We start from the raw sequence: 287,280 nt of genomic DNA on the forward strand, positions 1-287,280 counted from the left end.
TGTGTGTGTGTGTGTGTGTGTGTGTGTGTGTGTGTGTTTCCTTTGAAAGAACTATGGTCTTCTTATATGACCCTCTTGAGCACATGCTTACTGTTCCATGTAACAAAAGATGCTTTTGAAGGGTCAAATACTAGGGAATGAATGAACGTTATCTGAAGCATAGTGATACAAAAAATAAAAATAAATCATGCCTTCCTGCTTATGTCTCTTTATGTGTCACACAGATTTCAGAATCAGAAATACTTCATTGATCTGATTCTGATCAGATTTTGATTTCTTCATGAGGCAAAGATGTGATGTATTTTGTTTTCCTCTTTACAGGGTATGAAATGCAAGGGGCCAAACTTGGGGTAAGTAAGAATTTGGAAAAGGTATCAGTATCATACAGTTTGCTTTGAAATTATGAAACATTGGTTGTTGCTTTGTCTAAAGTATTTTTTGTGCATTTACTGCAAAGATATCATTAAATTTACCACCAAGTAGTTTTGAAATGTAGTACATCCACTTTAAAATGTGTAATAGTTTTGTTAATAAAATATTTATATTTACTGTTTTGTCAGATTTTTACTTACCTACTGTCCTTTAAAAGCAATCCATTTTATTTAAGTTTCTGTATAATAGATTATGGTTTTGTAAGAGCAGAAGCCACATTTCTGTTTGTAATTAAACCTGTACATTTTTATTTTTTATCTGTGCCATGCTGCAGCTGGTGAACCAGGGTGCTGGGGCGTACTCTGGTGGAGGTTTGGTGAGAGATGTCAAGAATAAGGCAGTGCTCTGCAAGCCGCTCACTCTGACCAAGGCTACCTACTGCAAGCCACACATGCAGAGCAAACTTTTACAGACAGGTAAACGCAGCATCTTACTTAAAAGCATGCTACAAATTGAAATATACAGTGTATTTTTCTTTTTTTTTTTTTCCTTTTTGAATTAATTAGATACTTCACAGGAGAGAGAGAGACAGGAAACATTGTTAGAGGGAAATTATATGATGCAGTTAAGGTACCTTGTCGGACATGAATCAGAGATGTTGTGCAGGGCCCAGTGAAGAGCGTACAATCGCAGCTCAGCATACCAAGACGCAGCTAAAGTTTATATAGCGAAGCAGTGAAATTGGGACATTTTTACATTTTTGTGTTTTTCGACTGGTTCCAGCTTAACAGCTATGTGGAGGTTAACAAAATTCCTGCCACTTGCCCTTCGAAAGCATTACTTCATGACCCATTAATATACATACTGATTTGTGTATATAATGTTATGATTCTGTGTCCATAGATGTAGACGATGGTGTGAAGAGGGAGTATGTTCCTGTACCCATACCTGTGCCCGTCTTCATCCCCATGCCCATGAATATGTACTCCCAGGTCACTCCCACTCCAGTCTCTCTGCCTGTACCGGTAAGACATGATCCTTAGTTCATGAACACATATGGATTGTCCATGCTAAAAGGCAAAAGCTCATCTTGTAAAGGTGTTGACATAGACAAATTAATAAAATATTAAAATGTCAGGCTGCTTAAAATGCACAAACCCAACAATTGTGTTGTTACTGTTCAGAAAAAAAGCAAAAGTAGACATCTACCAATCAAAGTTGTCTGATTAGCTATATGTCCTGTCCCGTCCAGGTTCCTGTGCCTGTGTTCCTGCCCACCACCCTGCAGGGGGCAGAGCAGATCGTCCAGACAATCAAAGAACTGAAAAACAAGGTGCCCTCTGACCCTCTGGAGGCCGACCTGCTGTCTATGGCTGAGATGATCGCAGAGGACCAGAAACCAGGTACGCTCATGTGACGGTTAGATGTCTGAATTAAAACATTAGAAATCAGAGATGTGATGAATACAGTGCTGATGGAAATTCTTGAGATTATCTTTATACATACATATTTTCTTTAAACGTTGAAAAGTGTCAGACATTTAAAAGAAGAAACACACAAAGACAAAAAACATGGTTTTGTGCATGTAAAAATTAACCACCATATATATTTTTGTAACTGTGAGGGTTCATACTATAATTGAAAATGTAACAATTCCTGTCAGTAACACATTTTTATGTTAATGATGACAATTTATTTCCACAGTCTTTACAGGGCCAAGAATTTTTTCTGTGGTGCTCTAACCATCGACAAACCTACACTTAAAATGCTACAGCAATGTCTCTTTCCAAAAACGATGTTCTGGTTACAACATTCCCAATCTAACACAAGTTAGTCCAGTTAGATTTGAAGAAAGCTGCAGCAGATGGTGACAATGAGGACTTACATGGCTGTGTGTTTCAGATGTGAAGTCGGTGAAGGTGAAGAGGGAGCGTGGAGGGGAGGAGTCCTCCAGCAGCAGCAGTTCTGAGGAAGAGGAGGAGCAGGAGGAGAAGGGGCAGCTGGCGGAGAAGGGGGTACAGAAGGAGGAGGAGCAGGAGGAGGAGCAGCAGCAGGAGGAGGACAAGTACGAGTCCGACCTGGACCTGGAGGCAGACTTCCCTCAAGGTAAACGCCTACTGTACATGTAGCTCTAGACCTGTCGGTGCCATAAGTAACTATAGTTCTATAGTATTTGGTATTGACAGGCTCTGGATTTCAAGGCTTGACAGTAAAAGTCAAACATATACTGACTTTGATAATACTGAAAAAAAATCTGCCTTTTTAATCTGTTTTCACTCTTTTTTTAAATTAGCAATATTGTAAAAAAGTAGAAGCATATTTGCTAAGCACGACAGACGCCATGAGGTGACTGTTAACCAGGCCAGGAATCATCATTGAAGCCACAATGTATAAACCCCAAAATCTAAAGTAGTGTTACAGATGTTGTTTCCTGTCTCAGCCTCAGACCCTGTTCCAGTCCTGGAGGGAATGGACGAGGACATGGGCTTCTCTCTACCTCCAGTCCTGGCAGAGGTGAAGGAGGAGCCGGAGCAGTCGGCCCCTCAACCACAGCCCAGAAGACAAGTATGCTCACACACAAACACATATATACATGTAATAAACTTTGTGCTGGCCAAATTAAGTTTACTGTATAGTAATTGGTGTGTTTGTGCTGCAGGGGAACAAGAGGCAGGCGGTAGAGGAGAGCTCAGATCTAGCCTCGTCCTCTTCTCCCCATGCAACAGCCAGACACTCAGAAGGACGGTCGCTTCCTCTCAAAGCTCGCTATGGCATCCATGCCTGGAAACGCTGGGCTCTGTCTCCTTCTGACCAATCAGATGACACCAAAGAAAAGGACAGCTCCAAACCACGTAAGCTAAACCCGATCATTAACTTATTGCCCTGGCTTGGTAGTGTGAGTATGAGAGTCCGCGTGCGTTGCTTGGCTGATAATGCTGAAAATGAACGGTTGGTTGTCATATTTGAAAACATGTAGGATGTGTTTGCTGACAGCAGTCGGTGTCTGTTCCCATCTCCTTCAGCCCGGTCTAAAAGTAACCTGTTGTTGCTGAGTTCAGAGGAACTGAACGTGGCTCTGTCCCGGTTTGTCAGGGAGGTCTCCAGGCCCAGTGGGGAGCGTTACTCTCCAGACAGCATCTTCTACCTCTGTCTGGGGATCCAGCAGGTTGGTACCAAGCCAGAGAATCAAATCCCAGAAACGCCAGCACCTCTCCAGCAAGCCACAAGACCATGTATATAAAAACCAATTGGAAGGTCAGCGGTTCTATCCCTGCTTCCCCCAGCCCACATGTCGAAGTGTCCTTGGGCAAGACACTGAACCCCAAATTGCTCCTGAGGGCTGTGCCTTCGGTGTGTGAGTGTGTGTGAATGATTAGTTACTTTCTTTGGACTGATGAGCAGTTAGCATCTGTGATTAGTGTATGAATGTGTGTGAATGATATGTACTGTGAAGCACTTCGAGTAGTCGGAAGACTAGAAAGGTACAGTCCATTTACCATTATTGAGATTGCACCACATGTCAGTTCATTCAAGATATCTCGGGTAATCCATTTGAAATATTTATTTTCCAAATAGTTTCTTGAAATGAACACACTGGTGTGAATGCAAATTATTTTCACATGTCAACAACCATCTTCTATCTAGTATAAGATGCATAGCATGTAACAGCAGTGTACCCATTTGATCCAGCTGGGGACCTTTTTGTTGTATGTCATCTTCCTGTATTTCCTCTCACTCTCTGTCAACTACTAATAGACGCAAAAACCCAATAACTATTATCTTTTAAAAAATAAACTGAAAGGTTCTTATTTGAGTTATGCACTTGCTATATCTACACTGGAAGGAAGGACTTTGCTCAACAAAGTGGACAGGCATCTTCTTTGTGTCTTTGAAGCATTAAGAACATGACATGGCATGAAATGGTGATCTGGGTTTACAGCTGAGATTGAAGATGAAACGTAGTTATAACAATAAAAATAAAATTATTATATAAATATAATTATTGTCATCAGTCTAATTACAGTGAAAATTTGTATTTTTTTCATCCTCCTTTAATGCTGGGAAGGAACACTGAGGAACAGGAGCCCCTTTTTAGTGTGTCCAGTTTATACTTTAAAAACAAAAGAATGGACTTCCTGCTGGCCAAGGGATTACAGACGCTGACCATGTGATCGTAATTCTCCAGTTCGAGCCCGCCCTTTTGTTGCATGTCTCTCCTTAGTTTCTCCCCTCATTTCCTGTCACACATGTGCCATAAAAATACTTCAAAAAACAATTACAAAAAAGTAAAACAAAGGCAAGTCATCTCTGATCATTTCCGTAATGTTAACAGTAGTGTTGTCACAATACTGATTTTGTTGACTTCCTCTCCATTGCCACCATAAGTATCATTGTTTCACCGACTAAAATAACACAATTGATAAAATTATGCAAAATAGCAAATACATTTTTGATTATAATAAACTATATAAATTCACATGAAGTAAGTATAAGAAATAAGAATTAGCCTTGTTAACTTTCCTTGTTATATTAAAATCCCATCTGTAGTCATTTTGGAGGTAGGAACTGAATTTAGAGTGGGTGTTTCCAGTGGGACAGATGTTACTAGCGCACTGTCTTCCCTCCTGCTCTCACATGTGAGCAGCAGCAGCAGCACAGCATGGCAGCAGAGTGGTGTGCAGGGTTGTCCAAAGTCCTTTGGAGGACAGAAAAATGTAAGATTGACTTTATTTGTTTGTAAAAACTAAGAAAGTTTTAAAGATTTAATTGTTATATGTAAAGTTTTATCAAGTAATATGGCTTAAAACACTTGAAAATGTCTTGTTCCTTTTCTGGGCCTGCTGTAATTTGTTGCTGAACGTCTCTCCCTTTAAAAAAACAAAATTCCTTTCAATAAGCTCAGTTGTGGGTTTTTGCAGAGGTGACTACTTGTGGTGTTAAGATCTTTCAGCAGCAATAACATTTTTGTTCCGGATGGGTCTGAATGTACAGATTTGTGTGTCCAGTGATTATAAATCTTTGCTGTTCACATCCTGAAAAACAGTGACGATCATTTAAATATGAGGACACTTAAGTTTTCATCTCTTAGCAGCAACCACAGATTGCAGCTGGTATTTGTTTGACCTTTATTTATTTTTTTATGTGACTTTTTATTTGTTTGAAGCATCTCCATGCCAAAGGCCGGAAGGATGACTTGTTTAGTGACCCGTGCTACCAGCAGTTTGGCGAGGAGCTTAACAAGGTCCTGAAGGACTGGCAGCCCAGTGTGCTTCCTGATGGTGAGTGCTGCCAATCACAGTCCATGGGCACAGTCCATGGGCACCATCTGCCCAGCACCAAATGACGGTCACTGTTATATTGAATTTTGTCAGATTTTTTTGACTATAAATTTGTCCTACTGGATAAGCGAGTGACTGTATTTTAAATCACCACACAATCAATAAATAATACCTCAACAATAACAATTCAAACAAAAATAGCAAAAAACTAATTAGAGAAATAAAGTTAAGAGGTCAAACTGGATCTCAGTGCCGTGTGGACAACCCAGAGTTTAAAAAATTACTTTCATAACTGCAAAAGGACGTTAATTACACAAATACGGAGCTTGGAAAGAAATCATCCATCACCTATGATGGCGACACTGAAGTGGCAGCATGCAGGAGTGTGTTTGAGTGTATGCTTGTTAGCGCCGGCTCGTGGCACAGTGCTGTTAAACTGTAATGGTGTTCTCTATTATGAGCAGCGTCCAATGATTATAACTCTTCTGCTGTTCACATCCTGATACGTTGTGATTGCACTTTAATGTCATATGAGGACGCTGCATCAACGCTCAGGGGTAAAACAAATTCTCAAGTTTTTTCCTGTTTACACAACAAATAGTAACAAGGTAGAAAATTCCATTTGGTAGTTATGAAGATGCATTTGTGGGATGTAAATGGTGCATTTTAAGATATATAAATAAAATTTAAAAATTAGTTACATTGATACATTTGTATTAATTTTTATTTTTAATGAGGAGATGATGAATATTACTACATCCTCCACTTAATCTCTCTCTTGGATACTGAATAGTGAGCTTCAAACTAAGGATGGTTTATGGATTTTAAAGTGTTTGCTGCTCTCTTCAGGCTCGCTGTGGGGTCGAGTGGAGGAGCAGAGCCTGTGGAGCAGCCGGCAGCTCGGGGAGCAGAGTCCTGCTGCTCTGCTGCGCTCTCTGGTTTACCTGAACACGAAATACTTCGGTCTGCGCACCGTGGAGCAGCACCTCCGCCTCTCTTTTGCCAACGTCTACGGCCCTGATACCGTCCATCCTGTCACCAAGGAGACCACCGTCTGCATCCGCGTGCCTTCCATCTCTCAGGATAACCACGGTGAGGCCGGCAACATGTAAATATTGGGACATTTTTATCAGTTCGCTGATGCATCTTAGCAATATCAGGTTATCAGCCAGTCAGTGTCATCCAGCTCTGATCTAACTCTGCTTCCTGTCTATGCAAATCTACAGTAACACAAGCTGTGTACGTTAAATTTATGTTCAAAAAATCCGCATTTGTCTATATACATTAATCCAAGCAGTCAGACAGTGCAGTCTTTAAGTATTGAAACAAAATATTGTTCTGGCTCTGTTCTCCAACACACTGAATTTGAAAATAACCAATCGCTATGACGTTAAAGTGTGGATAATTTGAGGGTTTTTACATCCACATTGCATAAAATGTATAGAAATGTTAGCCCTTTGCGAACATAATCACCCAGGGTAAAAAGGGCTGATTCATGTTCACCCAATATTGATTACATTAAAACATTACACCCTCAAACCTGAAAGACTGCACTTCAAAGTCATTGTTTCTTTTCAAATCTAATAAGTTGGAGTACAGAGCCAAAACAATGGAAAAACACATCAATGTCCCAAGACTTTTCTTTGTATCAGCACTTAATTTAGTAAAATGACATCATCTCCCCTGCTAGTACCTCCTTTTATCCGCATAAATAATATTAATGTGAAAGCTAAGTTGAATGTGTGTGTACTTGTTAGTGTTAGCGGTTGGGATCTTGTGCACAATCTCGGACACATAATCTTGAAAATGTTAAATGTTTTATTTTTGTCTTTTGGTCCTTCAGTGCAAACAGAGTCTAGGAAGAGGAAGCGTGAGTTGGAGGATGGCGATCAGGACTATGAACCAGACGACTCAGGAGGCTCCACTATACGCTGTCCGGTTAAGCATGAGTGTCATCTATACGACCTCTACAGATCTAAGTGGTGGGTTCAATGCTTTTACTTGACATTAGTAAAATACACTTTATGCTACCATCCTCGCTGCTTTCCCTTTTTAATAATTAAAATGATGGTCTTTTCCAGAGGAGCAAATAATGCAGCAGTTAGAAAAACAAAGATTCCCCTTCAGATAGTCTGAGATACATACGATAGTTAACATCACTAATCTCACGCTCAAGGCGATTCCAAGAGTGACATCAAAACGAGGGCTGTGACTGATGATTAAATGTTTAACAATAATCAACAGATTAGTCTATATGACACAAAATTGTAAAATAGAGTAATGAAAATACTGACAAAAAACTGTGAAAAATGCCATTCACAAGTTCCCAGAGCCCAAGTTGATTTCTTCAAATAGTTTGTGTTGTGTGATCAACCGTCCAGAACCAAAAGATAATCAATTTACAATGATAGAAAATAGAGAATCCCAATTTGAGAAGATAAAAAATGCTTGATAAATTATTATTTTTATTGAAAAATTAATAAATGAATGTACTTGTTGTTTCACCAGTAATTAAAACTAATTAATTTGAGGTTTTAAATAGCAGTAACATTATCTGGAATCAAACATAATTTTTTCTTGCACTGCATAAAGCTCAAGATCAGTTTTTATCTGTAGAAAGTTTGATTTAGGGAGTGTGTTTGTCTTCAGTTGCTCCATTTTGCATCTCTAATTAATTTTAACCGGTTGGATTTCTATGTTTCTCAGAGTCCTGTGATTATAACTCATTGCTGTTCACATCCTGAACTACAGTGTTGACTATTGAAAGATGAGGACTTGCCATGAAATAATCTGTTGTCAAAAGTTTCTCTTAATTATTGAGGAGAAAATTCAGAACAATAGATTCACACTTCTCTCCCCCCCACCCCCACCTCCCCCTTTTGCTCTCCCATCCCTCCTTTAATCATATATTTTTTTCTTTTGTTTACAATACTTTATTTTCTCCATCCTCTGGTTGTTGTCTCTTACCTCTTTTCCTTTCTTTTCCCTTTCCCTCTCTTCTGACTCCTCCTTTTTGCTCCACTGATCTTACTCCATTTTTCCCCACATTAAATTTCTCCCTTTTTGTACGATCCTTTCTCTTTGTGTTTTATTTTTCCCTCCTCATCTGATACATCTCCTTTTTATCCCTAATTTTTTTTTTTATCCTTCCCCTCACCTTCTTTACCTCGTCTTGATTCTTATCGGCTCACTTTCTCTTTCCCTTTTCTCCCTTTCTCTCCTCACTGTACTTCTTTCCCTCCACTTTTGTTTCTCTTCACTTTTGCTCTTTCCCTACTTCTGTCCTTCTCCCCTCCCTCCCTCCAGCCCGGCGTTGTTGCGGGAGCGTCTGGATGTCTTCTACGTTCAGCCAAATCCGGCCTGCAGTCCTGAGGACCCGTTGTGGTTCAGCTCCACACCACTGGAGCGACAGATCCTGGAGAGCCTCCTCACCAGAGTCCTCCTGGTCAGGGACATTTACACAGACAAACAACTCCTGGAGGAGGAAGAGGGCGGGGGTGAAGCAGTTGGGGGAGAGTAGCGGTCGCTTGGACTTCTGTTAGTAGAGCCTGAACAGTCGGCAGAGGAGGAGGAAGCGGACGGTAGCTTGTAGTGTGTGCACGCTCCTCCCCTGTCTTATCATCTGCTCCTCCTCCTCCTCCTCGCTGACATGCTGTTTCCTCCTGGTGAGGGGTGTCCACAACAGGGAACTTGAGATAGTAGAGGGTGATGAAAGTGGTGTTGAAGAGCAGCCCAAACTTCTGCTGATAGATTCACAAACAGAGGAAGAGGTAATGAAGCTAGTGGACAAACACTTAGATTTTCCCTCCAGAAGAGGAGGACAGGCACACACGTCCTGATGTGTGATGGGACCTAGTTGGGAGAAATAGGAGGATGAGGAGTAAGAGTTAAAGGAGGTGGAGCTGTAATTTCTCCTTATGGTCAAACAAAGTTAAATCAGGTAGAAGGCAAATTATCATGGATATCATCATGATATTTTGGAAAGATAGGATGTGCTGTTGTGCGTTGCCAGCAGTTCTGATCTCAAGACGTGTTTTTATAGTGTTCAGACAAGCAGCTTGAAAATATTTAAACTTTGAACAACACAGAATCATGCTTGAACAAAGGTTATCTGCAGCAACCAGGAGGCTACAAGGTGAACAGACAGGATGTCATGGAGTTATTTTCTCTAACTCTCAGCTTCATGTCCTCCTTGCCATCGCTCTGTGGATGGGAAAATGAGTGGAGTGCTTCGGGTAAAGAGAGTAACTTAATTTTTTACAAAGCAAGGGAGAAGGCAGATTAATGGTCTGGGTGAAACCAGAACCAGGAGGAAAAGGTAGTGGAAGGCTGATGCTGTGTCTAAAAAGTTGGAAGTTAGAAATTCCCTGCTGGTAGGTCGAAATTCCATCTTTTGATACAAAAAATACAAGCACGATCGTTTGTTGTTGTTTTTTTTTTTTTTGTTTTTTTTTTTTTAGGTCAACATTCAGCAGCTAATCGTGCTTCTTTGTATTTCAAATACAATTGTTGCACTGACTATGAAAGGTGGAAAGATTCAGGACCCCACCTATCATTGATGTAACAATGTACTTTTGTCTAGTGCTACTTCACGGTTGGGGTTTCAAAATTTCTACTGTTGGAAGGAGGCACATTTCAATCTTCAATTCACTACACCAAATATTTGTTTAGTGAATCTAAGTTCAGTCTGATTGAACTTTTACATTTGAAATCATGAAAGAGGTACTGTCAATTTGCGACTGGGAGCAAATACATCTTGCTCCGTTCTTCATAGAAATAAATGGTGAGCAAAATCGGTTCTGACTGCACCATAAAGGTATGGTGACATTACACTTCCATTTTGCAAATATTCACTCCGCTTCCCATTCACCTTTTATTGAAGCCCGTATGACAGCCAAATTCAAGCATGCGTTTCCTGTTTCGGTGCGATCTCCAGCCGGCTCTGGTGGTTTCGCAGGTCAGAGTTCACCTTTGTTTCATCACCATATTTAGTACGTTATCACACTATCAGACTACAAACTGCAGCGTCGCTCTCGCACACTGCTCTGATCAATATTTAATACCTGCATCAGAAACGTGCCATTACACCCTTTTTTGTGGCCGAGTGCGGGGCAATTTCGTAGGATGGGAATGTTATGTGACCGTACCTTTTTTTTTTTTGCAGGGAATATTGTGAAGTCACCAAACGTGTACCTCAGTGTACCAATAAGAATGGAAAAAGCTGTAAGTCATCCGCCTTAACAGGTTAACATAAGAGTCAGGGAGATGTCAGTCAAGCACAGACCAGTAAAGGGATCTAATCAGGTAAAATAAGTGAAGTCACCTGTGTGGGTCTGTAGCGCCTTTTAAGATAAGATGATTTTAAAAGTGATTCTGTTTAGTGCTGACAGTGTCAAACGCCAATAAGTGCACAATGGAAACCTCCAGTAAGAAAATTTTTGCCACCTGTGGTCTTTTTGTCACATTTTTCACTGCACAAGGATGGAATTTCTGACTTTCCGACATGTCTGGAACGTGCCACACGACCAGCAGCCTCTTCCGCTCAGTCAGGGCGACCTACCATATCCCACATCTCCATTAACTGGGCTGCTTTCATTCCTTCCCATCATCCCGTCACTACTCTTCCTCTGTCAGTACTGCTCTCAGGCGAAACTGTTGTACCACAGAGGACTTCAGCTCAGAAGGGCAGGAGTCAGGACTGATCCCAGGACGGTGAAAGAGGACTTGATCTAAACCTCGTGTTATCTCAGTCAGTCAAACCTGACTGGCTGTGGTGCGGCGTAAAGGCAACTTACCCACATGCTGCGTTTCTTTTATAGGACATTAGGGGAACCCTCATCCATGCAATGTAGCATTATGTGTGTACTAAGCCCAGATTGGGTTGCTTTGAAGTGTAAATATCTCTGAAACAGGACGGTTATTTGAGATGGAGTCAACACAGAGGGACACTGTAGTTTGGGGAAAATAAAAACACCCACTGAAACCTTCCGCTTGAAATCCCGCCTCCCGAGAAGCCTTTTTAAAAAGACTGATTATTTATTTGTTTTTTATTAGTTTGACTGTATCCTCTTTACGTTGGGATGGGATTTTTGTGTGTGCCATTTCCTTCTCAACCGTCATTCAACCTGCTGCAGTCCCTCGCCTCTCTCTTGTCCATTAAAGGGTATCGTGCAGGAACCTGCTAAACATGAAGGACACTGATTATTCAGAGCTCAACAGACTATTTTTGAAAGTTTCCATTCTGCCTTTTCCCCATGTTTGTATTTTCCTGGCGTTTGTTATTCTTGGTCTCCTTTTAATCTTAATATTGATTTAGTTTGAAAACTGAGCACTTAATAAGTGCCCTATTATTCTTCCAAGCTGTTTTAGTGCTAGCACTGCAAAGCAAACGCTTGTATTGTAATAAAGAATTGGTTGGACATTTGAATTTTTTATTTTTCATGAACTAAACTCATGTTTTCTTTCCAAGTTACACTATCCATTGTTAATTTCTTTATTTTTCTATTTATGTGGTTCAAGAAGTACTTTTTTTTTTTAAAACTTTCTATGTTTTGAGTTTTATTTGAATTTGCTTTCTGATTGTTTGAATAAATTGGAGAAAGTGTCATCAAGTTAAAATCAAGTGACGATTATTTGAGGGTTGATCACTTATAAACTTTAAAGAGTGAGAATACTCTGTGATGTAATGCTGGCTAAATTTTACACCAAACAAATGTACGTTTTCACAACCAGTGCTCAAAATATAAGGAACACCCTCCAGATGAGTTTGACCCACCATGAACACAATGTCTCAAATTTCTCACTCACAAAATCAAACATGTCATCTTTGCACGATTCACATCACTGCTCCTCCTGACTGAAGTGGTCTGGGAATCCACTGTTACAGTTTTATTTACCTAAAAAGCCGGTGTTCCTGTTATTTTGTACACTTGACTGTGCATTTAAATGGTCTAGAACTGCAGTGTAACATTTCAGGAACAAAGGTAGTGGATTTAGAGGGATAACATTGGTCCAAACCTTTAAACTTGATTGTGGAAGTTAACAAAACTTACCCTTGATCATAGGACCCTGGTAAAACCTGGCTGATTTTCCTGCTGGACTCGGAGGCAGTGACCGAACCTGCCACAGGTTTGGACCTACAGTAGAAGCTGTTGCTGGCTTTAATGCCTAACGTGAATGTGCCTATCTGTATATACTGAAAGTGAGTGATTGTGACTTGAGTCTGATGCTATGTGTGTGGGCTGATCTGCTGATCTGGTCGTGTTAAATAAATGATTTCATTTTCTAACCAGACTCCTTAAAGATGCGGTTTTATTTGCCCGTAGTAAAAACAGTAACATGGACATTAAAGGGCCAGTTCACCTAATTATAATAAAGTATGTATTGTCCCTAACCCTGAAGTTTGACTTTCATGGGCTGAAATTTTGAGATTGTCTTGTAAACTTATGCTGCTAACCCAATTTAATGGAGGTGAATAGAATCTTTATGCGCTTCTCAAAGCATTAATAAATTAGCGAGTTGATTTTAAATAGAGTAGTTTAAGTGAAAACTGAGAAATGACCGGTGGGGACCTTTTTTTAACCTGGCTGCAGGGATTTGCTCCCGTTTAGCCTCAAGAGTATTAGTGAGGTCCAAAACTGATGTTGGGCAAAAAACGCCTGGCTTGCAGTCGGCATTCCAGTTCATCCCAAAGATGTTGGATGGGTTTGAGGTCAGGAATCTGCAGGCCAGTCAAGTTCTTCCACACCAAATTGGGAAAACCATTTATTTATGGACCTGGCTTTAAGCACGGGGGCATTGTCATGTTCAAACAGGAAAGGTTCTTCACCAAACTGTTGCCACAAAGTTGGAATCACACTATTGTCTAAAATATCATTGTATGCTGTAGCGTTGAGATTTTCCCTTAATTGGAGCTAAAGGGTCTAATCCAAACCAAGAATAACAGCTCCAGACCCACAAAAGTATGTGTGCAGGGGTGTCCAAATACTGTACTTGTAATTTCATCCCTCATGACACGAGATAAAGCAGTATGTCGTCGTTTTCCTAATATTCCACACACTTCCAGTTCATTCAGTTAAGATAATTATTCGCATAAAAGAGACTGAAAATGACACACAACACAAATTCAGTTGGCAAATTTAAAGGGACAGTTATGATCATGTGTCAATGACCTTGTTATCCTTTCTAATGTAAAAGATTATAGAAATATGTAAACCCCAAGAAAACCATAGTGTTTTTTCACCAATGTCCAAATTAAAATTGTTACAGCGTGTTAACGTTGGTCTTCTGACCTTCCTCGTTATCATGTCCCATTTTATACAAGGTGTCAGGCAGATATGACACCGAGGCGGGGAGTGTTATCTGGGAGATGACGGACAGCAGGGCAGAAGGAGGCGTGGTCTGTCGACACCCTGGGGTCAGAGCAACAACCAGGGAGATGAGGCTCAGGGTCACGAGACAGGAAGTCTTGTTGGAAAGGTTAAAGAGGCCAGGATGTGTTGCTTCACTATGCAGGGACTAGCTAGGAGCATGGGTGTATGTAGTTTATAAAGTTGCCTGTAAATGCTGTAGAGCAGAGTGGAAAGATATGCCCCCTTTCTTCTCCCTACATACACTGGAAAACTTTCACACTAGAGGACAACAACTGATTTGTCTTTTGAGGGTCGAAATGTCGCAGTGACCCTGTGAAATGACCTGTGAGAGAAATTTACAAGACAAATAATAATAATTTAGTCACATGTGTTGTTAAGTTGGTCAACTGTAATTCTGCTTCATGTAGGAAGTTTAGTTCTTTTGGGACATAATGAGCTGAATGCTGAGAATAATGTATTTCACGCATGACTGATTTGACTGATGACTGAGCTCATTCTGAAACGATAAGGTTGCTGTTATTCTATTTTTTTCTTACTGTCTGCAAATCTCATGAGCAGATCAGACCAAACAAAGCATTAGTCCTTCTCTCAATACTTTCCAGCCCTCTACCCTGTCTGTGGCACTCAGCTCAAAGCCCATTGGTTTCTACTGAAGACATAAATCCTATATCACATATACAGGTATATCGAAGTTTGTTCATTTAAAAAAGGCTTGGCAGTATTTTCCTAAGACAGCTGGTGACTGTAGGTTTAAGCAAGTATTTGTCCAACAGGAGTAAACAGTACATTTGTTGGGGACTAGTTTCAGCAGTGGATTAATACAGATTTGGTGCTTTAGTGAGTATTTGGGGCAGCAGGACGGTGTATGTGGGATTGAGACAAAATAAACTACAGTGTGTGTGTTCATGGTAATGAAGGAACATGTTACGCAGTGCAACAGTGGCTCATTGATGTGTTTTTAATAGGTTTTGTACAACAATGGAGCTCTATGGCACAAAGGAATACTTGTTACATAGGTAATACTTTGTATTTGTTAAAAATAAGCTTTGTGCCTGAGTGAAAAAGAGCACTGTCCTGTCTCTCCCAATGGGGGGCGCTACGCCCTCGCTGTGAACCCCTCCCCAGGGACTGGCTGAGTATTCGTGAGCTCATGGTCTATCAGCACCACCATCATCACCACCAGACGTGTTGTTAAACTATAACACCCATCATTAGCCGCAGGATGAGCTGCAGCTTTGTTGAGCTTCCGTGACAGGACCCACGTCTGACAAGAGGTTCATCTGCAGCCGGCTGACGTGAGGCGGCCTCCCCTTTCCTCCCATAAGCCCATGCACACCCCACCTCCTCCTCCCCACCCCTGGCCTCGCCCTCGCACCCTCCACACAGAAGAAGCAATGCATGAAAACTCAAATCTTTTGGAGGCTTTAAGAAAAAAAAGGACAAAACATTCCCCCATTTTACCTCACATTTTTTGGGGGGGGGAGGTGGGCGGGTGGAGGCACAAAACACTGTGACAAAACCCAATTTTTTGAAGAGGCAAGCTTTTTTCTTTCTCTGCTATCGGTCAGAGTTGGCCAGACTCCAGTAACTTGTCCCATTGATCTAAAGCTAAAATGGCCCTGTGCGCCGACACAGCCAGGCCTGCAAGGGAGCGGGGTGGGTGTAAAAACATTTTTTCACCCTCATGGGGTTTTTTTTGTTTGGGCTCAATCCCCAGCTCTTTCAGGGGGCATAAAGAAAGCGCTGTGCTCAGCAGGGTCATGTGGGCGAGGCCCGGGGGGTAGACTATAGGCTGCGATTAGGGCCTCTAATGTGCAATGAATCCTCTTCGAATCACATGATATGAACTAATGTCGCCATTTAATGATAAAACAACAGCGACTGGGAGGGAAGAGCCAGTGTGTGTGTGTGTAGATGCAGTGTACAGCTGCACAGAGGACAAGAGGGCAGGAATGGATGACAACTGCATTTCTCAGGTTGTGTGCCTCAACACATGGCGCAGGACCGGCTGAAGGACGGGAAAGAGTTTAGCTGGGACAGCTGGGATGTGGGTTAAAGTGCAAATATTTTCTCCAATTTTCCTTCCCTTCATCCTTTTGGATACTTTTGTTTCTACTAATTTCTTACATGCTGCTGCAAAATGCACCAAAGATGTCCACTGACCCTTTGTTTCTTGAATGTTGCAGAAGTTATAGCTTCTTCCAAACTGAGGATGACAATATCTGGATTTCATTTGATGGACAACTGTCGACCCCGAACAGTGTAACCTTGGCTCTGCCTGGTGGTGAGGGAGAGTGGGGGGCTTGGATTAGGTTAATGGCCTGACCCTATTAGGTGAGCCATAGTGAAGCAGGGAGTGCAACAACCCCTCAGCGCAGAGTCACCAAACTCATCTTTTTCCAAAACGCCCACTGGCTGATGGACACACACACATGCACAACGTTCCCCTTTGAAGCCAGCATCACTTTCCCCTCTTCGACAGCAGCTACACTACTCTTCTTCAGATTGTGCCTCAAAAGTAATACTTGATCCACAAGTTGATATTAAACAGTTAAGCAGCTCTTACGGGTATCCAGTGATGGTAACTTTATTGATTTAAAACTGAAAGATGACAAAAAATGCAATGCATGGTGGTCAAGCTGAAAGACAAACTGTAGTAAGTCCTCCTTAAAAGAACTAAAGGGTGTTCCAGCGTTTTTTAGACATTTATCAGGTGAGATTCAGAGATTTTGTCAAACAGCAGTTGCACCATATACAGTATATCAACATCGCCACCAATCAGAGGATTCCAGAAACACCTTACAGCTTCCTTCCACATTAATGATAATAAACTCTTCCAGCTGGAAACAAGCATAGTACATGTCTTCACTAAGAACTTAGGATGGACAAACAAGGTATATATGATAAAAGAGACAAATTTAAATATATTATGTTGCTACGAATGTTGTGCAAGAACTCTGTTGAAGCTATAATCATGAAAAATGTACATTTTTGAAACCACCATAAACACAGAATATGATGACTCTCAGATTATTAGACAAATGCTTTTAAAATACACAAGCTTTACATCAACAGAGCACAGATTATTCCAAGGAGAGCTCTTAAATCAACAAAACATCATGGGGTTAAGATATGACTTGAAACCTCACATTTGGGGGTTCCCCTTGTCAAACAATATATTACCACATCCCTTAATAAAAAATAAAAAAAAATGCCAAATTGAGATAGTTTTACTGCATGACCCCTGTCCACATGAAAGGAAGAAGAGACGAAGAAAGATCAAACACATGGAAACTGAAGCCGACTGTTTCCAGGTCTGCGGTGAGTGAGCTCTGCTCCTGACAGGTCACACAAGGTCGAAATGCTGCTGTCACCCTGCCACTTTTTACATTTGTGTAAATATTTATTTGCGCTTTAGTTGACCTCTGGAGAGACATGGGGAAGATGGATAGAAATAATGTTTTATACCTTTATTTAGTTTCAGTTTGAGGCATTTAGTTGATTTTTAGGACGAATCATGATGAATGTATCCTGTTTTCATTCAGCACTCAGGTGAAGCCTGCCAGGTGCATTGTGGGCACTGTGTTCATACCCTCGCCTGACCTGTAGGTGTCCCCGCAGAGCTGACCTCTCCTCACATTATTCTCTCATAATGCTCTTTCTCCCTGTGCAGACCCTCCCTCTTTCTATGGACTGACAGTCAAAACAAGCCGTCCCACATGACCGCACACTGTACAAATGCTGCAACATTACATCATTTATAGCATTAACAACCACATAGTGTATGTAAGAATTTTAAAGGGAACTATTTGACTAGATGAGTTTTATTTTACTTATTTTGAATTTTTTGTCAAGTCATGTTCAAACAAAAACCTTTCAAATGTTTTTCTTATCCCATGACACTAAATAATCATAACATATGTGAGACATTTAATTATTTATTTGCTGTTGTGGGACAAAACACTGAAGTTGATGCATTTTTTTCTAAAAGCCAAGTGATGCAGGATCCAAGAGAGCTGAGGCTGAGGGCTGTATAGTAGCTCTGTTTGTGGACACCGAGCTCGTGTCCTCTGTATTGAATCTGGGAATATGAGGGGTGTTAAATGACCTGAGAAGGAGTTTGCATTCCTCAATGACACACAAATTACACATAATGGGTTTTTAAAAGCTGATTCATTTTTTTCATTTTTAAAATTTGGTAACACTATTTGGATAGTCTGCCTACAGAGATTTTTTTGGTGGCTGAAACTATTCTAAGGAGGTTGAGGGGAAATTTAGACTCATGACCTGAGTGTTTATGAAATCCTTATGAAACCCCAACTTCTCTCTAAAAATATAAATCAAAGCACCGGCGGATGCCCCCCCCAACACACTTTCCTCCAGTGACTGAATATTTGCACTATGACTGTTTTGCCTCATTGGCTGCTGGCTTGGCTACTGCCACACTTCTGTACACACACTTATCTGTACCATATAGGCTCTTCCCATATATATTTATACAACTGTCCGTACTGTATATATCTCACCTATAGTGTATTCAGATTTATACTACTGTCTATACTTGTACTTATACCTGCGCTTTATATTTTGGTAACTACTGCACATGTTCATACTGTTCATACAGTATTTATCTTAGCTTATTCCTATCTACCCCTTACTGTTTATTCGATATATTATCACTATGCATATGTACATTACTCTGCACTTTACTGCTTTTGCACTTCTGGTTAGATGCTAAACTACATTTCGTTGTCTCAGTACCTGTACTCTGTGCAATGACAATAAAGATGACTAATCTAATCATTCTTTTCTCAGAAAGTTTGGTTTTCAACAACTCACCTCATCAATTGTGTTTCTAATGGGGTGATTTTGAAAATGAATGTTCCAATTTACAGTTATTGTTGTTTATTCTGTCTATTTTTAATCATTTTGTAAAGAACTTTGAGGTTGCATGATCTGATCTTTAAAAAATGCAGTCACAAGTTTAACAGTCTGGTACCAAACTAGAAAAGTTTCTGTCAAACAAACCAACATCTTTCCATGAGCCAGCGGTCAGGCCTCCCAGAAACAAATTCATCACACTCCTGAAATACATAAAGAGGGCCTGAGGTATTTGTGCTGTGGGCTGAGTGTGAATTTGTTAGCTGATTAAAGGCTAAATTTAGCCTCCTGGCTGCTCTGAGCTGTAGACTGGTGACTCAGTGGCAGACGTTCTCTTTCTGTTGATTTTCCACCACAGGGCCAAGTGGGGCTTTAGAGGGGCCACTGGATTCAAAATGGATCAAAACCACCACTGAAACCACTATCATAAATTTGGGACTTTGTGTCTTTACCCCCTTAATAGGTCAACATGTTATATTGTTAAAGTCTTATTAATTTTTTCAATTAATAAGCTATTTGTGATGAATTTATGGAGATTCACACAAGGTAAATGTAGACAAATGTCTGCAAAACAAGACTTGATATTGGACTAATTGGAATAAGTATTTTGATCAGTTTAATTAACATTTATTGGCTGGTGTTTAGTAACTGTAAAAAAACTACTACTACTACTGGCTCTGACAAGTCTGCACCATTTTGTGACCTCTGAACTTTTTGACCTCACCATCATTCAGCTTTCTAACCAGACCAGTCAACAACATCGAGTTCAAATGACCAGGACCAGCCATCAGGTGCAGGGATAAAAAGAAAACTTTTACTTTCAATAATTTCAGTAAACAAAATCTGCCAATATTTGTTGTTTTCTCTACTGTTTGTAAAATGTAATTATGTTAGTAGACAAGCTTAAACACTGAAAATCCAATCAATGGATCCATTGGCAAAAGCAATCTGTCCACCTGAATTCAACCAAGTGTTTTTTTACTTTACGAAACATTTTGATAACAGGCAGAAACAAAAACAGAAATGCTGCTGTGATGGGTGAAAAATGTCCCTGAAAAGCATTGAGCTCTGTTTGGCCCTGCAGTGGAAACAAGGGCTACTGCCTGAGTGACGGGTTGAGGCCTCCAGTCTGTCGTGCCAACAGATCAACTATCTCCCATCACTCTTCAGCCACTGGACCCAAGAGCCCAGCACTCATGTACTGTACTCTGTTGTTAGACTGAATGCCAAATATCCTGTGCAGAGTAATCCTTCCAAATCCTTGTGCTGTTTCTTTTAACATATTTTATCTCATTATCAAACCTACCGGGCATTTAGTTCTGTTCATCTGGGTTTCTTCACAAAACAATCAGTCAAGGATAATGAACTTGACTACTGAACTGTTTAAAGGATAAAAATATAATCATCTGCATAGATCTTAATTTAATTATGTTTACCCAAAGAGTCACTGAAGCTCAATAAAATATATTTGGTAAAGGATACCAAATATACTGTATCCTGGAATGATCCTTTGATCGACAGTAGCCAAGTTTCCAAATGTAGCACTGAATTTTCAGAAAAGCGTCAAAAAATAAAATGAAAATATATATGTGTTTCCATCCACTACTGTTATGCGAATATTAGGAGTTGGTTCATCGAGATAAATAGCTGGTGGCGCTAATTCTCCAGTGGGGCGCCATTGTACCATTGTGGAAGAAGAGGACGCAACAAGATGGCGTAGTTAAAAGAGCGTCAGTCAAACCTCAAGGTGGGGAAAAAAACGTAGAAAACATAATGTAAACAGTGGAGAAGAAGCTTCTGTGGACGATTAAGTCACATGTACATCATGATTTCTTCACTAAGTCTGTTTCCATTCTACTTTGTCGCATTTTGCTTTTATCGATACACCACCTTTTCCACCTCAGCCAAGCATAAAAACTTTTTAATGATATTTTGAGGTTTCCACTCTGAGGTTTTTTTATGCGCAAATTAAAAATGCGCATTAAAACAGGTGGAAATGCACCTGGTGAAGGACAATAAGTAGGCAATTGTTTGCTAATGTTAGCCATAGAAACCTTGAAAGCCAGTGTGGAGTAGCTGTTTATCTGTAAACTTGTTTTCATGTTTTTTTGTCCCCTGGTGGCCAAAAATGTATTAATACAGGTTTAACGGAATACACCAAGATTTGGAAGATTTGGCCGTTGTTCAATTTAAGCTAATATAGACTCAAAATTAGTGGTAGTTTATTCGCGCCTGTGTTGTACATTAACACGTTAGCATACACTGTGTTGTCTGATAGCAGCCTGTAAGCTAACACTTTAGCATAAGGTGTTCCATGAATAACTGCCCACTGCCAGATAGTAAAAGATGCCAATTCAAAGTTATGTTCAAAAAAAGTTGTTATGATTGAGGTTGAATCATCATTTTTACAGTTTACACAGTTTACACAGTCTCATCATCTTTGGCCATCCTGTGGAGGAGGTAAGTGATCTTTTAGCTAAAACAAATACTAGGTTAGTTACGTCATAGCAACTTATTGAAACATTTGTAATATAGTAGTATATATAAGTAGTCCGTTTTGAAGGTGTTGGAAGGCGTGTTTTTTCACCTTTTCTCACAGTTTTTATGCTAATGTAGGTTTAACACATCTAAGGTGTTGTATTGCTGTACTTGATGAACAGACATGAGATTTATATTGATCTTCTCACCTCACTCAGCGTATTTCCTAAAATGTATATTCCTTTACGATAGCCCAAATACCTTTGAAGTATACTCTAACATTTAGTTAGTCCACTTCTTTCTCTTTGTACGTATATAACTGTCTGTTTTAGCTGCTGCTTTGTTAATGCCCACTGTGCCCAAAGATCAAAACGATCAACAGCAGCTGTACATTTCACCCACCTCTATCATGTATTGCACAGTGTTGTAAATTATCACTCAGCTCTTGTGATGGTGCAGATTTGTGATCGATGTTTGACTCTCAGGTGCAAGACTGACACGCCCGTCTTATTTTAATTATTTCTGGATGTGGATATGAAGTGGGTCTAGCTGCGTGTGTGCGTTTCTGGCTCAGCGTCACATTCTGACATTCGCTGTTGGAATGCAGAGTGAGGGAGTGAGTGGCTGGGAGGTCAGAGGTCAAAGAGTCTACAAAGAGAGTAATGCCAAAGACACTCAGAAGCTCTCCTGATGCTGGGCAGCACATAACCTAAAGAAAAAACAGGAAGCCAGCAGTTCAGATTAACAAAAACTACATGCTGCAACAACAAAACAACTGACAGATTATGTAACTAGCAATAATATCGGAAAACTAAACAATACTGAGGTTAGAACTACAAGTTATCAGATAAATATTCCTCACATCTTCACACACACAGGAAATGAAAAACACATTTCATTACTCGTTATCTTGCGTAGGCTAAGAATTAAATAATAAAATTCTAATTTGTAGGTGAATTTAAAATCCACTGATTCATGTTCAAACAATTAAAAATGCATGACATGCATCAATAATATAAAAAAGCAAATAAACAAAGATAACTAAGCAAATTAAACAAACATAAGAAGTATAAAAATGACTATTATAATCACCAATAACAGTTGGCCGAGTACAACAATATTCTAATATTTGTAAAAGATTCACGTCTTCTTGTACATCTACTTTTTTGAGTATTTTGCGAAGTCAGAAATTGAGGGTCAGTATATATTTCCGACTTACGTATTGTACTTTGACGCAGTTAGAAATTGCAGCTTTTAGAGAACAAGTTACATTTTTGATGGTATCTCTTTATATGCATCACAGTGTTGAATTAATCAACTCCAGAAATCTATATAAAATATTAGATAAAAAATAAAAACAGATATATTAAAATGGACGGCACTCGAGGAGTTTACAATCTTCATGACAACTCATCTAACACCATTCACTGATGAAGACCATGAGATGGGGTGAAAGCCCTGGAAGAAAAGCTAGTAAACTACTATTTCCAAGATCAAGAATGAACTTTCACACGCATGTTTCGCAGCTCCTCATGTGATGTGTCTCTGACATTATGAGATAGCTGGATTATTGTACTTTTGACCCTGAACTTTTGAAAACGCCAGCCTCACAAGCCTCACACCTTTTGTTGTCTATCTACTCAGTTGATAGTTTAATATTTCAGTATTTAGCTGTGCTTTTGAGGTGTGGTGGCCAAGTGGTAAGGCATTACTCTTGTAAATCAAACATCAGGCGTTCAACCTCCATTCATGCCTCTTATTTACATTGCTGATCCTTGATACATCTCACAAAGTTTGATGAATCAGTACATTCAGAAGTTCTCATGGTTAAAAAAAAGCTGAACTTAATTCTTTCCTGTGTTGAGTGTTTCAAGTCGTCTAGAGGCAGGGGTTTTCAATCCTGAACCCTGCAGGTTTTCTGTCTTACTTGCAAGTAATCAGCTGCATCTCAGGTATATCTGCATATCTGCATCTCTGAATATGTGATCTTGTGAGTTTCTATTTCCTATATAACCATGTTCTTCCCTCCTCAGAACTTGAATTTGGAGGACCGGTAAAGATCCTGGAAGTTTACCTGCCAATTGAAGAAGCATATAATGAAGCCATGAATGAATGAGAAGCCCCAAAATTCACTGCATTAACAACACATTACGTCAGAGCAACTCTGAAGTTAAACACACAGTCCATCTTTGACTGTTCATGAGAAGACAATTCTCCAAGACAATTTGGGAAAAAAAGCTTCTGCAAGAATGCAAGTAACAATTTAGAGATAATGGATTGACCGCCTGATTGGTTAGAAGAAAAATCAGCTGGCTCTGAGTCCCAACAAGCACGTATTACATTTTTTTCAATGAAAAAGAGGTAAGGCATTGGTCTTGTGAACCAAAGATCATGGGTTCAAACCCTATCCATACCTTAAATCTGTTGCTAATACTCAAAGTCACATGTGTAATTTCAAATTTGCTGGAATGAAACTGTAGACATTCTTGGCTCATGTTTGAGTTGAACACCACCAATTTTCAGAATCAGAATCAGAATCAGAAATACTTTATTGATCCCCGTAGGGAAACTCTTTGTTACAGTAGCTCGTCTTTACGTCAGTGCACACAGGAGAAAGTACTAGAAAAAATAAACACTATAAACAGGTCAGAAATAAATTAAGTATCCTGTCGGTATAAGTATAAGATAAACTAAGTGTCATGTACCAAGTGGGTTTACTGGTTGGTGATGAAAGTACAGTCTAAAATACAATGTAACTCCTTATGTAATAAATAATATTAATAAGCGGAGGTGCATGTACTGTCGAAGAGTAATTGAGGTATATAGTTTCAGTAGCAATAAATAAAAAAACTAACAGGGGAAAACTAATATTGCACGGAGGTATTACACAGAATATTGCACAATTTATTAATTATGGCGGAGATGTAATGCTCAATGTCCAGTTTAGTGACCTAGGGTCAAACAGACTAACCCTTAGAGGGAGGAGTTAAATAGTTTGATGGCCACAGGCAGGAATGACTTCCTGTGGCGCTCTGTGGTGCTTTTTGGTGGGATGAGTCTTCCGCTGAAGGTGCTCCTTTGCTTGGCCAGCACATCATGGAGCGGGTGGGAGACACTGTCCAAGATGGCATGTAGTTTGGCCAGCATCCTCCTCTCTGACACCACTGCCAGAGAGTCCAGCTCCACCCCCACAATGTCACTGGCCTTACGGATCAGTTTATTGAGTCTGTTGGCGTCCGCTACCTTTAGCCTGCTGCCCCAGCATGCAACAGCATACAGGATAGCACTGGCCACCACAGACTCATGGAACATCTTCAGCATCGTCCGGCAGATGTTGAAGGACCTCAGCCTCCTCAGAAAATAGAGGCGGCTCTGGCCCTTCCTATAAACAGCCTGAGTGTTCTTGGTCCAGTCCAGTTTGTTGTCTAACTTAGGTCTTTATGGGTAGGTCCAAGTAAAGTCACAAAGTCTTCATCTGCAAAATGTAACTTAATAAGATGCATGTCTTTAAGTACCATTGAAATGATAAGTCCTCATTTTTGTGACTCCAGTCCAAGACTCAAGTCTTAAGTCTACCACTCTGCGTCGATGTATGTGGGATTGATGAATTTCATTCATTGTGTAAAGTAAAAGTGAAAGCAAGAACAACAAATATGGTACAAAAAATTTATTTAGTAACAGTTTTGTAAACATTTGAGGTAAATGAACATTTACATCAACTTGTTCTTACAAAAGAATCATTCATACACAAGGCACTTCTCTTGTTTAAGACAGCATTGAAAACAGGCTGCTGTTCTGAGCATTGTGAGATGGTTCCTACTCCCTGACGAGCCAGAGAAATCATGCTCTGCATGAAACGTAAGAGGAGAGAGGTTGGAGGATTCACGAGGATGACGGGCTTTGAACACAACTTCCTGTTGGCTTTGTATGCAGGGTTAGGGAAGGGCCAGCTACCCAGCTAACATTCTCTCAACAGTGGAGTCTGATATGACGTCTAACCAGAGTCCCGACCAGTCTGTGAGAACATACTGAGTGAACACACAGAAAAATACCCCAACTGTTTTTTCTCTCTCTCGATGTTGTCTTTTTAAATGTTCAAACACTTCATTATCTGAGCTTGAGATAAATAACAGTTTCATTTTTAATACTGCCTTTTCTGTGAAGAGCCACTGCGTTTTAGTTTTAAGACATTTTTTCCTTTGAGGATCATATAGATTAGCAGTTTGGCATCAGGCTCTCTCTCTCTCTCTCTCTCTCTCTCTCGCTTTCTCTCTCTCTCTCTCTCTCTCTCTCTATTACTACCAATATTAGCATTGTAGAACAGCAATTTTCTTTCCTAAATGTGCAAATCTTTATCAACTACCAAAATGTAAACTTTAGGGATCAAAAACAAATGCAGATAACAAAGTTTTTTTTTTTGTAATTTTGAACAAGAAACTTGTTTTGGGAAAGGCTGCTTTGTTCATTGTGTAGGTGTATATTCTCTTTGTGTTTCTGTTGGCACTAAATGTCATTTAAGCAAGTGTAAGATACAGTATGAAACATTCTACTTATGGGTACAGATTCTCTTACACCATACAGTACCATCATTTTGTAATCCCCCCCGAAAAATAAATAAAACAGCTGGCACCACTTTACACTGCTCTAACGCCAGTGTATTAACCTGCACATTAACTGCTGGAAAAGTACTGTTCTTATAAAAAACTGTGCACAAACATATTAGTACTTAATCGTGTTGGTATGCCCTGTGAGTGCAATACGTCCAATGCAGATTATTGCGTTTTCACACAGTGTTACTGTATACTCTGCCCCAAAGGTGAACTCACAGGATAATACAGTGGATTAAGGTTGTTGTAAACTTCAACAAAAAAAAAAGCTTCTTGAAAGTGAGTGCCTGGGTTGTGAATGAACCAAACAGCACAGTAACACAACAGACAGAGGACTGCAGCTGCTGATGAATTCAGTTAAAAGTGTGGGTTCCTAAAGTTCTCTAAGAATCAAGATGAACACAACAAAATAGAAGCCGTCAAGGTCGACTGCACCATCGTGTTTTTGATACTTGCAACGCCAGTCATTTTGTCCTTTTTAATCGTAGCTGTTTCGCAATCATAGACTGACTACCACAAGTATGCAATTTATGAGTAAAATTCAATTCAGTTTTAAAAAAAATAGCACTTTTCAGAATAAAACCAATGAAGAAGCACATGAAGAAGTGTGACGGTGAAAATAATTTGCAAAGTAGCTCTCAGTCTTTAGGTGTGATGATTAAAATGGGGGTTGTTGAGGGCGAAAATATCTGCCAACAGTCTAACTAACTAAAATTAGCAGTTTCAAGTCTAACCAAAGAGGTTTGGGAGGTTGTTTGAACAAGGAGAATATTGTTATTCTTTTTTTTCAGATGGTGGCTGCAATGTATTTGCATAATATTTTCAAGACTCTTTGAAAGCAATATCTTGTCGTTTCTGCAGTTAGTGGAGAGCATTTTTCTTTTCAGACATGTTGACTGAAGGCGACGCTGACAGAGGCAGGCAAAAGGGACTCTGCTCCTATTTTCCTCTTTTGTAAACTAACAGCATGGTGGGAACGTTTTGATCTCTATGTTATTGACAATGTAGTGTTCGTAGAGACCCAGGTGCATTCTGGGCATCAAGGGGATGACTTCTACCCGCAGTTTTGACCCATATCCCGTCCACACTGCTCCTATGTCTCTTTATTCTGAGGACTCTGGGCATATCACATCAGACCATTTTCATCCATTCCATGTCAATTACAATATGTATTGTCTCTGTAGGAAGCGATGCAATGGATCATGAGTAAAAGCAAGCTATCCAACTTTGCCATGCGAATTTGTCAGTGAATCGGTGAGTTGTAGGGCTCCACATCCTGGCATGCACAGCTACAAGGAGCACAATACTTGTAATGTTGGTTGATAAAATTATTTCCTGAATGAATTATGTTTAACACAACAGGTGTTTGTTTAGTAAAATTCAGGAAGTGTTGCAGCAAAAGACCTTCCAGGTCAAAGGACAAACGCTGGAACAAGCTGTTGACATGTAGTGTAACATGCAATGCATGTTTGCGCTGCCGATTTGACTGTGAAACCAGATAAATATGATGAACAAGATATTTGAGTGAACTGTCTGGCTACACATCAAATAACTTATCTGTACAACAATGCCAGCCGCCTGCGCTTCCTCCAGGTAAAATAAAAAAAATTCAGTCATTGTTTTGACAAATGATCATTTTCTTTTGGAATAATTAGTCCTTTAGGCTCAACAAAAAGAAGAAAAAAAAAGAGATACACCATGACATCTTCCCCCCAAGCCAAACACGTTGGTGAGATGTGTCCATTTTGATGCAAAATTATGACATCACAATGTCCTTCGCATTATCCACCGCTGTGAATCGAGCCTTCTGACTTTATGGAACTGCATGATCACTTTTTGTGTGCATAAATTAAGACCATCCCAAAAAAAAAAACCTCGCCTCAACTACTCTGCAACTCACCGATTGCACTAAATCAACGACGGCTGCTGATCAAATGCCTAAACATTTTCTGCTATTCTGCTTTCCTGTCTCTTGTCGCCTTGCCTTCTTTTGTTTTTTTGTTTTTTTTGTGTGTTTTTTTTCTGTTTTTTTTTTTGCTTTATGCATGTGTGATTTTTTTGTCTGAGAATCACTGTGTTTGGGGGTGGGGTTGGTGGATGCGGGGTGTTGGTCAGGGAGGGTTTAGGGACATGAAAGGGCCAAAGAGATTTAGACAGCCAGGTCGCTTGGCCTGGCCCTAATGCTGCTGCTCTTGCTGGCCCGACTGAGCCGCCGAGGGTCTGTGCTGACCGTTACTGGAGGCTTGTGCATCTCCACTGTGGTGGTGGTGACGTGGCCTTCCTCCTGCTCGCTCTTCCCCCCACTCCAGCTGCCTGTGTTGGAGGCAGTACCAGGGCTGCTGCTGCTGGAGGCGGCAGTGGCAGTTGTGTTGGTGATGTTGGTGTTACTGGTGGTGTTGCTGGTTGGAAGGAGCAGTGCAGCATTGACGGGCTGCTGCTTCTGCCCATTGTTGGTGCTGGTGGAGGAAGAGGAGGATGGGGAGGGGGAAGTGGCCTTCATCTCCCGAGTCTGCTGCTCGGTGGCCAGGTTGGCCCAGTTCTGCTGCGTGGCCAGCCTGTGATTGTTGTTGTTGCTGATGTAGTAGTGGGAAGAGGGGGAGGGCTTGCGGAGGGACTCCTCCTGCTGGAGGTCGTCCATCTTGAACTCCGCTGCTGAGGGCACGGCTGCAGGCCCCATGGGCGGCAGGAACGCCCCGCTGCCTGCCGTCACATCTGTGTAGTTGGGAGGGTAACTGAGGCTGGATGGGGCAGTTCTGGAGGCCGAGGCCAAACACTCAGGCTCTGCAATGTCAACGCGGCGCAGTGACTCGTGGTCAGGGGCAAACTCATTTGTCATGCCCTGTTTAACTTTCTTCCATCCAAGGTGATAGATCTCTAACAAATTCAGCAAAAGAGACACGCAAGCCACCACAAGCATAAATATAATAAAAATTGTCTTTTCAGTGGGCCTCGATATGAAGCAGTCAACGGTGTTGGGGCAGGGCCAACGTGCACACTTGTACAGGGGCCTCAGCTGGAAGCCATAGAGGAAATACTGGCCCAAAATGAATCCCACTTCAAACAGGGTCTTGAAAATAATGTTGAACACATAGGTACGCAGCAATGCGCCTCTGATACGGATTTTGCCATGCTCGTCCCTGATTGGCGGCTTCTCCTTCTTGCCGCCTCCTCCTCCTCCAGCATCTCCACCGTTTCTATAAAGGAGTTCTTTCTCCTCTTGGAACCTGTTTGCTTTGCGCATCTCCTCCTCCTTCTCTTTCCGCTTCTCCTCCATGCGGACGATGTGTAGCACGTGGCCCAGGTAGATAAGAGTCGGCGTGGACACAAAGATGATCTGCAGCACCCAGAAGCGGATGTGCGAGATGGGGAAGGCCTCATCGTAGCAAACATTCTCGCAACCAGGCTGTTGGGTGTTACAGGTGAAGTCAGACTGCTCATCGCCCCAGACCTCTTCAGCCGCGGCCCCCAGCACCAGGATCCTGAAGATGAAGAGGACAGTCAGCCAGACTTTGCCGATGACCGTTGAGTGCTCCTGAGCGTTCTCCAACAGCCGCCCCAGAAAGCTCCAGTCGCCCATGCTTCAAGATTTCTAGCCTATGGAGAAAGTACAGGCTGGAGTAGACAAAGAAGGGAGGAATGACAAAACAAAAAGAAGAGAAACAGACAGTGTGAAAGAAAGTTAAAGAAATTAATCTGTTGAAAGTACTCAAAGTTGGTCTGAACATTTGTCATTGCAGAGAGTATCATGTAAGGCCTTACCCTGAGATTAAACACTCTACACATACGAACACACAAGAAGACACAAGGACATGGATGAGAGTGGAGGTGTCGACTAAACTCCGACATATTTCTTTTTTTCATAAAACGCTTAGCAGAGGTCAAGGTCCTTATAGAAAACTGACAAGTAGGCGTCGGATATCGATAACAAATCGAAACACAGCATTCGCTTCAAACACAGACGCTTTTTAGCAGCGCGTATACTGTATAGGCCACCTGTCTGACTGAACCCTGGTTCACTCTCTCTCTCTCTCTCTCTCTCTCTCTCTCTCTATGTCAGGCCTGTCTCTCTCTCACCTGCTCGCTCCACTGCCCAGCAGGCATGTGCTGAGATCAACATTATAATGTTCGAAAACAGCATTTAGCAGAGATGGGGCTCTGGTGTGGCACATGCACACCCACACACACACACACACACACACACACACACACACACACACACACAGAAACAAATACTGACACACACACACATACACGCCACCCTCCCTTCCTCTCTCTCTCTGTCAACTGTAATACTAAAGCCACAAGGGATCACATAGAATTTTTTTTACTGTAATTACTAGATAGATAATAATATAATAAGAGAGATTTAAGAGTTAAGTTTTTTAAGTTTCAAAACTCTGAAAGTGGAGATTTAAATTTGAAAAGACTTCATTGATTTGAAAATGTTATTTTCATTATCAAATAATCTTTCAATTTTTTTCTTTGATTAATCAAATTATTTTGTCTTTAAAATGTCAGACAAATAACCATTACCATTCCCAGGGCCCAAGTTGATGTCTTCAAATAGCTTGTTTTGTTCAAACAATGGTCCAAATCCCAAATATATTCAAACACTATTATATAGAAATTAGAAAATGAGCATATCCTCACATTTGAAAAGCTGAAACCAGAGGTTGTATGGCAGTTCTGCTCGATAAATAACTTGATTAATCGGTTATACAAAGTGTTGTCAATAAATGTTATGTTGATGGACATATCTTCATTGCACTTCATCTGTTATTTGATGTCAGATTTAATACTAAGTTTAGATCAGCCATTTAACAGGCTATTCAAACTACATTTGATAAAGTTGAAGTAAAACAAGTTTATATTTATAGATACTAATATCTTGCCTCTTCTGCCCTCTTATGGGATATAGAAAGGTGATAAATGTGTTTTGAGCAAGGTAGAGCCTGTTATTATTCTTTACATCTTTTATACAACAAACACCATTCATACAACAAATTCAACAGACACACAGAGCAGAGGAGAAACTTACTAAAATATTCTTGTATTAAAGGTAATAAATCCATCGACTAGGGTTCACAATATGTATGACACCTGGAAGAGAAAAGCATTAGTCAAACAATAACTCATTTCCTTTCTTTGAGACTTTGAATCAACGGGTTAGCAGGTCAAAACTAGTATAGTGTTAAACAAAAGAACATATAAAAAGTTTAGTGCATGTTTTGATCGAAAATTAACATTTATCCAGATTATAGCAATAACACCTCTAGTTGTTTTTGAAGAAAATTGATAACAGCTGAAAATAGTCTAAAATATAAAACAGTATAATTTTCTAAACACAGTTTCCATTTGAAATACCTGATATAAATGTTGGGACATAAGTAGTGGGGATACTGCAGCAATTTCACATTTACCATTTGACCTTATGATGACTTAAACTCTGAATAAAGTTAGCTCAGCTTCACAGGTATTTGTGGTATTTATGTCGGATGGTGATGAATGTAACATACAGAGCCAGGTTCAAATACAAAGCCATACCTGCCAGGCTGACAATACAGAGTGTGCCAGAGTCCCCAGACGCCCTTTAAGCGCCACAAGCTTTGTCTGGCTTTTGTCTCACTCTTGTGTAGTAAAATTGAAGTAAAACTCTTAATTACCTGATAACATGCCGTTCTTCATTTACTTTACTCCCATTTAAGTACAGGGAATATATTCACAGCAGTGTTTATCCGTCATACCTTTAGACCGGAGATGTCATACTTAAATATGAAAAGCAAATCCATCTGCCATCATTGGTGCCATCATTTGAGTGCGTTGAAAAGCGTGAAGACCTCCCGCGGCTGCAGCGACCCTCCCTCTGTCTCCCTGATCCAAAACCCGCAACCTGTCGCCTCTCTGACAGCTCAACAAACTCTTTTTTAAATGCTGCCCCACAGACTCATTCATGCACAAACTTCTCCAAGCGTGTGGTCAGTCTGGCTGTCTGTCTGTCCCGGGCCCGTTAACTTGCGCAAGGAAAAGTTTTCCTTTGTTGTTGTTAGTTTTTGGAGGCGGCTTGGAGTCGGAGATGGGGCTCGGTTAAACGGAGCTGCCTCCCGTTTCCAGCCATGTCTGGACTGTCACATTGTGTGACCATGCATGAGTGAATCCACAGAGTCATCAGCCTGTCCGGAGTGACACCACGCCCCTGCCAACCTCCCCAAAACCTATCCAAAATGTGCGTAAAAGTAGCCGAAAATGTGCAGAAAAACTTTTCCTTTGGCACAGTTTGTCCAAAACCTCCCAAAGTTCACCGGGAAAAGCAATTGAAAACATTCCCAAAAGTTTGTCCCAAACCCTTCAAACTCCAGCAACAGTCAATATACAATTAACAAAAAAAACTAACAGTAATAGCTACAATATTTTAAGAGAAAAGGCACCATTAAATGGTCACTATGAACACAGGGATGAGTCTATAGACATTAAAACATTTACACCTGATATCTGGTGATTAAAAGGAACAAATTGTGTGTGGGGGGGGCAACAACAATTTTTAAGCATAATACAGAGCTCTCTGGGCAGACTAAAATTTTAGGGCATCACACAGAAAATAAGAACCCCCCCATGTCCCACCCAATGGGTAGCTGCAGGAAGGCATTGTATTATATGAGGCAATGTAAAACACACTAACAGACATACTGGACACAAAACAATGAACCACACAGTTTTGTTTTTACTGATTTATGAAAAAAGTCTCAAACAGCAAAAAGACTTCCAGGATCACAGTGCAAGTGTAATAAAAACAGCTTAGATACAAAACACAATCACAAACATTTATTTCTTAATTTCTTGCTTAGAAAGCCGTCTGTTCATTAGTACGTTGTTTGCTGTTAAAAGCAGACAACTAAATCTAGATTGTGGAAGAAATATGAATAGAAAAATTGTTTAAAAAAAACATCATCCTGGGACTGGAATGATCAGGCTCGTCCCTTAAAAACAATGTCCATTACACAGCGTTGCTATCACAAATGTAGCATCAAAATGGCATTTGGCTGTTACGGAAAGCAAGAGGTCAAAGGTCAATGCAAAGCAGACATAGGCTTACAAAACAATTTTTTTTAAAATCACAAATATTTTTACTAAATCTGCATACCGAGGCCTCCAGGGTGCTTTGTCTGTGATAATGCATGACTTTGCATTTTTTGGATCTTTAGTCAAAACTTTTCTAGCACACTGAAAAATGTCAACATTACAGTTCATGCTGTAACTCCACAGACCTGCATCAGCTGCATCAGTTATGCAATGTCAATATACGAAGCATCCAGATTTTCTTTTTATAATTTTGTAATTGACACGTCTAATTGATTGTCTCACAAATCCCTTTCCAATCTTTTCTAATCAAATCACTATTCTCTGTTCACATAAGGTGAGTTTTATTTTTTTTCAACAACACAGATGTGACTAATCCAACTCAGCTATTCCTGGATGGAGGGAGGACAAAGACATTTTCACTTTGAGATCCGCCGTAGTTCCTCACATGAAGAGGGCGAACAGTGATTAGTGTGGTGGCTAAAATAAGGCACATGCTGAAAGCTGATACAGCCAGCTGGGGTCAGTACCCACCACACTGCAACAACACAAGTCCAAATAACGCAGGAGCACAAACAGGACAACTTCTGAAGTGTGTTTCAAAAAGCAGGATTAAGAACGTTAGCTAGACTGTAACTTTGAAGGAGACTCATTTGAATCTGTCGATCTATGAAAACAACATTTTAATATTGGGTTTAGGGATTGGTCAATAATAATGATAAAGAACCTTCAGGAGCAATCCCATAACAATTTTTGAAGTTGTCTGTCTAACTTGATAATCCTGCCGTTTGAAATAAACTCTTGGAGGGTAACAGTGTCATCAGGGGAAAAAAACAAATGTTACAAAATGCAAAAATAGTGAGTCAAATATTCATTGATTTGTATCTTTAAATCACTACAAGCCTGACAGATTTGGTATCTTCACAAACTTCTTAGAATTCAGAATACAACCTGTTGTTTTAGCACCACTCAATGTTTCTGAATTAATATTTCTGTGACATGTGGCATTTGTTTTTGCCACGTTTTTTCTCTGCAGTTTCAGTTCAAAGCACGTAATTCAGAACTATGCAATATGATCTGTTGGGCAGGTTTAGCACTTGCTGACTGAAGATTAAAAACATCTTGTACAGTCCAAACGTATATATTTAACATATTTTTTATCACCTGGCACGCACAAGTGAAAATGTGCAACACATTCTCAGTGTGTTGTTTAACTCATGTAAAGAAACACTTTAGTTTCACACACTTTCAGTTCAAGTAAAAGACATTCTGATATGATTGAACAGCAAAGAGCATCAAATCTATTAAACCACTGTGGTGTGGTAGGTAAGATTTCACCATGTTATATAAATTCTTTATCAGTGTAATCGTATCCTGTGCAACACACTTCTCGGTAATTATAAACACACAAAAATTAGAAACTCTAGCGTTCTTCATAGAAAGTCATTTAACTATACATTTTCAAACTTAACTTTGTGCTACAGTCACTTGATTCAATACAGCAGGATCATGAACACTCATCTGCTTTTATCAATTACTGTAAAACATGTAGTCAAAATCAAATGTCAGCTCTTGTAAAGTAGACACTAAAACGCACAAATGCACTTGGATCTTTCTCCTGCATTACTTTTCATGACTTAATTTGTTCTCCTTCCTCTACTTTAACACTAAATAAATCAGTCAGTCTTTGGGGAAGGTGTTTGTGCTCTTAAGGGTTTCCACTGTGAACCTCTAGGTGCCAGTGTAGACTCATTCTTCTCTGGTTCAGCACCTGACAAGTCACTCTTGCAATGTACAGCACATTCAAACAACTTCAAACTATGAACAATAAATTAGAACCTCCATCTATAAAGCATCCACTGAATGACAAGTAAGGTGACACTTGTGATGATGTGGACGCACAGATGCAAAGATGCTATTATACTAAATTCTCTGCTACCTGGCGGCTTTTTGTTCTGAGAACACAAACAGGCTCTCAAAGTAACACTCACTGGTGGTATTTCGACTAGATTCAAAATCATACGGTTGTATTATCGATCATTTTCGATTTTTTTTGCATCAGGGAAGAACATCTGACTACCTTTAGTGGCAAATTTGAGGCCATATGTAGGAATACAGAGCAAATATGCATATAATACAGTGATTTCCCTACAAATGAATGTAGAAAGTAGGCCACCCCAGCTACAGTACATACTCTGCTGTCTAGCTAAACTAATTTCTGTTGTGGTAATTTTAAGTTCCCACTCTCGAAATCTGCTTCAGCAGCTGTTAAACCTTCCCATGAGACAATTCTGGTGGATGCTCACAGCCTAATTACCAAACACAAACTATGCAGTTGGAATTCCAGTTTATGCTTTTGTTCTTCTCTAGTACCACTCCACCACTGATGGCTGTCCTTCAACACATGGTCTTGTTGCTGGTCGAATCTGTGGAGCACAACAGCATCTCGTTCTTCTTGTTCTGCAGAAGGGCATTATCCCGCGTCACGCTGTCTGTGTTGGTGTAAGGGTGTTTCCTCTTGTTTGACCTGGACGAGCACCTCAGGAGCGCCTTGACGATGAGGTAGCACAGCTCGGCCACGTTCAGCACCATGCAGATGGCTGATGAGGACACCATGAAGATGGTGAAGACGGTCTTCTCTGTTGGCCTTGAGATGAAGCAGTCCACCTTGTTGGGGCAAGGCCACTGCTCACACTTCACTAGCCGGGGCATCTGGAAGCCATCGTAGACAAAGTACAGTGCGTACATGAACCCGCCCTCAAAAATGAGTCGGAAGAACAAGCTGCAGGTGTAGGTCCACCACAGTGGGCCTGTGATTGGCAGACGCCTCCTCTTCAGTGTCTCCAGGTCAGTATCCGAGGTCTTCTCAGTGCCGTTGGAGGCCAGCATGGTCCTCTTATCCCCACGTTTCCTGTAGGCGACGTGCATGGCCACCAGCAGGGCTGGTGTGGATACAAAGATTAGCTGCAGGCACCACAAGCGGATGTGCGACACGGGAAAGAAGTGGTCATAGCAGACATTTTTGCAGCCAGGCTGCTGTGTGTTGCATGTGAAGTCTGACTGCTCATCCCCCCAGACGCTCTCAGCAGCCAGAACCAGTATGGTGATACGGAAGATGAAAAGGACAGAAAGCCAAATCTTTCCTAGACTGGTGGAGTGTTTGTTGACACCGCCCAGCTGGGCATAGAGCGCCCCCCAACTCATGGTGAGGAAGAGGACTCTGGAAGCTCAGACAACCTGTGGAAGGCAGGAATTCAGCAGAAGGTTAACAGCCTAGAAAACCCAAATTCAGTGTGTTGATGAAGGACGTTTGAGCGTCTACATTTCTCACAGAAGGTACAGAGTTGTACCTCTTGTTGGCCGACAATTCTTAGATTGGCTTTTGGTAGTTTTATGTTTTTGAACAATGTGTAGTAGAAAGTCCCAGGTCTATGATAGATGCGGCACTACAGAGTCAAAAAGGGCAACAAACTTTACAAAGCTGTCACCGGTGTCTTATGTTAGGCCAGTGGTTCTCAAAGAGTGGGGGGCATAGAGCCACTGCAGGGGGGCTGAATATTTAGTTTATTTCAATCACCTGAATTGTTATTAATTGATAAAAATGGAATCCACTTTTGCTGGGGTAGTATCGCTGTTGTATCCCTAAAAAGAGATTTCAACATATGTTACTCTGTATTAACAATGCTAATATTATTTACTTATTATTTAAGTATTAAATCATTATTAGTATGATAACTTTGAAAATGTATTCAATTGTGATCTACTTTCAAAGGCTTATTCATTTTCTCCACTATGCTGTATGAACTTCATGGAAGTGATTTTTAATGTACAGAAGTGGAAATGCTGAAGCAGTAAGGAACTAAGGTGATGCCTTAAGGTTTCCATTAAACCCATCTTTTACCTTATCTTGAAACACTTTATAATCTTTCCTTTCATCTTTATTCTTGCTATTCTTAAAGAGAAATCATTCACTTCGCATATCAGTAATTGCTTTAAAGATGCGAACATTTAAGGCAATTTGGGCTTTTCCGATGTGATTCAATTAATGGGATTTTACCTCAAATAAATGTACAACATCCACGATCTTTCTTTTTGTTTGCGTAAATAAAATAGTCGAGTTTTAATGACATGACATATGCCAGTTATTTGCGATTCAGACTTAAATCATGCTAACTAGTGGGATTACACACTTATTTAAAAGGCCGACTATAATTACTGCTAATATCAATATTATAAGTAGTGGTAGCCTGTTGTTATCATCCGTATAGAAATTAGGGCAAAGTGCACTGACTTCATAAATCCAAACCCGCTACACCTGTATTATAACACCAAGAACTCACCTGTCTCAGAAGAGTTATCCAAAAAAAAAAAAAAAATCAATACATTTCCATCAAGGGAAAAACAAGTAATCCTTTATTCATTTGTGATCTAAAGAAAACAGTTCCCCACGCTCCAACAGAGAGAGTCTAGCTCGATGGGACGAAGTCTGACCTGTCCCGTCTTTTATCCGTGTGTGAGACTCACCTGAGCCTTCAGAGGGTTTTCCTCATCCCTCCTGTAGACAGGGAGGGCGGGGCCAGGCTTAAGGTGGGGCCAGCCAGGCGCCCGTGGAAGACACTGACTCCAAACAGCTGTCACTGGCCTGCTTTCTCTCTCTTTTTTGTGTGTGTGCATGATGACTGGAGTTTCATAATCAGCAGACAGAAGTTTTAGTTGTATGAACATTCATAAGAAAACGGATTGAGTTTAACCTCAGTGGTGGAGCCACAGTGTTTTTCATTTAGATAAACTCAAAATCTAAATAGGTGGCAGCTATAAATGAAGACGAGTTGTGTAATTTAATCATGGTCCTGGTCAGCAGGATCGCCAATTTAACTACTTAACATACTTTGAAGGTCAGGTAGAATAACTAGATAGATATGTTAAACCAGCTTGTATGACTGGTTTGCATTTATTAATATTAGCTCCCTCCTCTTAGCTCTTGTATTTTTAAATGAAATTCAGTCTCATGCGACTTCAACCAAGCTGATCATTTCTGCCTTTGGGGAAAAACCTATAAACCCCCAAATCTGTCTGAAATCAAGTTATTTCTCTTGTCTGCATTACACAACAGTATACTGTATGACACTTTCGACCTTTTTCAGATATATTTATAATATTTATCATAATGCAGACGAACTAATCAGTGCTAATTTCATGTTTTAATATTATGAATAACACATAATGCTTTAAAAACATGTAGAAATATATAAATAGTGGCCACAAAACTGCTCTAGTAATGGTGCAACTTGTCACATTTCATGAGGCCTGATATCACTGTGAAATGAAATCTGCAACATGAGCAGAGCAGAAATGTCACAACAAGCCTGAGTAGCACTTGTGACGTGTTTCCATTCATTGTTTCCAGGGATTCAAGACCTTATCAGAACCATTTAATGCTACGCACATCATCCATTTGTTTTGCTGGAGGGAACAGAGACCACTCCGGTACTCATCCATACATATTTAATATTTGATTTCATACAACATGTTGGATTAAGACAATATAAAAAACATATAAATGTACGATTCAGTTGTTTTTATTAATCAAAACATCATTTCACATTTTTCACAGAATTCATTTACACAGCAGACCGTTAACGTGGTGTGTAGCACCGAGTGAGATGATTGCTTTTAATTCAGTCCCTTAATTGAGTTAGTGTTGAGATTAAGTTGCAGACAAAAAGATAATATATTCTGTAGATTTAGAAAAAAAAAACTGGTTTGAAATTGAATCCCTGCTTCTTAATGGGTAGCAAGCAGCAAGCCACAGTTCTTTCGTAATGTTGGTAATTATGTCCCAGAACTATCCATAAAAAGGCACAAATGTTGATTATCACTGAACAAATGACCAAATTATTCGTCACGCCCAAGATATCACTTATTTAAATCGTTATCAAATGAGATAGTTGTCCACTTAAATCCTACCAACTTTCACAGAATGTTTTTAAAATTTTGCATGTTAGAAAAACCTATTGCAGAGGTCATGGTCATACTGATAATAATGAAATAAAATGTTTAAAGATTCCTTTTGTTCAGTCATAATCAGAAGTTTTCTTGACTTCGGGCCCTGCATGCTGATCTTAGTGCTCCTTCTTCAGCTTGGCCAGACCCACGAGGAGCTGGTCCCTCCTCTCCATCCTGGCCGACAGATGCTGCTGCTCGCTGGGAATCAGCTCACACATCTCCTGTGAACAGCAGCGAAGGAAACATATGTGAGAAAAAGCAGAGCAAAGAATAGAAGGTTTTCAGGTGATGTGACCACCCTCTGACGGCCATATTGGCGTTCCTCAGGAATTGGAAAACAATGGATGAGAACATAGCTGATTGCATTTCTAAAAATGCGCAATAGTAGTTACACAATTGAAGAGATACAGTTAATTTCTCTTTGTTTTTAACTGGAAATTGATCCTTTCAACATGTTTTGTGTTTGGGTAATATTAGTTTGTTAGCCAGTTAACCAGGGAACCACCACTGCTGCTGTAAACACATCTGATTAATACACTGGATAACATGTGTTTAGTATGAGCTAGCTCTAACACAGGTGGCGCAGAGACCGAAGGTTTGATTCCCGCGGTATCTCTGGATTGGTCATGTGTTCTAGCAAACACAGTTGGCCGCGCTTGTGGGGAGTAAAGCTGGTGAGGGGTTTCCATCCTTGTCGTTGCACTAGGGACTCCTCCTGGTTGGTTGGGATGTCTTCACAGTAGTGGTGGAAATGGATGGATAGTGTGAATCTTGGTATGTTTCACCCTCTTGGTGAAGCTCATTGTTGGCAGATAAAAAGAAGAGGCTGGCAACACCAATGTGTTACGAAGGTAGCACGTCTGTCTGCAGCCCTCTACAAGCCAAGAGTAGAGTAAGCTGCGACAAGGACTGCAGTGCATAGAGTAATGGAGATTTAAAACTGGGAGAAAATTAGGGACAAATCCACAAAATTGAAACATGAATATGGCATTATGCCATTTATTTTAATTTGCAGTAGCTGCAGGCCAGTGATCAAAAAAGACCCCGAAAAATGTTATTTTAGTTAATGTTATCTGACCTGACTCTTCTTGAGGTTAGCAGTTGAGTTCTTACAGCTTTGGAGTTGAGGCCAAAGATTACATGTGGATGAACAGAGTTATGGTTATTATGCTACAGTAGTGGATTGAGAAGTTTACTGGATGATTTCATACTTTCTTCCCTGTGACTCCTTGTGAATCCAAGCTGACTAAAGCTGCTGTCCCCTTTGAAGGAGCAAGCAACAAACTTTTAAGTGCCACCTTTCAGACCTAAAAAGGGGGTGAGTGTTTGATACTCAAAACATTTGTCTTCAGTTGATTATTCCTTTAAAACCTAAGAAGTTAATGTGGTGGGATGTTTTGTTCTTGCATGCATCGCTGCCTTCGTACCTTTAACCACAGTAGAAGATTTTGCTCCTGAGTGTGAATCTGTATAACTTGAGTATGAATCAGGACACTGCATAAATACAACTGCAACTTGCAAAGGCAATATTCTAAACTCATGTACTGGCTTATTATCGAAGCAAAAAGCACCAGAAAACAAGATCCACTGCTACTGCTCTCTAACTAGTTGACCTTAAACTATTTATTGCACTGGCTCAGGGTTTCCTCATACAGTGACCTTCTGTGATAGCATGTGACTAAGTACTGCCTACTTAGGAGAGAGCTATTTAGCGCCGGGGTGAGAACTCTTGACTGTTAGTCATGCAGAACTAAAGACGCCATCAACAAACAAACATTCTCTTCATTTGACTGAATCAGTGGGATGAAATCAAAAATCAGGCAACGATATCTGTTTTGATTAAATTCCTTTGATCTGGATAAATAAACTGTTATATTCTACATTTATACAGTGTATCGCAAGTTACCGTAAGTCAACATGTATGGCTCAGTGTCTCGGTTAAAGCATGGTCTCTTTTGCTGCCATCATACTTACATTAATGATGCTCTTGGCTCCCTCGCCGGAGAAGTCTGGTGCAGGCCCAAAGGAGGTCAGGATCCTCCTTATGCCCTCTCCATACCGTTTCACATAGTCTTCCAAACCTGTGGGACGACAGCTGATCAGAGGGGGAAGGCCAGGAATGAGAACATGGGCAAATAGCACAAATCTTATAGCAGTCAGTTCACACATGCATCATGACATATGCCTCATTGCCCCAAATCCTCTCAGAGCAAGTTGCCTCTCCGCTCCAGGAAAACATTGCCATGGTGCTCAGGACAAAATATCACAATTTAAAAAGCTGTCCTCACCTGTTAGGGAGAGATAAACTACAAGCTGCGTTCATGTAAATTCTACGGTTTTGGGTGTCGTAAAAAGACGTCAGTCACTCTGAAATGAGAACTCTCCTTGCTGAGAGTGCATGCTGAATGCCCAAAAACTCTCAGGTCCTCCTTTGAAGCTTTTTTTTTTGTCTTAGTTTAAGTTTTAGTGTGATTTCTTGTAGTTATTCTCTCATTGCTCTCATTGATTAATCTTTAATGATTTATTTGTCATGTAGGCAACAGACATTTGGCTGATGAATGATTTATGTGCTGCCCAAATAAACTGTTAAAGATTAATAAATGAGGGTTCAGGTTTTCCTCCACTCAATGGGCTACACAGAAAAAAAAAAACCTACAACTTCTGCTGTTGGAGCCTTGTTGTATTCACTCAGCTGCAAATGGATTACAATTAATGTTAAACCATTTTTCATATCACATTTTGACATTATGACACTGATTAAGTCCCGAAGTCCTGCATCATACGATTCTCTGATCTCTCTGTAGAGGTGCCTCATTTAATAATTTATGTTTCTGAAAATTAAGACAGTTTCTATAAACCCAAATGTCTGTCCCACTGCTGGTCTACAGCGTTGCTCTTCTTTAAAAGATCAAGAACATGAATAACAGCTGATAACAGCCCTTGTTATGAGCTGGCTGCAGTTGATAGTTGATTACTTGCTAAAATGCAATGTGTAGCACTTTTATATAAACATCCTTCAGCACGCAACCAAATGTTTGTGGATCAAATAAGTGGTTGTGTCCCTTAATTATACTTCTACTACTTATTAGTAGAAAAATGACAACACATAGCTAATGATCTATGAGACAACACACAGGTCCCCATAACAAACAATGACTGGACAAACATATCATAAAGAGGGCCAGAGGTATGGTTTATTGACATGAGGACTAGATCTTTGAAGCAATACAAATCCAGTGTGGAGCAATCTGAAAAAAAGAAACATGTGCCCAAACCACTTCACACCAGCTCTTTAATGAAGGCAGGTCAGAAAGTGTCCATTTAAAATTGTTCTGTCACACTGAAGTGAAGTTTCACACCAAAGATTTAAAAGTGTGACATTATTCAATCAAACTGAGAAAATATTGTAAAAGCTTTCAGTCTTTTCTTTTACCGCAGTTATTCAGACAAAGTTTTAGACCAAATACAGTATGTGACAATGATAACATTTATAAAGTTTCTAAATCCTTTTATTATCTCATGTTTTATCCTGAAGCTAACCTTTGAATGTTTACATGAAGCTTAGTGGGACACACTATAGCACAACAGTGTGGTTGAATGTACCTTCAACCAAACAGACATTGTGTCAGAGGAAGATACATGTGTTATTTCAAGCTTGAAATGAATGTAGCATTACCAGTCAGGACCCAAATAAGCACCTCACTTACTTTGCTGTGTCTCTGGTTTTGTTGGTAAATGGTTTAGCTTTTAAAGGTCGAGTACACCCATGTTTTGAGTCACAAAGACTCTGTAGCCTGTAGCCTTGAAAGGTATCTATGAAAAGTTTATAGCTTGCATCTTTGTTAAGAACAGCAGCTGTAATCAGCCTGGAGTGGTTACAATGGTTTTCAAAGGTCACCCAGTTTAACTGCAAAAAAGTGTCAGAAAATGTCCATGGAAACTACTCCTCTGTTCATAGGCCACTTCTCTGCTGTCCACGCATTTGCTCAGTATGTTCTGAACACTGGTCGCTAGCCCTGTTAGCTCTTATGTAACTATTTTGCATCTGTTGGTTGTAAATGACAAACATAAACAGTTAACTGAGCTAATGACAAGTGTTTGGAATATACTGAGAATAAAGTTGGAGAGTGGAGAAGTGGATCACACTGCAGTGAGTGTTTTGAGAAGTTTCTATGGACATTTTGATGCCTTTCCGTTGTGAAACTGTATCACCATTTGAATCCATTGTAGCTGTTGTGAATCCAAGCTGATTACATGAAGGAGACATGAAGCAGTGACTACAGGCAGTAGGTTTTCAATGGATCATTCCTTTAAAAGGATAACGCACTCCTGTACATGGTTCACAAAAGCCAAGTCATTCTGGCAGAGTAGAAAGAGAGACAGAGAGCCTGAGTGCTCTAGTATCTGATTGGAATGATTTAAGGACGGGAAGTAACAACAGGAGTAGGTCTTAGCAATCTTTTCAGAACATGATCATGCTACTGTTTCCTGAGCAGAAAAAAAAGTCAGTAGAAAGCTTCAGCATTGTAACTACAGGTAAGAGTTGGCACCTGGTTTGAAGGCCGCAATGTGGGCTCTGTGAGTTTTAGATTACTGGTGTGAGGGAGTGCATTCATCGCTACCCATCAAAAGACTGCTTTGTTCTGCCAAAGCGTCCTTTTTCTGTGTGTGTACACAGTCAGGGTTACTCTCTAGGTTTCACACTCCCCTTTGATATTCTCCATCTCTCTGAGGTTTCACTCTCGCTTTCTCTCTGACACACACAGGAACGCCACAGTACGATACAGTAGGGTACGGTACATGTATGCTATGCTGTGTTTGTATTACATGCATATGAGTAAGACTGTATGAAATTGTCCTTCCTTACCAAGAAAGAAATTTCAGCAATAATTACTTTTACTGAACAAAGTTTTCATCACCACTGACCTGAACAATGGTGTTTAACTTTTAGCATGACTACATAAAATCGATGTAAGTATCTTGAAATACCAGAGTGTGGAGATTTTTATTGTAACTAAATGTGAAATTAGAAAGCCAGACTACTCAGTTTGTTTTACCCTAATTAAATTACCCTTTTGTAATTTAATCTGTAATTTAACCCCTTTAACCATGTGGCCCAAGACTGTTGTTGCCTGTCATATCTTTCTTTCTCTTTTCTTTCTCTTCACGTTTGTCACTCAAAGTAAAAACTGCTCAAAACAAAAGCTTTAAGAGGTATGTTGGGTGGTGACCTTTTGTTTATGTGAGCAAAAAGTCCAAAGAAGGAACATTACCTTTAGGTGCATTGAGGTGCATCGTTTCCATGGGACCTATGAAGGCGTAACGCATTCCTAGCCCCTCTGACATCACCAGGTCGATGTCCTTGACAGAGATAATGCCATCCTTATGGAGTAAGAGAAAAGAGTTACAAGCAGACATAAGCTCATTTCACTGACTTGATTTATATTCATCTCTATTTGTATTCCTTATAAAAGGGTACAAATCAGTCAGTCAGTAAATGTCCCTACAGCAGCTTTAAAGACAAATACTTTCTTTATCTGTCAGTACAGTTTAAAGAGCAACCCTGAGAGTGTTTTCCACTGAGTTCCCTGTGTTCCTGGGTGGAGTATTCATTGGTGCTGGTGCTACCAACAAACAAACATAACTCCTGTTTTGATTAAAACTGGAGCTCGAAATTTCGTCTCAGGATCTAAGAACATATTTTCTCTTGCATTTCAACAAAGTCATGGCTTTTTACCCCCCAAGGGTTTTGGACCAACCGAATTCCCTTTGATCCCATCAAACTACTTCCACCATATAAAGTTTCCCTAATCAGCCAATTCTGTGACCTCAGGATTATGTAGGCAGTACAGGGATGAGAGGAGCTGAGGATGGAGGGATGGATGGAAGGAGAGACAGAGGGAGGGGTTCAGGTATCTTTGGGTTAGAGATACCTGTTGGCCGACCACAGAGGAAATCAAAGCTCAGATACAGAGACAGAGAGTAGGGTGAGCAAGAAGAGAGGGACAGGGCCGTCTTTGTTTGGGTCCTACGTCCAACAACGGGCCTGTTATCTGAGCAGAGCGGGACGGTGGGTGGGGTCTTTTCTCCACTGTAATCACTGAGGGCAACCAGCCGCTTTCTCAGCCGCTCTGCTTTCCAACGCTGGCCCTGACTCAAGGACCATTTTCTGTGTGTGTTTGTGTTTGGAGGGGTGAGGGAGGGTCCCTGTTATGTAAGAAGGATCACAAGGCCGCTCTCAGACCACAGGTCTTGACGCTCAATGCCAAACTTCTGGTTTGATTTGATGTTTTGATCTTTTTTGGATTACTGTTCATACTAGTTTTGGTTGTAATTGAAAGTGACACTTACCAGCTGTGTTAGTGCCATAACTAACAAACATTCAGCCTTCTTATAGAGTATATATACAGTGATGTGAAAAAGTGTTTGCCCCCTTCCTGATTTCTTTTTTTTTTTTTTTGCATGTCACTTAAATGTTTCAGATCAAACAAATTTAAATATTAGTCAAAGATAACACAAGTAAACACAAAATGCAGTTTTTAAATGAAGGTTGTTATTATTAAGGGGAAACAAAATCCAAACCTACATGGCCCTGTGTGAAAAAGTGCTTGCCCTACCTGTTAAAACATAACTTAACTGTGGTTTATCACACCTGAGTTAAATTTCTCTAGCCACACCCAGGCCTGATTACTGCCACACCTGTTCTCAATCAAGAAATCAAGAAAAGAAAGATTGTCAAAATCTAGACATCATGCAGAGATCGAAAGAAATTCAGGAACAAATGAGAAAGAAAGTAATTGAGATCTATCAGTCTGGAAAGGTTATAAAGCCATTTCTAAAGCTTTGGGACTCCAGCGAACAACAGTGAGAGCCATTATCCACAAATGGCGAAAACATGGAACAGTGGTGAACCTTCTCAAGAGTGGCTGGCCGACCAAAATTACTCCAAGAGCGCAGCGACGGCTCATCCAAGAGGTCTCAAAAGACCCCACAACAACATCCAAAGAACTGCAGGCTTCACTAGCCTCAGTTAAGGTCAGTGTTCATGACTCCACCATAAGAAAGAGACTGGGCAAAACTGGCCTGCATGGCAGAGATCCAAGACGAAAACCACTGCTGAGCAAAAAGAACATTAAGGTTTGTCTCATTTTTGCCAGAAAACATCTTGATGATCCCCAAGACTTTTGGGAAAATACTCTGTGGACTGATGAGACAAAAGTTGAACTTTTTGGAAGGTGTGTGTCCCATTACATCTGGCGTAAAAGTAACACTGCATTTCAAAAAAAGAACATCATACCAACAGTAAAATATGGTGGTGGTAGTGTGATGGTCTGGAGCTGTTTTGCTGCTTCAGGACCTGGAAGACTTGCTGTGATAAATGGAACCATGAATTCTGCTGTCTACCAAAAACTCCTGAAGGAGAATGTCCGGCCATCTGTTCGTGACCTCAAGCTGACGCGAACTTGGTTTCTGCAGGAGGATAATGATCCAAAACACACCTGCAAGTCCACCTCTGAATGGCTGAAGAACAAAAAGAAGACTTTGTAGTAGACTAGTCAAAGTCCTGACCTGAATCCTATTGAGATGCTGTCGCATGACCTTAAAAAGGCAGTTCATGCTCGAAAACCCTCCAGTGTGGCTGAATTACAACAATTCTGCAAAGATGAGTGGGCCAAAATCCCTCCACAGCGCTGTAAAAGACTCATTACAAGTTATAGCAAACGCTTGATTGCAGTTGTTGCTGCTAAGGGTGGCCCAACCAGTTATTAGGTTTAGGGGGCAATCACTTTTTCACACAGGGCCATGTAGGTTTGGATTTTGTTTCCCCTTAATAATAACAACCTTCATTTAAAAACTGTGATTTGTGTTTACTTGTGTTATCTTTGACTAATATTTAAATTTGTTTGATGGTCTGAAACATTTAAGTGTGACAAACATGCAAAAAATAAGAAATCAGGAAGGGGGCAAACACTTTTTCACACCACTATGTTTTTAGACATTCTGTAAAACCTGCGGCGAAAAGTGTGGGTGATATAAGGAAGATTTTCCAGTCAGTCAGCTGGTGTTTCTGAGCTGTAATTTCAAATCAAAGCAAGTCATAACAACTTATTTTTGCTTCCTTGTGAAATTGGTGGTTCTGGAAGATTGGTGATGGAGTGACTAGTTGCTGGTCATGAGGTGGCTACCATTGGTTGTGGCTTCTTACATTTGTGGCAAAATGGACATGAAGAGGAAAGCCCTATTAGAGTTGCATCTCATTAGGCGGAGCATGATCATATAAAATTTGGTATAACACTGTAATACAATAGGTCTTAGCAGGAAAAGCACAGGTAAATGGCTGCATTTACAAAGCGCTTTACAAGGTTATTACCACAGGTGTTACTAATAACATTAACAATGGCTCTGTTCTATTCAAGTGTCCCAGTAAGTCATGACTGTGTTTTAGTGAGCCAGAATGCACAATACCAGGACCCTGAAGCCAAAGCATCTTAATGGAAATTAGCCATCATTAATTTTATTTACACATGTGCTTTTCCTACTGTGATATGTCAAAATGTATTATGTGAAAAAGGCCAATAGCTTCCTCCATTCTGGACTGGTTGTCTCTGTTCCCTCAAAAGGTCAGCAGTGCAGAGACAATTGGTGCATATCAATTCATAATCATTGGATTCAATGCAAAGGAAGGATTTGCTTGGCCTCTATGAGCGAATCCACTAATCGCTGTAATTCCATTAAAATGAATTGATTTTAGGCTCAAATTTTGCTGTCATGAAGGCTGGTGTGACTGAGCTCAGGAGAAGTTACCAGAAAAGGTCACACGTGATTCTGTACCTATCTTCTTTCCTGCTTGTTCCCATTTTCATTAAGGTATTGTATGTGAAGAGTTTTGACTGAATTGAAGCGTCTCCTCAAATACCACTCATGTTCAGTAACTTGTTCTTTCCATTGTTGTGTCTCATTGCCAATAACTGAAATTATAACAGTGCCTGAAGCGCATGACACAAAATGAGTCACCCACGAAGCATTTTTCAGATCAGAAATTATTAGGAGTGTGTGTCAAATTCGGCTGCATCGTATGACTAGATGGAACAATAGTAATAGCACTACAAAGTTTTCAAAAAAGTAGCAATTAGACAAAGTTCTACACTGGCTACAAAAAATACAGAAGGGTGTGCACCATTTTTAGGTAACTGAAGGGCTCTGATGTAGCAGGATCAACAGATTAAAATAATACTCATACAGCAGCTGAAAGGCAAACCCATTTTATATCATGTTAGGGCTTATTAGCTTAGGGGGCTATATATTATAATACAATTTTAATGGTATTGGCTAACAATTTATGTTGCATATTATGTTGAACTTGTCTTGTTTAATATAACACAACCTAGGAAAAGCTTTAAATGTCTGTTACCCTTTCTCAGCCCTTCTGATATAGCAAAATGGCAAAACTGGAGATAATTTATTCAACAGTGGAAGGAGTTCCTTTGTCAGTTGCATTCTACCCTTTAAAGCAGCCAAGGAAAAACTAAAACAAATTGACAACCATGGTGACTTTCTAATACATCTGTTTTAATCAAAAAGTAAAAATCATAATAATTGAAAAGAATGTGTTTGCTTAATAATTCAGTTCCTCAATTTCTTTAGAATGATAATATGCATCAGAGCCATTTAATTCCCTCACAGTCTACTTTCTTTTTAATTGTGCACTGCTGGGCTGCAATGTCCAACAATTATGAAAAATACTTTCCCATAATTTACATAATTTCCCAGAGCTCAAAGTGACATCAGTAAATAGCTTGTTTTGTGTGACCAACAGTCCAAGACTCAAAGATGTTGAATATATAATGTACTGTAATACTGTGTGTGTGTGTAAATTATATTTTCGATTTTTGCCTTTATGTGACAGTCACAGTGTAGAGAGACAGGAAACAGAGAGAGAGAGAGAGAGAGAGAGAGAGGTACATATGTCATGCAACAAAGGTTTCCTGGTTGGTAGTCGAACTGTGGACGTTGCAGTTATGTGGTATGCGCCTCAACCATTAGGCCACCGGGGCGCCCCACTGTTTGGCATTTTTGCTTGAAAAATAACCTCAACAATGAAGTGATTGTAAAAATTGTTGCCAAATTTTCTGACAATGATTAATAGATTAACTGACACATTGTTGCAACATTAATGCATTGTTAATTGTTTAATACTGCATTTCAACATGTGGTTTTCTTATAATGTTATCCACTTTGAACAGTTTGGATGCATCTCCTTCTGGGGAAAAAGCATTTATTTATCGTGGTTCATTTCACGTCGATGAATTGTAGATGACAGAGTAAACACACACACACACTAAGCCAAAACTGAAAGATGTAGAAGATAAATGGTGTCAAGGAATGGCAGTTTGGTGATGAGAGTGACAGTAGATAACTCCTTTTACTCATGTATACTACAGCCTGGTACCTTTGACACCACGTCAAAGAAAGTTTAAAGCCAAACCAGAATGAACCAGTTTCTCAAACTGTGACTTCACAATGTAATACAGCCAACAGTGACTTACTAAGTTTCTTACTAAAAAGTAGGAAACTTTCTGCCTGCCTGAAGTCTATTCTGCAGTTGAGGAAAATGCCTAGACTAATGGTATTATAAAAGGTTGAAAATTGCAACAAAAATCTAATCTGGTTCTGTTTCTGACTGGAAACTGTTGTGCAGCAGTTGCAGTGCTGCTCCCCTCCATCTACAGTGTAGTAAATCCCTTCATTTTAGACACATGGCCGGGCAGTGGGGCGAAGCTCAGGTCAGCTGGTTCATCTAGTTCACCCGGTGTTGGCTCAAGCAGCAATAAAGATTCACACCTGATCTCAGTCTCCAGTGGGGACAAAAATAGAAACCCCTGCTTGTTATGAAGAATCTGTCTTCTTCTGAGACACATTGAGTAACACCGTGGACATCCAACAGGAGTTAACTAGAGCTAGGCTCACATACTGAGCTATGACAACGGAGACAGACTAATTTTCAAGATTTACCTGTTGATCAACTTTGACAAGAATTGTCAAAAAGACAGAATGATCATTGCTGTCAGACAGGTTTTACCTTGCTTTTAAAATTGTGCCAACAATGCTCAAAATTAAATAACTGTGAGCACTAGACAATTATCAGTCATGGGAATTTTTCTTAACTTGACTAAGCATGTACCAGAAATATAGAAACCAAAACACAGCCACTGCAAGCAGGTTGCCTGTTTTGTCATTGTGCAAGACTTCTCTGCAGGTTTCCATGATTGTGAGGATCACGCCCTTAAATCAGAGACACAGACAAGTTGTATGTTAGGAGACACACTTAGCTGTTTATAGACCCAGTTGCTATTAGTTCAGAGCTCTGTGATTGTATTGTTGCCTCTATTCTTTGTTGTCATTTAGCTTCTTATTTTCATTTCTACTTTACTGTGAACAGTTTGAGGTGATCAGGATGCTCTATGATGCACTCAGCTGGAGCTCCTTCCAGGGCAAAGTCTGATACTTTAACAGCAATGTGGCATTTTTGTCAGCTAGGACCTAAGGCTGCCCTCAGGATTTATTCTCCTCAACAGGAGCCTCACAAGTGAGTGAGTGATCCACGCACGATATGGAATGTCATGTAGATATGAGTCTGAGCTTCCACAGGTCTGTGCGAAGACACAAATATCACATTGTAGATGCATGGATGCTATATTACAGCCAGCACAGAGTCAGGAGGGAGAGGGACACAGAAATCTCTGCTTCATTTCCTTGCTGAACGCTTTAATTCTCAGAAGCCGAAAGCCAGTGAAATGTTCCATCCAGTGACTGTTGCTGTGTTCGGCATTGACTGAACTAACAAGGGCTTTCACCTGACTGCAGGCCCACTTGGCTCATCAGTGAACCAAGAAGCTTCTCTTGAAACAAAGAATCCAAAGTCATTCGAGGAGAGACAGACCAAATTCCAAAAATCTTAAAAAGTCCAAACTGTGACAAATCCAAACCCTTTTCACCGCAGACAGCAGGAAAAGCACAAGTGTAACTAATAACATTAAAGATGGCTCCACCCCATTAAGTGTCCCAGTAAGCCATGTCCATAGATATATACGTGTAGATACCCCATTAGTCGCTGCTGTTCATTGCAGCGATGTGTCAACGTGGCTGCCATATTGGAACAGTGAAGCTGTGGCTCCTAATCCTGTGACCTAGCCTGTTCTGACAGTTTGTGTACATTCCTCTAGTCGACAACACTCAAATCATCAGCCTCTTTGGTTTAAAATATGTCAGATGATCTCAGAAAAGAAGTCACTTTTCATATCATCGTTGTACTGCTTCCATAATTTGATTTTACTATAGAAAAATTAAAATGTTATGCCATTAAAAATAGCTGAAAAAAGAAGAGACTGATTATTTTGTAAATCAGAGATAACGTCTTTATTGCATGTTGTTAAACTACGGAAGCACTGACATGTAACATGTTCTTAATAGATTGATGAGGAGCTGAACTTTGACTTAAATATGTAATTTTAGCAGCATAAGCATTTTCTTTTTGCACATTATTTTCAAATTCAGTTATTACTTATGATAACTGACTCCCCATTTAAATGTTTAACTATCACAGAGTATCCTCATCAGAATCAGAAATACTTTATTGATCCCCGAGGGGAAACTCCGCATCACTCTGCTTTAAAGTTGCAAACATTACAAGAAAATCAACTGGTTTTAGTGGAGAGTTTTATTGCCCCATAATGATTTAAGTGCTGTTTAACAGATTTTACATCTTGACAAGGTTGAAATTGAAGGTGAAATCTATCAGTAACTCATGTATTTTAAAAAAAAAAAAAAATCAGTCTTCAAAAACATGTTGATTTAACCCTACCTTAAATACAGCTAGCATCAAGGCAGAGTAAGTGTTGACTGGTATTCAAAAATCCAGCAGAAGGAAATTAAACTGTTTGTACACACCTCATCAGTAACGACAGTCTTGCACTGACTATTGTGTTCTTTGTTTAAATAATAGGAAAATGCAGGATAGTCTGATGAGTAACAAATAAAAAGCACAATCAAAAGAAACAAGTTCAGCCATGTCCATGTCCATCGTCATGTAAATCATGCAAATCAATGAAAACATTTCTATGCAGGCGAAAATGCATGAATTTTGACCCTACTATCAGTGTAGAGGAAATGTCCCTTCATGCATTCATCCTTCATTAATACTGTAGAGAATTCTTTCTAAAGTGTAAAAAATCATTTTTAGTATGAAGTCACATGAGTAACTTAAAATAGATTTCTGGTGTTTATAGGCCAACAAGTTATTAGACAATCCTTGTAGTGTAACAATATATGTTGTTGCTTGTGTGCTACCCTTCCATGTCGGGTCATGATTCATTTATTTTACAGTCTTTGTTTTGTTCTTTTGAAGTGTTATGACGTTTTGTTGCTCCCTGTAGTTGTCTTACCTTGTGTGTACCTTTTGTGTGTGTGTGTGTGAGAGAGAGGGGTCACAGTCATTGTCCATCTGATACTGTTACACACTGTAACTTAGGAGTACAGTAATGTCAGGGACAAGGACACAATGCACTGATTAAGTTGTGAAAGGGCCACTCTTTGTTACACTTCACCGACAGATTAAAAAAAAAGGGATGGAATAAAGAGGTAGAGAGAGATCCGTGATCCAAGTCCCTCTTTAGGGTTATTATGGCTTGTGTGTGTGATGGCCCTGGAACGAGAGAGGATTTGTTCTATCATACAGTAGTAATTCATCCCCACAGAGGGCAGAGCCAGTTCATTACAGCTTTAAATTATCTTGTAATCTAGTCAACAGTCAGCACAAAGGGATTTTGTTTGGCAGAAATAGCCAACACACCGTCTGAAGAGATTCATTCCAAAGTCAGGTATCCACCACTAACACCTACTCTGACAAACTGATTGCAGGCATTGACAATATTGGTAATAATTATTTGAGTATGAGTTCTGATCCGAACAAGTTCTATTTCTGATGACAGATTTATCTTTAAGGGAAACTCAATTTTACACATCAAGATCAGTTTAATAGTCAAGCGAAGTGCTACTCGGCCTGTGAAAACAATTGTATAAAGTCTTCTGCGACTCTGGAGGTACTATGTCAAATCTGAGAAAATAACCCTGAGTCTGCGTTACAAAATGGGGGCATGCGTTTGAAAGAACATCCACTAGGCAGGGAGGGTTTAATGGAAAATGCTATTGGTTTGAATTATGGGAAATGTAGGAACCTGACTTTTTGGAGCTTGACCATTATTAATGACAAAAAGTCAGGATATCTTGGCTGCATCAATTTGAAAATGCCAAATGCTAAATCACTGCAGTAGCCTTTTGATGCATTAACTGATACATTTCAGATTGTATTTCACCAAAAATTTAAAAATATCTCAGAGCTAAATACTACATATGTGCTGCATCTCAGCATTTTCAGTTTTTACCTGACAGTAAGTCCACATCTTTTTTCACTACTCACAGATGTCAGCCTGTCTCACTATGCTGCTAATTTCTACATTTCTTCTATTTCTTACACGTTTTTATTGTTTCTTTATAAAGTTATATGTTTAGGACTAAATAAGCGACAATCAAGGTAAAAAACAAACATCTTTAGGTATTATTTCTTTTGAGTTTCACACTCAAAAACTCAGCTAATCTGCTTTGTCAGGGCTGTGCAGGTGTGGTTTGATCAGATTTTATTGTCAATGACCAAACAACCCACCAAGTGTCATCAGATTCTGAATCAAATCTTGCTGAATCGTGATTGGTGCACAACAGTATGTGACATCACCTTTTTCAAGCTGAGCCCCGCCCACTTCAAACCAGTGAGCTCACAGAAAAAAAAGAAATACAGAAATCTGTTATTTGTGAAATAACCAAAACTGCAGAAAGTTGTGTTTTCATGTAGGATCCCATCACTCATAATATGAAACTAATTGAGGAAACAAATTTTTATGGCCTATGAACTGATTCTATAATTTAGCAAAATTTCCTCTTGATGGCAATATATTTTTAAATATTCTACACTGGTATCAATAGTTTGATTTTGTCCCTTTAACCTTGATTTAAAAGCCTTTTCAAAAAGAGACCTAGCCAAAACAGCAGGAGCACCAAGAGTTACTGATGGACAGGATATAATAATGATACAAGGCAACAAACATTACAACACGTAAAATACAAGCAAGAGCCTTGAAACAAAGACGAGAAAGAAAATATAATCGGATATTTAGTACAAAAGCTTATGAATCTTCTACAGAAATATCTGCTGTCACATTATTCAATAAAGTTATTTGAGGTAATGGTGATGTCAGTGGAATCTGAAGCCTGAATCACAATGAAATGGCAGACTTCATGCGAGTTCAGTTGAGCTAACAATTGTCATCACACTCATCGTCCTTATTATCATTCTAACCATTTCTAATATGGGTGATCATGTAATGGTGCCTGTCATCAGAGGCTAAAGCTCATTTACTCTCATTGTGTTCCTTTTTGGAAGGAGACCATGGAGATTATAGCAGAGATGAGCTGACAAGGAGCTTCCTCTTTTCTGCCTCTATTACAAAACCATCAGCAGCACCACTCAGCCACACAAAGCCTCCCTGAGACTGAGGAGCTCTTGTCCAGAAATAAAAACAAACAAGCACACATACACTGTGGTGCGTCTAACCTTATGAGGACCTAATCTTAACAACGTTGTAATGACACACCAAAATGTTTTGTTTTTGTTGGAAATTCATATTTAGTATTATATAGTGAAGGCATATAGCAATTCTTAAACATTTAAAGTCAAATGTTCTGATTCAGAATTCATCATTAAACTTGCTTGGTTCACTCAAAACTAAGGAGCTGGTGTTAAGCTTTGTTAAATGACAGTTGTCCTATGAAATGATATTTAGTCAAATAAAAACTTCTTACTCTCAATAATCTCAACCCTAAAACAGCATATTTCTTTACTCTTGTGCAGTAGGTGGAAAAAGGCAAAATTGCTCTTTGATATAATAATTAAAACCTTGACCATGATGTGGTGTTAATGTCATATCAAATATGGGTAAATACAATGTCCAAAAAGGAAAAACAAACAAAAAAAAACCCCCAAAAAACAAAAAAACAGTGGTCCTGTTTGTAGATGCAAACAGGACATGGGATAATATTTTTAGGTGTGTTTCAAATTGTACACTACTGTCAGAAGAAAAGCAGTGCAATAATTGGCCCAACTTAAAAACTTGACTGGTTCACTGACCTGGACCAGCCTCCAGGACTCTGCGATAATGGCCGCCTGCACTCGGTTGAGGGCAAAGCCATCGATCTCTTTCTTCAGACGGACGGGCGCCTGGCCAACCTGAATCAAGAGAAAATCACGTCAAGAATGGCAATAGCTCTTAAAAGACAATACTTGAAGTTGAAGTTATTGCCAGCCTTAGTACACCCAGGGATTTCAACTGATTTGCTTCCTTCCAGTATGTCCTGTGGTTTCCATTTATTTGAGCATGTTGTGAAATTCAGCTTGCAGAGACTTGCAAGGATTTGAGCCTTGCTTGGAATACTGACAAAGATTTGAGAGACCTGTGACTGGATTCACAAACCATGACATCAGATAATCAAACCTAAATTACAACTAACAGACAAACTGACATTGTGAAAAGGTTTGCAAGCTAGGATTCTTACCAACACTATAGATACCATATTACTTCAGCCCTGATCTTTTCATTCGCTCTTCAGTATTCTTTAGGATTCTTTACAGGCCTTCCTGGTTTGGCTTTCTCATAAACCTGATGCCACCGTCTATGATATTGCATCTCACCCGCAGGTAATTGACAGCCCAGGACTGTGTAATCTGGGATCTTTACCTTGGTCATTAGGGCATGGGCGGTGTCCATAACGGTCATTGCTGTCTCTGGGTGAGGTACCAGCTCCACCAGTTTGACATAGTAGGGTGGGTTTACCTGTGGAGCACAGGACAGTCACACATCCTACAGTGGGTATTTCACTGATACAGAGGATCTGTGCCCAAGTGATGTTTCCTCAGGTTTACATGTTTGTAAAAAGCTTGAAAGCCGGCATGTCATTAAGGTTATTGCATTAAAATTTCCATCATGACTTTTTTCAAATACCAGGCCACACTGCACTATGATACACACTGTTACTACCTGTAAACAATACACTAAACTACATTATAACTCAGTACACCATTTTACACTAATCTCTACATTAATCTGTAGTATGCTACATTTGATTACACTATTCTATGGTATGCTGCATTATCCCAGAAAATACTACACAGAATTACACTGTTATCTTAAAGAGTACAAAGCACAATACTACAATAATAGTGCTCATGTTTTTGGGCATTTGGATGACATACATTTTCTTCACCTACAGTTTAGTAATATTAAATCAGACTTCTGTATCCGGTTTGCCAAATGTTTTGTTCTAAACTTAAATATTCTAAACTAAAAATGTATCACTCATCTGATACACTAAGCAAAGTAAAAAAAACCCCCACCAATGTTATCGTGCAAATATTAATGCCTCCAGGTCTGCATAGATAAAAGTTTCATGCTCACATTATTTCTCTTTCCCTCTATATACATGCAAAAATGATAAAATTCCATCACTGCCGTTGTGATAAGGCTGTGATGTTAGTGGCTAGTGATAATGGGCTGAAACAATTTTCATTTCCCAAAAGCAAAATTCAAAAAGGCACAATATTACTATTTCATAAGTAACAAGACACTGATTGCTTGTTTGTAGACATGCAACAAAATAGCTGACTATGGTGAGGCGAGATGGCGATGGACATGCTTCAGTCCAAGGCTGACAATGAAAAATGGACTGTAGAAGCAACACTTTCCCAGTCAAACTGACTGGTCTATTTTAGCTGTGATTAGGAAGTTTGACAACTCTACCAACCATTTACATGGCAATGGCAATTACCATATTTTGGAAGTTAGGTTGTACTTAATCTAGCTGGTGGATTTAGAGAAATTATTTTGTTACAAACCATTTAATGTAACAATACTGATAGACTATTCAGGTGTTGGAAAGACAACGGATCCAGTCTGTATATAAGCAAAAGTGGGTAGTTAAATGAGGCAGATTTGTGTTAATGTTATTGTTACAGTAAACCTGATGACTATGACGAGTGACGAAATAATTCCCAGTCAAATACAGTAAAGGTCTTACAATGTTTTCCAAATATGTTTGACTGGTATTTTTGAAATGTAAACAGGTGTTTATGGTTTTTAACCAAGGGCTTTCAGCTTCCAATATGGCTGCCAGAAGATGGGCTACATCCCCCAAAAGCTCACTTTTGCAGACACTGCAGGATAAATGAGGGATAATTGAAAGAAGGGAAACTTCTAAATGGCTTCCACTTGATATAGCAGTAATGTATAATAAGGGCGGGGTACCTGTAAATACACAATTGGGGAATTAACTAAGTTGGCTTCCTGGGTTTGTAAGTTATTAGATTGAAATAACCCTTTACACTACCCGCTGGTACCAGGACTGTAGCGGCACTAACCGGATGTGAGACGAGGCAGCGAGTCCTGTTCTGTACTTTAGAGAAGACGTTGCTTGGCACCAGACAGGAGGTGGAGCTGCTCAGGATGACGTCTTTTCCCACAAGACGCTCTATGTCTTGGAAGACGCTCTGCTTGACCTCAAGCTGCTCAAATACACACTCCTGGAAAACACACAGGAAAAGTGTACACACATACACAAAATGGATCGTGAAGTCATTGAGAGAAATGTACCATTGCCATCATTTAATTTTCTGCAACATAATAAGTATTATTTCTGACCAAGGTCTTTGTAACACACAGTGCAGTATGATCCTGCTCTCACTTTTCAAACTTTCCTTTGAACATAAAACAAGTCTTAAATATTATGCAGAATAATATAATCTTCAAATCTGAACACTAAACCACTTGCAGTGTACATTGTAGAAACTTCAAAATCAGTAGCACCAGCAAAGCATCACAGTGAAGAGGAGAACTTAGACAACAAACAACTTAGCATTTTGTTTGTTGATAAGCTTCAAACTACTGTATTGCCCTTGGCTTCTGAGATTGTACTCTGATAAATAAAACCAAAACTATCGGTAGAGACAAGTGCCACTAAACACCTATAATTTGGATGAATCTATCCTTTTACTTTGTACACTTTGTCATCAATCTTTCTTTGATCATAGTAAAGATGAAAAATGTAATCATCACAACAACAAATACTTACAAACTATTACTACTATATAGCTTCTGAAAATATACAAATATGTTGAAGGCCAAATTGTTCCCACATTTTTAAAACTGGACAGTTTGGGTCTCATATACTCTCTATAGATGGTTTGATACTGATCATTGACACTGGTAAGTGTACTGTATACAGTATCTTAGAAAACTAAAGGCTACATGCTCTGGCAGTTAGCACCACTTTTCAAAACACTTGAGGTGAGTGAGAAAATAAGTTTTTTCCTGTAATTTGGGTGAATCTTTGACTTTGTACACAAAAATGCTGGAGGCCATATTGTTCTCACATTTTTTAAAACTGGATACAACCAGTTTGGGTTTGTTGTATTTGCCCTGGCAGTGTTGGAAAGGAGTGGCTGTCAAAAGCTGTTGTGGAGTGATAATATGCTCTTAAAATGGCTTTCATCAAATGTGTACAGTTGAACTGCAACAACAGTAACAATGTGATGCTCCAGTGTTCCACTCATTAATAGTGTGAGTACGTAAAAGTTTCTGTTCCAACAAACAACTGCAAGATGTTCTAATCAGACTTTTTTAGATAAAACGCACATCCTATTCTTTCATAAAATCTATAATCTGTTTTAATGTATATTCTCGGGTCTATTTTTATAGTCTACTTTTATTATATAATTCATTTTAGCAATTTCATTTGATTTTTACTAGATCATAAACAATAGATTTATCTGATTTAAGCACTTGTGTTGGATATGGAAAAACAGCTGTCTGGAAACATATTGACAGAAGTGAGAAATGTGAGGAGTGGTACTGTATGTACAGTCTACTATTTAATATTATGTCCTGTGCTGTTCCACTGCACCAAGTATGAGACCGTACAGCTAGCAGGCTGGTATGGATTAACACCAGTCACTGTACGAGTTACTGATATGTTCTGTAATGAATCCGACTGAGACAAACTTCAGTATACTTCCTCTACTCCTCTAGAACAGCCGTGATCAATAACAGGGTGACATTTGCATCAAATGGTGTCATGGTATCAGGAAATGTGGGGATGGCTATCTGAACAGGAAAAGTCTGTATTTCCCTGTTTCTAATAAGTCCTCTATTGTTCCATGTTAGTGAACTCAGAACAGAGTAATGATTTTGGCCCTACCTGTCCCGTTGTACTCTGATCACCACTATGTGCTGAAGAGCACTATTGTCTGCTTTAACAGAGTCAGAGTGCCATACAAGGCACTTTCTTGGACATTTTCTTGGCTTAAAAAGTTAAGTGGCTGTGTTATACAGTACATGAGTTAGGATTAGCAAGTATTCATTGTTAAGTGGGCATTTGTTTTCATTTCCTCACAATGACAAAGACAAGATCAGTGACTTGGTGTTAAAACGTCATGTAATGATTTCAAAAACAGGGCAACTCTTGTCATGACAACCTCTTCCTGAACCTTTTGTCAAAGGAAAGCTCTACTTTTGTTAGTTTATATAACAGACATATCATAAAATGGCTTCTGAAACGTGACAATATTTCCAGAAAGCTCTTTTTAGGTTAGTTAGAAAACATTTAGGTTTTGATTGATTGTGATGGGCCAAAAGGTAAATCTCTGATGAGCAAAGAAGTATTAGAAAGAAAGGTCAATCCAATCAAAGGTCAATCATAATGACCATGGTAAACAGTCATGTTATATCACAAATAACATGTAATTACTCTGAAACATTGTACCTTACTTTACGACATATAAAATCCACAATCGGTCTAAACTTTGCAAAATGCTGAAGCTCAGCTGTGAGACATATGTTACAGTTTATTCAAAATTTGATCAGTGGTGTCTGAGGTATCACACAATATGTGACACATCAATGATGAACCAACGATTTTACCCCCCCCCACCCCACCCCACTGAGGACAATCAGTCATACGGGACAATCAGTAATTTTGAAAATGCCAGAACATAATGTACTGAGATTACTGTAATCACTCCAAAATTTGATTTATGCTGTGTGACCTGGATGGACCAATAAATAAACCAACAATTTAATGTTCCCATTGGGTCACACACTATATACATTTGAAAATACTGCAGTGGTGAGAGGCACCGTGTCCCATGTCTGACTGCATCCGGAATACACGTGTCAAAGGTGTGATGGATGAACAAGTGAATGATAACAACAAACAAATCAGCAGAGACCAATCTATCTTGATTTTAGCATGGTCATGTCTAGTGTGTCACCTGGACAAAGAAGGCTCCCTCCAGAGCCTGAGCCAGGTCATCGTAACTGCTGAGTAGGGCGAGCTGCTGCGTGGCGGTCGGCTCTCCTCTCAGCATTTGGGCTTCCTCCAGCTCTTCCAGCTGCTTCCTGTGCCGCCAACACGGAGTTGAAAGAGGCGGTTAACACTCCCCCACACACTTTCTCCAGTCTCTGAAACTAATTGTCCCGTATGACATGTAACATTACTCTTTTAATGTCTAAGGAATCATTACATATCATCATATCATTATAAAATGTAAGATTATACTTTTCTGCTGCACTAAGTTATGTAAACAGATTGAGTAATCGAGACAGAAACCTTCAGGGTAGACTTTCAAGAAATGTTTGTTTGCCAAAATACATACTAAAATGATCTGTCTGCTACCTAAGGTAGCACAGTAGTAGCTATTAGATATTTTATCAGATGAGTCAGAACTAAACAGGGTGCAGGATTAGGAACAGTCTTCACAGCTTGTTCAGCAAGAAATCACACACAAAGGGAGACTGAAAGACCAGTACAATGACACCCTCTACTGTCTATACGGGCAACTGAATCTCCAAGAGTCTATACAGCTACAGTGTAAGCACCAGAGGCAGTAGCAGCAGATAAGCTGTTTACAGGATTAATTAAAGTAAAATGAATGAGATCCTGGTACAGTGTTTGGTTTCGTTTTACAGTTTCAAGGGCTGCAGATCTTTAAATGTGGTTGTTTTTTCTGACAGTATTTTCCACAGTAGTTTTCACCAAAAGCCCTTTGTCATTCCACAGTAATGTTTAACTAGCAATGACTAGGCTACGAAAGAGTTTCTAGGCCTGAACGTGTTTTTGTCCATGTGTTCCTATACTAAAAGGAAGTCACTGATACTGATCATACAATGTCCATGTGTCTTCTCTGTAAGTGCTGGAAGGAAGAACAGGTTATATTTTGGACAGGACCCTCGTGAGTCATGAGCACATGGAGGCCAGTCAATATGTCTTGTTAATGTTCCCTTCACGTTTTGCAGCCCCACTCAGCTGTTGACTAGAAAGCCATAACAATGTAAATTCCCTGGTGTTAGTGATGTGAGAGCATGGCAACATCTGGTGGCACATAACCGTTTATAATGCACAACGTAAAAGTGGCTAAAGAGTAATTAAAGTCACCCCAAAACTCAGTAAACCTTATTTCTCATCTTAGCCTATGTGTAATCTACCATTCAGTTGTTTTGGTGTAATTTGCTGAGGCTTGGAGATATTGGCTGTAGCTCAACCTGATAACTGGAACTCAATGGACATTTGGTTTGTGGTGCTCAAAAACACCAAAAACAGACTCAAAAAAACAAAAACAAAAATAATGACATAGTTACTTACAATAATCCACATTGTTGACGTGCTCTGAGCACCACAAAGCAAATACCATTCAGCTCTCCTGGATTTGTATAGGTTATAGTCAATATATTTTCCAATATTTCCTTAGCAAAAGGCATTAAAACTATTGCTTTCTGGGTAACAGGGCAAATACGTTTCATTATGTCTGGGTGTTAACTATCCCTTTAATGTCCATGCTTTTCCCATCCTTGAGTTAACTCAAGTAAGATTAGACATTTACAAGCTACTGTGACACGACCCTACTGTAAATTTCTCTGTAATTCAGGGTACCTTTTATTTTCATAAACATGGATTTAAGACTTTTTAAGACATACTTAATGCCAATTATAATGAAAAACAATACAAATTTAAACATTAAAGAAAATAATGAAAACACTATTCTACCTATCAGATGTTGGTCCCAGAACAGCAGACCAAGAAATCCCAAGTTAACATAAAAGTTAGAACATAAATTTCAGACATCATTAGGTCTTTTCCAGACAAGTCATGTAAACTTATTTGTACAGCCCAATATGACGTGCATTGTCTCAATAGGCTTTTCAGGCCCACAGCATCAACAGTTCCCTGACCCAGCTGAAGGTCTCTTAGAGAAAAACACCTTGTGATTAGACAGGATGTAATCTAAATGCAGAGAAAAATATGGGAGCATATCTATAACTATGAAAAGAATCGAATATTACACTAATTAAGACTACAGTACATGATGGTTTATGCTGGACAGTATTGTGTAGTAGGGCTGACCTGATCTCTGTGATGGCCTTGGCAGCCTGTCCTGGTTGGTTGTCATAGATCTTCACATTGTAGCCTCCACTGACAAACACCATAGCCCAGGAGCGGCCTATCAGCCCACTGAAACGCACACACACACACACACACACACACACACACACAAACAATAGACATTTAGGATGTTCACTCTTCACTTTAATCTCTTCTCTGTAATGAAACCGAATCCCATTAAACAATCTATACATTTTGAACATTTAACGTCACAATTGGCCTGGTCTTTTTTTTTTCTTTTGGTCTACATCTTTGTAGTGCTCTGCTTACTGCTGTGGTGTTTCTGCACCATCACCTCCTCCATGGACATTCTTAAATAAATCATGGATTATGTTATGCTGCAGTATCCCTTTTGCTTTGTCTGTCTCCTTTTGTAATTCCCCGCAGTTCACTATTTCTTCCCTACACAGGAAGGTCAGTTACACAGCAAAGGCCCTGCAGGTTTTGCTGTTGCTCTATGTACACACGTGTGTCAGTTTGCATAATCCTGCAGTGGAAGGCCAGTTATTGTGGGTTTTGATCTTCTGGCCTGCATATAATAATATGCAGGCCAGAAGAAGGAGAATTTTGCATGTTAATGCACATACGGTAAGTACCTCTCTAAACGCATGAAAAGAGGAGTTATTATTTGGCCGCGATGTTTAGTATTTACTTTCCAAGTTAAATAGAGGCCAGTTCAGGGGACTGCCAAGTTTAGCTGAGTGTGCAGAAATAATGAGCAGGGCACAGAAAACAGGTTAAAATGTAAATCTAAAATGTAAGTAGGCTCTAATGGTGGAGCCTCAATACAACTGCAAGGTTACTTCATAAAGTGAGTTGAGCCTTGTCTATAATAGCCAGGATTATAACTGAAAAGCTGCAAAATCATAAAGCACATAAGGTCAGGAAATCACCTTAGTTAGCTACATGCCAAGACGTTGCAAACATGCATTCACAATCCTGTATGAGTCACAGCATGATACTATACAATGCAATCACTAAACTAAAATTATATGCAAAATAACTACTGTTACACATAAAATTGCAAATGCAGTTTTATAAGTAACTTTCAAGTTAGCGTCTTTTCTTGCTCACCTGCCGATCACAGTAATGATCTTCGTGTCAGAAGAGCTCATTTTAAGATGTTATGAGTTCAGTTCAGACAAAAATGTTGCATTTCCATCAAAACTGTTGCACCGCCCCTCTATAGTCACGCTGCTAAATATCGGTACGGTAACCTAGAAGGACCAAAGAACCTAAAAGAGTGCAATACACTGCATATCCAAAACACAAAACACATATCCGCCATTAATTAGCTGCTTTTGTTTACTAAGTTATATTTGCATTGTTTAAGATGAAATTGAAATGAAACTGTGCTGGAAACTAAAAAGATAGCGCGGATAGTTTACACTTGTATCCTAGCAACGAATGAAATCAGCTTCGGCCAATTATGTTAATGCTAATTAATGATTGACGCGTAAGTAACCAATCAGAGGCTTGTGAATCGAAACTGTCCCACCCACGTCGCGTTGAATTGTGGGATTGAATCCTGAATCGACAACAAACTATCTTCACCGTTACCTCACATAACGTTACCTGTCTGTTTTCTATATTCGTGAGCATTTCTTTACACCACTTCCCTGGAGAAGGAGAAATGGAAAACGTGCATCTGGCTGCGGAGGAGGATGATATTTATTCGGGTTACAACGACTATAATCCAACATTTGACTTCGAGGTGAGTTATATGTTACAACTTATTAGCTAGCTCTGAAGTTGACAGCTAGTTAGCTCAAAGCCGTTTGCATTCAAGTGTACAGCTATGGTGTACAGCTAACAAGGATGCTACATACGATAGGAGCTGGAGAGGTGGCGAACGACAGCACCAATTATTTAAAATGATCAATTTGCTTGTGTGGGGACAACAACTACTTTTGCACTGGATGGATATGTAAAGAATAAAGACTAATCATTGACCAATTTCAAGGAGTTGGAGAATGATGTGGGCTTCCAGCAAGCAGTGAGGACAAGTCATGGAAGAAGACCTCCGGTGAGTACCGACTGTAGTGTGTGTGTGTGTGTGTGTGTGAGAGAGAGAGAGAGAGAGAGAGAGAGAGAGAGAGAGAGAGAGAAACCGAGGGATAAATTATGTCTTCTGTTTATATTTATTTCACACTTGCTTTGGCAATGTAAACGTATCTTTCCCAATAAAGCCCCGTTGAATTGAATTGAATGTCCTAATTGCACTCTGTTAATACTCATTATGATATTTAATGTCTTTAATTATCCAGATGACTGCCAAATTTCCTGGCACTGCCATTGGAGCTCGGCCTTTAGCTTCTTCCTTTGGAGTAAGTACAATGAAATGGAATAATTTTGAATAAGACCTTATTTGAAAACTTACAGCACTTGCAGCTCAAGTAATCTTGTAAAAAAAAAAAAAAAAAAAAAAAGGAGAGTCCTGCACGTTGCTTTTCTTTTCAAGACTTTTATTGAATCAGCACATCAAACTAACATTCTGGTCCCCACAATTGCATGAAAACAAATGACAGGATAAATAAAACAACATATACTCACAATAACCAAGATAACTATGAAGAGCACTTTGAAACACTCTTAGTAATGAACATGTTTTTGTCTCATATTTGCATGATAAATGGTATTGTCAGGTAAACATGCCTAAGTTATTCTCACCTATCTTATACTTGTTGTTTCATGAAGTCTCGCATACCTATGGCCTCTTCAATGGGCAGACCCATGACTGGAGCTCTGCAGGTGAGCGGGATTGACCACTCAAGTGTACATTTAAGGTCCTACATAGTGTTTATCATGCATTAGTTGACAGTACTTAATCTGACTTAGTCAGTACGTAATGTGTAGTGATTTTAATTTGACCAATATAGGTTTTATAAACATTTGTATGTTCACAACTGGCCAATATCATGTATTTAATTAAAGCTCATTAACACCCTCATATACTGCTCAACATTAATAATAGCTCTGTTTTTGTGAAGAAAAATGTGAAAATCACTATACATTGTGTTTTTTCGCCGTTTACAAATGTGACAGGATGGAGCAGCCCGACCAATGACTGCTGTCAGAGCAGCAGGTTACACCTCCTCCCTGACTCGTGGTGAGTTTAAGGGAATCGCAAACAGAAATAGTCTTTTACAGCTATTTTAGTGATTCACTCTCGCTACATTTGTGATTCTGGAATAGACATAGTTATAGAGAGACAATGTCAGCATGGCACAAGCAGCAGGAAGCAGGAGCGTTATTTATCTTTTTTATTGGTTGTAATCTCCAAAAACCCAAAGAAATTTTGCTCTTTTTATTAGTATGAACCTCTATGTATATCTATAAGGACAATTTGTAATTATGTAAACAATATAGCATTCCTGTTACACTGATAATTAGTGTGATTTATATTTTCAGGCTCAAATTTTGACCCTCTGGGCCAGTCCAGAGGCCCCGCACCTCCACTTGAAGGAAAGAATGAGGACACGTGAGTTGTCACTCTTTAATCTGATTTGTCTGTTTCAGTGTTTCTTTTAAGATTATCCCTGCATCATCCAAGATTAGTGTTTTCCCCTCAGCAGTGTGTGATGAAAAGACCTGTATAGAGGTATTAATAGGTGCTGTATCCCATCTATTAAAATTAGGATCTAAAGATGCATATTCAATCATAATAAGGTATAGTTGTTATATCCAAAGAAAATGTATAAGCACTAAATATGACAACACGACACTTGGTGTTAAACAGTGGAGCTAAAAATAATATAATTATGTTTAGTTAGAAAATATTTTTGACTACTAGTAACTGATAAATCCAACATACTTATGCCAGAGCGTCTGCCCTGATATACTGTACATGTCACAAACTGTATTATGTATTGGGACACATTTTAATTCTCTCCACTATATAAATTTAAATCTGAGAGGGAGGAAAGGCTTCCCTCACTCTTCTAAAATGTAGTTATTACTAAATTGTCTCTAAACAACCACGTCTTGTGACGCAGGTGGAGAAAGGCTCGTGCTTTCAAGCATCCCACATTGTATTGCTGTGTTTGTGGTCTTGCAGGCCTGAGGAGAAAATCAAGATCCTGGAGAAGAAAGTGAATGACCTCATAGAAGAGAGCTGCATGGCACAGAGCATTGGAGCTTTACAACTGGTCAGACACTGTCATTCTTTAACGTCTTGTTTAGTAAGAATAGCTGTTTGGATTTAGAGAGAATGGGCCTCCAAGTGAGGCAGTAAACAGTGATTATATTTCATTGTGTCAGCTCTGTACTCCAGCACACTGGACTCAGTATCCAGTTAAAGTGTATCGTCAGAGGCTCCTTATATTTTCAGTACTTCTTCATATGGGATAACTTACTGAATTAGACAACAGAATGAGTTTTTAATTCATTGTGAAATGCAACAACAGTGCAATCCACTATAATGGATGTCTTCAAATGCTTTCTCAAAAAGTGTTGGCAGATGAATATTTATCAGCCAAGGATTTTACTGGCTTGTGGTATTGTTAATTTTGGACATTGGTGTTGGTGTCACTACTGCTGACCTGTGCATGTGTCTTTGTGTGGGCGTGTGCATGTCTCCCTACTGTATGTACTCTGTATGTGTGCATGTCTTGTGTTTCTACAGGCTCTCGAAAAAGCCAAAGAGGCAGGGAGGAAGGAGAGAGCACTGGTGAGACAGAGGGAACAGTCTGGCAATGCAGAACACATCAATTTAGACCTCACCTACTCTGTAAGTAAGGCTGCTGTATATTAGTGGTTGTTCCAGTGTCTGTAAATGAAATAATTAGTATAAGTATTTACTTCCTACACTCTGAATTGACATCCCTAAGAAGCTTAAGATCCCACCTTTTGGAAAACTCACTCTTTGAGCCTGGTTTTTAGGTGTTAAGGAAAAAAATGTATTTGAGGAGACATTTGGTGATGAAGTGTTGTAATGCTCATTCTTACTTATTTGTCGAATCGACTTACCCTCAACCAGCCTTCTTCTTCAACTAGTGATTTCCTACATTTTCCAGAGTGTGGTAGCTTATCACGAATAAGAGAGAGAGCAACAACCAACACTTTTTCTAGCACTTCTCATGTAAAATGCCACTTGTCCTGTACAGTAGCTGCATTGCATTCTGGTCTGTTTGTTGGCTCGAGAGAGAAACCATTACTGTTTGATTCTGTGGGTGTGAGTTATTTTTATTTTTTTAACTGTTGTTGGTTTGTGCAGAAGAAATGTTTTCTGCTGTCAGACTCCATTGTAGTGTTATCTAGCTGTGATGGCAAATTGATAGTTTTACCAATTACCAACTGGAATAAGAAACGTATTTCACCACTGAAATGCACTCAGGAATAGAAAGTATGTTACTAACAGCTGCTGGACAGAGGAGGGGATGTTTAACCCAAAGTCAGTCAGTGATCAAAGAACTGCAGTCATTTATAAAGAAGTTGTCCTCCTCTTCTCCTCCCAAACTGTTCTGTATTAGGGTGTATTCTTCTTTTTATTGTTCCTGAGTCATGATGTCAAATGTAGCTTTTATGTTCTTTGTTCACTCTACATAAGATGTTTATTATGTTTTTTTAGAGGGCAGTGGGGATTCTACTTCTTTTCATATTATGTGATTTGTAGTTATTTTCATGTTAGACGGAGACACAGTAAAGGAAGTATCTGACAGGATTTGATTCTCAGCCAGCAGGGCACATGTTCGGCTTTCGAGGCAGTGAGTGGACTTCACCACTCAGCTATGTGGACACAGCTCACGGAAGACAAATTAAATTTTAAAGTTAGAGTCTGTGAATCTGTTCCTGACTACATTGCCTGTTTTCCATTATTTGATTTAAAAATATTGTTGTCATTACCAGGTTTTGCTCAACCTTGCCAACCAGTATGCTAACAATGAAATGTACCCAGAGGCCCTAAACAGCTACCAGGTCATTGTGAAGAACAAGATGTTCAGTAATGCAGGTGAGCAGACCACTCAGCTTCATATTCATTACAGATGTGTTTAAACTATGGCTGCCCATGTGAATGCGCCAGTTATGCAGGCAGGACAGAAAATCCTGTGTTTAATATGGCTATAAAATCACAGAGGATATTCCTTACTGTGATTCTGGTCTGACAGTGCAGCACTGAAGTACAAATTATCATGGTAACAACATCCTCAAAACTAAAATAGTTTTAATAAAAACTATACTACTGCATTTTGGTGACTGAAATATTGTCTTTTAAAATGTAGCACACGGATAGGACTAAGCAAAACACAGGAAAACAAAGATTGGAACTAGCACCTACTATAGCTTTTAGCATTTTATGAGAAGCATAAACATGACTGGAACAGAGTCTTGGGCCCTCCAGCTTTCTGGATACAAGCTGTTTTTCTTAAGATCAATCAATAGTTAGCATTTTTTGTGTCAGTATCTTCTTGTGTCTCCACCAATGGTTGAAATATCCCCAGATCACTGACACAAAGACAAACTCATGTTTCATGCATTGAACTTGGCCAATAATTTGAATTATATCATATTGTTTGATGTATCAGTTGAACTTTTGCTGTGGTTTTGCCTCAAACTACGTCTGTGCTGCTCCTCCAGGCCGTCTGAAAGTCAACATGGCCAATATCTACGTCAAACAGAAGAACTACCCCAAAGCCATCAAGTTCTACCGAATGGCACTGGATCAGATCTCCAACGCTCACAAGGAAATGAGGATCAAGATCATGCAGAATATCGGCGTGGTCTTTGTCCGCATGGGCCAATACTCAGACGCCATAACATCTTTCGAGCACATCATGAGTGAGAGCCCCAACATCAAGACAGGCTTCAACCTCATCCTGTGCTACTATGCCATCGGCGATAGGGAGAGGATGAAGAAGGCCTTTCAGAAGCTCATCTCTGTTCCTCTGGGCATCGATGATGAAGACAAGTACATCCCATCTAATGTGAGTTACAGTAATATGTATATTTATAAACACGTAAAAGTATAGTATTTAGTAAACAGGTTATCCGCCTTTTCTGTGTGTGTGAATGTCTATATTCTTTGCCTATCTTCATCTTTCTTGCAAAGCGTCATTGCTTTGGTATTTCTGTACTGCAGCGCCAAAAGATCGCTTGTCAATAAAACAGTATGGATTGTACTGTGATGTCTTTCTCTGTGGGACGTCTGTCCATGAAGTTTCTTTAGTTGGAGCTCTGTTCTTAATCTGTCCAGCTGTAATGGCTATCACTGCTCATGCTAACTATTCAGTTTTTCACTTTTTAGGCTAAACAAACATACATTTACTTTGCCTTTCCTACCTTTCCTAGAATAAGAAATGAAGCAGTTTCCTTAAACTGTATGTAGATGGAAACTCTACAGTTTTCTAACAATTGGCACTTGGCAACTGATTATTTTTTTAATTCTTGAGTTTTTATTTTTATATTAACACCCAATAACACGTGACAGCAGTACAAAAACAGCAACATTTATAAGAACAAATAGTTGCTCATCAGATATGTCAGATATGTTCTCATTTTCTGTTATTCCATGTTTGAACAATAGGTTACTTGTTTGGCATTTTGGTCCCCTTTTCCCAATTACAGTTTAAAACACATTTTCTTTTCTCCCAAAAGGCAGGTTCATTTTCCTATTAAGTAGATTTCCCAACATTTTTGAAAGATCCCCTTTACATCAACTTCTCACTATAGCTTTTTGTCTAACTGCAAGTGGTACTCTGTCCGTCCCATGTAATTCAATATTCCCAAGATCTGTCACAGAACAATTCTTAGCTGAAAATGCTGTTGATTATTAGCTGAAGAAGATTATACTCTCCTGAAGCCTGCAAGGAAATTCCCTTTTGTCTCCTCCAACCTTTCATTGACCAAGAATAAGTTCATCAGATTTTGGAAATTACTCCTCACTCTTTTGTAGGTCACAACAGACCATATACAGAATACTAATATTTACAGTGCTGCAAATTGTTGAATGTGGTTCTTGTAACATCTTAATGTAAACCTTGTCCTGTCATCTCTCTCAGGATGACACCAGCTCAAATATGGTCATCGAGGCCATCAAGAATGACAAACTTCACCAGATGGAGAGAGATCTGTAAGAAAAATCTCACATCACACACTTGTCTTCAGCACAATATGATCATTGTCTTGTCCTTACAAGCCACTGACATATTGTCTTCTGTACCAAAGCACTGACATTTTCTCCTCTTTACCAAAACACCAGCACACTGCATTTTAAATACAAGGCACACTGTTATTTTAATATTTGATTTTTGAACCATTTATTTCCTGAATTCCTGTCTTGTTCTCCCTGTGTACTGTACATAGAAAAATCCTGGCTGAGAAGTTCATCATGACCGCAGCCAAGCTCATCGCTCCTGCCATTGAGACTTCTTTTGCTACTGGATTTGACTGGTTTGTTACTGTTGTGTTTATATATGTGTTTATATTTTCATCTTAACACCAGAGGGCATACAATGTACAGTATAAAAGGACGCCTGTTCCATGACTGTCCTTTGAGGGTCTCAACAACATGATTTTCAAGTGATAACTGATATGTAGGTGTAATTAGACATATCTGACAATAATAATAGGTATTATCTCCATAAATTAGTGTTTCAGATTCCAAATCAAAATTCTCTGTTTTGGGACTGAACATCAAAACATGTCATTGGATGTCTTGAAGGGTTTTCCCTTGGTGCAATTCTACTTAATCAGATTCAAAATTTTACCTCACCCAGTGAGGTCACTCTAAAGGAAAATATGAAAACAATAATGACTGTTGGTCACTAGTCTTAAGATTTCTTTTGTACAATTTCGTGCCACTAAAAGAGGTAGCAGATTGCAGTTTTTCAGATGAGGCCTCAAATCTCAGAGCAAAGTTTGACAACAACAGATTTGCCTCCCTCTCAGAATGCTGCTGAGACTGAGCCAGAAACAAGAATAATTTGTTTTCATATTGTTGATGGGGCAGGTTTCAGGTGTCTCTTGCTGCTGTAGTAAATGCGTATAAGGGTGGCTATAACCCCCTCATCCTTTCCTCCTTCTCCACATTTGCTCTCCACACCCATGTACAGTTATTGTATTTTTTTAAACTAGCAGAATAAGTTTCACTACCACTTAAGAGGATGTTATGCCTATGCCATTTTTTTTGTCCGAACTGAGTAAAACTACCAAAAGCTGGTTGGTCAGCTGTCAATGTATCAAATGGATCAGTTAAACTTATCAGCCACAAATGAACATGTTTCTTGACACTGAGACATATTGTTGTTCTTCTTGTTCTTCTTGTTCTTGTTCTTCTTGTTCTCCTTCTTCTTGTTCTTCTTCTTCTTCTTCTTGTTGTTCTTCTTCTTCTTCTTCAGCAACAGTTGACTGCACCTGGCTTATTGGTCAAATAAAATCAAACAAATAAATTATACATGCTAATTGCAGCAAGCATCAAATGATGATGACATGATACATAAAGTTATACTGTGCATGTATGGTTGTTGTTGTTTTTAGGTGTGTGGACATGGTGAAGAGTTCTCAGTATGTTGAGCTTGCCAACGATCTAGAGATAAACAAAGCCATCACCTACCTCAGACAGAAGGACTTCAACCAGGTGACTGTTTATCTCTTCAGTATAAAGGGATAAAGGGAAATACCACTCAATTTAGGCATCTCACTCCATTAGTCTGTGGTTGTTGCCGCAGTAGCAGCAAAGGAAGTTGAACTATAAACTCCACATCCCACTGTTCTATCTATCCATCTAAACAATGCCTCGTAACTTGCCAGAGTGGCTGTCATAGTAGACTAACTCAACATCTAGAGCCACATCAAAGCTAGTATTTGCCACCTTGTAATATATATTTGTATTAGAATATTTGAGAACATGCAGAATTTTCCCAGTTTAAAGCCATAAGTTCAAACCAAACGTTTCATGTGAATGCTTGAAACTAAAATCTCAGTTATATATAATATAATTAAAAAAGTATAAGCCAGTTACATTAGCGACTAACTTTGCAGAAATACAACATATTTGTTATTTATCGTCATTGTTGTATAATTGTGTTATAAATTCTGAACATGAAAAGGTATTTTCATTAAAGCTCAAAAATACTTTGTGTCAGAGTAGCAGTTACATTTATAAATTGTTAAAGTGAGTGGTATTTCCCTTTTGAACATATGTAACATATGGATGATCTGGTCTTTGTTGACCTTTTTTATATTAGGTTTTTTTGCCATCTTTTTTTACAACGTGTTTCCATACAGTTATTGGCCAGCTTTGATGATATTTTTCAGTTTCAGCCAGGTGGAGCATCATACTAAAATATACCCCTTCTCATTGCCCTCCATTCTCTCTTGCTTTTGCTTTTTTCCCTTCCCATCTGCATGCCTAAGGTTGAGGTATGTGTGCCTTCTGTTACCATGTTCACATTTAGATTGTGTTAAGGTTTTTTTTTTTTTTCCCTGACATGTTACTACATAAGAATGCCATTTCCAAATCACGCCGCTGCCAAGAGAAGTTGGAGAAGCAGTTATTGGTTTATAACTCACAGACCAGTGGGTTCAGAAAATAAATTTATAATGGGTCCTTCTTTAACAATATACCACTGAGCTCTCAAGGAACTGCAACTTTGCCAGTGGAGCTGCTCTGTGGCTAACAGTAGAACAGTGATGACACTTTTTCCAATTAAATAGGACTGCAGTAGCCTCCAGTTTTTGCACTGACAGACTTAACACATATGGAACCCCAAATGTCCAATATTAACCAAATAAAAAGACATTATGAAATAAATAATCATATGAATATATTGTGTAAAATGTATAAATGAACCAACACTTGAAATAATTGAAGAAATCATTAAAACTCTGCTCATTAATATGAAATGTTATTTCATAATTAATTTTCATAATATCTCTATCATTTTTATTTCATTATAGACACTATTTCAAAATGCTCTTTTCAAGTGTTTTTATTTCATTATGGCATTTTTCATACTGACACATTTTATTTCATTTTGGCATTTTTCATGACAGTGGTGTTGTCACGCCCTCTCACCTTTCAGCCAATCACGTACCACCTGCCTCTCTTTAGCTAGCAATGTCAACAAGTGCCTCTGAATTTAGTTAGCCCCTGTTAGCGAGAACAACAACAATGTCATTGTTTTTTTTTAATCAACCAGCTAGAGGCTGCTGCTGTAAATAAACACAGTACACAGACACAGTAACAAAACTTTTGTTTAGCTTAGCTTAACAAGGCTATTAATGCTACCTAGCAGGGGGTATGTAATTAGCTGAAAGGGCGGTGACTACACCACTGTCATGAAAAGTGGCATGAAATACAAGTGTTATTGGGGAAAATGCCATTATAAAAAAATACTTTTGAAAAAGAGCATTTTGAAATAAAAATGTCTGTTATGAAATAAAAATGAAGTCCAATAAAACTCTGTTATTATGAAAATAATGAGGATGAAATAACATTTTATAATAATGAGTTGAATTTCAATAATTTCGTAAATTCACATTTCATGTATATATTTTCCATAATTTATTTATGTGACTATTTCTTATTTATTCAATATTTAACACTTTGGAGCTCTATATACTGTACATCTGATGCATGCGTGTGGTGCTTTTATACTCTTGATAGACAGTGGTGGTGGTGTAACCTGCAGCATCAGTGCAGCTGTAGCCTAGCTGGTGGTTTGTCAAAATGCTAACTTTTTACACACTAATACTGTTGGAAATTCTCCCCAGTATATAATGTGCTTACAGTGGCATAACAACCAATTAAATGCATTTCAAAAAGCTATGTGTCTGAGATAAAAGCTCTTTACTCTGTATATCAAAATTCAGATGGTTGCATCCTGCGATTATCTTTAAACTCCTTAAAGTGTAATGTTTGGATCTACTTTATGGTTTGTGGTGGTTCCTTCACTGGTCTGCTTTATATACTATAGTTTTCTAACTACACATTTGACATATTCTGATATTTGTTGATATTAAGAATATTTATTGAAGGTATGATGGCTCAGCATAAATTATACTAAACACCAGAAGCTTCAGATCACATTTTAAAATTCAAGGTGTGTTTTAAAACACCATTCAAATAAGAATGTTGTTTTTTATGTTTGTAGGTGTGTTACATACTGGGGAAATCAGCTTGCACTTTAAGTTATACAGTATTACTGTGCGCATGTTAGTAAAACTAGCATGTGCACCCTACCCTGACAGTTTTTATTATGTGTTATCAGGCGGTGGAAACTCTGAAGACATTTGAGAAGAAGGACAGCAGAGTGAAGAGTGCTGCAGCCACCAACCTCTCTTTTCTCTATTTCCTGGTAAGATCCTCTCATTGACTAATCAAAAGCCTCTCAGATAACACACATATAAAGAAAAGAGAAGGGGTTGGATTTCCTTTAGAAGCTTAATGCTTGAATTAGATAAAATATTTTAGTATATTTGAAGATAAACTGTCCAGTTCTAAGGATTGCTGAATCACAGCCCCCATTCTCTGTAGTAACCTGCTACCAGTAGATGCTTCCCCTCTGATCTTTCACCTGTTACAGGAGAAGGACTATGACCAGGCTGACCGATATGCTGACCTCGCCATGAACGCTGATCGCTACAATCCAGCAGCACTTATCAACAAAGGCAACACGGTGTTTGTCAAGCAAGACTATGAAAAGGCTGCAGAGTTCTACAAAGAAGCACTGAGGAATGATTCCTCCTGCACTGAGGCCCTCTACAACCTGGGTAACATCCATTTCCATGATACAGTACAGTGGTGGATAATGCAGACATTGATTTATAGTATAGTAACCTTAACACAAAGTGCACATGGATCATTCATTCATGACTATCAGGGATGCCCAAGGAGATTTTTAACAAGATAATGCTACCTCTCATAATGCAAGATTAAGATTAAAGGTGGTCCAAGTTCAGCAGTGTTAAACTGTTTTTTTCCCCTGGTCACAGAGTACAGGCTTGGCTCAAAACAAATAACAATTAAAAACATTTTTCAGTGTTAAATTAAAGCTATGTTTTCCTACAGTATGATTCAACCATCAGAGGTGGGCTCATGACCAGTTTGGAAAAGCAGTTCACATTATAAATGTCCTGTATATCAAGTACACTGTAAGGACTTCATGTGTCACATTTTTCAGGGGTATATCAGTGGGTATCAAAGAAACTTGCTATGGGTCAAAGTTTGGCTATAGACGTATGTAAGTTGATTGACAGTTTTTGGCCCTATCCACTTGTACAGGTCTAACCTATAAGAGACTGAATCGTCTGGAGGAGGCTCTGGACTGCTTCCTGAAGCTCCATGCCATTCTGAGGAACAGTGCCCAAGTCATGTACCAGCTGGCCAACCTGTATCCCACTAATAAGAAGTTTGATTTGTTACATGTGTTGTCTGTGTGTCACGTGGGTTAACTGCTTCAAACTGTTGTACCTCAGTAGATGTTGCTGGGAATGTGTTCATTTAGGGATTCAATCCTTCATCTCTGTCCATTCCCATGTGAGGCTATGTTGGTCCTTGACTCACTGGCTTCATCTATGAGCTTCTGGAAGATCCCCAGCAGGCAATCGAGTGGCTGATGCAGGTCATCAGTGTAACTCCCACCGACCCCCGGGCACTGGCCAAACTGGGAGAGCTGCATGACGGCGAGGGCGACAAGTCACAGGCTTTCCAGCACTACTACGAGGTACGAGAAGCATAATTTTAATGTTTTTCTGTTTGCGGACAAACTGATTAATTTAACATTTCAGCATTGGTTACCTCTGCTCTGCTCTGATGTTGTTGGGTTGTGTTGATGTCCAGTCCTACAGGTACTTCCCCTCCAACATCGATGTGATTGAGTGGCTCGGGGCTTACTACATCGAGACACAGTTCTGTGAGAAGGCTATTCAGTACTTTGAAAGAGCCACACTCATACAGTAAGTAACCACTACTTACAGTACTATATAGCTACTAATAGCATGATAAGTAACAAGCCAAATAGCTCTGTGTAAAATTGATGATACTTTCAGCAAATGGTAGTTCATATTCAACATAATGCCAACAAAAAGAGAGTTGTTCTATCATTTTGAGAAATATCTGTGAAATTATGTTATTTCTACACTTTTACTAGATTAAGTGATTCGTGTGTTATTTCATGTTGTTTCGATTGTTGTCTTAGTCTTTCATCAGCCATGACGATTGTTCTCATCTGGAAGTATTTTTTTTTCTTGAACAAAGAGGACAGCTGATTTTTTATTTATTTATTTTTTGTTAGGTTTTTTTTGCTTTCCAGCTCAATTCAGAATTTACTTTTACCAATCTCTTCTTTACAAAAAATAAGTTCAGTGCAGGGTTGTATGTTCATACTGACGGGATGTCTTTCTGCTGTGTTTCACAGACCAACCCAGGTGAAGTGGCAGCTAATGGTAGCAAGCTGCTACAGAAGAAGTGGTGAGAATGTTCTTCTGTTCTTTACCTTTCATGGCATAGTAAAATAGCATGTTACTGCCTATTCTCTGCCAATTTGATACTGGAAACCAGATCATAGAAAGTAGATTCACTCCACATTGGATTTTCCAAACTTTATCATGTCCATGATCCACAAGAGGCAGTGCTTAGTCATTTATTTGAAAAAGGTTTGTTCTGATCTAGAAAAAGCCTGTCTTTGCTGAATGAACTAGCAATGAGTTCAGTTAAAGTTGTGAACATAGATCCTTTTCTTTTTTCTTTACAGGAAACTACCAGAAAGCTCTGGAAACGTATAAAGACATTCACCGCAAGTTTCCAGAAAATGTGGAATGTAATTCATCTTGTTTGTTACTCAGTTTTCACCAGAACTCTTGACCAACAGCAGATGATTCACTGATCAGAGTGTAAAGAAAATTAAAAACTGTGTTTGTCCAGGCCTGCGTTTCTTGGTGAGGCTGTGCACAGACATGGGATTGAAGGAAGTCCAAGAATATGCCACCAAGTTGAAAAAGGTGGAGAAGATGAAGGAGATCAGAGAACAGGTATATCTCTTTGGGCTGTCACACCTTTACAATTTATCCTGATAGTGGTTCACTCTGTAGGAAGTTTATAAAAGCTTTTACAGTTGTCATCACTCTGTGTACGATAGCTCTTTCTTGGGAAAAATATGGCACACTTAAAACTATGTACTATGTAGTATTTACATTTTCAGTTGTGGGTAGTTATCAGGAATTTCGATTACTAACATCACTGAATAGACATGGAAAACTACAGGAAGTGCAGAAACAAAACTCAAACTTCATCACCAGAAAATCTGATGAAGATGTCACAGGACTGCACACAGTGTTTTGATTGATAGTATCTCTATAAACAGATTCTGCATATGAATGCAGATGTTTCCGTTTGTAGTCCGAGTAGTATTGACCTATCACGTTTGAGCAGGCTGTGGTTGCATGCAGGTAAACAGTCCATGTGGAGAGCAAAAGAAGTGGAACGCATTGGCTGAAATGCAATCTCGAACCCATCGGCTATTGCCTGAAGAAGATTTCGCTTTTTATCAATCTCTGAACTCTAGAGATTAGCTTTTTAGACATTTATCTGCATTCAAATTGGCTACACCGGAAGCCCCGAAACATTGGCCCCAGAAGCTAAATTGTCAGGAGACGATAGCCGATGGGTTCCGAGATTGGATTGAAAGTAGATCTATTGGTAAAAACCACAGTAGTGAGAACTAATCACAATCAAGATGGAGATAAAATAAAAAATATTCTGGATTACCACTAAAGGGTCCAAATGCATCAAAATATATAAAATATATAATTCAGTGTGTTTAATGTGTACCCCCTCTTGAAACCCCTCTAATATGCTGACTTCAGATTTATTTTAACTAACCTTATACAAGCAGCCTAGTTTAATAATATAACATTCAAATGAGGTAAAACATCTGAATAATATGCAGCCACACAAATGACCTGCTTGTTTTGCAGTCATATATTGCAGACCTTTCGTGAGCTTTCATTAATCATCTTTTCCTCACTGATGTCTTGGCGTCCTGTCGTCTGTTGCTGCACAAGAACATGCTGATTGAAAACATGCACATGTCCTTTTGCCATAAAGTGGGTCAGTGGTCACTGCAGCTCCGGATATGCTTGAAAAACATCTTCTATTGATTTTCCATGAATCAAACCATGTTCAGAGTAGAGCAGACACAGCTGTTTGACACCTTGCTGACACTAATACTGGATCATTTAAAAACAGTTGTTGTGTTTGGAGAGTGGTTCACAGGTCTGATGCTACATGCAGTTTGTTTGGGTTGTTCAGTATCACCTGAGACATCTGAATGGATTAGATAAGTGGTTTGATTTTAGCCAGCCAAGATGATTATTGTTGTATTCTCTGATGGTGGATATGAATCCTCTGTTTTCCTTATCAGTCTAAACCCAGAATAACTGGAAACATATGCATGTCCCTAGATTGGCAAGCACTGTTTGCTTGTATCTGATTGGTTTAGACACTTGTGATGTTAATCTGTACATCCTGAGTATTATCCTGCAATACCTGCTTGAATATACTCCAGACTAACATCCTCTTTCTGCTGTATTCCTATTTTCTTTTCTTGTCATTTGTGTCTTAAAAGAGTGCTCCACAGATTTAGCATTGCTCGTCTGTAACACTGTCGGACAATGAACAGTAAAAAAACATAAAACTGATAAAAATCGATGCAGTAGAACCAGAGACATCATCTTTTTTTTAAATTCTGCACATTCTTCCTCCTTATCAAAATCGGGCACCTACATGCAACTCAACCGGCGTGAGTTCGGTCGGAGACTGGGGTGTGTTATACTAGTAGCCGCTAATGTAGCCTTGAGCTGCTAGCCTCGATCAGATATGAGGAGCAGGCTACAGAGGTCTGGTAACCTCACTTCTTTCTAACTTCACACTGCCCAGATTTATTTCATTTTCAAGCTTGTTGTCTTCAGCCCCAAATCACTTGAGGACATTCATCAGACTTCACACAGCTCCCTCTGGAGCTACAAAAGGCTTTATACAACTTTTTTCCCACATATGCAGTAGTACTCCAAAAGACCTATAAACAAACTTTGTAAAACCGGGGAATTCCCCTTCAAGTGGTGATTCCAAGATCACAGGAATATTCTGTTACATCTTGTCTTATTTGTGATTTATGATTTTCACTCCATTCAGCTCTGAGTAAAAGCTGGATAAGAAAATCACCCAAAAGCCCCAAATATCACATAATTTAAATTAATTCTGCTTGCATCCTTATCTTGAAGGATGCAATAACTAGTATCTGTGGTGGCTCCCAAACTTAAGGTCCACACCCAAAGTAGATGACAGACCTGTGATCCCCAAAACTGGCAGTGGTCTGGGGTCAGTCAAGTTTTGAAGAAGGTAAGATTCAGAGTAACGGAGCAGTGTGTCTTGGTCTTGTGGAGCCAGGAACAGATGAGGAGGGTGACTTTGTCAAATCACAACCAGCTGCTCTTAAATCAACCCAGAGACACTGTTGGAGCAGATAAACAATCCTACACACTGACAGAGAGACAGACAGAGCCAGAGGGTTGACTCATTAATCCCAAAATTCTCCAAACTGAATGACAGCGAAAAACAACTGATCGTGCTAATATAACTGCATAGTGTGTGAAATGATGAACGAGAGAATTAATACATGAGGAAGACTAAATCACTGCTCTTTCTGATGTGTTCATGTTAAATGTGTTATTTTATCGTTGGAAATTCCCATATCCTAGTTATTATTTGTATCCATCTTTGTTGCTAAGTGCTCATTGCTCTGGTGTTTCTGCAATGGACTCCCCTTCTAGTTTATTCCACATAAACTGGAAATGTAAGATTTGTTTACATGTGACATTTATACAAATTTTTTCATATATTAATGTCAAATTCCACTTACACAATATACAATTTTATTTCAATGTTTCTGCTTAGCTGTTTGTTAGATGGTATTGGTTTCAAAAACTGCAAATGTCTCTGCTCGTTCATTTCCACATTTTTATTTTATTTTAAGCTTCTTTTTTTTCACCACAGAAATTCTTTAGAATTCTGTTTAGAATTATTTATGTCTATTTATTTATTTATTTATTTATTTATTCATTTATTTATGTCTTCCTCCCTCTTTCTCTCTTCCTGCAGAGGGTTAAGTCAGGGCGTGAGGGCAGTGCCAGAGGTCGGAGAGAAGGGAGAGAAGGGAGAGAGAGCAGCGCCGGGAGTGCTGGTGAGTCAGTAATCACCATAACACACAAGGTTCCTGCTGTGCGTAGGTCTTGAAGTGTCTGGAAGGTCCAATGTATACGTAACTCCAAATTTTTATGGTTTTTAGACCAGTGACATCTAACAGTACAAACCCAAATGTTAAAATTTAACATCTGTGGTCTTGATTTGAAGTTAGAAGTGCGTAGAAACCCTGAACACAACATTTGCCATTTTGTAACACCTGCCGTAAATGCAAAGTCCCTAACACCACATGTTGTTAGTATGGGTAGGTCTGTTTTTCAAACCTTTTGGAACAGTTTTAAATGTGTCTGAAGCACAAAGTTTTGAAAACTGTCAAGTACTAAAAGCTAAAATTGAGTGCTTGCTCAGATGTCAGTTTCTGTTTTAAATCATAATCTTGCAAATTTTAGAGTATTTCATGTAACAAAGTTATTGTACGGCTGCTTGTGTTAAAACAATTAACATTTGAGAAGTTCGGCTTTTTCTGTTAAACAACTAGTTTTGAAGAAAAACATGTTTATATTCCTCAAATTAAGGTTTTGAAAAAAGTATTGTTTTGGTATTGGTACTCGGTAGGTATAGGTATCATAATATTGAAACATGCCCAGCCATACGGGTATGGTAAGCCAATTTATTTATACGGGTGGTTTTAATTAGAATCAAAGCCTATAATCAATACTGATTAACTCCTCCTCATTTTCAGTCTTTTTTGTTCATGTATATCATCACTTTCCTTTCTCTTCTATCCTTTGTTCACACATGCTGCTGGGCAGCAGGCATCTCCCCACCTGTCCTCACCTCTCCTAAGAAGGCCAGCATTATGGGTATACCTCTATACACCACACTGAGTCCTGACCAGAGTAGAAGGTTGTAGTCGTGTTCTGTTACAAGTCTGATTATTTTAAGTCCATATAAGGAACTGTTGTGGTTGTATAGCTACAAGTCTAACTCCATTTAATCCCAAATGGGTCTCTAACAGGTCGAACCCCGTTCCAGGTCAGATTAACGGTCCTCCTTGGTTGACTTAATTCCTGCATCCTGTCCGTAACATTTTGGGAGGCAAAATGGTTCATGTGGAATGACAATGTAGCCTCACATCTTTTGTAGGATAAGACTGTTAAGGAGCCACAGCAGACACCGGAGAAGACAAACTTCCACAGTTTTAGCACTCCTTCACTACAGATCCACAACAAATACAGACACATACTCTAGACTGGCTCCGACACTGGAAAGCTGGCTCATCAACAGATTTCAAACGCAATCCAGACAAACTAGAGAGTTGCCAAAAACTGTAACGAGGCCCAGCTTTGCTCTCTTGTGCAGCTGAACGTCTGTCCTGTAGTGTAGTCATATAGTTTAGTCACATATATGACTACACTACAGGCACCTGTTAATGTGCCTGCTGCTGCACTCTGCCAAGACTTCCATTATTCCCCTGCGTCCTGATAAATTAGATTAGAAAACCTCAAACTTGTGTGCTTTTACTTGTTTTGTACTGCCAAAGCTGTAACTGGATCTGTTTTAAAAAAAAAAAAAAAAAAAAAAAAAAAAGAAGCTTTTCAACATCGTCTAACATGTTTGATCCTTTGTATCTTTGAATATTGGTTATGACACTTTTAAGTTGTTTAACTAAACCCCAAACCCTTTTCTTACTTTCTTACGGCACATCAGAGAAGGATGTTAAAGCAGGTGAGAGAACAAAAGTTATAAAATGCCAACAAATTAGTTCTAATCAGCTCTCATTACACATGCTTGTGTAATTGCTTCTCTCTGTGCTGTTTATGTTTTGTTCTCTATCTGTGTGCAACGATTTTCAGTCCAACTCTGTAATCTTTCTTTCCTTTTTGTCTTTCTGCCGTCTTTTTCTCTGGCTCTTCTGGCTTCATCTGTATTCTCACTCTGCTTTCTCTTTGCTGCCCAGTATCTCAATCTGAGTCTAAACAACTCAGTCCACTGTTGGACTCAGGGAGAGGTATGTAAGATTATCACTGTCATAACTTCATCATAAGTGTATCAGTGTAAGTATCATAAGTGAAGCCGGCAGGCTGTAATATTTTAATATATAGTTTTGCCACCCAGAGCGGATTTCAAACATCTGTAAGTCTACAGCCTAACAAACTGCTAAAGAATGAAACTGAGAATGAATATTTTCTATTTACTGCACAGCAACATGACCTGTCTTTGAAAATAAGGTGACTCGGACTCTGTTAGAAATAAATCTTTATTTTTCTTCCTCCTCTGCAATGAGCTGAGGAACCAAAACAACAAATTCTGGTGCTTTAATTTTCCTCTTTTGTGTCATTGCAGCAACACTAGATTATTATTTTTTTTTTTACGTCATTAGTTTCCATTTTGAAGACCAGACAACATGTATTAGTGATCAGCTAAACTATTAGAAATCAATCACACAAACTCGCTGCACATACAGGTCATTTTGTACTATGGAGCAGTAACATCTTACTACTTTTACATTTAATTTAATATGCCTAGTGTCATTAGAAATGTTTAAAATGTTGATATTTGGTGAAATTTTTTTTTTTTTAAATGAATCTGACTTAACTGTCCATTAGCCGGAGCAGTATCATACAGTCCAGTGATTTCTGTTTTGGGTGGGCGTTCTCTTTAAGGAGCCACATTCCAATATGAAAAACACATGCACAACATAACACCTTCTTCACTGGCCTAATACCAGGGTCTTAAAAGTAAAAGTACTGCATGTGCACAATCGTACTGTGTGAGAAATTAATAAAAATTCTTTTACTACTTAAAACGATCTGAGTGAAGCATACTGCAAACAGCAGAAGTGAGTGGTTAGAGAACAGTTTTCTGAAGGTAAACCAACAAGATATGAAACCTAAAGTATAGTGTTTTGGTCAAAACATCTGAAACTGGTCCAGATATCTTCTGACAGGCAGTTGTGATGTTGGACTGTGGTCGGTATTTGCACTGAGGAGGAGGGAGTATTCAGATATTTGAGAAAACCTCTAGTGCACCTGAGAGTTTTCCCTCTTTTCTGTAAAGTCTGCATAGTTTCAGCACTGTAAATTTTTTGTGTGTGTGTGTGTGTTTGTCTTGAGGCTGAGAGTTTCTTTTTTTTTCTCACGCATCCAAACCTCCGTCATTCTTTGATGTGAAACCACTGTCACAGAGCAAGAGAGAGGTCCAGGGTCCAACATGTGCCTACATTTTTCTTATATTTGTTTTTGAACTTGTTTTTTTTTTTTTTTTTTTTTTATATCACTTAACTTTTGTGTTCCTATTCTCTCTGTGCACATAAATCAACCAATTTAGGCTAGTGTTGCAATATTAATATAATGAAGCAGCTGTTAGTCGGTATTGTCTTTTATATTTGACTCTTTTATGATCTTATAGTGTTCAAAGTATTTTTCCAAATTTGAGCAGGAAAATGAGTTGCAAAAGCCAGAAAGGTGACTCATCCATATTGATCAACGTCTCTGTCAAATCCTTGCAGAAATATTATGGCCATTTGTGCTGTGGAAGCATATGAAATGTACTCATTGCAACTTTAATTGTGGAAACTGTTACACACGATTCATTTTAAATCTGGCTTCCAACCTGTCGTGTCATCCCTCTTTTCCGTGTCTCCCAGTTGTGTATTATAAAAGAGAAACGCCACTGAGACCATCCAAGAAAAGAAAAGAGAAAAACTAGGGAGAAAAAAAGTAGATTTTCCAGCAGAGCTTTCAGTTTGCCATGCAGTTTGTGAGGCCTCGTGTGAGATGTTTGGGATTGTGAGGGAAGGTAGAATATCGGGCCGCCTCCTCCTTCCTGTTTTTTGGCTTTCTGCCTTTTGCTCTCAACAGTTTCCAAGGCTACCTGGCAGCCAGATGTATGCTGCTGCTGTCTGTAATCATGTCTGTCCTTCAGCTCACTAGAGCGATCTGTCAGGCTGTCATCTGAGCCTGGAAAAACACACACACACACACACACACACACACACACACACACACACACACACACACACACACTCCAACATATTCATCACATCTTGTGAGGAGTACCAGCTCTGTCTACAATGATTAAGACCAGAGCTGGTGCTGTTATTCAGCATCTTGCTAAAGGGCACTCAAGTAGGATTCATTACTGTTGCAGGGATTTAACCTGTTACATTTTGGTTGACGGATAGAATCTTGTAACTGCTCGGCCAGTGATGTGCTCAGTTAAGTAGCTAAGCTAAGTTGAAAAAATAGTATTTATGATTTGGTTAAGAAAAAAACCCCTATCCACATATTTGTGTTTAGGAGGGAAATGGACGTTCAAATAGGTTGGTGTGACGCTGATCTGTAGCATATTTCTTGTCACAATTACCAATAAACTACCGACTACAACAAACAAAGTGTGCGAGTGTGTAAAACAAGTTAACAAGCGAGCAGAGAAGATACTGTAGATGGCTTAGAGTAAATGATAAATTCAGCAAACAAATAGGAAAATATAAACCAAGCCTAAACATTGGCAGTTCCAGGATCACAATGTCTTGTTTGGAAAAAATATTGTACCGATATTAACTTTTGTATATTTAAATGTGTTAAAAAAAATATACAGTTTAAAATCAACACATGAACCCATTTGGAACATGTGTGATGCTGTGGGGGTAACGTCAGACAAAAAAAACAGTTGCTAACTACTGTGCTACACACACATACACAGACATTTCATAACTTCCTGTCTCTGAGATAAAAATCTCACATCTCCACCATGTTGACTTTTGAGAATGTGAGAAAAACAAGCTCACTTTCAGTTTGACCTGTTTGAGTTTATCTAGTTGGGTTTGAAATTGTCAAGGATTCCAAGAGTCATGAAAGTTTCTTGCACCATATCTGACATTGTCCTATAACAACAGTGATATGAACACAGAAATGTATGGCAAGTAGTATTGGTCAGCTGTTTGATTAATTGTGATTTCATTTGGGGGAGGAATAGTCTGAAAACTAAGCCATGTAAATTATTCAGCAGCCTACATTGTGTTAAAAACTAGTTAACATTAAGAAATGACGGTTTTAAATACTGAGTTTTGAAATTCAAAATGTGAAAGAGCCTTGCACATGTATATCCAAACAAATGCAAGCTACACTCACATGCACACACAGGGTGTGTGTGCATGTGAGGTTAGATGTGTCTCACTACACAAAACACAAATTGGGCCAGCTTTGAGGAACATTTAAACACCTTTTTAACTGTCAGAACAAATAATTCTGGTTACAACTGATGCTTTAAAAAGGTCATAATTCAGCACATTTGCTCATTCTGAGTATCTCCATGTGTGTTTTGTGCAGACAGCGGCCACAGCAGCAACAGCACTAAAGGAGAGCGGCTGAGCGCCAAGATGAGGTCACTTCCTGCTTCCAATGAACCCTATGAGGCCAGCAGCCCAAAAGAAATAGGTGAGGAAACTTTTCTCTCTGTCTCTTTCTTCCCCTCTATAATCAGTTACATGATATAAGCTATCTCACTTTTTCTCTTTTATCTTTGAACCCTTTGTGTTCTTGAGATTCACTGACACCTCAGCCACCAATCTCATATATTTACATACCAGATAGTCACATAATCAAAATGGTTTTCATGCAGAGTCGGCATCTCTTGCTGCTATTTCAAGTCACTAAAATGCAAAGTTGGCCAACAACAGTGTTTCCCACATCAAGGAGACCAAGAGACTTTTGACCATTTAAAAAGTCAAACAGTGACAGTGACAACTAGAGACAACTGTACAATACAAAGCATCATCAGCATATTTATCTATTTATTTAATCTTGAAAAAAAAATGAAATGGCAAATCCATTTTCCTTCGGCATAGTACTTAAAGATAACCTACTATCTGGATGACTGAAATTCTTCATAGACAGATCAGGGCCTCATTTCCCAAATGCCTCTTAAGGTTAAGGTGATCGTAAAATCCATTTTACGAGCCATAACCGCAACTGAAGACACTCTTAGAAATGATCGTAGATTAACGAGTACCTCCACTCGTAGGAGGCTAACAGCATCTTAAGAAGCTCCAGAGTCAACAGGACGATCCACAAACCATGTTTTATTTGTCTTTATTGTTTTTTTCATTTTCAAATCTATACTTTTATCACGAACAATGTTCTTTGTTAAGTGACGTTTGATGTGAAATGCGTAAAACACGCAAATAGATTCAGCAATTGATTTGTGCATTTGATCTACCAGTTTCTGTCGTTACCGTCCTCCTCTCCCTCTTCTCGTCTAACATATTAATCTCTCTCCTGGCTGATATGCCGCTTTCCTGATGGTATTTTTTCAGGGTCCAAATCTTAACTTTTCTTTTTATTTATAGTACATATTGTTTGCCACAGGCTTATATACATCAGGTGATGACGTGCATATTCATGAAACTCAACTACCACTACTTCATTTTAGTTTTAATGTAAGTTTAAGAGTAACGTCTGCCTCGAGCAGCAGGTAAATCAATCAAAATGTATTAAACTGACTTCCACCCAGTAACATGAATTATAAACTGTTCACTGCACATTCGTTTTCATACTGATTTAATTCCAAGTCTGAAACTTTTCTTTGTGTCCTTTACAACACTTTGTGATGTATGTGTGTGTGATATGAACTAGGGCTTACAGACAGTTAAATGTGCAAAGTTACTTTAAAGTGAATTCAGCATAATCTTCAGCACCACAGACAGCCGACGTTCACAAGCTCTTAATGGCACACGTGTGCACTCGCTCTTTGGGAAGCGCGTTCATAGAAATGCTCTTTAACTTCTAAGATATCGGAAGTAAAACCTGTGCTCCTCTCGTGTGTAGATGCGTCCTATGTGGACCCACTGGGGCCTCAGATGGAGCGACCAAAGACGGGAGCCAAGAGACGCGTGGAGGATGATGACTTTGCAGATGAAGAGCTGGGAGACGACCTGCTGCCGGAGTAGCTGCTTCCACCCTCTGCCTTCACTGCAGAAGGTGGAAGCAAGAGCACAAAGCTTCAACACAAAACCAAAACATTTTAAACTCAGTTCTTCAGCGAAAAACAGAAATGTTACGGGATAAAGACTTTATTTTTCATGGGAATCAATGACGTTCCAGTGGCTCTGTTACTCCACTTCTGAGTATAGGAGTGAGATGTCTTTAGCTCTCTCAGATTGGTAATCTTTGCTTTACATCTGAGTAACTATTATACATATCTGTTTAACAGAGGAAGACCTATATACATTGAAATGCGCGCAAAAAAGAATATATGTGAAGCTGGTTACAGTGCAGTCTGGAACTATTTGGACAGTTTGTTTTGTTTTGGCTCTTTACTCCAGCACAATGAATTTGAAATGAATGAAACAATCACAATGAGGTTAAAGTGCTGACGTTTAACTTTAATTTGAACTTGTTTACATTCATATTGGATGACGTAGGTAGAACTTATAGACCTTTTTGGACATACTGTTCCTCCCAAGGATAAATGGGCTACGAGTTCTGTACTGTTCACCCAATATGGATGTGAACGCCCTAAAACACCTTTTTAAAGTCTTAAAGTCTGCATTTTAACCTCACAGTCACCTTTTTCATTTTCAATCCAGTGTTGGGGCACAAAGCCAAAACAATGAAAAACATATCGCTGTCCTAATATTTTTGAATGCACTGTATGTTTGAGCCTGGGAACCTTCTGGAAAATCCATCAACACAGTATAACAAACTTATGTAATCCGTCCATTTCAGGTCCTGTTCCGTTTTACATTTTATACTTTTTTCCAAAAATGTTTATTTGTATTGTAATGTAATACATATATTTGTTGTTCATTATATTTTATTAATAATATTTGTATGTATTCAAGAAAAAGCAGTCTCATTTGGAGCACATTAACCTTCAGATAAAACACAAACCATGAGGACTGTGAGTTTTTCTGTATAGAAAGCGCACTGACAGTCTGAGTTATTAATGTGAAGTTTCCCTGGAAGGCGGCAGACCAAACCGAAGATTTAGTGGAGGGTAAACTCTATTAAATTAAGCTTTTTATATGTATAATATAATTTAAAGCTTTTGCCTCACATAAATCCCAATGACATAAATTACAGTACACATCATACTAAGTGACACAGAAGAATGAATGCAGCAAGAAAAGACAAAAATGTGACATAAGAGGTTGAACATAAGTAGACTCTGGTGTGAAGCCAGGATCCAGCAGCAGAGCACACACAGCCAAATGTCTGGACTTCCCACTCCCATCTGTTATTATCAGGGCTAGAGGTTTAAGAAGGGACTTTATCTGTCGGTACTTCAGTTTGATTTGGACTCGTTCTGAATGGACTCTGTTCCTGCGCGTACAAACGCTTCCTACGGATTTTACGCACACACCACTGGAGAAAAGCAACAGGAAAACGCCCTTGGTGGCATTTTTCTGTTCTTAAACAGGAAGCGGCAGGTGTAAAACTCCCAAATCGGTAATCATTTCTAATTCTATTAGGCAATTATTACTCCTGGCGACACTGTGGACGTGTTGTGCCAAAATGTTTCCGCGGTTTCTCTGGCAGCGCGCCTGTTCCTCTGTTTCCAAGCCAGGACTGTGGACTGTTAGCCTGCCGCTGACTCTGCAACACTTCCAACATTTCACTGGATTATAACAGAGGAAAGTATCCTGTTAACGGTAAAAGCTGTCTCATTAAAGAAGGTCGCTTGTTCTGATAATCTACTTGTCATCTTTTAAGAAAGCAAGGGCAGAGAAGGCGATAACAGAGCGCGCAGAGAAACCTTTTTCAGTGTATACGCATGTTGGCACAACACCGTACCGAGAAGCGCAACGTGATGCCGCATCGGATCCGCGTCCTGCTGCTGCTGCACCTGGCTGTGCTGCTGCTGCTGGGCTGGCCGGCCGAGGCGGGCCAGGTACGAAAGAAGGCCACCAGGACGCGGTCTTGTCTGGACCTGCCGGAGGAGATCCTGGAGCAGATGTTCGGGCGGCTCTCGGTGGGAGTTATGAGCGCTTTCCATCACGCCCTGGAGCTGGAGCCGCAGGACAAACTCAACCTGACCTGCCCGACCACCGCCCGGTCACCGACCGACAGAAAGACCCGCCTCCCGGTCAACCTGCTCAGCATCTCCCCCTGGGCTTACAGGTGAGTTCAGGTTCAGGTGATCAATTCTTATCTCTGGCCTATAAATTACTTTGGATTAAAAACTACTCACATTCAAACAGAAAATGCCAACATCACAGTGTTTTATTAAAACGGAAAAAAGTAAAATATTGATACATTTATTTGTATTCTGTTTGAATTTATATTCAAAACTTTCAACAAAACCGTCATTAAATTATATTTTGTCATAACTTGTTCAGCTGTGGATACACAAATAATATGGTGTTATTACTAACAGCAGTGTTTAGTGTGTATTTAAAGGAATATTTCCTTCAAAATATGAAGTAAGCTAGAAATAAACAATTTTAACATACAGCAAAAAAAAAAATCTCAACTCGACAAGAACTGTTCATTTAAAAACAGATGCAACAGAAACATCACAGATCATCTACAAAAAGTGCACACTACAGATATTATAAATGCAATACTGTTAAACTCACTTTTTATCACAATTATATTAAAATCTCACTGTGATGTGACAAGGGGATTTCTGTGCAAATGCATTTTTGGCCAGGCACTCACTATTTGTTTTACATTTGGGTAAAATAGCACCCCTTTATTGAAAACATGTTATATTAAACATATCAGAGTGTTGTGGTGGGAAATCAGGAGTATAAATGATATCCTTCAAGTTAGTAATCAACTGAAGCAAAAAGCTTTAGTGGGTTTTTTTTTTCTATATGACCTACAGTATCTCTCCTGGCTTCAAGTGCTCCTCGTTAATCATGCTTCTGATTTGAAATAGACTGATTTTGTGCAGCAGCAGAAAAAAAAGGGACAAAATTCATGCCAATCACCTACTTAATGTCTTTATTTAAGAAAAACAACACCGTGTGAAACTGAAAGTTACAAAAAGTAAACATCTAACAATACAATAATATTTTCCTCCAGAAAGTTTGCAGAAATACTTTGTGTTCATGTGTGTTGACCTGTAATTATGGCATACTTCAGATCATTGAAGGCAGCAATCAGTTTAAAGAAAATAAACTCTGATTCTGTTGAATGAATTTTTTATTTTCAGGATCTCGTACGACCTGACCAGGTATCCCCGCTACATCCCCGAGGCTTACTGCCTGTGTAAGGGCTGCCTGATCGGACCGCACGGTGAGGAGAGCGACCAGTACCGCAGCACTCCGGTCTACGCTCCCTCTGTCATCCTGAGGAGGATGGGCTCCTGCGTCAGCGGCCGCCACTCATACACCGAGATCTACGTCTCCATCGCTGTGGGATGCACCTGTGTGCCGTCGCTGGAGAAGGAGCGGGACGGCCAGAACAGCAACCAGAGCCTGGAGAGAGCAGAGCCCAAAGCCGGACAGCTCGTCTCTGCGGGCAAGAAAGTATGAAGGAAGCAGGGCTGTTGTACTCCAGATAAGTGTTTCTACACCAGATCCACATTTGTTTTCTTTTTCTTCCCCTGGCACTACAAAGAAATTAAGGGACTCTACCTGCAGAGTAGAAGGAGCTATAACAGTCCCTAAACTAGTACACATTGAATATTTGGATGGTAAAGGGTTGGATTTACATCTGTTCATCCTTGAGAAGCTTCAGATCTGGAAACAAATGAGGACTCTTTATTGGCTCTTTTAGTCTAAATAAGACTTCATTTAGTCTTCTTTCATTCTTGGCTTGGTTTTGACTGTCTCTGGACACAAACTTGGAATTGACCTGGACTTGACAAAGATGTCTTGACTACAGTTGTACAAGGATGTAAAAAATCAAAGTACAGCAAACTGAATCTGCACCTGTTGTATTGGCTGGACGGGAGAGAAAGGGCCTAAAAATCCAGAGAAGACTGGTTGAACCAACCCTTCAAATGTCAGTGTACTTCAAAGGACAGAAAACATATTTCACTTCCTTCTTGTATCCAGCCATGCAGATAGTTTAGGTTTTATTTGCTCAGGTTTTGAGAAACCCATCTGAGATTTCTGCACCACAAACCAAATTACATTTTCCTCCATTGTTCTGGGGTGGAGGCAGAAATCTCAGAGACAGTTTACTATCTGCATGGATAGATACCACTAGAAAGAAATAACATGTTTATTTGTAATTTGGGTGGACCAGCCCTTTAAAAAAGCAAACAAATATTGACCAATGGAATAAAATCCCTCATTATTATCAAAAACCTGATCAATGCTGCCACCTACTGATGTAAAAAAACAACTGCAAATTGTGCTTTTTTGCTCTAGTCACAAGGAGAAACCTGAGACTACATTTTATTCTGTTATTCTGACACATTTTAATAACAACTTGTCATCAAAACAACAATTAGTCCAGATGATCGCATTTGTATTTGTCAAAATTCTGTAAAAAAAAAAAAAAAAAACCCCCCAAAACAAACAAAAAATAATCGACTGAGCAGTTGTTAGTGACATTTCTGGACATTGGGTGCATCAGTTTGTCGAGAGTAAGCTCACCTCTCCCAGTAACTGTACAACAACAATTTCCCAGTCTCATTTTGCATTTTCAGGATACAGGAACTGGTTCAAAATCCCGGACACATCAATTGGTTTAACAGCCGGTGCGATCATCAGATCATTAAAAGGCAGTAAGAAAATAAACATGCCTACTACAAAAAACATTATCTTTCCTTTTTTTAATTTATTCTTCCTGCTTCTTTCTTTTTGTTAAATACTGAACAGTTGGTGCTTTTCTGCTTCCTCTGATAATCAAATGAAAATGTAAAAAGCTGTTTAATATCTGGCTGAACTGTTCATCACTCTGGGTATCCGATAGAAGAGTTGCACATCTGCACTAAAGACTCCCATTAAAGTTTCACTTTTGTTTCCCGTCTTTGCTCTTTCACTGTGATGCTAATTTGTATATTGGGTGGGAGGAGAGACAGATCACGCCTGAACCAAATCATACATGATTTTTGAAAAACCCACAAACAATTGCATCTTGTACTGGTCTGTCGCGTCTTGAACTGCTCCTCCAGTGTGCATTCAGCAAGAACATGGCTTCAGATTAAAATAAATAAATCTTTAAACGAGCATTCGGCCTAACTGAAACCCCCTTTGTTTTGCTGCTAGTCACTTAAGGGGCGCTCCTCAATTTAGTATTGTTCTTCCATAAAGTTGGGGGACTCAAAAGAGACACATCTTAAAAAGAACGATCAAAGCGGATGAGGCCAAAATATTCCAACTTGTAGTCCCTTGTATAGCTCCCAAAAACACTGGATCCTACATTTCCCATAATGCAACTTGATAGTGTCTTTCTGTTAGAGCCTTCTGTCCGATAAAAGCTCACATCTGTCAAACTCCACAAGTTCGTAAAAGTCTCCAAACCAAAGCCCTGATAACTACCCTGATGACATCACCATGACATCATCAGGGGTTGACAAAGCACCTCAAGAGCAACAGAAGACATACTGTTTTCACAGGCTGAGTAGTGAAGCATGTCCATCACAATAACGTCACAGTGATGTCTTCAAAGTGCTTGTTTTGTCCAGAACCCAAAGATATTCAATTTAAAATGATGTTAAACTGAGAAAAGCAGCAAAACGTCTCACTGGAGAAGCTGAAATCACTAAATATTTGGCATTGTTTGCTTAATTATCGACTACCAAAATTAATGTCAGTTAATTTTCCATGTATTAAACAATTGTTTTTGTGGAAAGTTACCAAATATTTGTTCATCAACAAGCTTTCTTTGAGTCAGGAGATGTAATCGTTAAGTGTTAACAGAAATGAACACTGAAAATTTCCACTTTCGCTGCGGGTCTTAATGCATTCCTTCGATCCTCAAGACCACAGTTGTAAAGCACTGTGCTGGAAAATGTCCTTCCTCTATCAGGCGCTGTGCTCTGAAGAGTCAAAGTGTCGATCAGACGGAGGTTCGGCTCCTCAGCAGGACAGCAGGCGAGACTGATAGTTGACAAAACAGCGGAACTCATTGGACAAGTTTCTGTTGTGTTTTGGCAGGAAGCTGCACATTTTTAAATCCAGAAGGTCTTTGGCGAGTTTCTCCATGATGGCTCCTGTAGAACAGACCGGACACAAAAATCCGATGTAAAAAGCTGCTCAAAAAACAGGAAATAAGGTGTTGTTGCTCACTTTTCCCACTAAACTTTAGGTGTAACATGAGTGATAAGTCTAAAACCAGTTTGTGTGGAAAAACACAAAAGACAGTGTTTAAACAGCAATGCGCCCACTGCACCCGAATTCAGCTCATTTAAACTAAAACGGAATAATGAGAAACATTATATAACCACATACAAAATCTATACAAAGAGGCTTCAATATTTGTGAGCTAAACAAGACAGTAAGTAGTTAGTTGGGTTTTCAAAGATTTACTGAGCTTTGAATTCAAAGCTTAGAGCATCAGTATTTTATACCATGGGCATAGAAAACGCTTGTTTCTGATTGGCTGAAACAGGACATACAAAACTCAGTTATCGTGTTGGTACGGATATTAAAATCTTCAAACAATACCCAGCTTGCACAACAGGGGAGGACAACTTCAGATCACCCCCCTGAATATTGCAAAAAAAAAAAATATTTTTATACTATACTTATACTATTTTATAAAAGTAATTAGAAGAGATCCTCTCACTTCACTTTACTGCTAGGCAATCTCACCATGCAGTGGCCATTAAAAATGGTACTAGTACCAAACTTATTAATAGCATGAGGTACAAAATCATTTGATATGTTTCCTTTTTCTATTCAGCTTAATCTTTTTGTCTCTGAGCCAACATGAGTTTGCACAATAATTTCTGACAGTGTATCTTAAACCCAGTTTATGCTGCTCGTGTATTATAATAACATTTGTGTCACAGAGCTAAACATTTGTTTTTCTGCAAGAGAAATCCCTGCCAATCTTTGAAAACATGGTTAATGTTGTATTGAGCAAGGAGATGTGTTTTATCCAGCTACCATCTTTGTTTGGATTAGGAAATAAACGTGCAACTTTGGAGACAAGTTAAAAACTTTTTAATCTCTCAGTAGATGGAAAAAAAACATTCATCCAGATGTTTAGAAGTCTCAAAACTGCAGCAACTGTTGCTCAAAGAGTGTTTGGGTTTTTCAAAGAACATCAGATTTATCTAAGAAAAACGTGCTTATCTCTGTGACCTGATAATGTAATAATAATACATGAGAGATACAAACTGGGCTGAGTCAGCGCCCCTCCTCCTCTCACCTGTGCACAGCAGCACTTTGCCTTTGCTCAGGTACTTCACTGTTTCGGCCACTTTGCTCAGACACTCCTCGGACAGGTACGGCGGGTCGGCGAGGACGATGTCGAAGCTCTGCGGAGCCACCCTGGCTGCCAGAGACAGCGGCTCGTTGTAGTCGTAGAAGACGAAGTCGTCGCCATAGGTGGCGAAGCGGCGGTCGTACTCCAACACGACGGCAGACACCCGATCCGAGCCGTCCACCACACCCTGCTTCAACTTCTGGTACACACTGGGCGCGCTCACACACGCTATCCTGCGAGAAAAAGGAAACAAAACATTAAGACACTTAAACTCCTTTTCTGGTTGTGGTTTGTTGCTTTGTGGACTTTAAACGTTTGTGTGTGTAACTGGTCAAACAGAGAGTGAGGACTTCTTTCTGTAGCTGCCATTTTGCACCAATGTTGAATCCATCCATCATAGAAGAGTGAAACCGGTTTCTACACCCACAAGGTCAGAAAGTAGACCAGAATGTACTGCAGCTACAGGACAGGTTGGTTTGAGTAACAAATGCAAACACAATAACATTACTCTGAATCTTTCAGTTCAGTATTATTCTCTTAAACAGGGGTGCCCAATCTTTATTTTGGCTTATGAGCCCTTAAAATGAAGCACACAAGGAAGAAAGCAAAAAGTATAGGAACATCTGAAAAAATAAACAACATTTTGTGGAAAAGAAATGTTTTGGGGTTTTATTTTATTTATTTTTTGTCAAACTTGTTAAGTGTCTCATGACCTCTTAGGTTTATCTTGGGTTGAGAACCGTGTGTGTGTGTGTGTGGTTTTACCTGCCTCCCTCTCCAGCTTCACGTATGACCTCCTCGGCTAACTGAGTTGCTGTCTCGTCACTGTACCAGAACTGGCTCATCCGCTGGTGGAAGAAAAATAAACACACACACTGAACTTTTATCAACAACATGAAATCTTTTACTTGAAGCTGTACGCTTCAACTTCTACTAACACCACATTCATTTACTTTACTGACGTTAAGCTGAAATAAAAGTGAGAACGTAAAAGTAACATTTATACTTAAACCTGACCGATCGTGGATTATTGATCTGATGCAAATACCGACATTTTAAAGTTGAAAACAAATTTACATTAAGTGATGTAGCTGATATTTTTTTAAACATTTACTTTAGGGCTACATTCATTATCAGTTAATCTGTTGATTTTATTTCAATTAATCGATTAATCTGTCTATAAAATGTCAGAAAATTGTGAAAAATTCCCGGCAGAAGTTGCCGGTGTCCAAAGTGACGTCTTCAAATATCTTGTTTTGTCCAACCAACAGTCGAAAACCCAAAGATATAAAATTTTAAATAATATAAAAAGAGAGAAAAGCAGCAAATCGAAACATTTTAGAAGCTTGGCATTTTTGCATGATAAATGATTTAAACTATTAGTTAACTATCAAAATAGTTTGTGATTAATTTTCTGTTTCAGAATTTACGAACCAGTGATCCCAAACAAACGTGGTTATTAAAGTGACCTATCAAAGGTATGTAGTGAGGGCAGAGTTATTTACACCTGAACAATAATCCTGTATATTATTAAGGCTCCACACATCTAACAATTACGTACATTACTCAATCAATGATGTTTTTGATTAATTGTTTAGTTAAAATAATGCCAGCTTCTCTTATCGGCTGTGATAAGTGGCCATGATGTAAGAGCTATAAAACACACTCCTTGTGTTGGTTTGCTCTTCGCCACCATCTCGTGTCAGGACACATCAGAGTGTATTATTGAGCACATAAAAAAACAAAGCAGCAGATTGAGATGCTGGAATCAATTGATTTATCAACTAGTCATGTCAGCACAAACAATTACTCGATTAATCAAACGACTAATTTGATCGTCTGTCATTTATAAAGCAAAAATGCCAAACTTTCCTTGGTTTACTGACATTTTTGTTTTCTATTATAAGAAATGAAACATTCTCTGGTTCCAGTTTCTCCCATATGAGGATTTGCTGCTTTTCTTGTCTTTTTAGATGATGGGAAACTGAATGTCTTGAATCAAACAAGCTCTGTGAAATTATAACCCTCCACGCATCCCCCCCACCACCCCCTTCTTTTTTTACTATGTTCCAACATTTTATTGGCAAAATGGTTGATCAAAAAAATGATTGGCAGATTGATTGATAATGAAATTGCTGCAGCTCTACAATGGAGTCTGGTGGACAAGCTACTGTATGTAATGACGACTCTCTGTTTAAATGACCTGAAATGCTTCTACTGCATTATGAACTCTATATAGTTATTTTGGATATTGATTGAGATATACACCAATACAATATATCTGTGATAAGCCAATCAAATCTGCTGATACACTGGTCATGCTCGGTTGACACAGTAATCAGAAAACACCCCTCGATCGAAGCCTCAGCAGTTTTCTAAAAATGTCTCGTCGTCAGTGTCTGCTAAGCTCCTGTAAACTCACCCAGTCCTCCTCCAGCACTCCCACAGCATACTGGTCTGATGGTGTCGTGCTGTGAGCCGGACCGGTGCTGGTCTCATTGTAAAACTCCTGCAGGGCGGCCAGAGTGTGAGCCGACAGCGTGGGGACGTCATCGTCACTGTCACTCATTGCTGATGGAGCAGAGGAAGACGAGAAGGAGGAAGGGAACAGATGTCCTTTAAGGATGAAGGAGCGATGTCCTTTTTTTTTTTAAAAAAGGAGCTGAAAACCTGAAAGTAAAAGAAAAATCATGTTATTGATGACATTTTTAACTGGTGCATTTAAGCCAGTGGGTAACTTAATAAATGACAGATAATTACGTGATCAATTGAGGTGCGCAGCACACTGATGTGTCTTAGAGCTGGGCAGTGACTCAAATTTATTGACTTGCATTCGAATCCTAAAGTGAAGACAACATGATCATACCGTGTTGGTTTTACAAAACATCTGTTGTCCAAACTAATGATTCTAAGCAAATACTAACAAAATAAGTTACTGAAGATTTAGTTTTAGACATTTGAATAAAAAGCATAGCATTGGATCACAGTTCCCTGAATTGAACATCAATATGACTTTTTTGTTTTTTTACATGTGATATTGCATACGTTTGCCACATGAAAATATATTTAACATCACTTTGTAACTGCACACACAAATTCTGCTTGCTCCGGCCATCCCATCATAATTTCCCGCCAAACCCAAAATTGACCCGCATTTGGTGCTTGGCGGGTGTTAACTTTGTACCCTGCATGTATTGATCTCTTGATTTTGTAGTTTTGTTTATCCATGACTGGTTTTGTGTTGTTGTAGCTTTTTTTGAGACATTGTTTTGGTTTGGTTTCTCTTCCACAAGAGGTTCTAAAAAAGGACTTCAGAGAAAATGAGTGTTACATTAAACAAACAAAGAAATGCAGTCTCGTGAAACATCTACTACAGAACAGATTTCTGTGCTTACTAATAAAACACTCGTCACTCCTTATGTAAAACAGCCTAACTTTATACGTGTATATTTATTTATATACAGTGGTGGAAGAAGTACTCAGATCTTGTACTCAAGTAAAAGTAGCAACACCACAGTGTAGAAATACTCTGTTACAAGTAAAAGTCCTGCATTCAAAATGTCACTTAAGTAAAAGTACAAAAGCATCAAAATATACTTAAAGTACCAACAGTAAAAATACTCATTATGCAGAATGGCCTATTTCAGAATACTATACATTGTATTATTGTATTATAAATATTGATGCATTCATGTGTACATCGCTTTAATGTTGCAGTTTGGTAAAGGTGGGCTACTGTTAATTACTTTATATTCTGCTCGGTCGCTAGTGAATTTCTCCCCTGGGATCAATAAAGTTAATCTATAACATTACATCATTATTTATTTGTTGATTATGTTTTGTGTGATTAATCTGAAGCTGCAAAGCAACTAGTAACTTCTATATGTTAAATAAATGTAGTGGAGTAGAAACAGAAAGTAGCAGAAAACGAAAAGACTCAAGCGCAAGTACCTCAAAATTGTACTTGAGTAAAGGTACTTCGTTACTCTCCACCACTGTTTATATATGACAGTCTGACACAGACTCTGTATGTTTGTTGAAAACTTTCTTGGCTGAAAACTACAAGCAGTTCTGACTAGCAGTCTTCATTTATTCTGCTTAGCGTCTTTAACGACGTGTTTATTTATTATTCGTTTTATTTATTAGCGTAGGAATCACCACGTGTGGGGAAATGTCTGATGAATGAATGACAGCAATGAAAAATGATGTAAGACTGTTGAACTGCCAATCGAACAAAGTTAACTTCACTGATGAAGCGTATAACATGGCCAAGAGTTTTGATATATAGCACAAAAGTGAGCATACCTGGTCAGAAACTGGCCCCGATGAGCACTTTACCGCTGCTGTGCTGTGAACATGAGTGGCGGTAGTCGCGGAATGATGACGTAGTTTCAGAAACTACGGCTCTCGCGGAGGGACAATACAATCGGCCGCGCGACACGCTGTCAGATTACATAACAAGGTGGTGTGATCTCTGTCTACCACACTGTCTTTACTTAATTTTTAATTATGACAAGCGGACAAACACATAAGATGTTTATTTTTCATCTGTAAGAAAAACTCTTCAGCTGTGTTTGTGAATTTAGATTAAACCTGAATTTGGCCTTAAATTGAATAATTATTGTAGAGGGTCTGGCAGGCTCATTTAGATACATACAGTAGCATTCAATTTTCGAGAAATCAAACACTGGACGCAAATTTAAAAAAACAAACAAAACAGTGATCTGCAAATCCTGAAAGGTGCGACAATATCCAAAAAATTTAAGGCTTTAGATTTAGTTAAATCTTATTTCTTAATTTCAGTCTCAGAGGCGTGGACAAATAAACACTCGGTTGCCAGTTTATTAGGTACACCTAGTTAAAATTAATGCAGTCTATTACAACAGTCCTGCAATAAATCCTACATTCATTAAGTTTAAAATGTTCAGTTATTAGTTATTTAGCCTGCCGTCATTTATATAAACACCTTAGAAACACCTGTCAGTATAACACAACACAACAGCTTCCACAAACTACAGCCTCCAAAATGACCATAAAGTTGAATCAACACCTCTCTTAAACAGTTTCAACAAACACGGAACATTATAACTTTCATGAAGGGAGGATTTCTTTCAGGACCGTTGTAATAGACTGCATTAGTTTTGGCTAGGTGTACCTAATAAACTGGCAACTGAGTGTATATTTTACCTGTGTTAAAAATGTACAATTTAAACAGCTACATCACTATATTCAGCCCCAGTGATTGATATGACATATATTATATATTGACATATAATTGTAAATCTTTTCAAGAGCATCTACTCACTGTGTGGCAACTTTTCTCTTAAGATCTTTGCCTTTTGCTTACAGGTACGCACCGAATATCAGGTTGGGATGTGCACACACCAACTTATGAAGCATTAAAATTGTACGTAGAAATAATCAAACGCTCTCAGTTTAAGTTGATGAATCCTGCAGACACCCTGGGTAACTTCTGTCTAAGCCAGTGTCCAGTCTACGATTGACTCTGCCTCACTAAAATGTATTTTTGTCTCGTGTTGGGTTTTTATAAGAGGAAGAGAAAACATTAAAATTGTGACACCAACGTTAAAATATTGTTTAAAATATGGAATTTTATGAATCATTCGATACACAGAGGAAATGCTCGGAATATTTACAGCTCTCAGAATCGATTTAGTTTAAAGTTCGGAGAGCAAGTCCAGATCCTTTGAGGTGGATTCGAGTCCCTTGTACTTGTGTCCTCAAGCAAGCTGATATTTTACCCCCAAAATCCTGCTTCTGTCTTGAAGAATGGCTGCCAACGTAGCTCGCCGACTAAATATCAAATACTTTGCAACAGACTTGACACGTGTAAAGGAAAATGCAGAGGCCAGAACATTTTATACAATAAGTTTATGTACACTTTTACACTTCATTAACAAAACAGCCATTCTACAATAACCAGGATAGTGCTCTGAACGAGGACTCTGTCTCCAACATAATGCTTCAACAAGTGGCTCTGTTCCTTTTTATTTGGTTTGTTATTGCTGTCCTTCAACTCAAACAGTCTCTGCTTCAATCCAGTGTGTGTTGAAGAGTGATACGCTGGATGTGCTGCTGTAGAAAAATACTACTGAAATTAATCTGCTAAACTTTAGAGGCCGGATCCTTCTCGGGTCCTTCTCGCGGGGCCCTCATCTGTCTGGAGGGAGGGGGGCCGCAACATAATACTACAATCCAAATAGAGAAGACATATCAAACCGCAAAAAAAGGTCAACGCAGAGAAAGTTGCTCCCTCTTTAGCTGAATTCATTAAATGTTACAACTCATACAACTCTTCCTGTCGTCTACCGGCATATAAAAACATTTCAGTTGTGTTTTGTTTTCTTGAACATACATTTCTCATGGTTTCTGATTTGAAAACATTACGTGTATATATATATATATATACATATACACACACACACACACACACACACACACACACACACACACATATATACACACACACCCTTTAGTGAAATACAATCTGATTTTGGCTCTCTTTCTTCAACGCCCTCCTGTGCTGTGTGGTTCAGCAAACCCCAAACACAACCTTTGTTGTCATGGCAACATTTCTCGTGTGTGTGTGTGTGTGTGTGTGTGTGTGTGTGTGTGTGTGTGTGTGTGTGTGCGCATCTGTTGTATTCTTGGTGAATGGCAGGCACAGTCGTTATTTGTTGTCAGTCGATGTATGACATGATTCCCACACACACACACACACACACACACAGAACAATCAGCAAAACAAAGGCACTCTGGGAAGGATTGGGGTGGCATGTGTGCGTGTGTGTGTATAAGAATGGAAACCGTTAAAATGAAGTAAGTGTGTGTGTGTGCATGGGGTTGCCATGGCATTCTTGAAATAAAATGGCCCCTCTAATACCATCAACTACAAAACCTCACACTGGAAAAAACTCCAATTTTCAATAACAGCAACTTGTTTAAGCCTCAATGTGACTGTGTGTGTGTGTATGTGTGTGTGTGCGCTCTGGCAGCCTCCAGGTACATGAGGTGGTCGGGGAACAACACCGTCAACAACATCAGCTGCTGCTGCTGCTCCACCTCTCATCAGGGCAGCAGGGCAGGATCCTCCGACTGAGTCCGTCTGCTCTGCAGTTCAGTCTCCATGGTTACCACATCATCATCATCATCATCAAGTCTGTCAATCACGCTGGAGGGGAGGAAAACCAAAACAAACAAAAAAAAAGAAATCCGAGGAGGTGAAAACAGGGTAAACATTCAGGCATGAGATGGATTCCCCAGCAGGCAGAGAGACAGAGAGGTCCTCAGAGGCTTCCAGCTGTCGCCTCTACCCATAGTTCTTAGGGATGAAGCAGGGGGGGTCTTTGATTGGTTGCCTTTCAAAACGATGATTTGAGGCGGAGTCGGTTTCCAGTGGTTATTTCACGCAGAGCAGTCCGCCCACGTTGGCCACGAACTCCTCCAGGCTCTTGAGGAAGGCGACCTTCTGCTTGCGGTCCATGGTGGGCGGCGTGCTGCTGGCCGTCAGCTTGTTGAAGGCGTCGGCCAGCCGCTGGTAGATGACGGCGTCTCTCTGTGAGGAGAGCAGAGTCTCCACCAGCTCCGAGTACTCCGCCTGACAGAGAGGAGAAACACACCATCAACTCAGGGTCAAAGAAAGCTCAGAGATTCATAGTAGAGCCAATACTATCAGCTGATAAGTAACAGGTGTCTCCATACGTTTATTTTCAAGTGTAAAATGTCCCGCTCTGTACATAACGTGGTCACAACTGATCAATAATAAAACGTAAGGGATCCATAACAACATTCTCCCCTCATTTCATGTCATCTCTCGACTGTTGACTTCATAATAAAATACTTAAAGAACAAAACGTATGTTTCTATCATGTCTTGATGTAAAAACGAGTATCAGCTGATATATTGTTATCAGATATAAATATTGACATTGGCCAAAGAAACGGCTGGGTCAAAATAATAATAATAATAATAATAAAGATAAAATAATCTTCATTGATCCCGAGCAGGGAAACTGAAGTGTCACAGCAGCAGAACTACAAGAACAGATGCATAGATCAAGTATCAAGTAAAGTGTGCAAGTATCTATAAAAAATCTGAATACTTTATACATTACCAACATCTACTATATAAAAGTGAAGAACTCATAAATAAAAAAAGGTACTAAAAACAGTTTACAACAACAAAAATAGTGAGCATGAAGATTATTGAGTTAAAAATAAAGTGAGGAGGCAAAAAAGTTGCAATAAAAATTAAATAGAAAAAATATTGTACTTGCTGGTTTGAAATTGGGTGGTGAAGTGTTTGCAGCTTATGACTGATTCTGTTTCTTTTTCTGTCTAATAACTGCAATACTGTATTTTTTACTTTATTATTTACCTTATTATTGTCATTTTTATTGTTGTATTAATTTATCATTTTTACTTTTATCAACTTTTTTTGTTGTGTTCACATTAGTTATGCATTGTGTGTTCTGTGGTACTGCGGTCTGAGTTATGTGCTGTGATGCAGACCGGACACTAGAGGGTGGTGTTGAGAGCCGCTCAGACCTCACTTATAAAAATAGTGTTTACTTATACCTACATACTTAAAGCTTGAGTGCAGGGCTTTTACATATAAATGGACGTCCGTTACATTCAAGCCCTCGTTGCCAAACAAGTTCACACAATGCTGATTAAGCCTATCACCGCCAGGTAAGTCTCTCTGTATTTCACAGAATACAGAGTTTTTAAATCTGGTGTCTGTGGCGACATTCCGGCGCTGGCGCAGCGGTAATGATGAGTTTTATGCCAACCAGCAATGATTTGTTGGTTTTGATTTGATTTGCCAGAGTGGAGTAAGCGGGGAGTAACCCAGAGCCATGCATAGAGCTCCGCGATCCGCCATTGCTGTAAAAAATAAAAGGTCCATTGGAGAGGATGTTTATTATTGAGCACTGTTTATTGTTTATTTTGTTTATTATGATTGTATAGTTTGTGTTAATATGCTTTGGCAATGTAGTATTGTATGCAGTCAGGCCAATAAAGCCACTTGAATTGAAACTGAACGGCGTTGACGCAGCTCTACAGCAACTAGGACTAAAACTTAAGAAGCGTCAAAGAAAAGTGTCTGATGCTCCAGATAAAAATGAAACTCAGCGTTCAGAGGAAGGGTTACTGTCAAAAAAGAAAGTGATCGGCGGTGAGGACAAACACGGATTGGTGTAGCTTTAGCTTTTCTTTGTTGGAGCGCAGAGTGAAGAGAAGGGACTGAGGGCAGATACAGATGTCACGTTACTGCTCTTGGACAGGTTGGTAAAATATTTGGAGTAGGCATTACTGCTATTACATTTACTCTACCTAAATAATGGATTATTGTCTTGGAACTGTGGAAATGTCTGTATTTCTGTGACTATTTCTGAACACGAGCCTGGGGCGAGCTCACTGTAGGCATACATCATAAGCATGTACCAACAGTGTTTGTGTAATTACTCCCACTGCCACAAGGGGGAGACAAAAGTTCCGCACTCCTGCTTTAAATATATTTGCATGACAATTTTCCACAGTATGCCCGTTTGATTCATAAAAATACTCTGGAGAAACAAGTTGTGTTTGATCTCAAACAAGCTTAAATCCTTTCAAAGTTGTATAAGCTATTTGCCTTCTAAACAGGATGTTTAGTCATATTTAAACCTGGACCACTAATAGAAGGACGACTTCTCTTGTGAAGACATTCAACATATATCTTTTTGGTTGTCTTCACAGTTGCTGATTGCAACAATATATCAAGCAGGAAACTTTGTCTGTTGTCTATTCTGCGTTTTACCAACAACTACCTGATACTGGGTTTCAGCCCAAGGTACAATAATTGTGGATTTTACCAGAGGACAACTTTATAAATGAGGCCTGCTTACAGGAGAAATCACATCACAACTGCACAAAAGCTCAGACCATCAAAAAGAAAACGTTCAATCATCTTAAAAGCCTTCAGGTGATTTTGCAAAGCAACAAACCGACCAATTGTTCAGTGAACACTATCCAGCTTTCTATGAGCTGATATCTCAACTTTCAAACCTTGTTAGTGATGTTATTTGTATTATATTTTTTATTGTGAGCCGGCACTGACCCACAGGTTGAACCACTGGAGCATCCTGGTACTGACAGGTGACAGGTGTTATTTACTCACCTGGTGCAGGCACACGAGTGTGTAGAGGGCTTCTCCTGCTGCCACCGTCATCTCTGTGTTGTGTTTTTGCAGGACCAGCATGTCAAACACCAACTGGAACCACAGACGATGGTGTGAAAAGGAACATTTATTATAAAGCAAAAGTGTACATCCAAATTAGTTTTGCAAGAGCGTGGATTCAACAGTTCAACAGCACGTAGCATCAACAAATAACTCCTGATGTTTCGACATTTTGGCAAATACGCTTATGTTCTTTCTTGCCGAGAGTTAGATGAGATACCACTCTAATGTCTGTAAGGTTAATATGAATCTACAGCCAGCAGCTTGTTAGCTTAGCTTAGCACAAAGACTGGAAACAGAAAGAAACAGCTAGCCTAGCTCTACCAGGACCTTAACGCAATATACATTTGTTTTTTTAACTGTACAAAAACTTAAGTGTAAAACTGCTATGTTGTAGTTGGGAACTATGTGCCAAACTACTTGGACTTCTTGGAAAGAGAATAAGCATACGTATGTTGTTTTCTCAGGGTAAAATGTGCTTACAAATCTGTCGTTTTAAATATTTAAACTCACCTGCTCAATTGTGACTCTCTCTTTAATCTGTGTTGTGTTTTGTATGTCTTGTTTCGGCAAATTTGATCATTACATTTACAGGTTTTATTGTGGTGAAAATGCAGCCCAGCCAGGTGTGTGTGCTATACCTTGAGGAAGTGACGGGTGGCGACGAAGAGAGGCGTGTCCTTCTCCTGGTTTTTAGCGCACTGCTCAGCCAGAGGAGACAAAGCCTCCAAACACAGCTGGCTGATCTCTGAACTCATCCTGAACACAGACGTTAAGGAGCAGAAACAACATAACAATTAGCTCTTTTTCTGTCGAGGGGCTCATCCACAGCTGCGCTGGGCAAATTGGCAGCTCCAGAAGGAAGCAAGAGGCAATACGTGACTAATCTGAACGCTGATGACCCGAAATCGAGTAAATTATTATCAGTAGGTAAAACTCTTCTCTACGGCAGACACATTTAAGATTCAGGCTATTAAACAATATCTGTATGAAAAATGTATCTTTTCCACATCTTGTGGTAAAAGCAGGACTCACTGTCACCAAACTTCACTGAAAAGTCCAAGCACCTGCAACTTTACAGTGTGAAATAACTTTTTTGAAGCAAACGTCTCTACTAAATAGACGCTTCTAGTTCTAAACCAACCCAAAAATAATGTGAGAGGTGTAACGCAAACTGTGATTGAACATGGCGATTTTCATTTTGACTCTTTACTTGAAACAAAGCTCCTAGGACTGGGGATGGTTTGAAATTTTGCCGATACAATACCTGAGTTTCGGTACAAATACCTTACTATGGGAAATATAACTATTACTACTACCCTTTTTTCCCCATTTAACAAAAGAAGACAAAGTTCCCAAATATTAAATGTTCTCTAAACAAGCAGCAGTAGAAGAAGAAAAATGGTAAAATTAACCTGAAACGGTCTGATCAGAGATAAGAAAAAGAAGAACATGAATCTCAATCACTTTCGGTACTTGACAGTTTGTGCTATGGGCACATTTCTGTCAGTACCAAAAAAAAAAAAAGCATTGAGGCTCAATTAAAAGCCACTAAACAAGAGCATCAATTGGCTCTAATAGATCAATCATAAACCAATACAGCAGACACACACATCCACAAACACAGTGGGAGGATACGAGGTCATTCCCAGCTCCAGGGAGAACATGAGGCTTTTGAAGAGGTCTTCAGGCAGCTGTGGGATCTTTTCTGGAAAGATCTCACAGATGAAGGTGATGAGCTTGTAGTACTGGTTACACAGAGAGGGGAACTGGAAAACAACAAGATCAGCATGAGCTCATAGAACACGTCATCGTAACAGATCCAGCCCGATGGGGGACACTGAAAGGAAATGTGTAGCCTGGATCGTAGATGAAACACTAAAAAACATCCATGTAGTTTTACCTTGAGCAGGTCCTGAGACATGAGTGGAAGAACAATGTTGACACCATAGAGAACCACATCTGCGGCTGATACTGTCCGATTGGACGCCGGTGTTCCCTGGTCTTGGTTTCGAAACACCTCGTCTAGAACACAGAAAAACTGAATCTCAAGCAACTGAGGCAATATGAACAAGGCTAAGGACTCTAATTGGCTGTGGATTTCTCCTCTTTACATTGATATTTAAAGACACATCCAGCCAACTGACCGGTGTCGCTGAAGTCGATGAACTCTTTGGAGAGCAGGTTTGTGAGCAGCTCCATGATGAGCAGCAGGTCCTGGTACTGGTCCTCCTCAGCTGTGGCATCGTTTCGCTTCCTGCTCTGGTTGTTTTTGGAGTAGACCTGCAGCAGCGTCAGACATACCTCATACAGCTTCATGGACTTGGTCTGGATGAGGAGAGAGGAGACAGTAGTGACAGTTAACATCTTATTCTATAGCTACATGGACCTGAAGCTACAAAGAGTTCCCACAAAATTCACGTGTTTTGGGACCAAAATGGCTAGACCTCCTGGGTTTTATTATTATTTTTTTTTAGGGTAGACAGTCTGTTCCCTACCATAGTTGGACTGAAATGCATCACATATTTTCTTGATTAGTACATGAAAGATCTGGTATATTCTAGTAGTTGACTTATTTGTAAAATTCCTTAATCCATTTTCCAGGCGTCCTCGGAGAACTGATAAAAGCTTCTAGTCTGATACACAGCTTCCTAATGATATTCTAAAAAGCCATGACTAGTTTGCCCCCTACATTAGTCTAAGTGCGTCTCACACCCCATCTTTCCTTTTCTGTTTCCTTCAAGCATACGTCTTTTCTTTCCCATCAACGAGGAACCACCTGAGGAAAACTGTGCCTTTATCTTCAGCTAAACCTGAGGCCAGACTATTACTATTATCTTACACAAGAAACAGACAAAACGTAACAAAAAAAAAGATCAGAGGTGCACGTTAAAGCATGTAAAATTTGTCAATGCAAAGCCACCCAAATTGCTTGTATCAATATACAAATGTTTCATTAATTATAATCTTATTCAGCCAAAGTCAAAGATGAATTTCAGTTCAGTGTCTTTACTGAGAAGAAAACTGACTGATGAATATCTGTTGATAAATATTAAACTGTTACTGATTTGATTCAGCCATCTTTTTTTTGTAAATCTCTCAACTAGTATCTGCACATTCAAATCTGTGCAAAAATCTTATTTAATAAGCAAGCTTTTGGTCAGAGTGTGGATGTTTTTTTCATTGAGTTTTGTAGTCTATATCTCCAGCACCTCAGCTAAGTCTGATACCGAGCGTGCAGTGTTTTTTTCTCTATTTTTTTATCTCACAACTAGTGACAGAACATCCCACAGGAAGCAGATCATCACATGTGTGAAAAACCTTCATCAGCTACGAGTTAAACACTGGCAGCTTTTGTACAGACTGTACAGTTATGTGCAGTTACAGTACCAGCTGCTCAGGCAAGCAGCAAATCATTACCTGCAAAATACTTTTAACTTAAAACATTATTATCTGCAGGTAAAACAGTGGAAGCACATTTAAGATGTGTCACTTACCTCTCCCAGGTAACAGATCTGCTTGTGAGCCACTTCCACAAAAACCTCAATGATGAGGTTGATCGTCTCAGGCGTGTTGCTGTAGACCTGAGTAACAAAAGCAAAAGTCAGATGAATGTCATCTAGATAGTTACAGAATCTTTCATCACAAACATTTACACACTGACTAACGTTTCAAGGCTTCTTCTTAATTTTACTGTGCAAACATATTGGAAGATTCCTTTGAACTGAGTTTTGTTGGCTTGTCTTTTGAGTTAAGTGCTATATATCAGTTCAGGTCTGTCAATTCAATGGCCCCATTTGACATGTGTGGATCTAACCTTATTGCCGTACTCTAAGCTTACACAGGAACAACAACTGACTTCGATTCACCTACCCAACCTGCTCTTACCTCCATGAGACCGATGCAACTGGACAGGAAGTCCATAAGAAAAGAGAAGAGCGAGGCCACGTTGTCGATCTGCGTCGCCTCTGCGATGCCGCACAGCGCCTCTAACGTAGCGACAATCTCCTTTTTGACAGCTTCCTCCTGGCTGATCTGAGCAAAGTTCTCTTGGTTGATGAGGTTGAGGAAACGCTGCTGGAGAGGGTGAAGCACCTGGACGGACAGACGGGAGGAGAGAAACAGGGAGTCTTAGGTTCATTTACGAATCAAAATGGACTCTTGCCTCGACAAATGTCTGTAAGGTGCTCAGATAGGACAAACTGTATGTTATCCTAACCTACGGTCTTCATGTCGCCAAACATTTTGAAGTAGCCTGTAGAAATGTCAGTGGCTATGTTCACTTTATTTTAAAGTTAATTAACACATTTAATGCGACTATTTTAGGTTTTTAATTGCTGTGGGTTTTTTTTTCTTTTGGCAAGTCATTTTAAGAGGCGGTTTTTAATATTCAGTCTACAGTCTTCGGGCTAGACCTGCAGCAAAACAGACTGGAACTTCTGACTGGTGTTAGCCTCAAACTGAGTTATCTGAACATCAGTTATGACATGTGTGTCAAACTAAATCTGAGTTGCTTGAGTAAACAGGATAAAAGTGATTTCTCGGTGCATGTGAGGAAAGAGGAGGCATGTAGAGATGTAACAAAGGAGTTGTTTGATCAGTTGTTGGGTCCATCTCCCCTCTTCCTCCTCCAACAGGGCCATCCAAGTTCAGGAAAAAGCAGCTGCAGGAGCCAACAGCTGCCGTCTCGCTCGTACACCCCCCATAATTACTCTGGAGTCATTGTGGCTTTGCACCCCCATTTACTACTGTCAGCCTATTAAGACAAAGGCCTCCAGGATCAAGAAAAGGATCATGTTATACACACGGGAGAAAGACTCCATGGGGGAATATTATCGACTACATCCATCACTCCTCCTCCTCGGATCTGACTGCAGTCTGCAGAGCTCTATAACTCTGAAGAGGACAAACTAGTTTTGCAGGATGTTCCACTTTAAAAGGATAACTTCATTTAACTACAGCTCTTATTTTAGTTTTGGTCATCTTTTTTATCAGTTACAATAACATTGCACTCACTAAAGTAATGGCTGAGATCTAGGAACGCAGCGCCATTGCTACAATAAGGTCCAACGGGGCAAGACAAGGAGAAGTCAGATGATGTAAACAGACTAGATTATCTAAACCACTTCATTTAGAAGCACAACTGAAAGTGAGTGTACCTGAAATGTTGGTAATAATCCTTCATTGCACAGCAAAACTGTGTTGTTTACAACAAACAGTTTGGGTGACAATTTTACTGCTTTTCTCTTCCAAATAAGTTTGACTAACCTGGAGATTTGTTTACAACCTGTCTGGACGACTCACTGTTCATGTTTCTGGCCCCTTTAGTGATGTTGCAGCTTTCCCAGATCTTTAGCTCACTGAGTACAATATTTTTAGTACAAAGAGAACAGACCATTTAAAAGTACAAAAATACGTCCCAAATTGTAATAAATCAGAATAGTATTTTAAAACACAGCTACAGAAAACAGTCTGGACATTTTAGTTGTTCTTGTAATTCTTCTGCTCTGTTTATAGAGTTTAATACATCATTTACAGGCCTTATGTTTGCCAGAATTTTACAGCTGCTGAGTAGGTGTGATGGGTCTCCATGCCATAAACAGCTGCTAACACAGAGAATGGAATTAGTCTGGTTTCACAAAATAATTTACAGCCCCATGATGCTTCCCGCCTTGTACCTCTTACTAAGCCCAGTGTTATTGCTAAGTGTCACTGTCGTTTCAATCGATTTTTTAGACTTTATTTTTGGGGCATATTTGTCTGCATTAGATATTTTAGACTGGAAGAGAGACACATAGTTTTTAAGTACTTACTGTCTTTATTATTTACTTTAATCATTTTATGTGTGTATTTATTACGGGCTTGTTATAAGGGTATTTTCTTTATTGATAAATGAATTAGTGATTAGAGCCGAAGCTGACATCTTAAAATTTCTTTTTTTGTCTGACCCCAAAAAACACCAAACATATTAGACTTACAATGACATACACTCAGAAAAGCATCAAATTCTCACATTTGAAAAGCTAGAACCACAGAGAAGTAATTTTCTCTTGGTAAATGACTTATAAAGATGATAAAAACTGTCAATTAATTTTCTGCCAATCATACATGTATTTGATTAATCAACTAATCATTTGAGCTCTTATTTTTTTTTACGGTACACCGTCATACACACATTACCTCGGCCCAGTATTGCTGTTTGGTGTCAGAGTCCATGTGTGCGAAGCCCCCCAGGACCAGCGCTTTCATCAGAGACCTCTGCACGGAGCTGGACAGCAGGTGGAGGGGAGGGCTGCGGCTGGCAAACTGCTTCGCCAGGTTCCACCAGCTCTCACACTGCACCACGATATTCGCCCTGAGCAGACAGGGAGGCAGAGTATCTGTTAGTCTGTGGTGTGGTAGGATCGGATGTGACCCCCAGCAATCTGCAAAAACATCTATACTTATAGATGATATTACCCAAAAGGCATCAGAACACTTGTTCCAAACCTTTTTGACCATGACCACTTTTAACAAAGAAATCTTCGTTACAATCCGCATATTGCTGTTGTCCTCTGACAACTTTCTCAATCTAATTTGGTTGATTTCCATGTTTCCTTCTTGAGTGAAAGACGTTTCTCAAAACATTCTGACCACTCTCCTAATTTAACAGAGTGCATTTTCATTTACCAGAAAACAAACTTGTTTTTCCTAGCTCATGAAAAGTTGACATTTTAGTGACAAAAAGTTTTCATCCAACAGTTACAAGAGGTCAATGATTTCCCTTTTTAAATTGTTCTATATAATATCAAAGCAAGCCAAGAGGCTTAAAACAATTCAGTATATTTGAAAAAACAAACAAAAATGCCATTGGTTGCATTATAGGAAAAGTATTACGCAATACAAGTCAGGATATATCGGTCTCAGGATTATTCTTTTGGTCAGAAAAAATGCCCATCACAATTTCGCAAAGCGACATCTTCTAATGTCTTTTTTATCCAACCAACAATCCAAAACCCAAAGATATTCAGTTTACAATCATAAGTCTAAGGAAACCAGAAAATATTCATATTTGAGTTGCTAGCACCAGAGAATTTTGGCAAGTATCAAAACAGATGCCAATAAATTTTCTGCGAAATCGACTAATTGTTGCAGCCCTACATCACTGACCTCTCCCTCTTCTCCACCAGCGTCACCAGCAGCTCCACGGTGTCGTTTGCCAGCTCAGCCTCTGAGCTCCACACAGACAGGTTGTTGATCACCTTCTCCAGAAGATATCCCACAATCCACTGGGCTCCCTCAGTGTCTGCACCAAACGCTGTGCTCAGGGGGATGCTGATCTGAGGAGAGACAGGAAAACATCTGGTTTATTGCTATTATGGAGAAAAGATATTACAAGGACATACTGCAGTGTGCGATATATCTTCACACGTGCCATCACTGCTGACAGTGATGGCACGTGTGAAGATTTTTATATGTTTTATGTTATGTAGAGGTATGTCAGCTATGGGGGAACACGAGAGAGTCTTATACCTGCTCGTAGAGCTTCTCGTCCATCAGCAGGTACGTCTTGGCCCATCGTCTGAGGAACCACATGATGTCCTTTCCCATCTGTGGGCTCAGCAGCCCTGTCAGACTCGCTCTGGTTGCCCTGGACTCAACCTCTGACGTCCGCAACACCGCTGACAGCAACCTGTGACAGAAGAATATCAAAGAGAGTAGTTGGATTTAAAGTTGAAATATGGCAAGGAGGAACATGGCAAAAGAAGACGACATGACAGATGAAGAGGATAGAAGGCAAAACAAGTAGGAAAATGAAAGGTTAGGGGACAAGATAAAACGATGCAAAGGCATGAGAACAGGGGGGTAGTAGTTGAGAAGAGAAGGTCAAAAAATTAAGACTGAAATAGATTAGATGATACAAACAAGGTCATGACAAGACAAGAAGCTCAGCAGAGAGACAACAGTATAAAAGCAGCTGGGAGCAGCTTTTTATTCATGAGTGAACAATAATTTTACATCATTTTGGCCTTGACATCACAATGTAGGCAACAGTAAAGCTACATTTATAGTTTCTGCATCTGTGTGGCCGCAATGGTGAGCGTAATATAAGTTTCATCTTCATCGTCCGGTGGCAGCCCGAAAAAAGTACAATGCCGACAGACGTGTGATCATGTAATTTTCTGTAATCCTCCCATACAGATACATTATATTAATTTAGCTGGCGCTTTTATCCAAAGTGACTCACAATAAGAGCATTCAAACATGTGGATACAACCCAAGAACAGCAAGAATCATGCAAAAAACATCAACTTCATCAAATATGCTGAACTGCTTCAAGTGTTAGTGCTACAGACACCCACCCACGTCTGTTTTTGGACTACTTTCATGCCTTTATGTGGCAAATAAAGCCCACCATGGAGTATTATACAAGCCATATCACTGCTTGATTGAAAAAGAAAACTAGCAAAGATCCCATTTTCATGAATAATCTTAGAAGATTTTTTTTTGTTGCATATATGTATTTATTTATGTATTCTAAAATGTCTTGTAGGCCTTGATAAATTAATGGAAAACACACGTCTCTTAGTTTTTTGTTTTTTTATTATTAACTCGTGCCGGCTGCCATTGTTTTGTCATCATTGTATTGTGTATATGTTTTTTGTACTGTACGTCATGTAATCATGGTCTTGGGTGAATAAAATCTCAAATCTGAATCTGAACTCTGGATAAATTGCAGCTGCCGCAGGTGCAAATGAAGAGGGGCTGGTTCAAAACAATGACGCCATGTCAGTAATTATGGCTTTAGTCAAGATAATATAGAACAATGAATATTTAATCAGAGGTGCACTGCGAGGATGAGACCTTTGTGGTGTAATTAATAAAATAAAGTTTCGGTTGTTGTTACGGAGGGAAATGTGACAGTTAATTCTGATATTGATTTCAGGTCAAATCATCCACCCCTACAACTAAATGATCAAACCTTAGTAGATAGTCATCTTGATGCCCTTTGTGTGTGTGGAAGAGTGGGCCTCACAAAGTCAAGTGTGCACACACACACACACACACACACACACAAACTATAAAGGACAGAGAGACAGAGGGCTTAAAGCAGCTTATGTCGAGGACAGTGCACAGTTCACATTGTTTGCAGAAAACAAAACCACGTTGACATTTACGGGGCCGGGGTTGGCCGCTCGCTAGTAGGAAACCTGATGCCATCGCCCACTCGTCTCTGCAATCCTCTGCCATTGCTGTCATCCCACACACACACACACACACGCACACACACACACCTCGACATAATGAACAATCTAGAAAACACAGGGGCTCAATGACCTTCAACAGACAATGTCAATGGCTGCTGTGACTATCTATTGTCGTCACTGTGATTATCTGTACACACACACACACAGACACACACGCCTGCGTGCACACACATACACTCAAACAGACAAGCATCCAGTGTAACAACAGCCCTGAACCGCACAAGGTTTTTAACAGCACAGTCACATACTGTCGGGCTGCACAATTAATTGTTGTTAAAAAATTACTCCTATCTGATAACAGCAGCTAGATACGCTTTGCATCCCAGAGTCCATTTTATTATATGTTGGTGTATTTTTTAGAGCCATCACTTTGTACTGATGTTCAACAACCACAGAGAGAGAAACCCATGGTGCACGAGAACAATTTCTAAACCCGCAGAAACAGACCACAATGCAATGCAGGAACAAGAGAAGTTGTGTTTTAAAGGAAGGTGCCACAATCAGAAACACACATTTCTGCTCTTACAGAAAGTGCTGGCTGAAAACTATTTTTAAACGTTGGAAATGTCATGGGCAAATAATCATTCAATGACTTTTATTAATCAGCAACACCTTTGACTGCACTGCGGATACATTTTTATAATTTTGAGCTGTAGTTTTTCAACAGCAACAGCAAATGCCATGTCCATTTCAGTGCTGATAACTGAAACCTTGTTTGGCAATTGAAATGTAGCCTCTGATTCCAACTAGTGATTATTTTCATTACTGATTAATCTTATTTTTCTTTGATTAACTGATTAATCATTTAATCTATAAAATGTCAGTCACATTTTTCCAGAGCCCAAGCTGACATGTTTTGTCTGGCCAACAATCCAAAACCGAAATATATTTAATTTACAATGATATAACAAGTAATCAGCATTGATAAACAAGGTTGATGATTTATGGATTATAAAAATTGTCAAATACTTTTCTGTCAGATGCTTAACTGACTAACTGAATGTAAGAATGTGTGAATGTGTGTGACTGTAGCTGTGTTCAGAGGCTGACATACACATAAATCCACATGAAACAGGTCAACATGGCCTCATTTTAATCAACAGAAAATTAATCTACCACAATTTTGATAACTGATTATAATTGTTTAAGTAATTCATCAAGCAAAATGCAATTTGAGGGGGTCACCTTAGGCTCTGGAAAATTGTGATGGACATTTTTCACTACTTTCTGACATTTTATAAACTAAACAACTGATTGAATCAAACAAAATAACCAACAGATTAATCGATAATGAAAATAATCACTTTTTGCAGTTGTACTTTGAAATGTTTGACTTTACGAGCTCATGAAGAATGCCAAATTCCACTTTAATTTTTGGTCCGTGAGGTTAGGGTAGAGGAAGCTCAGGCTCTGAAGGACACACCTCCATGTGTCTCATCCTTACACAGTTTGTGTGAAAGTGAGCCCATGTTTTGGGTCACCCCAGTGACAGTTTTATAAACCACAGAGGGTCATTGTTACTGTGTTTTACTGGCTGCACATTCAGATGGTGTTTGAGTGTGAATGTGAAGGAACTAACCCAGCTTCAGCTTTATAGGACAATAACTGTGACAACACTTAAAAGTCCAACTAGCCTCAGACAGCGAGGAAGTCTATTCTGGGCCAGTTTTATTGGGGTCTGGCTGGTAAAGTGAGATGAACTGTACAACATCCAAGGACTGCTTGACACAAAGAAGTGCCATCTCTTCCAATACAACAATTTGACAGCAGTTTGTCTGGTATTTGAGTCAGCTTTATTATGTCAGAAACACATTTCAAACCTACTCTGCATACTGTTTTTCACAGATGCTTTGCTTAACATTCCTTCTGTTACACAAATTCAAACCGGAGACCTTCACAGTCTTTTTTTTATGTTGATGAAGCAGCTATTGTATGTCAGAGCAAGTGAGGCTCAAATTCCTCTTCCATCTTATCTACACATATTTTCTTATTTAGTCTGAAGATTCAATTGGTCGACTTTCCAGTTGTAAATGCCGGATGCCAGTAAGACTCATGTCGGACAACTTTTCAGTAGTTTCAGTCCCTACGAAGCCTTCAAACCCAACAAAGGATAAAAACATTACTTACAAGCTCATGAACCCTTAGTTACCAGACAGAGCAAAAGAAACCAACACAGCGCAGCAGCTTTTTTGTACAATGCAAAATACAAAACTTCAAAGTTCTCATAGGTCTTTTAATGGCAAAAGTAAAAGAATAAAAGCCTTAACCTCAATTCCTTGAAATTTGAGACTAAAAGAAGGCTTTTGAAATTTAGGGTTTCTATAGAACACTATTATACTATATTCGCAAATCAATATGCTTCCAATTGCCAAAACGTGAACTAGTTCATATTTATTTTATATTTTATCTACTCTCTCATGTACCTGTTTAGAGTCTTCAGTGCAAAAGTGTTTGTTAGCTTGGCCAACATCACAAGTCAGACGACAAAACAAAAGCATTTCTCAGCACATCTTATACATAAAGCACTGGATTCCTAAGCGGATATTCTTATTTTCTCAGCAGCATCTAAAAGAATGTCCAAGCCACGTGAGCGCTACACAAAATAATCAATTGAAAACGTTATATCAACAGAAACAGTACCTGATGACTGAGTCTGTGCGGTTGCAGCCTGGTATGGACGAGGCCTTCTCCCCCGGTGACCCTAGGATCTGCAGCGTCGTGTTGATGTCCACTTCTGTCGAGTGTTTGATGGAAAACTCCATCACCTCTGAGGGAATCAACGGGGTTTCGCCCTGAGGGTCGTCTGCTAGTAAATACCCTGGAGAGTGCACAGACAGATGCAGATGGTATGTTACAGCCCGTTCACTCTGTTGATTTTTTTTGTTAAAAGTTTTGGGAAAAACCTAAAATATACAATAAAAAAAAATTAAAAAAAGAAGAGTAGATCATCATCATAGTGGGTATCGAGTAGAGCTGAAACAATTAGTTGATTAATAGATTAGTCAATCAACAGAAAATGAATCGATCAATTGTTTTTTTTAAAGCAAAAATGCCCCAAATTGTCTGTTTCCACCTTCTCAATTTTGAATATTATTATAACATAACATTATATATAATATATAACATCATATAACATTTCTTAGTCGTCTATGATGGTAAATTGAATATCTTTGGACTGTTTTTGAGAGGACATTTTTCACAATTTTTTTTAGACATTTTACAGACCAAACAATGAATTGACTAATCAAGTAAATAATTATCAGAATAACTGATAGTGAAAATAATCGTTAGTTGCAGCTCTAGTATCCAGCTTTGCATCAGAATAAAGTACGAAAACATTATTGGTCTTGTCAACATGAACAGGTGCGATATTTCTCAGTGGTGGGGTGTAAAGTCTGTTTTCAAAACGCACAAATGTGCCAGTTTCCATATCTCCTGAACATTAAAAGAATAACAATAATAAAATACAGATTTCATCTTTAAAGACGGCTCCTTTTGGCAGTGGCCCACTCAGCCTAAATAGTTAATGGTGAGGAATCAGCAAAGCTGCTTTAATGCCTACGCCTTTAATGATTCTGAAAATGCTGATTCAAACAATATTGCATTAACACAAACCCACAGAACTGGGTGGAGTTCTGTTCTTCTGTCATATTCACAAATAAAGTCAGTTAAGTGGAATATACTGTACTGGAAAAGTCATTTGTGAACACTATAAAAAAAAAGCCATTTTCTAGTCCATTAGAACATCATACGGCTTTTCATTAACTTTTTCAGTGCCTTCAGTACTTTAAGTGCATTTGTTTTTAAACCATGTGAAACCTTCATGGAAACTGAACCCCCCCACAATGACTTTACAATGCTCTGCAGGAAAACCAAGTCACTCAACCTGAGGTAATACAACATTTATTAAAAGATCTAAAACTTAAACACAGTATAACGTCACACTCTGTCCCCCCCAAATAAATAAATAAATAAACAAGTATATATACATAGTGTATATATGTTTGGACCCTGTTATACTCGACTGCAAGCCTAGTTTAAATTTAGGTTTATAAATAGTGATTTTTTTTTGCGAGAACTGTTTAATTATATTGCTTTTTTCCCCAGTAACTAATAAAGTTATCACTTACTGTAAATATTATTTTACCTGATTGTGTGTATTCTAAAATCAGTCATTTTAATTTACATATTTAAAAAAAATTCTGTACTCAGCTTCTTATACACACAATGAGACACAGGGGTAAATACATGTCACATCTAATCCATGTAGTGAGTGAGATTAAATTAACTGCTAATGAACAATAAAATCCTGAGTATAGAGGCAGGTGTGCAATCAGAAACATTCAAATGCAAAGGGAACATAAGCAAGCAAACAATTACGTCTTCCTCAAAGATGAATGTGCTGAGTCCCAACTCTTCTTGTGTCAATCCAGGAAATTGATTAGGAGATCAGAAAACTGTCCTTTTTTTTTAAAAATTAAAAGACACAAACAAAGTTTTATGTACTGCTGCTGACCTGACACCAGTATGAGCCAGTGGATGTCCTCATAAAGGTCGTCCAGGACTTTGCGGTCCACTGATCCGGGGTCAGATGAGGCCATGAGGTGCTGCTGGGTCCTTTGGAGTTGACCGTGCAGCCGTGTCACCCGGTCCTCCAGCAGGCTGCAGGACGAGGTCACAAGACCAATGTCAACACAAACACAGTTTCTGCCACCTTTTGAACTCCAACAGCCAAGATCACACTAAATCTCTGGTGAATTTTTAATAATGCAAACTGTATATAGATTTTTACAAAAGGTCAAACATACTGAGAGAAAATCAAGCTTTGGAACATAAATTTTTATTGCGCTTTGAGTGAGATGAAATGTCTTAGTCACAAAAACTTTTAAACAATTGTTCTTTCATATTATAGATACAAAAAATGTGAAAATAACTTTATACAAGAATTTAACAAAGTCTGCCTTGAGATATGAAGTACTTGGTGAGTTTAATGCGTTTACCTTGTGAGCAGGGGGATACAGTGGTCAGCGGCCACACGTCCCAGCATGCCGATACTGGACAGCTGGTCAGAGAACATCTCTCTGTCGTCTTCCTGCAGCTCGTTGATCTCTTCCTCTTCATGAGACGATATGCCATTCACTGACTGAGGGGTGGGAAGGTGAGCGGGGTTCAGGGTTTTATGAATTGCAAAGAGAAAGTGTGAAAGAAAAAGGAAGTTAAACACGTCAGGCGGAGGAGGACAGAGAGTGGTCAGCTGAAAACACACTTCAATGTTCTGCATTTACACTAAAACGCCAAAATAAAGAATGCAGAAATATCCTCTATTAGCCATGAGGAGATCCAGTATTATAAGATATGCTGAAATGAATGGAGCCGAGTTCTTCACTTCTATCCTTTAACACCTTTTACAAATCTTTAGGGTCCACTTTCAACTTTTTGAAAATGACTTGCCTTCCTTCAGCAAAATGCACTGTGTGTTTCATTAATAAGAGGTGAAACACAGTAGTAATCTCACCAGGTTCCGGGTGCCGTCAGGCGCAGCCAAATGACACTGGATGTATGAGTTGAAGACCTGGACTGCCGGCTGGACGAAGCAGCCGCGAGGAAAATGCTCCTCGTCCTGGACGAGCGTCAGCCACGACTCCAGCAGCTTGTCGTAGGCCTCCATGTAAACCATGTCGTCTTTATCCAGCTGAGCGAGGACAGTAAGAGCAAATGTATGTTGGCAAAACAATGACAACGATTTTTTATAATGAGACTATTCACATCTCTTGGTTCTGTTGTCTTTAATGACTGAGTGACAAGTGGTGTGATGTCTGTCGTAATGAATTCAGGAAGCTCATCAACACCAATAGCGAGGCCAGTGGTTCCCAATCTTGGGGTTAAGATAAATCTGAGGGGTCACGAGATGATTAACAGAATAGGAAAGCAGAAAAAACATATTCCTGCTACACAAAGTTGTACTTTTTTTTTTAAAGAGAGAAAAAAATATTTTCCTGTAAGCTATGATTTTTTCTTGTGAATTGTTGGATAATTTTACTTTTTCAAGACTGTAAAAAATATTCAAATAAGAAAGAACCAAAAGATCCTGAACACTTAAATCACTTGCAGTCAATTTACTGCAGAAGACTGTCTGAATTGCAAGAACTTTGTAGTAAATAAAACAAGAAAATTATTATTTGGATGAACTGGTGACCAACACTCTCAAGTCAACTTTGCTTCTATTTCAGGAGTCACAAGGAAAAAGGTTGGGAACATTTTATTTGTGATCAGAAGAAAACGGTTAGTTGCTACAATGTTAAAAATGAAGCCACAAATATGACCGATGTTATATTTTCTCCACATATCACAGTATAGTAGTATCTCAGCTCAGCTTGTGATCTGGTTTCAAAAACATCAAAATCAAACACCTCTGGGTTCGTTCTCCAAGATGAACCCTAATTTAACTCACGACGGGACTGAATTCAATGAAGATGATATGATTTTTTTAGAGGCAGATGAAGGCGTTATTACTCACCACCTCCTCTAGGGCGGCACTGCGTCCAAACGAGCAGGTGAGCAGCGTGAGGCAGTTGATGAAGGAGGTGAAGAGGTCGCTGGGCAGTGCCGTTAAAGTACTTCTGGGGAACATGGTGATCAGATTGGAGATGATATTGGAGATGCCCACCGCCTCAGAGTCCTCGATCTCAATCCTGGGAATGGAGATAATAAAATGTGATCTAAAGATAAGATCTGACTGATTCCTGATCCTGATATAAATAAAGATAGCTCCAAATACTTTATGTAGCAGACTTTTTTTTAAAAATCATTACAATGACTGATGCTGTTGGGACAATCAGGGTGAGAAAATACCACCAGCCAAATGAAAACTTAGTACAACGTGTTCTGTAGTTTCTTAACAAAACAGTGATGATGCCTTGTGAATTTTAGAATCCATCTGCCACTGGCATTACATGCAGCGGTAAAAATCAATTTCCTTTTCTTGACAGAAAAGGTTAAGAAAGTCCAAAGTGCTTCTTTTCCATTTTCGATTCAAACCCGTGCTTTGGCCTGAGGAAGGACAGTTTCCACTCTCCAGGGTGAGGTTGAGGCTAAACTGGGGTCACTTTCTAGTTTCCCCGCTGGTGGCTGAGGTTTGGAAACAGGCATGAAAATTGATCCAAAACTCGTGGGCAACTTGACCCTGAGCAGTTTTCCACAGCTGCATCTGAGGTTATTTTTATGGTATTTCTGCTTCATAGTACAGTACACAGAGTACAAGATGACAAGAAGACTGTAATTACACTTCTTGTTTTAAAGAGACTTTTATCATCAGACGATGCCATGAAGCATGAAGTGACAGGTCTGGACATACTAAAATCATATTTTGCTCACATATTGTTGAATTTTAAAACCAGATATAAAAGTGGCTTGTAAACTGAATTCTACACCATGTGGACAAATCTAACCACAGTGCCTGTACAATCATTGTGAAGAGATACTGAAGGAGCACAAGAAGAAGTAATGCAACCATGTTTTTAACACAATTCAAGGCTCAAAATTAACAAAGAGCATTTAATCAGGTGTCAAATGTTGTTTAACAAGACCAACAAACTACAGCCTAATCGCCTTGTTGTTGAAATGTGCTATACAAATAAACTTGCCTTGCCTAGCAGCGGTGCTCTGAGGTAGGCTAAATGCTAATGTCAGCACGCTAACATGCTCACAATGTTTAGCAGGTATTGTTTACAATGTTCATTATTCTAATTTAGCATGTTAGCATGCTAACATTTGCAAATTATCACCAAACAGAAGGTACTGCTGAGGCTGATGGGGATGTCTTTAGTTTTGCAGGTGTTTCTGATTCTGATAAATCAATTTTGACCTGCTGGTGGCGCTTAAGAGGCTTCATCCTCTGTCTGTACAAAATTTTATGGGAATCCATCCAACATGCCAATAAGAATCAAGAACATTCAGACTTCTGGCTGCCCAGTTAACCATCTTAAAATCCCAACTTCCATTAATTTCTCTATGAAATCCTGTTCTGAACAATTCCTCTGTATTTGAAACAAAGTGCTCTGAATTTCTCTGAAATGATGCATCAACAAATGATAGGACTGTGTTACATTACATGACAAAACTGTGAGCAGGCAGAAGGAGCAGAAACAAAAACAAATGTCAAAATTCACTGTGTGAGAGAGATGTAAGAGGAACAAAGTTGGGGGGGCCTCCAAATGAACAATAAAATCGAGAACAAAACAAGTCAGAATCAAGGAAACTGGGCTGGAAAGGCTTGTGTGAAACTTTCTAATTCAAAACATACTTTACAAGCAATGTGTCTCTATAGTTGCAGCACTGCGGGGCAACACCACAAATGTATACAACCACCTAACACATCAGCACAAAATGCATTATCCTATAATTGAGCTATCAAGGCCACAAAAACTACCAGAAAATTGCTCTCTCTGACCACACAAATATCTACAAATGTAACCCCATCGTGCTGTTATAGGCAAAAGAACATTACAGAGGCAATATTATTAATGATCCTTAAAAGTTGTCATATAAAATCCTGACGTCGATTTGTGTGAGTGAGAATTCTCATTTTATCTTTAACTCTACTCATGAGTGCATGCCCCTCCACTCAGCTAGACGCTGAACCAAACACGCTTAAGAGCTTATATGATGCATATACTGCAAACCTGTTCAACAGTCACAGTATCTGCCTCGAGGCATTTTCCAGGGTTTTCTACATTTCTGCTTAGTGAATTAAATAAAAGTGTAAATATGACATGCTACTGACGCTCAAGAGGAAATCCTACTTTAACCGCTCTACAAAAACACCACCCCTAAAGATTTCTGTATATGTGTCTTTTTTGTGTTGCCTTTGCAGCACCAAAATAGCCAAAGTCTTAATCCTGAATTTGTGAACTAACGCACCTCTGCACAGTCAGTCCCAGTTAGAGAGCAACATTGTGTGAGAGAGGCCTAGCTAACCCCTATCAGATGGAGTTAAATTGCGAGCAGAACTGTTCAATCATTGTAGATCGGCCATCCCTCTCCGCATGGTTTTCCGATGAGGCAATTGGAAAAAAGCTCCAAGAATAGGTGATTACAGACAGAGCAGGAGAGGAGGGAAGAGAGAGTGAGTGAGTGAGAGAGTGAGAGAGCGAGCCTGTGAGAGAAAAGAGAGAGAGAGAGACCCCTACTCACTGAGTCATGTGGTCCAACAACAAGCTCGTCTGCACATTCAAGTGTTCGTCTCTTAGTTATTTATACATGTGAGTGTGGCCGCTTGATTCAGACCTGTTTCTATTAAAAACCTCTACTAACCTATTATTTCTATATCACTTTTATTAAACAATTACAGGAAGCAGTTATGGCCGCAACATGATTAAAAAAAACTACAATGAATAGTAAAATATTAAAAGTAGGGCTGGGTATTGAAGCTCACTTTTTTTTGGTACAAATGTGTCTGTAGTACCAAATATCGGAAACAGTCAAGTACCAACAGTTGGCATCGAATGTCTGGTCAGATTTGTACGCTTGTTTACTTATTCTTTGAACAGACAGCTACAGATTTAATTTGGCAATTTTGGACTATTTAATTTAGTGTGGCTGCTTATGTTTTGACAACATTTAACATTTAAGAAATTGTGCTTCTTCTTTTAACTGAAAAATCTGTTTTATTGAAAAACATGTTTTGGTATCTATACCCAAACTCCAGTAAAATTTCAGACCCAAGCCCTAATTTAAATTAATTCAATATATTATATAAATAATTTATATTAGGAATTTATCCTATATAATATACAATAAATTCAATATACTGCATGCACCGAAAGCCAGTTTACAGAGACGTTTTAAGGAGGACAGAGAGATTGCAGAGTAGTTTAAAAAGTTGGGTCATTCAGGCCATGATGACAAAATAGGTCAAATCAATTTCAGGCTTTATGGCTGAACAATAAAACCCTAAATTATATTCTAAGAGCAACTGTAAGCCAGTGGAGGGATAATAAAAATGGGGCTAATGTGTTCTCTTCTCTTAGCTATTGTTAAAAGCCTTGCAGCTGCATTTTGAACTAACTGTAGACACTTTTGTCCTTTTTTTAATGAGTGCAGAACATAATTAAAACAGTCGAGGCAGGTTGAAATAAAAGCCTGAATAACTTTCTGAAGGTCAGTGGGAGTCTGAATTTTTTTTTCCTTAACTGATAAAAGATGAAAAATAATCCCTTCACTTGTTTTTCTGAGTCTTTGTTTAATTTCTGACAGAGGGTTTATTTTTAGTTTGCACAAACCCAATTTCTCATTAACTTCCCCTGTCAAGCTGAGGGGGTTATATCCTCATTGAGCAGGACAAAATGAGACTTCCAACATTTTAATTTCCTCAAAGCGATTTGTTGAAGCAATCAGGCTGCCAGTATCTTCAGGATTGACAGGGAGTTATAGTTGAGTATCAAAAATAAGGTGTGAAAAATAATTTTGTCGAACAGTTTTAACGGCTAAATTGTATTTCAACATTAGCTCCTTTATTTTATTTAGTGCTCTTCCACTAGGGAAAATGTGCTTATTTTCAGTTTAAAAGAGGAAGTCCAATCATCAGAACTCTCCAATAAAAGATCAGGTGTGAATAGAAGTGAGGAACAAGTCTTCATTAAAAACATTCAATCAATGTTGACATTCATAAAGTCACACAGATTCTTCTTTAGTAGAGACTACAGCTGAAATAATTATTTTATAGACCAAGCAATTAATTGTGAAAATAATCGTCAGATTAATCGCTAAAGTAATCGCTAGTTGCAGCCCTAGAAGAGACTCCTTTTTACAACAGAGGAGTGAAAAAACACAGGAACAATTGGGGGAAAGTTCTTGGCTCTGCTGCACTTAGGCATTACTAAAATGAAAGGGGAGAGTGTTTCCCATTTAATTTTTTTATAGCTGGTCTAGGACTCAAACTGGCGACTCTTTCAGTCTAAAATACGGCTTCTCTCTTAACCTTTAGGTAAATGCCGCCTCACCCTGCTGCTAAAAACAGAGCAGTAATCTCTTTTAATGCATCTTCCTGAAGCCCAAAACACACTGATTCCCTGCACCACACACAGGAACAATCAATATGCTCCAAACAGCCACAGGCTCACACAACTCGTAATGTTTCACAAGGTCACACGTTTTATTTCTTCACATGACACCTCTGCTAACAAGCAGGCGATACAAAAATCATGGACTGAGGAGGCCCTGTGGCCACACACCTGCCCACACGAATTCAAACGTAATGCCAGGAAAACCATGTCAGTCATGAATCACCTCGAGTTATAAGTTATAATCTGGTTAACATATAATATTGGTTTCTTGTGGTTTTATTTAACGTAAAAGGTAAACATATAGTCTGTAGGTCACTTTGGTAACGATTCCCTGAAGCAAGACAGTTGAGTGTTAGATTATTTCAGCTGGACAAGTGCTGCATTACCTCTGATTGGAAGCTCTAATTACAGACTCTTGATTCACAAGTCCAAAATGACACCTCTGCAGGATGTGACAGAAAACGGCTTTATAGTGGTAGAAAGGTTGAGAAAAGTATTGAGGAAAATTGCCTTTGAGCTGAGTTTTGGGGGATGAAAACATTTATTTCCTTTGCTCAGAACACCCAGGTTCAGTACTGCTTAGTAAGGGGGTTTTCAGCAAAATAAATTGAGCTGAACACTGGAGTACACAGACAATTTATTCTAGTGGAAACCTATTGCCATTTTGATGCATCTGCTACTTTATGAGTAATGAAGGCGCAGTAATGCTGAAACAAGGGCAATAGCTAACTTTTTTTGGTCAACAGGCCAAAATTCACCACCCACTTTCACAATATCACCAGTCAAATCTATATTTAGATCACAGCTTCAAATCTTCGACCACAAAGGTTAACGAAAGATCTGATTTTATGCCTTCATTTGATACGGACAGCTGAAGAGAGACAGGAAATGGGGGTGGGGGGGTTGACATGCAAACGGCTGCGGGTCGGACTCGAACCTGGGCTTTAGACTTGAATCAGCTCTGGTTTCAACCCATATTCATGTTATATCCGTTTCAGTTTTGGAGTTTCCCACTTTTTTAAAAGAATATCTAGGAAAAAATAATGTTGTGTGGCTTATTTTGTCATTGAGAAAAATAAAAGTGACAAAATAATTGAAATGTAATAGCATTCGTCACAATTACATGTTTAGATGACTACAATTTCTTAAATTTTGTATGTAATTTTCATAAATTTTCTAGGCAATTACTGCAGTTGTGATATCAATATATATATATATATCGTAATACAGTGAATTTTCTGGAAAATCAATTGAAAAATTGTCAATGGATAAAAAGAACCAGATGAGAAACAGATGTCTGTTTTTGGCTACTACAGAAAACCTTCATCACATTGATGCAAAAATCATTTGATTTAATTGATTTGCAACATTGCTCACACTGGTCTAATATAACCAGTATAAAAAGTATAGACAACATATCATCTCACTGAATATATATATAGTCATACCTCCCAACCCTTCCTAATACATAATATTTTTGAAATTACATTTTGTTGTTGATGCCTGATGCTTGTAATTGATATACAGAAATCAAGGATCCAGTTACCAGATGGCTTCGACTCCACTAGAAAGGCCAGGTTATTTAAATAGGAATGTAGTTTTAAAATTATAGTGAGAGTTATGCCACAATTTTCAATAGTACTGAGGTTCATAAAAGCAGCACTTCCAGCTAGAACTGTGAAACAGGCCACATCAGTTTCATCATAAGGGTCAGGCAGCTCTATATTAGATTAAAGGACAAATACTGAACGATTGTAGGATTGATACACTTAAACACACCCACACTCAGTATTTACCAGTGTTTGAGTGGTTGCTAGTTGTGATTTTTTCCACTCTGGTTGTCTCTGTGAGAAGAATAAAGGCATAATTTGATCTACTTTCACATAAATTTGGTTTTAGAGGAAATTGAGAAACATAAGTTCCTGGTTAACTTTAATTATTACTGAACTGGAAGACAAGCTTTTCCCTCTCCAGCCAGTTTCCCATAGAGTGTACAGATGCTATAATCAGAGGCCATTAAAAACACAGACTCAACAAGCAATCCTTCCTGTAAATACAGCAGAAATGGCACAGTATGAGTCACACTCCTGCTGACATTGGCCTCCATCACTTGTTGAGTCTCTGAATTTAAGAAACATGAAATCCTTGAGATACTGGAGGGAGATAAACAGCTACTGAGACTGTAGTCAAGGTAATATAACAGCAACTGTGCTTACTGATCCTGCTTTATGAATGCTACAATATATTCACTTGAAATGGACAGCTGAGCTTTTAGAAAAGCATTAAATTTAGATTAAATGTGCACAAAAGGCAGATACGCAGCCTTTATTACACAATCTACATCTGAGCTGTATCTAAGATTAAAGATAATTTTTGACTAATCTGCTTCTATTCATCTACAACTTATTCTGTGTTATTGGTGTTGTTTTAATAAGGGAAATCAATAAAGGAAAATGCTTTTACATGCATTAACTTCAGTAGTACACCACACTTCAGCAAGCAACTTGATGTGATTTTTATGCCCAAAATGTCTTTATTTTTCAATATATCCCTGCACAATAACATTCATTTCACAAAGGGAAAGCAAATTTATTATAGTGCAGTGGGTGTGTAATAACCTGCATCCCCGGGGGAGCTGCTTTCAATAGGCAGGTTTGAATTAATTCCATCTGTTGTTTCTAAAGCCTCACCTGTCAGTGTAGTGGAAAGTATGTGAAGGTTTTGCAGATTACTTGCCAAATTTTTTCAAAGAAAGCACGAGAAAGATAAATGTGATTGATGAAAACAGTTGAATGACTGCTAGTATCAACTGGAACAAAACTGCTGCTTCAAAAACAATTCAATATTCTCTATTGAGGTTGATTTACATTTAAATCAAGCAGGTCCCTGCTGTGAGCTTTTGGTTCCTTAATTTGGTTTCTTTTGGAATTGTGGATTTTGTCTTTTGTCTCTTCACAGCCAATATGGACAGGAGGAATGATTACAGCGAACAATAACTCAAGTCAAGTCAAGTATTCTGTCTTGTTAAGACAGACTTGGAAAAAGTAAAACAAACTTAAACCTATCCTAAAAGTAGACATTCAGTACTATACAGCACAAAACCTCACATTTCACTGATAAACACCCTTAAGAGAAACACTGTACTGGTTCATTCCTTAAAATTTAACGTAGAAAGGGTAGTCACCACAGTGTGTTTACCTGACAACAAAAGACTATTTAATCAGCAAGCTGGAGTATGTTAATTGAATAGGATGCCAAATAATAGCTTGTACTTTGCCACAAAAGGACTAATAACTACAGAAAGACCAAAAGCAACATTTAACCTACTGTATGTCATGATGTTACAATAACCAGAATCCCACATGTTATCTAGTCTCTTTACAATATGTCAGTAAATCGCTGAGCTCAACTTAAAGGACAATGCTGACACTCCTCCAGAGAGAGAACAAACTCTAGAAGAAAATACAACTATACACTAAAAGGGAAATGTCAACACCTGCGTGTCTCCTTTTGTAAATAACAAGACTAAGAGTCTACAGTCAGGCTAGCAGCTTTGTGAGGTTGCACTCAGGCAACTCAGCTAAATGTTAACATCAGCATGCTAACACGCACACAATGACAATGCTAACATGCTGATGCTAAGCAGGTATGTTTACTATGTTCACCATCTAAGTTTAGCATGTTAGCATGCTAAAATTTGCTAATCAGCACTAAACACAAATGGACAACTTTTGACCTGATGATGGCGCTTGATGAAAAGTCAGCGGATTACCAAAGTTATTACAAGCCAAATCCCGAGGGGAACATGAACATCTGTACCAAATCTCATGGCAATCAATTCAATAGTTGTTGAGACATTTCACTTAAAGCCACAAGTGTCAACCTCATGGTGGCGCTAGAGTAAAAGTAAGGGGATCACCAAAGTCATTAGGATTCATCCTCTGGGTATCATGAATGTCTGTACCAAATTTAATGGCAATCCATCCATTGCTGTTGAGATATTTCAGTCTCGACCAAAGTGGTTGACAGACAACCGACGGACGGACGGACAGACCAGCATTACCGTTCACAGCCCTGCGACTAGCATGGATAAAAAGGCTTCAACAAGTATATACAACATGACTTTATGACTTTCATTACTTTACTACTACAAAGCACTGACAAATTGTATGTTCAGCTTTCCAGCACAGTGACACACTGACCCATTGATCATGCTGAGTAGGCCCTCCACTAGGTGGGCCAGGTAGGAGACCTGGGCGCTCTCATCAGGGAAGACAGGCCCGTGCATGGAGGCCAGCTGGGCCAGGCACTGCAGGGAGTCCTGGGCCATGTCCGAGTCCTCCCGAATCTTCCTGTGTACCTGCAAGAGGAGAGAAGAAATTTCTGCCTCAGTTTCAATGTATGAAAGATGAATCAAGGGTAGAACTGCTACGTTCCACAATCCTCGATGAACCAGCAAGTATACTTTGCATATAAGTTGGAAATAAGTGCACTGGGAAAAGGACAGACAGACTAAAAATATGTGGAAAAACTTCTGCACACTGTCACTTTTAACAATTTGCTGCAAAAGCACAGATCATTTCAGTCTTGTCTTCTTGCCCACCTGCAACATGAGAAGAGAAAACAAGGACAGTTTCCATTTTTTCCCCCCTTTGAGTATTCCCTTTTTTGTAATAAAGAGAGAAAGCTAGATCGAGCAAGAAGTGAGGTCTGAGTCAGTGTCTCAAATCCTCCCTGATTCTCATGACCACCTGCATGACTGCAAGGCATTGTTGAATAAAGATAACAGCAGTAAAAGTCCTAAAATGCTAATACGAAAAAACACCTAGCAGGGAATGTGTGTTTATAGATAAAAGAAAACAGAGGAATAAGCACAAAAAACATTTTTAAATGGTTGCCTCATGTGGTGCTTTACTCTGAGAAAACATGTATGATGGCTCCACAGGAGGTCGGGGGTCAGAGGTCACCTACAGAGCAGCGACCTATTCAGCAACAACATTTGAGCACAATTGACAATGAGGTCGTTTAAACCTGTCTCCTTGGCTCATCTGTGCCTGTTTGTAATGTATGTATACATTAAACTGTGCTAATTGATTTTCAAAAATCAAAGTCTTTGTTGAATTAGTTGTGGTACTTTATGGATTATATACTGAATATAAGTTAGATATATAAGTTATATTTTGTGTTTTAAATTTTTAAGGATGTGTGAATTATCAGTTCTGAATTTGTATTCAGTGGTAATGCTTAAAAACTGAAATGTTAAATATTTAAATTTTATTTGGCATACCTTAGTGATCTACAGTAGTTACCACCAGTAATAATTTCCTTATCATAAGTGACCACCATGTGCTCTTTGCTTTAGTTTTATCCAATGGCTGCAACAATTGCAACAAAACAGATGACAGGATTTCTGCAGTGCTCACCAAATTGAATGTAAGACTTTTTAAGACCTTTTTAATACCACATAGAATGCAATTTAATCCAGTTTTAACGGCCATACCGGTCTAAGAATGACGGAAAATCAGTCACATTTTTGTCAGTACTTCCTAACTGTATATAACAGTAATTCCTGGTAATATAATGAATCAATTCTGTCACAAATTTGGACCCAGATAAGCGGCATAAAATGGATGGATGGATTAACCAATTAAAGAGTAATTAACTAATTTAAGTTTTTGCAAATGCTGATACTATCCCATCACAAATCAATGAGCTTCCTAGCTACTGTGGCTAGCAGTAGTGATTTGTGTTGTGCTACAGGTCTGATGGTGTTGACTGAAACTCCACAAAAAAGGATTGAACAGCCTCAACAATCACTATTGCACCAGTCTCACTTATTGTTTATAGGTGTATAACGTTTACTGAAAGCCTGCAACTACATACAAAAATAAATAAATAGAACTAATGTCACCGTATATGGCAGGTAGAAAAAATATTCAAGACCTATGTAAATGAAATTCAATACTTTTTAATACCTTCTAAAGCCTTTATTTGAGGGAACTGAATTCAATGCTTTTAAACGCTTCAATCCCTGCAGACATGAGCAGGGATTTGTCTCCTGCCTGTTTATGTCTCTGAAAGGAGAAACAGGGACCCAGGTCACATCTCCTAAATACAATGTGTGAAAGAAAACTGAATCTACAAGTGTTGATGTTGCCCTGATGCTCTAATGATACTATTCTGCTTTTTGTCAATGAAAATTAAAATAAACTGCAAAGAATACCACTTTGAAATAGAAAAGTCGTAGGCAAAGAACGAAAAGTGTGAACCTGTCTCATCCTCCTGTCACCACTTTAAAAAAACAGATCATCTGATATCAGGCAGGATTAATACTCACTGGTGTAACCCACTACCCAGCAAGCTGAGGCAAAGCGAAATGGCGAATTGATTTTCAACACGTCTGTCTTCAGACACTGTGACCCCGGTCTCAAACAAACAATCACTGAGCTCGTCTGAGCCCACAGACAGCCTCAATCAAACCCAGAGTGGAAGGATCCGGCTCCTGATGGAAAAGATCTGCCCGATTCAGTCTCATCTCAGTTCTGAGCTTCTGTTCAGTTGTGGGATTTGGGGGTTTGTCTGTGCTGAGCTGTCACACTCCGACAAGAGAAGAGGCATTGTTGGTTTCAATTGTGCACACGGACAGACACACAAATACAGCAAGGTAGCAGCAGTGAAAGCACTGCGAGTCATCACAGCCTCTCAGCAACATGTTTCCACTGACGGTACTATGTGGACGCCTGGAGCTCAACTGTCTTCCTCCTGGGAGCTGTGGCTCTCTTCTCAGCCAGTCCGAGCTCTTTTCCTCTTTCTTCTTCTTCCCCCGTCTCTTGAACGGTCATCCTCTTAAATCCAGAGTGAGTGCTTCTTCACCGGCTCCACACACTATGCCAGCGCATGGCCCCATTGCAGAAGCAATCAAACTTTCAACCTCCCTCTCCTTGTTGCTTCTTCTTCCTACTCCTCCTCCTCTCAAATCCTCTCCCCTTCTTACTTCCTCCCCTCCAAATTCTTTCCCGCTGCCTCTCCCCACTCCTTCCCTCTCTCTGCTCTCCAGCTGGGGTGCCTGGTTAGTCGTAAGCCACGCTGCTGGGAAAAGATCTCAGATGCTAACGTAGCGTAGCCACCATAGTCTTTGCTGCTGCTCCTGCCCTCTTCCAGAGCGTGAAGTCATCCTCTGGAAGAGCTCAGTGAGAGGAGGGGGAGGAGGAGGAGGAGGAGGAGGAGGAGGAGGAAGAGGAGGAGGGTGACGGGTGAGTGAGCAAGAGAGAGAGAGAGAGAAAAAGAGAGAGAGAGAGAGAGGTGGGGTGGGAGAGGTAGTGCAAGGCCAAAGGATTGAACAGCGCAAGCTCTGAAAAAGCAGCTGCACCAGTGAATGATCCACGCGATGCCAGTAATGTCAGTCGCCTTGAGTCTGACTATAGTTAGAGATATACAACGGGTGTGTGTGTGTGTGTGTGTGTGTGTGTGTGTGTGTGTGTGTGTGTCACTATGCGGGGAGTGGGATGGATGGAAGGAGAGAGAACAAGATACAATGGAACATTTTGGGTATGCAGATCAGATGATAGTAGATTTTGCACACTGATTAATCAATGGATTTGGTAATAGCAAAGCATTAGTTGCTAATTCGGTGCTTATTAAAGTTTGCTTTGGCAGCTGACTTCATACAGAGTACCAGTAGGCTGAGAGTGGAGAAATAAAAAGGGCTTGGTGTGGTTTGAAATCTTTTTGATACTAGTGTAAGCGGCAACCTCTGGGGCTGAAAAGTGAAGACAATGCGGAAATGCCTTAAACCTGCATTCTTTCTAATGGCCAGCAGGGGGCGACTCCACTGGTTGCAAAAAGAAGTCCGATTGTATAGAAGTCTATGAAAAAATTACCTATTACCTCAGTAAACACTTTCCTAATGAGTTTATGGTCTCAATCGCTAGGTTCAAGACTTCTGCAATACAGCATGATGATGATGCTTTAGGGCGTGGCTACCTTGTGATTGACAAGTTGCTACAACAGCAACCTGTCAATCAGGATAGAGGCGTAGCAATGCGTATCCACGGCACTGTGTACATTTAAAAAGCAATTAACTTGTTTTTGGGTGCTGTCCGTGTTTTCGTCTAAGAACTTTGACCCTTTCACGGTGTGTTTTCAGTTCATGAAAGTTAACTAACATTTTGGTCGCCTAAAAATGTCTTGTTCAGCATTCTGTTGTACTAAAAGACACTCTAAGGAATCGGCTGTTAATTTTTTCCGGTAAGTAACTACATTTTGTTTTAAGCCTGTTTTTCACGAGCCAGCTAACAGATAAAGTAAATTATGGATGCACCGTGCTAACCTAGCTGGCGTTAGCTATATATAATTAGCTTATAATTTAGCATTTGCTATGCTCCCCAGCTCAACCCCCTCGTCCAAATATGGTTACTAGATGCAAAAACCAAGATGGCAACGGCCAAAAGGCCAATCTCGAGGCTTCAAAACGGTAGTCCGCAATCCAATGGGTGACGTCTCAGTGACCACGTCCACTTCTTTTAAACAACCTATGTACTAGTGGTTACTACGATAACTGAGTTTCGGTACCGATACCAAAACAATGCATTCTTTGATACCTAATTTTGAGGATTATAAACACGTTTCTCAACATAAACCTTTTTTTCCATTAAATGAAAACAGCATTCTCAAACATTAAATGCTGTCTAAACACAAGTAGCCGGACATAGAATGTAGCCTAAATAAAATAGTCTAAAATTGGCAAAATTATGATATAAACAGAAACTGTAAAAGACCAAAAATTCTTGCCGTCCTTGCTTGAAAAATGACTGAAACAAGATATCACTTATCAAAATCGTTGCAGCTCTAATTCAGTGCCAACTTCAGGTACTTGGCAGTTTTTTATAGTCTGTGCTGCAGACTAGCCAAGTTCTGAGGCTAACAAATCTCTTCTTAAATCTTTTCTCTCCATTTTTTGTTACCAAAAACGAACGTTGGCAGAAGATTATATCAACGTTAGCTAATTAACACATATTCCATAAGTAATTTTCTAAAACGTTACTCTCTCCAAGTTGATGTCTGCACTGCTAAAGGTCACTTGTTAGAGGAAGAAACGCTACTCTATGATCACAAGTGGACTGTGTGTTTTTGCAGTTCAACAAAACCAGAGTGGTGTTTCCTCTGTCGTGTAGCTCATGAAAAATGTGCTGAGCTAAAGAAAGAAGGGTACACCTGTTATTTCAATGTGTCACATATTATACATATTTAATCAACTTTTCATAACTTATGCAGCTAATCTCAGGTTGTGAACATTAATTAAACTACAACTCAAAACTGCAGTGTTTCTGCTGTCTGAGCAAAAAAAAAAGAAGCTGATAAAAGCTCAAGTGATTCTTTGAGTTTAGTTATGTATAACTTTAATTTAACCTAAATGCATTTGATAATAGATTTGAAAAGCAGACCCGATACTGGATTCAGATTCAATAAAATTATATTGAACCCCAACCTTACTGCAGACACATTTTGGTCTGTACCAAAAAAGTATTGGGGTTCAATACCCAGCCCTATTAAGGTGAACGAATATAACTGGGGAGAAAATAAAAGGCAATAGGTAATGAGGAAGAGAGCCAAGCGAAGAGAAAGAAAATGAGCTAATGAGGTGAAGGAAAGAGGATGAAGAAGGAGATGAGAGAGAGCTAGACGATAGAGGAGGAGAGAGAAGAGGGGAGTGGGAGAAAGAGGAATGATATTTATAGAAGGAGACAAAGCCTGGTGTCTGTTTCCTCAGGAGGCCCAGAGGCTCATCTTTCTGTTTTTTCAAATCAGCACTGTGCTTCCAACTTATTGTCTTTCGCTCGCTCTTTTCCACCATCACTCCCTCTCCTCCTCTCAGATTGGGTTACTGTCTGCCTGCAGGCCAAGTCTGAAGAGAATCAGCCTCTGCTGCAGCCTCATCAGTCCCTGCACTCCACACTGATTGTGTTTACTGGTAAAACACAAAATGCTTTACTGTGTGTGCTCTTGTACTTCTATCTTTGTGAGGACTAGGGGTAGGCTTCTATCACAATGTATCATTTTACAACACTATAGCGATATATATCATAATATAGTAAATTTTCTGGAAATTCAATTGAGAAACTATTTATCGATAAAAATATCCACAATGAAGTTCTTGGCTAATCTAGTGAATGAAATATTGAAAAATGTACGTATTTTATCACAATGATGCAGCAATGCTTCAATATATATAAGTGGTGGTACTCCTTCATTTGCAACATTACCCACAGTGTGCTAATACAAGGTCTTGTTTGACAAATTTCTATCGTCTGACAGTATATAATGTCATGTCCCTGAATTCTAGTGAGGACTTAAGACTTGGTTTTGGGTTAAGGTTAGAATGACGTTTGGGTTACAGTTAGTGTTAATCTGGATTTATACTTGATGCAAAGGATTAACAAGAATCTTGCCGTAGATATTTTGTAAGTTTCAGGTTTATTGTCATTGTCATATGGATTATGGTTATTTTCCCTACACAGCATGGACAGATCGAGATAGACATGGACATATATCAGTGAAAACAGAGCAAAGTGGATTTGAGCAGGCCATTAAGACTCAAGGTGGAATTCCATCAGGGCCTGCAGCGTTCTGAACTTTGAGAGATCGAAAATCATTATCCACCTCCCTCTCTGTCAAAGATGCAGTTTGTGTCTTGCATTGGTGAGTCAGACAGTCTCAAAGCATGCATAAAAACAGTTCAGCTCATCAGCTAATAAAATACTGTTGTTACTGAGAACACTGGGTGTGGGTTTAAAATCAAAGTTATTTCTTGTAGGCCTTTCCACATATTATGTATAATAATAATAATAATAATAATAGTAATAATAATAAGGCTGTACTGTGCTTTAATTGTATTCCCCACAATAACTGTGTTTATATTCTTTCATTCACTTTGTGACACAAGTGATGGTGGGAAGGCCTTGTGTCATTACTGAATGTAAAACCAATGCCGTGCAGTCGCCATATTAACATTCTTTCATTCACTGTTATTGAGAGCAGAGATTGCAGCGAGCAGAAAGTTTGCAGTGATGTCTTGCTAGATGTGTGTTACTGACAAGAAGCAGTTAACTGAGCCTTTCTTCTGCTTGTTTCATCTTGTCTTCACTTTCAACATCTCCTCCAGCATCAGAAAACACAAGCAGCTCATGCTGACGAATCAGTTGTTTTCGTCTCCATGTGGTATCACTAAAGCTGCCACAGACCCTTGTAGTTACACTTTTGAAGAGGCCACATGCATAAATTCTGTTCTGTAGCTACAGTGTATCTCATTTACACACAACTACTCGCACACACTGTGTGTGTGTGCATAAAAAATACGTGGGTTTGTGTGTGTGTGTGTGTGTGTATGGACGTTTATACTGGGTGAGCAGGTGGATGTGTATTACTGTTGTGTGTGTGAATAAACGCATGTACAGTGTGGTGGGGTGTGTGCATGTGTGTTTGCAGTGTTACTGTAGTGTGTATGTCCATTTGATGCGATGAAATAAACCAGATGCATCCATAAGTCTTGGATGTGTGTGTGTGTGTGTGTGTTTGTCTGTGTTTGTAAGTGGGTACACTCAATCACAATTTGATGCCGCTCTCTAATCACTGAGAGCCAAACAGAAACTAAAAACTCAGAGATACACAAACAGACAAAAACACACTGTTGAGGCCAAAATTACATATGCCTCAGCTTGTGTGTGTTTTTTTGTGCACTCTCTTTTTCTTCTTCTTTTTTGTTTGTTTGTTTGGAGTGGGGGTGTGCACTATGTTCACAAAGTGTTAAATCGACAACAGTGGAGTGTGTTTATTCTGAAGGGGGCCAACAATCACCGAGGTCCTTTTCCTTTTCCTACCATGGCCCATTTATCCCCAAACCTCCTCCTGCAAACTGCATCCATGTCTCACTCTCTCTCTAAATTGTATTTCTGTGTTCCATATTTTTTCTTTATCTCCCTATAATATATATATATATATATATATATATATATATATATATATATATATATATATATATATATATATATATATATATATATATATATATATATATATAGTCCCTTTTATTCCTGCATGTCTTCATTCACTTTCTCTTACCATAACACTCTTTTCTTTTTCTCTCAACTCTTCTTTCTTTCATCTCTTCCAATTTTTTTGTCCTCTCCCTCGTCTGTAAATCCATCTTCCATCACTCCATCCCTGAATCTCAGCGCTGTAACTGTCACCAGCTGAAGTGGAAAAGGTATGAATGCTTTTCAACAAAAACGCTGGGGGCTAGAATGCAGATTAAGCATCATTTCAGCAGCAAAATGGCTACTACACACTGCACAAATATTGAGCTGATTTCCAAAATATGTGTTTGTCCTGTCAGTTGGAAGGGAGATCCAGACCACAAGCCTGGTTAGGGCAATCAATAATGATCTGGCTCCAGTGTTATCTCATTGGTTTGTAAATTTGCAATTATTGTCAATGAACTTGCAGACTGACCCATGCTATCCTTGTGACGTCAATCATGTCTGATATTTAAAACATAAAATGTCTCGATGGTTGCAGGACCAATAGCCATTGGTTCTAAAAAGCTATTGTAAAATGAACCACTTCCTCTCATGCCGGGAGCTGCACTTTTTTGTTATCCCGCTAACTACAGGAAAATTCCAGTTTATTAAAACATGGGTCTTATATTCATAGTTTTGGCCATCACTTCTATTAGCTATGATATTGCACTCATAATTGCTAATTGCTGATGTTTGACGGTCTGACAAATCCTAAACAAGCTAACAGTTTTATCAGATTATCTAAAAACTTTAATTGGAGATCAAACTGGTGAGCGCACCTGAAATATCACTAATAATCCCCTCATCGCACTAATCATCTCTCATTGCACATGAACACTGTGCACACACAACAACGGCAAGTCAAAGTTTTGGGTTTTTTTTAAAGATTATTTTTTGGCCTTTTTGCCTTTATTTGATAGGAACAGCTGAAGAGAGACAGGAAATGTCGGCGTGAGGGGGCATGACATGCAGCAAAGGGCCGCGGGCTGGATTCGAACCCTGGATGCTGCAGTAAGGATTCAGCCTCTTACATGGAGCGCACGGCAGGTAATGTTTAACCAGGAAGTCAGTCTGTTAAGTCTGATGGATGTTTAAAACAGACAGTTTGAGTAACAATTTCATAATTCGCCTTCTTTTGTTTCAAAATAAGTTTGGCTAACCCAGAGGTTTTCTTAAAACCTGACTGCTTCTGTTTCTTTTCTTGTCTGACTTGTTTTTTGTGATGTTTCTGTGTTCCCAGACCTCAGCATTTAACTTTTTATTGATGGGCAAAACTACGAAAATAAAAGCCAATTTCAATAAACCTGATTTATCCTTTACTAGGAGAAAAAAAACAACAACAACCAACCAACCAAACCTTCTGGCTGCAGAAACTGACAGCAGCCTTTTGTTCACAGCACTGATCAGCGAGAAGCACTGGAGCCAGTTAATGGGAGACTGACAGACACCTACCCACAGAGGGACGGGGACTCCCCAGAGCCCCTCAACAGGGTGACGAGTGTGTGTGTGAGATGGGTGGGTTACTGCGGTTGTTAACAGGGGCCCCTAATCCTGGGGCCGGGCTCTAATCCTGCCACTGGTCTGTTGTGGACTGTGACCCTGATGGCGCGTGTCTCTGAGTACCCCCCTCACACATACACTTACCCCGGCCAACCTGTTACCCCTCACAGCTGAGGAGACACAGCAGCTGAGACAGCAGAGGACCCCATTAAATTGAATAAATACACACACACACACACACACACACACACACAACACGCACACACAACAAGGAAACACACAGGCCCAACACACAAACATACACTACACAAACTGAAATTGACACAATCAAGCAGAGACAGATATGCGCTAACACACACAAAAATGCACACAACACAATCAGGAGGATGCTGTAACACACACACACACACACACACAGACACACACACAGACACACACACACACACAGACAGCTGACAGTGCCACAGCAGCCTTACAATAACAAACAGTTGAGCTACTAGAAATACCAAAGCGAGAGATGAGACTGGAGGCCTGAAAACTGAAACCAACACAAAACACATCCTGCAGATTCCAGCAGCAAAGACAACAGACTAAAAAATGACAAACATTTTTATTCATGTTAAACTGCTTGGACTGGCCAATCAAATCCTTGATTAGTGCCCCTGTGCTTTGTAAAGCAAACCTCTGATTACATTCACTGTTTAGAGCCAATTACAGTTATTTGTGATTGCTTTGTGAATTCACTCATAACAATCTGCTGGAAGAAAAAGGACTCTCAATGAAAGGTGATTACCAGGCACAGCGATGGAAAAAACTTCAATAAGCATCTGCAGATTGTACAACAAAACAACTATTATTTCACCCGTTCTAAACAGTCTAAAGTAATGTTATCAAAATATTTGGTGCTAAATATGTGTTTGTGTATTTTTACTTCAGCTTTGCTTTGTTTATTTTCACTTTAAACCACCTGCATAAAAGTAATAACTGTAACCAAGGAAGAAACTTTCAACAGTGGTGAATAACCCAGATGTTAAAAAGAAACAGAGACACTTTAGGAGGATTTAGAAGATATTTTTGTCTCCTAATGCTGAACAAAAAATGCTAAACAAAGGTGAAGAGATGCTTTTCCACATAGAAATCCACCACTAGGAATTATTTTTGGGGTTTTGCCTACAGTACATACAGTATTTAACCAATAGAATTAAATAACAATAGACTGTGACAAAATAAAAATTACATGTTAATGAAATTATGTTCATTTCATTTAACTGCACAAGAACATAAAGTGCAAGTTAAATGTCATGTTCAAATATCATTTTTGTTCCACATCTTAATTTGCAGAAGATTTTAATAAACATTTATTAATAACTTATTTTTCTTTATCACAATGCAATTCTACTGAAAATACTGAATCCCTGTTCAGTCCTGCTTTTAAAACCATTTAGGTTTCCATATTCAAAGGAGAGGCTCTCTTCAAAACTGGCCTCTTTTGTCTCTACAGATACACTGAAGTGTATTACAAAGCATTAGAAGTAAAAAATACTTCAAGATAAAGTGACTGAAACAGGTTTTCCAAAGTCCTTTTTCAAAAGCAACAATAAAAACAAAAACCAGAGCTTCCCTTGAGCATCTGTTAAAGAATACACTAGCACTAAATTGAATGATTCAATGAAAAACTTGAACCCCATTATTAAAATGGTCTAATGTCGGATAACAAACACAAATCCAGACAGTAAGTTTCTGCTTTCTGTAACTGAAGAAAAACATTAGCCCCACAGGCAATGACGAGATGTGATTTGAAGTTAAACAGCACTTCATTTTACAACATTAAAACATGGCACTGCTTTTGATAGCAACACAGAGCATTCAAATATCATGTTATGTAAACCGCTTTTATGAAGTACTAATCTTCACCACCAAAGTACAAGTATAGTTAAGTTGATTAACAAGCTTAATAGCCATTGAGAGGACCTATTTTACATCACAGCATGAGAGATCCAAAAAGTATGCTATGTTAGGCCTTTCAAAATAAAAAAAGGTAAAAATGGTGCTAGAGAAGCATTATTTGGCAATGAAAATATGTACTACTGTATAGCAGCAGTGGAGCTCACCAAGACAACTTCAAACAAATAGTGCCAGAAAATACAAACGGATCTGTAAGTTCTGATACTTGGTGCACTTGAACACACCTTTAAAGACTACAGCCAGCAGTGACATGCTGACATGTTCTTCACCTGCTTTCGAGGAAAAAACTGTATGTACTCTCATTATATGCTCTGAACATAAATTGAGAATATGCTTTGTGTTTTGCTTGTGGAACAACAAAAGGTAAGTAAAGTAAAAACTGCACAAATCACTGATTCACTGAGCTGAACAGCAGGTCACACAGCTCTCAACATGTTGAATCATCCAAGCAGCCAACGATGCCCAATGCTTTTCTACGTTTAGTGTGTGTCAGGGCCCAAAGGGCTAAGTGAGTGGACCAGTATTTGGCAATGTGGAGTAACTCACAGTTGACAGAGTCTGTGTAGTGTAGAAGTAACAGGGTGTTAACTGCAGAGTAGCATTTAACAGAAGTCATGTAGGTCGTGCGTAAGTAGTGGCAGGTAAGAAGTGGAGCAGTATATGGCAGCAGGCAGCTGAAAGGCTGAATAGTGGAGCAGTATCTGGCGATGGGCAGCCAGAAGGTTTGGATGGATGCTGAATGGAAGAGGAGCTGACTGGTTTGTTCCACACTTCTCTTCCACACCGTTTGCTTAGCCAGCGTGGGCCGCCTCTTTAAACACACAAGTCACTGCACAAAAATACACATTTACTTCACCGGGCGGTCCTCTGGACAGTAACACAATAACACGACCCCACTGCAAAGCACCCATAAATCTACTTAATGGTGCGTCCAAAAAACCCACAAAACTAGTAAAAACTTAACATGTGCCAAAAAGACGAGGTCCAGAGAGATTTCTTTGCCCAACTTGAAAAGGCAAACTGTCTCTCTTTGTTTATCATAAATAAACCACCATCTAGAGGTCAGGAAAAAAATGAATAAGAAGAAAGGGTAAAGCAGGACACAAGGAAACTCTAATGGAAATGTATGAGACAGAAAGACCTTAACTTTGAATAACCTGAACAGCGACCTCCCTGACAGAGAGATATAGACGGATGGAAAACAGAAGGACATACATACAGACAGATGCAGATTAATTGACAAAGTACATCAGCGAGCAAGGCATCTGCAGGTTTTGTCAAGTAAATTTAATGGTTTTCCTTTTTCGTAATGCGGTTTAAAATGAAATGGAGGGCAGATTTCATCAGTGAAACAAAGGCAAAAATGTAAAACCGCTGTGACCCGTACAATGTCAATGTCACTTGAAAAAAATGTGCAGCAAGAAAGCACAACTTCAAAACTGAATACTTATATAAAACAGGTTTTAAGATTTTTAAAGATGTAAATTAAGTAATCAGAGACATATTAAAAACTTTTCAGAACCTGCAGATACTCTGAGAAGGATAAACACATCAATGATGGACAGGATACTCACTGTGAAGAAGAGGTCCATGACGCGGGTGTCCAGCAGCGCTTCCCTCCAGGACTCCGTAGGCTTGAGTGTGACGTTCTGCGTGGCCTCAAACATGGCGATGTAGTGGCGCCCCAGTGACCCGCCGCCAGTTAAGGCCAACAACAGCATGAAGACGAGGAGGAGGAGGAGAAGGAAGAGGAGGAGAAGGAGGAGGAGGAGCGCCACACTCAAAAACACCAGCTCCTGTCACTAAGCTCCCTCTCAATGGGTATTTTGGTCTCTGTGTGTGAGTCTTTGGTTTCCTGTGGCTGGCAGTAGAAACTTGTTAGTCACTTGTTAGCTAACACTCCCTCTCATTAACCCTGTCAATCTTTATTCCACAAAAGTTTTTATTTTTATTTTCTCACCCTCCCCTCTTTGGTTGCTTTGTTTTCTTGTCCTACCCTTCCTTCTCTTTCTCCCTCGTCAGCTCTTTATCTGCCACAGTTTTCACTCACAAAGAAACTCTTGCCTTCTTTCTCACCCACTTTGCCTCACCTCCTTCCTCTGTTTCCCCAACTCTCTGCCTTGTTCCGATCTTTACCCTCTGACTCGCCTGACACCCTCTCTTTCCTTCTTGTCCTCTTGTTCACCTCTCTTCCTACCAGCACTCCCTCGTTGTGCACTCAGATTTCTCTCCTCTGCTTCCTCAAGATCTTAAACACAAAAGACACACTCTCACTGCAGCCAATCAAGACTCTGCGTTGCGCTGCCTCTTTGTCCACTCCTCTACAAGACGTCCTCGAGACTCCTTACTGCCCTGAAACACCCCCTCTTCCTCCTCAGCCAATCACTTTGTCTCTACTCCTGACTGCTTTCCAAGACCAAAGCAAGACTGTCTTTTTGCCCACATAACAAATACACTTAACACTTATGTTATCACGCTTTCCTCTTTTGAAGAAAGAAGAGCACTCTCTTCTCCCTCTTGACCACTTTCAAAATGTCTTTTTCTTTATCCTAACAAGATGCTGCCTCTCTTTGCCCGCACAACACATTTTCGTCTGATTTAAAACTTTGTCTACAACCACAACACAATCATACTGTTCTAAAAACTAAAACACGTTTTCATCTTAAATCGCTTTCCAAACGTCCCATTTCTCCTTTCTCTCAAACAAGTCACTTTCTCCATGCCCCCACAACACACACACTGTCTCCTTATTTAAGACTCTCTACACCCACAACAAGCTTTTTCACAAACCCACAACACACCCTTTCTCCCCACGCAGCCACAACACTTCATGTCCTTCTTCAAGTGTCCTAAACACACCCACAATATGCTTTTTCCTTAGCTCATCAAGAACAATCTGTTACTACTCCTTCCGCTGTCTCAAATGAGGCTTTTATCACTCCTCACCCTTACAACACACACACACACACACACACACACACACACACACACACACACACACTCTTTCCTCAATCAAAGCATAGAAAAAACCCACACTCTCTTCACAAACCAATCAAGATTCAACACTTCTGTTAACCACCCTAAAACCCCTTTTTCTTCTTGTCCTTACAACATATACAATCTCCCGATGAAGGCTTCATGCCGAAACAAGTCAGCAGATTTGTCAGCCTATCGATTGCAAATGAGGTGATTCTTTTGCCGTTTTTGTCCTCTGGAATGTCGCCCTTTTTCCTGACTTTGTTTTTGGGAGATACAAACATTCAATCTCTCTTCACTCTTAACTCACTAAAGAACAACCAATCAAAACTCTTGTTCTCTCCCTTCCCGGCCTCGCAAATACTCCCTCAATCGCTAGCCTCAACAAAACAAACTCTAAGGACATTGAAAAAACCTGAGACACAATCTTCCAGCTATGAGTGAAATATTCAAACTAAGGCTGCAACAAACAATTATTTTCACTATCGATTAATCTTCTGTTTATTTTCCTAATTAATCGTATTTTTTTCTATAGAATGTGAATAAATTGTGCAAAATGCCCATCACAATTTCCTAAAGCCTAAGATGACATCTTCAAATGTCTTGTTTTGTCTGACCAACAGACCAAAACCCAAAAACATGTATATTCAGTTTACAAAGTAAAGCAGCAAATCCTCACAAATAATAACTGGAATAGAAAAAAATGATTAAAATGAATTGTTTTAGCTCTAATTCAAACCCAAACCCATTGAATGGAAATATTTTAGATATCGTGTATCATTTTATTAATAGTATGTTTCTCTATATTTCAACCTGATTTATTTGGTATATTTGGAAACTTTTGAATCTCCGATGAAAATAAAAGTTCTGTGGGTTTCAACAATGTTGCAACAATGACTGAACACTGGTGGATCAGTGGAGTTCTAAGGGTTTATCATACTGGATGGATTATTTTATTGTCTTCTATTCAGGATAATGGATGGAAGATGCTACTTTTACAACTACTAACTAGTACTACTACTACTACCACCACAAAAACAACAACGGCATTTGTTTCTTTGTGCAGGTTTTGTGTCGATATCTTACTCTGCAAATGTTTTTTTCTTCTTTTGCTTTTTGATTGAAAAATAAATAAAAATCAAACATTAATAATGTGTCTTCCATCACTCAAAACACATAAAAACCACACAAAAACGTGTCACTGCCCTGCGGCTTGGTGACAGCAGAAGGAGAAACTTCCAGAGGAATGTTTGATCAAAGCCAAACAGCGGCAGAGGCCGGCGAGGTCACGCATTCCTCCGACACCAGCCCACAGTCACTCCCCATGCACACACCCCACCACAACACACCACACACTTTTCGGCACAAAGGTTGGCACCTGTCTAAGGGTCTGTGGGGTTGTGTGTGTGTGTGTGTGTGTGTGTGTGTGTGTGTGTGTGTGTGTGTGCCTGTCCAAAGCTTGGCTTTCAGGCCTCGTTAAAAATAGTCACGGTGAGGCAGAAGACCTCTAACTGAACCTTTCTGAAGAGAGAAGGAATGAGATCGGAATAAGTAAGGAGGGTGCTGCAATATGACTAAGTTCATGTTTATTTGTTTTATCCCAGAATTTAACTATTTAGTCCTGATTGGAAAATGTCCTGATTTTATTTTTTATTTTTAAACTTTGTTTATTCTTTCACTTGCTTTTAAGTACTCTTGGCCTGCAACTTTCATGTCTGTCTTGAAGCAATTTTCACAAAAGTAACCAGGTTAAATGAAAACTTAACCTGGTGGGCTTTTACCTTGCAAATCCCTTAATATGAGGACAGAGAGACACACATGCGAAGAAATGAGTGAGTGCATATTCGGTCCTGCAACAAGTGGGACTGACCGAGTCCTGCAGCCTGCAGACGGAGGCCGTCTCTGCAGGAAGGGGCCGCCTCGGTGACAGAGGTTGTACAAACCCTCCTAAAGATCATATGACTGAGACAAAACTCACAAGAGACCTCAGGAACGATAACTACACAGCTACTATTATACACAGCCGGACAGAGACGTAATATGGGTCTGACAGGTTGTGACACCAAAAAGATAGAAATGCTCTAAATTTAAAATTAAGAGCAGAATATAATAAGAATTTCAATATTCAAAATACTTTAAACTGATAATTTAGATGAATGGTTGGTTTTATTTGTCCAGAAGTACAGCAAGGGCACTAAAAACACATAGTCTTTAAGACTTCAAATCGTAATTTGATAACACAAATGAAATAAGAGTACAGAATACAAAACTTTTAAGGACTTGTAAGCAGCCTGTTGAGATGGAACAAACAAGCAATTGTGATAAAGCCAGGTATAATATATTTTCTACAATACTGCCATTTCTGAGATGAGACGAGCAGTAAACTGAATATTTTTCGCTTTTGGACTATCATAGAAGACTAAGACAACCAGAAAATGACTAAAACTAAATTCAAAAGTATGCAAAAGTATTTACTGTTGCATTAAAGACACACTGAAGACATGTTCTGAGGTATTTCTGTGTAATGAGGTAATTATTCAGACTGCCACCTGTTATTACTTTTATGTAACTCTTGTGTGTTCCCTGTGTTTAAAATAAATAAGCACTACATGCAACATCCTGACATTCATTCAGTTCTCACTGTAACTATCAAAACATTTATGTATTGTCCTGAAAACAACTCGCATGAAGTGAAAGTTTACACGTTGTCTCCTGATTGTTAAGTGTTCACTTAGTTTAAGTTTAAGCTCTTGAATTTTGACAACTTCGACCATGCTATCTATTCTGCTTAAAAAAGAAAAGAAAAAAGAAGGACTGCATATGTGTGTGTGTGTGTGTGTGTGTGTGTGCGTGTGCGCGCGCGTGTGTAGTGTACATGCCTCCAGGATGAGTAATGTGCGCGGAGTGACTAGGACATGTGGCTGTGGTTTGGTGGGTTTTTAAAAGACATCACCTGCTACTATCTCAACCCTTCCAGCAGGCTCAAGAATAACTAATGTGACACGTCAATTTTCCACTGGAAAGATAAGACGGACTGACAGATAAACAGACTCACAGGCACACACAAACACATTCAACTGACCTAATACACAGCCAATGTAAACCACGGACCACAAAGAGTTTAAATCAAACACAAGTGAAAAGATTCACACACCCTCAGTTCTCACATGCAGTTGTCAAATTTGCAGCCAGACAGACACATAAACACACATTGTAAAATCTTAATTAACACCAGCCACCAGTCAAATACCAATAAAACTGCCAAAGTAACTGGTGGATCAGACAAACCTACCAGCAGCAGAGAAACAACCAGCATTTCAAGTTTAATTTCCTGCCCTGATTCTGTTTATTGTGACCAAAGCAAGCTGACTTTTTATCGGCTCCACATCTTCAGTGACAGACACCTGGCCGTCCGCTATTTATGGTTTTGCATGTGAACCTTAGCCCAGGTTGTGTGCATCAATGCACAGCTCTCCACTTCAAAGCATGAGGGAACATAGTTGCAATAAAAAGCCATCATTCTTTCCTTCATGGGCTGTAATTCAGCGTGCGTTGCTAAGCATAAACTAACCACATGACTATAAAACAGAAAATGTGGGCTGAGCCCTTTCTGAATGTACAAGAGGCTGAATTATGTGGACCAGAATACAACAACAGAATATGTCAACACCAACATTTTATTCTTGTCATCTTTGTGGGCTTGTTCATTTTGTTACCACATGCTAACAAAAATGGACTAGCTATTAATTAAACTCTAGTGAGATTTTCAGACAACTTGGTCAGCTTCTTCACAGATTTGATTCGTGTCACTTTGTCACAAACCTTATATAACAAGACTCAGAGTCCACAACCACGCTACTCAGGCACAGCAGCACTTTGAGCTAACTGCTAACGTCAGCATGCTAACACGCACACTTTGACAATGATAAGATGCCGATGTTTAGCAGTTATAATGCTTACCATGTTCACCATCTTAGTTTAGCCTCTTGGCATGCTAACATTTGCTAATTAGCACTAAAGTGCAGCTGAGGCTGATGGGAATGTCATTGGTTTTACAGCTATTTGGTCACAAACCAAAGTATTGGACAAATTCAAAATTTGACTTGATGATGGCGCTTTATCACCAAAGTTATCACAGTTCATCCTGAGGGAGACATGAATGTCTGTACCAAATTTTGCCAATTTGTGCCAATCCATCAAGTAAATAGTTGACATATTTCACTGGATGAGTGACAATTTTGACCTGGTGATGGTGGCAGATGAAAAGTCAAGGGATCACCCAAGTAATTAGTAATTTCCTCAGCTGTGCACCATGGATATCTGTGCCAGATTTCATGGCAATCCATACAATAGTCAAAAGTCACACAACACATTTTTAAAACTACACGAACATTAATGGAACGTGTGGGTGATCTGCAATAAATGGGCTAAATTGTAAACACCCCTGGTATAGTTTATTGAGCCCTTCTACAACAAATCAAATCAGATTTCACATACCCAACTCCTCTTTCATCAACAATTTGCAGACGTACAAAGCACTTTACAGGTCAATTTAATAGTATTTTCATGACCACCTTAAGTAGACAATCTCAGCAATCTTAACATTTTGGAGGCCTGAGCGACCTTCGTGCCTGAGGGTTGTGGATTAACAAGCTTCTCCTGTATCCTCTATTCATTATGGTTGATCCTGACTGAGGATGGACCCGCTGCACAGGAAGACTAGCTGAGCTTCTGCCAGCGGCCGTGCGAAGAGCGCAGCGCTATGTTAAGGCGCGTGGTAGGGTTTAAGTGATATATCCTGCCTTAAGTCTCCCCTGCAGCCTCGCCATGTGAAATAACAGTCCAGGAATACCTCCTCACTGGCCCAACCCCTCCCTTTCATTTCCCATTTCCTTCTACTGTTTGCCCCCCCCCATCTATTTAGACAGCAGTTGTCATTAATTCTCCCACTACTGAATTAAACCAATAATATATCAATTATGCTACTGTGCTCGATGCCAACTTATTTCTTTGAGATCAGAAAGTGATAAGTTGTGGATGAAGGCGGCGATTTAGACCTCAGGTTATTGGATGTGAGTTGGATTTTTACCTATAACAGCCTGCCTCCTTTTTATTTCAATAACAAGTGGCATGTATATTAAGAGTTGTAGGAAGGAGAAATGAATAATATGGCAAATAATAGTAAAATAAATATTTACTACATTCATTTAAAATAATAATCTGCAATTTTCACGCTTTGTTTTTGGCTTTTTTTTGGTTGCTAAATGCTCCTTGATGGCTATTGCTGCTCACGCCAACTCTTTGGTCTTCTTCACTGTATTTAAGTTAAATTAGAAGCGTAAAATGCACCATCTCCTGTGAGACAGTAAAGAGGTCAGACACAGCAATATTTAGAGCCATAAATGGGAAAGCCTTTATGAGCTGGATACTATTTGAATCACTGCAGCAACACAGTAGAAAATTAACATGTACGTCATAGATGGTTACTTTAAATCTCAGCAATCAGTGTGCAAAACACACGCACATCTTTCATGTCCAGGTGCTGAGTCCAAAAGAATTGTAGATACTTTCTGAAGAGCCGGTTTGGGCTCGAAACGTTGCACTCTTTCAAAATGTAATAAAGAAAAATATATATTTTATTAAAAGGGAGCATTATACAGTGTTGCAAGTCGTTATAGAACAGAAACTATCTACTTTAAATCGCACACAACTCATGCACGAACTGAGTATTACCCATCTGTATATACCCCCCCCACTTGTCTTGGTAGTTGAAGATTCTCCATACAGGTCAGGGCCAAGGCAAACATCCAGCATCAGCTTACACACTCCAAATCCTAACCTTAACCTCAGAGCTAAAATACCTATAAATTGACCTCTGAACAGCTAATGAGAATTCTGAGCCAGGCCGAGGCAAGTGTTAGGCTGACAGTCGGCTCTTCAGCACAAGAATAACTTCTAATAAGGCTGCTGGGGGTGATTGTTACTCAGAGAAGTTAATGCCGCTTTTATTACGCCTCACTAAAAATAAGGGAAAAATTGCTAAGCTGGAGGTCTCTCTCTTCTTCTCTTATGACAAAGTATATGACTACAAGTCAAGTTAGGGACAGAAATTAAGACAGCGTCTCAATGGAAGAGACATGCTTTAATTTGAAACAACTTGAGTTTTAGTGAGCCGATACACCATGAAATCTACACATTCCTCTCTAGTGAAGAAAAGGACAGATGGGATAAAACGAAATGCGAAATTGCTGCAGAACAAAGTGCCACTGGCTATTATAGCAACACAATTGACAGAGATGAATTTAGAGATACCCTCACATACCAAATATATCTAAACAACATAAAGAGGATCCAGATATGTAGACTGATCCATCAGAATGGAGGCAGCAGGGATGGAGGGTGATCTATCTGTCAGCTCGGACAGCCATTTACAGCACCTGACTGCTGCCGCGGCCCTCGAGGCCTGACCACGACCCTGGGCAGAGTCAAGACTAGTGTGGAGTGACACAGTGTCGTACCGACGCCGGGGAGCGTGCTTCCACCAGATGACACCAGAGCCGTGGGGCCGGGGTTCAGACGGCGGAGAAGACAGATGACATGCATGCCGCTCGGTTCGTCTGAGGGAGGGAGGCTTTTTAAAAAGGGTCTTTGAGCTGGTTGAGGAGTGTGTGAGTGGTTGTATTCACGTGTGCGGCGGCTGTCAGCCACACAATTAAGGAGAGGCTCCCTCATGCCCATGCTGGCATACGTTAGCATCGCATCACACAGGCGTCTTGTGACACTTGCAGACAGGCGGCCACACTCATTCAGGCCTCCCAACAGTCTTCATCAAGCTGTTCTCCTTTTCAACAACAGCCCAGACACTTGATTTAAGAATTCATATGCTATTTCTATGGCCCAAGGTAGTCCATTCAGCATTTGTGACAACTCAACATCAAGAAATCAGAGAACTACAGCTGTATTTGCATGCAACTAGTACCTTGGGGAAACCTAATTTCATTTATTTATTATACAGCTATCTTTGCTTCACAGTCATTTAAATGTACTTAATGATTTTGTAAGGCAGTTCATACTAAACTCTTCTAAATAAATTGAAAGAGATGTGCAGTTAGGTGTGGGTGATGTTGACAAAATCTTGTTGAGGTATACTAAATTGGTGGTATTGTGTATTTTCTGGGAATTTAACTGAAAAGCCATGTATTAATTACCCTAGGGGAAAGTCTGGTTTTGGCTAACTCATTTAAATAAATACCCAACAAATGTGGGTATTTCATCATATTAATGCAAAAATCCTCACATCCAAAACTGCCATAAAGCAGCCCTGCTCATTGAGTTTCAACATTGCCAACAATGGCCAAATAAACCCTGACATATAAAGTTGAAAGTCACCTTGGTATAGTGTAAATGGTACAGCAAAATCTCTCACGATCACGGTTTATATAATCATGCACTTAATCGTATGCAATGCAAGCAAACTTATCAGTACTGAAAAATAAGACCTCTAGTAACTGAGTTAAAGATATTTATTATTCAGTTATTTTATATTATTTTCAAGGCGAAAATTTCCTGCTTTAACCTCAACCCGAAAGGTCTCTTACATGTACAGTCTCTGCTCTGGTGGCTTCATATACGTATACCCAACACTAAAACAAAATGAAACTGTTTTATAAAAATTGACTGCAACAGCTAATACATACACACAGACACACACAGAGGATTTAAAAGTGCATCTTTGAGAACACACACATATCAAAGTGAGCGTGCCAGGCATACTAAGGGGAGCCTCAACAAGCCAAGGCGGGGGTGGTGGGCTGCTGGAATGATACGGAGATGGACACACAGACACCTCTTTGAAAGTGATACATGGCCCTGACTGGCAGCAAAGCGCCACTCCAGATCCCCTCAGACAGGCAGAGAGGATGCCAGGCTGGTTGGGATTTAGGCCGTAATGAGCCTGGCCGCACGCACACACACACACACACACACAACACACTAAGTGCCTAAGTTTGCTCAACAATGCGACCAACTGCAAAGATAACATGGATGTGTGCACAAGAGACGAACTACAAAGCAAAACTGATGGACAGATATGCATTCCTGGGTATCACATATTTGTAGAGCCCCCCCCCACCAGCCATTATGCAGGAACAATGCATACTTATGTACACAAAAAAAAACCTCATGTATATTCGTGCAAATAGGTATATATGACCCTTTTCTTTTAATCTAAAACCAGTCCATTAATGTAACTAATACAAGTGGTGCGATGATCAAATTACACAAATCTGCATTTCAGTCATATCAACTAAATTACTTGTAAGCAACACTGCACTTTGACTTACTTCACTCCAACAAAGTCAAACAGTGAAGTAGGTCTGCAAAAGCGAATACCACAGACACTGAACTATTGTATGTTTACCTTGTATTAACCTCCAAATACTGTAAGTTAGATAATATGTTTGGGTAAAATAGTTAAACTAACCTGATCATCTGACTGCTTTTGTTGCGTACACAACTGACTTCTGTTTTGAAATTAATTGATGGCTAAAACTACAAACATAAAACCACTGGGATCGTCCAAGTTTTAAGATTTTATTCTGTGCCCCAACTAGGTGAAATTACTCTGTAAAAAAACCCCCACTGTTTTTCAGAATAACAAATATTCCAACAGCCATGACAAAAGCTGCACTTAATGTGTAGTTATGTTGGTAACTGGGACTGACCTGTTTTCCGTCACCATACTTATCCAATCATATGTCAAGATCTATAAATTGTTAAATTTATTATCCTGACCTTTCCAGGTATAAGAATCCTTGTTAGCCTCTGACAAAGAAAGGATATGATTGGGTGGCAGGAAGTTCCAGCTGAGGACCTGGTTGGCCAGAGCCAGGTAGCGCTGGAAGACAGACGACATCTGGGCGTTTAGGTTTTCTCTGCGGCTAAACTCCTGCAGCACCTCCATGGTCAACATAAAGATCTGACGCAGGCCCTCCTCCTAGAAGCGAGGGAGGGATGGAAGAAGAGAAAGACGGATGAATTCAGGAATAAAATGTGATACATAAAGGAAAAACCTATTGTCTGTGAAGAGGTCAAAGAAAAAGAATGAAGAACAATGATCCCTCCTTTTACAACTTTACTGCTCGTGAAAACAGAGAATAGGAGGTGAGGTGGGGAACAAACCTGGAACAGACGCTTGCAGCTGCCGTGAAACTCCATGCTGAGGCCGATGCTGCTGGTCTTACTGGAGCTGGAGAACTCACTGAGCAGTGCGGTCAGAATGGAGCAGGCCAGTGTTTGCTGCAGCAGAGAGGTTTGTGTGATCACACAGGTCAAATGTTATCCAAAGAGTTATGCTGGAGGTTAAACTTGAGCACGGATCATCAGTGAAGACCCAAAAAGGAGGGACCTGAATGTGCTTCATGTGGAAAAACTGGCACTCTGTCCCAATTCAATACTACATGCTAATTCCAAGCAAGTTTTGAATACGAGTATGTCTCACTGGAAAAACTATAATATTAAGTTTACTGAAAAAAGTCAGTATGCAGCTTGATTTTTTTTAATGTGTGCTGTTGCTGCACAATATTGCTCCACAATGCAATGCATAAAGGAAATGGAGCAGCTGATCACAGCTGCAAAACATTATACAAGTTGTGGTGAGACAGCTTAGTGAAGATCTGAGAAAACAAAACTAAGTATGAAATCTTTGGAACAACATTTTATTTTCTCTTTTGTGGAGATTATTTAGTAGTGAGTCACAGTGAAATTGACTTCTGTCAGTGCACATATTGCATAATTCCCTGTACAAAATAGTAAAGTATATTGATTTTCTTTCTACACTAACTGCAAAAGTATGCTAGAGCACAATGTGTACTGTGTACTGTTGGTATGTAGTATAAAATTGGGACACAGCATACATTTCTGTTCTGTTCTGGTGCACAGACACCCACTATTTGGAAAAATGACAACTCTTACAACCTACTCATGGATAAATGATCACTGGTAAGAAGGTACACGCATGGGTTATTACAGGACAAATCATCATAAAATCTATTCACATAAAGCTAGATAGTTGATTCAAGAATATAGTTAGTCCTGAAAGGACCGAAGATAAAACCCTCAGAGTTTATTGAAATCATCATAGAACAGTAGTTACATTAGATTTTTAGAGTGCCTTTAGGACTGTAACTGATTATTTCAGTATAGATTAATCCCATGCCATAAATAAGATGGATTTTTTTTCCCCAATTAGACTAATCGAGTACTCCACTTATTGTTTAAGCATTAGTTACTTCATCATCAGACAGGGGACACCAGATCAAAATTAGCCTTCTTGGCTAACTACAGCCCATTCCCTATTTTTTTCTGCCGATTAAAAGGGCATCGTCCTTTCAAAACCAGCTAACTCACTCGTATTAAGTGCTGAATTTTAATAAGGACGTTTTATCAAAACAGAATGCATAGTATTTTGGAAGGAAACGTTTCATATAGTCTAATTGTAAACAGATTTTGCCCTCTGTGGTCCAGATTCTGAAGACTGAGGGATAATGCAGTTTAGGAGCCCAAAGAAAACTACATTAAGTGATTTACTGTTCACTTTTTTCCTGTCTGCTTTTGTGCATCCTTATCAGTTAAATCACCTACTTTAGTCTGTGATTAAAATGAAACCAGCCCTTTCAGCCCTCCACAGTACATAGTTCCCCCTTGTCTGGTTCAGGGTTTGGTTAGGGAAACAAATTAAATAGTGCCACCTACTGGATTAAGAGGAGATGTCCAGTTTGCTTTATAATACAGAGCAGCATTGAGACAAAGTCATGCCAATATATTTTTACAAACAGGAGACAAATATTTTGCCTTCATGTAGCTATATTTCATCAGTGTGCCGAGTCATATACAGAGCATCTTACATATTCAGTCTTAATGTTTGCAACGTGGCTTCATCTTTTTTCCATAAAAGATGCACTCTAGCACCAAACACCAAAAGTCTGTTATAATGAAAATGCACTTTGACAAAATGTATACACAAAATTGATTTGAGTGCATGAGCAAAGAAAACAGGCCCTCAATATCATACTTTCGTCTAACCACAGGAACACGCCTGGAGCTTCTTTCCCAGTACGGCATTTGTGCCATTTTTTATTTTCAGACTGAGCTCTCTGTAATCTGAGCCAGATCCCATGCAGGGAGTCTGTAACCAGGGCACAAATGTCCATCAAGTCACAAATATAATAAATATGATCAAAACTTTAACACAGTTTTGTTAACAAGTGTTCAATACACTCAACAAGTTCTACCATTCATCTGCAGCTATATTTTGGTAACTGTTTTGAGTCTGTTTATGTCTTCTGTGACTATAAGAACAGGACAGGAGGCACAAAAAAGGTGATGCCAATTCAACTGTCAAACCTCATTAGCCCACCCCATTATTTGTATCACCCATCACCTATTTGAATCTAAACTTGTGGCATTTGACACAGTGGCAAATATGCGATAGCGATAGTTCACAAAATAGTTGCATATGAACCATGTGCTCCTGTGCTTTGTTTGTGTGAGTCTATGAGTTATATGGGTTTTCCTGAGACCTTGCTTACGTTTCTATAAAGTAGAAAAGTACAAAAAGGGAAAATTGTATTTATTTCTTAAAATGTTTCATTTTTAAGCCTATGTCACATTTTAGAAAGCTGCCTAAAAGTCACCAACACATAATTATTAACTAATTTAATGTCAAAATGACGTGAACAATGTGTCTACGTGTGATCCTGACAGTCTTTGTGTAGTCAAAACAGAAGAAACTGTAAATTCTCTAAACTATATGGATTAAGTTGCCTTTTCCTCACAATTTAACAATACAAGCGCTGGTCTTTGAAATTTTGACGATCTAATGTGTCTTGCATATGGGTGAAAAATAAAAAAAAAAGCTATGGTTAAAAACTTATTTTTGTTGCATTATTTACATTTCTAAGTCAGTGCACTATGGAATATATATATATATATATATATGAACAATGTTTGTTCATTGTAACAAACATTCATCGATTAAAATACATTATGTACTGATACATCTGTATGTCTGTCTCACCACTGTGGGATTCCCGCTGCTGATGAGCTGTCCAACCTCGTGAAAGATGCTTTTACAGTTGATACTTTTGTCTAGAGAGCCCCTCTTCACGATGACCGCCACAGCCAACAGGATCTGCTCACGGACATACTTCTGGAGACTGGAGGAAACAGGGAGAAACTTACAGTAAATGCAACAGATATGAGGTTAACTGAACACTGACCATCAGCAGGGATTGGGAACTGTAAGTAAAACAAAGTAAAATAGAAATGTTGTGTCTGAGGGTTCAGTCACAGCTGCAGCTTATTTTCTTTGGCCTGTATCACATGGAAACGTTAACTTGATTGCATTTTTGTGTTCGTTTTTAAAATAAAATCACACTGTCTAATCAAACAAAAGTAAACAGGAATCCTTCTAGCTTGTTTGTTGAACAGAGTTTTGGTAACCTGTCACTGCACCAGGTCAGAGACTTTGGTGGATTCCAGTTTCTGTAACTTGCACCACGCATATCAAATTAGTCTGTGCTCTTCTTCTCTGCTGTTTATATCAGTGGACACCTGAAAAAACAGCTGATTATGAGCATCAGCCAAGACTTTCTATGTATGAGGACCTGCAGGCTATCAGATGCCAGTGTCTAACAAATTTTGCACATAAAAGCTTGAATTATTGGATCAAATTGTGTAAAAAAAAATCCAATTACGTTGGATTGGAACATTTCAGGAATCTTGATAGTTAGAAAAACTCAATTTCAAATGGCATCAATATTACTTGCACAAACTATCAACCAAACAAATGAACTGTTGTTTATTCAGTACATGCATGGTGCGATACACCCAGAGTTATATTTTTTTATTATCTAGCTCATCAAAAAGACTATAATATATCTGTGGGATTTGGAAGGCTAGTTGATGAATATTAACGGATCTTGATTTACTTAGCTGCACAATTTTCTGTGCTTTAGATTTATGTAACAGGAGATGAAGTCTATCGATGTTGCAAATCTTACCACTCACCAATGGAGGTCCATAAAGGTCATACATATTTAATATTCCTGTAAGACACACTCAGGTTTAATTACTCCTCTTTCCTTCTTTCTTACTTGGGTCTCTGTAAAACGTAGGTGAGGAGGAATGCCCGGAGCGACTCGATGCTGGTCTTTTCCAGCAGGATCCACTCCCGCACCACCGCCTCCATGATGGCTGTGGCTGCCTGAAACAGCACATAGTCCACCTTACTGGTCTCTGGAGAGGGAAAGAGGGAGGTGCGAGAAGAGAAATATAAGGAGGGAGCAAGATAAAGGAGAAAAAAAAAAAAGAGTAGTTTAAAAGTCATGGGTTTAAATGGATAGCTGGGAAAACTCATGTTCTGCTTTGTGAGTGGGTACACTTACTTGCACACACGTTTTCACATTATATGTAACTAACTTGCATTTACGTGTATTTGAAAACCCAGATTAATGTTTTAGTACAATAGAGGCATTTACATGCTTTGCAATAGAAAATAAAGTTCTATAAATAAAGTTCTATCTTATAAACCATTTAAGGTTTTACATTATTAATGATCAGAATAAGATAATACAATTTTATTCATGCTTTACATTATAATGCAAACAGCAACAAGTTACATACACTCAGTTGTCAGTTTATTGGGTACACCTCACTAAAACTAACGCTGTTTAATATGACAGCCCTACAATAATTCCTCCTTCTTGAAGGTTATGATGTTCAGTTTTTGTTGAAATTGCTTTAGAGAGGTGTTGATTCAACTGTATAATCATTTTGGAGGCAGTAGGCAGTTTATGGTGCAGAGAAAGTATACAGAGAGGTGTTACTAATATTTAGTCTACCCTCGTCGATATAAACATGGTGGACAAAATAAATGAGCACTATATTCTGCCTGTACGGGGGTTCATGACATTAAAAATGTTTGGGTTATACCCAAACACCGCAGTAGAAGGTTTGTGATCAGAACATCAGCGGCTGAAGCCCAGATTGGATGGAAACACTTAAATTAAATGGAAGTAAAGTGAAATTGAAACACCTTCCTTCCCTTGAACAACTGTAGATGTGCCGTTAAGCACTACACATTACGCTTATGCAGGTCTCAATTCTATAAAAAAAGAGAAGTCTTCCATGGATAAATTCATGTTTACAAAAAAGATGTAGGTTAAAACTAAGCTATGCAGGCTAAATGATTAAGTCAGTAGTTACCTAAGATGTGCTTGCAGATGGCAAAAGGGGATTTGGATTTCCTGAAGGAAAGGAATATGTGTTCAGCATGCTGCCTCTGTTCTGTGCTGACCATGGAGGGCGGTGCCTGTAAAAAATAAAAACCCACACAAAACAATTAGCATTAATAGACGTTAGTTTATTTCTACTATGTTCCAGAAAACTGAGTTCCTACATTTCTCCGAACATCTAATTCAAGTTTACATTTGTGATTTTAAAAGATTTTGTTGGTGGAATATGCTATTTTAGTCAATGAGAAATGGTAATAGTGGGATGGGTTAAACTTGTTTGCACAGTGCTAATAGACTCCCAAGAAACGTGTAGGGTTAGGGAATGAAAGGTATGTGCTTTGAAATGTGCATATAATAATGAAAACACTGTACATACGCGACATAAGTTTATAGATTTTACAGTCAACAGCGATATCAACAGAACTCAAACTACAAAAAGTCTAAGATCCTCAGGACTTCCATTAGCTTTATGTTCTCCAAATTTGTGAGTTTCACAAGACACAGGTTTAGCTATGTAACATTATGTCTTTGTTTACATTGTAGTATACATGAATGCATATATAGGTGTTTGGTGAAATTGATTTCCTGAGGAAATGTTCCTGCTGAGCACAATGAGCACAACATGCCATAAAATATAAAATGTAAAAGACTTTCTATTAGCAGTCATATTTTAAGACAAAAACCCTGACATTTCAGGTATAAGACACGACACTGCTCAATAACATAAGCTAATTTTGTACTAAAATGTACTCATTTTGTCAAGTAAAAAATCCAGATGAGATAGACGTGAGAAAGCACAACACATACACAAACACACACACAGACTTTTATTGAGGAGTGTCGCCATGATACAGCTCAGCAGGAAAGTCACATTCCAGGCCTAATTGCAGTAAAAGCAGCTCTGCAGCTGAAGGCAGCAGAGGAAAGAAAGACCCTTTTATCTGAGAGAGAGCACACACACACACGCACACACACAATTATGAGATGGCAGACACACAACAGGCCATGACTTATATCAGAATAATATATATATAAAAGAAATAAAAAGACAAAAATCTAAATCCTTGATGACAAGAAATTTTAAAGCTGCACTAATGAATATAATTTTATATTAACAATGGAAAAAGTTACTATGTGTAATGTGAAAAGCTTCAAACCAACAGAGAATCATCACTGGACTCTGAAGCTTCTGACTGAAGCAGTTTAATGTCTTTCAACTAAGTGTTTTGATTTTAAAGCCCTTTACTGTTTTGGTTCAATCTCATCGCTCTCATCTGCGTCATTTTCAAACAAAAGAGGCAGCGGTTTTCAACAAAAATGGTCTGTTAAACCCGCTACACACCACTTGTTTTACCACAAAAAGCAGACAGAGTTTGAGACTAGCTGGCGAACATAGTGGACTACTTAGCAGCTAAAGAGACAGATATTTCCTTCAGGAGTTGGTGGAGACCAAAGCTAAAAGGAGAGTAACTACCGGACTCACATTCATCAAGCGGCCAGAAACACAACTCCAAATGAATGATAATGTTGCTTTGTGTCTGCTAGGTGTGCAAATCAACTGTTTGCTAACACGATCGCTATAAACTTATATTTTATATGGTGATAGTATGTCAATGTTGTGTTTACAACTTGCTGCACTGCCCAAGTGGCCCAAAAAAATTAAATTAATGCATCACTTCTAAAGGCTATGATGCAACTGTATTGATCCAATGTGTACAAATCAATCCCTTTGGACTTTATTGTGATTGTTTGTTTGAATATATTGATCATAACTGCTGTTTATTACAGCAAGGAATAACTACAAGCCATACTGGTGTTTTAAATGTCACCAAATATATAACAGTTTTATTACAAATCAAAACTGAATTGAATGAATTTCACATAACTGTCATGTAAATATTGACATTTTTGCATATCCAATAGTATGGACAGCATTACAGAATTGTGCTTGTACCCTACAGACTTTGGACACACTCATTTACCAAACAGGTGAATTTCACTCACAACAGAGAGCCAACCAATGACATTTTACACAAAATGTTCCGAGTCAGTCTGGGAAACCTCTATGGTAAATATCATGCACTAGTGGAATATGCTTTTTGCTTGACAGGGAAGATACTACAGAGTCCTACTCTGCTCTAAAATCCTGTCATACTAGTAAAAACAAAAAGCAAGATACTGATGGATACAGGAAAATCCGAGTCAGCTCCCCACCCTACTACTACGAATATATATTTCATTATAATATAAACTTGATTGCAGGACAAGCTAGTATAAAGGCTGCTCTAATGAGCATGATCAGTTAGCAGAGGAAAAAAAACAACAGAGGAAATATGTCGAAATGTCTGTGTAGGTATAGGAAATCATGAAATCAAGTCGATTTGTTGTGAAAATGTAAGAGACAATGCCGGGTGAAATTTGACCTATTAATTCTAGTCGAGTACCAATTCACAATATCACAATTTAATTCGATATGTTACAATGATTTCTCGGCTGAATACAACTATCAAATGAGCAAAATTAAAAGGTTCTGTACCTGACAAAGTGTGTCTGGCATTTTAATTTTCAACATATTAACAGGCAACTTTTTAAAAGTAGTGTAACTGAGACTTCAGAATTAAAGAGTTTATGCAAAATCTGTGCTTAATGATATAACAAGATGAACCAGAGTCTTTGGCCCATTTGTTCTGTTCTTTGTGTATTATTTTGTGTGATTCCTACAGCTGTCAGTACTTTTGATTTTTGTTAATGTATCTTAAGGGTTGTATTGTAAGTGTTTGTTTGGTCTGTTGACCGTGACATCAGCATGATGTAATCAGTTTAGTGCCAAATATAACGTATACCTCACCCTCTGTCATGTTGACCATTTGACTGATGAGGTCCCTGTAGTGTCGAAATGTTGCCTTTTTCAGTCTAATAAAGTTTTGGGAGCTATAATCCTGATTCACTCTACTTTAAATATCTCAGACTGACTATTCACCATGTACACGCAGTACCCTTGCTAAAATTGATGTAGCCTAATAAAACAGTCCTGCAATAATAATTATAATAATACTACATTCATGAAGGTTATAATGTTCAGTTTTTGTCAAAACTGTTGTAGAGAGATGATGTAATTTATGGTGCCGTTATATCAATGAGGGTAGACTAAATATTACAAACACCCCTTAATATAATGCAATAAAATTCAGCAGCACCGCACTGCACTGTTCAACTAATTCTGAATAAACTGAAAGCCTTGTACTGAAAGGTACAAAAATTACTGTTACGTCCCTGCTTAATCGAGACACTAAAATCTGCACATTATGGTTCACAATCCCTAACATAATGCCAGACAATCAATGATAAACATCAACACTGCCCAGCTCTGAATCACATCCATTCAGAAGAAATCTGCTGAATAAAATGTACTAAACGGGGAGTTCGTATCATATTTAACAGCGCAACAATGTCCACAACTGTATATCAAAATTTCTGTGTAGGTACGGGAAATCACATATAGGTTAGCTGCTGTTAACTTAAGAAGACTATTCTAACGTAGTAATTACTTAGAAGTATTAATTTTAGGCACGTAACCAATTCACAATCTGATTGGATATGTTAATGTATATCTTGTGGCCGCAATGTCCGCGGTTCGATTCCAGCCGGGACCCTGTGATGCAAGTCATCCCCCCTCTCTCTCCGCTCATTTAATGTCCGTCTCTTTACTATTAACTGTACAATAAAACAAAGAGTACGAGTACAACACCTGAGATGAGATTCAGAATAAAACAACGGAGTTCAGCCTTGAGCCATTTCAAGTGGCTTCTCAGCAGCATAGTAGATGACAGATATCAAAAAGCAGTGCAATGTAATAAAGTCGACCTGAAACAGATATAATGTCAGACTGACAACCATGGTACTTTGATTAAATAGTTAAATTCACAGTTTATATTAAATCAAGGGCCCTGTACTGAAAACAAAATAAAATATGATGAAGCTTGTTGTTACACCCTTGGTTAATCTGGACACTATAATGCACACATTGTGATTCACAATAACTAAAAACAGTGCCAGGCATTGCTAGCCATCCATTCAAAAAGACACCTGCTGACTGAAATGTATAGCACTTGTATCACCAGCCATGTGTGTGTTCACATGAAGCAACTAATCTGTCAGTGTCATATTTAAAACAGGGCAACAATGTCCAGTTTAAAAACCATAACAAGGGAATGCAAACTGGCAGAAAGCAAGAACAGATTCTAGCTAGCTTAATTTTTCCAATACACAGACTCCTGACATGCACATGGTTAGCCACTTGCTCTTAGCTCAGTCTTATATTCAGTCTAATTTATTCTAATGGAAACTGGAGAGTGTTGAGAGAGGCAAACGCTTGATGTAAATGAGTGTTTTAGGAGGTACAGGATAAGCTAAAGCTACAGACTGAGTGAATCAACAGCGTGTTTATGCGAACAGCACCGGGATGCTCCAACTGTCTCCAGAGTGCAATAAAACTCGACGTAACGTTAACGGCTGGAAGGGACGGCGACACGAACCGTTGAAGTTTCTGGGCAACTGAGCCACATTGGAAAGTGTCCAAACGTTGGGGACTGTTTTAGGGTGGTGGTGGGTTATAAGAGGAAGGAGGGAAATGAAGACGGGGTGGGGGATTTTGGGATGATGAGCGGATTTTTGCAGGATGGAGCCAGGCAAAGGCAAAGGCGCCACGCATCGCTCACATATCGTTTCTGATAACAACTCAACACATTCAACAACCAAAACCGGGAAGAAACAAACAACCGCGGGAGTCCCCAACCGCCAAACTCCACCCGAGACAAAGTTAAGATATATGTGCCGCCCCTCTCATGGCTACAAAACAACGTTGAATATCTCACCATTAAAACTTTGGCAGCGCTTTCCAGCTGTGTGATCACTTCTGGTGCACCGACCGCCGCCATCATCGTCGTCCCTCTCCAATGACGCGCCATGCGCTCTGCATTGTGGGATTACTGCGCTGGTACCCGGCAGGGTTGAACCCATGGATCCATCCATGCGTTCAACACAGTAAAAGCGTGGAGGCAGCGGGTTATGTGATCCAGAGAAGAAGAAATATTCACTCTACTGTCAAACTCAAGACGTGATTTATTTATTTTTTTTAAAGTCCTGCTCGCTTTAGCAAAATATGACTATAGGAGTTGTAATTGTTTATTAATTAATTGATTAATTAATTAATTAATTCTTCTCTGTGTGTCTGTAATGAATAGACACTATAATGATAAATATTATAAAATGTAGCTATGTCAGACACGTACAAAAAGTAAAATAAAGTACAGAGTAGTAGTGGAAAGTAAGTATCCATTTACTTACTAAGTATAATTTTGAGGTTCTTGTACTTGATATTTCCGTGTGATACTACTTTTTGCCAGTGGTGGGATGTAACTAAGTACATTTACTCAAGTAGCCTACTGTACATTGAGGTACTTGTACTTTACTTGAGTCTTTTCTTTTCATGCCACTTTCTACTTTACTACAATTCAGATTGTAAAGTTTACTTCACTACATTTATCTGACAGCTTTACTAGTTACTTTACAAGATTTTTGCACACAAAACATACAAAGAGCTTATAAAATATGTTTTGTTATAAATTAAACCACCCAACAGTTTATAGGCTAAAATGATTAGTTGATTACTCAATTAGTTGATTGACAGAAAAATAAATTGATAATCATTTGAGTCATTTTTCATGTAAAAACATTCCATGGTCCCAGCTTCACAAATGTGAGGATTTGCTGCTTTTCCTTTTAATTTATTTTTAATAATTTTGAATTTTGTACTATTGGTTGGACACAATAATCATTGCGAAGGTGTCAGTTGTGACGACATTTCTCACTATTTTCAAAATAGGTAAAATAGAAAATAATCATTAGTTGCAGCTTCATATAAAATAGTTAAAAATTGCTCCTTAACCAACTACAACAGTAAAATCCTGCTTTTGCATGAATGCATGAGTAATAATAATCTATATAATAATAATAATAGTATATCAGTCACAGAGGACATTTTTCTGCATTATTATTTAACAGCTATACCCTGCAGAGTAAGAGTTCAGAAAAATATGATCCATAGGTATAAACTACCCAATTGTATACATACATAGATTTAAAAAAAAATCAACAAATAAATGATGATGATGTATTATTATAGGTTAGGATAAAACTTTATTGAACCCTGGGGGGAAATTCACAAGCATGTATGTAAAATAATTAAAATTAGCCCCATCTTTACTGTAACAGCTGTAACAATAAAGTGATGTACACATTTCATCAATAGTTATAATCCAGTGATACAATATAATATATATTATTCTGAAATCAGCCATTCTGCATGAGTACTTTTACTTTTGGTACTTTAATATAATTTCTGTCCATTTATTAAAGTCAGATAAACTATCTTTTTCAAATAATAGGGCATGTAAACTGAATTCAGATGGATTTATTCTGCAGAAATGTAATCCTTCCTTGTATATTACATTTAATTTACATGGTAAACAACAGATTTCTGCTCATGAGCCCAATTTTATTAGATAAAAAAAAAAATCTAATTCAATATGTGATCTAACTCCCAAGCTATGACAGGCCTAAACCTAACAGTTAGAAATGATAAAGTTAACATATCACCTTCCGTTCGCCCATTAATGCACTGAAATAAAGCACACTTCCAAGTTGGTTAATTTAATTTATACATACATTTTACACACAAGGACTGTGAAAGCATTTTTACAAATTCTCAGTTCATACATAAATGTAAAAAAGAGATAGCTGTCCACATTACATCATCTATAATACTGTGTAGACATGGATTTTTGAACATTAGCACAAGGGAAATTGAAAAAAAAAGGGGGGAAAAAGATACAAAAAATATGTATATCTGTATAAATATAAATTCAAGAGTAACAGAATTGTATCATACGTTAAGGAGCATCAAAGGCAACAAGAGGCTCCTTAGAGTAAAAATACAAAATGAAAAGGATACACAAGTAAGTCTCGTGAAGAAATCAGATCAAGTCAGTCAAAGATTGTCAGTCATCACTCTCTAACCGTAGAAACAGAAAACAAAAACACATCCAGGAAACACCTCACACACTTTGTGGAACTCACACACTCTGCAGAGAGCTGCGGCTCTCGTTATAAAGCTATTTTTCACAACGCAGTCCGTCCTGGTCGATGCAGATTGGCAACGCAGTCAATGAGAGGTTTAGAGAAGTGGAAGGACGTCTGGTCAGACATGTGGACCAGCTCAAAGAAAAACTGGATGGGGAAGAGTGAAAGAGCAACACCTGTCTGCCTTAATCTCAATGATGGTGGTCCATCCAGTGGTGCTGCGCTGTAGAAGTCTGGTTTATCTGGGCAGCTCACAGGCAACACTGGCTATGTTTACATGCAGGATACTGGCTTTAGTCCAGTTTAAGCCGCCATTAAACACATTCATGACAAACAGCAAAAAAAAAAAAAAAAAAAAGTTCTTTCACATAGTGATTACATTAGGTTTTTTGTGTATCCATGCGACATATCTGTCTGTCTGTTACATGAAATTCAAAATCTGAACAATCCACCTCAATTAAATAAAACCAGCAGTTTTATACATTTTAACATGACCTGAGTTGCAACATTATACAGCGGTGAGAACCCTGTTTCCCTTTCCTAAAACAATATGTTGCAACCAGAAATACATTGAGTTACAGAAAAGTGGCATCTAAATGGTATTTCCATGTGACCTTAAGGGAAAAAGTCAACTTCAGATTACAAATCTTATCAGTCTTTGAGCGCAGGAGTTGTAATTTCTTGTTTTGCCCACTTTCCCTCAACTTATGCCTTATCTAATTCTATTTACTGTAAGTTACTGACTAGAATAAGAAGAAGATGCATGTAAACAAAGCCAGTGTGAATGTGAAATGTCAACTTCCCCAGATCAACAACAATAACAGGTAAAAGAGGTCTGTGAAAAGGAGACAGTAATAAGAAGGCAATCGTTTAAGATTGTGCTGCTCACTTTAGAAAAAACAAGGCACATTTACAGAAAAAAACAAAACAATCAAATCTTCTGTAACAAATCTGATCCACACATTTTCCATCATTCTGCCAGTTATGCATCAGAGAAGTTCTGACTTCTTTAGCATTCCCAGTCGTTAAGTCAAATTCAGAATACTGTTGGAACCGTTCAGTTTGACACAAAGAGAGCACTGTTCACTGATTGTCAATAAGCAAGAAGGTACTGGGTGATAGTGTCGTCTGCTGGGCAGCAGAGCTCTAATACAGAACATAGTACAGGTCTGTAGTAAAAGTACAGAGTTACACAACACTCAAACTTGTGGTCATTTCGGATAAATAAAGAAAATGTACCAAACACTAACTCTTTGTTGAAGTTTAGCCATTTGCAGTTTTGTAAAATAGAGAAAGCTATTCATTCTTTTTTTTTTTCAAATTACATTTCCTGAAGCCAACCTGCCTCGCTCCACCTCTTCTTCTAACTTGTATCTACTCTCTTGCATCTCTTTCTGAAGCAGAATCCTTTACACCCTCCTCTCCTGCATCCAGGGCCAGCCTGTCTGCAGAAGGCGAAGAGTCTACCACCGATGTTCTGCAAACGCTGATCATCACTGTCGTCTCCTTCGTCATCGAGCGGCGACTCACACTCCAACATTCAATAAGAAAGGCACAAAGCTCATTACTTTCAAAACCCAAGCATACTCGGCAATTAAGCCAACACTTCTTTAAGCCACAACAAATGAAAACAGGTACACGTTATAACAATTATAATAATAATGTAAATAATATTAACCACAATAATAAGCAGCATGTTGTAACTGAAAAAAGAAAATATATATAAACCAATATATTTGTACATTTCAGTACTAAACGTTCAAAAGGATATTAAGTGTTTAGAAAACTATATATAATGTATTTTTTTGTATTGCACATAGTCATACTATCACGTTTGCTGTTGTAAGAACATGTTGCTTTTTGTTTTCATGACTGCCTCCAGAAGACAGAGGAGGCTGGTTAAGTTACAATGCAACTGTGGGACTGATCTTTGCAAAATAGCTGTAAAATTGTGTATCTTGGTGAATGTGTGTGTATGTGTGTGTTAGAGCTTTCAATCTCAGTCTGAAACCAACTCAGCCCCAACCGACCCGACGGGTTCAGGCCTGTCCAGGTCTGGCTCTGATGTCTCTTAATTTTCATGAATCAGGTTGGGTTTCATTCCATTCATCAGTTCTTTCCCTAAAACAAAGATTGGGAAACTATGTTTTGTGCTAACAAGTGAGCAATCTTCCCCCCGGTAAACAAGAATCTGAACGCAAGAAAATTTTCCATCTGATCCAATTCTTCTCCTCCTGTAATTTATGAGTAGAAATTCACTGCATGTGAGGCTTACAGCGACATTTCTGGTTTTAATCATGCTTGGGCTCAATAAATGCCACAGTGGTTTAGTCTTGGATCGGGCGAAAACAGAATCAGGCTTGATTTCTAGAGCCCCATACAAACTCTACACATGCTCTTTGTGCCTGTGTAGGTTAAGCATTTTTTGGAGGTGAGCTTTGAAATGGTCAGTTAGGATAGAGAATCGGTAACAGGAAACATTTTTTAAACACAAGGATATTTGTAACAGCAACATCTGAGGGATGAAGGATCAGACTCCATCTTTAGGACAAAACATTATACCAAACTACAGCTGGCACAAAATGAGGCAGTTGCAGATATATATGATTGATGAAGCAACCAAAAATATTTTGTTTGGTTAAATTGAGTCAAATTTTTGAAATTTGATCTGTTACAATTGTAGAAATTTAAACTGTAGACAAAGTAATATATCGAATTTGAAAACTGAATGCTGCAAAATACGACGCATTTTCTCTCTCACACCACAAGATGGCTGCTAAACAGTTTCTCTGTGGGTGAATGCTCATCAGAGGAATCTGGAAGACTTTGTTCGTCCATCTAGTCTGAGCCAACTTCTTGAAACGTCAATATGGACAATGAAATCTACCTGCAGAGAACTTTTTCACCCTTTATGACTGAGCAAAACCTGTACTGGATAAGTGTGCGTGAGTGTGTGCATGTGCATGCATGTGTCTTTGTAGCTTATTTTGCAGCAGCTGTGAAATAGGCGTGTTGCTTATTCAGTCCCCTCCCTGCGATCAACGAGTATACTGGTTCCACTCTTCACATCGCCCTGTCCAATATTCGAGTGTAAAGCAGCTCAGGTAGAACAGGAAGTGTCCCACGCTCACCGTGGAGGTGTTTCGTCGTCCGTAAGACACAAGGGTGGAAGGAATGGGACAAGAAACCGCTGGAAGAACCAGAAGCAGTCCTCGAATTAGAAATCTTGTCTGTGATTCAGACATCCTTACATTCCCAAGAATATTAACTACCTCCTTTCAACCTGTACAGTTTCTGAGTCTCGCTCTTGTAACCGCATATGCTTCACCCTTGATGCAGTCAGTCACATACAGAATGTTGTTTTTTGGTCCCGGATCAGGGGAGTTTTGTATTTGAAGTCATTGTGGACGCACTATAGATTCCACAAGGTGGCGATGTTCATCAATCCTGCTCCTGCAACTTAACAATCACACCTGATATGCATAAACACACACAGACACACCTGTGTAGCATGCACACCTCTACACACAGACACATACGCAGAAGAAGAGCAGTGGCAGGTGGGAGGGTCATGAGCTGAATGATGAGCATTAATTGGCAGTAATAGACACACGTCGCTCAGGAAGCCTGTCAGTCTGCAGCTCTAGACGTACACCGGTTCACATCCCTCCCCCTGCTCTCCCTCCTCCTCTTCATCGTCCTCTTCCTCCTCCTCCTCTTCTTGTTCCTCCTCCTCTTCTGGGCCCATGCAGGTGGCTCCGGTGATGCTTGGTGGCCCATCGCTGGCCTCAAGCGGTTTAGGGTAGCGGAAGGGGCAACCGTTGTCGTCGAAGAATCTGCGGAAGGTGAACTCGTAGAAAGCGTGCTCTGGGTGCTTCCCATGCGGGGAGCAGAGCATGTCCAAGGCGCGTGTGCTGTCCCCGCTGTCACTCCACGCCCCAGGGCCGCCCTCCTCCTCCACGGGGTCAAAGTTGGATGTGTCCATCGGGTGGGCGATCTTGGGCCGGTAGGGGGCTGGTTGCTGCCGCAGATTGCTGGAGAAGTCCATCTGGGCGAAGAAGGGGTGAGCCTTGATCTCGCCGGCGCCATTAGCACCAACACGATCCTCTGCGGAGCAGCAGAGACGGCCGATGATGTCGACGGCCTCAGGGCTCAGTTTGACCTGGGCAGGCACCTGCAGTGTGCTCTCCCAGTTAATGACCTGTGGAGGGGAGCGACACAATACATGAGGTTACCACAGCTACAGTAATGTCAGAAGCAGATGTTATACTGATATAATTAATCTGTTGGATTCACATTGGACGTTGACCTTGGAAACAGTAGTTGACTAATACTGTACAGTCTCACCACTGGGTTCACTCAGCAGCTGTTCTGGAGCTTTTGATTGTATCACAACATGTTCTTCAGATGGAGTTTGCCACCAGTTTGCCCAGTTGTCATAACAATAAAAATGTTTGAATTTCCATTTTATTCTCAGGACTTTTATTTTCTTTTATTTTTAGGCAACATTGTATGCTGAGGAAGATCGTGTGATTAGACTGAAAGCTCCAGAACAGCTACTGAATGGACCTTTTGGGTTTTTTTGTAGTCAGCTGCTGTTTCCAAGATCAAGAATGAACGTCCAATCTCAATTTTTGAGCTAACATGGTCAAGAAGTCCTTAAAGTAACTTGAACATTTACGTTTCCATGACAACTGGGCAAACTCCATCTGCTAAGGAAGACTGTGTGATATGATCGACAGCTCCAGCTTGTCAACTACATCTTTGACTCTTTGTATTTGACTTGTCAGGGTCACATTATTCCAAAAACAGCTTGTGACTCCAAAAGTGTACGGCTGGATACCACAAGGAGTATTGGGACTGTTCTTTTTTAATGATTTGGCTGAACTGACCCTTTAACAAAAAGGTCCCACAGACTCAAGAGGAGCTCATTTATTGGACATGGTTGTGGTAGCCTGTCATCCCGCCGTGTTTGAGATAATGCAACAAAAAATGTGATTCCACTTCCTGTAACTGTAGCTGAGGATGATGTCTACAGTGTGTCATTCACCTTCTCTGTTGTTCATAGAAGTCTGAATATAAGTCCAGCAATCTTTGTTCTTCCTGGGCACTGTGACGGCCCTATCGGCGGCTGACACCATACAGTGTTTTGATGAACCATGTTTATTGTTATTCTGGTTTACATTATGACACTACGTTAACAATTAGTGGTCATAGTTTTATCAGATTGGAGTTGTTAATATATTGTACCTAGTTTTCTCTTTGTTTCTCCACATGCTGCTGCTGAGTCGACTGCCCAGTTGGAGTTTGAGGTAGCTTTTTATGCTGAAAACAGGAAGTGGAAGGAGCCAACTCCCGGTGCTGGTGCAGGGGAACTCCAAAATACTTTCTTAATGAATGGGAGCATGTGGACATTCCTTTTGGGGTTTGGTGGTATTAGTTTTCAGTATTTACATTTATTGGTTGTTGCGTTTATTTTGGGTCTTTAATTGTATGGAGTTAGGTTTCTCTTCTTTGTGTTTGTGTAGGCTAGCCTATGTGTACATATACCCCTCTTTTTGTCTCATTTGGGAGGTTGGGTTTGTTCAGTTCAGACTTCTGCTGCAGTATTGTTTTATTGGCCTTAATTTAGTTAAAGGACCCAGATTTAGTACTATGTTATTGATACTTCTTTTTTTTGCTGATGTGTTTTAAACATTTGCAACTTTGTCTTTTCTATTGATTGAATGTTTGATTTGGCTAAATAAAAAGCCTTAACTTTCCAAAATTATCCTTGCGTATCCTTAATTAGTTTATACTTTTTAAGCATTTTGAATACTTCAAATTAAGATATACAGTATGAATTTACAGCATTTTCATGTAGGAACTCATTTCTTTCTACCGATGCTTTCTACATGAACGCTTTGAGCACCACAAGCCGAGTGCCATATAGTCCCATTATATTCAAAAAATGCAGACATCTCTACGGGTGATTTCTCCAAAACTCGGCAACTCACACCAAAACAATCTAGATGGATAAATAGCACTACAGGTAAGAGAAGATATGTATTTTTGATTTTGGGGTGAACTGTCCCTTTAAGCTCACCAAAACAATTCCGACCAGTGGTGAGATGTCGCTGTTGTGTAGATTTGGTTCATCAAAGACGCTAGCAAAGCAACACAGTACATAAAATAAGCACAGCACAAATGTCAGTCGGACCACCGTGTTTAACTATATTTCTATACGTTACAGTTGAAAATGGCAACAGAAATAAACAAATGTTCCGATTTTGCATATCTCTGCAATTCAAATCAACTGCCAGTCGTCGACCCGGAAGTGACTGTTGTTGTTAGCACGATGTCACGATGATTCGTTCTGTAGTTGGAGTCGAAGCTTAGCGCTTCAAGCTAGACAACAATAATGTGTAAGAAACCCTCAGTGCCTGTAGCCCAGCCCAGGTAAATAATCACCAGCCACCACTTCTATCTGTCTAATGCGCATAAACCCACGCACTTTGGAGCAATTTCCTGTAATTGGCCTGGCCTGCTGCGACTGAGCTGATCCCGGGACACCAGGCTGACATTCATTCATCCATTGGTCAATGATTGAATTTCTAAATCAAAGTGGGGATATTTTTCTTCTTCACTGACCTTAATCTGAGTCTCTGTAGGTGTGGGGGCCAGAAAGGGCGGTTGTCCCACCAGCATCTCAAACAGGATCACTCCCACGCTCCACCAGTCACACAGCTGGGTGTACCCTGCACGCAAGACACAAATATCAGATTAATCTGTAAGTGCTCTCACTTTAGAGACAAACATACTGCAAAGTCCAGTATTTTACATATTTGTACAGACACATATGTTCTATTGTGTTGGCTCTATACTTCAGCACATTAATCTGAAATGAAACAATGACTCTGAGGTTAAAATGCTGACCCTCAAGACTGGCTCAGGGTGTTAGTTCCACAATTTTTCAACCACAAGTAGGTCAAAAACAGGGATACAGTTTCTACTGTGTTCACCCACAATACCCTCAAATTAAAGCTCAATGTCAGCACTTCAACATCATAGCTATTTTTTATTTTTACATTTACTGCGCTTAGTACAGAGCTAACACAAGAAACAAATGTGTCACTGTCCAAATATTTATGAACTCTACTGCACATGCAAAACATGCTGCATGTCTAGGGTAATACTTATATTGTGAGCCAAGAAGTAAAAGCTTACTCTAATGTTATATAGGATAACAGTAAACTTACTAAACTAAATGCCTAAAATAAAAACATAGATTTGGCACAAGGATACTTTTGTCACAAAGGATTTGAAATTAAAGGAAAAGGAATTTTAACCTTATTTTGTTTAAATAAATTTGGGCAGATTAAACAAATAACTATGTACACGCATGGTCTGAAATTATTAGATGGCAAATGCAAAAACAAATTTGTATTTGGTTGATAAATCAGTTAATGTCACCTGTCACAACAGGTGCTAACCTTTTGACATGATAACCTTTGAATTCTTCAGCCTCTGGCCCATCTTCATACTGAATCCCTGCTGGCCATAATATGTACTCTCTTTCCAGCCATGAGCTAATCAAAACAGTGGCTGTGTGAAACAGGGTCCTGCCTCTGCTGCTTCTCTACACAAAACAGCAGCATCTAAACTCTTATGTCTGGATTGTTAAATAGCCAAACAAAAAAGGTTTTCAGTTGTCAGACACTTTATTTCAGATATTATCTGCAGCAAATATTCATCGTATTCTCACCCACCTTTGCGCAGCAGCACCTCTGGTGCGATGTAGTTAGGTGTTCCGACCAGGGAGTGAGCCAGGCAGCGCTGGTGCTGCCGGTTGGCGCGCTGCTCCAGTGTCATCAGCCGGTCGCCGCAGCGGCAGTTAGACACGTCGTCCCAGAAGTCACTGGGCTCCATGCTGTCCTGTCTGACGTGGCTCCCTGCAGACAGAAGAAGGGGAGCAATGCTGTTAAACTCCACACAGAAAATACATAATGACACACCGCCTGGATTAGCTGGATGGGAAAGGTAACACTCTGAACTACTGCCAACTGAGCAAAGCACTTAATGGCCAGCAAAGAAAACAGGCTGGACTTGGTAGCTGCCAAGTATGAATGTGTCTGAAAATACACCTACAAGCTCATTTAATTTTGCTTGTACATGATTTTTAAGATAAGACTATCAAAGCCAGAGGATACGGGTAAATGAATGAGATATATATGAAATATGATTTTCCATTAGAAATCAGTAAGATGTAGTTCTGAGAAAAATCTGTGAATATCGCTTTCATTTGTGCACTGGATAATACAGTATATTGTTACATATGGGTTGCATGTTTACAAAATCCATTGAATCCTCATAGAATCTCTTTAAAACTGTGTTAAATCATGTGTGTATGTGTATGTTAAGCTATTTTGGCCATATAGCACCAGTAGAGCACTAAACCATGATCACAAACTGCCTCACCTTTCTGGTAGTACTTGGAGTTGTGCGTCCAGCGGAAGCCCGTGCACAGGCCAAAGTCCGTCAGCTTGATGTGTCCATCCAGGTCAATGAGGATGTTGTCAGGCTTGATGTCGCGGTGGATGAAGCCCATCTTGTGAACGCTCTCGATGGCCAGTGTCAGCTCCGCCACGTAGAAGCGTGCCAGAGGTTCGGGGAAGACGCCCATTCGGATGAGCAGGCTCATCATGTCTCCTCCGGGGATGTAGTCCATGACAAAGTAGAGGCTGTCGCGGTCCTGGAAGGAGTAGTAGAGACGTACCACCCACTCGTTGTCTGCCTCCGCCAGGATGTCACGCTCTGCTTTCACATGGGCCACCTGCAAGGACAGTACTTACTCATTTGAGCTAGTTTACATAACAACATGTCATCATCAGTTTAAATAACTGCAATAATATCCACAAAAGGCACAAACTGGCTGTGCCTTGTTTGTGATGGATCAATATTGTATGAACAAACATGGTAAAAAGAGGTGAATGCCTCCACGTAACTGGTATAATTACACAGGCCCGAATTCAAGACTTCTTCAAAACAGTAATACTGCGTACTGTATGAACAGAAATGTATTAAATCACCTGGTTGCGGTTGAGGACATCTTTCTTGCGCAGTGTTTTCATGGCATAAAGTGCACCGGTGTCCACCTTACGCGTAAGACAGACTTCACCAAAGGCACCTATGCCCAACGTCTTAATTTTGACAAACATGGACTTGTCCATTTTGGCACGGCGTAGCCTGTTGTAGTTGGACTCTTTCTGGTTCAGCATCTTCCTCATCTGTTCCTGCTCTGCTTCCGATAGGCCAGCCTGAGCAAGACGGACAGGGGTTGAAGAAAGACGGTGAGGGGAATAAACAATGACAACACAAACCTTTCAAAAGCAGTCTCAGAAACAACTTAAAAAACAAGTTCATTTTTCATTTATAATTATTAATGACCAAGGAATGTGGCATGGGCTGAACCCAGCGCCCTGACCTTTGTTGTCAAATGTAACTAATTCTGTTGCCCAACTGTCTGGGTCTAGCTGTGGTATTTTTTTCTCCTCTGAAAAGGCCTTTCAATCACTTTAAAGTATGTCAAAAGGGCAGAGGCCAGAGTCACGACTCAGTACAAGCTTGTGCAAACACAAGTGTGAACTCACTGACTTCTCATTTCAAGGTCTTGTTTTTACCCTGTAAAGCACCTTGTAAACCTTGTTTTGGAAAGGTGCTATATACATGAAGTTACTTATCATTATTATTATTATTATTGTTGTTTAAAAAAAAAGTCCTAAGGGAAAATTATATGGATGACAACCTCTTGGACATCACTGCGCTGTACAACTCATTACCATTCTCAGATCCAAGAACTATACCAGTGGTTTTTCGGGTTTTATCCCATTCATTTCAAATTGCTTATACATTACTCCTGACCATATTCCAAGGCATGTTGATGACTTTCTTTATTGATTTTCAACCTAAAGACAGCCAATGGTTTCATTATCTTTCAATGCACCATGAAAATCAACTTCCAGAGACTCAAAGCTTGCTGGAGACAGAATAATCTTCACATTGAACAATATTTATTTGTCTAAATTTTACTCAGTTGATGCAGTCCAGGATGTCTGAAAACTGATGGATGTCTGCTCTACTGAAATGCACCACATAATACTTTAAATTTGGCTGTTTTTATAAAAATGAAAAATGTTGTTGCTTGCAAAATAGTAGATACTTACATAATCTAAGTTTGACACACAAAAATACATGTGCCAGCCATGTTTTCCACTACAATGGATCTCAAGCATGTGAGATCCACATGAAGTCTCTTGAAGCTGATTTTTAGATTTTATTGAAATATACTAAAACGGCTGCCTGGAATTGATCACACAGAGCATACAGGGGTTATGTGCATTGCTGAAGGGAGCTCAAGACACAAATTTTAAGACTTGCATGTTCATTTTCAATAATTTTAAGTTCATGGTCTGCTTAACCAAGAGGCTATCTCAGTGATTTCTGTTTGTTATTAAGATGATTCCACAACTAACGTGAGTTTGTAAAGTAGAGCAGGGAGTTCAGTAAAGGGCGGTCTTACCTTGGACATCTCTTGTTCCAGCTGAAGCCTACGGTTCAGTTTCTGCTGGTGGGTCTTCATCACATTCTCTATATGCTGTTCCATGTAGAACTTGAAAGCGAAAGGTGAGTAGGTCTTGATGCGTGACTCTCTCTTCTCCTCATCACGTCCATTCTTCCTCACCGGAACAGGTGACGTCTGAATCTGCTTCTTGTCTTTCACTGTTTTTTCTCCCTTGCCCATCTTTGTCTTCTCTTTCACCTGCTGGCTCTCCTCTGCCTTTCCGCTCCCTCCACTGCCACCATGTGTGCTTCTGGCAGCAGGGTTGCAAAGGTCCTGAGCTCCACACATGGCTCCGGGTCCTTCCATGGCCCCTGGCTCGCCAGTTGCCCCAGACATGAGCAGGTTTTTGGGGTAAGGTGGTGGTGGGCAGCGTGGCTCCTGAGCAGGCTCAAGAGAGTAGGTCTCCTCTGGCATGTAGGCCAGGGGTTCTGCTACGTCCTGGGCCTGAGCAGTCATCCAGCCGGGGTGACATGGTCCCACAGCCGTCTTGGGCTCTGGCCTCATCACACGGATACTCTTGACTGGCTGTTGGATGGGTGGGGATGTTACAGCCGTGATGGTGTTCGGAGGGCCCAAGGAGGGGTCCTGTTTGCCAGATGTGGGGGGTGCAGCCATAGCAGGCCGGATACCATTGGGCCCCGCAGAGCGACTGTTGAAGGAGTTGGTTCTGCTGGGGACGCGCACCTCCCCCCTGAATGGGCCCTGGGGCTGGGGTTGCCTGGCTGGAGGGGCCCCTTCAGGACCTGGAGGTCCCGCCCAGTGGTGCTCATACAGGTCCAGGTTGAGGCTGGCCCTGGATGGTGTCATCAAGCCCTGGGGCATATCGGAGAAGTCAGGGCCCATGGCTGCCACCCCACCTGGGGATCGGGACATCATGTGGACCTGGTGGGAGGTGGGGCTGGCCTGGCGTGGGTGGGAATGCGGGGGCAGGTACAGGTTAGCTGGGTACCCTCCCCCTCCTCCTCCCGGACCGTTCTGGCCCATGGCCCCTTTCCCCTGCATGTTGACATAGTTATCTGGGGGCGCCATGGGGGGCGGTGCCATCTTGTTCTGGAAGGAGGCAGTCCTCTTGACTCCATAGGCTGCAGGCTCCATCATGTGCGGCCTGGCATGGCCGTAGTCATAGTGGGGGCCTGGGACAGGGCCCCCTGGTGGCTGAGACTGGAGCTGCAGAGGCTGGCCAGGGACATTGTAGCTCATCATGGGCCCGTGCTGCTCCATACTGCCAGGGTAGCCCTTCTGCTGGGCCCCTGGAGGGTACATGGTGTTGGCTGGGTTGCTTACTGGTGGATAGCTGCCCATACTGGGAGGGCGACCCATTGGGTTTCCCATTGCAGGGCCCTGTGCTGCACCAGACGGGGGCATCATGTAGTTCATTACAGGGGGAGCGCTCATGTAGGGTCTGGGCATCTCACCCTCAGGGCCATATCCACCTGCCCCCTCATACATGGGAGCTCCCATCTGGTGGTACGGAGGCATGGGACCCGCCTCACCTGAAACCTCTAATGCAGGTCGGTGGTCCATTGAGTTTGGCATGCCAGCTTTTCCTGAAAGGACAAGGAATAAGATCACTCAATATATTAAATAATAATAGCAAATTGATACAACTTGTTGCAAAAAGTAATTAGATCAATAAGCATATACTGTAAATATATCTACTGAAGAGAAATGAAGAGTATATAAAAATCCACTGGCCAAAGTCAACTTATTGTGGTTGCATTTGTACCTGGTGAAGTCTGCTTGATGACACGGACAATGAGCTCATTGTGAGGGTCAAGGTACCCCATTTTGCTGATGTACTCTAAGGCCGCTTCGATGTTCCTACTTCCGGTCTGCTTCAGTGCCCGCACCGCCATCTCCTGGGAAGCACACACACAAACAAAAAGAGATGTTGAGAAACTTATAGATACCATACTTTGACACCCCATTTTTTTCATTTAACAAAAGAAGCCAAGGTTTTGAAATGCTTAATGTTGTCTAAACACAAGTAGCTGCACAAGAACATTGCCTAAATAAAGAGTCTAAAAATCTGAAATTAATTACACAAAAAAATACACAAAGGCATGTGCATGCCTGCAACACACACAATTTCAAAATGTGGATAATCTGCCTTGAAGGTGTCCATACACCCAACATAAAAAACACACACATTTAAAAAACAATAACATTGGCCCTGAGGTTCTCAAGCACCTGCATCCTCTCCATGTGGGGTCACATACCAGTGACTTCCTGTGTCTGTCACAACAACACACAAAAAACATACCACCAAAACGAGCTCAAATGACTATTGGAAATTGGAATAAGAATTTCTAGAAATGGGAATAATTTAAAATGTAGAAGGATGGAAAGTTTACTATAAGTTTTTATTGCTTTTTGTTTATGAGGTGAAATACACTGACAATTCCACAGTGAAAACAAACAATTTGAAACTGAAAAGGTTATGGTAGAGAAAAACGATGAGCGAACAGATCCTTATTTGGCAGTCAAAGAAAACTCTGAGCCGAGACAATTATCATACCACAACATAATAATTTGCAATTATTTAGGCTAATGTAAATGATTCAGTAGTTGTAGTCTAGCAGCAGGGTGTGGTCCTGTGTGTACCTCAGTGGCACTAACAGACAAGCTTCAATGGAAATGACCAGAAACAGCTCCTTTTAACAGACTGCACTGGTGTTTCTGAAAGTTTTAGCTCATGTAACACTAACTGCATAAACTTTATATCACTACCCACTATTTTCCAAAGCATACTGTAGTATTTTACATTTTTGAATGCATTCTTTCTTCATTTCTTGGGTTTTGTTCATTTCAGTATGGTTTAAGAACCCACAGACTCAAAACTTCCTTGAGACTGATCGCAGTGAATATCATGTCACATTTTCAGTCACAGTTATGTTGTCAAATTGTGTTAATGAAATTCAAAGCACTGACTGATCTATGCTGTGTTGCCAGAAAACCAAACACAGAAGACATGCAATAACACGTGGATATTGTGAAAACGATCATGGGAATTTGGAAGCATACTGCATTAAAAGATTCCAGTTTGGCAGCCAACTCTCAAATCTTGGATACAAGAGTTTCCTGCCATCAATAATGCACCACCCAAATTATTAATGTCTAGCTGATTTAGTTTGCATAAGATACTAAAAACACTAAAATACCATAATAAAAACGAAATTGTGTGCGTATTTTCAACTGAATTAAAGTTAACTGTGTTGTCAAGCAGCTTCCATAACTTCTCTTGAAGATCTATGCATCAAGTTAATTGCATTCTCCTTATTCTTCATGTAAAATGGCATTTAATTTAATTATTTGCCTTTTGGCTTGTCTTCCTCCTCAATCATACCTAAAGTGGGTCATAGGGAGCTCATCCCAGGCTCAAACAGGTGGGTCACTGAAAAAAACCCCAAAGGTATGTAGGTCACCTATGTGAAAAATGTTGGTTAACCACATTGGCATTTTCTATTCATCAGCTGCCGTGCAATTTATGATTAAGACAGAGCAGCAAAAATGTGAAGGAGGAAACATGCAGAGCATTCCTTTTGCGTTTACGGCCTTTTATTAAACAATGCCAATCATTCCTTTGGTTCTTGTGTTAATGTAAAGCAGGAGATCTTAAATGCTTTTCAGCTCAAATCCATTCAACCCCCCAGACAAAGACGCCTTAACATGTACTTAGGTTGTGGAAAGACACATAAACCAATTGTGGCTCTGATTTATAGTTTGAAATGTTGTGATTTATATCGATATAATAAAAAAGGGAAATAAAAGCCAAACTGACAGTTTTAATGGCCTTAAGTCATAGTCTGTTAGCTGCACCATTGCTACAGAATATTACATGACTCAAATAGCTCATTGTAGTGAAACTGCACAGGCAGTACCCTACTGTGTTATATTGTCCTTTTGTGTGATGCATAAGGATTTGCTGACAATATCTTAGGCTGTATATTATATACCACTTACTGCACATGATTTCTGTTCAACCGAAGTCTGTCCATTATACAACAAAATGTTGTTTCATCAGTTTCCATTTAACTACTTGCTGCCCGTGGGGTAATATCTATTTATTAGTAAAATCCCCCTTAATAATAGCCTTTCTACTTAAATTCACCTCATTAGTGTTCTTCATGAAAACACTCTTGTTTATGTTGTGTGGTAGTACATTGAGTTGATCTGAACAGCAAATCAAAATTCCTTCAGATAGTGTGGTGGGGGAACAAGGCGAGGAACGACTGCCTTTATCTTTATGAACTTCCTGTCTTTTTCACAATAGTAAACATGTAAACAAACAGGATAGCAGAGAGTGAGATGAACACAACACAAACTCTGTCTTTCCTTCTCCGACTGAGCGACCCACACCTAGATGAGGAAATCCCCTCAAATGGCATATGACCTCACTGCAAAGACATTTCAACCCAGACCTCTGCCCGGCCGCTCTGACAGAGCCGCCATTCACCCCCGACACTCAGGTGCCCCTGCTGGCCACACGCAGTAACAGCAGCCACAAATGAAAGTCTTCTGCCTTTTATAGATGACATTAGGTGGATTTCATTATTTGGACAGTCACTCAGAGGGCCTGACATTGTTAAATCCTTGCGATAAACTATAACTAACTGAGGGTGCTTTGGATGTAAAACCTACATACGTGCATATTTATTACTACATAGTCATTAAAATGTTATTTTATTTTCTAAGCATTTAGCTGATTCCTTGAGTAACTTCACATTAGGGCAATAGTATGATAATTGTCAATAACTGAATCCGCAGTATCTTAAGCATATAGTTGTAGTTTTACACCATAAATATAAAAAAATGGCATTCTACTGCTATTATAACATTACAGCATTATCATTTATGGACTACCGCAATGGCGTTTCCCCTTCTCTTTCCAAAAAGACCATTAAACATGTGCAGCACATTCAGATTGCTGCTGCCAGATTCTTACAAGAACCAGGAGAACTGAGCACATTATTCCTACTCTTAAATCTTTACAACGGCTTAAAGGCCATTTTAGAAGATTTTAAAGTGCTGCTGCTAGTTTATAAATCATTCAGCTGGCAAACGTGCCTCAAGTCACAGCCAAAATGGTAAAAATGCATTTATGCTGCACACAGATGAAGGCAACATGATGTTCTTCAATGTGCAGCAACTTTAGCTGCTTTCAAACCAAATTTAAAAACTCTCCTGTTTTCTTCTTCTTTTAATGAATTTTCTCTGGTGCACTTTTTTTTTTACTTTAGTACATTTGGGGCAACTTATTATTGAACTGTCACTGCACTGAAACTATTTACACTCATTGCCAGTTTATTGGGTATACCTAGCAAAAGCTAATATGATCTAATACAACAGTCCTGCAAAAAACAAAATCCTACATGAAGGTTATAATGTTCAATTTTAGAAAGGTGTTGATTCAACTATATGATCCTTTTTGAAGGCTGTAATTTGCTTGGTGCTGTGTTACACTGACAGGTGTTTCTATTATACTGTCCATTTGGGTAGGCCAAATAACAAAAACGGCTCCCTGTATAATGCTGTATATAAAGGCAAAATAAAAAGGACTCGCATCAGGATCGGGGCCAAAAAACGTGATCAGGACATTCCTATTAAATTGATCTATTTTAACTGATTTTATTTTTCTCTTCAGTTATGTTTTAAATGTTGTTCTAATGTATTTTGCCTTATGTAAAGCCCTTTGAATGGTGTCTGTGTTTGAAATGTGCTATACAAATTAACCTGCTAGACCTTATATGTAATATTAGCATCTTTTTTAGCATAATAAAATAATAATAATAATAATAATTAGCATTAGCATAATTTTGTAACCAGCTTCAAAACAGTTACTACCATGAGGGCCTCGAAGGTTTTTTATTGTAATATCATGCAAAGATGTATTATGTCATCTGACAACAGAAGCAACAACATGTCTTTGCCATTAGAGTGCAAGGAAATGCAAGAACAGCAAGTTGTAGCCCTGTGTAGCCATTTTGTGCCCCTTTTACCAGACAGACTGGCCAGCTTTATTTGTTGGGAGGACACTAAATCAAACTTAAATGGTTTAAAAGTGGGACCATGCCGCAAACGTAGGCACAGTCAGCTCTCAAAGCCAGGAAATACCAAGGCCACACACTCTCTATGCTTTCTGTAACGTGTGTGAGTGTGTGGTGTCTATCACAGGGCGTCTATATAAATACACTACTGCATGCAGCATGCACACGCCTGCTTTCGACCCCTCCCATTGCATCCGCATGTTCATACACACATACATAACTACATCCCTGAACCCAAGACTGACCATCCACACACACACACACACACACACACCACTGTTTATACTTGGTTTCCTGTGTGTACGTGTATGTGTGTGTCTGTTGCATTCCTGCGAAGCCAGTAGAGAGTGGTGGCTGCCAGTAATGTCACAATATGTCCTTCTCTCGCCTGTTTCTACCTTGTTTGCTTTCCTTCTGCTTCTCATGCGGGCCATTTCAAATTCTAATTTGCTTTAATGGCATGATGAAAATTAAGTTTTAGAATTAGCAAGTTGTACATGGTTTACAATGTGCAAGTATAGTAATACAGAATACATTTTTGGGCATTTCTGCCTTTATTAGATAGTACAGTATAGAGCTGAAAGGAAATGAGGTGAAAGGACTTGCAACAAATGTCCCCACCCAGACTCTAAACAGGCACATTGTGATTACATGGTCAATGTCAAAAGGCTGTGGTATGCTCAAAACAAACTAGTATGAACAAGGTGGATGGCAGAAGTGTTTTAGCTGTTCTGAATGGCCGCACTCGAAGGTGGGGTGAAAAGAGAGGGACAAGCCACGATAACTGTTCTAATGGGGATAACGGCGCACACTTTCAGACTCCTTGAACGCATTCATAGAGTTTCACTCAGTTGTACACACTAAAAGAAATAATTTTGTAAAGAATGAAAACAAAAAGAGCTTGAGGGAGAAGGTCAAACCCTGCTTACTTTCTCACTTTCATACACCTGACCAATCACAGCAAGAAGAGGGTGTGGATGTCGGATTTCGAAATCCGACAATGTCAGGCACAGCCCTCCCAATTCTGACTGCTCCAATTTGGTTGGAGTATACTGACGCCTTTAAACCCTATGGCCACCAAGACCCATTCAAGTAAGACAATAAATGTTTGCATATTACTACATAGTGTACAATAATGACAGAAAAATAAATAATTGAAAAAAAAAAACTATATTAAGATGAGATACAGTTTAATGATTAAATGTAACAGTACTGGTGATATTTAAGATTTATATAAAATATATAAAATTTATATGACCGCCCCCAAGTTCAAGATGAGTCATCAAAAATATTTTAATGTTTTACAGGAAGAGAAAAGAGGCATTTTGATACAATTTTGAAAAAATACAAAAAATAATAATTTTGTGAAAACATATTTAGCATCTAACAAGAGAAACGAACAGCTGACACAGGGACAGGGATTAGGATTCACTGTCTTTGAATATTAGCTGCCTTCTTCAAGGCATAACCGAAATGTCAGTGCATTTTACCTGATTATTATTAATTATTATCGCGTGATAATGGTGAGACCCATAGAAGACAAGTTTTCCTTCTCTGCTGTCATGATCTCTTTTTCCCACTCAATACATTTTATCTTTTGTTTTACAGAATAGTAAACCAGTATTTGTAATAAGTATAAAATATTTGGTTTAAAACATAACCTCAAATATCTCAGCTGACATTAAACAGTTATGAGAGAGTTATATTAAAACTGACATATTTATTGAACTATCAAAACACAGGAATACTCTGCTTTTTATTGTTCGTCGCTTCCTCTCTTGGCTCGTGTGTGTGTGTGTATGTGTGTGTGTGTGTGTGTGTGTGTGTGTGTATGTGTGTGCCTGGTGACCCCGGCTGTCATGGCGACAGATGTTCCTTGCTCACATTCCTCGGCCCAGGAAGCAGGAATTCAAGCTATTTGCATTCAGGATAGTCTTTCTCCCATTTCTCTCTCTCCCCATCAAAAATATCCAGGCCACATTTGTACCCTTGTCATAATGGTTGTGAGCCACAAGCCGCCGAGTTATCCCAAACGCATAATCACCAGCCTACAAACTTTATACACACACACACACACACACACACACACACACACACACACAAACTGCTCTGACAGACTGACATAACAACACAGGCTGAGTTACACACACACACACACACTCTTTTTCTTTGCACGAGGGTGACAGTCAACAACATTATCCAGAGTGTTTTTTGATATTAGTTGTCTCTTTTACCCAATTCTGAAACACATTCCAGCTTGGGACCCTGCAAATCAAAGCCATATGGAGGACGTTCAGGAGCAGAGTGCAGATGGATGGACATGCATCATTTCCACACAGAGAGCCATAAAACATGCGTCTTCCTCCCTCCTCTTCCTCATTCATGGCAGTAACGTGCAAAAAGCTCCTGCAGACAAAATAAGTGCACGACAATGCTTAAGCAAGGTTACACCTTACTTATACGTTATTACAGTGTGAGTCGAGGAAAGCCACGTCCCCTACCCCAACATACAAACCATGAACACTAACGAATACACTGCTTCCAAGTCACGTCCTGTGGCCTCATCGTTACATAAACACCGCAGTGTTTGCTTACTCACACGTCGAAGGCTTTAATATGCTTAGCATGCACCGGATTCCTGCCTGGCCGCAGTTTGTCCTGTACATACAGTAGAAGGCCTGTGAGGATGGCCGAGCAGTTTAGGGAAGGAAAGTGCTGAACGCACCCTCCTTCCCTTGATTTCCTTTCTTTCCCTGTCATCTCGATGCGTGGCATGCCACCCCCACCCCCCCACACCCCCTCCCTCGCTCCCCCTCCAAAACATTTCCTCCTTTAAAAAAAAAAAAAGAAGAAGCGATTATGTAACGAGCCACATTGCTCTGTAATTTGCAGCTGGAGAAGACGGGAGAGACGAAGAGTAGGACGAGGCTAGCTGATAAGAGTTGGGCTGAACAAATGGAGATGCGTCCAGAAGAGGTGAAGGAGAAATTAGGTAAGGGGTGTTCAAGGACATAGTAGCTGATCTACGGCAGCCACGATGGCTCTGGAATATGCTTGAAAAAGAAAAAATTGAGACCAACAATTGGCCTAAACAAGTGGCCTAAAAATGGTGGCTGTTTCTCTGTCAGAGGCAAAGTCCATCACAGTAAAGACGTCCAGGGCAACGGTACTAATGGGTTATTGATGACACACAAACATTAGTACAGTTAAGTGTGATGAGAGAAAGGTCGAGAGGTGTGTAAAGACACTTTCTAGTCCGTATTCAACATGTTGAATTAGCATCAGAGGCAGTTGAGAGAGAGCTCTCTGATTGGCTGTTCAGACACCTGAATCAGTGATTTCACCCATTCAAGGCAGGTTCTTCTTACTATTTCACCTCCGCCTTTTCCTTTCTTTCATCAGAGCAAAGTAAAGGAAAAGACTTTACCGAAAAACATTTTATCAGACAGTAAGAAGAAGTAGTGGTGTGCTTGAGGACTGATCCTTATGATCTTTTATCAGACATATTCTCAAACCAGACTTGAGTGCAATAGGGAACACAGTGGTGTGAAAATGATTGCCTATTTAGTTTCGCTTGTCTTTCAATGATGTTTCTTGGATTATGAAGTCAGATTAAGTGTTGCAAAGCAGTTGATCTGTCAGCCTTGGTCAGTGCTTGTTGTTTGAGGTCAGTTTGGAGTGTCAGGGAAAATAAATCAAACCATGTCAAGAAGCAACAGCCTCACAAACAAGCACATAAAATTCAAGAGTTTTTAAAACCCTTTTAAAGCAGTCTGAAATTGAATTTAAGACCCTTCAGACCACCAAAAATGTAAATTATTATTATTATTATTATTATTATTATTATTATTATTATTTTATTTTATATGTATGTATGTATGTATGTATGTATGTATGTATGTATGTATGTATGTATATATATATATATGTATGTATGTATGTATGTATGTATGTATGTATGTATGTATGTATGTGTGTGTTGTATTAGTACATTATTTAAAGATTCAGTAAGTGAAATAATATGAACAGTTTTGTTTGCAAAAGAGCAAGAAAAAAAAAACATTCACTTCAATTCTCTAATCCATATTGATTACATTGTACTTTTGTTAATATTGAACAGCCTTGTAAACAAACTCTGTTCTGTGCTCTCACATCGTGGCATTTATTTTGGTCTAATAGGCTTTGAATTTGAAATTATTTGAGTGAAAACTCTGCCTGAAGCTAAAATGAGTATTGGATTCTTGATTACTCACATTCTTATTGGTACGCTATTATTGAATTCACTTCAATTACGATCGATCAATCATTCACTGTAATTAATGTCAATCAATCAAAACAAACACAAAGACTGCAGTAGAGAGTCTGACAGACCAGAGTCAGAGGGGGAGGAGAGGCGACGTGTTGGGTGGTGACTCGACTGCAGCAGAAGGAACTGTTCCACCCTGCTGCCATTGAATGTTCACTTCCTGTTTGTATTGACTGGGCCGGCACTGCTCTGGGGCATTTACAATGGTGGCAGCAATGGATGTCAACTAGAAGCCGGCAGTGAAGCCGAGGAAATGGCTGCCAATGGAGCCTATACGTTTTTCAGTTTCTTCTATCATCTTTGACAGATGTTTGAAATGTACTGGAGGAGCATTGGTGTCCAAAATGAACTTTCATGCTCTCCTGCCAGTATTTTTTCTTGTTAAATTATTGTATATACTATATTTCTGCATTTCCAGAGCAAATAACAGATACTGTGTGAAGAGCAAAAACAGCAGGTTCAGATTTGAAGTGGCCAATATGACAATAATATTGAGTTGTGAGACACTATACATTCAGGCAATGCCAACAATAATTTTGTGAAAATGGAACATCTCATAGATTATGCCTTTTGAAAGCTTGTTTCCTAATAAAACATGTAATCCAGTAAAGTTTAATGTCTTCAGGGTCAGTAAAAGATAAGTCCATTTGAAAGACAGGAGAAATTATTACCATTTTAAGATTAAAAATACTATCAAATATCGACATCCAGATGCCAACTTACAACTTGCTAACATTACATTTTGATGTTGGGTATGTTTTTTCATGTTTAAACTCTTACTTGAGAAAATTCCACCACTTTTCAAAACAAATAACATAAGCTCCAAAATGCTCAGTAAAGTCAAGCCAGAAATAGGGTTTCTTCTCTGAGCTCCTAAAAGCACTTTGGATACTTTCAACTTGTTTTTTGGTATGTTGATCCTCATGTTGTCTATTTGGTGTTCTTAAAACAACCATGTGTCAACTAACACACTACTAACCATCCAGAGAACAGATCAGCAGGCAGCCAATCAGGGGCCTGTTACAGATGACATTTAAATCTTACTGTCTCTAACAGTCAGTTAAGAGTCAGTTTGGTGAGTGTTAATTACTGACAACTTTTACCTGAATCTTAGCCCTAGTGGAACTAATCACAACTTCATTTTCACAACTACTCCTGAATAACTCGATTCCTACAACAAATTACTTAACAGTGGTGGAAGACGTATTCAGATGCTTTACCTAAGGAAAAGTACCACAACAACAATCTAAAGTATCAAAGGTAAAAGTACTCATTGTGCATAGGAATGGCCCCTGAGACTGATATATTGTCTTTGCTTTTTAATCTTTGCTTTTTTTTAAAATACTGGATAATTTGACCTCAAACAGTTATTTAAAGGAAACCATTTGAGAAGTTTAGAGGGGAGATGCCCCTTTGGTGGAACCGCTTACAACTCATAGATATCTGAAATGTGACAAGGGGGCCCAGACTGCTGGTTTAATCTTTAACAATGCATTGTATTTTAAAAGCATATCATATGTTTCCTATGTAAACTTTTAATCTGAAAAGTAACTAGTAACTATTGCTGTCAAATAAAGTAGAATAAAAATTAAAATATTTGCCTCAGAAATGTATTGGAGTAGAAGTATAAAATAACATCTAATGGAAATACAGTACTTAGTTACTTTCCACCACTGCTACTAAAAACTCTATAAAGTACCATGTTGCCTTAATCAACGTCACACCCAAGTCTCTATATCAGATTTCGAAACATACTTAAGTATAAAAATTTGCATGACTAAATTCCAGCCATCCTGTTAGGGAACCAACCAAGGAAGCTGAAACCTGACTGCCAGCCTGCTGAAGTGTTACTGTGCAAATCACTGAATCAGTCCTGCAGTCTGCTTTTCTCTAAGTGACTACCGGCCACCTTAAAGAAACATGCAGCCGAAAAGTATGACGAAATGATCACAGTACAGTTAAAAACAAATCACACTTGCCCAGTGAAACAGATAAAGTTGCAGGGGAAAAGAATGAACTGCTGTGCCCACTGACCCTCTAACGGAGCACACAGTCGGTCCAGGCATGTAAGACGGGGAAGCAAGACGCAGAGCAAAGGCCCTGCTATCAGCAAACACCCAACAAACGGCGGGTCTTTGGCTGTGATAAGTTGAAATCGATTTGGCTTGGCCCCACTGCCTCTCCCTGCAGGAGCAGCCTCATAACTCCACTGTAGCGGGGAGGATTTCTTCGTAGTGCTGTGCATGGGCTTGAGCATTCTTCACATGCCGAGCTCCATCACAGGTCCCGTCCTCTAACCACTGGTGTACCAAATCTAAACTGGACCAGATGGCATTTTGTGATGACATGCTGGGATTCATTTATTTGGCTTGGTTGCCCCTCAAACCTGCCTCATTCAGTTCAGTTAGAGACATTTCCAAGTATGCCTTTCAACAGTTCCCAAAGAGAAGATATTGAATAACATTTTGAGGGTTGTTTTGGCTGCTGGTCAGACTATGCATGCAGTAATTAGTGCACGTTTAGTGTGACAGATTTCCTCATTCATTTCCAGCGAATCCTGTACCAGGATAAATCTCTATGTGGTGTCACGGCATTTAATAAGCTTTCAAACTGGACTTAGTGGTTCATATTTCATCTTCCAATAGTAGATAGTAGCAACAAACCCACACCAACGCAATCCTCCTTTCATTGTTATTGATATTGTTGAATTGAAAGTGCCCTTATTTTCAGCCCCAATGTCACGACAAGATGCAACATGATGAATTTCTGTCTCCTTAATTAGCACTTCGTAACAGGTGCGATGAATTGTTGTAGTCCACTTAACACTTTCAGTGTTTAAAAGTATAAAATCAGATTTTTGGGACATGCACCAAAACCATTTCACATATTAAACTTCCTTCAAATCCTTGCAGATGTAACTTTTAAAACTCGACTTAAGCTGTAAATATGGGAGATGTGTAAAAGTGTGGAGATGCACTATAATGTTGTGGTTTTATGTTGACGTCAACTCTCCCTCAACTCAAGGGAAGTGAAGTGACCCCTGATTAACAGTATCCACATGATGCCTTTAGTGATTCCTGAGGCTGAAGGTTTTCCCATGGAAACACTCTCCTTCCTCACTCTTCTCCTGAGTCGTTTGATGGCGCTCTTGCATGACTCAAGCAGCACGGAGGGAGTAAACGGCAAATGCTCATGCCCGCGTTACGTAACCACAGCGCAGTACACTTGGCAGGGACGACTTGTATTGTATTGCCTAAGAGTGTATGGCACTCTTGACTGCTTTCATTAAAAATTCCTGACTGAAGGAGGCAGAGCGACTTCGAACATCTGAGTGAAGTGGCTTTTACAGCAACAGAGCAACACTTGCTAAGACACACACAAAACCAACATATTCATACACTGTACTAATACACACTACAATACGTCCTCTGTTTCTCTGCTTCTTGTGAATGTCTCACACATTCACACACAGCAGGGGTGTAAAAATGCATCATGGAACAACAGTTTGCAATACAAAAATGTGACAATAGCATAAAGGCAATGAAAGATCAATCACAATAGTAACTCAATCTAATCAGTTATGATTCCTAAATGTTACTTATTTGTATGGAGGACTCAAATAAAAATCATCCATTAACACTGCTTCCTGTAAATCAGAAAGTTTGCAGTTGTAAAAACATGTACTCCTAAAATCTAAAATTAGATTTAGATTTTGAAGTTTTGTTTGTGGGCAACTGACGTGTTTGTTCAACCAAGTTGACATTTGTTCTTTATCTTTTATATTTTACTTTAGTTTAACGAAGATAAAGATTTGTTTGTTAAATAAAAGCAGCTTAATGTTTTAAGGAATTTTCTTTAGGAAATTCTATTGCATGCATTTTCACTTCCTCGTAAATTTTCTGGAGACTCAACTGAGAAGTTTACAAATAGAATATCCAGTTAATCTAATATTACCACAAAGCAGTCTCACTCACTGATTTACAACATTGCCTGCAAGGCACTAATACACCTACTGGTTTAAAGGGATTGTTAGCTTGGTATAAACAGTCTAAGAAAAGTGCATCAAACGAAGCACATTATCATGCACCGGACTGGACCATTCACTCCTACAAGAAACTGTCAAGACACAAACCCATATACGCACACACGTGCACGCTCTCTCACACACACACACACACTCTCTTCCTCTCTCTCTGGCTCACCTGATCACAGCCGGCGTTGACCAGCTCCTGCAGCATCTGCCGGTTGACCTCCCCAGCGCCTGCAGGGTGTCCTGACCCAGAAGATGGGCCCGACTCATTGGCAAAGGGCATGAGGGACTTGCGGATTTCCCGCAGGGCACTCTGGTAGTTGTTGAACTTCTGCGGGGGTCGGAGCTGCTGCTGTCGGCTGGCTGTGTCTTTCCCACTCTTGCAGTCGGCCCCTCTGCCGCCCTCTGTCCGGGAGCTGCCCCCGTGCAGGGCCTGGCTCATCAGCTTGGCCGGCTGCTTCAGACCCTCCTTGATCTCCTGAAGCCTCTGGCGTGTGTTGCCCACATACGGGGCAGCTGGAAAAGTCTTGGGCCTCATGGCCTCAGTGCCCAGGGCAGGCCCCTACTCTAAAAGGGAAACACGCACACTGGCACTCACTCCCCTACACCCTCCAAAAGATCCCTTTCAAGCTGGCTGACCTAAATAGATAAAGAGTCTCCGGTAGCACAGATTGGAGGCACAGATTTGGGAGTCCTCCTCTGTGTCCCTTATTTTTTTGTATCTCTCTTTGTGTTTTTTATTCCTGCAGATGCTGGTGGGCTGGATGCCAGTGAGGTGTGGTACTACAGGCATTCCATGGTGTGTCTTTCAAGGCTCAGGTTCGAGCTTATTCCAGGAAATACAGCCGGTCACGAGGGCACCACGGAGCCAAACCATGATGCTGCCAATCTTCGCCTGTGGAGGAAGGGATGGAGTTAGAGCACGGAGACTGTGGTCATGCATAGTGTTCATGTTTTTCTTATTTTCTAAAATTAAAGCAAGCACTGGGCAGCTTACATCTTAAGCACAGGAAAGTTGTGCTTTTAATTAAAAAGACCAAATATAGAAGTAGAAGTGAAGCAGAAATGTTAACGGTTCATCAGAAAGGACACTGCAAAAGGGTCTCAGACATTTTGCTGTAATAGAAGGTAAAAGCTTTGGAATTTTAAATATGTTGTTAATCAATACCCTGCTACAATGCAGGGTATTGATGAACTGAAATAATAAATGTACAAAAAAAATACAATTTCCCCTATCGGGTTTTATACAGTTGTGTGGCACATGAGAGGTGGCTGACGTGATCAGCTGATATCTGGTATTTATGGTAGTCTTTTCCAGTCTGATATCAGCTTGACTTTAATCTATATGTCACAAACTTCAAAACAAAATGACTTGATTTTAACTAATGGTTACAAAGTATGGCAAACATCACATGGGACCGGTTTGAGACTGGTATTACCTGGAAGTCAGATTCAGTATTAGTAGTGCATAAGCAGGACTGATGCATACCTTATGCATAATTCAGGAATGCTAGGGGTCATAAAACCTCACCTGCCCCCCTCTGCACCCCATCAATGCATAGCTGTGGTTGCAAAAGTCAGCCCGTCACTGCATATTTCTGCTACATGGTCATCGGTAAACACCCTTGTGAGAGCACAGAGATCCAACGTGGGGTCAAAAACCAGCAGCCCTCCCTGTGTTAGCCTCTCTGCCTGTGATGCTCCCCTGTGATCAGACATTTAACACCATTTGACAGTCTTATCTGAAGGAACATACTCCACATTCTGCCACAACAGTGTTACTCCTTCAGGGCAGATGGGATGACGTGTGGAATAAATGCACATGTTCCTGTCAGGAGCCTCACGTGAGGCTTCGCAGTCCAACGTAAAACACTTACGTCTTGGGTAACACAATGAGATAGATGTGAGGTGTTTGGAAGGCTTTTGCAGCATTAAATAGAGATGACGAGAAGACAGGGAGCAACAGTATTATAGATAATAAGCACAAAAATTGAAACAAACACTGACAGACTGTGGCACAAGTTGTATTTGGTTATAATTGTGAATCCAAAGCTCATGCCGATACCAGTGTTTCTTTTCCATGTTGAAAGCCGACAGTCAGCAACTCAAAAGTTTACAATTTTCAAACTTTAAAACAACCAAGATTCAGTGTTTCCCACAGGAATTTAATCTTGCCTGGATGGAAACTACTCTGAAAAAGAATGTCGACCATCCTGAGACAATAAAACTCCTCAACGACACAATTCTCTTGGGGTAACTGGCAAGATAAAAACACGACTAAGAATCTCCAGCCATGCTAGCCGCTCTGTGGGGCTGTACTTAGGCACAGCAGTGCTTTGAACTAAATGTTAACATCAGCATGCTAACATGCTCACAGTGGTAATATGCTGATGTTATATGGTATAATATCTACCATGTTCACCATCTTCTTTTAGCGTGCTATCATGCAAATATTTGCTAATTAGCACTAAACACAAAGTACAGCTGAGGCTGATGGGAATTAAGAATTCGTTTGGCTGGTATTTGGTCAAAAATCAAAGTATTAGAAATTTTGATCTGACTTTTGATCACGCTTGATGAAAAGTTAAGGGATCACCAAAGTTATTACAAATCATCCTGAGAGGGACATGAATGTCTGTGCCACATTTCATGGTAATCCAACCAATAGTTGTCGAGACATTTTACCAAATACCAAAAACGTATATACGTACCATAGACTGTATATAAAGATGGACGAAACGTCGCCACTTCCTCCCATTGTACAAAAATGAAGCCAAAATATTCCAGATATGGGAGCTGCCATTTTGCGCTGGTGACGTCATTTGGAGCCAGTGTCTGCGCAGTAGTGATCAAGACTGGAGCCGCGGTACAGAGGTCCCGCCCATAGACCGGGCTGACTCAATCGCAAGCAGGCCTCAGCTGTCAATCATGATGTGAAACCCCTTTTCTATAGCATCAAATAACTAATTAAAACCAAACTTATCAGAAAAATGAACACTTGAATATACATCAGCGTGATAAGAACTACCTAAAATGACAGAAACCATCTTTGGGAAAAATGTATTTGACGTGTACTTTGAGTTTTTAGTTTGGATCATGTCCCATCTTTTAACATGGAGGGGGCGGGGTTTATGACCTTTACTGCAGCCAGCCACCAGGGGGCGATCGAGATGTTTTGGCTTCACTTTTGAGGAGCTGTCATGTCGTCCATCTTTATATACGGTCTATGGTATGTATGTGTTATGTCATGTTTGCTAAGTTAATGAGCTTGAATGCAAGTGACAAAATCAAAATTGGAGGAACGTCCCAAATGATTGAGGGGGAGGAAAGATTTAATTTTTGCATTCACTTTTCACCATTTATTGGTTGGTTTTTGTTCCACTTAAATGTTTTTCTTTCTTTCTTTACATTTGAGATCCACTTAAATAAGTCTCACTTTACTAGCCAGGCAATATTTCTTGACAGAAGAACCTGAAACTGACAGGGAGGTTGGTTTCCTGTCCAACTGAGCAGCTCACAAGCTTCAAATATCTTCCTCAGCCAGAGAAGATTTCCGTTTGGCTGGCAGGTGATGTCTGTTCTCCAGATACCAATCTGGTTTGTTACCTACGTGGAAAAACTGCCAGCCACAATCATTCTGGCAGGTTTTGACATAGCTGTGGTTTTAAAATCATGTCTGCGATTCCAACCATTTTGTTAAGCAATTAACCTTTAATTGATCTGGTTGTGTTTCAAAAAGTATGACTGGCAGGTAGATGAGAAAAAGAAATCCACCCGATTATTTGAGCCACAATTATCCAGACACATTATTGACGAGTTGAAGGCGTTTCCGCCACCAAATCTGTTATATATCAGGACACCTTTCGTGCTTATATCATGCCCACATACCACAGGCATAAATACATTTTAAAAATGTGTTTGTAGTATGTTTAACCCATGGCTATGTCTGTTTCAGTAGTGAGAGTTAGTTTAATACATTACTGGTGGGGCGCTGGATTCATTTCAGAAGTGAGTGGGGGCCAACAAGTGTGTGTGTGTGTTTAGCGGTAGATAAGACCAGAGAATAACCCTTGCGATCAAAGCCATATTACTTAGATGCGGCCTTGACATTGGTGACATGAGAAGGCAAACCTATGATGTCATCTGTTCTACAGAGACAAATGTCAGGTGTGGCTAAACGCATCAAAGACATTAATCCAAAAGCAGTCTCAATGCATTGCACCAATCACAGTTAAACCTAATACTTCAAGAAGCTGCTTTAAAGTGCAACAATGTACGTGGTGCCTTCATTTTAGTGCACGACATACATGAAATAATCAATAACTCACCAAAACAACTTGGCACCTTTAACACCATCAGCGCCTCCATCAGTGGCCTCAAACCGCTCCGCCCCACTCGCTGGACAGCCAGAAGTGTGGGGGTTACTATGAACTATGGGGGCGCTCACAGGGAAGCTGTAAAGTAATTACGAAAATCCTTAAATTCAAATTAATCGATAAAATTAATTTATCGCCGAGCTCTACTTCCCAGTAGATGCAGAGCAGTACTGGGATCATGTCATGATCAAGTAGCCAAACATAAGAAGCCCTTGAACTACACCCCCACTCGCCCTCTCCCTGGCAGTCTATATCCCTTTGGGCCATTTTTAAGAAGGACACAGCCCTCACTGTTTGTACAGATAAAACTTTGTGTAGACAAAAACATGTTTTTTTTTTTAAACTGAAGGGCGGCACCAAGGGTGCCAAGCTGCCTGAATGTTGCCCCATCTCTGGGATCTCTTGCCTCCATTCCTGTGATGCTTTAGGCGCCATGTCCGACCAATGAGCATTCCATTCCACAAGTAACTACAAGTAACCTCATACCATTGAATCATGGGACAGTCTGTGCTGACCAAAATAAACCAAAAAAACAAGAATTATGGATGATCTCTGTCTGGAAATAGGCTTTGAAGAAAAAAAAATGTGCAAAGACATTGCTCTGCTGGAAACCACAACTCATACACATCCACAAGCACACTTCCCTACTTAACCTTAACCTTCAAAAATATATACAATGCCTTCTCTCTACTCTGACCTGACTCTAAACCTAACCTCTGACTCTAAATTGGACCACCCTCAACCTGAAAATGGGCAGAAACATTCAGTTTTGCACTTCATGCTACAAAAAAGGTGCACTGATGTGTCGACTCATCTTAAAATCTTGATTTGTGTAAAATAAGTCAGTTTAAAAAGTCTGCAAGATGGTAAAGATAATTCCACTCGTAGTGGCGTATTTTCCTGAAGTTGACGTTTTTTTTTAAACGAGAAAGAAAAAAAACAAAAATGTCACTTCAAAAACTATGAAATATTCTTGCCTTCAACTGATTTTTCATACGTTTTTGGGGAAAACAACCACTCAACTGAATGTCAAAGTCAATGTGAAATCACTTTAACCTGCAGTTCCTCTAATGGCCACTAGAAGTTGACTCCGAGAAAACCCCAAAGTGAAAACACTTTGGCTTTAAATAGCTTAAAATAATCTAAATCACTTCTTCATAGTGTGTATCTTGATGGTGAATTCTTATTTAGAGAATTTTAAAGCTTAAAACAGGGATTCATGTTTTGGGTTGTTCACCCGACCTCAGCTCCACTAAGACTTCCTCCCCGCTGCCAAAATATACTGTAGTTTTTTTTGTTTGTTTTTCTCCAAAAAGACCAAATTTGCCCAATCTGACAATACTGGGGTGGGGAAGAAATATGTTCTGGTTTGGTCGGCACCAATAATCAGCACAAAATATTTGGTAACGCGAGTACTTCACCGGTTAAGTCTGATCCTTCTCGACTGCTGCCAGACTTTATGAGTGCTGCCCAGATAATATCTTATATATAAGAATCTTGACATAATGTCTCTGCTGTATTTGGGAAATTATGGAGGAGAGGGAAAGAACAGAACTTCCTATATGAAAACTGTGAAGCTACAGGTTTAATGGACAGCTGAGATGAGGGAAAAGCTAGTGGCACAGACTGCCTCAGGTAACATATCTTCTAAGACATATCATATGTGTACAGACAAAAGAACAGTTGAAGGAAACTCACTGCAGTTGAGAGAGAGTGCATGTGTCTGTATGAGAGAGAGAGAGATCAGCCTGTGAGTGAAAAACAAAGTTAAAGTGGTGTGTAACACCCCCTGCAAAGATGATTTAAATATATTTCTGTGTGTGATGCACTATTGTTTATTTAATTCAGTGTGTTTGCAATTCTCCAGTGTATAAACTTACATTTCTCCTTACGTGTGAGTGGATTCTGTAATCGGAGCCCAGGTTAACAGAAAAGATGACAAATTTAACTTCAGCATTCAAAACATCCCTTGTGAAATCTACAGGTGACGTCACGGACACTGTACCAGTGTTGTTCTACAGTCCACGGCGTTCACAGACCTCCAGAAACAGACACACATGCGCATCAAATTCAACCCAGGCTTTGGCACAGCACAAGCACCAGAGCCAGAGTTTGCATCTAGCGGACACAGTGGCTGTCTCGTCCCAAATTTCACCAAGCTTCTTCGCTATTTTGCCACCCGGTTTGTTGTTTTATTTTCAGAGAAAGACCTGGTTACCTGCTGGCGTACAACACAATGAACAACACAGCTTAAACGGTTCCAGCCAACATCTGCCAGCATCTGTCTGTAGTCCGGTGGTGATTTCCCACTGCACTCATCCCTGTGGTCCTTCCCTGACAGATGCCTCTGCACTGCCTGACAGAATTAAATCCAGCTGTGGCCTGATGACACACTGTTGCATCAACATAGCTAAAGTATAATAGGCCTAATTGTTTCAAAAATGTGACCTCTCGCCTTAGGAAAACACACTGGCAGGAACATAAAGTGTCTAAATAAAACGTGGGTGTTGTGATTTGGTTTGCATAACTCAGGCCTGCTGCTCAGCATTCAGAGGAGGCAGCTGGCACTATGTACCTGCAGCCAGGTGAGTACTTAACAAATCAAACACCTGGACTGATAAGACCAAGAAACTGTTGGCATTTAAATGTAGCAAAAGTGTGTCAAACAGAAAGAGAGACTGTGTGTTTGAGCATAGTAGTAGCAGCACACCTGAATGAAACACATGGTTGCATCAGTGCCAAACTCTGCAGGCCTTTAGGCTTGGAATCAAGTGGAAATAGCTTATTCAAAACAAATGACCTGCATGCATCCTGGCCATTTTTTCCACTTTAATTTTTTATCCAAACAGACTCATACTATTTCTCCCATTGTGTTATCTGTTTAAAATCCAATATCCAATCACTTCAGGGTTAATTCGGAGACATTTATGTCTCTTTACAGCCTGTTTTTAACTACATGTCACAACTGTATAGTTATTATAGAGTTGTGAATGCAGTGTTGCTCTAAAACACTTAAATGAGCCCGGGCTGTTCTGATACACAACATCAGGATAGCTCCTGGATCTCCTTGACTATAACTGGACATGGAGTTTGGGACCCTTAGAGGTCCCTATATCGGGGTCTGCAGCAAAAACTTTCAGCATAGCTGCAATTACTTGAAATTAGCACCAGGGGATAATGTATAAAACAGACTGTTCTGTTTAGAAGTTTACTCCACATCTGTGCCAAAGCTTTAAAACCGTTTCAAAATGGTGTCTGTGTAGTAAGTCTCGGAAACCCCTGGTTTAAGGTCCTGTGGCCTTCCCAACTGTATCCCAGGCTGGGGCTGGGGGGCTGAGAGGAGCAACACCAGAACATTCCTATGCAGAAAAAGATTGGGGTAGTCCTGTTAACCCTAAAATAGGTTCACAGTGAGAGGGGAAAGAAACCACTCCGTTTTCTATATCTCTCACTTTAAACGCAACCCGTGACGGAACTTTTCCCTCAGCAACAAGTCGTGGAAATAAGTTACACCACCACTCCCCTCCCCAAAAAAAAAAAAAAAAAAAAAAAAAAAAAAAAAAAAGTAAGTCTCAACTTACCATGTGATAGAAGGAGCAAGAATAACTCAAGACTGGAGAGTAAATCCCGTGAAACGAAAAACTTTTAAAAGTCCCTTTCTCGGTGGATGAGCGCGTTCAGACAGCCGAAGAGCTCAGTGAAGACGGAGGAACTGGGTAAATATGATGAAATGAGCCTCCATTTTCTCCCCAGACTCCAGGCAGGATCAGAAATGCAGCACAAAGTTGGACACTCACTGCATTGTTAACATTCCACAGGTCACGTGAGGGACCGACGGACGTCAGCACTGAGCCGAAGATCGTCTATGAGGACATGACTCACTCCGTCGCTTTGTTTTTATTTCAGCTAGCCTCCTACAAATCAATAGCTACCCCCACCACGTTCACTTGCTGTGATCTCAGCACTAGGGATCAGTAAAAAAAAAAAAAAAAAGTTTTTTGTTTTTTTTTGTTTTTTTCCTAGAGAAAACTGCAACAGTAAATGTGAGCTACTTGCTAATATTAGCATTAACCTTTTACTGTGTTCTTCTTTTAGAGTCCACAACCACTGGTGGAAGAAGTAGGCCTATTTTTGGATCTTTTACTCAAGTAAAAAGTAGCAATAACACAGTGTGAAAAAAAAATACTCTGTTGCAAGTGAAAGTCCTGCATTTAAACTCTTACTTAAGTACAAAAGTATTAGCATCAAAATATACTTTTAAAAAAGTACCAAAAATAAAAGTACTCATTGTGCCGAATGGCCCATTTCAGATTAATATATATTATTGGATTATAATTAGTGATGCATTAATGTGGACATCACTTTAAGGTTACATCTGTTGAAGGTGAGGCTCATTTTAATAACTGTATATACTACTTGGTAGCTTAACCTATAATAATACACCATAAATGTATTAGTTGATTATATTTTGTATTAATAATCTAAATCTGCAAACTAACTAGTAACTAAAGCGATCAAATAAACGTAGTGGAGTAAGAAGGACAAAGTAGCATAAAATGGAAATATTCAAATAAAGTACAAGTACCTCAAAATTAAGTACAGTACTTGAGTAAATGTACTTAGTCACATTCCAACACTGTCCACAACAATATCATACAAAATACCAGTTTTTTAAACAATGATCTAAATATGTATCTAATGTCAAAGCTTAAATTCAATTGTCTAAATTGTGAATTGTGAACTTTTACTGCATTATTGACATGATTCAAAGGGCTGAACTTCTACACACAGTGACTTTAAAAAAGCAACAGAGTGAGAGGTCTTGGTTTTTTCTCCTCTCTGACCGCACATATTCTAGGCGGGGCTTCCTCCAATGTGTCTCTCTCTGATAAATCAAAAAAATATCAGTACATTACTCAGTCGCTCCTCTCTGGCCTTGGAAGGAATCTTTACCAATGAGCCAGGGGCCATTAATCAGTGTTGATGCAAATAAGGGCCTATTATTAACTGTCACAATGTAACCACTACATTTAAATAACTGTATTCGCACAAAGATCGCAACTCCTCTGTGTTGAGGAAGAATCAAAAAGGCTGTTGCATTTCCCCAAACTTTAATTTTTCAGTCACAGAGGCAACAATGAAGAAAAACTGAACGAGAAATTGAAAACTTTTAGAGATTACACATCATGGAAGCACATGCACCCATAACAATAAAATGCAAAACAGCAATAGAAATGTAATGTGAGATAAACACAGATAGCTTGGAAAAAAATATTGGGTTTACAAAAAAAAAAAAACACGGACATGAACGTTTTGTCTGTGAACATGTTTCATTTACCTCAACCTTGAAACTCTTTGTTTATTTTAGAGTAGGAGTTCATGCAAAGTGAACCATCAACATCACTCGCTCTTATATAAAACCCAAATGCAAAGTTGTGTTGCTAGAACATAATAGAGACTCAACCAGCATTCATTTCGCAATTTGCTATTAACTATTCTTAAAACTAGTATTTGGCAGATCTCACCTGATCACAATCCTCTAGTACACAGGAAGTGATGCATTTTATGCGTTCAGAAGCAGCAACTGCAATAAATAAAATAAGATCTTAGTTGTAAAAAGTTGTCATAGTACCCATCACTTTGACTTGCCTTACGTTGGAAAGGAAGCATGTCTGTTCATCAAAAAAGCACATGCACTACTGAAGATAGAAACTGCTTAAAGAATATTTTTCCATCAACATTAGTAGTGCTGATTAATTTCATGTTTCTGGTTTGTTCGGAGTAAACAGAAGACCGACTGGGTAGTTAAAGGTCCAGGATGTAACATTTAGGAGGAGCTATTAGCAAGTACGTTTTCCTTAGTGTATAATCACCTGAAAATTCGACTTGTTGCGTTTTCATTACCTTAGAATAAGCTGTTTTTATCTACAGAGGGAGCGGGTCCCCTTCCACGGAGGCCGCCATGTTGCACCGCCATGTTTCTACAGCAGCCCAGAACGGACAAACCAATCACTGGGTCTAGATAGGGCCTTTCGCGTTTTGCGCGAGTTTCGCAGCCACCATAGTTTCTCCTACATGTTTGGAAGGGGAGGGTGAGGCGAGCGGTATTCAAATGGTTGCAAACAGCAATTTTCACCGCTAGATGTCACTAAATCCTCCACACTGGACCTTTAACCTCACCAACAAAGAAATGAAGAAAAAAAAAATTAAAAAAAAGCCATCGCAGGCAGAGAGAAAATCTGTTTGATGTGAGCATACGTTACGAGCACAAGACAAACATAACTGGTCAGGAAAGACATACATGGAAGGGAACATTCAGCGGCCTGAGAACAGAAGGCACATTCCACTTCGGGCTACCATGGCACGCCTATCTGAACCTCACACTGCTTATGAAGCAACACCTTCTGAAGCCAGTTTAGTCTCTCTTGTTGTAACCAGCTTCCCATCGTGTGAAGAACCTTTCCCCAATTGATTTTGGGCCCTGAGCCAAAGCACAAGAACCGCTGTTGTAACGCTTAACCCCTCAAAACTTCTCTCTTAAGAGATAAATTGTAATCCATGTATAATTACTTATCATTTGGAATTTATACACATTAAATGGTAGACGGATGAATAATCTAAAACATTTCTTACTGTAGTCTACACACACAAAACTTGGTGAATAATGATAAGGGATGCTCTGTTAACATTTGACTGTTTATGCATGTCTAGTTGAGTAAGGTGTCTAAAGCATATTGTACGATGTAAAAATAAATATTTGTAGGAAAAAAAAAAAAAAAAACGCAGGCTGATTTGTAACAGCAGTACCAGCTTTACAAACTAAGGCACCAGCGATGCAGGACAACAAAAGTCGCATTTCAATAAGCAGGGTTTTGTTTTACGCAGGTAACTCTGAAATCATGAGATTTTTTCTAAAGATACACTGTACAGATCTTTCAGTTTGTGACTACATGTAAGCACATATCTTAGCTTAATTTGACAAACTATTAAAAACATAAAAAAAATGCACTTCAATGGCTGGTTAACAGTTGTTGAAAACAGCCTCCAGCCAACAGAAACGTCACGTCTCTGTGGTTTGTACTCACGGTCCAACAACAGTTTAACAATCAATCAGAACAGAACACATTGAACAAAGCCGATGAGAATCAAACAGTCACAAATTAAATGTACATTCTCCAAGTGTTGAAGCTGACATGCTCATCTGAACAAAGTGTTAATTAAACCTCCTCAACAACACTTCAGTGTCTGTGAGAAAAACAAAAAACAAACTCTGGTTGCCTTTGGGAAGTCATTCCTTTTAGAACACATCTCTTTCAATCACTTGTAATGATACTTTAATTCACTATGGCTGTAAAGAATTGCACAATGGCGCTTAATTTCAGTATTCAAATGCCTGCCTATGACGTTTTTATGACGTCAGTGGCCACAGAATAATGAGTTTGTCCTGCTCCCTGCTATGTGATGTTAGACCAACATGTACGTATGGAAAATGACCCTGGAAACAACAGTAATCGTTCCTTCTTCACCAGCACAAAGAACATCTTTTATAAATCTCAAGCTTTGTATTAAATACGACAGCTTAACCATTTTAGCGAACTGGAATACTTAAAAAATAAATAAATAAAAATAAAAAGTTACCTGCACAAATATCTTTAAACACTAGTTTGGCGTGGTAAATATTGACATCATTGTTAGTTATACAGCCGAGGTTTGAACCTGGACAAGCATCCACCTGACATTCCATGAGCGCTGTATTGTATCTGACCTGTGGTGAAAACTAGTTATCTTTTTGGTCCATTTCTGTTATTTTGCCACCCAGCAGTTTAAGTTTCTGTAGGGAGGGCTGTTTATTTTGTGTAAATATTAACAATACCAGTAAACCGCTGTTGAAGAGGACATCTGCCATTCAACTGGGAAGCTCTTATCGAAAAAAAAAACAAAACAACAACCTGGAAATGAGTTGTGTTTCTACAAAGCCAGGAAGCACAGCAGATAAATTAACTCCAGACTCTGGCCATATGGTAGTAAATTGGTGCGTGGGTGGTATGTTTGTCTGTGCTAACAGGTAGCTAATGATCCCGGAGTGACTGTATTCTATTGTTATAAAATCTAGCTGGCAGCCAAAAAATGTGCAAAAATGCCTAAAAAGGTTAGTTTCCACCCAATAATCCCTCAAAACCCCCATTAACCATGACATGTTTCTATCTCTGCATGCTGAACAGGCAGGAGAAACTCTTATCCAAGAGCTGCATTACTATGCATGCTGTTCTTGTTGCTTTAACCTGTGTTATATCTCTTTGTATTGTGTGTACTGTTCATGATATATAAGCAGGGAAGCGACAAAACAGCTGGTTTAACCAACAAACCCTCTTTCTGCAAGAGAGGGAGGAAGTAATCAGTGAAGTCAGCGGCTGTAGTATTTGTTCGGGATTTAAAAAAAAAAAAAACTTAACTCTTGCATGGCACAGGATTGGATTAGTAGGAACATTGACTGCACCACCCAATCTGCAGTTTATATACCTCAATATTTACAAATGGCTAATGCAAACTAATTTTTAAAAAAAGGTACATTTCACTCACAGGTTGTCATTCAAAGCCTAAATAAAACATCCTTTGCATGCCTGCCATTCTTTGTTAGTTGAGTTGCATAACTTAATGACATCACATCTTTGCAATGTGGTTTCTGGATTTGGGAGAGGTGCTCTTATTTCCAAGTACAAACCAACCTAGATAACATGGAGTCACATACACTGAAAGTGTAAATTAAAGTAGGTAAGTATAAAATCAATTTTCTGTAGTAATCATGTAGTGATGACACAGGGATCTAGTGGGAGAACATGGAATAAGGTCCAAAGCAGTAAAGGGAACTTAAGTGCCTGACCAGCATTAAGGAGCACTAGGCATTTCTGTACGAATCACTCTAGTGGAGTAGCAGAGATGCACAGGTTGTTTAAGGCACAGGCAACTTGCACAATCTTATCAAAGGTCGAGAGGTTCGACGTACGCTCAGAGGCCGTGGTGAAGGGGCTCTCGACAGGGCCTGTGAGCATGGCGTACCTCTGTTTTACCATGGAGATCACCCTCTCCACATGCCTCTGCACACTCAGTGCCTCAGAGGAAGTATCAGTCTCTCCTTGGTAGCTGGCAGCTATTTTAAACAGGGCTCCGCGGGCGGCCACAGAATCGGCGATGTCGAGATCGCGACTCGCCAATACGACATCCCCTGGAAGAAGCTTGCACAGAAATCCGCAGCCCTCGGCCAGGCTTTTGTCACTGACGTTTCCCAGCACGCCCCTAGAGACGAAGGTGACAACGCCTTGCGGAGCCACACCAATCAGATACTTTAACACATTATAACTAGTCCCCACCCCCTGAGAGCTTGCCACTGTCCTCTGCTGTTGTTGCTGCTGCTGCTGGTTGCCCCGGGAAACCGGCTCCTCAAAAGGCACCATGAAACAGTCTATGATGACAGCGCAGTCAGGGTGGGAGGTGCGCAGAGCTGCCGGCAGGTTTTTCCGCAGCTCGGCTCTTGAGGGCCAGAAGACGGCTGTCGGCACCAGAGTGGAGGACATGATGTTGACCATCTGGTGCACTGTTCTGGTTACCGTGCCGACTTTCACACCAAAGCGGTAGGCCAGGTCTTGGTTGCGGAGGTCCAGACGGAGACGCATCAGTGTCAGCAGCAGCTGCTGGAACTTTGAGAGCTTCATGTTTTTCATCCCGTCCATGTGAGGTGCCAGCAGCCACATGACCGTCTCTAGGACAAAATAGTTGGGTAAGCCAGTGTAAAACTTTACTTTCTCTGCATCGTTCCTCAGGGAGTTCTCAGTGAGGGACATTTTCTCCACAGACTCCCTGAGGGCCTGGTTCTCCTTCTTCAGGGCTTTCAGGATGTCGTCAAAGTTAACTGGTGCATCTGGCGGTCTGAGCAAACTTTCCTTTCTTGCTGTCACTCACAGATTCATCGTCATCGTCTTCATCAGTGCTTAGGGAAGAGGACCCACTTTCCTCCACAATGGCCTCCTGCTCCCTCTCCTCAGGATGCTCTTCCTGGCCCCGCTCCCCCACCACAGGCCTGCCCTGGCCCTGCAGGAACAACAAGGCATTGGCCGCCTCCACACGCGCTTCCTGCTTGTCCAGGATCTCCAAGGCACCTGGCTCCTTCATCTCTGGGGATAAGGGAGCTGTTGTGAACACAGAAGGAACATAATCTGGCGAACGCGGATTCTTCACCTGTTTACCTGCATGTGGAAAAAGAAAATGTAGTAAATGGGGAAAACTGTCTCTTTATGGCACTTCCCCCAGTAACAGTCTACATTAGTCAGTAGAGTTCGAGGACAAATTGTAGTGGGCAAGCAGCCATGTTTTTCCCCGCCTGAGCTGGTACATTGTCCCAACTAAAAAGAGCAAAATGAGCAGTTTGATAACAGCTGAAAGAGCAATAGAGTTTTAGAGTTTAGGATCTGTGTAATGAGGTTACTCGTGGGTGTGCAAATGTAGGGCCTATTCTGATTTTTAAATTATAGCTCCAGTTATGAACAGTTACTATACATAAGTATGATTTTGCACAAACAAAATGTGAACAGTACATTGATGAAACAGGCGGTAGTTTAATATCATAACAGGACCTAAACGTTACAGTAACCTCATCTAACTTATCTTATTCTTAATTACTTTGTTGTTAAGAAATACGGTCCATCTTACAGATAGGAAAAGTCTTCATGTCATAAATTAGAGCGCCATAACCTTTTGTAGAATATTGTTCAGACTGTACCAACTTGGGGAAAATAATAACATAACAATTAACACCCCTATACAGTGAATCTTCAGCTGATGCATCCCTGAAGTTTCCTTTTTAACAATAGCATGGAAAACCACAATACTAACAACTTGCAGACACCAGACCAAGTAAATTATGAAACAAAAGATGTTAAAATAACAGTACAGTATTCCCACTCTTAATTATGTTACCTTTTAACTATTAACTGAGCAGACTTTACAGTCTCTTGTCCAAATGAATTGAAAACATAACTGGCAGATGTCACAAGATGTGAGTTAATGAAATCCATGTAGCCTACCTTTTGCAACAAATCGAGTTTAGGTTTGATTATCAGTTAATCTCAATATTTAAAGCTTCACAACTGCAAATAGTTTTGGTTTTCTATTAAATATATTAAAACTGATTTATTTGAGGTTTGTAGCTGATGGTCAAATTAAGTCATTTTAAGACTTCAATTTGGTTTCGATAACTTAAGAAATAACTATTGGCTAATCAAAAAATAATAAATTAATCGATAATGAACATAACTTGACATCTTAAAAAACAAACAAACAAACACTCACATTAACGTCTTAATCAAGTGTATTACTCGTTGCAAATACGCCAAATATGACCCTGTACCCACTAAATTTAATCAAACCAGAAATCTTTAGAAATAATAATAATCCACTGACAGCAAAACTAAAGAAAATGCATTTTGAATATCTCCGTTGGATAGATTCCCATGTGGAATTCCAGCAACATAAATCTGACCCGGAACAAAACAAACAGTGGGATACTTTTTGTTTCAGCGTTGTACTGCATGCATACCCGAGATGAAGTGAGTACTACACAGCCTACTGCCGTCGTTCGGAACCCAGCCCTCGCGGTTCACAGCAGCTATCCAGCGCTGCTTCCTCTCGGGGTCCCGGGGGAAACGGTAGAAAGATAAGGTGGTGCCTGGTGTCCTTCTGTTCCTACAGCCTGCCACCACACATGTGTGAACCATAGTAAGGCCACGGAGAAGCGTGGAGGTGTGTGTTGCTATTTGTTGGGTGTTTTGACTCCCAAAATGGTGGCCGACCAGAGTTGGGGGGGAAAAAAATGTAGTACCGTCACAAACGGTCGTTCGCATTCACCGATCTAATTGGACCATCTTAGGGCGACGTCACTGAAATGCGACCATTACTCGCGCGGTGCCGCAACAACGTTAACGGCCTGAGATGATAGTAAATCAATCAAAATATCGTGGAAAACACCAAAATATGTTAACGATAAGTGGTTTCGGGAGTGGAATAAGAGGAACTAAAGAAAAAAAACAACAACAAATAAGTCGCAGCCGGAGAAAACGATAGCGTAGAGGTTAATAGGCTAGCTTAACTTAACTAGATGTTTAGCTAGCTAGATGCAACTACACGCTAACGTTACCGTGGTTACGTCGACATTTAACCAAATTTGTATACAAATCAATGGTTGTCGAAAATGTCACCGTGCTGCAGTGTAGCTGATCTCGGGCATAACACATATCTGGCTTTCATTCTCAGCAGACAACCATGCCTCTGCTGGCCATTTAAAGCGTGAAGAAAGAGTGTGGTTCTATTGATCCCGACTCACGAGTGAACACCTAATGGTCTTCCAATGCTGTGCAAGGAGGAATGTCACTGGTTTATTTTTTGCAGCCATATATTCACATTAATAAAGACCAAACTTTACATAAAATATATGGCCAAAAGTATGTGGACACACAGGTGTCCTGTGTACTTTTGCTCTGGGGCTGTTGCTCATGTTCTGAACTCGGCCCCATATTAGTGTGCCAATGAAGGGAAATCTTGATGCTGCATCAGACAGTGATTTGAGATTGAAAGTTGTTGACCTTGGAAACAGAAGTTGATAAAACAAATCACACCACAAGATCCAATCATTTTCTGGAGCTTTCCAATGCATCATGATTATTAGATGCAGTTTGCCCAGTTGTCATGGGATTGTAGATGTTCACATTTCCATTTTTCTAAGCACTTTTTAGGACTTCTCATGCATACTGGCATAAAAGTCGATATTGAAACAGTTGACAAAACAATCCAGGGCAGATTTCATTGATGTCATTCGAATCACTGAACAAAATTGGAGATGTGTACAGTGATTTGGAGGTCTGGATAGACTAAATCCAGGTTTGAGCTGTGGTAAAGGGGTAAAATATCTGTTGCTTTAAAATTTTGTGAGCATGTTTTTATATTTATGTGGCAGAATCTGTAATGCCAGGGGATCCACTGGTCATTGGAAGTCAATTGTTACGCAGGGACCATAGAGGGAGACTTGGCATATTGTAAATCAAAGCTTTCCTTTTTTAGCCTTTATTATTAACACTGTAGACTGTTGTTCAGATCATACACTTATACTTCTGTCATATTTTATCCATCATTAGTTCAACTTTATTTTAAAGTTAAGTATCTTGAAGTTTTTAATGTTACACTATTATACTACTATAATAGTCTTTAGACAGCTAATTTATATATTATGTGCAGTAATGTGTTATGATTTGATTGTATACAGGTCAGTTTGAAATAAAAAGAATAAAGCCACAGAAGTGCAAATTACTGACTAGCCACGCACTAGAACCATTTACAATCTGGGATACAAAAGTTATCAACCTTTCTCTGGTAAAGTTAATTACTCAGTGTATATTGATAGAAGCACAAGAGACCACCAGCATCTCTGTAACTTAAAGATGGAGATACTAGCAGGTTTTTGTGAGTCCAGATGACACTACATTTGGACAAAGTGTAATGTATCCAAGCAGTCTTTAGTTGTGTGTGCTCAGTTTGTACACAGAGGTGTTCCTGGCTCCTCCCACATGCTGCAGCCTCTTGAGCTCGATTAGACAGAGGACGTACACAGGGGTCTTGGTTCCAACATTGGTAATCCTTCTCAGCTCCTCCATCTGAATCTCTGTCTTTTCTCCTGCAGAGGGCACCACAGAACAATAACAGATTAGATGCATCAGACAACTGCTAAGTCCAAAAAAACAAAACAAAAATGCTCTTATAGGTCCTATGTTTTTTGTTTTTTTTGGTAGTACTTCTTGTTCATATATTAGTTTGCTGGTATACCACTAAAATAAATAAAAAAAAGTCAGATATATCTGTAAAACATGGCTTTCTGATTTATTTCATGTACTTAATCATCTTGTTTTGGTATCAGTGTTGTCTTGACTGGGTTTTTGAGTGGCGGAAGGGTAATTTTGTGAGTACAAACATATTAAAGCCAAATAAATGTTGGAAAAAGAAACACTCAAATTAAACTGCTCTGCCACCAACAGTTCGTTTCAGGTGAACTTTCTGTTGCTAGTGGCAACAGTTCCATAGCAGTTTAACTGACAGTTCTGTAACCAAGGAAACGCTGTGAGGTATCTTTTTTTACTCTACAAATGCCCTTGTCGGACCATTATCTCTAGGTACTCCATTGGTTATAGCCATTTTGTGGCGATTTGTAATTTGAGATAATAAATTAATTTCACTGCAAATCAGGTAGCCATTATAATAGCTAGCTGTCTGAGGCTAATGCCTGCTAATAGAACATTCTAGATAACCTAGGTCAGGGGTTTTCAAAGCAGGAGGCGGCATACAGTTTCAAGGGAGGCTCAGAGACTGAGGATGAAAACAATGTTCATGAAGGATTTCTAACAGATTTTTTATAATTAGATATCAAAAAGGGAATCATGCTCTAGCATTGCCTAAATATCCCTAAACGGGTTAAGGAGATAGTTCTGGGGAATTCTTACTTACCTAGATCCAGCCACTGTTTTGTATTTACATGCGGTTTTAAATTATGTCAAACAGCAATATTAGGCTATTTTAACTAAATTGCTGGATGTCTATGGGATCAAGTAGCTGCTACATGATCCCATAGACATGCAGGAAATGAACTAAGCTAAAAGGCGGGCACGTTTTTCTCAGCTTTGTCCAAGGGGAGGCCCCTGACCTAGGTTAAGCTAGGTACCGGTTAAATTAAATTACTGTTAAGCAAATTGTTACGCATTTTACTTCTGTGGACTCAATATGCATGTTTACTAGATTAATTACTCTGTTGTAATACATTACATTTATTTAGCTGACTCATCCAAAGCGACCTACAATAAGTGCATTCATTGCAAAAGAGACAATAATTGGTTTAACAGGTTTGTGAATCCAGTTCTTGTTACTGTACAAATACATTGTAACACCTTTGGTGCAACTCTTGTTCACAGTGTCTGATCTTTTCCTGATTTGTAATCACCATCATTAAAATGTGTTCAGTTTTATTTAATATTGTTGCCAGTTTTCCCTCCAGCGGTAGCGACCGCTTGCAGTCTGAAAGCACCTTTAGGTCGCTCATTGTTAGTCACTCAGTTAACACACAGTACATGATATTAATTACCATGTGGAAAAAAAAATAAAACAATTTACATGACAGTTAAATATACCACATGCATTTTCCTGGAGTTGCACTGTGGCTGTTAGATGTAAACCAACTCCCAAGGTGAAATAACCTTGCTACTTGAGCCTGTACAAGCAGCCTATTACATCACACTAAGCATATCCAGCTTTTGTGGTCACACACAAGGTTAAAGGTTGTAGCCAGGTGTAGGTGGCCCTCTGTAGACCAAGGTCAGTTGTTATAGAAGAGTTTATTGATCCAGGTGATGTGGTTAATGCCCCAGCAAGTGTGATATCAGAGATACCATGTAATACAGCCTTGTGGTGTAAATTAACTCCTAAGATAAAATAGTCATGCGTCGCTATCTGATCCTTCTGAAGTAATGGACTGCATGACATACTGCGTATTCTACTTTCGTGGTTATTTGTTGGGAGGGATTATGGCTCGACTCGGGCTGTGGAGGAGCACAGACCACTGACTGGCATGGTCAGCTTTTTGTATTAAATACTATATGCAGTACAAATGGACTATACTACATGATCGTCTATAGCTCAACAGGAAAACGTCACCAACATGGACACGTTATTGGTTCCCTTCATTTAACACTTGCGTACGGTGGCCGACAAGGGTAAACGCACTGCAACTTAAGAAAACACATGCAAATAGACAAAATATAAACAAATGAAGAAAACATCTTCATCAATTTGACAGCAAATGCGCAGCATTTAGAAAACACTGCAAATACACAAAACGAAAATGGAAGTGTTTCCAGAGGACACTAAAAAGGTTTGTGACTCACAAAATCGGGTCCATGTCATCCTTAATTGTTTTTCTGTAATTTTGTTTTGTAGGCTACCGTTTCTCCACTTTGCATCTTTGATCTGCTGTGTGCACTTAGCACGCAGATTCAAAGAAAAAGTTTGCAAGGCATTTGTGTAACAGAAAATTAAGGTAAATTTGAAGGAGTTTTAATTTATTATTATTTTTTTTAAATGGAAAACTACTGATAATCAGAGATAATAACCAGGTTCATCAGTGATGACAGACGGACTGTAGCCTGTTATGAACGTTGCAGTGACCTAGTGCACATATATAGGGTTTCCTAGGTTAATATCGGTTATTGTTGCGCCAGAACTTTTCTAATACCAACATCAGGTTCTCACTCTAACATCCAACTTGTCTTTCTCATGTATCCAATAGCACATTAATGTATGATTAGTCTGGAAGTGGTTCCAAAAACAAAAATAATGTATTTTAAAAAAATAAATCCTTTAACTTTCAACCACTTAAACAAGATATTTAGACAATATCTATACAATTTATTAACTTTGATCATAAGTACTGTAGCACTGACCTGGACACTCTGCCATGAATGTGTTGATGTTGTGGACTGCCTGGTTGAGGCTGTACAGACTCATCTGCCTCAGGTAGCTGGGTAAACTCTGGAACTCGCTCTCTGACACCACAGACAGACTCACAGCTCTGGGAAGAGGACATGCTACAATTAAAATCTTGATAATAAAAAACATAAAAAACTTCAGGCATGAATGATATCAGGACAGCATAATTAAAGCAACAAGATGGAAGGAAATAAACGTTAATCTTGATTAGAAACAGGACAGACAAAACTAACCTGAAAATTCCCAAATCTATTGAAAATATAGATAGAAATGATACATCCCTGAATATCTTTAATTACTTTTCTTTTACTCAGCAACAGTCTGATCTGGTCTGCAACTTTAGTAGGGAGATTCTAGATATCTAAAAGCATTTCTTCAAAGTGGATCAATCCCTGGTTGGAGGTAAGTGGTTTTCTGAGTTACGTTACCTGTTTTTATCTTTTTCTGGCCTGACATGTGGGTGTGCAACCACCGTGGCAGTCTTCTTCACCTGAGCCTGGGACCAAAGCTACAAAATATAAAGAGACATCATAAGTGAAAAAAAAAGCACAAAAGAAGAATACGGCAGGAAGGTTGAATCTTACATATTAAACATTTGGTTTTGGTGTTCTGGATAATATGCCAAACAAATCATGAGATAAATCTAAAGGTTGCTTGGAAGGCAGGGAAATAAATCTCAATCTGAATACTTAAGGTACAGAAAATATAGCAATACAAAATGTCTTTGTATTTGTAGTAATACAAATATAATCTTTTTGGTTGTAAAATGTGCTATTAATAAACAAGACTTACTTTACAGATGTCCTGTGTAACAGAGCTGAGGTCTGGCATCTCTGGGGTGCTGGGCTCTTGGTAGTCCATCCACATGCGAGGTGTCCCCAAGCTGAACTCCTGGGTGGGTCCGTCCAGCTCCAGACTGTTGACAGTGGGCTCCTTGGTCACCTTTTCATGCTCACTAGTCTTCTTTGGCATTTTTGCACTTCTCTGGAGGTAAATATGAGACAGTTAAAAAGGCAAGCAAGCATTAAACAAAGAAGCTCAAGTTTATCTTTTAATATGAAGTCCTTATTTCACTGCGCAGTATCAGTAAAATAGTATCAGTGAATAGTTATCAGTAAAATACAGCATATTGATAAAATGATACTTAGCAACACTTTATTAAAAAAACTGATTGCAGATTTTATCAATTTGCTATTTTTGTTGTAATTTGCTATTCTGAGTTGCTGTTCCGTGTTGCACTTTGTTACCTTGTTTTATCTTAGTCGTTTACAAGCTTTTTGTGAAACCGAAAACACTCTGAAAATTTAAAAAAATGATTCAGTTTCTTTGAAAAGGTTATTTTCCTATTTTATGGCTATATTTTTCCTCGATATAGTGTAATATGATGGTCCGTAGAGGACTGTCTTACCATCAATATCATGGCCATTGTATCGTGACTGTAATGTTATCGGAGATACCTTTTCACTGACTGGATTAAAAACTTTCTCAAAATACACAGTGAAAACAAATAAATAATCCACAATACCTCCATAAAAATCAAATATTGTTCACCCTGCTGCTGTCTGGCAAGCGATACAGAAGTATCCGCTGTCGTACCACCAGACTACAGAGCAGCTTCTTTCCTCAGGCTGTGAGACTCAACTCCACCTCATCCTCCGCATTCCACCATAAATAAATGACATGGAACTTATTGTTATGCTGGTTTTGCATATTACCATAATATAATATATGTATACAAGTAACTGTATTTAGTTTATATTTTTATTCTATTCTTATTTTAAATAATTGTATATGTTCTGTGTGTGTAGCATGACGGGAGCTATAATTTTCATTTAATTGTGCAGCCCTGTGTTGTAGAATGACAAAAACAAATGTACCTTGTACCTTGAAATATTGGATCTGTAAGCTACATTTAACCACACAGAGCAAGTGATTTGTCAGGCTGTAAGGTAAGAAATTACCACAACCCTCAAACCAAATAGTCGTGAATTATTGGCTGTGACTGGAAAGACTTCAGCAAATCACCATTCTTCAATCACATGTCCCCTTCGGTTTTACTAAAAAATTCATTTCAAGTAAATTAAGTAAATTTTGGGATGAGCAGTCAGTGTGACTTGTGGCTAAAGGAACTTTCCTTTGGTCTTACACTTTGTAAAGAATTTCCCAGAACAGACTCCAGGTTTGGCATCTCTGGCATCTGTTTGTCCTCCACATCCATCTCTGGCACATCGCATTCCCAGGTGCGTTTGGAGCCGGTTGCTCCGTTACAAGGAGGGGTTGGAAGTTCAAAGGTGTGGCTATCATCATCAGCTTGCATGTTGATAGGCTCAGGCTGCCGTGCACTCTGCGAACACATGCAAAAAAAGGCACAAACTCGGAGCTGAAAGGTTTTGTGTTCTGCGAGTCTTGATGAGGAAATAAAGAAATACATTTTTAATCACATTGCTACTGGCTAAAACCGATTTTAAGATGGATAAAAGAGAAATTTCAAAAATATACATTTTATGTCGCACATACACACACACACACACACTCATTTATACCTTTTTGGTGCTGACCAGTCGGTTCACGTATGGGGTTTGAAAGGCTGGGACCTCAGGGGTGGAAGGCAGGTTTCCAGGGCAACCGGGGGATTCTGGGTCACCATTGCCCTGCGCAGGTAAGGCGCAGTGACTGTTTGTCTTTTTGATCTTGAACCCCGGGGTGCAAAACACAGGTGGCTCTGGGGACTCCACGTTGTTTGCTGAAGGCAGTAAGAACAATGTGATATAAAGGGGATAGCAAAACATGTTTCATTTCAGTGTTTTCTCTTTTTTTTTGCAAGGAAGATGGTGGCATAAGTTTTATGTCGTCTATTTCTTTAAGTATAGTTTTCCACGTTTAAAAGCATCTTAAAGTGGCGGTGTCATCCTCAGTAATATTACAGTGATGTTTTTAGTATCTTTATCAAATATTCACTCATATCAAAACCAGAGTTTCTTTAAAAAAAAAAAAAAAAAAAACCTCTTACCTAGTATTGTGACCATTTAAACCTTAGGAATACAATTCCATTTTACATTTTCACTACAAGTAATTTTTGCAAGACAATGATTTAAGAGAGCACTTGTAGAAAAAAAGGTTACTTCCTAGCATAATTACAAGCAACCTCATGGTAGAAACGTAGAGCACTGACAAAAAGGTAGGGAAAAGATTGATGTGACTAGGGCTGGGTAATGAACATTAATACTTTTCTGGTACAGACCAAAATGTGTCTTTAATTTTTTTAATAAATAATAATAATTTAAAATACTACTACTACTACTACTACTAAAAATAATAATTATTAGAAAGAAAGAAAGAAAGAGAAGATGCAGCAGAAGAACAGATTTTTTTTTTTTTTTTTTTTAAATGCTGTGATTCCTGACTGGTTCACTGCTTCAGCTCCTCCACAGGAAAAACAGAGGTAAAGGTCAGTTAAAGATGGTAGTTAAGGCTTAAATTTAAGACATCAATGCAGGAGGAGGAGGAGGAGGAGGAGGAGGAGGAAGCTCTAACAGTTTCATACCTTTTGTCTGCAAATTCTCCATTAGAGAGTTTACTGGTGGTACAGGCATTTCTTGTGGTGGTCTGTTAAAGAAGAGGACACTCATAAAGCAGTAATAAGCAGTGACTATAGACTCTTGAAAGATCTCTAGTAGTACTGCTGGCTGCAAATCCTGCGTGTTGCCAGTAGAGGTCAATAAAGGTTATGATTACGTAACGCACATTATGCTCTACCTTTGGGGCTTTTCAACGTTCTTCCGGAACAGATCCATAGTGAAGTCGTTGTTCAGACACATGGTGTGCTCTGAGATGCCAAAGTCATGCATCTGAGGTGTCTGTAGCTCATCGTCATCCATCCGCAGGGCACATTTGGGAGTTAAGGGCATGGGTGGCGGCGCAGGCGTGTTGAGAGAGGGGTGAGGGAGGCTCATCTCAGGCATAGGGGGAACTTCAGAGCACCACTCCGCCCCAGCCAGCGTTTTCTTCAGCTGCATCTCAGACAGACCGAAGTCAGAGAGCTGCGGGGTGCGCAGCACGTCAGTGAAGGGCGGTGGTCCCACTTTTGGAGACGATGAGGAGTGATTACCTCCATCCTCCTCCTGGCTTCCCTCTTCTTCTTCTGCTGAGTTAGTTTCATTCTCATCTGCTGCTTCATCTTCAGCCTCTGTGTAAGAGAAAATAAAAACACATTTTGAGCGCATCTTGTTTCCTTAGTGAATAGTTAAGAAAAGTAGACATGATAACACGTTGCACTGCAGTACATCATCAGTAAATATCAATGTGTTCATAAACATTTCTTTACAGACATAATTACTTTCACAAACAGGTAAACTATGTTTGACTCCCGCGATACAGCTACGGTCATTACTTACTGGTTGGTCTCTGGGCGTCTCGGGGAGCTTGGTAACCATATTTTTCCCAGTGTCTCTTCAGTGTCTGGATGTCCTTAGAGATCTCCTGTTCCTTCGCTCTGGAGGCCTCAATGAAGCTGCTTACCATATTCTCCTGTGCTTTCTGCTGAGCCAACTGTTCCTGGATCTGCCCCTGTATGGGGACAGACCGGAGTCGATCAGTACACTCCTTTCAAAAGTTGCCCACAGATTTGTGATAATATTCTTCACAAAACTGACATGTGCTATAAAGATAGTGTGTTAGAAACAGGCTGAATAATACATAAAAACCGTTTACACATACAAATTCTTGTGGAGTAAATTCTTTACAATTTATAAATCATTATTTAATCTGCTGCCACTTAGCACTGCAGCTAACACTATATTTTCCTAACAACAACAACAACAATAATAATAATAAATATGTCGATTAAACTTTTTGGTAGCGTTATAAGTAAAAAGTTATAAGCTATATTGCAGGGTTATTGTGTTGGAGTGCGTTCTATACCGCCGTCACTCTCATGCCAGACTCCATTTAAAATCTGTCAGCTTTCTATCTCAAGAGTAAACGCACTTATCTTGACTCAAGACCTCTTGGTAGTCGTTAGGGGGTTATTAATTCTGCAGGTAGCTAGAGAACCAGTTTAATTTGATAAAATGCCAGCTTTAACTGAGTGTTTGATTCCACCAACATCATGTCAACGGAGCGTACTCCATCTAATAAGTGGCTGCTGGGAATGTGATACATACAGGTATCGCGCTTCATTAAAATATCAGATTAATAAACAGAGTTTGGTGTACAGCTTTCATCGCCGTACCTTCAGGCTCCCGATTTCACAGTTCAGCTCGTGATATGCTCGCATCGCTTTCGCAGTGGTTTCTGAAATCAGAATGAACTCGTATTGACATATGCAAACTAGCTAAATGATTTATGCACGCTTTACAGGGGCTGAACAACAGTCTTGCGTGTCGGTGTGTCACTCACCGCTGTCGCCGTCGTTGTTGCGGTTCTCAAAGGTGTGCTGGAGCTTGGCAGTTTCTGATTCTAGAGTCACCGCCAGCCTTCTCAGCTTGGTAAAGAACCGCGTCGTCGGGTCCATTTTCAGATAAGAGTCTGAATTATGTAAAAATGCATTCAAACACTGTCAGACAAACTCCAACAATTACACCGCCGAACGAGCCGTTTGTTTACCTTTTTCCTGTGACAGAAATAAACGTTTCTATTTTGGCGCCTCTTCCGGCTTTAACAGGAAGTGTCTTCTTCTTCTTGGATTTTAAGCGCTCGGCCTAAATTGTTTCATTCGCGCCCCCTATGTTGACAGTTGGGATTTTTTCTTTTCACAAAACAGGAATATTGGAAATAAATAAAGTAACGTTTCATACAACGTGCCTAGTGACTTTTATATGGTTATATAATCTTAATGATCTTTTGTGGATCATACATTGTGCATCTTGGCATCCATTACTGGGGGTGTTTCTGCAGAATTCAAACTTCTAAAAAAAGATGCCCCATTATTGGCAAATATGAATTTAATTGCAATATTTTGAGTCAGGTTTAAATAGAAAATGTATTTTGTTTTGTAAGGGGTGAAGGGTGTATGTATGGTTTGCATTGGCGTATTTGGGTGTACATTCAAATTGACTCCTGCTCAGTCAATTGTGTTGACTGAGTAAGTCAGTCAACACATTCAATATGCCTCAGTAATAGTTTCTGTCATGTTTTTCTCCATTTTAAATGCAGGTGTTAGTATTCCTTGGCTCCACATGTCAGGGAAATAACCCGGATACTGTTAAGAGGTTAAATAATAAGGCCTTGCTGCCAGAAGATAGAGCTGTTTTTCAGCAAACAACAGAGGTCAGGTAAATTGACCTCAGTTTAGGTTTAGATTTGCTATGCTAAAAACTGCCCACACACTGACAACATTTCATTCGGTGCCTTTCAACAGATTACAAAACCGAGTAGGTGCAGTGACACTAATCAAAAACTCAAAATCAAAAGAATTTAAATGGATTTTCTACAGGAATTGTCTTTAACTTGTTTTCTTACAGCTTACTGTTGTCCATCTAGTGATTAATACTGTTGCCTTTAGATTTTGTTGTATGATTTGTATGTTGTATGTTGTCTGGTAGCTCATATGGAGGACAATTTTAACCAGAATTAAAATTAAAAGGGAAAATTAAAAGAGAAAATGGTAAATATTATTTTAATATTATTATTATTTTTATAATATATATCCTATATTCAGGATAATCAGGCCATAATTAAAAGTAAAAGGAAATAAAATACTGAAATGACAAATTGATATTGTGAAAGAACAATTTGACTCAGACGGCCCCAATGGTCCCGAGACTATGGGACAACAAAAACAGTATATCTTGTGTGTGAGACCAAAGCCTAACTCCACTGATTTACACATCACAGTGGTTTACAGGTCTTTGTGAGTGCTACTGCACATATTAAAAAGTTGTATAAAGCCTTTTGTGGCTCCAGAGGGAGCTGTGTGAAGACTGACAAATTGCCTCAAGTGATGTCACTTGAGTCAGTGTTGGTTGGGTTTGAAGACTACAAGTTTGAAAATGAAAAAAAAATCTGGGGGTGTGGCGTTAGAAACAAGTGAGTTTACCAGACCTCTGTGGCCCGCTGCTCATCTCTGCTTCATTACTTAACAATAACAAAATATTAATTCAAAATTGACCTGTACAGCTCATAAATATTATTTCAAAATGTAACAATGTACAGTAAGACTGATCATAAGGGCCTGCGTTTCTTTTATCTTAAATCCCTACAGATTACATGGATTACACTCCTGTCAAGTATCACTTTTCCATGCTCCATCCTCCTCTCAAGTTCAGAGAGAGCTGTGGGTGGAGAACTCTTATCAGATTAACTGGTTGTTCAGGAAAGTGTATAAATATTGGACAACTGTGAAGGTCAGTACAAACCTGCACACTGAACAACCGAGGTGAGTCAGGTGAGAACTCAACAGGTTTCAACAGTTTGGTCTGGTAAATGGGTTATCAGAACAGTGAAGAGATTTACACAAATTTAAGTAATTTCTAAATAATGGCAAACGTTTCTTACACCAGTTATCAGGAATGTGGAGTTAACGGTTCACTTTCTCCATAGCTAATTTGTCAGAACGCAGCTCTGGAGCCATGGCGATGTTTGGAAAGGTTTTGGAGCCAGTGGGCTACATGCAAACTGTGAGGTTAGTTTGTACAAGTGCATCTGAATATCTCATGGACTGCTAAAAATAAAACAATATGTCTTCCAAATAAATTTCCACTCCATATGTAGAACCCTGTGTGTGTGTGGTGCTCAGGGTCCTGGTCCAGGGCATATGCTCCTATCTGGGTGGCAGCGCCACAGCAGAAGAGACTGAGGTGTCCAAGAAGAACCTGGACCACATCGATCAGGAGCTGGGAGCATCAGGTCATGGCCTGCTGGATGACCAGGAGGTCCACCAGCTGGAGGACGACCTGGCAGTGGTCTACTACCAGCTGGGCACAGCGGTGAGGAAACTGTCCCTGGATCTCATACAGTTATACTTAGTAGAGTCAACTATGTGTCTGGGTATTTTGGAGGGTAGTCTAATGTCAGCTTAGTAAGTTGGAGTGCTTTATTGTGTAGGTTTGGAGAGGGTGGAGCAGCTTTCACAACTTTCCCACAGTGCTGCCAAAGTTATCAAATCATATGCAGGTATATAATGCCATGTGTACTTTGGGCGTTTGTATCAGTGCTGAAACAATTAATCAATTAGTCGATCAACGGAAAATTATTCAATGACGATTTTGATGATTCGATTTGTCATTTTAAGTAATTTTTTAAAGACAAATTCCAAACATTTGTAATGACGTGGGTTTTATGAATTAGATACTATGTATAGATTGTGGGATCAAAACTTTCATTGCTAGTTTGATCTACAGTTGTCTGAGATGAAACTGTCCTTGAACAGCCTTGAGATCCACTTTCTTACTCCCCCATCAAGTTGGAAAAGAAACAAAGGGTGAAGGATTTGGTAGCAGTGACAGAATTAAAGCTGAGCAGTGTTCTGGGACCTTCTGCAGGCTAATAGAGGAAAGAAAACGAGTATATACAGCTCATTTAAATGCAGCGCTAGATTTGGTAGTTTTATTAACATGGTCAAGGGCTCTTAAGGCGGAGCTGACCTTGAAGAGTAACAAACGCTCTGCCAGTTTTCCTGATGTGTGACTGTGACATGAACTCATCATGCTAAGCGTATTATGTAAATGTAGATATGTGACCAGATGTATGATTGAAGCATCTGTTTAGTTCTATTAGAGTTAGTATTAGCAGGCTCATGCTTTTTATTTTCTGTTAAATTATTTCCGTTAATAGGAATCCTTTCACTGAGTGTTTATTTCTACAGATTCCTTAAATGTAGTACGGAGTACAGAAGCCATTTCACCTCAAGTTTTCAGGTCATTTTCAGTGTAGGTTATTTCTGGAGTGAGAATATGGAAGAAAATGTGACTCTTGAACAGCGAAACATGGCTAAATGTAAGTGCAAACAAGCTGATATTCAGAAAAAAATCAAAAAACAGCAGGGTGGATTAAATTCTTGTAGATTCTGGTTCGTCTTTTCGTAACACTTTGGCAGGTAAAGGTCATTTTCAGGTCTTCTCATTGTGAAAATACATTTGTATTAGACATTGGGTCCATTTTAAAAACACTGAAGATGTCCCATGGAGCCTTATCTTAATAGGAAATGAGGTTTGTTGTTTGATATAGTATGAAATTACATAACTCTAAATAGGTAGCCTGAAACCTGCAGATTTTAGGGATTTTAGGAAAGTGCATCAAATGAACCCAAATCTTAAACCTTAACAATGATTGTATGTTGTATTTTTAACATTTTATTTTCAAAAACTAACACCTAATATGAATAGTGTATCAATGGTGAGGTGTTAGTGTGAGTTAAACTTGAAATAACAGAGAAAAGTTATAATTCAGCTGCTGTGAATGGGGGTGTTGTCTCAAAAAGAGACGCAAAATCACCAGACAAAAGACGACTACAAAGAGACAAAATTACCACAAAGAGACAAAACAAAACCTGTGTTGCTGTTTTTAGTACACTGAATAAACAATGTAAGTTTTAATAGTTTATTATTGAGAAGAACCAGGGCTTTAAATTTGAGTCTTAACACATTTTTACTTATTTTACAAATGTGCCTCCATTTTTTAAATCTGTGACAACTGTATCTTAAGAGGAAATTCCCTCACCACTGCTTGTTTCAGGTGAGGGCCCAGTCAGACTTTACCAAGAAGGAGACGGAGGTGTTCCTGCAGTACGTGCAGGACTACCGGCTGGAGAGGCAGCTGACAGCTCTCTACAACCGTCTGATGGGGGTGTCAGCGCTGACCGACCAGCCCACGCTGCTGGAGGTGCTCATACTGAGCCGCAAGCCCAAACGCTGGGAGCTGAGGGAGTTCTGCGTCAAGGTTGGTGAAGGTGTACGGCACAATGTGGAGGGGTGGGGGTGGGGAGCCTTTGTGTTCAACTCATCTCCCTAGAAGGCTCATTAAAGTTTAATTCTCTCTTATTTTACAAGTCATTATACAGAAGCACGCACCAGTGCTTAACACAGCTTTACAGCAGGACGAAGTCTGAGGTGACACAGCAATCTAACATCCTTTTGTGCACAAATGTATACACACACACAAACACACAATCAGAGGAAGAAAAATAAAAGAAAGAAAAACATTCGCACAAACAACTTTTTAAACTGGAACTGAAGTGCAACTGATCTGTCATCAATATGTATTCTTCATTACATCAGATCCAAGAATTAAGAAGCTATTTCGGATGGCATTTTATCAAAATATGCAAATACACTCAATCTCCCTGTGGACAAATTTATAAGAAAAAAAAAGCACAGCTGTATAGGATTAAATATTCAGTTTTCAGATCAAAAAGATACATTTGACAGAAAAACATAGAGGTCCTGTGGGGAATGAAGCACGCTGCATCTATCTTCTTGGTATGAAAATGAGCTGAATATTTAATTCAGCAGAGCTGTGACCTTCTGTTGTCTTTCTTTCTTGTGAGCTGAGTTGGCAAATTCCCTTTTGCCTACACTGTTGGTACGGGAACAACCGTTTTTTTATCCACTAAAAGGAGCAACAACAGAGTACTGCAATGGCTGAGCTGCTCAGGCTTTAAACTTAAAATAGAAACTTCAAAGCCTGAATACTGTCTTCTGTGTGAAACAACATTACATAACTGTGATATCACAAGTTTGAGACCCACAAAAGCCACACATATCCCTTTTTGCATAGGGTCAAATAGAGGTTTCGCTCCTATTTCTTATGGCGGGGGGGAATTACAAAGGACTTGATGGTCACTGTTTAAAATGAAAAGTCATGCGTCCATTAGTCCATCTGTCCTAGTGCCCTTCAGCAAGACACACATAATGACTGTGAGAAGAAATTGACCTTAATAGACACTGCGGCAGTCACAGGCTTGTTCGTTATGTAAAAGTAATTATATAATTAACATATTTGCGGGCATGACCTTGGTTGGACCATCATTTACCCCTTATTACACTCTATATGCAAGATCGTTTTAGGGGCAGTGTAAAGAATTTGCAAAGTGGTTGTCCATTCAACACAGCTGCTGTTGTGTAAGGATAGACTTCATGTTTTCATCCTAGAAACTGAAATCAGTCCAGATACCACTTGTCAAGGGGCTTTAGGGTGTGAGAGAGCCAGCCTCAGTGGATTAGCCTTAATGCTGAAGCAATTTCTGCTTGAAATTGGTGCTGAACGAGTGATTTGTTTGTGCCATGCTCCTTTCAAGGATTTGTTTGCACTACGACCTGATTTGCATAAATGCACTGAGTAGTATAAAAGCCGAGTGCTTTCACTGAGGCGCAAAGAATTGCTAAATTTGCCCTCAGTGTGCTGTCATAGTCAATCATAGTGAAATTATCCAATGAACAATTTGATACAACAACCTGACTGAGAAATCTACAGTGCACAGTCGTAGGTTTTACTTAGAGAAGGGCAGCATGTCGAACTAACTAGTGATCAAAGTCACCGCTGTAAATCATGTGTCCAGGCTGGAGAACCTGACTTTGTTAAGCAAAGGCACCACAGCTTCTTTAACCTTGAAGAACTTATCATGTATAAACATGTTGTAGGTGATAAGTTTATGTGCCATGCTGTTTTTTTCCCTCCTGATGGCACAAGAACGCAGACTCTTTTTTTTTTGTAAATCAGACAAAATCCACGTACGATACGATACAAATGACAAAACTGAAATAACTGTGCACCCGTTCAATTTAAATCTTCTGTAACGTCACGTTAAAGATCTGCAGAAAGTGACAGGCTCTGTGTGCTAACCTTGGATAACCTTGCATAGCTCTCTCTTTTTTTTTTTTTTTTTTACAAAGAGTTTGTGACATCTGGGTGGTTTATTTTGAGGAAAGAGTCTCACAGGGCCAAGTGTTCACTTCAGTTTAAGGGAATGAGCCAGTCATAGCCAGCCTCTGTTCTGCAGTAACGATGAGATTTGGAAGCACTTTTAAGTTCAGTGTAGTCGAAAAAAATCCCAGATGGGTTGTTGTTCTGCTAAAGACAATACAGTGTCATAAACAACTCATTAAAGCTGCGCTAGGCATAATATTTATATAAACTACCCCTGTTTTATCAGCTGAAATTAGTGTCTTAATTAGTGTCCCACTAATTAGTGTATGCAAAAGATTTGTCAAAATGATGTTCTGGTGTTAGGTACAGCCACTTCCGGGAAGTGACTATCAAAACCTGAAATCTGAACTTTTTCTAAACAGCAGCGAGCATACGTTCTGTTCAGAGAATGCTGAACTCACCATTGGTAGATGTTTTCCTGCTGTCATCTCCTTGATGTGTTTAACATAAACTATTAGACCAGCTGGGTCGGTAAAAGTGAACATACTGTGTGTAGTTTGCTTACGTCATATGATAGCTCTTTTAGACATAAGAACTTTTTCAGGAACTCAAATGTTTTACAAACTCCAGAAGTTGGCTTGCATTTCAAATGCAGCAACCTGGTTTCAGTTTTGGTTCCTGGGTCGTAGTTCCTGCCTTCCCAAAAATGTCCAAGATAGTACTTTCCGATGGCTTAGGAACTATCAGAGTGGAGACAGCAGTAGAATATCACTGACTGAACAAAACCATACCACGATACTGCTACAACTTGTAAACAGCATTCATTTGGCCTGCAACCATCCACTGGTTGTTTCTAATGTTAATAGTGTCCACAGTGAGAGAGAGAGAGAGAGAGAGAACAAGAGAAATTAATCTTAACTTTATTAGCTAATTGTTTCAGCTTGGTTAGCTACGTACAAAAGCAGAACAATAACGCAACAAAAACACTCAACAGATCGTTGTTACTTCGTACACAGGAATCAGCATCAAGTCTTGCAACACAATTTATGAAGATGACAGATAAAGAGACACAATGACTTGTGTTGCATGAAAAAATTTCACCTTAAACAAAGATTTTCTGTGGTTCTTCAGATGCTGTCGAAATGAAAAAGGCAATGTGCTAATGGGACTTTTAGTTCCTGAGGCTCCTAAATTCTGGGACTACTTGGTCAAAAAGGCCCATTAAGGGATTTCTGAGTATTTAGAACACTTATTTAAAAAAATCACTTCTTTAGAGCAAACAGTTTGAAAAGTTGCGATGCCCAGCTTTAATTTTACCCAACACTATTTGAATAGCATTCATGTGGTAAAACCACCCATCTGGTGCTCCCTGCAGGGCTAAGCATATGTTCTAAACTATTTTTGACCACTGTTTGAAAGCTCATGCTTTCTCCTTTTCCTCCTCTTACTCTCAACAGGTAAACTTTGTCCTGGGCACCGGTCTGCTGTGCCTCTTCACGCAGGCTTCTCTGACAGGCAGAGACCAGGCTCTACTGATGAAGAGCTGGTCTGACCGCATGGGTGCCCTCTACAGGAAAATGAAGAACACAGGAGGCCGCTGTTTAGGCTACTTTCTGGAGCAGGCACAGGAGGATGTACGGCAGCAGCTCCACGAGGCCGTGCAGAACCGCGCACCCCCTGAAGAGGCAGCGGCAAGCATCCTGAAGACCCTGGAGAAGAACTACGATTGGCTGCGCTGGGCGGTGATGCTCCACCCTGCCGTGGGACCCATGGAGGACGAGAAGGACGAGGGGACGTTGGAACAAAAGGAAGAAAAGGAAGCAAAGGAAGGTGTGCTGGAAGAACAGCAGCCCAACAATTTCCTTTCTGTGTCGTCTGCAGCACCAATCCCCCATGTGGTGGCGTGCTACCGTGACACACCCACTTCGCTGGACAAGAGCCGCATCCACCAGCTCATTGTGGACCTTGAGTGGAAGATCCCCAACCCACCACCTGAGGTGTACGCTTCCATCGAGGAAGACCCGGGCAGGGCGCGGCGTTACCTGGCCTCACGCATGCTTAAGAAGCTTCAGGAGGGGCTAGGATCTGGTGTGGCCGTCCACGTGGTGCCGGGCAGGATGGAGATGAAGTGCAACTTCCCTCCAGCCTCCTACTACCTCTACGAGTACAAACACCGACTGGCCTCGGGCACCGTGTGTGTGTTTGGATGAAAGCGAGAGGAGGAGGAGGAAACAACCTGCTGTTCTCACATAGATGTTTCATAATCATATTACAGTATCGGCTTTATTTTTGTTGTTTTCACAGTGGCATTAACATGTCATTACTTCGAAATAAATGTCATTTTAGAAAAAAAGAAAAATGACATACATGAGTTGTTTTTTTTTAACCTTCCTTTAAGTCAAATTCCAGTTTATTATAACTTGGGTCTTATCTAAGCCATCCTTAGAGAAACGAGTGGCGTGGCTCCAGGGATGGCAATGTCAGCCCCCCCACACGCACACACTTTGGTCCAGACTGAAATATCTCAACAAATATTGGATGGATTGCTTGAAATTTTGTACAGACATTAATGGTGCCCAGAGGATGAATTGTAATGACTTTGGTGAGCCCCTGAATTTTGTATCTAGCGCCATCATGAGGTCAAAATTTCTCTTTGTCCAATACTTTGGTTTATGACTAAATACCTGCAAAACTCCACATTCCCATCGGCCTCAGCTGTAATTAGTGTTTAGTGCTAATTAGCAAATGATAGTATGTTAACATGCTAAACTGAGATGGTTAACATGGTAAACATTATACCTGCTAAAATATCAACATGTCAGTATTGTCGTGAGCATGTTAACATGCTGATATTAGCATTTAGCTAAAAGCACCACTGTGTCTAAGTACAGCCTCACAGAGCTGCTAGCGTGGCTCTCAAAGTATTTGCTGAGATCCGAGAACAGGGTGACTTAGCTACAACAAAGTCTGAACAGGGAGTGAACTGTGATGGATGTTTGAACAGTTGGGTAGTAATTTGCCTTTGTTTAAATAAGTTTAGCTAACATGGGAGTTTGTTGTTTGACTGCTTGTGTTTCTTGCCCAGTCTTACTTCCGTTTTAGCAATGTTGCTGTGATCCCAGATCTCAGCAGTGAACTTGGTGAGTACAATGTTTTTATAGATAGGAATGATGGCCAAAACACCGAAAATAAAACCCAAGTTGTATGAAACCAGAATTTCCCTTGAAGGCGTGCTGAATATTTCGTGTTTTGTCACTAAGATATGCATAGACTTTGCAAACATCAATGCTAAATCGCAACATGAACAAGGAAGCATAGATCAACGTTTGTCTTTACTGTTGAGGTCTTTGTTTATTGCTGATAACTGATGGATCAGAAGACAGAATAATTCCCATCAGAATGAAAATGGTAAATAAAACTGTCTAAAACTGTCCATTTCATCAGTGAATAAGCGTCCAACTCGTGTCCACATGAGGAATCAGCCACAGTCTTGTCCATCATATAATCACAATGTCCTGGAAATACCCATATCTCATGTCCTTTGCATACAGTAAAAAAGTCCAAGTACTGTTTTTGGTCTTACACAAGTCCACCATCAGAGTTGAGCTGAATAATTTTTTCTAAGTCCTTCTTGACATCTGGGAAGCCCTCCAGCGTCTCATGAAAGTCGTCCCAGGACAGAGAGAAGCACTGGCAGTCGGTTAGTGCCTTCACTGTGGCCAGATGTTTGCCTTTGGTCAGCACGCATGTCTCTGTTGTACACACAGAGGGAACCACAAGAGCGTGGTTAATGAGAGCGAGTAAACCCTAATGACAGGGATGAGATCTGACAATTAATCCTAAATTAAATAACCAGACTTAGCTGAGTTGTTTCGGGAAGCCTGCTTAGCTCTAAACGCTGCAGAGGTTTGCTGCCAAAAAAGATTAGGACCTGTTCCCACTTAAAGCCTGAGAATTAAATAAATCCCCCAAATTGGAAAAGATAGATTCATTCACTTTGGTTTGACAGTGATAAAAAAAGAGCTTCTTGCTCACCTATGCAAACAAACAGTAGCTTGCAGATGTGTCCAGTATGCGTGTGTATGTGTGATGTGAAAAAGCAATGAATGCTGGGCGATGAAAAATCAATTGGAAACTTTCAAATCACACTATACCTTCCAAAAATCTAAATCCAAACTCACAAGAATGGATCAGTTACTTCCATTTCACAGTAGATATTACCAGTAAATCAAAATATACTTGATGGGAACTAATTAACATATTAAATGTTCACATGGCAGTTGTTTAATCTCCCCCTATTTTTCCCCCTGTCTTAACCTGTTCCAGCCGCTCTGCATAAATTAGTTAATACTCAAATCACCTACCTCTAGTGGTATATATCCATTCAGATAGATTTGGTTTTATTTGTCAAAGCTTTGAAATATCAGAGATTTTTTCCCCAGTGCAATGGAGGGGAATGGAATTTTGTTTGCGGTGCTCACAGGACCAAAAAATGACAACAGTAACATAATTTCCTGGAAACATTATCCCTGTTGCTGTAGATAATCCACAGAACACACTGTCAGCTGTTTTCATAGGGACTGTTTCTCTGGTCGAAAGTAGTTCCAATGAAAACTGTTCACAGTGAGGTCTGTGGATTATCCAGAGTATAAGTGTTCTTATGAGTCAGAAAACCGACAGATTTTTAAATAGAGTTTGGCATGATTTCCTTAGGAGAGACAGCAGCATGCAATGCTCTCCAATCCACTAGCACTGCAATGTACCACCTTTATCGACACCTCTCTGACACAGTTTCAACAACAATGATTTTGCAACTTGGAATACTAATTATATTATTATATTTATATATTATATTATGTGGATTATAGGGATACTATTTTTGGAAAAAAATGTTGCTGCTCCATTTTTTAAAAATAGTTGTTCAATGCTTTACGCACCACAACTGAAATTCCATTTACCTCCATTGTATTGGAAGGAGACAGAAAAAGGAGGTGGATATTTCAAGATCAGGACAAAAATCAAAACCTATCTGCATGGTCAGATACTACTAGAAGTGAGAAAATATGTTTGTTTTTTTTGTAATTTCAGTGAACTGACCCTTTCCATAGCTCAATACAGAGGTTTATACACTCAAGTATGAGTGTTAATTTAACAACCCTAAACACACATAATGGTGAAAAGAACAAAACTCCACAGGGATGACAACTGAGCAGACTCCATCTGCTGAGGAAGACCACGAGATGGGATTGAAATCAGAAAAGGTTAGAAAGTGGACCTTTTTTTGGTCAAATTCATACTTAAACCTCCAGTGATCTGATCCCTAACTATTTACCTGCAACATACAGTATATTTCACAGTACAAAATATTGCTAATGTATAATGCACCTAAATGTGTGGAAGTTCAACACAATGGAAGCTCAAAATGTTAAAGGGACAGTTCACCCCAAAATCAAAAATACATATTTTTCCTCCTACCTGTAGTGCTATTTATCCATCTAGATTGTGTTAGTGTGAGTTGCCGAGTTTATGAGATATCGGCCGCAGAGATGTCTGCATTTTCTGAATATAATGGGACTATATGGAACTCGGATTATGTGGCTCAAAGCGCCAAAGAAATACATTTGACAAACTCAACAGCAATGTCTCTTTCCAGAAATCATGACCCGGTTACTCAAGATAATCCACAGATCTTGTTGTGTGTAGTAGGAACAGTTGTGTCAGTAGAAAGAAAATAGTTTTTCTAATGTATTTGATTTGGCGCTTGGAGAAACACAAGCTGAGTGCCATATGTTCCCATTGCATAAAAAAAATAAATAAATGCAGACAACTCTATGGCCGATATCTCCAAAACTCGGCAACTCACACCAAAACAATCTATGGATGGATGGATGGATAATTAGCACAACAGGTAAGTGGAAAAATATGTATATATATGTCTTTAAGACAAATGAGCTTGTAGCACTTTATTGTTTCCGTTCATTTATTACATTATGTAATACTTAATCAGCATTGTTGTGTACTTATTGTACTTTTGCTTTAGGTAAAACAGATGTTACTAAGAGTTTTTTTTAAGCAAAGTGACTTTTCCTGAATGACCTGATTGGATTTCCTCTTGGTTCGGTAGTATTCTTCTAGAGGCATAAACAATCTGCTTTCCAGCTAATTGGGCTGAAAACTTTGTGGGAAAAGTTGTAAAACACATTCTGATACATTTGTGAAATTCCCTGATGTTCTTTCACTTCCTTCTCCTCTCCCACTTCAAATTTCCTGATTATCGCTGTCTGGAAATCACTTTTCAAATCACTGAATGATATTCCAGATATTCAATAATCAGAGTAAATCCAACTCACCTCCAAAAAAGTCTCCATCACACAGTTCCCTCTCGTAGGAATCAGTCTCCATGAGGACCTGGCCGTGGTCAATAAAGAACATGCGGTCACCTGGGACGTTCTGTCGGATGATGGCGTCTCCCTCAAGGAAAACCTCGTACTCCAGTTTGAGGAGGACGGCGTTGATAAAGTTTTCATCTCTGTTCTGAAACACAGGCACGTTTCTTAGCAGCCGGCTGCACATCACCATCAGGATTTGCTGAAAAATAATTTAAAAAATGACGTTACAAATATAAGACCAGAAGGAAGAAGATTATTATAAAACATGTTACCTCAAAAGAAAAAAAATCAATAAGATGAACAAAGACCCAAAGGAACAACAACTTAACAACATTAAGTTCCAAGCAGAACCTCTCAGTACTACAGATGAACCACAGCTGTACCTCTTTGAGCGCTGAGGACACTGTGTCCATGACGTCCTTCTCATGAAACCACTTCCCTCCATAGCGAGCCTGGTAGTAGTTGTTGATACGAAGCTGCAGCTCTGGTGGCAGCTTCATGAAGGTCATGTAGTGCTCCAAACGGCTCATCTGTGGAAAGTCACAATGTTTTCAGGATCCACCTCCCATCACATGATACATGACACACAGCCTTACAGTGCTGTGTGTCTACTCAAGCTGCATCTAATCCTCTATCATAGTTGCATAGTTTCACTTTCCATAACTATGTAACTGCAAATGCTAGGTGTGAAGGGAATATTTGTATGTTGGCATTTAAAATTACTTAATGTTTACATCTTTGCATGTGTTTTTACTACAAAACTACTCTACACCTTCTGTAGGTCTTTCATTTGTTCATTTTTTGATGATTACTGTGTTTTTTTGGGTTACGCTGTTTTATTTTGAATGGCTGTTTTCCAAATGTACAGAACAAACTAACTAAACGATTGACTTATCACCAAGCCCTAAAGGCAGCAGTCATTAATATTCGAGATGTAGAATTTGTGCTGTGGTAGAAAACAGGCCACGTTATTAAAAAAATAATAATAATAATTCCCGAACTGGCATTAAAATCTGCTATTGCATCTGCTATTTGTTCCCAGTGGCTGCAGGCAAACTAGAGGGATGAAAGGGTCTTGCCACTACTTCATAACTTTACTTTACTTTTTCTTTTCTTTTTTTTTTCTCGACATGTCACTCCATTTCTTATCAAAGATTCAATGGGACATGGTTATCTTAATAAATATGCAGTGAAAAAAATAAATAAGTGATGAAATATATTAATAATACATTAAACAAATAAATACCACAAGAAAGAAAGATCAACTCAGTTATTTCTGTTCAGTGGTGGAAAGCATCTAAGTACATTTACTCAAGTATTGTACTTAAGTACAATTTTGAGGTACTTTTACTTTACTTGAGTATTTCCATTTTATGCTACTTTGCAGTTCAGAGGGAAATATTGTACTTCTTACTCCACTACATTTATCTGACAGCTCGAGTTACCAGTTACTTTACAGATTGGTTTATGATACTGTGCTAAAGATTAGACTATCCAACAGTATATAAAGTAGTTCAAATATGCTCCACCACCACCAGCTGTAACATTAAAATGCTGCTTATATATTAATGCATCAGTAATAGTATTCCCCTAATATGATATATATAATAAAACAACTCTTTGAAAGGGAGCATTCTGCCCAACAAGTACTTTTACTTTAATACTTTAAGTACATTTTGCTGTTAATACTTTTTGTACTTTTACTTAAGTGAAATCTTGAATAAAAGTACAAAACTTTTGTAACAATTAAGTAAACAATATGTAAACAATATGAGTACTTCTTCCACCGCTGTTTCACTGAGTACAGTAACTTACTAACTAACTAACTACTACTGAGCTGTATTTTCTGATGAAGGATAGTGTCACCCATGAGGACCTTGCTCTTGTACTCCTTGGCCGCTGGGTCGACGTTGGCAATCATGGTTGTAGCGTTGGCCACGAGGACAGTGTACATCAGACAGCCGGACACCATACTGACCATGACGATCCACATTTCAACATAATCTGGAGAACAAGACACCGACACACCAGCTTGTTTCATGTGAAATGGTGGGTATTTATATCTGAGGGAGAATGTGATACGCCTGTGCTTTTTTTAGGGCTGGATAAAAGAAAATCTATAATTCTCACTTGTTGGTGCATCCATGGAGCCATAAGAGAGAGCAATCATCTGGGAGAGAGCTCGGAAAACTCCCCAAGAGTACTTCACGATCACTGTGGCATTCTGGAAAACATTTTTTCATCATAAGTGATCTGGAGCTTCACAACAACAATAACAATACATTTTCCCAGGAATTTAAACTACAGCATGTGGTATAGATGTTTAAGGCACCACTAACTGTATTTTTAAAATATGCCCTACAACAATTTCACACTGCTAACAGGCAAACTACTGGTGATACATTTTACATTACTGAATACGTTATAGGTTTTCCCCCTAAAAATTGCTTAGAGTCTGTGGTGGAAGCTGAAACTAAGAGAATGTTAGGTATCTTTGCTTGAAAAATTACTTCGAAAATCGTTTACTAAAATAGTTGACTAGATTAATTTTCTACACGTCATTCACAACACCTCATCAACAACCATCATCATTCACACTCAGTTTGTTTAGATTTAGAGTTGTCTAAAGGTTTGTGAAATAAGTTTCACCATCAGGTTTTCTTTCCGGACCCAGCAGTCAGTGGGAAACTCCTCCAGCATGGGGACAAAGTACTGGATGCAGCCGTTCCAGTGACACAGCAGGAAAATCATCATGAACAAAGATAAGATGCGGAAGAACAGGCGGACCACCTCCAAGTTCGCATTTGACACCTGTCAGAAAAGAGATGACAAGAAAGCATGTGACTTGGCATTTGGTAAGCAAATCACACACACTGCAGGACGTCCTGGTAGCTTGGTTGGCTGAGATGTGCGCCATATTACAGCAGCATACTGGGTCCGGTCTCGGATCAGCCATGTCCTCTCCCAAGCCTATACTGTATATAAACAGTATATAGTCACTCACTCACCAGCACACTGCTGCGTCAGCAACATCAAAACTCCCACTAGGAATAGAGAACGACCTCAAAACAATGCAACAATGTTAACAGCTCTGGTGATCAAAGTTGAGTACAATATGGATAGAGTTATATTGGCGGCTGTGACTTAGTGGTGGAGCGGGTCGTCCACTAATCAGAAAATCGGCTGTTCGATCCCCGGCTCCCCCCAGCCTGCATGTCGAAGTGTCCTTGGGCAAGATACTGATACTACCCAAATGGCTCCCGAAGGCTGTGGCATTGGTGTGTGAGTGTGTGTCTGAATGAGCATTAGTTATTCTTTCTGACAAGCAGTTGGCACCTCACATGACAGCTTCTGCCATCGGTGCATGAATGTGTGTGTGAATGGGTGAATGTTGACATGTAGTGTAAAGCGCTTTGAGTAGTCGGAAGACTAGAAAGGCGCTATATAAATGCAGTAATAAAACAGAGATATTGCACCCAACTACCACAACATACAAGAAAATACAGAAAAGCACACCTCCAAAACTCTGGTTGAGACATTAATACAAAACCTTCAACACCAGTTTTAATAAATGGTGAAGCACTTGACTTTGGGAAGAACTTCACTTATTTAGACAGCCTTATCAGCAAGAACAGCGGGACATAAAAGGACATCAATGCAAGATTGGGGAAAGCCCACAACATCTGGAAGTCCAAGCAATGCAGCCTAAAAACAAAGGGTCATCTATATGACAGCAACGTCAAGTATGTACAGTTCCAGGTTGTAATAAACTACAATGAATGCCTGTGAAGGTTATGTGGCATCTTCTAGCCTAACAAGACCACAACCTTGGAATTATACAGAAAAACCAAAAGCAAGAACATCATTACTAAAATATGGCCGAGGCGACTGTGATGGCTGAACTACTCTATTCGAATGGAGGCAAATCGCATCCCAAAGGTTGTGCTGAGATGGACTCCTCAAAGCAAAAGAAAACCTGGAAGACAAAAACCGACCTGGCACAGAACTGTGACGGACGAGCTAGCCAAGATTAACTTAACTTGGGGGGAGGCTCAACGTGTTGCCAGGGATAAGGAACGATGCAGGGAGCTCACTGTTGCCCTTATGTCCCACAAGGGATGATTCGTTAAGTAAACATATTTGTCTGTGTGAAATTAATAAATCAGTGAGGATATAAAACATTTATTTAAATTTTCCAAAGCGAGAGGGTCCAGTAACCACCACTACACCAAAACATACACCAGAAACCATTTATTTCAGCCACTAGTAGCCGATTAAAGGCTTGGAGTTACACATAAATTCCAGACAACATACACTATGCATTATCAAGATTTGTTCCAAGATATATTGTGTTTCATTATGAGATTACTATGGACATCATCAAAGTAAGTTTGAGATGTCCTTTCCAGACCTCTGATGTTTGAGCCCAATGTTTGGGTACGTGCAATTAGAAAAAGGCAAACTCTATTAAAAATTATAAATACATTGTTGAACATGGAGCAATGTGTCAGCTCTTGTTTCACAAATGACATTGTAAGCGTTCAAAGTCGGATTTTCCATTGGAGCCAGGTCTGGTAAGCTATCTGCAGGTAGGAGAAAGGTTGATTGAATTTCAAACATGAGCTTTGAAGACTGTCTGGCTGTCTGAACTTACTTTCTCCACTTCGTTGAAGAACCTGACCAATCTGGACACTCGAGCCAGTCTGATCAAGCTGAGGATCCGCACAAACATTAGTATCCTCATCATCTTGTTGGTCTTGGAGGGGTTGTCATCGTTATGGTATTGTAAGTCCTGGGATAATAAAATACAGATGCTCAATTATCAATGGTATGCTTCTTGTTTAATTGATTTTATTTCATTAATTCATATTTTATTATCATTGAATTTACCTTTCAAATCATCTTATGTGTTTATTTTATTGCCTTTTCCTTAGTATTTATTGTCTGTAAAACACCTTCTTAATGGTCTGAGGGCCTCCATAAGTTTCTAATTTTAAACCATGACCAAATAATGTAAAACTAAGTGCATACTGACAGAACTGACAAATACTGCAGCATGCTGTTGGCTGTTTGCTGCTTCAACAGTCTATTTATTATTACCGCAAACAGCAGTATGTAGCCAATTGGGAAAGCAGCTATAACGTCCGGTATGAACCATGTCCTCAGGTAACTGACTCGGATCCGCTTGATATCCAGAATAGCTTCCTGTGAAAGAGAACAAAGCAGCAGATTGAGCAGATGGATGAAGATGCTGTGCAGCACGTGCCACGATCACATGTATAATTTAACACTTGAACTGAACCAATATTTTGGGAGTTTGTCTAAAATTAAGAGAGACAGTGGTGTCAAATGAGATTAGCAGTGTGCTCAAAGAAAATGAACATTAATATGACGGTGTCGTTGAATTGTTGCTAAAGCACATACATGAATATTTCAAACAGGCAGAAACCGACTGAGAATAAATATGGCAAAACCAGATGCTCGTGCGGTCCAGAGTAAACACCACAGACAGGAAAAACACCACAGATGGGCCATTTGTGATTGGCAAGATAGAAGTCACAAAGCATGAGCAGATGAAAATAAACAGGATATAGTCTCTGCATAATACTTAATTGGAAATGTTATACTTCTCATTTATCCAATACATCATAATCCTTGTTATAAAATCAAACAGCAGGTGCCAATTTCGCCCATGTCCAGGAGCTGAGGGGGGGGGGAGGTTTGTTAATCTAGCCTTTCGTGTATTGAGTAGATTACAGATGGGGCAGAGATGGATTGTATGTGCTTGCGCAGGGATTATAGTCTTCCAGATTGTGTCTGAAAATAGAGTACAGCCACTCTCACCTCGCCGTCCTCTGCTATGATGCCCATTCGGAAATTCAGAGCCACGTCTATCAGGAACAACGTGTCTGAAAACACGTTAAATCCTTCCCATGCCAGCCCGCTGTTTCCGTCCAGAAACGCTATCTCCATGGGAATCCCAATCAGGTTCAGAAATGTGATGGCCATCATGCACATGATGTAGTAACTCCTACAGAAAAAGATCACAAAAACATATGTGAGCATGACGTTTGAGTGGGCCTTAGATCTTGTTTCCCATGTAGGTTTTTAGTGGAAAGTCTCAGTTCATTTGCCAAAAGGACTCATTAGACAGTCATGCTGCAGCCGGTAAGGCAAGCTGATTTATGCACACTAAATACTCTGATACTGTAACTGCACATCTCCTCAGCCAGGGTTCGATTGCCAGGCTCAAATAACTCTGCTCTCTGATCCCAATTGTTTCATTCCCTCTCTGTTTTCACTCTATCTGATCACCTTACTAACTAATAATAACTGCACGGATAATGCAAAACCAGCCATCTGTGTAAACATGTTCCTAAAAGATCCACCTGTTTTTTTCCTTCTAATCCTCCAGGATCATCTTGAAAATAACTTCACAAAACTAGAATTTCTTGAGTGATACTGATTATCAACCTTCAGTTGTTCTTTTAGGTTACTTGTTTTGCTTTAATGTTTACTTGCTCTCTACATTTTATACTAATTATGCTGTATCTCTTTCTCCGTTTTTGTTTTCACATTTGTAATGTGATTTCTAACATGCTTTCAGAAGTGCAACACAAATCATTCAATCAAAATCAATTATTGAATTGTTGACTAATGCTTAATACTAATTAGTAATGCATTATGGAAATAATATGGAATGGAGCTGCAACTAATGATTATTTTCATTATTGATTAATCTGCAGATTATTTTCTCAATTAATCAATTAATCTATGAAATGTCAGAAAATATTGAAAATTGTCCCACACAATTTTGCAAAACCTATAAATATTTAGTTTACTGCAGAAAAAGACAAAGAAAAACAGCAAATCTGTAACTTGATTAACTGGAACTAGAAGTGTTTTGGATTTTTTGATCAGTTATCAAAATAGTTGCAGATGATTTTTTCAATTAATCCACTAATCATTTCAGCTCTAATATGGAGAAAAATAAACGAGATACGATAGTACTTCATTAATCCCTGAAGCAAAATGAAGCAAGTAATCACCTACAAAAACTTACAGAAACTACACAAGTTTTAAAGGAACGGTCACACTAAAAGTGGAGGTGGTGCCTCTGTACAGGACTGGCCTGAATCTATCAAATATATTAAATACCTCATGAGGCTGAACGGGTGGATGACAAAGACTCCACTCTGCAGCTGTCGCATGCACTCCTTTTCCACGGCCATTTCGCTGCCGTACACGTAAAGGGACTGTCTGTTCAGCTGCGGGAGAAGCAGGGCTCTCCATCCACAGGTGGCTGTGGTGCATCCCACGGCGGGACCTTTTAGTTTCTCCATGGCCCGACTTCGGTCCCCTCATCAGCCGAACGCACAGGCCATCCTCCCTCTGCTGCTGATGCTGCTGCTGCTGCTGCCTCCTCCTCTTCTCAGGACAAGTGGAGTCTGACTCTACCAGTCCTGACCTCCCCTCTTGGTCACAAGGTAATTTTCCATGAAGGCTCCCAACCTCAGGGCTTATTGAAGCTGTGTGGAACGATGTGAGTGGATACCCGCCTTTCTGCTCCCTCCCTCCCTCTCCGTCTGCCTCTCTCTATTTCTGCCCCCACCCCACCCCACCCCAGCCCTTCACTTCTTTTCTTTTTCTCCCAGCTCATCAACTATTCAGTATCTGTGTCTCATCTCCACATGAATCAAGCCATGTCAAGAGGGTAAGGTCCAGCTCACATTAATACTGAAGACAATGGCATGTGTGTGTGTGTGTGTGTGTGTGGAGGAGATCACAATTATGTTTTTTGTCATGTGAACTAGACATCTGGCAGCGTGTGCAGGAACAAGTTCAGTCCTGGCCATCTTTACCAGGGATGTAATTAAACACTGTACTGTGTTACCTGATACTGTACATATGCTTGCAGCTCTGAGCCAACTCCTGTTTTGTTTGTTTGCACATTTCACATCAGTAACAAAACAAAACAGAAGCTGAAATATTTCATTTCAAGGATTACAAAGTAGAAGATAGGGATTTTATTCAACTGGATCGTTTTACATTGTTTTGGAAGGTTGGTAGGATTGCAGCAAAGTTTGAAAAATTAAAAAAATAAATGATATTACAGGATGTAGCAGCACAGTGGGATTAACTGAGGAATCATATCAGTGGGTAAGGTGAATTACTGGCAGCTTAGTGCATGAGATGCGTCTAATAATGTGAGGGACATTTAATGAGATAACTGTTTTTTTTCTTTCATCTTTGGACCATTTTTCCCGTGAGAGGTACAGGAAACACTAGAAGTGGTTTCATGGAAGAAAGAAGACAGCTTTTCCTACTTATATATAGATCAAGTCCACTGGCAGGGTGACGTCTTTTTTGTTCAGAGTTTGAGGTCGGATGAATTGGTGTTGGAAAAGATGTGCTTTATTCTATTTTTTGTGAGCCCTGTCCAGGTGCTCACTGTCTCTTGACCTGATGTGTGTTCTGAAATAGGCTTCAGCCTCTTGTGACCATGAACAGGATAAAGCTGTTTAGAAAATTGTTGGATGTCATACCTATATCTTTTAGTAACTTTTAAATGTTAAGACTTAAATCCAAGGTATATTTTTCAAATTATATTTAAAAATCAGATCTGGCTGAGTGAAAGTGGACTGTGAGGGCCGACTTTGGGCCAGACCAACTTTGCTAACAATAAAGTCTTCAAAACAGGTTGACAAAAATGACAAAATAGGTTGTTTTTCATTGCCTTCCAAAACAACCCATATGATCGTTTCAAAAACTATTCATATGAGTATTTTCTGAGCTGCTACCGATATGATTAAGGTCTGGTTAAGTATAAGAAACTAAAAGTATTTGGTTAAGGTCAGAGAAAGATTGTGGTCATGGTTAAAAGAAACCAATATCGACTGGAGACAGGATGCAAACCATGGTCTTGGGTCAGACACTTTGACACGCTGCTTCTGTCTTGGCTTCTGTCATTACTCGCGTGACCACAAGAGGTTGCATGTCAGGAAAACATAAACATAGGTAAGTGTTTGAACAAACGATCAATGCTGTCGAAAAGACAGTCTACCCTTGAGTACCCTAAAAAGTAGCTGCATGTTTCAGTTACTTTCGCGGACTCAATATTGGACCTCTCTAAAGGGTCTCGGCGTCATTACCACCCCACAGCTCACCCTCTTATAGGGGGCTTTCAGACTGACAATTGCTACCCAGCAAAATAACAGACGTGTCTGTGTTGGAGTGGACGGGTCTTTTGCCTTTGTTGTTTCAAAAAACATTGGTTATCGCAATCCACTGTCAGATGAAGCTACAGTGCGATCCAGTAAAAGTTTGATTAGGTTTTTTCTGGAGCAGTGGCTTCCATTGTTTTGTGTGTTGGTATGTGACAAGTTCTCTGTTCCAACAAAGGACAAGGTTTATTACACAGTACATGGGCGAATATTTAGTCGCTGCACAGCAAAAACAGATCAAAGAAAGATAGACAACGAGTACTTACACCTCTGATTTCCTAGATGCTGCTGTAGGCTTTGTGCACACAGAGGGTCAGGACATGTAGGACTGTGGTCCTACACCGCTCCTCCTTCAGGGGGAAGATTTCTACAGGGAACACCAAAACAAAGATATACTTCAGATAAAACAGAGTGAATTAAAGGGTATTTCAATGCCTCTTGTATATTTTGCATTTGTTTTTTTGTTTTTTAAGTGCGACACTATATGGATTCTAATCCTGTGGAAAGCACAGCAAAGACTGCAGCAAAGTGTGTTTCATATGGAGGTGCATATCTATCACACAGTACAGAGCAAATGAACAATATGCTTACTTGCTCATTTATCTAGCACACAGCTGGCCCTTAAACTAGAATAAGTGAGTCAGTGCTTCTGCTTACGCACTGCTTTGCTGTGCTGACGCACTGTAAACCCAGCAGACATATGAAAACAAACACATACCTTCAGTATTGTAGGACAGAAAATGAACATTTTTCATATTACAAAACTCCCAAGCCACTGTATTGTATAATCTACCCACCAGCAACAACATTTTATAGCATAGAATATGATCTCTGCCAAAGTAGCTGATAGTGTAGAAAAACAGCAATAATTCTGTGTGGTGGCTAATGTTAGATTTTCAACTCATACAGTTCTTTATTTTTTAATTATCAATACAAAGTATAGGCACTTGTACATGTACACATTTTGATATTTCACAGGAACACACGACAGTGTGGTGTTGAATCAATTATCTTAATTGTTTAGTCAACAAAACATTGACAACGACTTTGATAATAAATTAATCATTTAAGTCATTTATTAAGCAAAAATGCTAAACACTGTCTGGTTTCAGCTTCTCAAATGTGAGGATTTGCTGCTTTTCTCTGTTTTATATCATTGTAAACCAAATTTCTTTGGGGTCTGGACTGTTGGTTAGACAAAACAAGCACGGTAAAGACATTACATTGTGCTTTGGGAAATTGGGATGATTTGTCATTTTATAGACTAAATAATTAATCAGAAAAAATAATGGACATATTAAATGCTGTAAATAATACGCATCAAATTTTGATTAGGTTGCGGCCTTGTCACAGTGATCTTATTATCCTAGCGTACTGACCTGTGTAATACCCAGTGGACAGGTTGGAAAGTTATCAATATTACTGTGGTACTGCTTGAACACCTTTCCAAAACATAATATAAAAGGAAGCTAGAAATATCAATAGTTCTGTATTTTTGTTGTTAACACTTGTGGATTATGAAATACTGACACAGCATTATATTTATAGCACTTCCTCAATGACTAAGACATAAATTAACACACTAAAACACTGAACAGTTAAATAACGCAGTATTTTTACAACCCACCTCCAAAGTCGTACCAGCGCCTGCCTCCATCAGGACGGACTCAGCCTTCATCATGAGCTGCCGTGGCCGCTGAAGATCATGTGCCCACTGGCAGACAATGATGTCACTGTGCAAGAAAATTTCATACTTTCTGAGGGTGATGATGGTGTTGATGAAGCTGATGTCTTGAATCTCAAACGTAAACCACACTTGTTGCAAGACAATGTGGCAATTTCCTCCAAAACAGAATCAAATAGAAAAAAAGGAGGTTTAGCATATGTTTAATCATTTATCACTTTGTACTTGAACCTAAGACAGATTTGAAGACAGTACTCAACGTGACCTTGTAGCAGGTTTGGTAGTAGCTGTTGATGCGATAACGCAGTATTGGGAAGCTTCAATGGACCTGTGATGCAAATTCTGCTGAAGCCCAACAGGGAAGCGAGCAAGACATTCAGTTCATTTGGCAGTTTAAAACAGGTATATCTGAATTTTTATATTATGATACGTGATTAATGGTGCAGTAGCAGCAACTTCATCATTTTTGAGCAGCAGAATGATGAATTTTCATTGTATAAATTTTTTATAGGTCAGGGAAAGTTTGGGATTTGCGGCTGTGTGTGTGTGTGTGTGTGTGTGTGTGTGTGTGTGTGTGTACTGGCTGGGTAGGAGTGGAAGTGAGCAGCTGAATAGATACTTTAGAAAGATGATAATCTCATGTTTTATGCAAATCAAGTGTGACTGTTTTGTTTAAAATGATAGGAAGTTGGTTACTGTTGAGTTTTTTAGTTTTGAGGCAAAAAAAACAAAAAACAGGAACATGTGGTGTCACAGGCCTGACCGTTAACCTTTTAAAAAATGTTTTAATCACTCAATTGTAATTGAGAAAAAAAGGTTATATACAATAAATGACTTTCACTGTAATGTGGCTTTTTTGGCTGCAACCAGTCTTTTTTGTTTTAATAATAGGTCTTACACTTTTACATATTTTTGCAATATAAAATATTACATTTCTATATTTTGATGGCTAAATGTTATGACAATTCTGTAAATCCCAACCTAGTTTGCTACCTTTTCCTACAGGAATGCAATGTCTCTTGCACATATGAAGCTGTCTTGACACATAATTAACTCATGTAAACCCTTAATATATGTTTTTCATTTTATTAGTCATTTTTGTTTATTTTATTTGTATTGATAATTTTTCTTTTAAATGTTATTTTGTGTTAAGTTATTTGTTCAACTGCAAATCTTTTATGGTAATTCCTGGTATTGTGTAATGTCAAGCTTTTGTTAAAATAACTGCACTAGTTTGTTACTGTGTGTATTCTAACTTATAGAATAGTTATATATAATTTACCACCACTTTATTCAAAATAAGGTCACTTCTTTTTTAAGGTTTTTGCAAATTTAAATGTCTTTGTGTGTTTGTTTTCAAGGTCAAAAATAAACTTAACAAAACACCATTTATCAAGTCTAGAATAGAGAAAAATACCACAATACTCTTTTAACAAACTTACTGTTCATTCATAGATGCTCTGGTCACTGTATTTGTCGCGGTAACGTGTTCGCTTTCTTGTAAATTGTTTCCTTCTCTTCCCGCCTTTGCTACAAAATACTACATATCCCAGAAGTCTCCCTTGACGCTTGTAATCACGTGACTTGGTATAAAAAGCGAACACGTGATCTTGTTCTCTCCGTGTTAGTTTCCTGGTGAAGGTGAAGCGTCCGCTAGCGTTTACCACCGGCCTCCATACGAAGTAAGTTACGTAACATAGATTAGCCTCTGCATTGGTCAACAGGTGTTTTAAGTAGTGCATTACGTTTTCTGTCACTTTAATCGTGTGCTTTATCTGCCATGATACAGGTAACAAGCGTCTATGGGAAAGTTTTTATGGCAAATTTTAATGTCATCACAGTTAGCTAACTTTGTGTTAGCCGGCATGAGCCTTATGCAATGGCTCCTAACCGTTAACTAAAGCTAACAACACACCGAAGCACATGGTGGTCCTATTCAGCGTTTTTCCGCCACTCTCACATGTTAAAGACTCAAATATTTCAAAATTAAAATCTCGTCATGTAGTGACCTTTTTATGTAGTGCATGATGTGTGTGTGCCGACCAGTTCATGCTTAGCTAACGTTACATCAGCCCAACCCCTTCAGTGTCACTGTCTGGGTATAATACTATAATAATATCATTATCCGCATATCTGTCGGCTATTAACGATTAATCAATTAGTTTTTAAACTTCAACACTGAAGCAATTTGATAACAATTTAGGCTGTCATAAATTCGCATTTTTTACTATAGTCAGCAGATTAATCGATAATGAAAGTAATTACAGTTGCAGATGTGTTTGCTAAATAAATGACTTAACTGAAGAGTTTAATTATCTAACTAACGAATTCACCAATAAAAATGAGTCTACTCTAAGATACTAACAGGATAAAAGAAACTTAATCAAAACAGTCTTACAGGTGATTTACTAGTGTACCTAATTCTTCCCCCTCTGCAGGAAAAACTGGTATGCTTGATTGGTATCACTTAAACTTTCCTACATTATATTAGTTTATTACACCAGATTTTTGTTTACTCTGAATTTGTCATGATAAAAAGCACAGGTGGTACTATTAACATTAATGATGGCCGTTCTACTCAAGTGTTCCAGTGAGACTGAATGCACAACACCAGGACTGAAATTTAAGCAGCTACATGGTTTCAATTCCTTTACACCTGTGATTTTCCTGAAATGTTTGTTTTCTGTGGAATAAGGCTTTTTGAATTTGGAAACACCCGTAAATGAACGAGGGCTTGTCTTGTATTCTGGAAAGTGGTAATAAAATGCACTCATCTAGTAAAAGTGTGCCATTGTAGGGCCAACGTCTGCTAGTCAAGTGAATTAAATAATCTCGTTTCTCTAGTTCAGACAGAAGATGTCGACCGTGTCTGCTGCCAGCATGGAGTCTGCTGCTGTGACTGGGGACACTGAGCAGAAGAAGCCACTGAAACCATGCTGTGCTTGTCCAGAGACAAAGAAAGTCAGGGATGCTTGGTAAGTACCTTGCCCAGAGAGACAAACGCTTTCCTTGTTGCTAGTGAGAATATTTATTGATGCCTCTGTTTTGTTTCCTCCAGCATCATTGAAAAGGGAGAAGCCAGCTGCACAGACCTGATTGAGGCACACAAAGATTGCATGAGGGCGCTTGGCTTCAAGATTTAACTATTCCATTTTGTGTGCGTGTGGTAAGTATCAAATCCAAATGTCAAAGGCATGCACAGCTTTATATTTAGTGTCCCATCACCTTGTTTGCAACTAACTTCTGGGTCGTTTGTATCCCTCAGCTGTTACTGATTCATCCATTGCCAGCACAAGGTGAACTACCAGACTAAACACCACTGCACTGGCATGCATTCTAATTAAGTTAAAATCAAGAGTAATACAAAACTAGATTATAACTGAGTCTTTAAAATTATGGTCATGTGTGATTCTCTGCACACACTGCAGAGGTCAGAGGGTAATTTTTTAGGGGCATGAAAAGCAGTGTGGCAAATAGTGGTACAGAAATACTTTATATTGTAATGCTAATAAGATTTGGTGAAGGCCAGACTCTGCCTTTGCAACATTAATCTGACCTTCAGTTTGTGTAAAATGGGCTAATGGAAGTCTGATCAGGCCAAATGGCCACTAAAATGTCCATTTGCTCCTTGACATGTGCCGCATAGACGCATTGTTAGTAAATTAAAAGATGCAATTACACATGTTTGTTGAAAGGTCTCTGCTCATGCTTTAAGTGTGACCTCCTGTAATTAAACAGAATAGTATTTGGTCCTTATTTCATTGGTTCCCTACAAAATTATAACTGGAAACAGAACTTAAACACAATTTGCATGCATGTACTGGTGACAGTGACGGGGCTGACAACCTAAGGCCAACTTGAATTGAGTCACTCTGGTGTGTAAATGAGTACCTGCCTAACTACATTTAATTTAACCACCAGACTGTTTACAGCTTCAGTTTCCTCTCGCTAGGTCGGTTGTGTCTCTTGGCGATTGCTGATTTCATCCATTGTGCACTAACTGCACTATCAGACTAGAACATGTAAAGAGGTGCAGAAACGGGAGGTGGAGCAAGTGTCTGATGTGCTTACATGACCACATAAAACATGCCTGAAGCCAAGTGGCTCAGCTCGTGTTTCAGCAGCTTAAATGGCCTGGCATCTTTTATGTTCACTTCCTTTTCTAAGGGAGAAGTCTTTAGGCTGGAGGAAATTTGCGTGTTCAATAATGTATTAGGTCCTAGCTAAACCACTTAATGTTACTGTTAACTGAATCTAACAAGGCCTCAGCCTTTGCTCTGATCTTGTGGTGTTTTAATTTTAAGTTGGCATTTAAATTTTAAAAGCAATGAAGAGAGTATAAGTGTAGGTCTCAGCTGTTTATGCTTTAATACTGTTGCACTCAATGTAATAGAAATTTGAAATGCTCATTGTTTGATCTCTCCTGCAGTGTGTTGCTGTGCAAGTGGAAGACGACCCTGGATATGCCCTTCTTTCCCCGTGTTATACCTCGACTGGAAGGGAAATGTGATTATGATGCACTTAAGATCTGATGGTTGATTGTCTTTCTGTGAAATTGTTTTTTAAAGTCTTCTGAATTTTACAAAATGTGTAAATCTATTATGCTGTCTGAAATTGAATAAAAGTCCTATGCAATAAGACCCATTATTGCTGGTTTGTCATTTTGGTGTAGATTAAATACATTTAGAAGTACACTTAGAAAGTATTCACAGCGCTTCACTTTTTCCACATTTTGTTACAGCCTTATTCCAAAATGATTAAAATAATTTATCAGAATTCTACAAACAATACCCCATAATGACATTGTGAAAGTTTGTTTGAAATTGTTGCAAATGTATTAAAAATAAAACGAATCATATGCACATAAGTATTCCCAGCCTTTGCCATGACACTCAAAATTCAGCTCAGGTGCATCCTGTTTCCACTGATCATACTTGAGATGTTTCTACAACTTGATTGGAGACCACCTGTGGCAAACTCAGTTGACTGGACGTGATTTGGAAAGGCACACACCGGTCTATATAAGGTCCCACAGTTAACAGTACCTGTCAGAGCACAAACAAGCCATGAAGTCCAAGGACTTGTCTGTAGACGTCAGAGACAGGACTGTATCGAGGTACAGATTTCTACAATTTCTGCAGCATTGAAGGTCCCAATGAGCACAGCGGCCTCCATCTTCTGTAAATGCAAGAAGTTTGGAACCACCAGGACTTTTCCTAGAGCTGGCTGCCCGGCCAAACTGAGCGATCGAGGGAGAAGGGCCTTAGTCAGGGAGGTGACCAAGAACCTGATGGTCACTCTGACGGAGCTCCAGCGTTTCTCTGTGGAGAGAGGAGAACCTTCCAGAAGAACAACCATCTCTGCAGCACTCCACCAATCAGGCCTGTGTGGTAGAGGGGCCCGACGGAAGCCACTCCTCAGTAAAAGGCTGGAGTTAGCCAAAAGGCACCTGAAGGACTCTCACACCATGAGAAACAAAATTCTCTTTTGCCTGAATGGCAAGCGTCATGTCTGGAGGAAACCAGGCACCGCTCATCACCTGGCCAGTACCATCCCTACAATGAAGCATGGTGGTGGCAGCATCATGCTGTGGGGATGTTTTTCAGCGACAGGAACTGGGAGACTAGTCAGGATCGAGGGAAAGATGAATGCCGCAATGTACAGAGACATCCTTGATGAAAACCTGCTCCAGAGTGCTCTGGACCTCAGACTGGGGCGAAGGTTCACACAGCCAAGATAACAAGGGAGTGGCTAAGGGACAACTCAGCGAATGTCCCCGAGTGGCCCAGTCAGAGCCCAGCCTTGAACCCGACTGAACATCTCTGGAGAGATGTGAAAATGGCTTTGCACCGACGCTCCCCATCCAACCTGATGGAGCTTGAGAGGTCCTGCAAAGAAGAATGGGAGAAACTGCCTAAAAATAGGTGTGCCAAGCTTGTAGAATCATACTCAAAGACTGGCTGTAAATGGTGTCAAAGGTGCTTCAACAAAGTATTGAGCAAAGGCTGTGAATACTTATGTACATGTGATTTTTTGTTTTGTTTTTTATTTTCAACAAATTTGCAAAGATTTCAAACAAACTTCTTTCACATTGTCATTATGGGGTATTGTTTGTAGAATTTTGATGAAAATAATGAATTTAATCCATTTTGTAATAAGGCTGTAACATAACAAAATGTGGATAAAGTTGAAGTGCTGTGAATACTTTCCGGATGCACTGTAAGTATTTTAATCATCTCAATTCATCTTAAGGTTATGTATTGGAGGTCCATTTTCTGGGTGAGCGGCTGCTTGCCACAGTTGCTGTCCCTGGTATGCACTTAGGCTTAAAAATAACTCTGCCCCTGCAAAGTCAATACTTGGCATATCTGCATTCTTGCTCTGTAGTGTCACTTATACTGAAGTGTACCTGGTAATGGACATGTAGTTCTCACATTCACAAAACCTGCTGGAAATGCTACAGCAATTCTGCAGCAGTTTTAACTAACTGGTTTGTCCTCTACGCATGCAACGGTTTATTAAGAGGGATGTTTGTTTTGTTTGGGGGGGGGGCCTGCATCTTTATGAAGTGACTGTCCATTTTCTAGCCATATTTTAATTTTCCATGTACACAAGAGTTGTGTACTTTGTAGTTAAAATCCTTAACCACGCCAGTTCATTGTGACCTTCACATCAAAACAAGCACTTGACCCACTCCTTGATTTCATTTTTTTATTTTTTTATTTATAGACAAGTGTGTCTCTGAAAAGCAATTAAAATCCAAATCCAACTTGAAAGTTACAAACACGGCTATAACTGCATTATTTCCCTCTGAAATGTAGTGGAGTTGAAGTATAAAGTAGCAGTAAATACTCAAAGTACCTCACAATTGTACTTTCCACCACTCCTAACAAACTGAAAACTACAAACTTCCCAAAGTGGTATGGATTTCAAGGCTGTTGCAGATGTTGTGTCCACCTCCTGTGTTGTATTTTAGTGTACCTTTTATGAGGTATGGGAGTTTTGTGACCAAGATGTTGCAGGTTTAGTGTTACTGATTTAAGACTAAAACAGAAGGTGTGGTACTTTGTACCACAGATATGTACTGTAGTATTTATTGGTTTAAATTCCTCTTGTAGTGATAGAAAAACAAAGAAATGGCCATTGTTTTAAAAAAATCTCCTAATTTAACTGACTACTGTAGAACTGATTCTTATTTCTGTCTTTCATGTTGTTGGCAGCGTGTAACTCGAAAGCTACAAACACTGCTATAACGTCAGTCACTTATGGCTAAATTTGAGTTTGTCAGGTATTTAAAATATCTCAGTCACCACTTTCAGAGTTTGGGATACAAATAACAGCTCAAAGAGCTAACACACTGGGAGCATCAGTTCAAAAACATTTGAATATCAATAGAATCCAGTAAAATGATGGTCATGACAAATATTCACTATGCAGGGTTTATGAATAGAGAGTTAAACATTTTTTTGTCAACTGGTAAGTTATTTTGTCTATTACCTGTTGTAGAACAGTTGTTTTTGACACAGAGCTTTATTCAAATACCTTCAAAAACTCTGACGGTTCAGTCATCGAGATTAAAGTCAGCAATGTGTAAAACTCTGTTAATACTCCCAGTCACTATAGGTTTACAAGACACCTCAAATGATATCAGATCCATGATGAAGTGCATTTGTTTTCAAATAATTCTACAAAAATACAAAATAAAGCCAATACCAATTTACATAACTTACATATTCAGATTTTCAAACTTTTGACTACAACAAAATGAACACGTGTAATAAAGCGTGTGTGATTGTAACCTAAAAGAAAAACTAAAGTAAAGACTAAATTAAAAAGTCCATCTTGCCCTCTTTTGCTTTTGAGACAGTTTCAACTTTTTATAGTCTGTACACCAGAATATTTAATGATCCAGGTCATTAAATGAATTAATTAACTTAATTAGTACTTACAATACCAATTCTCATTCAATTCCCACATCACACAGCTTGTACAATCTATTTTCCTCCTGAATATTCTTGAATCTGCCAACTTCAATCGTTTCAGGAAAAATACTGGTCTTCTGGATAGGGCCATAATTTTGCTAAATTGACATTTACGTCTTTAATTTTTTATTTTGACGGTATGTATTCTATTATTATATTGGCTGTTTATTGTCTTGCTCTAATAAGAAAAAGAGAAAAACATTTTATTAAGAGATGTCCCTGTGAGCTGTGAGTCTCCCCCTGGCTGAAAGGACAGCCGGATATGTGAGGCGGTGGTGGTGGGTGTTTATACCTGAAATCTGACCTGCACTGTCACCCTTCTTGTTTCAGTGTTACTAAATATGCACCGGCTGAACTGCTCTCTTCAGAGTAAACTGGACTCAAAGTTTGGGTGAAGGAAGAACTGTGTTGTAGCTCTGGAGGAACTTTTCTTTTTAAATATGTGTGACACATTTGAGGCTCAGTCTCTCAGAGATATTTATTATAGTCCCTCTCTTCCCTCCCATTTCCTGCCTCTCTCTCTCTCTTTCTGTTATGTTAAGTAGCAGGCCTGTTTTCTGTCCACCACTCTTTCCTCCTTGGGTTTCAATTCCAAACATGGTTATCCTTCTAGGGCTCTATCAACACCCCCCTTCTCTTCCAGCTGTTGGCTCTACCGTGCAGGCTGGTGGGTGAAAGACAGAGACAGAAAAACACAGCAAGAGAGACGATAGGAAGAATCAGAAGGGAGAGACGGTGCCAGAGGAGAGAGGAAGGGACGCATAATGAGAGAAGAAGAAGAAACCCATTCCAGCTGTGTTTCTATAACAAATAGAGCCGATGTGAACAAATAGATGTGAACTTCTTCACATTGAAGAATTTTCCACTGCACGTCAAGGGAACAAACATTTACTTCTGACATTTTTGGTCAGTATTAGCTGTTTATTTTTTGATCAAGCTTTTATTCAAACAAAACATCTAGTTGTAATTGATGGGACAGAAATAGCACCAAGTTTCATTGGATGAGAAGTCGTTTTGGCCCTTTTTAACTTTCTTTCCATTCGTTGTGCATCAAAGGCCTCTCTTCAGCTTGTCATTTTAAACATGAACACAGACAACTCGACTCTGCTGGACAGCTTGTTCTTTGCTCCTCTCTGCGATGGCTGGACCAACAACACAGAGGGAGCCATCTACCACTTGGGCAACACCGCCCTGTTCCTGGGCTACATGGGAGGCAGTGGGGCCTACGGGTGCCTCTTCATCTTTGGCTTCCTGACTCCGGCCTTCGCGTGCCTGACCCTGTGGGGCTGGCTGACGATGTGTGGCCTGGACGTCTTCACCTGGAACCTGCTTCTGCTGCTGGCCTGCTTGGCTCAAATCTGCCACCTCCTTTACCGGCTGCACCAGGAGGGCATACGCAATGAGGAGCTGACCACCCTCTACCAAGCGGTCTACCTGCCGCTGGGCGTGCCCGTCCAGGTGTTCAAGGAGATCGCAGGCGCCTTTGAGAACAAGGTGGTGGAGCTGAAGGCAGGAGAGACGTACGCTGTGGAGGGCAAGACGCCCATCGACCGGCTCTCCTTTCTGCTGTCTGGGAGGTGGGAAGTGTGTGCATGTGGGCATGTGTGTGTGCATCTACACACCTGTACTACATAATGCAAACCACCACGACTAACTGCCTCCACAAAATAAAACCAACACTCTTGAGTAAAAGTAGCAATACCACAATGTAAAAATACTTTATTACAAGTAAAACATTGAAAGCTTTTCTTAAACCTGCAATAACTGATTTTTTCCCCCACTTAGAGGCAGTGGAAACAAGCTGTAAACACAACATCTCACATACAGTATTTTCACCTTTGTTGATATGGCGCATGTGTTTATTTACACATCCAGCAGTCGTGGAGCAACATTACCATCCATTTAGAGTCGTGTTTATGGCCGCTCACGAATGCAAGTCCAATATTCACTCTCTTTATAGCTCTGTTTTTGGTCTCTACCACCTCCTGAGAAAAATATCTGGCTCTTTAGCTGCTAAATGCTGCACTATGTTCGCCAGCTAGTATCTGAGTGTGTCTGTCTGCTGTTTGGTGCTGAGCAGGTAGTGTACAGTCAGTTTTTTGAGCTTTTTCTCTGAAAAGAGCTGCCTGCTGTGTCTGGAAATTAAACGGATGAGAGCGGTGAGAGTGAACTGAGCAGAAAGATGCTAAAACACTCCGTAAGCTGACGGGGTAAGCTGTGGGTTCATGAGCAAATCCTTTCACATTACAGGTAGTCATTTGATCCATTGTTAATATGAAAATATTGATCATAGCTGCTTTAAGTCAAAGTACCACACCCAACAGTGATGTCAGTGTACTGACACACCCTGTACACTTCAACATCACTGCAACAAATTAAACTACTGGAGGTCAGCAAAAACCTTTGCTGGTGTTGAGTTATTCTTAATTACCAAATTTCAAAGTATCCATTTTGTATGTTTTTATATTATATTATTGGATTATTATGAATGTGTAAGATGCTCAAGGTAAAGCAAATTTTATCTACATACTTACTTTACACTTTTCTTCATGCATCCTGTTAATAAGATGATCTTATGTTTTTATGTTATGTAAAGTCCTAATCCAACTATAGCTATCAGGTAAATAAAGTGAAGCGAAAAGTACATTATTTCCATCTGAAATGTAGTGGAGTTGAAGTATAAAGTAGCAGTAAATGTAAATAGTCAACTAACGTACCTCAAAATTGTACTTTCCACTACTGACCAATACTTCTCTGAGACACTCAACAAAAACTGAAAACTACAAACTTCCTAAAGTGGTATGGATTGCAAGGCTGTTGCAGTTGTTTGCATTATTGTACAGATGTTCGTGTTATTGTGTCCACCTCCTGTGTTGTATCTTGGTGTACCTTTTATGAGGTATGGGAGTTTTGTGACCAAGAAGGTTAAATGTACTTCTTTCTTACTTTTCCCATTTTTTGGACACAGTATGTTGTTGCAGGTTTTAGTATTACTGATTTAAGACTAAAACAGAAGGTGTTCACTCATTTGTACCACAGTTATATACTGTAGTAATTATTGGTTTAAATTCCTGTAGTGATAGAAAAACAAAAAAACACCCATTGTTTAATGAAATCTGTAGAACTGGATTTCTATTTCTGTCTCTTTCATGCTGTTGGCAGCGTGTAACTGTTACTGGAAATATATCCTCTTCATCCAAACATCCTCACAGTAGAGCCGCATTAGATTTCACAGTACTGGAGCCTACACAAAAGAAATGCTGTAAACAGAGTATTTTTGGCTGTGACTCACCAGTGTGCCGTCCCTCTGCACACTGCCAGTTAGTGAAACGATATCTTTGTACTTGGGACAGGAGTGGATGCTGACTGCTCCTCTTACCTTGGATTAAATGTTGGCCACGCTGCTGACAGCTCAGTGTACAAGCCAAATTTGGAAGAACAAACAAACAAACAAAAAAGCTAATAATGATTTTGGTGGCTTGTTGGATGAGTTTGTCTTCTTATCTTCTTGCTCATCCTTATTTAACTTTCTGACAGACTGGGTACATTTTTTCAGATTTAAAGATTAGCATTACTGTTTTTAGTGTGTTACTGCTAAATGTGTTACTTAAAACATTTCCATTAATCAACAGTCTCCTGTTTGCTATGACTACACTACATGGCCAAAAGTATGTGAACATGCAAACATCTGATTCTTCAACATCTCATTCCACAACCATGGGCAAGAAGACTTTTCACAAGATTTTGGAACCTGGCTGCAGCGATTTGCTCCAATTCAGCCACAAGAGCATTAGTGAGGTTGGGCACTGAAGACTGGCCCGCAATTTATGTTCCAGTTCGTCCCAGAGGTGTTGGGTGGGGTCGAGGTCAGGGCTCTGTGCAGGCCAGTCAAGCTCTTCCACACCAAACTCAGAAAGCCACTTCTTCACACACCTGGCTTTGTGCACGGGTTTTTTGTCATGTTGAAACAGGAAATGGTCTTCCCCAAACTGTTGCCACAAAGTTGGAAGCTCACTATTGCTGTCACCAAAATATAATATATGCTGTATCGTTAAGATTTCCCTTAAATGGAACTAAAACAGAAAAGCAGCCCCAGACGATAAGACAGGAGTCTCCGCATACTTTTGGTCACATACTTGTGTATGTGCCACAAAGTACAGTACCAGCTGTACAGTGACATTTTTAGCATGGGGCTCTCCAGTGGAAATCCCTTCCCCTGGAAGTGTAAGTGCCATACGGGGTAATTAATACACAGCAAAATAGCTGTTAATTAACACCTTTGTTATGAAGAGTCTAAATAAAGACTTCTAGTAGTTTTAAACTGCTACAAAGAGAGAGCATTTATCTGAGTACAGAATACCAGTGTCATTTAGACTTTTAGTCACCTATATGTGATTGTCTATATCTGTATTGTAGATCTCTATCAGTTTATAGTGACTTGCAATTAGACTTCTAACTAAATGTCATTGTTTTATCCTTTGTAAGTGCCTGTCCTACCTTACAATTGGCTGCTGTCCTGGATAACAAAGGTTAAGCAGTAAAGTTTGGAAGAGAATAGTTTTTTTTTAATTTTTTTTATTTCTTGCTGTAGATGTCAGGTGATTTATATGAAGCAGATCGTTTGCAGCACTTAAATGACAACATTCAACTCACATTGAAAAAAGGATAAAACAGAAACTTTTGACGTAATCCAACGAAGGCTTAATGATTAAGTGTTCTAGTTTATCTCCCTCTGCAGAAGTTATTTATTTTTAAAATAAAGCTGCCTTCTGAGGGAGGTATGTCCTGATGTCTTAAACTTTGATTTCTGCGTGCAAAAAGAATTCTGACAGAAGAGGAAACTTGGTATTATCAATTTATCCAAAAGATGTTCTACTGTTTAAGGACCTCTATAGTCTTCAGTCCAAAGCTGCCCTGGCAGAGATATTCATGCTAATAATTACTTCGAAGGTCTTGGATTGGCACTGCAGAGTGACCTCCAGCTCTCTCTCTGCTCTCATTATCTCTTCTTAATCCCTGTCTCTTTTTTTAACCTTTTATCTTACTCTCTCTTTTTCTTTTAGGATCAATGTGTCTTTGGAGGGCCAGTTCCTGCATTACATCTACCGCCACCAGTTCCTTGACTCTCCAGAGTGGGAGTCTCTCAGACCAAACGAGGAGGGAAAATTCCAGGTATGGGCTTCGACATGCAGTTAACTAGTAGTAGTAGTAGTTTCTGTGTTTTAACAAAGTAAATTCAATAAGTGGATATGAGGCTTGAAGTCCCAAGTGCGGCAGAAAAATGTTAACTTGAAGTACTGTCAATGAAGGATTTGGAACAGGAAACCAGACGTGGATATCAAGTTGTCTTTTGTTGCCTTTTATCACGACTCAGCATCTGACTGATAAGCTGAACAGGGGAAAGTAGTTGTCCGCTTGTCTTTCACATATCCTGTTGCTTTAGATTAATTCAGTTAAAGAAGAAACGAGGCCTGGAGGTCATGTTGGACATTTAGGGTTTGTCTCCAGGCCTAACAGGGTTTCAAACAGGAAGGCTGTGCTGGGTACTGGATCAATGAAGTCAACGATTATTTTCATTATCAATCAATCTGCTGTTTATTTTCTGGATTAATGGATTAATCGTTTTGTCTATAAAATGTCAGAAAATAGTAAAAAAATGTCTTGCATTTTTGCTTGAAAATGATGAATCGATTATCAAAATAATTGCGGATTATTATTCTGTCAATTGACTAATCGATTGATTAATTGATTATTGTTACAGCTCTAAATAGAAGAATTACATTTTTAAATTTGACCACAATGTCTTAGGTTATCTGCAGTGTAGGTTTCAGGCCTTTGCGTGTACCACACTCTGCAAATCACACATACATATAATCAAGAGAATTAATGAAGTGCATCATTAGTATTAATCTAGCCAGACAACTGAGCTGGCCGGCAAAAATATGCACAGTTTGGGGAACAACTTAGGTTTTTCCCTTTAATATCAAAATCAGAATCCGAAATACTTTATTGATCCCCGAGGGGAAACTCTTTTCTTCAAAATGAGAAGCTGGGAATATTTTATGCAACAACATGAATGAACCCTCCAACAGTGAATTCAGTCTGGCCTAAATGCTTTTTTATATTAAAACTGGTGTAAGAAATGAGTGTTTAAGCTTTTCAAGGGTTAAGTTAATAACTGAAAGTCGTTTTGCGTCAACCTGCGAATCACAGACTAACAGACAACAAATCTGAAACATACTGTAGGTGAAAAATGTGTAGATGAAAGGTTTGAAAAAGAGGAAGCTTTGTGCTCGTGACCAAAGTTAACAAAATGTATTTTCATAAAACTTACATAAATGCACAGAGTGAAAATACAGTACGTGTTTTAGGGGATTAATATTTCTTCTTATATTAAAATTGGACATGGCTCCATTTGCTTTCCTGCTGGAGTTTGAAGATTGATGCCACTCTTATATCTGTCTGTTAAGTACGCAGCAAGAGCAAGCAGACAATTATCTTAGCTTAGCATAAAAACTCAAACCAGAGGAGGAGATATAACCAGATATAACGTGCTAATTAGTGATTTTTTTAAGATTTTGGTACACGTAGGCAGATTTTTTAAACTTTGGACATAACCAGGTTAGCCGTTTCCTCCTGCTTTCAGTCTTAATGCTAAGCTAAGCTAACCACCTGCTGGCTCCAGCTTTATACTTAAATGATAAGTGGTATCAATCTTCGCATCTATCTGTATAAAGTGTATTTCCCAAAATGTCTAACTATTCCTTTAACATCACATTGACAAATGATTCAGAATAGAATAGAAAAGATGTTGAAATTTGCCCATGGCATCTCACCAAAACACATTGTGTGTTTCCCTGATTTCTAACAAATGCGTGAGTGCATTTCTTCCCTCATGAAACATTAGCTGTTAGCATGTGTTAAATCTTACATTGTCTACATCCATGTTTACTAGCTAGCAGTCTTCTTCCCTGCGCATTACCACCACAAACTGCTGATCAGGGAAATACCATGAGGCCATGTCACACCCGTGCTTGTGTGCATGCATGATACAAACAAAATGGGGGCCCCCTCATTAAAAACATTGCTCCATACTATTACTAGTGGTCAAAAACTCCACAGGGTACCTTTAAGACATTGATATTCAGATGTTTCATTCATACTCCTCAGGTGACCCTGACAGCAGAGGAAGACTCCCGCTACATCTCATGGCGCCGCCGCAGCCTCTATTTGCTGATCTCAAAGGATCGCTACATTGCCCGTCTCTTCTCCGTCATGCTGGGCTACGACATTGCCGAGAAGCTCTACAACCTCAACAACAAGCTCTACATTAAGAGTGGCGTGCTGTTGGACATCCGTCTGCCCAGCCTCTACCACGTGCTGGCCCCCTCCTCGCAGGGCAGCGAGGGCGGAAGTGGCAGTGGCAGTGACGGCGGATTCGCCAAGGAGCAACAAACTGAACAGCAGGGAGAAGACCCAGTGCCGGACTACCAGAAGTCCGTTCCATCCCAGTCCCAGCCCCTCCAGCCTCACCTGCAGGGACCAAGGAAGACCACCCTGGATAAACCCCAGGCCCCCCAGCATGACCCCTGGGCGTCAGACCCGGAGCTGCCCACTGGTGAGGACTCCACCAGCCTGGTCCTGGAGGACTTTGCTGATGTGGGGGGCTCCTTAATGGATTATGGCAGTGAGGGAGATTATTTGAGGTAGAGGGGAAGGGTGCTGGAGCTAACACACTGGGTCACCACTTAAGCTACATGTAAGTACCTCACCTGGGTGGAGAGTGGTGTGGGGGCGGTGTGTGTGCATGGATGGCTTGCGGTGCACAATTCTTACTAACTCGGCTTTATAGTGAGATACAGTACTGGGCTGGGCGATAAGGCTGAAATCAGTATAGCATTAATATGAATATTTTTCTGATATCAACTTACAGATTTATGACAATATGGCAAATGCAATGATGGAAAGTTACTAGCTATATTTATTCAAGTATGGTACTTAAGTACATTTTTGAGATAATTCCATTTTGAGTATTTCTATTTCCGCTACATTTTAGAGAGAATTAATGTACTTTTTACTCCACTACATTTATTTGACAGCTATTAGCATATTACAGCTTATTACTGTGCAGACTTAGATATTACGTACAAAACATATGATCATCTTAAAAAATATGATGAATTATTATACTTAAGCCTATTTAAAATGAGATCCACTTCAACCATCTACAACATTAAAATACTGCTTACATGTTAATGGACCAATAATAATAAATAATAACACTCCATTTTGCATAATAAGTACTTTTACTTTGGATACTTTAAGTACATTTTGTTGATAATGCTTATGTACTTTGACTTGAATGGAGTATTTTTACATTGTTGTAATACTACTTTTACTTAAGTGAAAGTACTTAGTACTTCTTCCACGACTGGACAAATGTATACACGATTATACGTAAAATAGTAAAATTGATGAGGTTCAAAGTTCAATGTTGACCTTTGAAACAGTAAAAGAGAAAACAATCTCAACACAAGGTGCATTTATTAGCTAGTTCTGAAACCTTCCATCATATCACGTGATCTTCATCAACAAATGTGCTAAAAACAAAAAAACACAAAAATTGGAAATGTGATTGTTTAAAACACCATGACAACTGGGCTCCACAAACTGTCTGCTGATGAGGATCATGTGATATGGTTGAAAGTTTATATTACATAACAGCTATTAATTGGACGTTGTGATGAGACTGTTTTCTCAAACGTCAAATTGATGTTAAATACAGTAAATTGTGTTCAGTGCGTAAAACAAAAAACAACTGAATTTTGAAATACAACTTGCTTGCAACTAATAATTTGGACCAGAGAATTATTATCAATATACAATAATACTGAATTATCGTCCAGGCTGTGCTGTAATGTTCTTAGATTAATATAGTTATTTTGTTTTCTGGCTCTTTTGCACTTATTAAATTTATCTCATGAGGATCTGCTCTGGCTGCTTGGTCTTTTGCATTTAAAAGTAAACACCCATATATTGTTAATTTGTAAAATTTGTTTTGATTTAAAGGTTTTTCGGGAACTACCAAACTATTTGTAGCTATAGATTGACATTAAATGGTGGCCAGAATTCTCCACATGCTGGCTTCCTCAGTTTTGCGAATATCTGGATTATTATCATCATTATCATTGTTTCAGACAGCTGATCAGGTCCTGTGAGTGTCTGTACTGTGTGTGTGTGTGTGTGTGTGTGTGTGTGTGTGTGTGTGGCTGTACTGTGTGTGTTGGATGAGTAGGGGTTCGATACTGTAACTAGTTAAATCAGCGGTGAAGTTGGCCGGGCAGCAGCTGTGTTCTTATCTGATGAGGATTAGATCTTGGATTTTTAGGGGATGTTCAAAAAATTCAGTGCCATGCTATTAATCCAGTGTTCCCACCCTTTGGCTGTCTGTCTGCTAATCTGTTCATCACCCCCCCCCCGCCTGCCCTCCTACCATCCATCCCAAAAGCAGCCCTCGCTCAATCGCAGGTGGTGGATCACATTTCATAGCTGTATAGTGGGGTCAGTGCCGGGTTTGGGTTGCAGGGCGGCTGTGAAGCAGTAGGTCAAATCTGTCACAGACAGTAGTAACACAGCTTCAGTGCAGAGGCCAATGACTCAGACCACAAGTGGTGGAAAATAACCTACATTTACACAAATACTGTGCTTAAGTACAGTTTTGAGGGGCTTGTACTTTACTTGGGTATTTCCATGTATGCTACACTTCTTCTCCATTACATTTCATTACATAAAAAAATAAAACACAATGTAGCCTTTTGTTAAAAGGTTTTCAATCTTTTTGGTTTGTGACCCTTTACAAAAATAGCTGTGTCTAGTTGGGGCTCCTTGTGATGTTTCAGATGTTCATGAGTTGTTAGCAGGCAAATAATGAAAGAAGTCAAATTATCCAATAATTCACAAAAAAAGAGGGTGAGATTAAAGAAAAGTTCAATTAATACAGACTGGGTATCAGAAATGTTTTTTCTTCTTTCCAACCCCATGAATCATCCCGTGACCCCTCAGATTTATCTTGGAGGAAACCTGACTCCTATGTTGAGAACCACTGAACTAAACTACCTGACTTTATAGAAAGTATTAAAATTAGCTAACTGTATAAAAGGTAGATAAAACTAGCTAGCTGTTACACCTCAAGCAGCTACAACAATAAAATGCTGCTTACACACTGATGCATCAGAATTAATCTAATAATATCATATATCTCACATTTTTCTGCAGAACGAGTACTTTTACTTTTGATTAAAGAGTTTCCCCTCGGGGATCAATCAAGTATTTCTGATTCTGATACTTTATGTACATTTTGCTGATAATACTTCTGTACTTTCACTTAAGTAGGATATACGAAGAAAAGTCCTCTCTTAAAAACAGATACTTGTGATATGTCTTGCATTTATGGGTCCGTATGTGTGGATGACCAGCAAAATGTCAACAGTTAAAGTGGAATTACAGCAGAAAATATTTAAAAAAAAATCAAATATATGTAACAGCTGTCTGGTTTTTGCATCAGTCCCTCAGAATTAAAGCGCAAGAGTGTCTTTCTAGAAAACATTCAACACAGCAGATTTATTACGTGAACATAGAGAAAGTACAGAGTCGATATTTGGTGTGTGGTTTCTGAGTCTTTGCAAGCATACACAGTGGTGACTGGGGAGCGACAATGATTAACACCCCCAGGGCAAAGCAGGCAGCAACCCTAGGGCCCTAGACACATGCCTTGAGGCAGCTCTTACATTTTTATCCTTGTATGAGGGGCCCCTATGTCAAAATCTAGTTGTAATACTTTTAAAAATTCTGTTGAAATTATGCTTACATTATGAATATTCTTAAATAAATTAGCATTTAATCAAATCATATCTAAACTAAAATGTGGGTTGGAGGTCTCAATTGGGAACCATAGCTCATTTTTGTCCCAGGGCCCCCTTAAGAGTTATCCCGGCCCTGACCCCGGGGGAAACAGAGCCAGAGCCTACTGGTGTTGTTGGGGCTGATAAAATCACATCTAACTTCGCAGAAACATTTTGGAGTTGATGCATCAAATTCATTGTTTTTTTTAGAAACATGTTGTGTTGTATGATTTCATATATTTAACTTTGTTTCTAACCTTTACATAACACATTTTCAAAACCACTGACGGTGAATTGTGTAATGTAAATAAATACTTAGCTGTGAATCGGGAAACTGGCAATTTTTTGCTCAAGTTGTTTCACAGTTTGTTTAATAATTTGTCTTTGATGTGACACAGCAGCTCAAAATGTTTTCATTGTCATGCTATCAGGACGTCATACTTTCATTCTTAACCGAAGCTTCGATGTTGTCTGCAGGAGGTGATAGTGACGGAAACCTACCACCTCGATTCCAGAGGGGCAGAGCGCCGCTGGCTCCTACCGACACTCCCAAACTGTGAGATCAGTCTCTCCTGGAAACACTATATTATTTACAGTATAGCAGTATGAATGTGTCACATGTCACTCCTTATGACTCGCTCTCTGTCCCTGTTCTCACCTCCCACCTTTAAAATCACAGTTTGTGTGATAAGACAGCCAACATGAATATATTTTGACAATCAATAGTTTTGGCTGATATTAATCTCTATATTGATTTAAATTCGGGCCAATTTAATGCATAAATGACAAGTGTTTTGTGCTGTCTAAAAAGATTTAAAGTCTCTGAAGCAGCATTTAGGCCACCATGAGGCTCTGAAATCTGCATGTTGACTTGCAGATCCAACATTTAATAAACTGACAATCAGTTGACCTAATTTAAATCATAGTTACACCGTCATGACACCGGAGCACTGAGGACAGAGGGTCAGCCTTCACCTTGTTACTTACCAGCACGTTAAATGTCTGAAATGTTATTTTATAAAAATGGATTCTGTGATACTGAAACAGATGAATTTGGTTTTCATCTCACTTCTATTTGATGTTAGAACTATGATTGTTTGATCTGGACTTCACTTCATGTGATTTAATGTTAAAATTCGACTTTTGATGTTTTTTTTCCACAAATCACTTATATTCAGTGTTTCAAAGAGTATTGATTTAACTTAGTAACGTCACTACACATTTTCTGGATCTGAATGATTTTGACGAATTTGGTCAGCAATCAATAAAAAAACAAACATTATATGAATTAATGAATTGAGGATGTTCAACTGCTTAAAATCATATATTTAGTTTTGCATACCTCAAGAACTTTCCAGACCTGTGTATGAACACTTTAGGTATACTTGGCAGTGTAGATTTTCTCCATCACTTCCATGTTCTGTTGGGCATCTTTAGTTTATTTATCTGAATGCACCATGACTTGGTTCAGTGTCAGAAATGTATGCTATCTAAGAGCTTCTAAAAGCTTCTTGTACTGATTTTCAAAACAACTTACTTCTTTTTTGGTGATATATTGGATGCCTGTAGACCATGTTTTTAATTTTTTTTAACTAACTGATTATTTAATACAGACGTATATACTGTGAATTGCGCTGAATTTGTCTGTTATTGACTTCCAAAATAGAGAGATGGGACTAAAATTAAGATGTCAGTGTTTTTAAAAAGTATTTTCATGGGGCCAAGATTTCTCCATAAAGCTCTGTGTGTGCAGTGAAAATGTAGTTTGTTTTCTGTGACTGTCTACTTCCTGTCATACCTGTCACAAGCCCACTCACCACTGAGTTTAGAGCACCCTGATTATACTCAAAATGATTTATGCATTAGTAGCTGAGGAAATCTCTTTTACTACAGAATAATATTCAAAAGATTCTTCCAATGCCAGTTTTCCCTGTTTATTTTTTTCTATTTGTTTTAGATGAGCAGCAGTTTTGATGCAATTATGCTAAGTGAAGATTTTATTCCTGTATCTAACACACAAATGTAATTATCAATAGAGAAAAGCAAAGCATACATATAAGTTTATTGCTTGGCTTTAAAAGACAAACTGAATTCAGCAGCATTCAGTAACACTAAAACTACATTTCAGAATACACACCTGGAACATCCTAACACCAGATTATAAAAAGAGATTTCATTTCTACAAACACTTCTCAGATGTAAAAATGAAATATAAATGTACTATAGATCCAGTCATGATGTTGGAAGATCAGTAGATTAGCCAAATAATAAAGTACGACCGGACTGAATTTTGTCACTTAGTAGTAGAGTGATAGTCTGTATAATATTAGCTTACTCTCCAGAATAAAATATGGTTCTTTGGCTCCGCCCACTGAGATTTAACTCTGATCATTTAATCTGAACATTAAACAAGTTGGTGAAAATATGAAACTGGCTTCATATTGGTACATGTTGGTGGGTGACTTCATTGTAGACGCACTGGGTGGGTTTATCCCCCCCAGTGTATTTTGAGTAGATCTCTCTCTTTAGATGAGGCCACACACCTGCACAAAGTCATGTGACCACGGAGCTCCTCGTCTGACATCGATGTTGTTCACACACAGCGGCTCCTCTCGCCTGAAACAAAAAACACACTTAAAAATGTAATTTAAATGTTGAACTTTTTCTTAAAAGTGAAAAAAAAAAAATCTTGAATAACAGGTAAGACAGCCTTAGAAAAACATGGTTACTGGACTAATGTGGTTCAGGTGGAGCTTCTACGTCCATAGGCAGGAAACAGGGGGGAAGAGAGAGGATGACATGCACGGGACATGGGACGTCGCGATCATGTGGTATGCATTTTATCCACTAGGCTACCGGGATGCCCTGATTTTCATTGTTTTCCCTGTTATTCATCAGACATTTCAGTAGATCGGTGTGACAACTAAATGTAAAACAAATATAGTAGGAAATATTTTATGCCATATTTGGTTCGTGTCTGGCCGGGGAGCTTTCTCCTCTCACTTCCTGGCATTTCTGTACTGCCATTTCTCATTACTTACTGGCTGACATATACATCACCTGTACAATATATTTGCGATAAGCTAATATTGCAATAGTACCTATAATGTCGGCTGATTTATCTTCTGTTTGTTGCTAACATAATTAGCAGTTTATAATTCTTGCAACTATTTTTGTTTCAGTTTGTCAATCATGACCAAGTAATGTAATAGCTAACTGCACAAGCGACAATCAGTTGCATTTTACCATTGGCCAAGATATGGAAATACACAGCTTCTAAGTACATTTACTCAAGTACTGTACTTAAGTACAATTTTGAGGAACTTGTACTTTACTTGAATATTTTATGCTACTTTATACTTCTACAAAGCAAATATTGTACTTTTTACTCCACAGCATTTATTTGACAATATTAGTTACTAACTACTTTAATCAGATTCAGATCATTAATACAAAATCTAAAATCAACTAATAAATTATGATGTATAATTATGGATTAAGCTACCCAGCAGTATATATAGTAGTTGAAATGAGCCCCACCTGCTACAACATTAGTGATATCCACTGATAACTGTTGTGAATCCTGCCGTGCTTCATGAAGGAGCAAATGACAAACTTTTGAATGCCACCTTTCAGCCCTACAGGTGATGAGTGTTTGATATGCAAAACACACTTTTTTTGTGGAGCATCCCTTCCATTGCACCTGTATTTCAGTCAGCGCTGCAGACAAGAATCTACTCCTTGTATAGGCTATTTCATCTCCTTACGTGGCTCAACACAAACAGGCCTGTAAGCTGTTTGGTTTCCCAAACCTGTAAAATGATTAACAATATACAGAAGAATAAAATCTACCAGGAGGTGGTGTGGGAGCTTGAACAGAACAGCGCGGGTGTGTGTGTGTGTCATGTTCAGATAGTCCTATACTGTAGGTACTGTACCTGAGAGAGGGGACGTCAGAGAGACAGACAGACTTGATGTGGATGTCTCCCTGTCTATAGAAGCGAGCTCCGGTGTTCTTCAGCTCAATGGAGTCGATCTCACACAGAGCCACAGGGTGAGCCAACATTGTCCTGTACACTGTTGTAGCCGTCTGACTGCAATACACACACACACACACACACACACACACACACACACACACACACACAGTGCATGTAAATAATGCTGTCATAACCACACAAGACACACACTTTCAGATAATCAACATTCATCACAGAGGACAGTTATTGCCTTCTGTATTTATTACTGAGATTTAATAGAACTACAGAGACTGCTACATCTCCCGCTGTTTTCCCTTTTTTTAAATCAATAAGGTGGAACATAAACTCAAAGTTCTCCCCAACTTAGTTTTGTTTTTTTGTTACACTTCTTATTTTAATACAAACATATAAACCTATTATTGCAAGAATGTAAGTATCCATACAAGGTAAGCAACTAACTTATTCAATCTTGCAATAAAGTACAAAAAAAAAAAAAAGAGTCCTCTTGAACTCAAGTGAACCTGTGCAGAGGCACGTTTCCTCTCAACATTTCTGCCACTGTATCCTGCACCTGGCCAGGCCTTTAAGGTGACACATACAGTACCTGTCCTCTCAAAATAGAAGCTGCCTGCTCAGCTTTTCTGAGAAAAAAAAACAAAACTGGAGTCTGTCAACCAGTGCTGAACAAAGGGAGTCTGTAAGAATGCTGTCACACTGAATTTTTCTCTACTTCTGCTTTGATGTCAGAGTCTACATTTTGTTGTAAGTATTTGTAATAATATGTAATAAGGATTGTGGACTAAGTAAATCTTTAGTTGGACTTGTTTGCTAAACAATTTTACACGTCACATTTCTGAGTGTTGATTTCCATGATTTCAATATAAAGAACAAGAAGTCATTTATCATTTTCTCATATTCATAAACATCATAGACAGTTAGCAACAACACTCATCTTGTGAGGTGTTTCTGGTATTTAACCTATCTTCATTGATGATGTGGACAAAATAATAGAACCACCTGTCAGTATAATGCAATACAATTCTACATCCTCCAAAATGATCATACAGTTGAATCAACCGCTCTTTAAACAGTTTCAACAAAAACTGAAAATAATAACCTTCATGACGGAAGGATCTCTTGCAGGACTGTTGTGTCAGACTGTATTAGTTTTAGCTACCTGGACCTGATTAACTGGCAAGTGTCTGTATGATCAAAGACGGTTCATGTAGACATTTTTGAAATCAGATTTGGTGCCAGAGGACACATTTTGGAGGGCTGCAACTAACGATTATTTTCATTATCGATTTATCAGCCAATTAATTTCTTGATTAAATCAATTGGGTCTATAAAATGTCAGAAAATGGTGACAAATGCCTCACATTGTTATTTTGTTTGACCAACCGTCGAAAAAACGCTCAGATTCAGTTTACTATCACGTAAGCTATAGCCAAGGAGTGTTTGACATTTGTTTGAAATATGACTTCAACAATTAACTGATTTTTAAAAAAGGTTGCAGATAATTTTCTGCCGATTTATTTGATGAATTGTTTCAGCTGTAAAATTTTGATTGAAATTAGAAAATGAAATGTACTAAAGCAGTTGCTTTGACAATATGCAATGTGGCATGTTTTCATACTGTAACAACAACTCGATCACAGAGAACCTTTTTATTATCCTGAGCTGTACACTTCTGGAAAAGTGAAATTTGTATAAAATTGATACGTTACAAAGATGTGGTACCTACAGACTGAGCCTCTGCTCTGTCCCCAGGTTTTCAGTCCTCAGTGTCACCGCCACCTCAGCACTCTTATCCAGGGGAGAAACCTCCAGCTCCAGCAGGATGTGATGAGCTGAGGAACAACAACATAGTGGGAAACATGTATTTAGTAATTACCTGCATCTACCTACGACATATATAAAAACTCTTGATTGTTGGCATGAAAGTAGGGTAATATGAAACATTAACAAAGTAATTAGCTCTCTTGAAACATCAACTGACAAAATACCAACATTTTAGAGAATGCAAAAATCAGTGTGTTTGAATTATTTAACTATTAAACATGAACAAAACATTTCTCCACATAAATTGTAGTTTACTGATTAGCAGTTTAAGTTTAGGGCTGCGCAGGCCCTGATGAGCCTGATGTAGAAAGTTTCTGTGGGAATATGAATATTACCACTAAAATAATTACAGTCTGAGTCTACCCCATTAATAAGCTTTGCCTTCATGACGAAGGCAGTAAAGTCTTGTCCCTGCCATCCAGGGAGGAGCTTCTGAGAGGAAAGAGAGGAAAGTAAAACTTGAGATCCTGATGGACAAACTTCAGGGTAAATTGAAAAAAGAAAGGAAATTGATTGCAAGGAATGTTGGCTCTGCTTGGACCAGCACGAGAACTACGGTGGGTCTACAGCAAAGTAGGAATAGCACCAACGTTGCGATGCAGAACTTCAGGTCAGACACATTGACCTTGCCAATGCTATTAATAAATGATCCTACAGATACGACCAATATGACTTTAGAGACTAGTTTTGGGAACTTTTTGCATTTAAAGTCCAACTGACATTACATTTAGTCATCCCTTTTTGTAGTCAAACATAATGTCAGTGTTTTTTTTAATGTAATTTTATTATTAAAAAAGGAAGAAAAAAAAAGTTTTTGGGGAAATATCAGAAATGATTCTGGAGGGGCGTATTGTGTCTGTGTTTGTGTTTGATTGACAGCAGCTGGCAGGCTGCCAGAGTGCCGGTGTTACACCGTAGGGAAGGAGAGCCCAAAATAAACAAACTTACGCTGTATCATGGGCAGATAGCATGTTGTTTGAAGAGTAAGGATCACACCAGCATCTAACCACACTGTAGTGACATTTACAGGTATGTTTACATGCTGTTTAATGAGCTGCAGCTGAGCAGCTAGTTAGCTATCTAGCCTGCAAACCGACATTAGCAGTGCAATTTTCCCTGGTGAATGTTTGGTCAGCCTGCACCCTGTAGAACAAAGAAACTGTGTGCACACTGCGTGATCAGCAGAAAAGTACTAGATGAGCTGTGTTGGCTGGTATTTGTGATCTAATCTCACCTAGACATAGACTGATCTGCAGTTTCCTCAACACTAATGTGGGTTGTTGTGTGAGTCTGTGGCTCTTGTGTTGTGTAGCAGGCTGCTGTCTGGCTCAGTGTAACGTTGCTGCTTTATGCAAGATTTGATCGGCTGTATCAAAATAGTCTCCATCTACGTAGATGGATACCTAACGGAGGTCCATCGAATTAATGCAAAACTAGGGGGCGCCATCATGAAACCAACAAATATAAAATATTAATTTCTCCCTTTTGGTTTCTGATTTTTTTCTCAAATGAGAATACAGAACACGTGATTTACAAAGCAGATATGTATGCTGTAGCAGCCAAAAATGTTTTTTATTTTATTTCAGTTGGACTTTAAGTGGAGAGAAGATGGCAGCAGGCTATTAAATATTAGTGTGAAGCAACTGAGTCTGGTTTATATGATATTTTTAGGGGGTTGATTGGTCCACCACTTTGATTCAGAGTGAAATATCTCAACAAATATTGGATGGATTGGCATAAAATTTGGTTCGTACATTCATGGTCCCCAGAGGATGAATCCTAAGGACTTGATCCACTGACTTAGTGCCACCAAAATTTTACTTTGTCCAATACTTCGGTTTACGATCAAATACCTGCAAATGACATTCCCCATCAGCCTCAATCTTGGCATTGAGAGAACCAAAGATTACTTTCACCTTTGCTGTAACACACACACACACACACACACACACACACACAAACACACACCAACACTCACTGCAAAAAGGTGGTGAAGACGTAGTGAGGAGGAATAGCTTCTGCTCTTTGGGAATTGGAGATATGGCTATCCCATCGTTTTCTGTTAAACCTGAAAACACACACACACACACACACACACACAGAGTGAGTGAGGTAGGCCTATTGTACATACGTCACAAATCAAAAGGGCTCCATGTACATTAACTGTGTCACTGTATCAGCATGTGTTGGCGTATCAGGGGTTGAAATGATAAGAAGCTGCCAAAAGCTGTCGCATGATGAGAGCTGCTGCATGAGTGCAGCCTGATGCCATATCGACTGGTGATACTGAGACCTAACAGAACGAAACAAGCTGCCAACCTTATGTTCTTACTCATCCTGTCTGTCCCTCCCTGTCAAAATGGAAACATCCATTATTATCACTGTACTTTTCTTGTTTCTGTCACTTTCATTTGAGTTGTTCGAATTCGTACATATTTTGCTGATTCAGTGCAGCAATTTGCTACAAGGTAATATTAAAACTGATTGCTCTGGTTCTCAGTGATAATCAATGAGACACCTTTAATGGAAACCATTGCCTCCTCCGGCAAAATTGAAAATGGGTTTGTCATTAGCTAACTACTACTACAACTACTATTGTCTGTAATACTGACATTACAGCCACTACTGCTACTCAGAGTGATATTTGTGGTCAGAAAATGTAGGAAATTATTCATTTAGATCGCTTAAAAGCAGTTCCACACTGTTTATAAAAATTTAGTTTTGATACATTAATTGACTAATCGTTTCAGCTGTACTTGTATAAACTGTTGGATAGTTTCATTTATAACAAAACATCAGATTGTATAAGCTCTTTGTATATTTTGTCTGCAGAAATCTTAATGTATAAAATAACTAGTAACTAAAGTTGTCAGATAAATGCAGTGAAGGAAAAAGTACAATATTTCCCTCTGAATTCTAGTGGAGTAGAACGTGGCATGAAAAGAAGTTACTCAAGTATAGTACAAGTACCTCAAATTTGTACTTAAATACAGTACTTGAGTAAATGTACTTACCACCATCGAAGATATGTAGTAACACTGCAGCAGCAGTACTGGTAGTCACTTGTAACTTTAGAAGTTTAGCAGTAGGACGAGCATTTTATTGGACACAAAAGGACACATGACATGCAAACACTTGTGTCTACTGACACAAATATTCAAGCTTTCCATGTTTAAAGGCATTAATACATAATGCAGAAAATAACAGCTGTTCATTGACACATAGCACATGAGTTGCAGGTGTATTGTTACCTATAGTTGGACATGTCCCCCTGAAGACGCCACAGTCCACACAGCGTCCCTTCAGGAAGTCCTCATAGCTGAAGCATGGGATCCCCATTAAAGGGCATGAGCCGTTCAGCGCGCTCATGTAGACATGCAGCGCCCTCATGTGGTCGCATATCACATAGCCATACACTGGAAAGTAGACCAGAACTGACAATACACAGAAACACTAAGAGAGCCAGATGTCTGGAGATCGTCATTTTCAAAATTATAGTCATTTAAAAATCTTTAGCCTGAGCTATACTTTAGAGGACACAACAGCCAGCAATTTAAAAGCAACAAATGCAGCTGCTCTCTTGCTGTTAGGCCCCATCTTTTTAGGTTTTAGTGAGTGCTGAACCTACTTGAAGCAAACCTGGAGCGGGAACATCCAGTCTGGTCCTTTCCTCCGTTCAGAAAGAAGTCCACATGACCGACAGGGATGGAAATGCCAAAATCTGATGCAGTAGAAAACCTCATTACCTCAATACTGTCAACATTTTCCCGCTGCAGTGGTGCTTTTTATTCTTCACTGTAAACACAAACCCAATGTTGAAAAGGAAATTTCACCCTAAGAAGAATTTAAATAATTTGGATTGTCAAGTATAGGTCTACAAACTAATAATTTTGTTTTTAGCATTGTATGTTAATCCACCATGCCTCCACTCCAACCACACTACCCCCCAAAACACAATATGTCACTACATTGGTACACTGTCTTCAGAATATGTGCATACGATTGGTTGGTGAAAACATGGACTGATTCAAGCAAGACTATATGGTGCATGAACTAACGGTCATACCAGACCAAGTTTGACTGTAACAGCAAATCCACTCAATGTATCTGAGTAAGTGTGCGTTTTATCGCTTATGAATTCAGCTTTTCATTTTAAAAAGAGGAAGTTTGTGTTATTCCTTCTTTCAGAAGTTACATAGTCTCACTAGGCAATTAGCTTAATTTCTGTATTTAGCTCTACTAAAACATGACTACCTGTAAACCCTTTCAGAAGAAAATGCCCACTTTGTTTTTTAGTAAAGTGTGACATTACCGTCCCACTTCAGTTTATATATTTCTCATGTTGCAACACATATTCAGTTGCTCATACTAACTGTTGACCTTTCGTACACAGAGGCAAATCTGCTTCCCAAGGCTTCTATTGTAAACAACAGTAGACATTATGTTTCCTCAGCCTCTAGTATTTGGTGGAAATGGAAAGAATCAGCATCATTTTAAGGCTTTATGGTAAGTTAAAGTTGTCTCACAGTCAGTGTCTGTGTGGATGGCATCAACAAACAGAGCGTCAGAGGGGTCCAGCCGGTCAGAGGAGTCAGCGCCTTTAAACATGGGTCCCGCAGGGTCGAGGGCTGGATGACAAGGACAAGGAAAACTCAGTTTGAAAGATAAAACTGATCTTTGGGAATAAAAGGATGGCATGGAATTCACATAATTGGAAGCTAATAATGCAAGAGGATTATTTTCCTTCAGTACTCTGACAATGAAAGTGTTGAATGGCAGTTGAGAATCTTTTGTGAAGCATACTTTATATTTCCATTTTGAAAAACTCCACTGAAACTTGAATTGTGGCCTTTAAGCAGACAGTGGTTTGTTGTAGTTCAATGAGTTTATGTTTTAATACAAAGGCAAAGTTTTTCCCATGGGAACTTGGTTTTTGATTTGGGTTTCTTGGTCATAGGTTGAGCCCTAAATAAAGTCTCTGCGGCTGCTGTTGACGAGCAAAAACCACTGGGGTGAGGTATCTACAGGATTGAACATCGCTTTGTGAGCATGAACGAGCTGCTGTTTTTAGAAATTAGCAACAGTTGAGATGCATGGCTACAGGAACAGAAAAGTAAGTAAGTAAAATAATAAATCATATAAATATATATATATATATGGATTTGCACTGATTCTTTACATAGATTCCTTTGGACTTAGTCAGAAACCAAAGGAATCCAAGAGCAAAAATCACATTCAAGTAGTACTAAATAAAAAACAACAACAAACACCTCATTGTTGATATATTTTTTTTATGTAGAAGTCTTGCTGAACTGATGTCTTAACTCAAACTCTCTTTTCCTGTCATTCCCTCTTAATTTGATGAAAAGGGAAAGCAAACAGAAATGCTCTCAAGGATGTTTTGTAGTTCCTGAATTTTCTGGTTGTTAAAAACACTTCATGGTTATTAGTGAAATCTACGGCCAACAAAACAGGAATCATTTTTCTCAGTACGTTGCCATTTTAGGTTGTTGTGACTGAAGTGAGACAGGTGTTCAAGTGACGGTTTAATGATTGTTTTTGATTACTCTGAAACAATATATTTGATAATTTTCCAAAATGTATTCTTGTTATGACAAAATTCCAGCCGGCAGCTGTGGCTCCTCTGAATTGCACTTACATTCAAACTCACACCCACATCACCACTCAGACAAAAAGACCCGATAAACAATTGAACAGTGGGGTATTGTGTTGGGTGGTGTGTTCTGGGGACGAGGTCACTGTGCATCTCCCTACAGCCTCAAACGGGTTCTTATCAAAGTGCCGTTGTCCTTTGAAGAGCCCTGCTGATCTTCCAAGGTCACAGTGAAACACATTCGGGCTCTGCGAGACTCCTGAGCTGTGGAGAAATGATCAATACTCCATGTTACATGGACGTGATCCGGACTCACCTGTGATTCTTCCTATCTTCCCCTCAAACAGAGTCCCCACGAAACCAGCGACATGCGCCCCAAGACTGACCCCGATGAAGTGGAAGGACTCTAGTTTGCATCCATGTTTCTGTTGGACAAGACAGTCGAAACCGTAGTCATTTTTACCTTCACCTGTGGAAACTATGAGTTAACTGTGTGCTAAGCTGTGTCTTTGTTTTATTAGAGTACATAAGAATCTGTCAAGTGCAGTGCACAAAGTAGAATACACATAGTATCTTGATTATACTTTTCCTACGGCTCCAGAGGTCCAACAGGACTCCATTACTCCAGGTTTCCATTATTGAAATAGTCAAAATTTGAAGAAACAAATTTATTTTGGGAATCTTTTAAACACAACTTCAACTTAAATAATAATAAAAAAAACAAACTTGATTTTTACACAGATATATTTTGGCTGTATTGCTAAACTAATTGTGTATGTCAGTTGTGTGTTCGAATTGTGTTGGTTTGTGATTTTGTGTTTGTTCACAGGTCTCTTGAAAAGAAGATCCTGATCTTAAATAAGAATACTTGTTTAGATAAAAAATTAACTATATAAAATGGACTTTAATTAGCTATATTCAAATATTATGTACCACTAGTATCAACAATAGAAATGGAAGCAGTGTTTCAAAATCAAATTAAATCACCCAAAAAGAAAATAAGGTAATTTATTCTCTAGTGTTTTTCTCACCTGCAGCTGGTTGATGATGACAGAGATCTGCACAGCCACCTCCTTGTAATTCTCCACCACCAGGTTGTATGCGAAGGAGGCGCTGTAGACCCAGTCCACCACCAGCACGTTCACATCCTGCACCCTGAGCAGGGCCAGGGCCAGCTCCTTCACCCATGACGGCTTACTGCCCAGAGCCCTGCGGGGGTAGAGTCGGATCAGGGATGGTGGAGAGAAGCAAGGGATGAAAGCGAGGAGTGATAGGTGGGAGGATGTAGGACAACATTCACAATCAATTATGTCTAAAAAAACCAAAACAAAAAACAAAGCAAAGCTGGTGACCCCCAAATCTAAATTGTCTTAGCTTCTAGGGGAAGCCTCAAGATGCCCATGAAGGAGCTGTGCATGTGCAGTTGTTGAATAAACAAACAAAACAAAAAAAAGATAAATGAATATTTTCTAGTGTATGCTGTTTTTGTCCTGCACCTGAGAGGGGGATGGAGATGCACACTGTTCACCTTCAGTTAGTTTCTAGTGTTTCTCCTAGACTTCACTTTCGTTATTAGTTTGACCATTGTGTGAGACTGAAGCATGGCCTATTTCTTGAATTTATCCTTTATACTTTGTGTGAATTAATGCCAGTGAAATGAAAAATGAAAAAAACAAACCCCAAAATGCAATTGAAAAAAAAAAGTCTTTAAATGTTTAAACCATGACCCCTAGATTGCAAGGAGAACAAATAATACACTGCACATCGCTTATGTCAAAGAAAGCAAAAGGATCTGAGAGTGAAATTAAAACAAACAAACAAAAAACAACAAGTAATGGATATCTGATTACATGTCTGCACCCTTTGTTGTTAAAAAAAAAAAGATAGATCTTTATTGCATACTTGATGGTGGACATACTTAGAGATCACATCTTGACTTATGTGGCTGAACGTAATGTGAACACGTACTGTATATTGTCTCATCTGTAAGTTATTAAGACATTATCCCCGATCCCATCATCTATATACAACCCAAGATTGCCTGAAGTTACTCAAGATTTTCCTTTTTTGTTCTAGATTAACTGTATCTGTCATTCCTTTAAAGCCACAGCTAAAGCTGTAATTATAAGAACAGTGCTTTTACTTTGTGGGGACTTTCCCAAAAATGACTCACAACCTTGTTTTTGTGAGTTTAGGTTTAGGGCTTGGGTTTTAAAGGCCCTGAAAACTTGGTTTCAAATCTAGATTCATTAAGAGTTTAACACTCAAGGTTTTCAGAGCCTTTAAGGGTCCTCTCCTCACCTGTACCCGTGGATGATGACCTTGGTTGGGCGGGAGATGTTGAAGTAGGAGGGCTGCTGTGCGGTAGTGAGAGACTCCTGGTTGAACGTTTGTGCACAGTCCACGTTTCTCCTTGTCAGCAGCAGGTACTGAACCTGCAGCTTGACTCTCTGCTGCCGGTACTCCAGCCAGGTGGTGTTGTTGAGGTCGGCACACTCCTCATCCTCCTGCCTTTCATCTACACCTGGTCGACCAGAAGGACATAATGTCATATTCACTGGGCCTGAATTTTGAGTGTTGGTCTCATGCATCACACAACAGCAAACTCACACATGTTGAATTCAGACAATAAAACATGAAATAACAGCTGATATATGGTGTATCTGACACCAGATGATGGCACAACAAAATGTTAGAGTAAGGGGATAATCTGCAATATCTTCCTCCTGTCTCTAATAATATACAACACTACATTTAAATATACATGTTAAATGAAATATAATCAGTTGGGTGACTGACACATTATGGTCAAATTATGTTTTTTAGGAGACTGTCAAGTATATTCTCATTTGTGATACTGATATTCATTCGTACAAAACAAACAAACACTCATTGTATCATTGTTTTTAGATTAGAAGGTCCTGATTTCAGTGTATTTATTATTCAATGTTAAACTCTGTATTCAATAAAAATGGCCAATAAAAGGCACATAAAGTACTCCACTTAATGTCCAACTGTGCAGTCAAAAATCATGTCAGATGTTCAAATTTATTATTCTTCATTTGTGAATTGAATTCTTTTAAAAACTGAATTGTTTCACAGTTCAGTTTTACAGTAAGTACTTAGTAATCACAGTATTATTGTGTACTGAAAGGAGTTTTACACAAGTTCATAACAAAGTTCAATCCCTTTTTCATCTCTTTCACTTAAGCATCTTTACAGTTATGTTTGGAACTATTGCATGAAAAATACCAATCAAAGTGATGCAGAAGAAAAAATCTCTTTCACATGCCACTTACCCACCACCAGTGATGTGATGTAGACAGTCAAAACACAGAGGAAGATCATTTTGTGTTCCCAAGGCATTTCTGCAGCAACAGAGAGGTGAATGGGGAGAGTAGCTGCCTGGGAGCTTTAGTTAGTGCTTAACGGTGCTCAGCTGCTCTGATAAGCCCCAGATTGGTGGATGGAGATCAGCTTTTGGTTTGGGAAAATCCCAGCTCTGTGCAGTGCTGTAACTCTGGACCGACTACACAGCCTTTAACTGGGAAACAGTAGGCAGTGACGCATGGCAGGAACCCATATTAAACAGTCCAAAAGATTCCACAAAGAAATGTTTCCAATGATCCTAGCAGAGTTCGCTACGTTTCTTTTCTTGTAAAGCTCCACTTCAAGCTTGAATGGATCCACAGCAAACTTTCCCCTGTCCTTTCATTCAGTCATCGCATTTGTCAGTGGGTGATTCTTTATTTTTTTCCCCATACAGGACTTGTACTGGGCTGACAAGTGGTTGAAGCTCTTTGCCTGGCAGTGAATCCATGACCTCACTGGTGTTCAATGGCTGTTTGTTTAAAATGCTGGACTCTGGCCTGGCTGCCCACTGGCTTGTGTGTGGCTGCGCATGAATCTGTGTGTGTGTGTAATTGAGAGAGAGCAAAGAGTGTCACAAAAAGTGAGGAAGGGTCACCCTGTTGTGTCTGAGAAAAATCAGTCATTAACTGATTCATTGTTCCGCTATAAATGCTCTTTTACGTAATCAATGCTCTTTGTAAATATGCTGAAAAATACTCCATGGTTTTAACCACTTAAATCAGTTCACTGTTTGTGGTTTTCTTACTTAATGATCATTGTGGATCTTCAAATGGTTGTTAGCTATGAATGTGATCTTGCCTCTATCATACAAAAAAATGTAATCCTTTCCAAGGAAATGGGTCAAGGGTAGTTTTTGCACTTGGCAGTTTTGTGTTAATCGCATTATATTAAAGAACTCTAAAATAAATATATTTTGACCATTAAAGGTGGTTAACATGTGATTCTGGAGAAATCCAATATCATGACAAATACCATGATATAGAACGAATGACGACACAGCAAGTAATGAAACGTTAGCTAGGTTGTGGGTTAGCAAACTGTCTCTACAGTTGCTGCTGCGAAGCTAACAGCCAGAGAGGATGAGATGGTTTCCCAGAGCCAGCACAGCAGCTCCAGACAGCGATGCTCACAACTCTCGTGCTACTGTAGCTAACATCACCACAACAACATATCTTGGCAAACTAGAAAGTAAGCTGAATGTCCACAAGCAAGTCATTTATCATTACCTGACGCACAAATCATAGCAGGAATAGTGTTGTGTGGCCCGGTCTGAGCCACTTTGTTTATTTCCCATTTACAGAGCCAGGGCTGTGTACAAACAAAGTTTTTTCAGTGCGCACACTGAACGGACAGCCAGTGGACCACGAGGCAATGTTTGCTGAATTTGACAAAAGGACATGTATTGGTTTAGAATCACGTACCTCACCTTTAATGGTAACTTTGACTCTCTACTAGCTATACTGAAAGCTTACCATTCCAAAAGTCTGCTTGCTTCAAACTTCAAAGATAAATGATGCAAGGCAAAGTGTCCTTTGGGAACAATGAAGTTAAAGTTGATGAGCGCACAGTAAATAAATATATAAACCAATTATTAATGAAAATGTATGAGTAAGGAGACTTTTCAACCATAAACTTTAATAGTATACTGTAATGGCAAGAACATACAAACTCTCTGATATAATAACATGCAGATGCTATACGTAATTGTTTGGCGTCAATACTTGATCTGTGTATGATTGTTTGGACAGCGTGATGAGAACAGTTAATTGATAGTGATGATATGGAACTACAAAGCATCCTAGTGACTGTTATGTCCAGACTTCGGGGATACTCTTCTCCCCGGGTTGAGGAGCCTGACCCTGAAGACTGGATAAATAACTGATGCTCTTTTTCCTCTGTACTCAGAGCAGATTATACTGATGTATGTTTTTGCTGCTGTGAGTCCGTCTGCAGACGCTTGAAGTAAACCTACAGAAAGACAAGTGATTGCCTTGAGTGTTTCTTTATTCCGAAGAAATTGCCACTACAATACATAGCAGATTGCCATACAGTACAGGAACAACAGGTGATATTAAACTTTCATGTCAAAGTTAAGCATTTTTAAGCTTTTAGCGTTTTGTGAGTCCTATCCTCCCCTTCCTCATAGGTTTAAGTTAATGTTGCCTACTGTGATGTCTACCATTAATCGTCTCTCCTGAGGTCGAGGTAATTATCTGTAAAGACAAATACTGAAGAAACACAGAGTGAATGCAGCTTATCTACAGTTAAACCCCATATGTGTAGGAATATGTGACTATGGCGACTCCTAGTGGTAATATCAGATAAACAAACAAAAACCAATGCTAGACATCAGAATAAGTTGAAAGATGCTGTAACAACACAAAATGTCCACAAATGGTGCTTTTAAAGAAACATTTACAGTGATGAACACTATGTTTTTAAATGCCTCTAATGTGCTTCACATTTAATTTCACTAAACTTTTAATTTTAGTTTGTCGCTGTAGGAAAATGGTGTTATTCATGCATAAAAACACATGGTCACAAACAGACATAAACCGATAATGTATAAACATACTTATTGTATTTTTTTACAGTGAAAAATCATTTAAACTGCAGTTTTAAAATAGTACTAATGACTAATGACTCACAATTGAGAATGACTTCCGGATGGGAGCCGAAACGTCTTGATTCTGAAAACAGCGTCCAGATGACTACGACTGAAACCTTTTCTACGACTAAGGACTTTTCATTGATTATTTTGCTCTTATTCTTTCTCTCTCATTTGGCAATTGTGAGGCGAGCCATTCAATGGTGCGTTTGCGTGCTTCCTCCCAGGTATACCTGGGGGTGTATCCCAGATCCATCTTAGCCTTCTGATACGAGAAGCTGAACGGCGTGTTCAACATGGTGATGAGCTGCTGGTTCATCGGCGGGACGATGCGCACGAAAGGTCGGAGCATCATGCACAGAATCTCCAATATGAAACAGACCACATAGAGAAGGCGGAGCGGCAGCAGGAGTTTCTCCTGAATGTTGAAGCCCAGAGGTGACATCATGACATGGTTGAAGTCTGAGTAACTCACAGGTGGTGTGTCATCAGAAATGAAGTAAAACTTTCCTCCAATAGCATTTCTTTTTTGTGGATCTTTGAGGCTGCGGGCTGCTTGGAGGTGGGCCACAGCCACGTTGCCCACATAGACAGGATTCACTCGGGCCTCTGGTAGAGACATACGAAAGAGAACGTCCTTGTTTCGTATACCGTCACCCATATGGCCCAGCAGGAATCGGCAGCCCTCCCCATAGATGTACATAGGTCTGAGGGCGCAGGTGGCCAGTCGGCCTCCATTTTGAAGCACCTCGCTGTGGGCCTGCAGGGTTCTCTCCTCAGCCTCCCTTTTGGTCTTGCTGTAGGCAAACTTCAGAGCACAGTCGTAAACTGTGTCCTCATTGCCGTTGATTATGGGGTCACCCTTGGGGTTTGGTCCCATCACCTCGATGGTGCTGGTGTAGATGAAGGACACCACGTTCTCTTGAATACATGCCTCCAGAAGCAGCTGCGTTCCTGCAAAGCAAAAATGTCCACATTGGCAAAAAGAAATCTTAATCCCTGTTCATCTTATCTCAGAGGAGGGCAAACCTTTCTTCTGGTGTCACACCCACAAGAAAGTCATCAGATTAAAAAGACGACAAACTCATATTTGAGACTCTTCATCTTTGCATTGGGATATTTTAATATTCAGGCCAGAAACTGCAGCAGAAAACTAGAAAAGCTGCAGCTAAACTTTTTAAACTGTTTTATAGCAGGAATGGCTGAAGTTGAAACCTAAGTGGTCGTTACTGTGAAAGTGTTGATTTCAAGTGTCAGTTGAAATGGAAGTTAGTATGGAAGCACTGAAAAGAGTTATGAAGTCTATTCATGTTAAACTGATGAAAGGAACTGAAGTGTAAGAAGTATAAGCATAGTGTAACCGCTGAAAAGAGTTGAAACGTCAGTTAAAGTGTCACAAACAGATGCTACTGTCAGTTCAAGAGTAAACACTGAAAGTAGTTAATGTTAGTGTCAGCTGAAATGTAAGCAATGAAAGAAGTTTGATATTTCATTTGAAGTGTAAGCACTGGAAAAAGTTGATGTCAGTAGAAGTGTTAGTTGAAGTGTCAACAGCAGCTGAAAGCAGCTGTGTGAATTAAAGTAAGTCATGAAAGCAGTTTTAAATCTAAGTAGAAGTGTAAGCACTGAAAGTCAGTTGAAGTGAAAGCACTGAATGGAGTTGAAGTGTCAGGTGAAGGGCAAGCAATCAAAAGAGTTCTGCTTTATCTGCGTCTATATTTATTAACTGTATGTAAGTATGTATGATTTCTTGATAATTAAGTCAAGAAATTAAAATAATTCAATAAATTCCAATCTGTAAGTGTGAAGTCTCCCAGTAGAGCTTTCAGTGGATTAAAATGACTGGCTTACCTTTGACATTGACCCCATATAGCTCACTGTACTCCACCGAATCAATAACGTCAATGATGGATGCGATGTGGAAGACGATTGATGCACCTCGACAGGTTTTTCTCAGGAAATCACTGTCTCTGATGTCCCCCTCGAACACACTCAACTTTGTGTCGCCTCTACAGTCTGACACACAGTAAATCAAGAATAAACTCTAATCAATTAACACAATTTAAGGCTTGGTTATTTGATATATAAAATACCAATGTCTACAGTATTTTCTTTTATTGTCTTTTATCCTTAAATAGAGTTATTGCTGCTGTCACTTGAAAAGCTGTAAAGTAGTCAGCAATAATATTAAACAGCCTTAGAGTGGAATCCATCTGTGTTTAAAGTTTATCTAATGGGTTGTTAAACAATTACATAAACCCAGTGGTTTCTGAATGTGTTTAAACCAAAGACCATTATTTTAGGTGATGATAAGATAGGAACCCCAATAATCAATATCTTTTATGTTATTAGTCTGTAATTGCTGCCTAATTTGGCTGGGACACTCTTGTAAAAGAAATATTTTAAAACTCAATTAGGTCTTCATTTTTTTAAGTAAAAATAAAACAAATGAAACTAGTGGCATTGCAAAGTGTTCATATGATATCAGTATTGTTAGTTTTTACTACAGCATCATAACATATAGAGTAAATACTACTACATTCTGATTTATTCTATCAATGGAGACATACTTCTCCCTGTGCTTTTAATGTATTTCATATTTCATCTGACAAATTTCATGTGTGCTGCAGAGAGTAAAAAAAAAGATGAATAGTTGGTAGGTGGACAGAATTTACCCTCCAGAGATTGTAAAAGTTGGGGCTGTACGTGTTTGTCCAGCAGCCGAATCTCAGCCATTTTCTCTTCCTCTAGCAGCAGCCTCACCAGCCTCTTTCCCAGGAATCCACAGGCTCCCGTCACCACACACACATCACCTCTCAGAGACATCGCAGCTTAATTCTCACTTGGTATGAGGACAAAAAAAAAAGTTTTAAATCCTGCAAACTTCTTTTAAAATGGACCTCTTGAAGAGCTTCTTCAAAAGAAAAACCTCAAAGTGGAAAAAACAAAGAATAAAACTTTTGTGTTCTTGGATGTTTCGAGTTCTGTCTGTGGGAAAACGACAGCACCTTCTGCCCTCCCAGCCTGAGCCCTTCCACTTTTTGTGAACCCAGAAACTTTACTAGAAAAAACGAATTATTTGCTCCAAGGCAGTGTGAAAAAAGGGATGGGCTCTGCTACTTCAGGGTGGAATGTGATGCTTTCTGGAGCTAGACAAAGCAGGAGCTGGAATGTTTTATATGCCAAGGACAGATGCTGTTGAAAGATGCAATCTTTCATTTAAAGGAGCAATGTGTAGGATTTAGTGACATCTAGTGGTGAAATTACAGTCTGCAATCATATGAATACTGCTCACTCGCCCTCCCCTTTGTAGAAGTAAACAGTTTTAGTTTTATTTTTCGTCATGTATTCTCTTTGATGAAATCCTGTCTATATGACAGTGAGCTCTGTGTTTAGATACACTATTTTACATCAATTAAATCTTCATTTACCTGACAGTGAGCTCTGTTGAGATACATTAATTTGCCTCGATCAACAGACCTTTGTGAGTGAAAACCCTTTGTTGTATTGTGAGGAGAGCCTTTTCTACTTTGTGAAGCAGTCTTGAGCCTATGCAAATCCCCTCAGACAGACTTGTGAGTTGGGTCTTTCAGATGCTCTCCTGCTGGGGCTGACACAGAATACACATCTTGGGTGCTGGTAATTTTAATGTCTCTTTTCCCTCCTCAGAGAATTTGGCTTAGCACAGCCCACACCTTTTCTTTAGCTTGTTGTTTCCTGTAACCATGTATATAATCCTAGTCCAGAAACTCACTCTGATAATGAAAACACGACTCTTATTTCTGCCAATAGATCCTTCCAAATGTTACATATTGGACCTTTAAATGGGAATGCCACTCTGGCACAGGGGGTGGGCAGACTCAGCATGTGACACAGAGCAAAACATGATAGGAGCTGAAGGGTTAATGCATTTTTTAAAGACACCTTGGAAGAAGTACTGAGAGCATTTACTTAATACCACAGTGAAAAAAAAAGCTCCATTACAAGTAAAAGTCTTGCATTCAAAATCTTACATAAGTAAAAGTACAGAAGTAGTGGAAGCAAAATGTATTTAAACTATCAAAAGTAAAATTAAAAGTACAAATCATGCAAAACAGCTTAATTCAGAGAGTTATATTTATCATTTTATCATATATATATTATTGGAATATAACTGATTCATTGATCATTGTAAGCAGCATTTTAATGTTGTCAAGGTATAGCTAATTTTAACAACTCTGTATGCTGTTGGGTAGTTTAATTTATAACAATGCATATTTTATGTTTTTTGTGTAAAATCTTGAACTAGTAACTGTAGCTGTGAGATAAATATAGTGGAGTAAAAGGTACAATATTTCCCTTTGAAATGTAGTGGAGTAGATGTATAAATTATCATAAAATGGAAATACTCGAGTACCTCTGTACTGTTTTGCTGAAAATACTTTTACTCAAGTACAATTTTGAATGCAGGATTTTTACTTGAGTTTTTTTACACTGTGGTTTTACTACTTGTACTTATGTAAAGGATCTGTGCGCTTCTTCCGCCACTGCTGATGAACCAATCTCCTCAGTAAGGTGTAGTTTCATGTGACATATCCTGAGATTTTTTAAACACTTGCAGGTTTGCTTGTAGGTTGCTACAGAAAAGGTTTTTGAAACTGTGTCTGTTGCAGTTGGCTGCTATTTAACACTTCCATTTGAAGCAGAGTCTCTAATTGTTTAAGCCTGCACACTGTGGAGTTTTTCTTTCCCTTGAACAAAACTCAGCTTTATGTAACACCTTGTATATCTTAAACCGTTGTCTTCAAAGTGCCATACAAGAGCAGATGACAAAAGGAGATATTTGCTTTTCAAGGTCAGACCCTTTTTACTGCTTTGTTTAGAAATTCAGAGGAATAGTTTTTACGGGGTTCCTATAAAAGGAAAGATGAGTAGATCAGATCTGTACTCCAGTATATTAATTAAACTAAATACTTTCCACTCCTCAGGAAGGTACAAGGTTAGATCAGCCAAATAAAACAAGATTCGACATTTCAAGGTGACATCTGCCCGCCAGATAGCCAAATATGTTTTCCCTCGCACAGTGATGAATTATAGTTGGCCATGGTTTGCTCAGTAAATAGTATACTGGGTCATATGGCTGTGTGGTGGAAACTCTCTCTAACCAGTATTATCATCTTCGTAAACATCCAGAATAACATTTGGGCTTTGCTTTTCCTACACAGTTTTTAAACAGGAGCCTAAACATTTAGTCTCCTAATGTTGAACCATATCTTTTTTTGAAGTTCTTTTCTATGTAGATGATTTGCTTTATTTGAATTAAGTATAAGTACAAGGAAATTAGGTCATAGTTATACTTGATTTGTACTTTTAGTAAAACTTATTGTATAGTAAAAGTTACTGCTAAAGTGGATTCAAAATAGCTTTGGGCATCTTTTCCAAAAGAAACATCAGTTATCTTGTAATTTCAATAATTTTTTATACATCACATACTCATGTATATCAGTCTGTCTGCCATTCAGTATTTTTAGTCCTTGGCATAGCAGTTGATATCACAGCTGTCTGTTGTCTTTATCTGGAGATGAAGGATGAAGTCTCAAGGGTAGGTTCATCGTCACTCACTTGCATCAGATGTACCAAAGAGTCGGTGCGTGTTCATGTGTGTGTTAATATGCTTGTACACCTGTAGCTGAAGAACTTGCAGGTCCTCTTGGTGTCTTAATGGATGATGAAACTTTGGCCTTCGCTGACAGTGAATAATGTGTAACATGAAAATCATAATCAACATTTTATTTTAATCTTAAAACACTGCATATCAAAATTATAAATATACAAAACAAAGCAAACATTTATTCATCAGTTTTTCCCCGCTGTGACAGTAAATGACTGAGCTAGCGTTAAAGCAACAAGGTACAGCAGTATAGAGTATAAATATAGAGGCTTCTTGCTGTTTGTCCTCAATTACTTTTTAATGAGTAATGACTCCAGATCTTCTGCTCTTAACCATAAAAGAGAAGAAACCTGCTTTATTAGTCTTTATTGAGGGAATTTCCTCTTTCTTCTGTACAGTCCCAGTTCAAGTTCTAAATCATAATAAAGACATGTTGTCTCATGACTCCTTCATCTTTCATTATGATATGAAGAGAGCTCAGTTTATTCCTCTCAGCTTGTGCGTCATCATAGATGACAGTTCTCTGACATGCTGGCACAAACTCTATGTCAGGCTGTAGTTACACAGACTGCACTTGTTATCAAGATAAAGTCATCATTGTTTTTGATTAGTAGAGAGTAATGAAAAGATAAAATAATGCCAGCTTTATCCTTTGATAACATTATTTCCATGCTGAAGTCTAAAGCTGCGTTTACACAAAAAATCACTCAGGCCATTTACTTTATTGCAGTGAAGAGATTGCTTTGCCTTCTGTCTAACTGATCCTGATTCCTTTCCCTCAGAGAGTCAATCTGATTTAACTTTGACCTGAAACAGCGAAACCCAATGTCTAATGAATTCATGTCCAGCCAATTTGAGAGGGAGGGTAAGGTTGACCTTTCACTGAGGATGTATTGAGTGTTTCCTTTTACATACTGAAGAATGAAAAAACACAAGCAGCAGAGCAGAAGGGATGTTGCATGGCTGACAATAAATGCAAGGACAGCAAAAGGTACTAAAGACAGTAAAGTGTTTGATAGAAAGGTGTAGAATTTTCACACTGTTGAATGCTAATGTTAGCTAGCTAATTATTCGTGCACCTTCAGCTTGTGTTTGCAACCCACACTATTTCCTGTTTTGCCTTCCTTTCGCCACAACATGCAGGCAAATTTTGTCAATTCTGGTCTGACAGTGGCAAAACTAGGAAACCCCCTGTCTGTGGTGCACGATCAGCTTTTAGCTGTGGACAGTGGACACTCTTGTATCTGAGCCTCATCCACTGAACCCTCCGGTAGATGAACTGTCATCGTACAGGCACGAATCCCCCCCAGAGGCTCCAGCACGTTGAACACCCTGTCCCACACGTCCTGCTCTGGATCATACCGCTGCACAATGTCAACCATGCATCTGCTGTTCCAGGAATACCCTCCCACCACGTAGATCTGCCCGTTAAACACTGTCACACCAACGTCGCTCTGGCCCCTTGGCATTGGCGCCACCACTGTCCATTGGTCTGTCTCTGGGCTGTAGTATTCGCAGCCCAGGACGTCGTCGTAGTCGCTGCTCCCTCGGAAGTGATTCCCGCCCATGACAAAGAGTCTGTCTCCCACGGTGCACATGCAGTGCAGGCCACGGAGCTCCATCATGTCGGCTCGTCGACTCCATGTGTCATCGACAGGATCGTAACACCAAAGCTCCTTCTGGAACGTGTCACGGGTGATGCCACCTGTGTGACAAAAGAGAATCCAACAAATATTACAGTATGTTAAAAATATTCCTCCATAAAAGATCTTACGGGTACTTTTTTTTAAGTACTTTTAAATCTTTTTTATAACAATTAATTAATTATTATCAATTAATAGTCATTTAGTTGATAAATGTTAAAAATAAGACAAATGCTCATCACAAGCTACCAAAATGTCATCAAATTGGTCACTTTGTTTGACCAGTGGCCAAAAAGAGACTAACATGGTGGATCGATTATCCAAATAGGAATGAACTAATCAATAAATCAACTAGTTATTTTAGCACTAGACTACAGTATACTGTATGTCTTTTTTAAAAAGATTATTTTTAATTTTTTTATTGGCTTTTTTTATAGGAACAGCTGAAGAGAGACAGGAAAAGTGGGAGAGAAGTATATATATATATATATATATATATATATATATATATATGCATGATGAAAGAAGCACACGTCATTGAATACTCTTGCAATGTGTTTTTCAAGTGTATGTATAAAAGAAGTTGTGGCCGCTTCCTGTTTTAGGTGTGAAAAAGATAAATCGATTAATGTGTCACGTACAGATGTCCATTTGATCTGGTCTGGAAATGTTCTGTACATCATGAAATGACATCATGCAGTGAAACATGCTGTATTTTCTGATACTGATCTTATTTCTGATCTTATTCCTTCTACATAGTTGTAACAGCAATTTAGAAACCTTGAATGGGGAAGAATACACTTCCTGCACAAGTAGATGTAAACAGCCACCCTACATTTTTAAGAAATTATGATACAGTTCAAATGATCACTCACTGTTATTCCTTGCCTTGGCACCCTAATACACCATATTTCATGGAAAAGAGTGTTGAATCAGCTTTACTTAGAAGAGCTGATAACACGAAAAGAATGTCCTTGACTTAAAGGACCAGACAGTGTTTTAATGCCTTTAGCAAATTAACTACAAGTCAGATTGTGTTTCTTTTATACTTTTGATAAATTTCCAAATCATTCAGTAAGTTTTTACAGTGACTTCCTCCCATCTACACAGGCCTTGCTGTCACCACACCTGCCAATGGCAAAGGCAATAAAATTTCAAATAGGGAGCTCGAAAAGTCTTCCTTTGGTGTATAGGAAGAAATTAAACATATTAACGGGCTACAACATGCAAAAGCACATTTTCTGGTCTTTTAAGGACTTCACAATTTCCTTTTGCCATATAGATGTTTTGCATTGTTATGTTTTAAGCATTTTAAGTCAGGAACTTAACTTGTAATCATGGTTGAGGACTGAACTATTGTACTTTGCTACATTTTAAGTCACATCTATTATCTATCACAGATTGTAAACTGTGCAGCCTCTCCACGAGCATTGTCTTACAAGAATGTAGACTAAGTATAAGATTAAATGCTCCTTTATCAGTGATAGTAGCATGGTAAATATTAACATTTCTATGGGCCGTGGGTCTGAAAATAAAGTGAATTAAGTTAATCACACAAATCCTTACACACCTTTTTTTTTTTAGTTAACTTTGAATACAATGACTCAGTTATGCAGAACCTTTTCATGTGTGCACAAGATATACTGTAGGTCTTGTACAAAAGATAATCACTTGTGCGCACAAAATAAAGAAATATCATCTATCAGGACTTCAGGGTCTCTAACATTCGCAGAATCTGTTGCTTTTGGTGTCCCATCTCGTAATTGTTTTCTGTTCACTTCACTTCAGGCAGATTTGCCAGTAATCCTTTCATTTTGTCTTTCATGAACCTTTAAAAATCTGAAAAAAGCAGGTCTCTCTTTTACCTGCCCCTTCATGTTTTGGCACTGGTGCACCTCAATAGCTCTATTGCTGTCCATTTTGCAGCTCTGTGCAGCAGTGCAGCAGCTGCTGTTAGCTCATTGCTTTGGTTATTTCAGATTGACAAAATTAATACATATATAAAATACATTATATGCTTCATATAAAAAAAGTTGGAGCTGCTTCCAGTACAGGAGACATTCAAAATTAGGCCAGAAACAGTTCATAGTAATGTTCATGTTGAGCATTTTCTGCAAATATGCCAAGCAGCTGTTTGTGTTAACATGTTAGTTATAACACTTTGATAAGATAAATGCTCACTGGTTTGTATTCTTAATCTTTCTCTCAAATAATGGTCCACAGTCGCTCAGTACATTACGTGCATACCTACATATAGATATGGAAAAAATACATTTTAAATACATTTTCCTTTTAACTTTAACCTTTTACTTACTTAACTATGGATTGTTCATATATTTTATACTGAGCTTGAGTTTCAACTCAAAAACTGTCTGCTGGAGGGAAATGAATATGTGATGGAAATACAACATGCGTTACTGGTAAATTATACATTACCAACGCATTATAGCTTTTGAGAGTTGTGGGGTTTAAATGTGTTGCAACCACAGGTGTTTGTGTTTCCTGCTTCTCAGTCCTTCAAACTTATGTTTCTCCTCTCAGCGTGAGAAACCGATTTCCTGTCCAAGATTACTAAGCAACCGACCTGCAACAAGGCTGAAAACGGCGCATGAGATTATGCTGCTAAACAGGAAGTGGTTTCAAATAGGTCAGCCGAGCAAGCTTTGTCTATAATTCATCTTGTCAAAATGAAACCTTTTGTCGCTTATAGACAATCTCTGCAATAACAGTTTTAGATGTGAATGAAAATGGGACTGGAGTCCCAAACTGATGGCAGGGCTCCTGTGATGGCTGATTGAGTTTCCATGCATGGGGTTTTTTGGTGATTCCACTGTCAAAGACCTAAAGCTGAAATCAGTCAAATGTTTCTGTTTCCTGTGTAAAGTGTTATGTGCTTATTCCAGAGTGTTTGTGGCATTTTAAAGCACTCCCATCAGGAAGGAGCATCATCATTCATTTTAAAGGTATCCTGTGGAGTTTTTGACCTCTTGTAGTGCTGTTGAGCAGTTTTTCTA

The 287,280-nt window shown here is 39.4% G+C and overlaps 18 protein-coding genes and 1 long non-coding RNA gene across 39 annotated transcripts in view; 7 read left to right on the forward strand and 12 right to left on the reverse strand.

Moving 5' to 3' along the window:
- zmym2 (zinc finger, MYM-type 2) overlaps positions 1-12,944 on the forward strand; it is a 38,155-nt gene extending 25,211 nt beyond the window's left edge. For both annotated transcript variants that reach the window (XM_044215909.1, XM_044215910.1), the window contains exons 14-25: positions 322-350; positions 707-848; positions 1,276-1,397; positions 1,625-1,775; positions 2,275-2,478; positions 2,813-2,937; positions 3,032-3,224; positions 3,396-3,538; positions 5,537-5,651; positions 6,501-6,743; positions 7,495-7,633; positions 8,958-12,944. In XM_044215909.1, coding sequence (XP_044071844.1) covers positions 322-350; positions 707-848; positions 1,276-1,397; positions 1,625-1,775; positions 2,275-2,478; positions 2,813-2,937; positions 3,032-3,224; positions 3,396-3,538; positions 5,537-5,651; positions 6,501-6,743; positions 7,495-7,633; positions 8,958-9,171 — 1,820 coding nt within the window. In that variant the 3' untranslated portion in view covers positions 9,172-12,944. The remainder of the gene's footprint in view (positions 1-321; positions 351-706; positions 849-1,275; positions 1,398-1,624; positions 1,776-2,274; positions 2,479-2,812; positions 2,938-3,031; positions 3,225-3,395; positions 3,539-5,536; positions 5,652-6,500; positions 6,744-7,494; positions 7,634-8,957) is intronic.
- A 12,090-nt stretch (positions 12,945-25,034) lies between these two features.
- Positions 25,035-32,140, reverse strand: gja3 (gap junction protein, alpha 3). 4 transcript variants are annotated; one of them, XM_044215911.1, is made up of 3 exons: positions 31,734-32,140; positions 31,028-31,089; positions 25,035-29,601 (listed from the first exon to the last, which is right to left on the reverse strand). In XM_044215911.1, the coding sequence occupies exon 3, from the start codon at positions 29,564-29,566 to the stop codon at positions 28,139-28,141; it is 1,428 nt and encodes a 475-aa protein (XP_044071846.1). In that variant the 5' UTR covers positions 29,567-29,601; positions 31,028-31,089; positions 31,734-32,140; the 3' UTR covers positions 25,035-28,138. The 4 variants fall into 4 exon arrangements, with proteins under 4 accessions (XP_044071846.1, XP_044071847.1, XP_044071849.1 ...); XM_044215912.1 differs by having other exon boundaries at positions 31,653-32,140; XM_044215914.1 differs by lacking the exon at positions 31,028-31,089 and having other exon boundaries at positions 25,035-29,583; positions 31,756-32,140.
- A 559-nt stretch (positions 32,141-32,699) lies between these two features.
- gjb8 (gap junction protein beta 8) lies at positions 32,700-37,587 on the reverse strand. The gene is made up of 2 exons (XM_044215915.1): positions 37,404-37,587; positions 32,700-36,300 (listed from the first exon to the last, which is right to left on the reverse strand). Exon 2 carries the CDS (start codon positions 36,265-36,267, stop codon positions 35,461-35,463), a length of 807 nt encoding a protein of 268 aa, XP_044071850.1. The 5' UTR covers positions 36,268-36,300; positions 37,404-37,587; the 3' UTR covers positions 32,700-35,460.
- Positions 37,588-38,626: 1,039 nt separating this feature from the next.
- On the reverse strand, positions 38,627-63,982 carry cryl1 (crystallin, lambda 1). The gene is made up of 9 exons (XM_044216329.1): positions 63,739-63,982; positions 62,626-62,733; positions 60,497-60,623; positions 57,590-57,751; positions 55,914-56,009; positions 55,307-55,405; positions 44,343-44,451; positions 41,044-41,150; positions 38,627-39,290 (listed from the first exon to the last, which is right to left on the reverse strand). The coding sequence occupies exons 1-9, from the start codon at positions 63,777-63,779 to the stop codon at positions 39,186-39,188; spliced, it is 954 nt and encodes a 317-aa protein (XP_044072264.1). The 5' UTR covers positions 63,780-63,982; the 3' UTR covers positions 38,627-39,185.
- A 188-nt stretch (positions 63,983-64,170) lies between these two features.
- ift88 (intraflagellar transport 88 homolog) lies at positions 64,171-88,703 on the forward strand. 11 transcript variants are annotated; one of them, XM_044216319.1, is made up of 28 exons: positions 64,172-64,378; positions 64,628-64,690; positions 64,932-64,991; positions 65,362-65,415; positions 65,710-65,773; positions 66,076-66,145; positions 66,722-66,812; positions 67,289-67,393; positions 68,512-68,614; positions 69,241-69,587; positions 70,662-70,732; positions 70,966-71,052; positions 72,139-72,238; positions 73,018-73,023; positions 74,874-74,960; positions 75,189-75,375; positions 75,887-75,995; positions 76,178-76,328; positions 76,445-76,560; positions 77,022-77,074; positions 77,358-77,423; positions 77,528-77,634; positions 80,762-80,843; positions 81,616-81,666; positions 82,514-82,531; positions 82,764-82,814; positions 86,137-86,244; positions 87,634-88,703. In XM_044216319.1, exons 1-28 carry the CDS (start codon positions 64,298-64,300, stop codon positions 87,753-87,755), a joined length of 2,610 nt encoding a protein of 869 aa, XP_044072254.1. In that variant the 5' UTR covers positions 64,172-64,297; the 3' UTR covers positions 87,756-88,703. The 11 variants fall into 11 exon arrangements, 9 of the variants coding, with proteins under 9 accessions (XP_044072254.1, XP_044072255.1, XP_044072259.1 ...); XM_044216320.1 differs by having other exon boundaries at positions 81,619-81,666; XR_006380097.1 differs by lacking the exon at positions 87,634-88,703 and having other exon boundaries at positions 64,171-64,378; positions 81,616-81,709; positions 86,137-86,213.
- A 143-nt stretch (positions 88,704-88,846) lies between these two features.
- On the forward strand, positions 88,847-92,736 carry il17d (interleukin 17d). Its single transcript, XM_044216330.1, has 2 exons — positions 88,847-89,928; positions 90,968-92,736. The coding sequence occupies exons 1-2, from the start codon at positions 89,582-89,584 to the stop codon at positions 91,287-91,289; spliced, it is 669 nt and encodes a 222-aa protein (XP_044072265.1). The 5' UTR covers positions 88,847-89,581; the 3' UTR covers positions 91,290-92,736.
- Positions 92,117-99,602, reverse strand: eef1akmt1 (EEF1A lysine methyltransferase 1). 2 transcript variants are annotated; one of them, XM_044216333.1, is made up of 6 exons: positions 99,448-99,493; positions 97,903-97,982; positions 97,565-97,812; positions 95,908-95,990; positions 95,086-95,375; positions 92,117-93,922 (listed from the first exon to the last, which is right to left on the reverse strand). In XM_044216333.1, the coding sequence occupies exons 3-6, from the start codon at positions 97,709-97,711 to the stop codon at positions 93,789-93,791; spliced, it is 654 nt and encodes a 217-aa protein (XP_044072268.1). In that variant the 5' UTR covers positions 97,712-97,812; positions 97,903-97,982; positions 99,448-99,493; the 3' UTR covers positions 92,117-93,788. The 2 variants fall into 2 exon arrangements, with proteins under 2 accessions (XP_044072268.1, XP_044072267.1); XM_044216332.1 differs by lacking the exon at positions 97,903-97,982 and having other exon boundaries at positions 99,448-99,602.
- Positions 99,603-101,019: 1,417 nt separating this feature from the next.
- xpo4 (exportin 4) lies at positions 101,020-163,543 on the reverse strand. The gene is made up of 24 exons (XM_044216986.1): positions 163,379-163,543; positions 158,476-158,581; positions 157,365-157,506; positions 156,287-156,425; positions 153,391-153,507; positions 153,052-153,205; positions 142,809-142,921; positions 129,898-130,055; positions 121,150-121,324; positions 120,148-120,324; positions 119,633-119,775; positions 119,149-119,294; positions 117,273-117,450; positions 112,897-113,056; positions 112,534-112,703; positions 111,565-111,739; positions 109,273-109,479; positions 108,882-108,968; positions 107,532-107,712; positions 107,288-107,409; positions 107,023-107,153; positions 106,026-106,143; positions 105,325-105,417; positions 101,020-102,760 (listed from the first exon to the last, which is right to left on the reverse strand). Exons 1-24 carry the CDS (start codon positions 163,469-163,471, stop codon positions 102,563-102,565), a joined length of 3,483 nt encoding a protein of 1,160 aa, XP_044072921.1. The 5' UTR covers positions 163,472-163,543; the 3' UTR covers positions 101,020-102,562.
- Positions 163,544-165,189: 1,646 nt separating this feature from the next.
- On the reverse strand, positions 165,190-191,378 carry lats2 (large tumor suppressor kinase 2). Its single transcript, XM_044216787.1, has 8 exons — positions 190,800-191,378; positions 177,971-178,103; positions 176,203-177,791; positions 174,713-174,940; positions 174,102-174,456; positions 173,393-173,575; positions 172,275-172,381; positions 165,190-169,845 (listed from the first exon to the last, which is right to left on the reverse strand). Exons 1-8 carry the CDS (start codon positions 191,163-191,165, stop codon positions 169,288-169,290), a joined length of 3,519 nt encoding a protein of 1,172 aa, XP_044072722.1. The 5' UTR covers positions 191,166-191,378; the 3' UTR covers positions 165,190-169,287.
- Positions 185,152-191,523, forward strand: LOC122885550. Its single transcript, XR_006380136.1, has 2 exons — positions 185,152-185,283; positions 191,377-191,523. It is a non-coding gene; the product is annotated as an uncharacterized LOC122885550 (long non-coding RNA).
- An 8,574-nt stretch (positions 191,524-200,097) lies between these two features.
- Positions 200,098-206,895, reverse strand: LOC122885780. 2 transcript variants are annotated; one of them, XM_044217384.1, is made up of 2 exons: positions 206,594-206,895; positions 200,098-205,187 (listed from the first exon to the last, which is right to left on the reverse strand). In XM_044217384.1, exon 2 carries the CDS (start codon positions 204,840-204,842, stop codon positions 203,919-203,921), a length of 924 nt encoding a protein of 307 aa, XP_044073319.1. In that variant the 5' UTR covers positions 204,843-205,187; positions 206,594-206,895; the 3' UTR covers positions 200,098-203,918. The 2 variants fall into 2 exon arrangements, with proteins under 2 accessions (XP_044073319.1, XP_044073318.1); XM_044217383.1 differs by having other exon boundaries at positions 200,098-205,244.
- Positions 206,896-208,081: 1,186 nt separating this feature from the next.
- ska3 (spindle and kinetochore associated complex subunit 3) lies at positions 208,082-217,244 on the reverse strand. Of its 2 annotated transcripts, XM_044217380.1 has the most exons (11): positions 216,973-217,244; positions 216,806-216,867; positions 215,970-216,141; positions 215,332-215,761; positions 215,120-215,181; positions 214,119-214,318; positions 213,722-213,919; positions 212,368-212,559; positions 212,004-212,083; positions 211,530-211,657; positions 208,082-208,720 (listed from the first exon to the last, which is right to left on the reverse strand). In XM_044217380.1, exons 1-11 carry the CDS (start codon positions 217,085-217,087, stop codon positions 208,563-208,565), a joined length of 1,797 nt encoding a protein of 598 aa, XP_044073315.1. In that variant the 5' UTR covers positions 217,088-217,244; the 3' UTR covers positions 208,082-208,562. The 2 variants fall into 2 exon arrangements, with proteins under 2 accessions (XP_044073315.1, XP_044073316.1); XM_044217381.1 differs by lacking the exon at positions 216,806-216,867 and having other exon boundaries at positions 216,973-217,220.
- Positions 217,245-218,927: 1,683 nt separating this feature from the next.
- On the forward strand, positions 218,928-225,736 carry LOC122885775. The gene is made up of 5 exons (XM_044217371.1): positions 218,928-218,950; positions 219,115-219,196; positions 219,311-219,500; positions 221,248-221,451; positions 224,835-225,736. The coding sequence occupies exons 2-5, from the start codon at positions 219,144-219,146 to the stop codon at positions 225,585-225,587; spliced, it is 1,200 nt and encodes a 399-aa protein (XP_044073306.1). The 5' UTR covers positions 218,928-218,950; positions 219,115-219,143; the 3' UTR covers positions 225,588-225,736.
- Positions 225,630-242,193, reverse strand: hcn5 (hyperpolarization activated cyclic nucleotide-gated potassium channel 5). The gene is made up of 13 exons (XM_044217370.1): positions 242,117-242,193; positions 240,618-240,832; positions 239,257-239,357; positions 236,925-237,295; positions 235,611-235,797; positions 234,867-234,971; positions 234,421-234,558; positions 232,416-232,577; positions 231,897-231,990; positions 231,643-231,770; positions 230,150-230,296; positions 229,728-229,965; positions 225,630-227,129 (listed from the first exon to the last, which is right to left on the reverse strand). The coding sequence occupies exons 4-13, from the start codon at positions 237,107-237,109 to the stop codon at positions 226,957-226,959; spliced, it is 1,557 nt and encodes a 518-aa protein (XP_044073305.1). The 5' UTR covers positions 237,110-237,295; positions 239,257-239,357; positions 240,618-240,832; positions 242,117-242,193; the 3' UTR covers positions 225,630-226,956.
- Positions 242,194-242,207: 14 nt separating this feature from the next.
- Positions 242,208-245,314, forward strand: LOC122885776 (cytochrome c oxidase copper chaperone). 2 transcript variants are annotated; one of them, XR_006380190.1, is made up of 5 exons: positions 242,208-242,356; positions 243,519-243,649; positions 243,733-243,840; positions 243,940-243,970; positions 245,104-245,314. XR_006380190.1 is itself a non-coding variant. In XM_044217372.1 (4 exons), exons 2-3 carry the CDS (start codon positions 243,531-243,533, stop codon positions 243,815-243,817), a joined length of 204 nt encoding a protein of 67 aa, XP_044073307.1. In that variant the 5' UTR covers positions 242,210-242,356; positions 243,519-243,530; the 3' UTR covers positions 243,818-243,840; positions 245,104-245,314. The 2 variants fall into 2 exon arrangements, 1 of the variants encoding a protein (XP_044073307.1); XM_044217372.1 differs by lacking the exon at positions 243,940-243,970 and having other exon boundaries at positions 242,210-242,356.
- A 3,965-nt stretch (positions 245,315-249,279) lies between these two features.
- Positions 249,280-261,320, forward strand: popdc2 (popeye domain containing 2). 2 transcript variants are annotated; one of them, XM_044216132.1, is made up of 4 exons: positions 249,280-250,233; positions 253,720-253,828; positions 255,827-256,415; positions 260,035-260,167. In XM_044216132.1, exons 1-3 carry the CDS (start codon positions 249,740-249,742, stop codon positions 256,364-256,366), a joined length of 1,143 nt encoding a protein of 380 aa, XP_044072067.1. In that variant the 5' UTR covers positions 249,280-249,739; the 3' UTR covers positions 256,367-256,415; positions 260,035-260,167. The 2 variants fall into 2 exon arrangements, with proteins under 2 accessions (XP_044072067.1, XP_044072068.1); XM_044216133.1 differs by having other exon boundaries at positions 249,285-250,233; positions 255,827-256,274; positions 260,035-261,320.
- Positions 261,321-261,600: 280 nt separating this feature from the next.
- Positions 261,601-274,825, reverse strand: pla1a (phospholipase A1 member A). Of its 2 annotated transcripts, none has more exons than XM_044216131.1 (11): positions 274,293-274,825; positions 273,295-273,517; positions 272,025-272,202; positions 271,310-271,418; positions 269,906-270,007; positions 269,008-269,100; positions 268,631-268,795; positions 267,358-267,447; positions 265,282-265,387; positions 263,496-263,651; positions 261,601-262,173 (listed from the first exon to the last, which is right to left on the reverse strand). In XM_044216131.1, exons 1-11 carry the CDS (start codon positions 274,357-274,359, stop codon positions 262,083-262,085), a joined length of 1,380 nt encoding a protein of 459 aa, XP_044072066.1. In that variant the 5' UTR covers positions 274,360-274,825; the 3' UTR covers positions 261,601-262,082. The 2 variants fall into 2 exon arrangements, with proteins under 2 accessions (XP_044072066.1, XP_044072065.1); XM_044216130.1 differs by having other exon boundaries at positions 268,631-268,813.
- Positions 274,826-275,980: 1,155 nt separating this feature from the next.
- On the reverse strand, positions 275,981-280,140 carry hsd3b1 (hydroxy-delta-5-steroid dehydrogenase, 3 beta- and steroid delta-isomerase 1). The gene is made up of 3 exons (XM_044216135.1): positions 279,649-280,140; positions 278,825-278,989; positions 275,981-277,927 (listed from the first exon to the last, which is right to left on the reverse strand). The coding sequence occupies exons 1-3, from the start codon at positions 279,797-279,799 to the stop codon at positions 277,119-277,121; spliced, it is 1,125 nt and encodes a 374-aa protein (XP_044072070.1). The 5' UTR covers positions 279,800-280,140; the 3' UTR covers positions 275,981-277,118.
- Positions 280,141-282,727: 2,587 nt separating this feature from the next.
- si:rp71-68n21.9 (kelch-like protein 9) overlaps positions 282,728-287,280 on the reverse strand; it is a 15,907-nt gene continuing 11,354 nt past the window's right edge. Inside the window, exon 11 of the mRNA XM_044216134.1 lies at positions 282,728-284,328. Within this exon, the coding sequence (XP_044072069.1) occupies positions 283,832-284,328 (497 nt within the window). The 3' untranslated portion in view covers positions 282,728-283,831. The remainder of the gene's footprint in view (positions 284,329-287,280) is intronic.

The sequence above is a fragment of the Siniperca chuatsi genome, linkage group LG12 (assembly GCF_020085105.1).
Source record: "Siniperca chuatsi isolate FFG_IHB_CAS linkage group LG12, ASM2008510v1, whole genome shotgun sequence".
Taxonomy (NCBI): domain Eukaryota; kingdom Metazoa; phylum Chordata; class Actinopteri; order Centrarchiformes; family Sinipercidae; genus Siniperca; species Siniperca chuatsi.

What these genes read in the sequence shown, in the direction of transcription:
- gja3 (XM_044215914.1), bottom strand. Translation starts at nt 29,566, where the DNA reads ATGGGCGACTGGAGCTTTCTGGGGCGGCTGTTGGAGAACGCTCAGGAG.
- gjb8 (XM_044215915.1), bottom strand. Translation starts at nt 36,267, where the DNA reads ATGAGTTGGGGGGCGCTCTATGCCCAGCTGGGCGGTGTCAACAAACAC.
- cryl1 (XM_044216329.1), bottom strand. Translation starts at nt 63,779, where the DNA reads ATGAGCTCTTCTGACACGAAGATCATTACTGTGATCGGCAG. An exon ending in CCCATGCCCTAATGACCAAG is followed by an intron (nt 55,406 to 55,913) that starts GTAAAGATCCCA and finishes CTCTTGATTCAG; the next exon opens with GTTGGCCAGGCGCCCGTCCG. An exon ending in GCACCTCAATGCACCTAAAG is followed by an intron (nt 41,151 to 44,342) that starts GTAATGTTCCTT and finishes GTCGTCCCACAG; the next exon opens with GTTTGGAAGACTATGTGAAA.
- ift88 (XM_044216319.1), top strand. Translation starts at nt 64,298, where the DNA reads ATGGAAAACGTGCATCTGGCTGCGGAGGAGGATGATATTTATTCGGGT. An exon ending in CCATGACTGGAGCTCTGCAG is followed by an intron (nt 65,416 to 65,709) that starts GTGAGCGGGATT and finishes CAAATGTGACAG; the next exon opens with GATGGAGCAGCCCGACCAAT. An exon ending in GTTTCCAGAAAATGTGGAAT is followed by an intron (nt 77,424 to 77,527) that starts GTAATTCATCTT and finishes GTGTTTGTCCAG; the next exon opens with GCCTGCGTTTCTTGGTGAGG.
- il17d (XM_044216330.1), top strand. Translation starts at nt 89,582, where the DNA reads ATGTTGGCACAACACCGTACCGAGAAGCGCAACGTGATGCCGCATCGG. An exon ending in ATCTCCCCCTGGGCTTACAG is followed by an intron (nt 89,929 to 90,967) that starts GTGAGTTCAGGT and finishes TTTTATTTTCAG; the next exon opens with GATCTCGTACGACCTGACCA.
- eef1akmt1 (XM_044216332.1), bottom strand. Translation starts at nt 97,711, where the DNA reads ATGAGTGACAGTGACGATGACGTCCCCACGCTGTCGGCTCACACTCTG. An exon ending in GAGTGCTGGAGGAGGACTGG is followed by an intron (nt 95,991 to 97,564) that starts GTGAGTTTACAG and finishes TTCTTCCACCAG; the next exon opens with CGGATGAGCCAGTTCTGGTA. An exon ending in CAAAGTGCTGCTGTGCACAG is followed by an intron (nt 93,923 to 95,085) that starts GTGAGAGGAGGA and finishes TCTGTTCTACAG; the next exon opens with GAGCCATCATGGAGAAACTC.
- xpo4 (XM_044216986.1), bottom strand. Translation starts at nt 163,471, where the DNA reads ATGGCGCGTCATTGGAGAGGGACGACGATGATGGCGGCGGTCGGTGCA. An exon ending in CTGGCTCATACTGGTGTCAG is followed by an intron (nt 117,451 to 119,148) that starts GTCAGCAGCAGT and finishes TGCACTCTCCAG; the next exon opens with GGTATTTACTAGCAGACGAC. An exon ending in TGTCTCAGGACCTGCTCAAG is followed by an intron (nt 107,154 to 107,287) that starts GTAAAACTACAT and finishes GTTGTTTTCCAG; the next exon opens with TTCCCCTCTCTGTGTAACCA.
- lats2 (XM_044216787.1), bottom strand. Translation starts at nt 191,165, where the DNA reads ATGAGGCCCAAGACTTTTCCAGCTGCCCCGTATGTGGGCAACACACGC. An exon ending in TCAACGCCGGCTGTGATCAG is followed by an intron (nt 178,104 to 190,799) that starts GTGAGCCAGAGA and finishes TGTGCTTCCCAG; the next exon opens with GAGATGGCGGTGCGGGCACT. An exon ending in TGGAACAAGAGATGTCCAAG is followed by an intron (nt 174,941 to 176,202) that starts GTAAGACCGCCC and finishes CGTCTTGCTCAG; the next exon opens with GCTGGCCTATCGGAAGCAGA.
- LOC122885780 (XM_044217384.1), bottom strand. Translation starts at nt 204,842, where the DNA reads ATGTCCCTCACTGAGAACTCCCTGAGGAACGATGCAGAGAAAGTAAAG.
- ska3 (XM_044217380.1), bottom strand. Translation starts at nt 217,087, where the DNA reads ATGGACCCGACGACGCGGTTCTTTACCAAGCTGAGAAGGCTGGCGGTG. An exon ending in GACTGGTCAGCACCAAAAAG is followed by an intron (nt 213,920 to 214,118) that starts GTATAAATGAGT and finishes ATGTGTTCGCAG; the next exon opens with AGTGCACGGCAGCCTGAGCC. An exon ending in TTACACAGGACATCTGTAAA is followed by an intron (nt 212,084 to 212,367) that starts GTAAGTCTTGTT and finishes TATATTTTGTAG; the next exon opens with CTTTGGTCCCAGGCTCAGGT.
- LOC122885775 (XM_044217371.1), top strand. Translation starts at nt 219,144, where the DNA reads ATGGCGATGTTTGGAAAGGTTTTGGAGCCAGTGGGCTACATGCAAACT. An exon ending in GGCTACATGCAAACTGTGAG is followed by an intron (nt 219,197 to 219,310) that starts GTTAGTTTGTAC and finishes TGTGGTGCTCAG; the next exon opens with GGTCCTGGTCCAGGGCATAT. An exon ending in TGAGGGAGTTCTGCGTCAAG is followed by an intron (nt 221,452 to 224,834) that starts GTTGGTGAAGGT and finishes TACTCTCAACAG; the next exon opens with GTAAACTTTGTCCTGGGCAC.
- hcn5 (XM_044217370.1), bottom strand. Translation starts at nt 237,109, where the DNA reads ATGGAGAAACTAAAAGGTCCCGCCGTGGGATGCACCACAGCCACCTGT. An exon ending in CTCCATGGATGCACCAACAA is followed by an intron (nt 231,771 to 231,896) that starts GTGAGAATTATA and finishes CTTGTTCTCCAG; the next exon opens with ATTATGTTGAAATGTGGATC. An exon ending in TGTCCTCAGCGCTCAAAGAG is followed by an intron (nt 229,966 to 230,149) that starts GTACAGCTGTGG and finishes ATTATTTTTCAG; the next exon opens with CAAATCCTGATGGTGATGTG.
- LOC122885776 (XM_044217372.1), top strand. Translation starts at nt 243,531, where the DNA reads ATGTCGACCGTGTCTGCTGCCAGCATGGAGTCTGCTGCTGTGACTGGG. An exon ending in AAGAAAGTCAGGGATGCTTG is followed by an intron (nt 243,650 to 243,732) that starts GTAAGTACCTTG and finishes TGTTTCCTCCAG; the next exon opens with CATCATTGAAAAGGGAGAAG.
- popdc2 (XM_044216132.1), top strand. Translation starts at nt 249,740, where the DNA reads ATGAACACAGACAACTCGACTCTGCTGGACAGCTTGTTCTTTGCTCCT. An exon ending in TCCTTTCTGCTGTCTGGGAG is followed by an intron (nt 250,234 to 253,719) that starts GTGGGAAGTGTG and finishes TTTTTCTTTTAG; the next exon opens with GATCAATGTGTCTTTGGAGG. An exon ending in ACGAGGAGGGAAAATTCCAG is followed by an intron (nt 253,829 to 255,826) that starts GTATGGGCTTCG and finishes CATACTCCTCAG; the next exon opens with GTGACCCTGACAGCAGAGGA.
- pla1a (XM_044216130.1), bottom strand. Translation starts at nt 274,359, where the DNA reads ATGCCTTGGGAACACAAAATGATCTTCCTCTGTGTTTTGACTGTCTAC. An exon ending in GTCTTCACCACCTTTTTGCA is followed by an intron (nt 265,388 to 267,357) that starts GTGAGTGTTGGT and finishes GTTGTTCCTCAG; the next exon opens with CTCATCACATCCTGCTGGAG. An exon ending in TCTGACGTCCCCTCTCTCAG is followed by an intron (nt 262,174 to 263,495) that starts GTACAGTACCTA and finishes TTTTTGTTTCAG; the next exon opens with GCGAGAGGAGCCGCTGTGTG.
- hsd3b1 (XM_044216135.1), bottom strand. Translation starts at nt 279,799, where the DNA reads ATGTCTCTGAGAGGTGATGTGTGTGTGGTGACGGGAGCCTGTGGATTC. An exon ending in ACTTTTACAATCTCTGGAGG is followed by an intron (nt 278,990 to 279,648) that starts GTAAATTCTGTC and finishes ACTGTGTGTCAG; the next exon opens with ACTGTAGAGGCGACACAAAG. An exon ending in ATATGGGGTCAATGTCAAAG is followed by an intron (nt 277,928 to 278,824) that starts GTAAGCCAGTCA and finishes TTTGCTTTGCAG; the next exon opens with GAACGCAGCTGCTTCTGGAG.